This window comes from Neovison vison, chromosome 8 (genome assembly GCF_020171115.1).
Source record: "Neovison vison isolate M4711 chromosome 8, ASM_NN_V1, whole genome shotgun sequence".
Taxonomy (NCBI): Eukaryota; Metazoa; Chordata; class Mammalia; order Carnivora; family Mustelidae; genus Neogale; species Neogale vison.
Window position 1 is genome coordinate 126879805 of NC_058098.1, and position 288358 is coordinate 127168162.

The 288358-nt window shown below is 37.4% G+C and overlaps 1 pseudogene; it reads left to right on the forward strand.

Moving 5' to 3' along the window:
* The first annotated feature begins 63308 nt into the window (after nt 1-63308).
* Nucleotides 63309-63487, forward strand: LOC122915803 (annotated as a pseudogene).
* The last annotated feature ends 224871 nt before the right edge of the window (nt 63488-288358 follow it).

Below are 288358 nucleotides of genomic sequence, written 5' to 3' on the forward strand. Positions count from 1 at the left end.
TTTTATGTTACGTTGTTGTCGCAAATCATTTTAAGACACATCTGTTTACTTTCTTAACTTGGTGAAAGGAGGAAAGGAAGGGAGCAGAGTTGATCTCTAAAGTAGTCTCTTAATTTTTAAGGGAAAACCCAAATTCGGCCTGCCCAGTCTGATTTGGCCTCAACTTCCCTCTTTTGCATCATCAGCATCTCTTTAGTCCAGTGGCTCTGACCTCTCAATTCCTCGTGATATTCCATACTCGCGCTGTCCCTTAGGTTCCAAACAGTTTGTCTCCCCAACATGTCTACCATCCTTCGGTTCTTGCCAGAAAAACTTAGAAGTCACAATGTCTGCAGAAGCTTCCCTGATTCCCAGAGTCTGGGTAAGGCCCCATTGAATGTTGTCTGAGCACACCCCGTCCTTGCTAGAGTGTGATGCTTATTCCACACCATGGTAACTGGCTGGCGTTCGTTTCTGTCTTCCTCACAAGCCCGAAGAGGACAGAAAGCATGACTGATCTATTCATTGTTATATTTCCAGTATTTAGCATGCTTGATGTGGAATGTGTGTTCAGTAGATTTGCTAAATTGAATTAATTCATTGACGGTATTAAGAACTGTGGGGACATCATCTTAGGCATCAGTAACAGGGTCCTAAACAAAAGATGGCACCAAACCACAGTCATGGCAAGAACTATCTGTCCAGTGTGCTTTTCTGATAGAATGAAGAAGCTGAGTTCTAGTAAAAGAGACTGACTTGCCCAAGGCCACATAGCCATGGGGCAGCTAAGCCAACACTAGACCCCATTTATCTTTTTGAGACGCTCTCGTCTGCCTCCTCATAACTGCCACTGCCAGAATGTGAAGTCACAAATCTGCTCTAGCAAAATCGGTAGAAGAGGAATATATTATCTCTGAATCCAGTGAAAGCTGGAGAACCAGATTTGGAAAAAGAGCAGGAATCAAGAATGGGGAAGCATTTAAAAGGACAGGCTGGAAGAGATCCCAGTCTGAAACAAGTCCTGCTTTGGAATTGTCTGGTTCAGATGCTGCCCTGGCACTGGGCACTTTCCGCCCCTGCCCCCGGACCTCATTCCTCCCTGTGGACTCACAGTCCTGGCCCCACTCTGCTCTCTTACTGAATCGTTCCTCACCTACCCCTGCATTTTAATTTTTGTTCCTTAAAGATCCAAAATCCCAGGCAGGCGCAGCTGACAGGCTGAGGTGAGGCAGTAGACCTGAAATCTAGATGCCCAGAGCAGGAAGATGGAGAGCCCCCCGGGCCCACTCTCACTTCTGCTATGTGAGGCCCATGTGAGCAGGATGTGCTCAATCTAGCAAAGGCGTGCGGGTCCAGGGAGCCATAAAACACCCAGACAAGACCCTAACAATTCACATCATTTTTGTCTTCAGTGCTTTCATCTTCCTGGGTGACCCATGGCTCCCACAAAGCAGGTTTCTCTCTAACGCTGAGAATAATGACCCAAGAAAATGTACGGCTTTCATCCCCCTTACCCCCCCCCTTTTTTTTTTTGTTTTGAAAGAAAAGTCTGTCACTGTTCCCTTCCTTGCTCACATCTCCATTTTCCCATCTGTGAAGTGATTGCATTTTGGGGGTGACTTCTCGGAGAGCTGTCTTTCCTCTGATGCCCAGTGGTTGCTTCGTGGACCCACTCACCATGACATGCTGGTACCTTTCTGTGGGAAAGTGTGTTTCTTAATTTTCTTGTTCAATGAAGGAAGTGTGGTGACTGTTGAACCTGGCTTGCTGATGGAGACCTCTGAAGACTTTCTATCATCATTCTGGATACCCACCGTTTTGAGAACTTCAGATGAATGGAGATGACTAGGAGATTGGGCTCATGCCCAGGTCCCAGGACACAGTGAGAAAGCTCTGTTACTGGCTAATACTCTCAGAGTGATTATCAACTTTGAATAGAATATGGGAGTGATCTCCAAAATGGACTCGCTTTGAACATGACATAGGAAGTGGACTTAGAAAATGTTCAGCCTCAAGAATTGTACTTCCCGGGGTGCCTGGGTGGCTCAGTGGGTTAAAGCCTCTGCCTTCGGCTCAGGTCATGATCTCAGGGTCCTGGGATCGAGTCCTGCATCGGGTTCTCTGCTCAGTAGGGAGCCTGCTTCCTCCTTTCTCTCTTTCTGCCTGCCTCTCTGCCTCCTTGTGATCTGTCTGTCAAGTAAATAAATAAAATCTTAAAAAAAAAAAAAAAGAATTGTACTTCCCAGCTAAGAGCTGAGGCAAACTTGGGTTTGGCCGGTACCTTTACCCAGTGTCCTCTTGACTGGGAAATGGCCTTTTAAATCCATGAAGCACATGGCAATGTTAAAATTTTACAGTGACTTCCAAAACTTCATAGAAGGCAAAATCTCAATGTGACAGCCAGAAAGCGAATTGTTAGTAACTTCTGCTGAAGCCTGCTGCTCCTCTGTAGCTTTGTTGGAACATAATTATTCATGCCAGGCATAGTATCTTTTTGACCTGTTAAATGATTTAAAACCTAGTAACAAACAAACCAAATGGCAACCCAGAAAAATTCTCCTCTTCGAGACAATGTGGAGCCATTATTCATTTAATAGTATAAACATTACTCTCCATCCCAGGGTTACTAACTTCTGAGACTTTAATGGACTCTGCATTGTACTTAGGGGATTAACAGAGAAGTTTGTAATTGATTCTCTTTGTTGAAGGAAATAAAGAAGACAAGTATTTACCTGGTCATGGGTTATGTTACTGATGGAATGTAAAAAGGCTCTCAATGTTTAGAACTAGAGAATTGTTTATTTTCTCCTTCTAAGACACATATTGTGGTTAATACTTCAAAGACCAAATCAGCAAGTGTGTGTTCCTTTAAGAGAATCTTAGGTTCCAAATCACAGTTCTTTAAATGTATTTACTTTAACATATTTATTGAACTTTATTTTTCACCCACTATGTGCCAGACATTTTATAATCTCCTAGACAACGTATGTGGTGTTGAACACCAAGGTGATTTGAACCTTCAGTGGGGTACCAAGGAAGAGCCAATATTGAATTAATACTCACATAAATAAACATAAATTATGATAAGTGCCAAAATTTTAAAAAGTGAGTTATGGAAAAGAGAAACTGGGAAGAGGTGGGACAAGAGAATGGTAGCATTAACTTCTCTGAGGAGAACGTGGTTGAGTTACTTTTAGTGTGGCACCCGTTGTTACTGTTGTTGACTGTGTAAATTAGGCTCCTGATACATACTTCTGACTCCTGAGTGAGGACTGTTTGGTACCACACTGTGATTACTCTCTACTTAGGCATGTCAGTCAGAGCTGAATCAGGAGAGCTGAGCAACTGTTATGGGAATAAGGTATTTAATATATATATTTAATATATAATAAATATATATAATAAGGTATTTAATATATATATTAAATACCTTATTCCCATAACAGAAACCGGAGCTTACATTGAAGTAGGAGGAGCTGCGAAGTGTAAATTCTAGAAGGTGAGCATCAGGGGATCAAACAGTAATTTCTTTCTGAAGCACCAGTGCAGTTGGGCAAGTCAGAGCTTGTGGGAATCTCTGGAACACCACGTCGCATCTGCCTGTGGAAGCAGAACCACAAAAGGGAAGCATGTGGAGAGGTCTGAAGTAGCATTTAGCTCTAGAAACTGCTGCCGCTATGGCATCCCCTGCCCCATGGAGAACGCTATGTCTGGAGTTTGCAACCAAGCAATGGTGTTAGGCTTGTGGCTCACACTGACCAATAGGAAGCAGGGTCAGAGATTGGGTAGACTAGCCGGAACTAGGGTAGGAGGGCAGTAAGGACAAGCACAGTCCTGCTGGAAATGCCTGCATCTCTTCATTACTCTGACACCCATGATAGTCCAAGATAATCTTGATATCACTTCCATTTTCTAAATCTCAGGTGACCAACTTCTTGGTTTGTGCAAAGCTTCCCTAGTTTTGCCACTGAATGCCCAGTATGCCTGGCAACACTTCCATCCTAGGCAGGCTGGAGTAGTTGAGCCCCCCAAAATCTCATGTGAACTCATCTCGCTGACCCACTCATAGAAGAATCCCTCATAGAAGAGGGATTCAGGGAAACATAATCCCCAGGCTTAGGCAGGTGCTGCAGCCAGGTTGACCCAGGAAATCTAGCATATCAGATGTAACCCATTTCAAAGATTTGTGATAGACAATATTCAAACTGTACTGTTTTAATCAGTATGGCCCCATCTATTTGGTGTCCTTTTATGGATTATGGCTTAAGTTTAATTCAACTATAAAATAATACTACTTTGATTATAGGAGGAGTTTTATGGCAGTCCCTGAAAGTGAATTTAAATGTTTTGTGGGTTGTTCTCTATTTGGATTACTTTTGGTCTCACTCTAGCCAGTTAGCTTGGATAAGTGGAAAGCAGAATGCTCCAGTATGTCCTCTCTCCTGACTCTAGAAAAGAGAAACATTAAGAATGTACAGAATGGGATGAAATCTTAAATCTTACTGGTGGAGAGTGTGCCAGGTGTGAACCGAGGAGAAGGTGGTAGAGCGCAGTGAGGTTACATTATGATATGTTGCTGGGTCTTTCCCAAAGACCAGTGTTGATTACAGGGGAAGCTGGGTATGCATCAAGCATTGTAGGAATGTGAAGACTAGAAGCCAGAATGAGGGGTGTTGCAGATAAAGGTAAAGGAAAAAAAGTTAGTGAGAAAGGCAACTATAAGATTTGAAAAGAGAGGAGAAAGGAGATACGTGTTGTGTATGACTGTCAGAACAATTCAATAATGTCTGAGGAGGTCTTGGATTTATTGGCAATGAAGCAGGTAAGCTTGGGGCCATCCATTCAGGCTCAGCCCTTATAAATGATTTGGAGGACTTTGTAGCGTGGTAAGTAAGCATAATGGTTTTTGTATTGAACTGTGGGACCCTCAGCCAACTTGAAAGGACGAAGATTCTCTAGAATTCAATTTACTTTGCATTAATGGGAGATCTGAGCCTCATCTGCTCTAACTGCTTCTTTTATCTAAGCTGCTAAGGAGTCACATGGTTTAGGAAGAAAATTAAGAGATTTTACATTTGTTGCTCTAAGCAAAATCATTTTGTTATCTACTTTAATGAGAGCGTGGATGAGTTTTCCTGTTTTAATAATCACTGTGTCTTAAACTTCTCTTCCGTGAAGGCAATATCAACAAAAACTCTCCAGAGGCTTTATCTTTATACAATTAGTTTTTTCCTCTCTACTGTCTGAAGTCCTTAAAATTATTTTTAAAATAGTAGGAGGCATGTCCTTTCTCTGAGCCCTCTGTTATAAGGAAAATGGACATTACAATATTGCTTTGAAGAAATAATTGGCATAATGTAAGGTCTCTATCACAATTCACAATGAGTGTACTCAGATTTTATTTTATTTTATCTTCTTTAATCTTCCATTTTTCTTTCTGTACGTAGAAGACTTCTATGGATTTCTGTGAGTCCTGAAGTTACTGGGGAGTGAATTCATTGCATTCACATCTGGTAATTCCTAAGAGCCAGGAAAATTCATTCTGAAGTATTATGAATCTCACCTTTTTGGTGAATCTATCTTGCATGGTTGAAGAAAGACTGGTCATAATTTTTGTAGTTCCACAGTTTGCACCCAAAGAACCTAACAATCCCCATCGAATGGTACTTTATCAAAGTCTTCCATACTGGAAATAGGCAACCTTGTCTCAGACTTAAGTTTAACACTACATCTACCCTTAGTGCATTTGTTTATGTATTATTTATATTTGCTCTGCTTTTAAAGTTTTTGAAAGAGCTCACAATGAATGAGAAGTTTAAAGTAACAGCGTTGAAATCGAAAAAAGAATGAGAAGGAGAAATGACATACCAAGAATGAGAAGGAGAAATGAATTAACAGTGAACTATTTGGCACTGTAACAGAAAGAATTGGAAGATTTGCATTATTTTAATTGCCTGATTGTGAGAGATACAATGTCTTTAGAGCAGAGGAACACTTCTCCTAGAAATAAATATTAAAAGGTAAAGTTTGTGTCCTCACATCAGGGTAAAAATATACACTTGTCTTCAATGATGCTTTTGCAAGTTATGCTGACATGTATTTATGTGGCAAATTTTTATTGACCCTTGACAAAAAGGCAAGGATACACTATTTAACAATGTGTAGTAAAGAGTTTTTTATATAAGGCTAGTCTAATAGGTTCCAGGTAAGTTGATTTCAAGTCATATACTGATAAAAGGACCAAATCAAGAGGGTCAGGAAAGACATCTCAAAGGCCCCAGACATACAACCAGGGGCATTTAGGCTACTAAAATTCCTTGAAAATTCAATATAGTTTTATATTTGGCATTTTTAAGGGGAAATTATCCTGGTGTTTTATAATAAGCTGACATTTTCTGTATAATATTAACCACTAAGGATTTTTTTTACAATCTTTAAAAAGTGTTATTCATTTTTATATTAAAAATTGCTACCAAAAAAAATTACTGGGGAATTCTTTGAGACTGTGTATTGCTCAGTCCTTGGAACCACTCCTGATTCTCCTTTTCTTTTCTCTCTGTTAAACTCCAAGGAGTCAGGCTGTTGTCTTCAACTCTTGCCTTGTACTCTATCCATTGAGATTCTTTTCCTTTTACGTCTGACTTCAGAATAAAAGATACTTTCCAAATATTCTAATTTCCTGGTAGCTTCCTTAGGAGCCAAACATCTCTAAAAACAAAACAAAACAAAAACTGTACAACTTCTTTTATTGCCCCACCTACTCCCTGGGGTTAGGTTTCAATACCCATCTTCCCCAAACACTGAACTTTATGAAACTGTATTGGCAAATTTAATCCCAGTGTCATAATCTCTTCCATTGACAGTTACTCTCCAGAGTGCACATATTCCTTAACTATTCTTCAGCTTTTAACATTGTAGGTTAGTCCCTTCTCTATAGATTCCTAGCTATCAAAGTTTTTGCTCTGGTTAAGCTACAAGACTCCCCTTTGTGCAAATACCCATCTTAATTTTGGGTATTTCCTTCAGTGTTCCATCCCTATCCTTTATCCTACCTCTCCTCTATATCCATAGTCTCTCTGGGTGATATCATTCGCTCCCATGACTCCAATCATGTTGAACCCATTTATTCCAACTCCTTACCCTGTCTCTCCTAGACATATTTCTTGCTTCGTTCAAGTCTCTTATACCCTTCTACTTACTGCAGATACCCCTCAGGTACAAACCTGAACCTGCCATATTCACCTCACCTCCCATCTTAGCCATGGCCTTTCTTTCTCTTGGGAATAGCATCACTGTAGAAAATTCAAAATCATGTTATACTTTTGTTCTTCTCTTTATTCTGATATTTAATGGTTTGATAATACTGAAACTTCAGATCTCCCTGAACCTTATGGCTTTTATTGGAAGAACCTGGGAATGGATCTTAAGGGTGCTTGCTGAGGTAATGGACAATATGAAGCTAGAAAAAGGAAGAGTTTGTTGATATGATGTTACTCTGTACATTAGTTCTCAAGGTTGGTCCTCATTTTTTTTTTTTTTTTTTGGTTGGTCTTCATTTTAAACAGGATCAGCCTCACCAAGGAAGTTGTTAGAAATGCATATTCTTAGGTCCCACACAGACCTGCATCAGAAACTCTGGGGATGTTTCCCAGAAATTTACAGTTTAACAAACTCTCCAGGTGACTATAATGGACACTAAAACTCGAGGACCACTGTTCCGCTGTGATTCAGAATTGAATGCTCTGGCAAAGGCACTTGTATCTGTCCTCTGAACTGGTGAAAATTGGCAAAAATTATGGCCCACATTAAATTAAATGAGATCCAAAAACTGTGCAGGCAAATGTTAAAGAAGGAGTCAAAGAAGTCAAAGAAGAAGTGAACATGCTAAAAGGAATTTATTATATAAGATTCAAATACACTAGATGGCTACATTACTAAATGAGACCAGAGGATATTACCTTAACTAAGGCAGCAAGAAATATGCTGGTGAGAGGAGGCAGCAGCAACTCCAGTAGGCTTAGTACTCTTTTCTTTAGCCTACTCTGACTCCAAGATCCCTAAAGTTAATAAACATTATAGAATTCTGAATATAGAGAAGCCAGTGCCAGTGGTAGCATTTAACCATCAGAGGAAAGGTAGAATAAAATGCTATGATGGACATCAAGGACAGAATTGCAACCAGAAGTCTGGGCCTGCAAGGATCTATGACAATAATAAATAAATAACCCATATGATTCTTAGAGGCAAGATAAAATGATGGTCAGTCAACCAACAAAAAAGAATATGTGTATGTGGTGCATATGTATATATGTGTGTGAATGGATGAGTGGAATGCTGATGTCAGTTGCTCTGGTGATAAGACATGATTCCTTAAATAGTTTTTATATCTTACATAGCTCTCAGAATCAAAAGTTCATTAATTAAGGGAAAGGTCAGATCTTTCTGAGGAAGAATGCTACAATTACACAGCAAGTACATATAATAATTATTCTTTTAGATCTTTCCCAAAGTGACACAGCTATGTACCTGCTTAGCAGTGTACATGCTTGTACACTGGAAATAGAATCCCCAAATATTTGGTTTATTCAATATCAGGCCTGAACTGACACTTAACCCAAGAGCTCCACAGAACAGTTACCACCCTTCTGTTAGAATAGGGACTTAAGGAAACCAGGGGATAAATGGAGATCTGGCCTAGATGTGTCTCAAAATGGGTCCAATGAGCCCACAGATCTACCCAATGAACTCACAAAATAAGGCAGTGAATGATTTGGGTTGGAAATGAAAGAGCAGGTAATGTAGGATTTTAGGTTCTGGTTAGGATTTTAACTCTTTTGTAAGAGCTATTGCAAAACTATTGAAAATCTTGAAGGGGGATATGACATAGCAAATTCTGCCTTTTATGAAGATTGCTTGAGATGCTTTGTGTAGAATGGATTAGAGTGGCATGGACAGATGTGGAGAGATTCCCACATACAGAGTTCTTACATGAATCTTAGCAGGATATGATAGTGGCTCAGGGTAAAAAGAAATGGAGACACTTGACAGTTTTGTCATATACTTAAACTATTAGATTTGGTTGTCTTTAAGATTCATTTGGGTATCAGCAGTAGTGATAAGAGATGTTAAGCATCTAGTGGTGTACTAAGTTTGGGACTATGGGAACCATCTACCCTAGGACTAGGTAATAAGGAAGAATATTTTTTGTAGAGAATTTAAAATGTAAATATACCCTTCTAAAACTGATCTCTTTTTCATTATCATTATGCTCCAGAAACTTTTTAATAAAGAACATTTTAGATAATAATTTATATATAAAATTCACTCATTTCTTTATTAACATATAATGTATTATTTGCCCCAGGGGTACAGGTCTGTGAATCATCAGGCTTATACTTTTCACAGCACTCACCATAGTACATACTCTCCCCAATGTCCATAACCCAACCACCTCATCCCTACCCTCACCCTCCAGCAACCCTCAGTTTGTTTTGTGAGATTGAGAGTCTCTTATTGCTTGTCTCCTTCCCGATCCCATCTTGTTTTATTTTTTCCTTCCCTACCTCCCACAACCCCCAACACCCTGCCTCTCAAATTCTCATATCAGAGAGAGCATATGATAATTGTCTTTCTCTGATTGATTTATTTCACTCAGCATAATACTCTCAAGTTATATCCACGTCATTGCAAATGGCAAGAGTTTGGGTCTTTTGATGGCTGCATAGTACTCCATTGTATATTGTGTGTGTGTGTGTGTGTGTGTGTGTGTGTATACACACATACCACATCATCTTTACCCATTCATCTGTTAATGGACATCTTGGTTCTTTCCATAGCTTGGCTATGGTAGGCATTGCTGCTATAAATGTTAGAGTGCACATGTCCCTTTGAATCACTACATTTTTATCTTTAGGGTAAATACCCAGTACTGCCATTGCTCAGTTGTAAGGTAGCTCAATCTTCAACTCTTTTGAGGAACCTCCATGCTGTTTTCCAGAGTGGCTGCACCAGTTTGTATTCCCACCAACAGGGTAAGAGGGTTCCCCTTTCTCTGTATCCTCCTCAACATCTGTCATTTCCTGACTTTTTAATTTTAGCCATTCTGTTTGGTGTGAGGTGGTATCTCATTGCGGTTTTGATCTGTATTTCCCTGATGGCGAGTAATGTTGAGCACTGTTTCATGTGTCTGTTGGCCATCTGGATGTCTTCTTTGGAGAAATGTCTGTTCATGTCTCCTGCCCTTTTCTTGATTTGATTATTTGTTCTTTGGGTGTTGAGTTTGATAAGTTCTTTATAGATTTTGGATACTAGCCCTTTATCTGATATGTCATTTGTGAATATCTTCTCTCATTCTTTTGGTTGTCTTTTGGTTTTGTTGACGGTTTCCTTCGCCGTGCAAAAGATTTTGATCTTGATGAAGTCCCAATAGTTCACTTTTGCCCTTGCTTCCCTTCCTTGTGGCAATATTTCTAGGAAGAAGTTGCTGTGACTGAGGTTGAAGAAGTTGCTGCCTTTGTTCTCCTCAAGAATTTTAATGGATTCCTGTCTCACATTGAGGTCTTTCATCCATTTTGAGTCCATTTTTGTGTGTGGTATAAGGAAAGGGTCCAGTTTCATTCTTCTGCATGTGGCTGTCCAATTTTCCTAACACCAGTTTTTATAGAGACTGTCTTTTTTCCATTGGACATTCTTTCCTGCTTTGTCAAAGATTAGTTGACCATAGAGTTGAGGGTCTATTTCTGGACTCTCTATTCTGTTCCATTGATCTATGTGTCTGTTTTTGTGCCAATACCATACTGTTTTGATGATGACAGCTTTGTAATAGAGCTCGAAGTCTGGAGTTGTGATGCCACCAACTTTGGCTTTCTTTTTCAACATCTCCCTGGCTATTCAGGGTCTTTTCTGGTTCCATATAAATTTTAGGATTATTTGTTCCCTTTCTTTGACATTATTTTGATAGGGATTGCATTAAATGTGTAGATTGCTTTAGGTAGCATAGATATTTTCACAATATTTGTTCTTCCAATCCGTGAGCATGGAACATTTTCCCATTTCTTTGTGTCTTCCTCAATGTCTTTCATGAATACTTTGTAGTTTACAGCTTCTGTGCCTCTTTGGTTAGGTTTATTCCTAGGTATCTTATGGTTTTGGGTGCAATTCTAAATGGGATTAACTCCTTAATTTCTCTTTCTTCTGTCTTGATGTTGGTGTATAGAAATGCAACTGATTTCTGTGCATTGATTTTATATCCTGACACTTTACTGATTTCCTGCATTAGTTCTAGCAGTTTTGGAGTGGAGTCTTTTGGGTTTTCCACATAAAGTATCCTATCATCTGCAAAGAGTGAGAGTTTGACTTCTTTGCTGATTTGGATGCCTTTAATTTCTTTTTGTTGTCTGATTGCTGAAGCTAGGACTTCTAGTACTATGTTGAATAGCTGTGGTAATAGTGGACATCCCTGCCATGTTCCTGACCTTAGGGGAAAAGCTCTCAGTTTTTCCTATATTCAGACTGATATTTGCTGTGGGTTTTTCATAGATGGCTTTGACGATATTGTGCAATGTACCCTCCCTCTATCCCTACACTTTGAAGAGTTTTGATCAGGAAGGGATGCTCTACTTTGTCAAATGCTTTTTTAGCATCTATTGAGAGTATCCTATGGTTCTTGTTTTTTCTTTTATTAATGTATTGTATCACATTAGCTGATTTGCGGATGTTGAACCAAGCTTGCAGCCCTGTAATAAATCCCACTTGGTCGTGGTGAATAATCCTTTTAATGTACTGTTGGATACTATTTGTTAGTATTTTGGTAAGAATTTTTGAATCCACGTTCATCAAGGATATTGGTCTGTAATTCTCCTTTTTGATGGGGTCTTGGTCTGGTTTTGGGAACAAGGTAACACTGGCCTCAAAAAATGAGTTTGTCTTTTTTTTTTTGGAACAGTTTCAAGGTAACAGTTTCGACATTATAGTTTAAAGCAGGTTGAAGGATCAAGGTAAAGCTGGCCTCATAAAATGAGTTTGTCTATTTTTTGGAGCAGTTTCAGGAGAGTAGGAATTAATTCTTCTTTAAATGTTTGATAGAATTCCCATGGGAAGCCGTCTGATCTTGGGGTCTTGTTTGTTGAGAGATTTTTGAGGACTGCTTCAATCTCCTTACTGGTTATGGACCTGTTCAGGTTTTCTGTTTCTTCCTCGTTCAGTTTTGATAGTTAGTATGTCTCTAGGAATGCATCCATTTCTTCCAGACTGTCAAATTTGCTGGTGCATAGTTGCTCATTGTTTGTATTTGTATTTGCTCTTTGTTTGTATTTCTTTGGTGTTGATTGTGATCTCTCCTCTTTCATTCATGATTATATTAATTTGGGTCCTTTCTGTTTTCTTTTTGATAAGTCTGGCCAGGGTTTTATCAATCTTATCAAAGAACCAGCTCTTAGTTTCGTTGATTTGTTCCACTGGTCTTTTGGTTTCTATTTCATTGATTTCTGCTCTGATCTTTATTATTTCTCATCTCCTGCTGGGTTTAGGCTTTCTTTCCTATTCTTTCTCCATCTCCTTTAGGTGTAGGGTTAGGTTGTGTACTTGAGACCTTTCTTGTTTCTTGAGAAACTCTTGTATTGCTATATACTTTCCTCTCAGAACTGCCTTTACTGTGTCCCAAATATTTTCAACAGTTGCTTTCATTTTCATTTGTTTCCATGATTTTTAAAAATTCTTTAATTTCCTGGTTGACCCATTCATTGTTTAGTAGGATACTCTTTAGCCTCCAGGTATTTGAGTTCTTTCCAACTTTCCTCTTGTGATTGAGTTCTAGTTTCAAAGCATTGTGGTCTGAAAACTTGCAGGGAATTATTCCAATCTTTTGGTACTGGTTGAGACCTGACTTATGATCCAGAGTGTGATCTGTTCTGGAGATTGCACCATGTGCAGTAGAGAAGAATGTGTATTCTGTTGCTTTGGGATGGAGTGTTCTAAATATCTCTGTGATGTCCATATGGTCCACTATGTCACTTAAAGCCTTTATTTCTTTGTTGATCTTTTGCTTAGATGATCTATCCATTTCAGTAAGGGAGCATGTTAAAGTACCCTACTATTATTCTATTATTGTCAATATGTTTCTTTGATTTTGTTATTAATTGGTTTATATAATTTGCTGTTCCCATGTTAGGGGCATAGATATTTAAAATTATTAGAACTTCTTGTTGGACCAACTCTTTACTTATGATATGGTGTCCTTCCTCATCTCTTATTATAGTCTTTGGCTTAAACTCTAATTTATCTGACATAAGGATTGCCATCCCAGCTTTCTTTTGATGTCCATTATCATGGTAGATTGTTTTCCATCCCCTCACTTTAAATCTGGAGGTGTCTTTGGGTCTAAAATGAGTTTCTTGTAGACCGCGTATTGATTTTTTTTTTTTTTAATGATACCCTGTGTCTTTTTATTGGGGCATTTAGCCTATTTACATTCAGGGTAACTATTGGAAGATATGAATCTTGTGCCATTGTATTGCCTGTAAGGTGACTGTTACTGTATATTGTCTCTGTTTCTTTCTGCTTTGTTACTTTCAGGCTCTCTTTTGGCTTAGAGGACCCCTTTCAATATTTTCTGTAGGGCATGTTTGATATTTGCAAATTCTTTTAGTTTACGTTTGTCCTGGAAGCTTTTTATCGCTCCTTCTATTTTCAATGATAGCCTAGCTGGATATAGTATTCTTGGCTGCATAGTTTTCTTGTTTAGTGCTCTGAGTATATTAAGTCAGTTCTTTTGCTCTGCCAGGTCTCTGTGGATAGGTCTACTGCCAATCTAATATTTCTATCATTGTATGTTACAGACCTCTTGTCTCAAGCTGCTTTCAGGATTTTCTCTTTGTCACTGAGACTTGTACGTTTTAACATTAGGTTTGGACCTATTTTTATTGATTTTGAGGGGTGTTCTCTGTGCCTCTTTGATTTTGATGTTTGTTGCCTTTGCTATATTAGGGAAATTCTCTGCTATAATTTGCTCCAATATACCTTCTTCCCCATGTCTCTTTCTTCTCTTGGGTCCCAATTATTCTAATATTGTTTCGTCTTATGTCTTGAATTCTCCCCTTGTGGTCCAGTAGTTGTTTGTCTCTCTTTTGCTCAGCTTCTTTATTCTCCATCATTTGGTCTTCTGTACCACTAATTCTCTCTCCTGCCTCATTCATCCTAGAAGTAAGAGTCTCCATTTTTTTATTGCACCTCATTAATAGCTTTTTTTAAATTTCAACTTGGTTAGATTTTACTCTTTTATTTCTCCAGAAAGGGATTTTGATTTCTCCAGAAAGGGATTTTGCTTTCTCCAGAAAGGTATTCTCTAATATCTTCTATGGTTTTTTTCAAGCCCAGCTAGTGCCTTGATAATCATCATTCAGAACTCTAGTTCTGACATATTACTAATGTCCATAATGATTATGTTCCTAGACATTGGTACTGTCTCTTGTTCTTTCTTTGTGGTGAGTTTTTCTGCCTTGTCATTCTATTCATATAAGAATAGATGAATGAGAGAACAAAATGCTAATAGAGTAGCCTTGACCCCAGAAAGAAATACATTAACCAAATCAGAAGAGACCCAAAACTGGGTGAAGAAGAAAGGGGGAAAATCATATATATATATTTAGACTGGTTAACAGAACAGAGCCACACACTTGATATTGGGTTTATTTTGTTCTTTTAGAAGAAACTACCTCCTAAAATTTTAAAGAAAGAAAAACTCATGTGTGTAATCAAAAATAAGGGTAAACACAATGAAGGAATGAAATATGACTGTAAAGATGAAACTTTAAAAAGATTCTAAAAGAGGAATTGGTAAGGTAAGAAGTTGGTTCAAAAAAGAAAAAAAAAGAGGAAAGAATGTGATCAGGCTGGAGAGTAGAACAAAATCATGTGCTAGATTTAGATTTCTAATATATTTCTATTAGATTTCTAATAGATTTATCAGAAAAAATTGTATCCCTAAATTTTAAAGAAAAAAAAAAACCCTACATGTATACAAAAAATAAGGTTAAGTCCAATGGGGATAAAATATGAGTATAGCAATTAATATTAAAAAAGATTTTATTAGGGGCACCTGGGTGACTCAGTGGGTTAAAGCCTCTGCCTTTGGCTCAGGTCATGATCCCAGGGTCCTGGGATTGAGCCCTGCATCGGGCTCTCTGCTCAGCGGGGAGCCTGCTTCCCCCTCTCTCTCTGCGTGCCTCTCTGCCTACTTGTAACCTCTGTCTGTCAAATAAATAAATAAAATAATTAAAAAAATAAAGATTTTTTAAAAGTATTGATAAGATAAAATAGTTAAAAATTGTTAAAATAGGAAAGGGGAAAATTTTTAAAAATAGAATAAGAAAAAATAAAATTTTTAAATAAACTTTTTAATAAATAGTTTAAAAAATTTTAATAAAATTTAAAAAATTAGCTTTGAAAAACTAAAGGATCATGAGAAATAAACCATGAATTCTATGTGTTGCTTTACCCTGGCTCTGGAGTTCTGGAGTTCTCGAGTTCTCATTGATTGGTGAACTTGGTCTTGGCTGGGAGTTCTTGCTGATCTTCTGGGGGAGGGGGATGTTGCAGTGATTCTCATATGTTTTTGCCCAATGCAGAATTGCACAACCCTTGCCAGGGGCCGGGCTAAGTAATCTGCTTGGTTTTGCTCTCAATAGCTTTTGTTCCCTGAACACTTTTTGTAGAGCTTTGGAGGATGGGAATGAAAATGGTGGCCTCCCAATCTCTGGCTCAGAGGAGCCAAGATCTCAGGCCCCACTTCTCAGTGCACCCTCAGAGAAAAGCAGTCAATCCCTCCTGTCTTTCTGGTCTATGGCCATGCTCTGAGCTCACCTGGCCTATGACTGAGCATTTCTGTCTCTGGCCCATGGCTTTATTTGTAGTCTCCAAACCCAGCAGATTCCTGCAGCACTATCCCACATCACTCCTCCTGGTGAAGGAAGGTGAATCTCCTGTATCTACTTTTTGTTGGGTCCCTGCCCAAAGAGCGGTGGGCTAACTGTGCCCTGGATTATGGTTTACGGTAACCCCGAGCTGAGAGCTCACTGGTTGTCTCCATCTCTGTACCTGGCTTCCCTGCTCCAATACCTGGGAGCTCTGCCACACCCAGACACTCCTGGTGTTTTTGTGACCCTGCAAGTCCTGAGACCATACTGTCCCTGTGAGGACTCTACTCCCCCACCCTCACATAGCCTCTGGAGCAATGTCCCTCAGTGGAGCAGACTTCTACAAGTTCTTCTAAAACTTCTAAAATGCTTCTTAAAAAAGCACTTTCTGATTTTGTGCTCTGATGCTCTGTCACTTATTGGGAGCTGGCCCCTCCCCCCACTGTCTGTCTTCCCAAATGTTACCTCAGATTCACTTCTTCACACGACCTATCTTCTGAAAAGTGATTTTTTTCTTTTCATAGAATTTCTTCTCCTCTTCTCTTCACTTTCCTATTGACTTTGTAGCTGTTCAGAATGGTTGATATCTAGCTGAACTCCTGGGATCTGATGATATTTAGGTTTCCAACTCCTCTGACATCTTGCTCCTCCCTCCAAAATTCAGTCATTTTAAGTGTTCCATGAGTTTTAACAAATGCATTACACTTGAGTAATGATCTCTATTACACACACACACACACACACACATACGTATATATGTGATATATATATATATATATATATATATACATATATATATATGTTTCTCATAGGGTTTTATGTCCGTTTTTGTTTGGGATACAATTCTATGAACTTTTAGACCCATATCAAGTCAGGGAGCATCACTATAATCAGGATACAAATAGTTCCATCATACCAAAAATCAATGTTTGTGATAAAACATTTTTCCAGAGAAATCTTTTATTGGCCTAAGTTCTAGCAATTCCTGTAGTTATTGTGAGTTGATGAGAATGTATATGTAACTTTAAGTTTGCACATGTTTACACTTTGTCCTTTATAGTCTGTCTAAGAGAAGGTTAATTTGGAATTCTCCCAGTTACAAGACTGGCTCCTGCACCTCACATGTGTAAATACAATTACATGAGTTCATTTGGCAGTAAGTTCCTAAAGGTTCAGAATCCGTTTTGTTCATTTTGGGCTCATTTTGTATTTCCAATCCGAACCACACTACATGTGCCTGCCTTTACACAATGGATGTGAAATAAAGAATGACAGCACAGTGACTGTAAAGATAAAGAAAAAAAGAACTTGAATTATTTCAATTCTGTTATTCTAAGTGACCACTTGGAGTTTTCACTTGTGTTTAAAATTTTTTGACTGTGGAACAGTTGAAATATGCTCGTATAGATTCTGAAGAAACAGTGACACAGGCAGAACTGCATTTTTCTGTGTATGTGAAATGTGAGTTTCTAAGTGAATCTCTACCAAATCTTCCCTTTAAGACTTCCCTCAACTTATTTGTATATCTGTTGCTTCACGTCAAAGAAAAGTTTGAAAATTAAAATTAATTAAAAGGTTCCTTAACCCTGAGTGAAGAAAGATTGGCAAATCTGCTGTACTGTCTATTAAGCAGCAATACATGAGGATCAATTTTTCTTTGACAAATTTGCAGAATTTAAGGCTCAGCAACAGAATCTACATTATTATTCATTGCTGCAACAACCAATATGTAGGTGAAGTTTTCCCCATTTTTACAAAAAAATAAATTAAGGTAGTTTAAATGTATGAAGCAATTACTTTTTTCCTTTTTTTTTTTACTATAAATGTAATTTAATTTTAATCATATACATTATTTAATTTCTAGCATGACTGTGTATATGCAAAGTTCAAGAAAAACAGTTTTCACTGTCTGAGTTTCTGTTGCAATCAAGATTATTATTTATTCCATTTCATGATTATTACTGAAAGTAATTTTGTTGTGTTGAGAAATGTGGTGTTATTCCAGGTGTCAAATATCCTGGATACAGTGCCACAAAATTTTGCTCATTTCTAGTTTTATGAGGTGAGCTCCTTGATAGAGAAGGTTGCCATTTCCTGATGTAAGGGTAGTTTTATGAGGTGAGCTCCTTGATAGAGAAGGTTGCCATTTCCTGATGTAAGGAACGCTAAAAGGGAATCAAGCTTGAGTGAGATGCCCATATTATTGGGACATATTGAGTCTGAGGTGTCAAAGAAAGATCCATAAGAAGGTATCATGTGGGTGATGGATACAAGACCCAGAAGCTCAGAAAAGGCTTGGGCCCGATATATACACTTGTTAGTCATCCAGACACAGAAAGAAATGGAAACAATGGGGAAGGATAGGATTGACTAGAGGGAATGAACTGCATGAAAATTAAAAATGGCCAAGGACTTGTTTATGAAGGATGTTAGCATCCAAAAGTAAATAAAGATGGGCGATAAAGAAACTGGGGAGAAATGATCAGAAAGTAGGAGGAAAAAGAAGGAAAATGAGGTATCATAGCAGCCAATGAGTAGGTCATGGGTTGAACATAGTTAGAGTTTCTAAGGGGTTGGGTAAGATGAGAATAAATAAAGTATGGTCAGGACTAAAGGAAATGGCACTTTCTGTTGACCATGTGAGAGAAGATTCAGGAAGTGGTATGGATGGAGGCAACCTTGTAGAAAGGTGAGGGGAGAATAGAAATGAAGGAATTTAAGGAAATACAGACTATTCTTTTAAGAACTTTGTCTGTGATTGGGAGAAGAGAGCTTCTCTAGCAGTAGCTGGAGTTGCAGATGGGAGGGCCCCCAGGAGAGGAAAGGCTGAAGAAAGGCATATGAAAGAAGAAACTCTTCAACATTCCTTTGGTGAAAGGAACCCCAACAGAGCTAGAGGATTGGTCACTCAAAGGACGGAGGAGGTTAGAAAAGATATGTGAAGATGCAGATAATATCAGTTAAATGAATTACTTACAATAACCTAACCATGTAAGTTTTTATATTGATTCAGTAAAGTGTGGTTTGTTAGTTACCAAAATCTTACCAAAGTTTTCCAAGTAGTACTAAAACCAGAAGTCTGAGTGCTTTGGAAAGCCAATGGCATCATTAATTTTGTAGCTTTGATTAACTTTTTCAACTCATATTAGCCAAAGTTACTATATAAGTCTATTGTTGGGTCATATGACAAGCATCCAAACCAATGTTTTCTGAAATGATGCCAAAATACCTCATTTTTTCATTGTTTTTTTTTTCTATGTCTATAATGTAGAAACTTTCACAACTGAATGAAGTTACTGATTTTATTTCAAGGTTAAGCTATTACTGTTTACCTGTATTGGTGTCCAAAAACAGTTTTATGGGTTATTCAGGCTAAGTAGTACTCTATTTTTAAATGCCACAGTACTATTCGTAATATCAAAGAACTAAACATCTGGGATGTAGACATGAATTTATTAATCTGTTAAATCTTAGTAGGGCTTATAGCAGTTCATCTGAACATATCATAGCTTATTATGTCATTGTATGATATAACATATCATATATTAAATCACATTGTTTCTATGTATATGATTTTGATCATTTGCTCTAAAGCTATAGTAGACTGCAGGTTTTCTTTCTTCTTCTTTTTTCTTATACTAGTGTTTGTTTATTCTCTCTTTCTTTGTCTCTTTCAATTCCAGTATTTTTTTATAAAGATTTTATTCCTCTATTTGACAAAGAGATCACAGGTAGGCAAAGAGGCAGGCAGAGAGAGAGAGAGAAGCAGGCTCCCTGCTGAGCAGAGCGCCTGATGTGTGAGCTTGATCCCAAGACCCTGAGATCATGACCTAGGCAGAAGGCAGAGGCCCAATCCACTGAGCCACCCAGGCCCCCTAATTCCAGTCCTGTTAACATACACTGGTATATTGGTTTCAGGTATATAATAGAGTGATTCAACAATTCCACACATTACTTGGTGATCATCACACTAAGTGTTTGCTTAATCCCCATCACCTATTTCACCCATCCCACCACTCACTTTCCCTCTGGGAACTATCAGTTTGTTTTCTGTAGTTAAAAGTCTGTTTCTTTGTCTCCTTTTTTTCCCCTTCGCTCCTTTGTTTTGTGTCTCAAATTACAAATATTGTGAAATCATATGCTATTTGTTTTTCTCTGACTCATTTTGCTTAGAACGATATCCTCCAGCTCCATCCATGGTGTTGCAAATAGTGAGATTTCATTCTTTTTTAATGGATGAACAATATTTCAGTGTGTGTGTGTGTGTGTGTGTGTGTGTGTATGTATACACACATATCTTCTTTATCCATTCATCTATAGATGGACACTTGGGCTATTTCCATAGTCTGGCTATTGTAAATAATGGTGCTATAAACATTGGAGTGCAGGTATCCCCTTGAATTAGTGTTTTATGTTCTTTGGGTACATCTGCTAGTGTGATTGTTAGAACATAGGGCTGTTCTATTTTTAACTTTTGAGGAAACTCCTACTGTTTTTCCACAGTAGCTACATCAGTTTGCATCCCCACCAACAGTGCAAGAGGGTTCCTTTCTGTCCACCAACCCTTGTTCCTTTCTTCTCACCAACATTTGCTTCTTGTAAATTTGATTGTAGCCATTATGACAGGTATGAGGTGATATTGCGTTGTAGTTTTGATTTGCATTTCCCTGAGATATTGCGTTGTAGTTTTGATTTGCATTTCCCTGATGATGAGTGATGTTGAACATCTTCATGTGTCTGTTGGCCATCTAGATGTCTCCTTTGGAGAGATTTCTGTTTAATGTCTGTTCATAATTTCTCCCATTAATTGGATTATCTTTTCTTTTCTTTTTTTTTTTTTTTTTTGGCATGTTGAGTTGCATACAGATTGAAGGTCTTCCTCTTGAGTCTGTTGACTCTTCCTGGGCACATGGCCACTTTGCTGGATACACTTACCAATATTCTCTATTGGTGGTCTTCTTTCCTTTTTGCTGGAGAGGTGTGGCACCCACTGTACAAACCTTAGACACACCTGCTGAGGCAGAACTGTCCTAGTAATAGCTGGATCACCTCATAAAGCAGACTGCCTATCAATACTGATTTTTTATGGAAATAAAATAAACTTGTTTGAACCATTTAGTTTTGAGATATAAGCTTTAACTTGACCTTAACTAAAATAAAAAAAAATTAGTACCTAAAAGTAGGGTTCCGACATAACAAAAACCTAAAACATGTGTTATTGGCCCAGAGGCTAGGTATTGGTGGTGAAGAAATAGATATTGCATGCTGGAAGCTGCTGGTACTTATTATGCCATTAAAACTTCTTGATAAAACTGTCATTCTTACCAACTTAGAAAGTTAACCATGTGCCTGTGGAGATGATAACTGTGTGGGAAGCAGTTGGGCAGAGCTGTTACATTATATTGATATATATACCTTGCTGCCTTTAGTAAGGCATAGCAAGAAAACAAAGAATGCAAATAAAAGTGGGGAAGTGGTAAGCAGTGTTTGAATATAGAAGTGTTTCCATATCACAAAAAAACAAGAAATAAGACTATGTAAAGCCTTTCACAAAGCCCTGCTATTAAGACTTTCAACCAAATTAAAGGATATAGCCTTGTGCCAGAAAGCCAGATTAATATTGGTATCTCACTAAGACCTTTGGTTCACATTTCTGTAAGGCATCCTCATTAAAAAAAAAAGGGAGAAAGAAATGGGCTCAACACCAATGTTGGTATATAAGATAGACTTCAGAAGATGTCCAGAAAAGAACTTGGGTGAGGTTGAACTTGAACATGAAACTGACTGGTATCAAATAGATCAAAAAGCTACTGAATTTTTTAGGGAGTTGCAGGCCACAGGACTGGTCTACAAAAACTTCCAGGCTTTCTAAACTGCATTAGTGGAAAGTGTGCAAAGGAAACTATGTAGTTCCCAAGGAGAGCATGCCCTCTAGCACCCACTTCAGATGTCGTGCAAGAACACAGACTAGGAAGAACCTCCCAGAGGGCATGGCTAAGACGCATGAAGGACAGTGGACAAGGCAGTTCATCCCAGAACCAGAGACCATATCTAACCTACTAATATACTCCACCTCCCAGGACAGGGAGCCTCTCCAATTCCTATCCAGCAGTAATTTACTCATTGTTATAATCAGTGACTACCTGTATTTGCAATTATTTCCTTTTCTGAATGGGAGATTTTATTGGGGTTATTCTCTTGTTACTCCACAATTGCATATTATGGAGGGAAAAGGGGCAAATTATCTTTTAGATTACAATGTTATATACAATAAGGGATATCTCTAGACCTGATGAAGAGGACCGAGCTTCGCCTAAAGGTCTAGGATTTTGAAATAGAGGCAATAACTAGGGGGCCTTGCCTCTCTTGAGGCAACGAGTCTATATTTGGGGAGGAGAGTGCAGATTATTGTGTGGCCGGCCAGAATGACAGGCTGTAGCAGACTTCAGTTTGCAGCCACTTATTTTCCCATTCTCTATTCTTGGTCCGATGGGCACCAGCAGAATATTACATTTTCCAGGTTTTTTGGCTAGGAGTGGCCATGTGACTAAGTTTCTGCTAATGGGATATAAGGCTAAATACTAAAAGTAACATCTGTGTTACTTTTGCACAGGCCGTTGTCCTGGATTTTCCACCTCCTTTCCTTCCTTCTACCTGGAATGAGATGACCAGAACAAATATGGAAACCCACAGCTCAGGATAGTAGAGCTGCCTCTCTCATCTGGGTGCCTGTATGACATAATAGTGCAGAAACAACCTACCTGCAGAAACAACTTATGAGAGAGAGAGAGGGAGAAAAGGAGAGAGAGGTGGGGGGGTGGAGAGAAACTGCCTCATTTGAGACAATAATTTTGGTATCTCTTTATAGAAAATTTTAAAAAGTAAAAGCAGCTTAGCTTTTATTGTAATTCAAATGAACATTTCACAAGTCTCCATAATCAATGTCATATCATTTTAAAGAAGTGAATCTGCCAAAGACTATATCCAAAGAGGCAAAGGGAGTCTGCCTAAGTGTATATCCAAAGAGGAAAGATAAAAATTAGGCACAGACATAAAATGTTTTATAAGGAGATAATGCATAATTATGTAGCCATGTATATAGCTGCATAATTGTGATATTGTTTAGTTATTCATGAATAGAATCTGAGATACATATAATTAGTGAGTAGCTTAGTGAGAAGGAAGTAATTTTTAAATTTTATATTTTAATATGACTGTCTGATATCTGGGCACTGAGAGCTATTGGGATTTCCAAAATACTTCCTTTGGGAATGCTAAAAAAAAAAAAAGTGGAATAAGAAGATAAATTCCTAGATCAAATAAGTTTGGGGAATACTACATAACCCAAGCTGAATAGATTTTAAGGGAGGGTTTTTATGGTTTTGTATATGCTATTCAACTTTGCGTGTCTCTAATAGACAATTCCTTTCTCACAGAATATGTAATGGGATCAATATATTCTGCATAATATAGGCTGTGCAATGCTGCTTTGAGCCAAATAATGAAGCCATGCTGCTTTACGGGGTGAAACATACTCTGGCTTGCAATGAGCTAAAAGTACCCATCATGCTAATCCTGCCCTCTTCTCAGAACTATGCTCACTCCCTGACCTGAAAGGTAGCCAACCTCTCTCAGACTGCCAACACTGGCAGAAGCTGAGATACCTTCTCTGAGCCATCTATGATCATGGACCACACCTTTCTGGTAAAAGAAAAAGTATCACCAGTGTGGTTTAGAAGCTCTTTTCCACATATATCCCTTGTGGGATTTCAGCTGGCATGGGACACTTCAAGTAAAAATTATGAGTCTACTAAATTCAAGAGACTCTGTTATTTACATTGATACAGACTTTACAAACATGTATTCAAAATGTGGACCGTACTGGTTTGGTTTAAGAGGAGTCATCAGTTCTGGTGCTGGTTTTCGTTTTAGTCTTAGGTCCCTGTGACAAAACTGTAGCTGAACTTAAAACAAAGTGACCTGATAAAACCTGTCCCCCAAGAACAAGAGTGTGCAAGGGATGAGTACTCTTCAGAACATTATCTTTCTGGGGATACTGTGAGAAAGTTGGCCTCTCTTTAGAAATTTCAGAGTTTTCTTTAAGGGAAGCATAGCTTCTTAAATCCTGAATGAAATTAGAAGATAAATCCCCTGAGGGAAAGGAGGAAGGAAAAGTGCAGAGGCTTCAGTACAAAAGAAAGAAGAAAGAGGAGATGCAGGAAGAGGCTGCCCAAGATGGCTAATGATGAGGAACCTAGGAAAGAACAATGGAGCTCAGACCCTTCTGTTGCCTTCTTAAGGCTCAGAACCTCTGCATGAATGTACTGGAGCCAGAAGGAGACAGGAAAGACAGCAAGGGCGGGAGGACCTCCAATGGAACTTCCAACAGAAACTCTGAAAGGAGACTTAGGCTTGCATAGCACCCCCTGATACTTTTACATTGCCCTACACTGTGTAAATATACAACCCACTGTTTAGATCTTGTGCTTGGAGTCCAACCGGATGTGCATCCTCATTTGCCACTTAATTCTGGGAATGTGGGCAAAGGACTTAACTTCTCAGTTACCTCACCTGTGAAATAGGGTATTGCTTGTAGTGCCGACAGTTTCATAAAGGTAGCATGAGGGTAAAGTTCAAATAAAACACTTAGCATATAATGATCAATCGGTAAATGTCAGCTGTTTTTGTTGTATTTACAAATATTTACATCCTTATCATCCAGTTTTCTTTAGGGTAACCCCGTGGTACCTCCTCAATTTAGATAACTACACAGATAATCAAAAAGGTTAATCTGATCAAAGTTGCACAACTTCCAAAGAGAACTCAAATGTGGGCTTCCTAATTGTGAGTTGTCTAGAAATTGCCAAAACAAGGCCAGGACTAAATTCACGCATATAGGGAAGTGCGGTCTTACCATGTGCCTGGAAGGAGAAGGATCATATTTGGGAAGAGCTTATGTAATGCCTACGATAAGCAGCAACCTTATTTTACCTTGATAAATCAAGGTTACTCAACCCAGTTAGTGCTTCCATTTTTTTTTTTCTTTCTTATTCACCCAACGATATAAGAATCTAAATAAGTAAGATGATATGCCCAACTTCTATGCCCTGGAAAAATCATTGGGCCCCCTTTAAAAGCATTCCTCTCTTAGGTACTAATTTCTCTAAAGCACCTAGAATCATTAAATGAAAAGTAAAAATATTGTGCCTGATCACTAGGTACAGTAATGACAGGTGTCACTCACATTTCTATCCCTAGTTCTCAGATTCCTGTGTTCTCCCCGTGGGAGAAGCAGCACCATTAAAAAAAAAAAAAAAAAAAAAAAAAAAATCCTGTAGGAGAAACAAACTCTTTTACAAGGTGACGTTCTTCCCCGGATAATGTAACTGAGTGTTCAATTTCAATTGGCCAGCCCACTGTTTTTTAAGCCCAGTTTCTAGTGCAAGATGAGACACATAGCAGACCCAGTGAAGCCCAGTTTCTAGTGCAAGATGAGACACATAGCAGACCCAGTGAATGCTGTGAGCTCTAACCTGTCACCTTACCTTACCTTCCATAAAATAGAATCCTTGGTCAGAGACACTATAATATGAAGTGCTAAGATGGCGAAAGGGGGCATTTTTATATGATCAAGTCTCCTGGGAGATAGACATTGAGACAGCAGGTTTTGTGCAGAAGTTTTCTTGGAGCATGTTCTCTAGAACACATGTGAGGAGGGAGGGAGGAGGATTACATACGGGGAGAAATTAAACCAAAAAGCAGTTGTAATTAGAGGCCTTAGCCTATCCTTCAGGGAGGAAGGATAAAAACACCACAGCGAGGGTGTTTTTTCCCAAAGACCAGAGGAGAGCTGGGCCTTTGTAGCCTTGCCTCCACCTGTTGTTGAGGTGTCACTGGGGAAGAGGTATAAGCTTGGACAAGGCATATCTTTTGGCTGGGAGTAATTTCTAGAAAGATTGTTTGTTGTGAGCTGACCCTCAGCTGGGCAAAGGAGGCCTCCGTCAGCTCACCATGGCATTCACTGTAAATGAACTTCGAGTGAAGACAAATTGTATATAAGTAAACCTTATGAAATAGTAAATAAGTAATAGTAAATAAATAAACCCTATTCGAGTGAAGACGAATCCCTCTTCCATGACACAAGAGGGCCATATGAGCAGCCTGCCCTTTGACGGTTGGTAATTTATGCAGGTATGTTTATCACTGCTGCTTATAAACACAAGCATTCAGTAGGACAGGAGCAGTTTCAGCCAAGATCAAGGTAAATCCACATTGTTCAGTACGTGTATGACAGCTATCCTGGCCACTATGGATAGTCAGTCAAGATGATTCTATTTTTTATTCCTTAATTTATTAATATATTAAACACTGATATGCATATATGCATTGATACATTTTTCTGGTGCTGTACCAGCCTTACATTCTTAAGAAAATCTTTCTTTGGGCAAGATTAAATCTAGACACGTTACTAGATTTGATTTGCCAATATTGTATTAGGATTTTTCCATCTATGTTCATAAGTATGATAGGTCTATAATTATCTAGTTCCCTACTTATCTAATTTTGGTGTCAAGATTAAATCAGTCTCATAAAAGAAGTTGGGTATTTTTTTTTTAAACCTTTTTCTGTTCTTTGAGACTGGTTTGAGGATTATCTCTTCATTGAGACTTACAGAAAATTTACCAGTAAAATTCTTTTAACAATCTGACCACTTCTACTCCCTCCTCCCCTTCAATTCCTTCTGATGCAGTGTCATTGTACCTGAAACATGCCAGAAACCTGTTTGCATGGACATCCTTTTCTCTTTTCTCTGCTTGGAATGTTCTCCCAAATATCAACATGGCTGATTTCTTAGCTTCCGAACCTGCCTTCCCAGGTTACCTTGACCTTCAACTTAAAATATCAGGCAAAATAATGTCTGTCTCAAATCACCAGCAGCCCACAGAGAGTCATTGCAAGTAATCTGGTGGTTTCTCCACAAAGCTGATATACCTTTTGGGCCAGTAATGAATGGGGAAGCAAAGGGAGGACAGGAGTTTGTTTCCAGACTGTTGGAGCTCAGTTACTTTCTCTAGCACTTTTTATGTCCTGTTTCCTAAGAGAGAGTTTCTTTCACTATTGGGTAATTATTGAACTGGGTTAAAGAGCCATTTATTTAAGACAAAAAAAATAATATCAGGAAAGTCCTTCCATCAAACCCACTTTGTTTCTTTCCATGCCCATCCTATACGTCTATCGCCCGTTCACACTGTTCGATTTTTTTTCCAGTTTTTATCACCTTCTAAAATATAATGTAATTTTCATTTTTTTCGTAGTTCATTGTTGGCTCCCCTCACTAGAATTTCAGCTCCACAAAGACAATATACTTCTTTGTTGTGTTTTATTCATTGATGAGCCCAAGTGCCTAGGACAGTGTCTGACACATAGTAGGGTCTCAATAAATATTTGTGGAATGAATGATTTGTTGAATAAATGTGCTACTGACCTTAGAGGAAACAGAGGGGATGGGATTTTTATAACCACCAATCTAATTTCTTAATTGGTTTTTGCTTTTTAACAGTTTAGATTTTACACAATGGGGAAAGGATTCTCTTTGATAATTGGTGTTGGGAAAATTTGTTATCTGCACGCAAAAATGAAATTGACCCTTGTCCTATAGGAAACACAAAAATTAACTCAAAATGGATTAAAGACTTAAATGTAAGGCATGAAACCATGAAACTCTTAGAAAAAAACGCATGGTAAAAGCTTGTTAACATTGGTCTTGGCAATGATTCTTTTGGATATGATACTAAAAGCTCAGGCAATAATGCAATAATAAATAAGTGGGACTACATCAAACTAAAACCTTCAGTAGCAAAGGAGGAAAATCAACAAAATGTCCTATGGAATGTGAGAAAATATTTGAAAGCCATAAATCTGAAAAAAGGTTAAAGTCCACAATATATAAGGAACTCATAAAACTTCAGTAACAATCCATCCATCAATCAAATAAGATAACCCAATTCAAAATTGAACAAAAAATTTGAATAGCCTCCTTTCCAAAGAAAACATACAAGTGCCCAACAGGTGTATGAAAAAATGCTCAATGTCACTGATCATCAGAGAAATGCAACCAAAACCACAATGGGCTATCCCCTCACACCGGTTAGGATGGTTATTATAAAAAAGACAGGGAATAACAAGTGTTGGTAAGGGTTTGGAAAAAAAGGAACCCTTAAGCACTGTTGGTGGGAATGTAATTTGGTATAACCATTCTAAGAAACAGCGTGGAGTTTCCTCAAAAAGAACTATGCAGTATCTCAGAGATACCTGCTGTCCTATGTTCATTACAGTATTACTGACCACAGCCAAAATAGGGAAACAACCTCAGTGTATGTAGGTAGATGAATGGATAAAGAAAATGTGATATATATGTATATATCCACACACAACTGAATATGATCCAGTCATTAAAAAAAAAAAAAAAAGGAAATCCTGCCATTTGTGACAAAGATGAATCTGGAGGATGTTATCCTAAGTGAAATAAGCCAGTCATAGACGAATACTGTATAATCTCCTTTATATGTGGAAACTGAAAAAGTTAAACTCATAGAACCAGAGAGTACAAAGATGATGCCAGGAGCTGGAAGAGTGAGGGAAATGGGGAGATACTGGGTCAAGCTCTCAGTTTTAAGATGAGTAACTTTTGGGGATTCAACATACAACATGGTGATTATAGTTAATAATACTGTTGTGTATACTTGAAGTTTTGCTATGATAGTAGATCTTAAGTGTTCTTGCCACACACGCAAGCATGGTGAACATGCAAAATGATGAATGTGTTAATTAACTTGGTGGTAATAGTTTTACAATGCATACTTCTATTAAATCACCACATTGTATACCTTAAAAAATAAAGTTTATTAGCATCCTAGAAAAAGATTTTGTTTTCCTTCATCAGTCAGTTCTGGTGATTTATACTTTTCCATGATATTGTCACTCTTCTAAGTTGTGAAATTTATTGGCAATTGTTACTCAAACTAATTTCACGAGACTTTAAAAAGATCTTCTATATAGTCATATCCTGCTTTTTTTCATTTCTGATTTGTCACCCCCACCTTTTTCTGATCACCTGTATTCAGGATAGTCTGTCTTGTGACTATTTTCAAAGAATCAGCTTTAATTTTGCTGATTATCTCTGGTGTTCTCTATAGTTGTTAACTCATGCTTTTATCTATATTATTTCCTTTCTTCCTCATTGCTTTGGTTACTATTTTTCTAGCTTCTTGAATTGAATACTTAACTCATTTATTTTTAATAGCCCTTTTTAAAAAATGCTTTTACTACTATAATGGATCTCTAGTTCCACTCATGCTACATCCTGCAAATGTTAGTATATAGTTCATTTATTGTCATTGTGCTCTATAAATATTTTATAATTCCATTGTGTCTTCCTCTTAAATCCATTAGTTATTCAGGAGTATATAAGGTTTGGGAGGAACTATCACTACTGATTCTTCATTTTTTATATCATGGACAGAAATCATGTAGTATATGATATTAATTATTTGAAATATTTCAAGAATTATTTTATGGTCTAGTACTTATTCAAATTTTGACTATCAAATTTTAGATATATATTGTATATCAAGTTTGTTTGTAATTCAATCTTACCAATTCTGTTCTTCTTTTCTTTATTTCTGGTCTTTTGGTAAAAAATTTCTTTTTTTTTTTTTAAGATTTATTTATTTGACAGACAGAGATCACAAGTAGGCAGAGAGGCTGGCAGAGGGAGAGAGGGGGAAGCAGGCTCCCCACTAAGCAGAGAGCCTGATGCAGGGCTCGATCCCAGGACCCTGAGATCATGACCTGAGCCAAAGGCAGAGGCTTTTACCCACTGAGCCACCCAGGTGCCCCTTTTTGGTGAAAAATTTCTAATATAAATATAGAAAATCTGCCATAGTATTTTTTGTCAATTTCAGTTTTTAATTCTGTTAGTATTTTCCTTATAAATATTTAAGAGTTGCTGCAAAAGAGCACCTAAGTTCTTTATTGTTCAATAGTTTTGTGTCTTTCACTTATGAATTAGTGTTCTTCCTCCTCTCTACTAATGTTTTCCTTAAATTCTCTTTGACATAAAATTGCCATAGAAATCTTATTTTAGTCAGCATTTTTCAACATATTTATCTCTATTCACTTATTTTCAATCTTTCTGTGTCATTTCGTTTTAGAAAAGTGTTTGTGTCTTAGTGATCTATTGTCTTAAATAACCTAACAATTTTTTAAAATTTATTACAACTAAATATGTATATTTCCATTTATTTCTATCATTCCTTTCACATTTTTTCTTTTTTCTTAACCAGACTTTTTACTTTATTTTTTCATTTTTCTTTTCCAATTTAAATGTACTGTGTCCCCAACTTTTCCCGTTATTTTTAAATGTCTAATATACATTCCTAACTATAACTCTTTTATTTGTTTATTTATATATTTAATTTTTTCAGTGTTCCAAGATTCATTGTTTATGCAGCATACCCAGTGCTCCATGCAATATGTGCCCTCCTTAATACCCACCACCAGGCTAACCCATCCCCCCTGGCCCCGTCCCTTCTAAAACCCTCAGTTTGTTTCTCAGAGTCCATAATCTCTCATATTTTGTCTCCCCCTCCAATTTACCCCAATTCACTATAACTCTTTTAAAAATGATGTCTAAGTATGTATCTCCAACCTCCTCCAAACAAGGCAGAAACTTAGTACTTTTAACCTACTGAATAGCCCTCATTATTCTTATCATTGCAGTGCAGAATATTATAATATTCCATTTTTATCATAAAGTACTATTACATTTACCCTCAAATATTAATTAGGATTACTTATACATTTTACTGATTTATATGCTAGTCATTATTTCTTTTATCTTACTCTACTTCTGTGTTTGTTTTTCTTCTTACTAAAAAGCTTCGATTAATTGTAGTTTCTGTGAGACTCTGTGGTTGGAAAATTTCCTTTTGTATTTGTATGTATCAGCAAGTTCTTCTTTAATCTCAACTCTTACATAAAGGTTTGGCTAGACATGAAATTTTAGATTGATTATTATTTTTCTTCAGGTTACTTCTTTCAGATGTCCTTGTGTGCTGGCAACTAGGGTGGCTGACGTCTACTGTCACTCCATTTTTCCATTGAGTTAAAAGACTGTTCTCTGTGATATCTTTTAATATTTTCCTCTTTATCCAGGAGCTTCTGAAGTTTCACTAGGAAAAGTCTGGGCTTGTATTTATTTTTATTCATCCTTGGAGTTTCCATCTCTCTTATTACATTATCAAAGTGATTTTGTACCTTGTTTAATTTTCCATTAGAGCTCTTAACAATCACAGTTATTTGAGAGTTCTTGTCTGATAATTCCCAAACTGAACCTATTGAAATTGGAATTCTGAAGTTTATTTTAATCTTAACTTTGCCTTTGGGATATTTTTGATGTATATAATCATGTACCTAAATCACATGTAACCCCTGTTATACCATAATTTTCAATGGTGGATAAAAGTATCTCTTTATATTATGGAAAAATATTTTTAAATAACTGTAACAATCTACTCAAAGGGACCTTCCTCATTCAAGAGATTATACCATGTTGCCTTGTAAACTATCTCCAAGTTACTGTGTGCCAGAAAAACCAACCTCTAAATTTAGAATCTGGAAATTTTCTCATGCCATTTGAAATTATGATGGTGTAAAAAATATTCCCAGATTTAACCATTAAGTGTTTTAAATGCCTGATGGATAGAATTTATTGTGTGACAATCTCTGTTGAAAATAAAAGCAAAACAGTCATGTTTATGTATATGTTCAAATGATAATTATAGGTTAGACACTAATATGAAAAACATAAAGAACCTATAGTATTTTTTAAATCTTTTGGATTGAGGACATATATATGATTAGAAAACACATAATAGTATTTGTTCCAGTGTAAAGTTTTTAATGTAGAGTTATGAGTCTTTAAATATCTAGTAGAGTTCTTAATTTCCTAGCTAGTGCATATATCTTCATTTCTGGATTCATAGGTCAGAGAATGGGTTGGGAGGATCCAAACTCGGAAGCTTTGAAAAAATTTTTAAGAATAATTCTTCTATAAGTACTTTTAAAAGGACATAAGCTATCTTGATGGTTAAAGTGATCACACACTTAAAATAATTGTTGGTACTTATGGAATGTCTTTTCTTTAAATGTGAGTTATAACCAAGAGAAATGGTTGCTTTACATTACAGACAGACAATCTTAGAAATAGAAATGTTTCATTTGGCTGCTTTGGTGACAGACCCGGAAAGGAGTGTTGAAACTGGTGTAAGAGCCTGGGACTTTGGCAAGAATCCTCCCCCTTCCCATTTTAGGTCAATCTCTGCCTCTACAAACTCACTAAGCCCTCCTCTGGTCCTCCTGGGATTACCAGTCTGTGACTTTCATGCCATATGTCTTCTCTCCTGAGTGGTACTTTTACCAGAATCATGGAAAATTCACTAACAAAAGCAAAAATAAGAAAAGGTGTATTCTATTTCAATCCTTTTGACCTTCTAGACTATTTAGTGGATTTCTGCCCTGGATGCATAAGGGGCATCGGCTAGCAATGCTCTTGCTAGACCATAAACTCTGCGTGGGGACATGTGGTCTCAGACTTCTTGCTGTCTTTCTTTGCTTGTTTGCTCCCAGAAGCGGCTCCACAATTAAGGCTGACAGGTTGGAATTCTGCGTGAGGCTTAGGAAGTCATTTTTGGGCAATTCTACTGTTGCAGGTCTATTTCAGGGGGAAGGAAAGGGACAAAGGAAAGTGCTCTTTTGCCAAGTTCATTGTTCCAGGGTGAGAAGGCTAGAGGAAGTGAAAAGGATGCTTTGCTCCTTAAGTGCCTGCCTTTCAGCACAAAGCAAACTACTGCTATTTTCTTTATAAGCCACTTTAGTAAAGATACATAATAGACATTATATATAATGCATGTAAAAAGTGAGAAAACCGAAAAGTTCTCTGACAGTAACACCTTACAACTTGATGCTAAAGAAAATATCCTTGTAAGAGGAACATGGCGCCTTTTGTAGAAATTGCTCCTTCATTCCCAAAGTTGAACTGGCAGGCGTAGCATTTCATTCCATCTCATATAGTGACTGAGTGCTCAGGGCATCATAGTCCTTTAAAAGTCATGCCTTTACTGCTTTTCAGTAATTGCATTCTGTGTGTGCAATGATCTGAAAGCTATTTGAGGGAAAAGAGCTTAATATTACATATATGTTAGAAAAAGGTGCCAAACCTCTGCCTCATTTCCTGATATTTGATGATTCCAGTGGTGCTGATTCAGTAATAACAGAGACACATTGCTAATTTGTAGGACTCTGGTTTGTAATTTATATGGACTTTTATTTAAAAAGAAAAATAAACCTATTTAAATCTTTCTTTTGTGGTTAATTAGGTGATTGAGAGGGTCAATCAATGATTTATCAAGTAAATTTCTAAACCACTGCAGTGTTTCTTGCAAAACATCTAGTAGTCAATAAATGAATTAAAGGAGAAGACATTTAATGCTGAACAGAGCATGCATTAAAATATAATAATCCAGGAAAACGCACCTTCTACATGAGGAACAAACTGGCAGTTTGTGAGAGCTGAGGTTAAAAGTCCACAGGAAGAGTAACAGCAGAGGGATGTAGAGGTCATACCAATAGGGGTACAGTTCCAATTAATTTATTGACATAATTAGCACATAGTTATTAATAACATTGCAGAAGCAGTTGGCAAGTGTGTACATATACACCATTTGAATGAAATCTAAAGAACCCTGTACTTATAATTAAATTATTAGTTCTGGGAAAGCAACACAGACTATGGAGGCCATAGCAGCAGGCCAAAAGTCATGCATCTAGTTTAGTTTGTCACTAAAATAAAATGTCTAGAATTTTTATGTCTTATCAGGCTGAATCTATAGAGCAGAAATTATTATGACTGTCAGGATTGAGTGGTCCACTTATAACTACACCATTCGTGAAAACATGGACCAGATCACCTCGTGGTTTACAAAAGAGAAACAGGGAAACATAAAAATAAAATTCTGTAAATGAGATCAGTCTCTTGGCCAAGCAAATTCTCCACTTTTATATCTTTGCTCCTGGATAAACATGTAAAAATGAGAGCCAAAAAAATTGAGTTTCAGATTTTCTAATGACTATACAGAACTAAATGCAAAGTGCAGGGAATAATCCCAACTATAGTTAAAATTATAGATTTTTTGAAACTTTCTCACCTCTTTCCTTTAATTATGTTTTTAATGCTATTTGCTTTAATCCTGCACTGCTTTTGTTCATCTGGAGAGAAGGATGCAGACTTTTAATCAGTGAGACGGATTTCATCCTAACATAGCTGTTGTATATTGGACTTGCTAAAGTCAATGAAACTTGTAAGTAAACAAACCCAAAAATTAAGAAAGGAAGAATATTCTTTAGGGAAAAAATTCAGACTCTGGCAACTTTAACAACAACAACAAAAATGGAAGCATGCATTAAAGGAAGAATTCTTCAGCATAGGCTTCCTGCAGAGGGAAATGCTTTGCGGAACATTCTGGATGATATGGATCTGCATATAACTAGGTAACATTGTTGTAAGTGGGGGTGAGTGTTGGGGTGGGAGTTTTAGGTGTAGGTTTGAGTTTTCAAATCGTGGCTATGGTTGTTTGGAAATCAGACCCATGTATTTGGAATGCCAGCAGTCTTAGAAGAATATCTGTGGGATCAGGAAATTAAGAACTGACTTTCCTGGGGCGCCTGGGTGGCTCAGTGGGTTAAGCCGCTGCCTTCGGCTCAGGTCATGATCTCAGGGTCCTGGGATCAAGTCCCGCATCGGGCTCTCTGCTCAGCGGGGAGCCTGCTTCCCTCTCTCTCTGCCTGCCTCTCCATCTACTTGTGATTTCTCTCTGTCAAATAAATAAATAAAAATTTAAAAAAAAATTATTAAAAAAAAAACAAAAAACAAAAAACTGACTTTCCTGAGGGGCCTCTTTGATTCTTAGTCTTTCTAGATCTCTGAGTGTCTGAAAATCTATGTTACTTGTAGCAGCAGAGTTGATACATTTGTGCACAAATGCACAATAAGAAGACAAACTTTAATAATAATAATCATGAGTATTTATTGTGAGCTTTGCCCAACATTTTTCTGAGCACTCTACCCATTTAATTAACCCATTTAATTCTCCCAGCAGCCCTATATATAAACATTATCTCCGTTTTTTACAGATGAGAAAACTGAAGGAGAAATTAAGTTAATTATCCAAGTTAAAACAGCTGGAAATGGGGAAGCTGAGACTTAAGCCTTCTGACTTTGGTCTGACTCCTGACTACTTAGCTATAATTAATGCATTTCCAGTGATCTTGGAGACAAGATACCCCTTCTCAGTGTGGACATCAGAGTTCTACTGCCCCTCTCTTAAATAATGATTAAATGTTATAAAGGGCCTTATGAGGCCATTATAACTATGGGTCAACTGTGGAGTGAAGGGGGACCCTTAGGACAATACAACTTCCTCTATCAAATATTGCCCTTCCTGTAACTTCATTGGCTCACTTGTTTCAATCTATGTCAACACAACCTCTTGGCCTGAAGCCACCAAAGCATTTATAATGGCCTCACTCATGTTTGCTTCTGAAATTGTTTTCTGCATTTATCTGGATACTATGGCCACTGTAAGAAAGTGCAGGAACCCATCTAGGATCTTGTGTCTCCAAGAGATGAGTTCTACAGGCCACCTCCTCTCAGAGATATTAAAGGGCATTATATGATAATTATCTAATACCGATAGGAGATATGGGGAAGTAGTATATACCTGTCCTTATTGGGGATATGGAGCCCTGTAATCACAGGTCCTTGCTGTGTACCCTGGTCAGCCAACCTCTTCATCAATGCAAGTCTCAATTTTGGGTCTCGAGAGCTGGCCAGTAGCAAGAAAGGCCCTTCTGTTTTCGTTCTACTTAATTATACTTGGGCCAGAACTGATGGGAGACAGTGAAATCACTGTACTGTTCTTTTACACATAGTCAAGGATCCTTCTCTATCTTCTTGACCTAGAAGGTATTCTCTATTTTATTAAAATCTCCTTATATATTTCTAGAATAGGGACTTGAAGTGGGATTTTCATTTATTGATCTTTTTTATTGATATATAATTTTTCTGCATTGAAAGTAGACATTTTAAGTGCAGTTTGTTCGCTTTGACAAATGCATACACCTGTGCCTCCACACCCCATCAATATAGTGAACTTTTATATTCCCCTTCTCAGACAATCCTGAACTCCTCCCCACAGGACACAACCATTATTCTGATTTCTTTTACCTTAGATTATTTATGTCTGTTCTAGGACTTTATCTAGATTAAATCACATATGGCTTCTCTTGTTCACCATAATTTTTTTTAGATTAATTCACATCTTTATAAGTTTGTTCCATCTTACTACTGCATAGTATTTCATTGTTGATTGACATATGAATTATTTTCATTTGGCTGTTATGAATTGAGTGGATATTAACATTCTTATACAAGAATTTGGGGTCATGTATATTCATTTGTATGAGTGAGATTGATGAGCCATACAATAGTTGTTTTTGAAAGGTAGGTAGAACTTCTAAAAGTAGAAGGTGTAAAGATATTTTAGGATAAGAGTAGGATTTGAGTAAATGTATACAGTGACACTAAAGTGTCATCATCATAACAGGAGCATGGCTGATAATGGAGGAAGAGGCACAAATGCCTGGGTGTGGCTAATTGCCCATCTGAATTTGTTTCCTTGAGTAAGCTTTTATTCTTGCTGATTATTTTATTAATGACCCTAAATTTCATAGGTGTTCTGATTGACCTGGAAAGACCACTGTGATTATGTTTATGATATGCTGTCACTGAAAGAAACATGCCCAGTAGGGTGCCTGGCCTTGATGGGCTCCTACTGATATAATTCTGGCTCTGAGGCACTCTCCAGAATAGGCTGGGATGTCTCTTACTTCTGGTAGGCAAATGACATGACTGCTCACACACTGTGAGTAGTGAGGTGTTAGGTACCATTATTTGGTGTGTGATGTGTTTTGATCTCTTTCAAGTGTGTTTGGAGTCTACTATAAGAAAGAGCACTTTCTCATTGGTCATGGGCCTGCTTGGGGTGAGGAAAAAGAAAATGCCGGCCCTCAGACTTTCTGGAGCACTAGGAGACCTGAACACACTGCAAAGTGTCTTGGCCGTAGAGTCGACCCATGAAATAAGATAGGAGCTGCATTAGGCTGATGAGAAATGCATGCATGCTTTAAAGATTTTTTGTACACATTATTAGGTGGTGTTCCAGAAAACTTACTAATTTGTACTCCTGTGGGCAACAAATAGGGGACAGCCTTTTCCTCCAAACCTTGTGAACACTGAGTAATATTTATTGTTCATCACATACAAATATTACTCAAACTCTCACTTTGTGGTTCTCAACATACAAATTGGTTCTGCTCTGTTTTGCTCTATTTTTAGTGGGTAGTTGGATGATTTTTTTTAATCATTTTTCTTTCCCAATGCTAGGGGATCATTACATTCTCTAGGATGTTAGGGTTGCTTTATTGATTTCATATTCACCTCAAAAGTCTTTTGATGTCATATCTTACTCCTTGTCCATTCATGATTCTTCTCTGACATTCTTATCTTACAGAAGCTCAGCTTTGGTAACCCTTTGTTGATGCTGGAGGTCTTGAATAGTCTCTCTGAAGTGCCCAAACCTCAGGTTCTCAGTCAAAGAACAAATTCTTAGCATTACTGTGTTGAGTAACTCTCTGCTCTTTAGGAATGATTCATGATGCCACAATAATATCTAACAAAATCAGAGCTAAAAAGTAGCTTTCCTTCTCAAAACTAGCAAAAAAAGGATAGGATTCTGTGTTCAAAATTAAGGTTTGAGGGTGTACTACAAGATTCCTGGTCAGTAGTTAGAGCCTGTGTAATAGTTTCCTAGGGCTACCATATCCAAGTACTAAAACAGAGTGACTTCGTTTTAAGCACAAGTTTATTGTTTCACAGTTCTGGAGCCTGGAAGTCTGAAAGAACAACACAAGTTTATTGTATCATGGTTCTGGAGACTAGAAGTCTGAAATCAAAGTGTCCACAGGGCCATGTAGCCTCTGAAACTTGTAAAGGAATCCTTTTCTTCTTCTTCCTAGTTTCTGGTGCTTTGCCCATAATCCTTGATGTTCCTTGGCTTGTAGCTGTGTCTCTGTAACCTCTGGCTTCACCATCACATGACCTTATCCTGTGTTTCTGTGTCTTCATGTGGCCATTTTCGTAAAAGGTACTGGTCATAATAGATTAGGGGTCTGCTCTTGTTCTAGTACTACCTAATCTTACCTAAACATCTGCAATGTCCTCTTTTTAAAAGAAGTCACAGTTTGAGGTTCTGGGGCTTAGGACTTCAAGTATCTTTATTTTATTTGGAGGATGCAATTCAGCCCATAGCATTGATACACTGAGTGGGATACAAGCCACACTCAGAATGGGCTGTTTCTCAGGTAATGTTTACAAATAAGAATGCTGATATTGTCAGGGAGATCTCCTGGGAAGAAAAAGGGATTGTTCAGGCAAACTATCTCTGTAGCTTCAGAGAAATTGCAGACCTGAAGTTAATTTTTGATTATCAGCCATGAATCTCTCATCAGTTTTTTTTTTTTTCAGTCTAAACACTTGCTTCTAATTATGCCCCTTTGATGTTTGCACCTTTCAAATATCTTGAAACTAAGTTCATTTCCATTTCTCACACTTTCAACATTGTTAACACAAGCTGAACAAAATTTCCTTCTTCTAGGCCTTTCTGGTTAGTCAGATCCTCCAGCACTCCTATAATTGTAAGCTGCTCTTTTCTTCAGTTTTCTCCTCGGCTGGCAGTTTTCCTAGCACTAAATATCTCACCATGTACCTCACATAGTGGAATGAAGATGTGGTCCCCTGTATTATCTGTGAAGGGACTTCTGACTCATTTAATTTCATCAGGAAGCCATCAGCAACCTGGTGCCCAACTGCTGCAGGAACCCAAATCTTGTCTTCTTAGCTCTTCCTTGCATTGATTACTTTGTCTTTCTATCTCTTTCACAAACATAACATGGAAAGAAGCCCATGGTTTTTGCACCTTTTATATATGCTTTTTGGTGATTAAAACCCTAGGGAGTCGAGTTAGTGTAAATGTTAAAATATGTACCTAGAGTCCAGTAAGAGCTTTCTCTCTGTGTATTTTTAAAAAAGAGTTTCAGAGTTGTGAATAATGCTGGATTGAAAACTCTGGGAAGCCAAGGCCCTCTGATTATAGCTCCTGCAGTGATATTGTATATTTTCCCAAACTTGGCTGCATTAATGCTTCTACATCATTTCTAAGAAAGAGAAGAAAGCTTAACTCTCTTACAGGCCTTGGGAATTCTAGAAATTTACTGGACAGTGATTGTTAAAATATGGGTATATTTTAGCATGTCTTTTATTCTGATGCTTTGACTTCTTGGAATCTTGCTGACACTAGAATGGACAGACTTCCCTCTCAAGGATAGCTCATCCTAGATATAGCAATCAGCTTGCCATCGAGAACCAATCCAGAGTTCATACTTCCTTTATCAAGCTCTCACCCTAGGAGCCACTATTCCCTGCCCTAATCACCCCAGAGCCAGGTATCAGAAACCAGAGGCTACCCTGATGTGCTGGAGCCTACTGAAATTACTCAAACTCACCCATCCTAAGTTTATGTAACCTGCTTACTCTGCCTTGCCCATTTCTACCTATGAAAAGCCACCATAAAGCCTCTTTCCTTTATTTTCCTCTTGCTGTTTCTGCCTTTTGAACAACCCTGGTGCCCTGGATGGCATGCCTTACCTCCAGTTTCTAGGATCCATGATGTAAAAACTTATTCCTTCATGTGTCTGAATGTGTTACCATATCTGATTAAAATAAATCCCAAGTGCATTTTATTTATTTTTTTAAGATATTTATTTATTTGACAGAGAGAGAGAGAGAGAGAGATCACAAGTAGGCAGAGAGGCAGAGAGAGAGGGGGAAGCAGGCTCTGCGCTTACCAGAGATCCTGATGTAGGGCTCGATCCCAGGACCCTGAGATCATGACCTGAGCTGAAAACAGAGGCTTAGCCCACTGAGCCACCCAGGTGCCCCTTTATTTATTTTTTTAAATTAGCATATAATGTATTATTTGTTTCGGGGGTACAGGTCTGTGATTCATCAGTCTTACACAATTCACAGCACTCACCATGGCACATACCCTCTCCAATGTCCATCACCCAGCCATCCTGTTCTTCCTACCCTCTTCCCCTCCAGCAACCCCAAGTGCATTTTAAATTAGAGTATGTAAAGAATCTCTCAAAAGTAGCTCTGATCAAATCAGTTTTGTGGTGGCCTTCATTGATTATAGTAGCTAAGTCTAAAACTTGGTCAAGGATGACTTTGACCAGGCTTAGTGAAAAGAAGAAAGACACCCAGCATGTATTCTGAGACTTGTGTCTGCAACAGGAAATCATCGAAGCTTATTGTGGTATTTTTCCAAAGGGGGCAATGCGGCATGCAGAAAGGCTTTTCTGAAATAGATGGTCTGGGTTTATTTCTCTAGCTGCTATAGCTTCTTCTTCTTCATTTTTTTTTTTTTTTAAGATTTTATTTATTGGGCGCCTGGGTGGCTCAGTGGGTTAAGCCGCTGCCTTCGGCTCAGGTCATGATCTCAGGGTCCTGGGATCGAGTCCCGCGTCGGGCTCTCTGCTCAGCAGGGAACCTGCTTCCCTTCCTCTCTCTCTGCCTGCTTCTCTGCCTACTTGTGATCTCTCTCTGTCAAATAAATAAATAAAATCTTAAAAAAAAAAGATTTTATTTATTTATTTGACAGAGAGTGGAAGATCACAAGTAGGCAGAGAGGCAGGCAGAGAGAGAGGGGGAAACAGGCTCCCTGCTGAGCAGAGAGCCCGACGTGGGGCTTGATTCCAGAGCCCTGAGATCATGACCTGAGCCAAAGGCAGAGGCTTAACCCACTGAGCCACCCAGGTGCCCCTGCTAGAGCTTCTTTTAACATTGCCTTTTATTTTGTTCTTCCTTGAAAATATTCATTCTAGGGCTAAGTGAGGCCAGCTAGGTACCAAAGGCACACATTTTTAAGGAGGTGCCCACTGTCAGGATTGTTCAGGGGAGAGTGAGAACGTCTCTAAATTTTGCACCCTGGCTGTCCTGCTTGTGTCCCATTATTCCTTACCCAGATTCTTGCAACCACAAGAATCTAAGTCTCAGAAGTCTGGGCTTTGATTTTTCTGTGTGCTTCTATGGTTAGATAAATCATCATGTCTAATGGTCATCAGAATTATTCAGGAATTAAATTGAAACTGGACATGATTTTTACCCTCTAATACATCTTAGGCTAAAATTAATGACAAGTACTGGATATGTTGTTCATTCAAATACAGTCAGCGGGGTTACTTCTCTCATATGGATTTTGTGATCATGGCCACAAATGCAAGACAGGAATTTCCTGGCATTAGTCTTAGTGGAAGAATTTTTTTGAGTAATAAAGTCATACATGGTAAAGAGAGAGGTCGGCAGCACATGGTTCATCCCTCTCTTGTATGTGGCTTTATGTGATATTTGAATTGTGGTCTCTTTTCTTTTTTTTTTTTTAAGTTGATGGACTGTTAAGGGCAGAAGCCGTTCTTAGTCTTCTCTGTTTCCACAGTATCTAAGAAGTACCAGGCACTCAAAAAATACATTCAGGGAAAACTCTTTATTGAATAAAGCTATTTTTAAAGCATTTTAGAAGTATCTATTTGCCCCATAAGTATATAACTCTGTGAAACTGGTGACTCCACTTTCTATCTAACAATATAGAGCTATAACTTACAGGTCTGTAGTCTAAGACTCACCTTTCCAAGGAAGTTATGAAGTCCTTGGAGACAAAAATACATATTTTCTGCTTGACATATATTTCCCAAATAATCTAACAAAGGGGTGTGAATTTATTGATTTTTACTTCCCCTGGGTGAAGAAAAAAAGAACAATCTACAAAACTTTCAATTTGTGAATGTTTAATTCAAAATTATCATGTATTTCACATTTCATACGGTGGGTATCAACTGAAAATATTGGGTACCTCCCAATTTCCATTTTTAAACTAAATTGCAATCTTTGGGAGTCATTGCTTTCCCATTATGCATTTCTTTTGTGTTGTATCTTTAAATTGTGTAAAAAAATACATGGTAAGGTAAATGACATAGTCCTAGGATTTCAATGTGATACTTGAACAAAAGCCATGATATTCACAAGATGCAATGGAGCGTGTGTCTACTTATCTGGCTGTGCTAACTTATGAGCCTGATAACAATGGCAATGAAGCATTTTTTTACATGAGTGACTCTTCAGGGGTTCTGCTAACAGCCATGGAAGGACACTTGCACTTGGAGATCACAGTGTTTGCATTGAATAAAACTGCATGCTGTTAGCTTCTCTACTGATCTGAATTCTGACCTGAATAAAAACCTTCTCCCCTTATCGGCTTGGGCTGGGGTCTGACTCTTGCTCTTACTTCATTATATCACCTGCCATTACCTTGCTCACCTTTGTATACTCATTTGTATAGAATTTTAAATATAATCTGCAGTTGCATCTCCTATCTTCATCTTCTTTTTTTTTTAATTTTTTTTCTTTTATTGTGTCATGTTAGTCACCATACAATACATCATTAGTTAATTAATGTAGTGTTCTAAGATTCATTGTTTACGTATAACACCCAGTGCTCCATGCAATCCGTTTCCTCCTTAATACCCATCACCAGGCTCACCCAACCCCCACCCTTCTCCCCCTCTAAGACCCTCAGTTTGTTTCTCAGAGTCCACAGTCTCTCATGGTCCATCTCCCCCTCCAATTCCCCACCACCCTTCACTGTTCCTTTCCTTCTCCTAAGGTCCTCCATATTATTTTTATGTTCTGCAAGTAAGTGAAACCATATAATTGGCTTTCTCTGCTTGACTTATTTCACTCAGCATAATCTCTTCCAGAATATCCTATCCTCCTCCTTGCCTCCATGTTCTAGCCAGACAGAGCAGTGATTCCTGCACGCACACCCAGCTATAGGCTGTTCTGTGCAATTTTGTTTGATCTCCTGCCTTTGCCAGAAATGGCCCTTCCCTAGTCACCTTCACCTGACAGGTCCTTTTAGACCCAGGGTAAATGCTCCTCCTCACTAATTCTACTTGACCCTCAAACCAGAGGGATTGTCTAGACCCTTTGGATATTGTGTGATTTGTGTAACACTGCTTCTGTGTTTCTCCCCCTGCTCTGAGATGCTGAGTGTTTCCTGTATTAAGGGCTGAGTCTTACATTTGTTTTCCCAGGAGTATGCAAAGAAGTGCTGTGACACGTGGGTATGCATTGGGTTGAAAATGTGGGTTGCTCTGTTCTAATTGTGTTGAGTTAAACCTGAGCCAAATAAAGTGCTTTAGTCCCAATCATGGTTTTTGGGCTTCACCTAGCCAGCATTTTTCCTACCTGTTTCACATAAAGGGGAGTATAGTGTAGACCTTTGAGAATGGACTTTGGAATTATCCACACCAAGGCTCTGCCACTCCCTCCGTTCAGTACCTTTAGGCAAGTTACTTAATCTCTCTAAACTTCAGTTTCCTGACCCATAGAATCTGGAGAGCTATAGTATTTATCCATTATTATTCTTTATGTTACCTATTCCCTTGGTATTTTAAGGTGAAAAAAATACTAATTATGGAAAATCATTATACTCAAACATAGACTTTCTCCTTTGCCTTTCAAACATAGATACCACTCTTTCTCCATCTAGGGATTCATTCTATGCTTTTCAGGATGTAAGCCAATTTATTTCTGGACTCGTGGTGTCATGACTCCAATTTAAAAGAAAAAAAAAAAAACAACTTCTACTTTCTTTATTGTACAGACTTTATAACTAGGATCCTCCCCTTTTCTTCCAGGTCTTTCTGCCTTCTCTGGTACTCTGCCTGTGCCTTCCAAAGTCTCTCTTTCCTGATGCCAGGTCCTTCTCTGAGTAAGGAGACTCTATTAGGATGGTTGAACCTTATAACCCATGTTGGAGTCAACTAAAATGTAAAAGAAAACACAGAGGTGATGAGGTTTCACCTGGACAAGGAATCAGTGGAGTTACTCCAGGCAGAAAGAGCAAAGAGAATAAATTTTAAGGGTGGGAAGGGGCAGTATCCCTCAAGATATTATCCATTGTTAAGTTTAACTTCTGTCTACTTTCATTTCCTTGTGTCAGCTTTTTGGGACTCTCACATGGTGAGCTTCTCTATCTCTGATATGTTTATCATGCTTTTCAAAGGAAAAAGACATGCCTCCTAACTGGGGAACATATTGTAGTAGTAGTTAAGACCATACACTTTGGAGCTAAATGCTCACTATGCCATTTCCTTGTGAGGCAGTCTTAGACAAACTTACTAAACCACTTTGTACCACAGTTTTTCAGTCTTTAAGATGGGGAGAAGAAATAATGGTATCCTCCTAACAGGATATGAGAGCTAAAGTATGGAAAGCATTTAAAACTATCTGGGAGGTAACAAGTGTCACTTTGCTATTATTACCACGTGAGCTCACACGTCTAGCAATGCAAAGCACCAAGTGAGTGGGCAGATCTATTTTCTGCCCTTTAAATTTTAGCTTTAAGCCTGACTATCATTCCCTAGAATTAAGTCAGACCATCCCAGGCATCTGTCCTGAAGTCTGTCTTTCATTTAATTACATGTCTTGTTGATTTCCCTCAATTGATTTCTTGACTCCCATTCATGTACCTCTTGCCCTTGGCACACAGCATCTTCCATTCAAATACTTGTTAATTAATCTTGGATATTCCTTAGCCTCTCCTTACCTCTCAACCTAGATCATCCTGTGATGAGAAAGGAGGGTTTGATGCAAATTGCAACTGACAAGGTGTACCGAAGTGGACATTTATTGACTCTCACAAACTGTGCACACTCATTCAAATAATTACCATTCATAGTCCGCACACATGAGTGGCCAGATCTCCCAGGCAAGGTGATGAGGGGAGGGCTTTGTTTGATGGGGAGCTTTTCCTCTGAAATATTCTACTATTGCTGTTCTTCCATGTTAGTAATCTTATTCCCATGATGGCAGCTTACTATTTTTCCAAATATAAAGAGAAATGTTTGCTCAAAACACACCTTCAGACATCTAATCTGGGTCAAGTCTAGTGGCCTCCTATGGGAAAATGCTCACTGTCAGAACCTATACTCAGAAGGGCAATGCCAGTTCTCTGTCTTTTGCAGGGATTCTGAGTACAAGCTGGATGCAGGAAAGGAATGGAGCTGCTTTGTAAGCCTGAGATACTAGTCCAAATGCAATCCTTTAAGCAGTGTCCAGGAACGATCCCAGAGTTAAGAATTAGCTGATGCAAAGTGACCAAGAAGAGTGAAAGAGATGGAGTGGTGGATGCAAACTAGAGTAGGCAGATTCAGAGGGCAGGTAGAAGAACCAGCTATAATTATCTTGGATTCTAGAACCTATAAACGTTTTGGTAGCCCCAACCACAGGATGGAAAGAAAGTTAATAAATACACTGAGATACTTGTTTCTCTTCTCTTGGGTCTTCCCACTGGGTCTCTGTGTAAAACAAATAAATTCACCATATACACTTACAGATTTTTTTCAGTAAAATGAGTAAACTTTATTCTGTAAAAGGATAATGTATTTTTTTCCCTAAAGGTTTTATTTATTTATTTGACAGAGAGAGATCACAAGTAGGCAGAGAGGCAGGCAGCGAGAGAGGGAGAAGCAGGCTCCCTTGCCGAGCAGAGAGCCTGATGCGGGGCTCGATCCCAGGACCCCGAGATCATGACCTGGGCCGAAGGCAGAGGCTCAATCCACCGAGCCACCCAGGCGCCCCTGTATTTTTTTTTTTTTTTTTTATAGATTTGAATCCTTGCTTTACGCATCTGATTATCTTCTATTCTCTCTTGCTCACAGAACACATATGCACATATACATGATAGGGGCTTACTGGAGTCCAGTACTACAGTAGACTATGGCCAGGCCTCTTACAGGAATTACCTTATATCAGGGTCACTTTAAGCCCAGATGGCATCTTAACGCACATTAGAAAAAGGGAAGACACAGCTCTGCAGGCAAGCCTGGCTTGGGGAGAAGCACACAGATTGGATATTAGCCTGTTCAGCCAACAGCTGGACACACTGCAGGGTCTAACCCATACAAGCATAATGGAAGCCCCAACTGTCCTGTACTCTGCAAGCTGATGTCACCCCTCCCCAAATAAATGGAGTAAGAGGTAGCCACACTGCTGCATTGGACTCCTCTGATGGTGCCACATCCTCCTTCCAGGTTCATGGCATTGATCCAGGGAATCAGACCGTGACTTGGTGCTGAGTAACCAGAGCAAAGGGGAACTGCTTCCACCCCTGGGGATTGTCAGCTTGCTATCTGTACTGGCTGGAAAGTACACTGAATGTGGGGGAAAAATTCGCAGTATCTGGATAGTCAATTCTGCCCATTGCCAAACCTCCATCAGCTCGGTGCTCTCCCTTAGCTCGGTGCTCATTGCCCAGCCCTCATGACCTGTTCATCTTCCTCTTGATTTGCCTCCTACTGAGCTCTTGGTTACCTCTCAGACCGGTAACTCATTCGGTACTGAATGGGGCCGAGACGCCCAAGCTCTCTGGAGCTCTACTGCTAAAGAGCAAATGATATGTGAAGTAAATAGCTTGCCACTTCTGGACTTCAGTTTTCTTATCTGTAAAACCGAATAGCTGAAAGATCCACAGATTCACAGAGTGAACAGGCAGTGAAAACTAAGAGTACAAACTAAAGACAGCTGAAACCAGAAAGAGTTAATTTAGCCTACCAGTAAAATAGAGCAATTTACTCACCCATTTTTCTATCATTCCTAGACCCAGTTTGGACACCTATTAAGTACTGAAGAAATATATCATTTTCAACTGTCTGAATCCATATGCAGTTGATTTCAAAGCTTAATTGTATTTGAATGAGGAATCAATACATGTAACTGCACTAGCATTACTGTGCTGAAAATCTGTGCATGTTTCTGATGCTTTCATAATATATTTCAATTTTCCCATTATTTTTCCATTATGATCCCATATTTTTGAAAGGATTCTTTGAGCATTGTAAAGTAGCACAAATCCCCAATGAATGGTAACGACTATTTGTTTCGATTTCAAGCTGCATTTGTTAGAATGTTCTGCAAGCTCCTCCTGGTTCCAGGCTATCTCTCTAACAGAGACACCAAACAATCTAAAAAACATCCATTTCCTCATGTTCCTTCCTGGATTAAAAAGGTTGTCCCTCTTTCCTCTTCTTATATTAATATGAGTGACAGCCAGAGTCCTTCATGGTCTGGCTCCAGACTTTATTTCCATACTTGTCTCTCAATTTTAGAATACACCCCCTTTTCCAGCTCGATTAATAGCTGGAAATAATTATAAATTAATAATTTCTGATTATTCTCAATGGTACCTTTGATCATGCCAATCTTTCCTAAAACGCCTGTATTTCACCTCTTCCATAGCCAGTTTAACCCACTGGACAGAGTCCAACTCAAACCCAAGCTCCTACTCAGGCCTTGGGGCCTTTCAGTTACTATGGTCCTAGTACCTCTCTCCTTGATAAAATCTGACCTCTGAAATGCAGAGCCTGGGAAGCCTCTTGATTTCTGGGACTACACTCTATTTAGGACAGTGGTGTCTTCAATGGCAAAGTCATGTCCAGGTGGATCTTCAGCCATGCTATATTTCCCAATCCCACCCCCTTACCCTGAGCCAGATTCTTCTTTTCCTAGCTAGTGTAACTCCACTGTGAACAGGATCAAGCCCACCAATACAATGCTAATTTGCCAGCTGTTGGTCCTAACTGGTTCAAGAGCAAGAGAAAACACAGTGCAGATATGAGACAGCAAAGATCAACGTGTCAATAAGTAAAATAGAAAATAAAGCCAGATGTTGAAAAACAGTGTCAGCAAAACTGCAGGTAAACTTCAGCCATCATGGCTCTATATTGGTTTGTTGAAAAAAGAAAAAAAAAATCAAGGGACACATTGAAAGACTCTGGTGTATCCACTCTAAGTTATCTAACACAGGAGTAAACTGCATTCTAGGAGGAAAATCTGACTCCTACCAGAACATATAATCCAGGTTAGTAATAGCTCAAAATAGAAGTTTTACTCAACCTGAATCTGCTTGGCACCTATTAATGTCAGTATTGACACACAGAAGATAATGTAAGTTCTCTTTGTTGGGCATTTGGTGTGAATGCCTTTCCAGCATCGCTTTCCTTGGTAAAAGAATCCATAATTTCTTTGCTGAGTTGTTTTCCCTGACTTTCTGTTCATGCTGTTGAGGGAGATGCCTTAACCACTGGCTGTTGGATGGGCCTGGGAGCCACCAAAGTATTCCAGGTCCTCTGGGCACAGTGACTGGTTGAGTAAAGGCAGGGCATCTTCATCATTAGCCCAAAGAGACTCAATGTCAGAAAACGGATTTGAACATTTTGGAGGGATACATTTGATGTGTATCACTGAGGTGCCTCTCAGAGAAAGAAAACCAGCAGGATGGATGGACGGATGGATAGATGGATGAATGGATAGATGGATGAATGGATGGAGGGTCAGATTTCAAGAAATTGACCTACATAGTTGTGGGGACTATTAAGTCTAAAATCTGTAAGGTAGATGGCAAACTGGAAACCCTCAGGTGTGAGCGGACTCCTGTTGAAGTTCAGAGGCAGAATTTCTTCTGTGTCAAGAAAAATCTTCCTTTTGTTTTTAGGGTCCTTTAACTGCTTAGATGAGGCTCACCCAGATTACTGGAAATGATGTTGTCCTTTTAACTTCCTTTTAAATTCAACTTATCATACATGTTAAACACACATACACTTGAACTTGCTTATCAGGTGTCAACTGCTTGGGCATTTCCAAACTTCTTCAAAGAAAGGAAAATGTTTGGTAGCCTTTTTATATAACCATTCAGTGTCAAGACTTCATGTTATGATTTCGAATCAAGTGTAGATACTCTGTAGCCAGGTTCTCTTAAAATTTGTGAAAAGCAAAGTTTTCTGTATAGGATTTCCAGTGACCTGTGTAGAATTCTCTGTGACTAACAGGGGCTTTCTGTCATCCAAGCATTATCACACAGGGCATCCCTTAGAGTATGCCATCTCTAGCGAATACTGTTTTTTCAAGACACTTGTCTATAATAAACAATTTGCATCACCCTAAATAATCATGTCAGCTCCATTCTTTCCGTTCAGTCTCTCACGAATCTGTGAAAGAAATACTAAACCCACAAATGGGAACAACTAATTTAACAAGTCACCTTCCTGGAACGGAGATCCAGCCACAGGGCCTGAAATGACCTCATATATTCTACAATCCCTGAGCATATTTGGGCAACTGGTTGGCCCCCTGCAGTGAGGGGTAGGTGCAAAGGAGAGGAGAGAATGCTCGAAAGGAGAGAAACAGAGACTGGAGCCCATGTGGGCTCGGTTAGGGCTCAGGGTGCTCTACTCCAACTCTAGCCAACTCCAGCCAGTCTCAGGGACCACAGTGTGACGAGAGTTGAAATTAGAAAAATTTGAGAAAGGAGCTTCAAAACATCGGGCCCTCTGAAGCAAGGACCATGCTTACCTAGGTCTAAGGGGAATACCATTCTAATGTCCACATTTTTTTCTTCTGTCAGTTTAGCTGATGATCAGAGCCAGAGCTCCTTTTTTTCTTCCTTTAATTCTGTTTTCACCCAGAATAGTAAATCTATTTTTGTGAATTGTGTATTTTTAAAAAGCACCCTTCATCTCCCAATACCACTATCCCTACACACACACACACACACAGAGCCCTAAATAGCATTCTTGTTAGAATAACTAAATTCAGAGCTGAATAGAGAGGATTATGTACGGTGCTCATCCTATATTCTCCTCTTACAGTAATTGATACAACATCAGTGAGACTTTGCTGGCAAAATTGATTCAAATCAAACCAGAAAAATTCAGCCTCAAGAACTGAAAATGAGCTAAAAGATGGTAAGCAAAGAATAATAATATGTGGCAATGTCTTCAAATTATTCATATTTTAGGCTTTATACAATTTGAAGTTGCAAAAATGTGTTTAACAAGGGTGGAATTTTTTAAAAAATGTAATGTCTTCATTAATGATCAGGAAGTAGCACAAAGCACAATGATGCCTTTTTCAGTGATGTTAAATTGAAGGCATTAAAAACATTTGGGAAGACATATAAATAATACAAATAAAGCTATGGAGGTTATAAATATGGATGGAAGGGAGAACAAAGATATTTCAGAAATATACAAAACAGTTGTGTCTACAGGAAAATGTAATTGAAAACCAAGGAGTCCTCAGATAGGATATAGATTCTATGGTACTCTCTTCTAACTCAGTGTCTTGTCCTGTGTGATTTGGGGGTCAGTAATATGTGGTATTTCAAATACATTGTCACAAGTAGTAATGCTGGCATTGGTCAATTAATAATGTTGTAACTTTGAAAATTTTTTCTGTTTTCATAATGTGACCATATACCAATCTTCATGAAAATAAATTTTTCTTTGTCATTGTATTGCAAATGTTTTAAGACTGCTGCATTGCACAACGCCTGGGGACCCATATGTGTGATCTCTTCATAGTCTGTGCAAATCATGCCTCTGGAAGCAAGTAGTGGACACCCTGTGTGATTTTATACCACTGCCTTGATTTTTATTCTAGGGAACGCCCCAGTGTATAGTGATATTTGCATGATAATACAGTATCAAGAATGTACAAAATGTCCATTGGGTCATGTCAAACAATCATTTGCTATGAATGATATAAATATTCAAATACTTAGAATTAGACAGACCATGATCTGCATGATTTAATGATTTACTGACTAATTTTCTGGGAGAATTGAGTAATGTAGAAGTCTCCCATATTACTCTCTGCAGGTTTTATTGCCTTGTAGATTTTTAAAAAGTGATTTCTGTTTATATATTTCATTAGTTTCACATGCCTGTTAACTTCTAATCAATTTACGGGATAAAATGCATCCACCGATTCCTCCGGAAGGAGGAGGTCTCATTGTAAACTGTGTGAGATTAGTGTCTCTCAGACTTGTTGATGGGGCCAGTGCAAGTTCTCCTTGCAGGAGCCTTGGAGTTGGTAAATTTGGGCAAGCTACCCCCACCCGGCAAAAAACCATTTTAAACAAGTATAGAACATTTCTCTCTTCCTATGAGAATCCTTTTATTGGATGTCCACTTTTGCATTATCATTTTCAATTTGTATTATTTTTAAACTAGATTTTTCAATGATCATTCTTAAGAAACGTCTGTTTCCACATATATTCATATAATTACTAGTTAAACATAGATTATTTTCATCTGCCTTATATTTTTCTACTCTGATAGTCCTGAAGTTAGTCCTAGAGAATTGGGTTAAAATATCCCTAGAACCTAGAAACAGAAGGATTTAACTAATAATATTCATGCATTATGAACAGTCTTGACCAACAGTATTGTCTAGAGGAGTCTGAGTGAAGCAACAAGGGCTGAACTGCCTGAAGTTTAGAAAATTAATTAGAATTATCTGTTATTGCACTCCTGGGTATTTACCCCAAAGATACAGATGTCGTGAAAAGAAGGGCCATCTGTACCCCAATGTTTATAGCAGCAATGGCCACAGTCGCCAAACTATGGAAAGAACCAAGATGCCCTTCAACGGATGAAAGGATAAGGAAGATGTGGTCCATATACACTATGGAGTATTATGCCTCCATCAGAAAGGATGAATACCCAACTTTTGTAACAACATGGACAGGACTGGAAGAGATTATGCTGAGTGAAATAAGTCAAGCAGAGAGAGTCAATTATCATATGGTTTCACTTATTTGTGGAGCATAACAAATAGCATGGAGGACAAGGGGCGTTAGAGAGGAGTAGGGAATTTGGGTAAATTGGAAGGGGAGGTGAACCATGAGAGACTATGGACTCTGAAAAACAGTCTGAGGGGTTTGAAGTGGCGGGGGGGTGGGAGGTTGGGGTACCAGGTGGTGGGTATTATAGAGGGCACGGCTTGCATGGAGCACTGGGTGTGGTGAAAAAATAATGAATACTGTTTTTCTGAAAATAAATAAATTGGAAAAAAAAAGAATTATCTGTTTCCCTCTCACTTATTCCAAGGGGAAGGAACCTGGATGAATGTCTGATTCCACAGCCAACTGTATACAGTTCCACAGTGGAAATGGACCCATTAGGTAATCTGTCCACTGCCAATGTCATATCCTGACTTTTCATGTTCCTATTTGTATACCGACAGGACAAAAAGAACATTGTGACTTGCTTGGAGTTTTCTTTATCATTAATTAACGATAATGACATCAGTGTACTCTCTCAGTTTGTTATGGTTTTAGTTAGTGGACTCGTGTCTTCAGGCTCAGTTATCTCCAGCTTCCTTGACAAGTGTGGTGTCCAGGTCCACGGTGAGAGATCAGACACTTGGTTGCAGGGCTCTGACAATATAATTTTGCCCCATACTTGCCTGATGCATCCCACCAAAGACCCTGCCTGGATATTCAAAGATCTCTCTGTTCTGTTCTTCTTCAAGAATAAATAACATATAGTGTTATATTAGTTCAGGTATACCATGTAATGATTGAACAATTCTATACATTACTTAGTGCTCATCACAATAAATGTATTCTTAATCCCCTTCATCTATTTCATCCATACCCCACCCACTTCCCCTCTGGAGACCACCAGTTTGTTCTCTATATTTGAGTCTGTTTTATTGTCTTTTCTTCTGTGCTCATTTGTCAAAAAGTTAAAAAATAGAATCACTGTGTGATCCAGGAATTCCACTACTGGGTATTTGCTCCAAGAAAACAAAACACTAGTCAAAAAAGATACAAGCACCCCTGTGTTTATTGCAGCATAATTTACAACAGCCAACTGGGTTATGGACATTGGGGAGGGTATGTACTATGGTGAGTGCTGTGAAATATGTAAGCCTGGTGATGTAAGCCTGTACCCCTGGGAAAATAATACATTATATGTTAATATAATTTATATTATAAGTTTTATAAGTTATTAAAACTTATAAGTATTATAAGTTTTTGAGTATAGGAAAGTCTATTCAGAGCTTTTCTTTAGTTTCTATTATAAAATTCAATTTTAAAAGAATGCATAAACTCAAACTTTTTCTTAAATTTTTTAAACTAAAGGAATCAATGTGCTATTTATAAATCTAATAAACTTATTTTAAGGGTAAAAAAATTACTACAGCCAAGATATGGGAGCTGCCCAAATGTCCATCCATAGATGAATGGATAAAGAAGATGGGCTATAGGTATGTGTGTCATATATATAAATATATATATATAAATATATATATATATATAGTATGCATGTGTGTATAACATATATGTTATGTGTGTGTGTGTGTATATATATATATATATATATATATACATACAATGGAATGTTACTCAGACATAAAAAAGAATGAAATCTTGCCATTTGCAACAACATGATGGATCTAGAAGGTGTAATGCTAAGTGAAATAAGTCATATGATTTTACTCCTGGGTGGAATTTAAGAAACAAAACAAATGAATGGTAATCTCTCTGGTTCCTCTCTGACCGTTCATTCTTACTACAGAAAGAGAAGAGTGTGTGTGTGTGTGTGTGTATGTGTGTTAGAAGAAGTCCTTTTATTTTGTTCTCCCTTTAACATACACACTTCAGGGATGAGTGAAGCCAGCTAGGTTCCAAGGCACACATTTTAAGAAGGTGGCCACTGTCAGGATTCTTCGGGGGAGAATGAGTGCATGTCTAAATGTTTGAATGAAGTTTCCACCTGTATGACCTACAAGCAGCAAGATTAGTAGAAATAAAGAATGAAATATTAGAACAGCAGATTAAATTACAAACAAGTAAAACCAGCTTAACTGGGTGAACTAAAATATTGTTCTAGGCTTTAATACATTTGAATGACTAATTGGTAGGGCTTATAGCCCCATATGCCAGACTGCTGAGACACCTAACACCATTAGGGTATAGAAGTTACTGGAGACAGTTCTTGTCCCAAATCACGCTGTGGATCAGCGTGCCTTGCTGCTGAGAACACCATGCCCCATCACACCTGGGGAAAGCGTTATCTACTGGGTTTGCAATAAGATATCCCACCAGGATGGATAATTTACTTCACATCCCCTGGGTGAGGGAGAACTCTTCTGCCTTTGGGATCTGTTTCCTGTTGAAACACACTGTGCTTAAATTGGGACAAGCTCCATAGAAGGAGGGGAGAAGGTGGGGGTCCTGGTCTGGCAGGTCCTGCCCCCCCGCCGTCCATCTCTTCACAGCACACAGTGCTGCCTCCCTTGGCCAGTGTGTGGTGTGCACTAGCAGGTTAAGTTCCTAAAGCTGCCAACCTCTCTCTTCTTAAGACCAGGTGAGAACAATCTGTGTTCCACTGGCATGGTTATTCAGCTGCTTTGTTCCCTCTGTTGGCCTGGGGGACATTAATCTCACAGAGAAGCCCTTACTGAATTCACCCTGCAAGGCTTACATGGTAGCTGACAGAGCATATCCTCACTGAATGTTGAAATGCTCTCATGAGAAAAGCTGTCTTCCAAAATAGGATGGCCTTGGACATTATTAGTGCCTCCTAAAGAGGCACCAGGGCCATTATCTATACAGAATGTTATGTGTTCACACCTGATGAGTCTGCTAATGTATCTTTATTAAATCACATGAGGACACAGGTGAATGCCCTGAGTGATCCTACCACCTCTGGCCTATTTAATAAGTCAGTGGTTTGGATCACAGGGCTCTTGATGGAAAACATTGTGACTTCTTTTGGGAATCATTATCTTCATTGTGTTCTCTCTTACATGTGCCTATACCGTTGCTGTGGCATCTGTCTCCAACCCAACTGTGTAGCTGCCAGGGAGCACCTCCCGGGCAGTGGAACCCCTTGCTGATGCCCGAGGCACATTTGGGAGAGGCACATTTGGGAGAGGGCAAGGCCCCTAAGATTGGAAGAACGGGTCAGGAGGTGTGGAGGGTTGGAGGAGGTCATTGAGAGGACATGACCTCCATTTGACCTGCAGCTTGGCTCCAACTAATTGGAGCTTCCTTCTCCTTCACCTGCTCTTGGAGGAATCTATCCACCACTTTCACCCTAGAAGCCAGTGTCAAGGTAGTGGCCTTGAGAGAGTGAGATGATTCGGGTGGAATATGAGATGAAACCCAGTTCAGGTCGCTGTATAAACTTTTAATATTCTGGTGGGTAAATGCTTATCCTGTGGCACCCAGGAAGCTGGGTAGGTAAGTTCACTCACTTATTAAGTCCACCACCTACCAATCTGGAGTGGTCTGTCTCTGTCTTCAGTCTTTCCTTGCCCCTCCCAGGACGGGGGGCTAGTATGCAAACCGACTGTGTATGTGTGTGTGTTTGCTAGGGGGAAAAAAAAATCACATTACTTTCTGAGTTTCCAACCCATTTGAGATAGGATAGTGTTTATTAAAACTGTTTTTTTTTTTCAGCAAATTCTGATTCAACATGTTTATATCTATGAAGTTATCTAGTAACTGATCCCAAAGTATTTGCATAGCTATTTAATAATAATAAAAAAAAGGTCTTATTGTACTGACTGTGATTCCGTACTTCACAGCATTCTCTGTATAATTCTGGAATTACTTTATGAGCTCTTTCAGACATGATGGATTGGGTATTGTGGAGGAATGGCATATGGTACTGGCAAATTATCCTTCTTTTACACTCACAGCATTTATAAAACCTGTTCAATACAGCTCAATCTCTTAATACATCTCCCTCTCTCTCATCTATATACATACATACATATATGTATAGACTTTTTATTGAAAAATCAGATACTTGAAGAATAGTACACCAAATAAAACAGCTCAAAGACTTTTCAAAAAGCTCAAACTCATGGAACCACCACCGGCATAAAAACAACAACAACAAAAAAACAAAACCAAAAACCAAACAAAAAAAATCCCAGAGTATTGCTGGTAACCTGAAGGCTTCCCATGTGCCCGTCTTCCAGTCACTACCCTGTCCAGAGTTAATCGCTGTGTTAACTGCTGTCACATTAATTTTGTCCAATTTTGAAATTTACAGAAATGGGCTCATACAGTATGTGTTATTTTGTAAGTGCCTTCCTTTTCTCAGCATTTTGGTTTTGAAATTCGTTCATGTTGTTGCATACTGCAGTTGTTTATGCTTACTATACACTTTATAGCTTTGTGAATCTACAGTTTATCCATTCTTCTGTTGATGAACACGTGGGTTGTTGTCTGTATTTAACAATTAGGAATAGTGCCACAGTGCCTGGCATATGTCTGTTAGTACCCAAATACATTTCTGTTGGGTGTCCACCTTGGAATGGAATCTCTGTGTCCTAAGATAAACTTAAGCTAAGCTTTAGTAAAAATAGCAAACATTTCTAAAGTGGTTTACAAATTTGCATTCCCACTAGCATTGAATGAGAGTTTTAGTTGCTTCATATCCTTATCCTCTGCAGCACTAGATATTTTCAGGTTTCTGAAATTCTAGCCATTATGATTTTTACCTATTGAGATTGAATCCTGATACTATGCAGTTATCTGATGATTAATGAAGTTAATCATTAATAAGTTAATGAAGTTAATTTCTTACATGTTTATTGGCCATTTAGATTGTGTAAATGTGTGTGCGTGTGTGTTTATGTGTGTGTGTGTGTGTTTGTGTGTGTGTGTGTGTATTATGCCCATTTGGAGCTTTTGCCCACATTTCTGTTGTGTTGGGTATCTTTCATCTTATTGACTTATAGAAATTCTTCATATATTCTGGGTATCTGCAATGCAAATAGTTTTTCTCAATCCATGGTTTGTGTCTTTTAATGAAGAGATGTTTTTGATTTTGCAATAGTCAAATCCTTTCTTCTATGAGTTGGTGCTTTTTATGTCCTATTGAAAGAGTTTGCTTTGTAAACGATGGCATTTGAAATATTTTATTTCAATGTAGTTGTTTTGTTTTATAGAAAGACAATTGGTTTTTATATAATAACAAATGAACTTATCAAATTCAACTGTTAATAGTTTGACTAGTTATTTTAGATTTCTTTATGTACTCTTTGTCATCTGCAAACCAGTGACTGTTTTTTATTACTTTCTTGCCAAACCTTAAAACTTTTTTATATATTCTTGCCCTACTGCACTGGGTAAAACCTCCAGCATGATATTGAATAGAAATGGATATGGCTGACTTCCTAGAGGAAGTCCTAGAGGAAAGCATTTAAGCTTATTGTTCTAGGCTTTTTTTTTTTTTTTTTTTTTAGAGAGAGAGTGAGAGAGAGAACACACACTTGCTCAGACACAAGTGGGGCAAGTGAGGGGAGGGAGAAAGGACAGAGGGAGAGATAGAGAGATAATCTTAAACAGACTGTATGCCCAGTGCAGAGCCCTCTGCCTGGCTAGATCTTATGACCCTGAGATCACGATCTGAGCAGAAATCAGAGTCAGATACTTAACCCACTGGGCCACCCAGGTGCTTTTTTTAAGGTACTAGTGTATCACACCAAAATTTTTTCCTTTATTCGTACTTGCTATTAGTTTTTGTTCTGGTTGTATTAAGATATAATTGATGTATAATATTGCATTAGTTTAAGGAATACAATATAATGATTAAATATATGTATATATATGCAATATATAAGGAATGCAATATAATGATTAAATATATGTATATATTGAAAAATGATTATCACAATCAAGTTGAGTTAATATCTATCACTTTATCTACTTAATTTTTTCTTGTGATGAGAACTTTTAAAATCTGTTCTCTGAATAACTTTCAAATATACAATATAGTGTTGTTAACTATAGTCATCATGCTGCATATTACATGCCCAGAATCTCTCTCTCTCTCTCTCACTCTCTCTCTTTTTTTTTCTTGCATCTTTATATATATATGCATATCTTCTTATATCCTTATCCATTCATCCATTGACAGGCACTTATCCTGCCTGTTGTGAATAATGCTACAATGAACATGGGGCTCCAAATATCACTTTGATTGTCTATTTTCATCTGCTTTGGGTATACATCCAGAAGTACTATTGCTGTATCATGTGTTAGATCTTTCTAAAAATTTTTGAGGAAGTTTTTTTATATCAACTTCAATTCTTTTATTTTCATCCTTTGTATTTTTATATTTAAGTTGTATCTTTTGTAAACTATTGGTTTTGTTTTATTAATCCTGACACACTTTGTCTTTCAACTGAGCATTTAAAAATTACCTTTAATATGTTAATATATTTTGGTTAATATATTCCAACTTACTATTTACTTTCTATTTTTACAACTCATTTCATATTCCTTTTGTCTTCTTTCCTGATTTCTTGACCTCTTTTGGATTAATCACTCTAAAAAATACTTCTATATTTTTCTGTGATCTTTTATTATTCTATTAAGGATATCATTTTGGAAACAAATATGCATTCTTGATTCATTGCCTTTGTCAATTCAAGCTGCTTTTATAAAGTACCATAGATTGGGTGGTTTATGAAAAACAGAAATTTATCTCTTACAGCTTTGGAGGTTAGAAGTCTGGGATCAGTGTACCAGTGTAGTCAGGGTATGATGAGAGCCCTCCTCAGGGCCCTTGAGCCCTATTAATTCTTCAAAACTCTACCTCTTAATACCATCACATTGGGAGTTAGTATTTCAACATAGGAACTTTAGGGAGGACAAAAACCTTTCAGTCTATAACACTCAGTGTGATATCATATTTTATCACTTCCCAGATAGATAAAAGCAAACTTTCTTTATGAAATAGTTGAAATAATTATATAGGGATTGTACATGAATGAACTTGCTCAAGCCATAGTCTGGCAAGGAACTCATTCAAGTTCTTTCCTGAAAAAAATTAAGCGCCTACTCTGTATTATCCGCTATGCTAGTGGTATAAAATGAATCAATTATCCAATATTTCTTTGGCCCTTTCATGTTCTGGGCATTGGTGCTAAGGATACCAAGATGATGAAAACTTGACATGATCCCTTTGCTTCACACCTTTAATATAAAGTCCAGTGAGAAGTGAATCGAGGTCCAAAAAAAAGTATGTAAGTACTTTTGGTAATGAAAGAAATGCAAGTAATATAATGATGATGTTATTACATCTACTTTACTGATATGGATACTAAAAAAAGATAGGTTTAAGTGTTTTGCCTAGGAAAAGAGCTTTGGGAATGCAAGAGAGCTTATCAACTGATTCTACCTAGAATAACTGGGGAAGGCTTCATGAGGAAGGATGTCATGGGAACTGGGAAGACATGGTTGGACTGGCATTCAGGGAAGGTAGCCTGTGAAATGTCACCACTGGGCACATATGGGCATGTCTGTGACAGTAAGCCATGTTCAGAGAAAGATGAAGAATCTGGTATGTTGAGATCTCAGGGTTTTAAAGGAAAGCTGTATTTTTGAAGAGAAAAATACAGCATCTAAACTATCCTGATCAGCACTGATAATCTGTCTCTCCTACCTTCTATAGTCCTAATATCTATCACTTACAGAAGACTTATCGTGTGCCAGGCAGTATAGTAAGCGCTTCGCATGTGTTAATTGATTTTGGACTCAGAAGAAATCCTGTTAAGTATAAACTAGAAAAGAAGCAACAACTAAGGTACAGAGTAAATGGGTAACTTAGTCAAGGTCACACTTGATAATTGGTAGAGCTATTAAGATTGGATGTAGATTTGCTCTTAATTTTTATACATACTGAGTCTCTGTTCTCTTACAGTCCAGCATTGTTAGGTGTGTCATACATAATAGATATATACTATTACATTATACATATGTAATATTTTAATACACTTAATGTTAGGCACATCATGTACTATATTAGGTGTATGCTATATATTAAAAGACTCAGCATTGCTAGGTATATTATATATATGAAAAGATCTTACTCCCCAGCTGACATGTAAATACCTCAGGGACAGATACTTTTGTCTATACTGCACTGGCATCCTTGTAGTGATTTTTAGAGAAGTAGGTCTTTATGTAGTTGGTACTTGTAGAATGAAGGATTATATATTGAAGAATGGTGGATGTCTGATATATTGGCAAATTAGGATGCGTATACACACATTCTGATTTGTATATATGTTTAATATTAATATAATGCTAAAATTGGTTAAAATTAATAATATAAATATTATATTAAAATGTAGATATATTTAGAATTGGCTTTGTATATAATACATATACACATATATATATACCAACCCTAAATACATGTTCATTTTCCATTTGAATGATTTAATGTCCTTTATCATTAAGAAATGAGTAAACATTTCAGATTAATGGATTCTCAGTAAAGAGCTCACTTTCTAAGGTCTGGTAGAAATTATGACAATCAACTAAAAAAAGAAAACCCTAATTTATGAATATTTAAGAAATATATGTTTTGTATTGACATATAGCCCACTTGTCCCCAAAATAATTTTACCATGGCTTAGAGCATATGTAGTGTGTGCTCTCTATATGGTATATGAGTAGTTTGTATGTGTGTGTGTGTTTGTGTGTGTGTGCGTGTGTGTGTGTGTGTGTGTTTGTGTAGAGTAACTCAAAATCCTATTTTGCACTCAAACCCAAGCCTGACTGCCTGAGAGCTAGGTTGAGTGGGGATAAGGGTTTCCCACTTTTGAGGAATAAATTCATTTTCTGATTGTCAGAATCTTTCACAGCACTGCCTCATTCTCTTATCGATTCTTCCTCTTTCCCCACACAGGCAAGACTTCTTGCCCTCTACCTTTACACCAGTGCCTCCTCAACCAACCCATGTTAAACAAAGTAGTGTTCCAGGGAACACTCCTTTACTAGCTAACTGGTCGACCATTTTCACCATGAAGTAGACAGGAAGCTAAGAAACCTGGGTCAATACTTTGTTTTATGACATGGAACAAATGACATTTCTTATGCTTGGGTCTTATTTTTCTTATCTGTAAAAGGAGGAGTTTATATACCAAATGTATTTTAACATCTAAGTTTTTCTGAGAAGGGAAATGAGTACTGTGAATTAGTTTCTTGTTAAAAGAACAAGTTTGCCTTTAAAAATCAGACACACTATACATATTAATAGTCGGACACATCTGGATAGTGTTGGAGACAGTTCTCCGTGGGTATCGGGCCCTCGTGGGCATGGTTGAGATTTGCACATTGACCTCATCCTGGTGCCTGGAGTCCTCTTGATGTAGCCTTAATTATATGCTGTGTGAGTTAAATTGAAGGATTTGGCTCCTAGTTCTGTCAGATTATTCAGAGTGGCTGGCAGTGGCATATTCACGGGGAAATTCACACATGCTAAGATGGTGTGGAAAAGAGGGCTAGATGTTATAGGAGATACTCCTCTGTGTCTTTCTCAGGTTTCTCCTGCATGTCTATAAGAGAAGAAGGGAACTGGCTGTAATTTTTGGACTATCTTTTTAAGAATGTACACTGAAAAAGCTTAGAAGGTGAAGATAAGGATTCCCTCCAGAACACAGAGCAGGCAGGCATGCACGCTGCCCAGTACAGAAGGCTTAAGTTTCCTGTGACATAACCCCCAGTGCATGCAGGGCTCATGTGGCCCTCTTTGTGCTGCCCTAGGGAACAGGGGTTTAGATAACTAACACACTCACAGTGCTGGTCCTCTGGCTACTGCTACTGTTCTGAATAATAAATTGTCTCCCATCTCTGAATCGAGAGTTTTGTGCCAGCATCCATGACACTGAGGCAAACTTAATTACTAGCATGAAGTAGGATAACATTTTAGACCCTTTACAGTTCTTGAGAAATAGAATTTTAGGGTTTCTTTCTATGTCCCTTTTGACCAGTCTTTACCCATTCCTTTCTGGAAATGAGACCTGTAAGGATTTGAATAACAGGGCCAATGTTTCACAACTAACTGGTATCAAATGAGAGACTAAAGTCTAGATTTCATGACCTTTGGTCCTGGACTATTTGCACTAAAGTGTTTTCAATCTAAACAGATACGGGAAACACCCATGCTGTGCAACAGTTGAAACTTTTAATAACTTCTGTGCTCTTACCTGCTGGTTAAAAGCCCTCCGTATGTGAGTAGTCTCTAGAACCATGCAATTAATTAAATGTGAATTTAATAGATACTTTGGTAAGGTACTTATATATTTAAAGGAAAACACTTTTAAAGAAAAAGATGAAACACTACACTAAAACCACTCATGATCTAAGTAAAAAAGCAACGTCTTAGTGAAAACAGAGTTTGTGTTACAGTACAAAAGTGATGTGACAAATGTTACCGCTAAATCTTTGCTAGCGTTCATTTGTTCTTTTGGCAATTTCGCACAGACTCGATAAGTGGTTAGTAAAATGTTTATGCATCCAGTATGAATAATCTGAAGGCTTCTCATAGAATTTCCCTAAATGTTGTGCTCTTACGAACCTTCAGTTTCTAATTGAAGTCAGAAATGCATTTGCGTATAACTAGTAAGAGAATCAATTAAGGAGTAAAGCTGACTAGAAACATCTGTGATATCTGAGACTGGATAGTAAGTGACACACTTTTATCAGAATAGAAATAGCACAGAGATAAGGGACTGGGTCCACCATCTCTTCACCCACTCCCCATTCTCATACACCCTGTGGGTATAAATCAGAGGCTCTGTTTTGTTTTGTATTTTTCTTGTGTGTTGCTTTTTCCCTCAGGGAGTCTTTGCTCACTCGTGTCAGTTTTGCAGTGAAAGACAAAGATGTTCTCATTACCCACCCACCCCATCCTCCCCACCCCCAAAACAAATTTCACTCTTCAGGTTTGCAGATACCTGATATTCTGCCTTTTATGGTTTATGCAAATAGGAGTATTGTCTCTACAAAATCCAAATGCATATCCTTACCCTCCAGGAAAATTTCGGTTTCTCCCGCTGCAGTAGTTCCAAGTTTATTGTTTTTTTTTTATTTTTAAGATTTTATTTATTTATTTGACACAGAGAGAGAGATCACAATTAGGCAGAGAGGGAGGCAGAGGGAGAGAGAGGGAAGCAGGCTCCCCGCTGAGTAGAGAGTCCAGATGTAGGACTCGATCCCAGGACACTGAGATCATGACCTGAGCTAAAGGCAGAGGCTTAACCCACTGAGCCACTCAGGCGCCCCAAGTTTATTGTTTTTTTAATCAACTATATCTGAATAACTGTCTCTGTTTCTAATTTAATAATATACACATTTATATGATGCTACGATTTAAGGATTTCCTTGTAAATTAATTTGGGGTACTGCGCTCACTGCTGCCCTGGGTCCCTGGGTTCCTCATTCACACTGGGACCAAGCAATCATGATGAATTTACTTCAGATTGCATGTGACCACTGGGTTCATAGTCTCTCCCCTCTGGGATTTGCCTTTGGATGTTATCTAGACAGAAGAAAATGATGAAAAGCTAACTGCTTTCTGGAACAAGAGTATGTTATTTAAAGGAGGAATTGAAACCCAGTGATGACGTTACCAGAAAGTAAAGGCTATGGCTGAATTACGGAATATTCACATTTTGTGAATGATGAGAGAAATAAAAACGTTAATTATTTTTTAAAAATATGAATTAAATTAAAATTAATTCATTTGGGGCTACTGCCTAATAAGGGCTTAAAACCTTAGAGTTTTCTTTCTCTGTCTCTCTCTCCCTGTATGTATGTACACACACACAGACATGCACAGACACCTTTCCTGCCTTACCTCTTGCAACCTGGAAATTGTCCCTCCTTCACCAGTGGAGGTCTGGACACTTATTTTCTGGAGAGATTCAATGAAAAGAAGGTGATTGAGGCACAAAAATATGGGAACATAGAGATCCAACACAAAAACAAGGGAGTTAAGTAAAAGCCTATACCAAATAATGAGGCCATAGGGACATTATTCTACCTACCATATTTATATTTTGAATTTGGGAATCTCCATTAATGGAAAGGTAAGCTGGTAGTATTCACTTCTTTTTAAAGAATTTATTTATTTGAGAGAGAAAAAGAGAGAGATCTTGAGAGACAGCGCCTGAGCACAAGGGAGAGGGAGAAGCCGGCTCCCTGCTGAGCAGGGAGTAGAACATGGGGCTTGATCCCAGGACACTGGAATCATTACCTGATCTGAAGGCAGAGCAACTGAGCCATCCAGGCACCCCAGCTGGTGGTATTTACTAAAAACTTATGCTCAGACTGGACTGATACTTGTTAAAAATACATTCTACTAGAAAAATTACTTACCTGGTTTTATAGTAGGTTATTAATTTAAAATATTTAAAAATATTTAATAATATGTCAAGATGTTCTTTACATTGAGGACATATGGAAATGAAGAAATTTTTTGTTGAGGAAGGCTTAGCCTGATTCAAGATAAGAAATGTGTTTTAGCTCCATACTCATGGACTGTTTCTATGTTTTCTATACTTATGGAATGTGTATGTTTGATCTACAATATAGTTAGCAGAACATAGGTATCAAAGATAAATTGGACTCTAGATCCAGACTGGCTAAATTCAAATCCTTGATCTACCATTTATTGCCAATTTCTCTTTCACCAAGTTTCCCTAATAGGAACTGGGGGTTTTGGGGGCTAAGGATAGCATCTCAGAGAACTACTTTAAGAATTAATTAAACTATATAGAGCCCTAAGGACAGAGCCCAACACATAAAAAATGTTTAGTAGAGGTTAACTATATTTCTATTAATGAATGTACAAATAATTATAAAAATACAGTGGATTCTGAAATGCATATCTGGTCACTTTAAGAATTTACTGAAAAGCACAACCAAAGTGTTAGCTATCAGAATATTTTCTTTTTGATTTGTCTGGATTCATCTTCCCAGGTCTGACGACAGCCTCATCATTATCTGATGCTTGCTCTTCTTATTTGAGGTCTTGGATGTACTAAAATGTCTCTTATTTTGGGACTTTATTAATAAATCTTAATTTATGTGTATTTTCTCAGCATAGGAGAGGCAGTGATGTTGGTTAAACACATAGCCTTTAGAGTTAGGTGACCTAGATTTAACCTCTTATAAGCTCTGTGGCCATGGACATATTCTTTAAACTTTTGAGTCTGGTCTTTTGACCTGAAAAATGGAATTATAATAATACCTAATTCATACTTTTGATGAGAAGATTAAATAAAATGGTACATTTAAAGCCCTCTGAACACAACTACCTGGTCCAGCCAGCTGAGAAAATGACCTTGGTCAGCCTTGAGAGACCAATTCAATATCAACTGATTACCAGGTAATTAATGCTTCTTTGGGAGGGGACAGAAATATTGGTAGAACATTTAATATTTAAACTGTAACTTTGTGGAAAAGTAAGTCTTTACTAGACAAAAGAGAGGAGGTTAAAAATTCTTGGAAATTGCAGGTGCCAAGAGAGAATAAAGCACATGCACTAAGTTATCCTTGTAGCAGGAGCCTGGGTATACGCTAAGGCTTCAAATAGCAGTTAGATTCAAGGGGGAGCCAAAGAAGCAGAAAATACATCTTCTTTGTGTGTTTGCTTATTAGAGTATTTATGCTTCTAACAAAAATAGTATTATAAGGAGGAGGAAGAATAAATACCATTATCTGCCTTTGCTTTTTGGAGACTTGCTTAGTTGATATAATGAATGATATGGAAATGCGGTCTGTTTGGAAGCGAAAGCTTAGTTTGTTTGGGGAATGTAGATAGATTTTTCAGTCAAGGCAAAAATCATGATCACATTTACGTGTTATAAGCAAGAATGAGGCAGAGATTGTAGATTCAGTAACGTTCTTCTTTGTCATTGTTGTCTTTGTTTCTGGAAGCCCCAGCCTCAGGACTGCCAGACAGGCAGGATCCTCCCCCATCCTCGTCAAGGTCTCATTGTCCCAGACGGTTTTCTTGAGACTGCATCTTTTTTTCTTTCAGAACTCTACCCAAAGTCATACTTTCAGCTAGCCATCACAAAGGATAAGATCTAATAAATTATTTTGCCATAAAATATGAATGATCAATAACTTCAAAGCTATGACCACAAGTGTCGCCTACACACAAGCATAGCTGATCTTATATTTTATTCATAACTTTAATTAATGATATTATTAATGATAATATGACAGAAGAGTTCCCTATTGCAAGGCAAATCTCTAGAGATAGCCCACCTGGGCCAATTTCACCACTGTTCTGAGAAGGGGCATCTGTCCAGCCTGCGGTTCTTCTTCTTCTTTTTTTAATTATTTCTATTGACATATAATGTAGTATTTGCCCTAGGGGTACAGGTCTGAGAATTATCAGGCTTACACATTTTCACAGCACTCACCATAGCACATAACCTCCCCAATGTCCATAACGGAACCACACTATCCCTACCCCTCCATCCCCCAGCAACTCTCATTTTCTCTTTGAGATTAAGAGTCTCTTATGGTTTGTCTGCCTCCTGATCTCATCACGTCTCATTTTTTCCTTCCCTACCCTCCCACAAACCCCTGCCCTGACTTCCAAATTTTTCATATCAGAGGGAGAATATGATAATTGTCTTCCTATAATTGACTTATTTCACTCAGCATAATACCCTCTAGTTCCATCCACATCATTGCAAATGGCAAGATTTCAGGTTTTTTGATGGCTGCATAGTATTCTGTTGTGTGTGTGTGTATATATACACACACACACATACACACACATATATAACATAAATATATATATATATATATACCACAAACCTATATATATATATCAACATATATATATATATATATATATATATATATCAACAGATGAATGGGTAAGGTGTGAGATAGATAGGTATAGAGAGATAGATAGATAGATAGATAGAGATATACCTATCTATAGATATAGATATAGATCTCTAGGGATAGATAGACAGATAGAGATAGATAGAGATATACCTATCTACAGATATAGACATATAGATCTATATGCTATATATATATATATATATATATATATATATAGATAGATAGGGATAGATAGACAGATAGAGATAGATAGAGATATACCTATCTACAGATATAGACATATAGATCTATATGCTATATCTGTAGATAGGTATATCTCTATCTATCTCTATCTGTCTATCTATCCCTAGAGACATAGATAGGTATATCTCTATCTATCTCTATCTGACTCTATATCTATTTATCTCACATCTTCTTTATTCATCTGTTGATAAACATCTAGGTTCTTTCCATATTTTGTCTATTGTGGATATTGCTGCTATAAACATTTGGGTGCTCATGCCTCTTTGAATCACTACCTTTGTATCTTTAGGGTAAAAACCCAGTACTGCCATTGCTTGGTTGTAGGGTAGCTCAATTTTCAACATTTTAGGACCCTCCATGCTGTTTTCTGGAGTGGCTGAGGTCACAGAAGTTGCTGCCTGTGTTCCCCTCAAGAATTTTAATGGATTCCTTTCTCACATTGAGGTCTTTCATCCATTTTGAGTCCATTTTTGTGTGTGGTGCACATTCTTCTGCATGTGGCTGTCCAATTTTCCCAACACCAGTTTTTGAAGAGACTATCTTTTTTCCATCAGACATTCTTTCCTGCTTTGTCAAAGATTAGTTGACCATAGAGTTGAGGGTCTACTTCTGGGCTCTCTACTCTGTACCATTGATCTATGTGTCTGTTTTTGTGCCAGTACCATACTGTCTTGATGATGACAGCTTTGTAATAGAGCTTGAAGTCTGGAATTGTGATGCCACCAACTTTGGCTTTCTTTTTCAACATTCCCCTGGCTATTTAGGGTTTTTTCTGGTTCCATATAAATTTTAGGATTATTTGTTCCCTTTTTTTGACATTATTTTCATAGGGATTGCATTAAATGTATAGATTGCTTTAGGTAGCATAGATATTTTCACAATATTTGTTCTTCCAATCCATGAACATGGAACATTTTTCCATTTCTTTGTGTCTTCCTCAATGTCTTTCATGAGTACTTTGTAGTTTACAGCTTCTGTGCCTCTTTGGTTAGGTTTATTCCTAGGTATCTTATGGTTTTAGGTGCAATTCTAAATGGGATTGACTCCTTAATTTCTCTTTCTTCTGTCTTGATGTTGGTGTATAGAAATGCAACTGATTTCTGTGCATTGATATTATATCCTGACACTTTACTGAATTCCTGTATCAGTTCTAGCAGTTTTGGAGTGGAGTCTTTTGGGTTTTCCACATAAAGTATCCTATCATCTGCAAAGACTGAGAGTTTGACTTTTTTGCCAATTTGGATGGCTTTAATTTCTTTTTGTTGTCTGATTGCTGAGACTAGAACTTCTAGTATTATGTTGAATAGCAGTGGTGATAGTGGACATCCTTGCCATGTTCCTGACCTTAGAGGAAAAGCTCTCAGTTTTTCCCCATTGAGAGTGGTATTTGCTGTGGGTTTTTCATAGATGGCTTTGATGATATTGTGCAATGTACCCTCTATCCTTACACTTGAAGAGTTTTGATCAAGAAAGGATGCTGTACTTTGTCAACATCTGTTGAGAGTATCCTGGTTCTTGTTCTTTCTTTTATTAATGTATTGCACCACATTGATTGATTTGTGGATGTTGAACCATGCTTGCAGCCCTGGAATAAATCCCACTTGCTCTGGTGAATATTCCTTTTAATGTACTGTTGGATAATATTGGTTAGTATTTGGGTGAGAATTTTTGCATTCATGTTCATCAAGGATATTGGTCTGTAATTTGTCTGGTTTTGGGATCAGGGTAATGCTGGCCTCATAAAATAAATTTGACTATATTTTTGGAACAGTCTCAAGGTAACAGTTTGTAACAGTTTCAAGGATGAAGGTAATGCTGGCCTCATAAAATGAGTTTGTCTATTTTTTGGAACAGTTTCAGGAGAATAGGGATTAATTCTTCTTTAAATGTTTGATAGAATTCCCCTGGGAAGCTGTCTGGCCCTGGAGTCTTGTTTGTTGAGAAATTTTAGAGGCCTGCTTTAATCTCCTTACTGGCTATGGACCTGTTCAGGTTTTCTATTTCTTTCTGGTTCAGGTTTGGTAGTTAATATGTCTCCAGGAATGTATCCATTTCTAACAGACTGTCAAATTTGCTGGCTCATAATATGTTCTTATAATTATTTGTATTTCCTCGGTATTGGTTGTGATCTGTCCTCTTTCATTCATGATTTTATTAATTTGGGTCCTTTCTCTTTTCTTTTTGATAAGTCTGGCCAGGGGTTTATCAATCTTAACAATTCTTTCAAAGATACAGCTCCTAGTTTCATTGATTTGTTCTACTGTTTTTTTTTGTTTCTATTAGTTTGTTTCTTTAGTTTCTATTTCATTATTTATGCTCTGATCTTTATTATTTCTCTTCTCCTGCTGGGGTTAGACTTTCTTTGCTGTTCTTTCTCCAGCTCCTTTAGGTGTAGGGTTAGGTTGTATACTTGAGAACTTTTTCTTTCTTTCTTTCTCTCTTCCTTTTTTTTTTTTAATATTTTATTTATTTATGTGACAGACAGAGATCACAAGTAGCCAGAGAGGCAGACAGAGAGAGTGGGGGAAGCAGGCTTCCTGCTGAGCAGAAAGCCCAATGTGGGACTCGATCCCAGGACCCTGGGATCATGATCTGAGCCAAAGGCAGAGGCTTTAACCCACCCAGGCACCTGAACTTTCTTGCTTCTTGAGAAAGACTTGTATTGCTATATACTTTCCTACTTTCCTCTCAGGACGGCCTTTGCTGTGTCCCAAAGATTTTCAATAGTTGTGTTTTCATTTTCATTTGTTTCCATGAATTTTTTAAATTCTTCCTTAAATTCTTGGTTGACCCATTCATTCTTTAATAGGAAGCTCTAGCCTCCATGTATTTGAGTTCTTTCTAACTTTCTTCTTTAATTGAGTTCTAGCTTCAGAGCATTGTGGTCTGAAAACATGCAGGGAATGATTCTAATCTTTTGGTACTGGTTGAGACCTGATTTGTGACCCAGGATGTGATCTATTCTGGAGATTGCTGCATGTGCACTAGAGAAGAATGTGTATTCTGTTGCTTTGGGATGGAATGTTCTAAATATATCTGTGAATCCATCTGGTCCAGTGTGTCTTTTAAAGCCTTTATTTCCTTGTTGATCTTTTGTTTGGATGATCTGTCCATTTCAATGAGGGTGGTGTTAAAGTCCCCTACTATTATTGTATTATTGTCATGTGTTTCTTTGATTTTGTTATTAATTGGTTTATATAATTGGCTGTTCCCATGTTAGGGGCATAGATATTTAAAATTAGTAGATCTTCTTGTTGGACAGACCCCTTAAGTATGATATAGAGTCCTTCCTCATCTCTTATTGTAGTCTTTGGTTTAAAATCTAATTTATCTGATAAAGAGTGCCACTGTAGCTTCTTTTGATGTCCATTAGTGTGGTAAATTGTTTTCCACCCTGTCACTTTAAATCTGGAGGTGTCTTCGGGTGTAAAATGAGTTTCTTGTAGGCAACATATAGATGGGTTTTGCTTTTTTATCCATTCTGATACCTGTGTCTTTTGATTGGGGCATTTAGCCCATTTACATTCAGGGTAACTATTGAAATATATGAATTTTGTGCCATTGTATTGCCTGTAAGGTAACTGTTACTCTATATTGTTTCTGTTCCTTTCTGGTCTACTACTTTTAGGACCTCTCTTTGCTTAGAGGACCCCTTTCATATTTCCTGCAGGGTTGGTTTGGTGTTTGAAAATTCTTTTAATTTTTGTTTGTCCTGGAAGCTTTTTATCTCTCCTTCTATTTTCAGTGACAGCCTAGCTGGATATAGTATTCTTGGCTGCATATTTTTCTTATTTATTGCTCTGTATATATCATGCCAGTTCTTTCTGCCCTGCCAGATCTCAGTGGATAAGTCTGCTACCAATATAATATCTCTACCATCTTATGTTACAGACTTCTTGGCCCAAGCTGCTTTCGGATTTTCTCTTTGTCACTGAGACTTGTAAGTTTTACTATTAGGTGATGGAGTCTGGACCTGTTTTTATTGATTTTGAGGGGGTTCTCTGTGTCTCCTGGATTTTGATGCTTGTTCCCTTTGCCATATTAGGGAAATTCTCTGATATAATTTGCTCCAATATACCGTCTGTCCCACCTCTCCTTCTTCCTCTGGGCTCCCAATTATTCTAATATTGTTTTGTTTTATGCTCTGACTTATCTCTTGAATTCTCCCCTTTTGGTCCAGTAGTTGTTTGTCTCACTTTTGCTCAGCTTCTTTATTCTCCATCATTTGGTCTTCTATACCACTAATTCTCTCTCCTGCCTCATTCATCCTAGAAGTAAGAGTCTTCATTTTTTTTTTTTTTTTGCACCACATTAATAGCTTTTTTTAATTTCAACTTGGTTAGATTTTACTTCTTTTATTTCTCCAGAAAGGGATTTTATTTCTCCAGGAAGGGATTCTCTAATATCTTCCATGCCTTTTCCAAGCCCAGCTAGCATCTTGATAATCATCATTCGGAACTCTAGTTCTGACGTATTACCAATGTCCATATTGATTGGGTTTCTAGCCATTGGTACTGTCTCTTGTTCTTTTTTTTTTTGTGTGTGTGTGTGTGGAGAGTTTTTCAGCCTTCTCTCTATATATATGAATGAGAGAATAAAAGAATAAAAGAGTGGCAAAGACCCCATAAAAATATACACTAACCAAATCAGAAGAGTCCCGAAACTGGGGTAAGAAAGGGAGAAAAAGAAGTAAAAAAAGATCTATATATATATTAGACTGGTGAATAGAAGAGAGCCACCTACTTGATTTTGGGTGTATTCTGGTTTCTTAGAAGAAACTCTTCCCAAAATTTTAAGGGATGAAAAAGCCATATATATATATATATATATATATATATATATATATATATATATACACACACACACACACACAAATAAGGGTAAATATGATGAAGAGATGCAATATGACTGTAAAGATGAAAATTTTAAAAAGATTCTAAAAAAGGAATTGATAAGTTGTTTGGAAAAAGAAAATAAAAAGAGAGAATGTGATCAGGTTGGAGACTAGAACAAAGCCAGGTGCTAGATTTAGGAGTATTTTGATGTATTAGAAGAATTTGTATCCCAAAGTTTTAAAGAAAAGAAACTATATATATACAAAATTGAGGTTAAATACAACGAAGGGATAAAATATCACTATAACAATGAAAATTTTAAGATTTTTTTAAAAAAAGGTATTGTTAAGATAAAATAATTAAACATTAAAAACAGAGGAAAAGTTAAAAACATAGAATATAAAAAATAAAATTAAAAATAATTATCTTTGCAACACTGAAGGATCATGGGAAAAAAATAAAACATGAATTCTGTGCATTGCTTTCCCCTAGCTCTGGAGTTCTGCAGTTCTCATTGATTAGTGAACTTGATCTTGGCTGGATGTTCTTGCTGATCTTCTGGGGGAGTGGCCTGTTGCAGTGATTTTCAAATGTCTTTGCCTAACGTGGAATTACATCACCCTTGCCAGGGGCCAGGCTAAGTAATCTGGTTGTGTTTGCTCTGGGAGCTTTTGTTCCCTGAAAGCTTTCCGTACAGCTTTGCAGGACAAGTACATGCTTTGGAGCATGAAAATGGCAGCCTCCCAATCTCTCACCCCAGAGGAACAGAGAGCTTGGGGCCAAGTTGTCAGTGTGCCCGCAGAAAAGCAGTCAATCCCTCCAGTCTCCCTGGTCTCTCGCCATACTCTGTGCTCACCTGGCCTGTGACCCAGCATTTCTACCTCTGGTGCATGGCCCCTTTTGGAGTTTCCAAACCCAGCAAATACCTGCCATGCACTCCTGTGCCATTCCTCCTGGAGGAGGAAGGAGAGGATCTCTCTGGATCTGCCACTTTTGGGGTCCCTGCTCGAAGAGCAGTGGCCCAGCTATACCTTGGATCATGACTTTAGGTAACTTGGAGCTGATAGCTCTCTTCTCAGGTCTGTCTCTGTAGCTGGCTTCCCTGCTCTGATATCTGGAAGCTCTGCCCACTCAGACACCCTCAGTCTTTCTGTGACCCTGCTGGTTCTAGGACCACACTGTCCCATGAGGGTTCCACCCCCATTTAGCCTGTGGAGCAGTGTCCTCATTGGAGCAGACTTCTAAAAGTTCTGATTTTGTGCTCTGCTGCTCTACTGCTTGCTGGGAGCTCGCCCCTCCCCTCACAGTCTCTCTTCCTGATGCTTTGGATTCACTTTTCTACATGCCCTACCTTCCAGAAAGTGGTTGATTTTCTGTTCCTAGAATTGCTGCTCTTCTTCTCTTCTATCTCCTGTTGAGTTTGTACATGTTCAGAATAGTTTGGTAACTATCTAGCTGAAATCCTGGGACCTAATGATATTTCACTCTGTTACTCCCCCACCATCTTGCTTCTGTCCCCCCAAAGCCTGCAGTTCCAATGTGGCTTCCCTGTTCAGGAACCTAGAATCTCTGGATTTTAGAATTTCAATAACCAAAAGTGAAAGGCCAACTACCCTCTCTTAGTTCTCCAAGCACTAATTGCATTATTTTGGCATTCAAGCAAGCATAAGACCTGAATTTTTGGATTTCAGTGAACAATTGACTCTTGTTTTGAATACTGGTCAGCACCACAGATAGCAGCCTCTGAGCTGCAATGGGGATGAAAGGCTTTCTGTTGCACAAGTGAAGCATTTATCATTTTCAAGTCACTCTATTTTAAATGGTTATTGATATAAACCAATTTTCCTTGAAATATATAAAACCCAAGAAATCTAGGGTTAGTTTGTGCATGATTCCCAGATTGTTGCATATATCATAAACTGTCTGACACTATTTCTTTACAACAGTAAGTGAATTTTACCATTGACAATAGATACCTGCATACTTCTTTAAAACCATTTTAATTTTGGCTGTTCTTCATAGAGTATCGATAATTAATTGCATCAACTCTACTACTTTAATAAAACTGGTCATCCACAAAGCAAATATGTATTGCTTAATTTTTAGTTTGAGAGTTGATAACCACTGAAAATTAATCATCCATAGAAAGGGAACTAAGCAGCACTTCTAATCTCTGGAAAGATTGCCAGTCTATTAGAGTTATGTGCTATAATCAATTCACTTATAACTGTATAATTTATAAGCTCCAAATTAGATCAGCTATCTATTAGACCTAATAAAAATGGAAATGTATTAATCAGATTAGAAAAATAAAAAGAAAATTAGCAAGAAATTGGATGTGAGACTCCTAGAAGAAAGAACAATGATAACTTTTGATGTGAAACCAAGTGAGTTAAACTGGCTTACCCTGTGTACAACAATGTGCTTTTATTGTTAGTTCTCTATAGTTGATATATGAAAGTATAAAAGAAAGCTCTTCTTGGAAGTAATATGGAAGCTAATATGCATAGACAAAAGTTTTTTATATACATTTGCTTCCAAGAAGAAATAACATTTATCAAGCACTTAATACATGTTACATGTGGGGCTAGGCCTAGTGGACACAGGCATACATTTTGAGATTAATATTCTTGTTGAGCTCACTTTCTAAGTTATAGACATCATTAACTATTTTTTGGTTTCTAGATATCTAGGTCAAAGAAACACTGATTAAATTTGTACTCATGTTTTAAAACCATGAATATTTTACGTTTGGTAACGTTTTAAAGCTAATTATGAAATCTAGTTTCACTTTTATGCCATGTTCCTTCTTTTCCTCATTTTGGTCCTCTACTTGCTAGCTTTGGTTGGGCCAGACTCATACCAATCCAACAGAAGTAATCAGTAATCACAAATTGATAGTAGAAGTGGGAAAAGTAACAGTAGAAATTAAATCACTTCTGTAAAAGTATTCTCTAATATTTTCTTGGTTTTTAAACATTCTTAGGCATCTTCCAAGTGAGTTTGCAACTTCACTTGATCTTAGCCAAGAGGCCAAGAAGCGATGTGAGTTTGCAACTTGAAAGAAACTGCAGCAAACAAGGAACATGATGCTTCTAGATCTGTAATTAACCATTACTTACACACTAGAAACTTTATAGCATTTAGGGTAATAAAAGCATACAAATGAATTTTTGTTAATCACTTATTTGTTGGTTTTGTCTTTGAAATGTGGATATCCTTCTCCATCTACCTCCAAAAGATACTGACCATATACCTGCAAAATATTATGTATGTGTGTAGGTAATATCTGTACAACTCAGTTATTATGGAGTGAATTTGCATGATATATCACTTACTTTTTTCAAGTATTTATTTTATTCCAGTTAGTTAACATACAGTGCTATATTAGTTTCAGTTGTACAATATAGTGATTCCACACTCCCATACATCACGCTGTCCTCATCATATCAAGTGAATTCCTTAATTCCCATCACCTATTTAACCCACCCGCTCAACCCATCTTCCTACTGGTAGCCATTAGTTTGGTCTCTGTAGTTAAAGGTCTGATTCTTGGTTTGCTTCTCTGTCTCTTTTCCCCCTTTGCTTGTTTGTTTTGTTTCTTAAATTCCACTTATGAAAAAATCATATGGTATTTGTCTACCACTTACTTTAAATCTATGCTGAAAAGAAGTAACAGACACCAGGACTTCAGCTCTCTTTGACAAATCTGTCAGTATACAACATTGCTTTTTAGTTTTCCTTTATGTTTGTTTATTTAGTGTTATGAATTTTCTCAATATTGTAGTATGTCTATACCCAGTATGCAGTAATGTCATGCATTTATGTGGAATACATATGGACACTTATATGAAGCTTATTTTTCCTTCTCAGTTTTAAAATAATTAGTTTTGTTTTTAATTTTATCATCTCTTATATGCAGTCAATTTTGTTTGGAAATATTTTTTGGAAGAAATCAGAATAACAATAAATCTCTGGATTTACCTAGATATTTAAAACTTAATAAATTTATCTTAAATCATCAATTTCCAGAAAATAGAAAGGCAGGGGACACTTCCCAACTCAATTTTTGAGGTCAGTATCATCCTGAAAACATAAACCAATAAAGGCAGTATAAGAAAAAAAAAAAAAAAATATATATATATATATATATATATAGAGAGAGAGAGACTAGCATGCCTCATGAAAATGCAAGTAAAAATCCTCAACAAAATATTAGCAAATCAAATCCAGCAATATATGAACACAATGCAATGACCAAATGGAGCTTATTCCATTAATTCAAGGTTGGTGCAATATTTGAAAGTCAATCAATGATATTTACCATTTCAACAAATTAAAAAGAAAACTCATATGATCTTCTCAATAGATGCAGAAAAAGCACTTGAAAACGAAAAATATCTACTTATAATAAAACTCTCAGCAAACTAGAAACAGAAAGAAACTCCTTCAACCTGATGAAGGAATTTACTAAACCCCCTTATCTACCACTCAATAGTCAAAACCGAACGCTTTAATCCTAAGAGAAAAAGCCAAGGATGTCTGCTCTCACCAGTCCTAATGAACATCATGCTGGATGTCCTAGTCAGTGTAAAAAGGCAAGAAGAGTAAATAAAAAGCATCCAGATTGTAAAGGGAATAATGAAATTCTATTTATAGGTGATATGATTGTTTATACAGAAAATTTTGAGGATTCTACAAAAAAGCTATTAGAATTAATGACTGACTTGAGAAGTTTTCTGACTAGAAAAATAACATCTATTAGAATTAATTACTGACTTGAGCAAGTTTTCTGACTACAAAAATTGTATCAAAGCAAATTATATTCTTTTTTTTTTTTAAAAGATTTTATTTATTTATTTGACAGAGAGAAATCACAAGTAGATGGAGAGGCAGGCAGAGAGAGAGAGAGAAGCAGGCTCCACGCTGAGCAGAGAGCCCGATGCGGGACTCGATCCCAGGACCCTGAGATCATGACCTGAGCCGAAGGCAGCGGCTTAACCACTGAGCCACCCAGGTGCCCGCAAATTATATTCTATGTATTAGCAATAAACAGCTTAAAACTTAAAAGTTTATAATAATACCAAACACATGAAAAATTAGGTATGAAGCTATCAATATATGTGCAATTTCTATATGTCAAAATACTGATGAAATATGTCAAGGAAATATTAATATATAGGTAATTAAGTTTTATTAGTGGTTTGGAAGATTTAATATTGCTAAAGTGTCAACTCTCCACAAACTAATATATAGATTTGATATAATCCTGTCAAAATCCTTGTAGGAAATTTTGAAAGAATTGACAAACTAATATTGAAATGAAATCATTGTATGTGGATATGCAACAAAAAGTATTCAAAACAACTTTGAAAAAAAAAAAAACAACCTTTGAAGGACTCACACTCCCCAATTTTAATATTTACTATTGATAGTATGGTATTGGAGATAAGTTAGACACACAAATCACTGATATAGAATAAATGGACCAGAAACAGATCCACATGTGTATATGAACAACTAGCTTTTGGGATCGATTGAAGGCTATTCAATGTAGAGGTAGCAAACTTTTCCATAAATGATTCAGGAACCATTGACATCTACAAGCAAAAAATGAATCCTGACACTCTCACACAAAATACATAAATTAACACAAAATACATTCTATGTAATACCTACAATTATAGAATGTGTAGAAGAATATAAAGAGATAATCCTTGTAAACTTAGGTTAGACACAAGTTACATATGACACAAAAAACACAATATCAGGCTTCACTTAAAATTAAAGCACATGGAATTTCTGTTCTTTAAAAGACAGTATTAGCAAAATGAAAAGGCAGTTTTTGATGGGAAAAATATTTGTCAAACTCATATCTGCTAAATGATTTCTACCTAGATGTTATAAAAATAATAAGAGAAAGTATGCAATAAAACATAATGGGCAAAGTATTTGAATAGGCACCCCACCAAAGATAAAATACAAATGGCAATATGAGATGCTGAATACAAATACTGAATATTATTTGTCAGTAGGGAAATGCATATTAAACCAAAATGAAATATCACTACAATTGATTAAAATGTCCAGGAAGATAATCCCACCTGATATACAATAACCATATAACCCAGTAATCCCACTCCTAAGTATTTACACAAGATAAATTAAAACTTATGTTCACATGCATATACATATTTTTATGGTGGCTTTGTTCATAATCAACTTAACCTGTTGATTATCACACATTGTTCTTCAACTGTTAAATGGATGAATACACTGGTATATCCATACAAATGAATAATTCTGCAAGAAGAAGGATGAATCTCAAATGAACTATATTCCATGGATAGAACACTATATACCACATATTCTATGATACTGTTTATGTGATATTCTGCAAACCAGTGAGTGTGCATGTGAGGCACAGAGAGAAAGAGAGGAGATGCCTACACCCTATAGAACTTTCTTGGCCATTGGGACTGCTCTGTATCCTGATTTCAGTGGAGAAGCTAGGAGTATGCATTTATCCAAACTCAGAACTGTACACTTTAATTATGTCTCACTAAAATGGATACATCATAGAAATGAAATCAGGATAAACCTAAATGATAATGAATTCCAAAAGAAAGTCGCATGTTTTGACTTTTTAAAACAAATTAATAGATGTTAAAATGTTTTTATTATAGATTAAATGAATTAAGTGTACAGTATTTTTACAACAAAATGGGTTATCCAGGTTTCAAAAAAGTCTTCCTCTTTGCAGAGTTCAGCAGCAAGATGCCAAAGTTTAACTTAATTCATATTTGTCCTGTCTCCCATTGAGCACTACTTTTAAATACTCTGGAGTATCACCAAGATGCTGCTATAATGAGCTTCCACTACTCCATTTCCCATAGCACTGCTCTCACTTTTACCCCGGACCTCTCAGATGTTCAGTGCTATAGGATCAACTTTCATCATAAGATACCTCAAGGCATTCAGTACTATTGACCTTTTCATCCTACACAGAAAAGCACTTTTCATTTCTTGAGTTTTCCCATATCCTCTACTGATTCCCATTCAAACTCTTTGGCTACTCCTCTGTTATTCTTTCAGTGGCTTCTTTTCCTTTGTGGATACTTTAACATTTGCTGTTTTCCATTCTTACTTTCTTTTCAGCGGATGCATTTTTCCTGGGTAAGCCCATCTCCTCCCATGCTTCAAACGACTCTCAGTATGCTTATGACTCCCAAGCCATGGTTGCCTCTACTAGCGGTATCTTGAGTTGCAGACTTACTTTAAACTCTCTCCTCTCCATCATTCTGAAGCTCAGTGAATAGCTGTCATTTTCTCTTCACTCAATGATGTCATCTCTGCAAACATGTTCATCAGTGTTTCTTGATCTCTAGTAGTACTCCAAAAGTCTTCTGCTTCCCTCCAAACTAAGGATGAAGTTAGCTGTTTGGCACATTTTTTGAAGGTTGGATCCTAGGGAGTCACAATGTAATTGAATCAATGTTGAGTCAGATTTTCTTGAGCTAGAGGAAAAGGGACCCATTTATACTTGAAATAAGATCTTTATCTTATTTTCTCTCTCTTTCTCTTACTTTCTCTTCTGCTATTTTTTTATTTCCCTTGGCTGATAAAGTGACCTGGTTATGTCTCCTCTTGGTTAGAAGTTACCACCATGTTAGATAATTTAGGATATGTACTTTGATAAACTTAGACATTTGAGAAAAGACCATTTTATTCTCTTACTTTGGCTCTTGTATTCTTTTTCTTCCTCCTTTTCTTTGGGTCTCTTAAGATTCAGTGAAATTTTGAAAGAACAAGAAATCTATGGTACAAAAATATAAGCATTTGGGCATCAAAGAGGAAGAGAGAAAGATGCCCATATAGATTATTAATGCAAAAATAGATTCATTTGTGCAGTAGGGATATGCTTCTCTGTGATTTTAAACTAACTAGAAGACTAGGGGAGATACTCAAATGTGTAAGATTTTGGTCTGGGGATTGCCAGTGTCAGGGAATAACAGGGAAAAACACACTAGCTACCCGACATTCTGTTTTATTTAGTTTGTACTGAACTATTTTCCCACCTCGATGAACATTTTCATTCCTCTTAATGGAAGTTGATAAGTTGTAAAACTATAGAAAAATACACATAATAGAATATCAAATACAAAAATACCATCCAGACAGTATAAAGGAGTGCTAATATTTTATTGCTTCTCCCTCAGATCATCTTTTTAAAATAAAAGGTATACTGTATCATTATGGAAGGTAGTAAAGCCCTCTTTCTTTCCCTTTGCAATGAAATTATCTTATCTCTTTTTTCCAAGGGATAAACGCTATCCCTGATATGATGTGCATCCTTCCTGTTCATGCTTTAAGTATTTTGTCATATATCTGTAAGTAAAGCATTGCTTTGCATTATTTTAAAAATGTATATAAATGCTGTCACAGTGTATATATTATTCCAGAATATTCTCTTTTGCTCAGTATTATGTTTTTGAGATCTATTTTTTTGAGATCTACTTGTGTTCACATGCATTAACTGGTTTTTATTGCTGTATGAATTGTATGAAGGCATGATAATTTATTATTCATTCCCTTAACTAAGGACACTGATGCAATGGCTATTTCCATGAATATTTTCTGTGGTGAATATGTGCAAGAGTTTCTCCTGGGCATATATTTAAAGTCAGCATCGCTGAGTTACAGATTATATATCTCAATATCCAGAGATTGACAACTTGCCCTCTCAAGTGTTTTAGCATTTTGCTCTCTCACCTGCCAACGAGTGAGAATTTAGGTTTCCTTTGTCTTTGTCAAATCTTGGCAGTATCAGAATTTTGAGTTTTTTAATGTAAATTGATATTGATTAACATACAGACAATTTTCATTGATGATTAAAGAAGATGAGTGTTGTTCATATGTTTGTTGGTTTTTATTTTTTGATGAATTGCCTATTTAATAAAACAAACAAGTGTTATTATGCAAAACATATATACTGACATGTGTGTACACACAGCTTAAATATCATGACTGAGAACTGAGGCCACCTGTGTCATCATGTCTGCATGATTTATTCCAGGAAGTTCTTGCCCAAGAAGATGAGTATATAAGTCAATAAGTATTTTCACTATTTGCTTCAGGAAATTCTTGCCCACCAACATGTCTGAGGAAAGAGTTTGCTCATCTGGGCAAATGGACACTCTACAAGATATTAGATTGCTCATCTGAATAAACAACCAACTTATCAAACAACTGTTTATTTATCTTGACTCATTTCAAGATCATTGTCTCTTAAAATCTACCACAATTATGTCACAAATTTCTCTCAAAATTAAACAGTTCTGCACCTTGAAAGAATTACTTTCTCATTTGAGTCCAAACTCTATAATCCTTAAATGTCCTTTCTTGATATCCTTCTTCTAAGTCACTACTATGACTTTGTCATGGTGTCCTCCTTTACCACAATAAGTATGATAAATTTAGCTGGATTTTACCTACCTAAATTTAGGTAAATCAAAAGGTTTATGGATGATTTTGGGGGACTCAACAATTGATAACACATAAGCAGGATAACATAATGATTTCTCTTCCCTATATGTCACCCAATTTAAATAATAAGTAGTCTTGTTTCATCTATATCCCTACATATTTCCTTCTTCATGTCCAGATATTTTGAATTAATCTGACATCATATCATTTCAGCTCATTTGTTAATTAGATGGCATGTTTTCTTATTTAAAAATCAAATATATTGTGGACATTCATACTGTTTATTTTTATGTACTTCAAGTATCTTTTCCACTTCTGTTGCTTGGCTTTTATTTGTGATTCATTAGTATATGGAAGGTATTTATTTCTTAACAATTTTACAATGCATTTTATAAACTTGTTTCTTAAAATACATTGAAATTATTGTTGTGTATAGAATTAAGTAGATATCTAAGTTAATGCTTTTTCATATGGATATGAATGGTCTCTGCTCTACTTTTGAACACTTTCCTTTGTCCTTGATTTGTAATGCTAACTTTGTCACTTACAAATTTCCAATATATGTTTGAGTCTAAATCCTATTTCTGTATTCAGTTCCATTGATCTCTTTGTCTATTGCCATATAAAAACTATATTAATATGGCTCTATACTAATTCTAGATATCTGATATGGCATACATCAACCAACATATACTTTTTTTCCCCCAATTTATTTATTTTCAGAAAAACAGTATTCATTATTTTTTCACCACACCCAGTGCTCCATGCAAGCCGTGCCCTCTGTAATACCCACCACCTGGTACCCCAACCTCCCACCCCCCCCCGCCACTTCAAACCCCTCAGATTGTTTTTCAGAGTCCATAGTCTCTCATGGTTCACCTCCCCTTCCAATTTTATTTATTTATTTGACAGGCAGAGATCACAAGTAGACAGAGAGGCAGGCAAGGAGAGAAAGGAGGAATCAGGCTCCCTGCTGAGCAGAGAGCCCGATGCGGGGCTTGATCCCATGGCCCTGAGATCATGACCTGAGCCGAAGGCAGAGGCTTTAACCCTCTGAGCCACCCAGGTGCCCCAACATATTCTTTTTTTAATCAGCAAATTTTGGGATGTTCTTGAATCTAAACCACATTTAATTTAAAATAAGTCTTTTAGAATTCTGTTTGAGATTTTTCTCTGAAATTACATTAATTTTATAAACTATTTCTGGATAAATGATACATAAATGATGGTGAACATTCACAACTATGCACACAGAATATCTATTTATTTAGATTTTCTTTTATGAAAGTTTAATCTCATTTTGTCCTTTTTTATCCAAAAAATTTTTGTACATCTTTTCTCAAGATTTAGTTGTAGGTGTTTTGTAGATTTTCTAAATAAGCTTTTTATTTTAGAATAGTTTCAAATTTGCAAAAAAATATTGCAAAGATAGTACAAAGAGTTTCTATATATCCCACAGTCAGTTTCCTTTATGTTTAACATCTTACATTAGTATGGTACATTTGTCACAATTAATGAACAAATATTGATATATTATTATTAACTAAAATGTATATGTATTCAGATTTCCTTAGGTTTTGACTAATTTCCTTTTTCATTTCCAGAATTTTATCTAGGATACCACATTGCATTTAGTTGACATGTTTCCTTGAGCTTCTCTTGACTAACAATGTCTTGGACCTTCCTTGTTTTTGATGATCTTGACAGTTTTGAGGAATACTGATCAGGCATTTTATAAATATTCATCAATTGGAATTGATCTAATGTTTTTCCTCATCATTAGACTAGAATTACGGATTTTGGGGGGAGGAAGACCACAGAGGTAAGGAGTCATTTTTATTATAGAATTTCAAAGGCACATATTGGCAACATGACTTACTACTGTTGATGTTGACCTTGATCACCTTGTTTGATGTAGTGCTTGTCAGGGATCTGCTCTGATATGTTAGTCTTTCTTCCTCTTTCCATGCTGTATTCTTTTGAAGGTGGTCATTGTGTACAGACTGCACTAAAGGACTGGGGAGTTGTGTTCTACTTCCTGGAGGGAAGAGTACCTGCATACATTTATTTGGAATACTTCTATTTGGATGCTTTGTCTATTCTTCCCCATTTATTCATTGATTTTGTGTTGTTGTTGAAATATAATTGACATACTACATTAGTTTCAGGTGAAAACTTATCTTTCTAAAATTAGATAAAGATTTTCCAATTGCCTTTCAAAAATTCTATACTATTACTAGATTTTATTTGCATAAGCAATTCATTTCTAGAAGATAAAATTCAAATTTCTTTCTCTGGTTATTATTCTTTTTTAATTTCTATTTTAGTTCTATAATTTCTGCATCTATAGGCCATTGCAGTTCACAAAGACTTTCTTCTTAGTGGATGTACTTTTAGAATACATAGTTTTTGTCTTTATAACCATTCATGCTTTTATCTTTGATTTTCTTTCTTATATGGTTACTGTTATACTAGCTTCCTTTTTAGTAAGATTGCCCTTTTATCTATTATTGAAATTTTGGGTTTGTTTTCTTCCAAAGTTAATTCATTAAGTAGTTTATCTGAATGAAAAATAATTTTTTCTTATATAAATAGGTAAATAGATATTTCTTTTACATTTGTAAGATTGCTACTATATTTGAACTTTTTGTGACTTTGTGACCTTATTTTATGTTTTTACATTAGAACATCCTTAAAATTAGACTGTTTCTTACAATTGATGATTTTCTTATGTTCTGCCTTCAGGGAATTGATTTTGTTTTTATTGCATTTGTTTCTGCCTTTAATATTGATTGATGTTTATTATTCATTTTCCTTTTACTTGTCTGGAAAGCATAGATTTTATTTCTATTTTAGTATCTAAGATTTGTTATATGATTGTTAAGTTCTTTGTATGTCTTATAGATAAGGCAATAAAATAATAGAATGATATGAAAAAGGAGATTGTAAATGTAAAAAAAAAAAATAGAGGTCCAAAGACACTTTATTTCAGAACCAATAAATAAAATAAAAACCACAAGTAAAGAATAGACACAACTGAAATGAGAATCTATATTTTTGATAAAAAGAGTGTAGAACACAAAGACAAAGGAGTCAAGATAATTAGAAATATAGTAACAGCTAAAGGACAGAAATTTGCAATTAAATACAAGGACAATTGATTTTAAAAAATAGAGAACACAACAAATGCAAACAAAACAAAACAAAAAGATTACAGTTCCATGAAACAAAAAGAAATTGAACATAGGCATACATGACATTGTCTTTATGTTCATAGAATGCATTGTTTAAAGAGAAGATTAATAGAACCATAATGAGAAATTAAGCACATAATTACAAGAGGACAAATTTCCGTTAATAAGATATAATAATATCTATGTAATGGGGTAGCTCCTCCAACATCGAAATTAAGGGAGGAATTTCCTTAGCTCTTATGAATGAATAGCTGTTAATCTACTGAAATGAGAGGACAAATCACCCAAGAAATAATAATAGCATATGGGAAGACTAGAAGAAAAAATAAAATAGCATGCTGTAGGATCTAAAAGGACATGCATTGTTATGAGATGAATTTTGCCTCTCCTGCCCTTGGCCCCAAATTACAATGTTGAAACCCTAAGGCCCAGGACCTCAGAATGTGACTGTATTTGGAGATAATTAAGTCAAAGTTAGATGTTAGGTTAGGCCCTAATCTAGACTGTTTGATGTCCATACATAAAGTGAAGATTTGGACTGAGAAAGATACAGCAGGGATAATACATGTACTGAAGAGCACCTCTACCGGGTACAGTGCAGAGTCAGCCATGTGCAAGCCAAGGAGAGAGGCCTCAGGAGAAATCAAACCGCCAACGCTTTGACCTTGGACTTCCAGCCTCAGAACTATGATGAACTAAGTATCTTTTATTTAAGCCTGCCAGTCTATGGTATTTTGTTGTGGCAGTGCTGGTAAGCTAATACATGGACATAAATGGAATTGAGAGCAAGGAGAATGAAGCAAGATGAACTTGACATAAACCAAAGCTAGATCCTGCAGGTTTTATAAACCCTGCAAAGGGCGATCTCCTGTATTTTAAGTAGAATGGGAAGCATTTGAAGAGTTTGAAGCAGTGTCAGGACATATTCAGATCAGCATTTTATAATGATCAATCTAGTTGCTTTATGGGAAATGCCTTGGAGAGAGGCCAGACCAAATGGAAGGCTTTTTTGTTAGTCCACTGATGAGATGAGGGTTGCTGGGGACTGAATGTTTGTGCCCCATCCCCAATTCCTATGCTGAACCTCTATTCCCTGATGTGATGGTATTTGGATATGGGGCCTTTGGAGAGTAATTAGGTTGTGATAATGGAGTCCTCATGATGGGATTATAAAGACAATGACACAAGAGAGCTTGCTTCTTCTCTGTATCCATCAAGTTGAGGAGGCAGCAGGAAGGTGGCTATCTATCAACCAGGAAGATGGTCCTTATCAGAACCAAATGGCTGGCCCCCTAACCTTGGACTTCCCAGACTTCAGAACAATGAGAAAAAAGGTCTCTTGTTTAAGCTGACTTAGTCAATGGTATTTGTTATAGTAGCCTGAGTTGCCTAAAATGAAGGTAGTCTACACTGCTTTCACATCCTAATCTACTACTATACCATATATACTTACTATGCCATACTTCTTCATTCTCATGGAAGTGTCCCTTTCATTATAGCACCTAAAACATTGTACAATAATTTAGCTGTCTACAAATATATTTTTATCTTCATTGAACATTGTACTCTCTCATGATGGGAATGTTACCTGATTTATCTTGATTTTTGGAGCAGTGCATCACATCTGAAGGTATTCAACAAGTCTGAGTTACCTTTCTAGAAAATTCTACAGTGTGACTATTGAATTTTTATTCTTAACTCCATTGTCATCCTTGTGGTTTGCTGTCACACAGTGTCTGGTGATAACCTATAAAATGTAGAAACATCCATCTGACTGCCATAGAGAAGTCAGAATTGTCACCTTTGATTCTCCATGAAACTCTCCTATGTTTTGCATTGATTTATCCAGTTAATGTGCTCTTTCTATTTCTCCAGGTAAAGTCATGCATTTTCTTTCTTCTGGCTCTGCCTGGAAAGTTGGTCAGCGTCTGCTGATATGCTGTATTTGAGGCTTTGTACCACAGGTTGTGATTGATTTACCACATGTGAGTATTTGCATTTCCTATTCATCCTTTGATGTTTCTTTGTTTTTCTTTGTAGCTGGGTTTGCTCTAATGCAAGTAGGATTAACATCTTCAAACTCTTATCTAAATTCTCCCGAGGTCCTCCTGATCCTTTACTTGAAACTTTGTTTCACTGATGTACACTTGCCTTTCATGCAAGCAGATTTGTGAGATGAAGAAAGTTGTGGAGTAATATGGAGACTCTCATTCTAGATTTTGGATATTTGTATCATTAGATATCCTCAGAAAAGATACACAATTATTTAGTCACCCTAAGGTGAAGTTTGGGTTTCCCAGTCTTGTAACAGTTGACACAGAAATAAATTCTGTAAGCCATTAAGCTGTGGTGGAAATTTTTTGTTGAATGCTGGTGATTGGAAAAGATCCCATGTCTATACTGCATATCTGGATGGATTGTGTTTCCTGAAAAGGATTTAGTAAAAACAAGCAAGTGAAGCTTCAACTTGGCAAATTTTGGTCATTCATTTATGTACCACATGTATTTGATATATACTATGTGCTAAAAATATCCTAGTTACTTAGGTTATGGCATTAATAAGACAGTATCTCTCTGTGGAGATATATTCAGTATAGCAAGAAAAATAGAAGTAATACTATAACTATAATATATTGATTGATGTCATTTCGATGATTGGGATATGCATATGGAGCTGACAATATGATCCAAGGTCCAATTTATTTCTTTATGCTGAGTGGGACTAGAATATGTCAGAAGTCTGGTTTAGGATCACTCTTGGTCTTTCTTGGACCTGGAAAGAGAAGATCTTTGATCTGACCTAACATTAATCATTTTGAAAAGTGATGAAATAAAAGATTGTGTATCAAACTCAGGATAATGAACAGAAGTGGAAAAGGAATTAGAAAGTAAAAGTGTCTCAGTGTTAATTTTATCACCCACCCACCCACCTCCAAGAGAAGTGAATATTTCAAAACTGGAAGACTAGAGCTGTACCCAAAGGTCGTAGTGGGAAACCTAGTGATTCTCATTTTAGCATTTAAGACTAACTGGCATATGTTCCTGGCAATCTCATTGCATAAATTAGATTTTAAATAAATGAAGTAGGAAACATTCTCAGAAAATGAGGACATTCAAATTTAGAATTTCAAAATTGAGCATCATTTTTTTGACCCCTAAACAAGTTGCCTTTCTGTTTATAGAGTATGCTTTAATGTATCAGCATATAAACTGAGGAATAAGTGGTTGAAAAAAATATCTCAGGTTGTACAGTGGAGGCAAGGGAAGAAAGAGGAAACACACATTAGGAAGAGTCAAATGTGGAGTTAGATGCAGTGTGGGAATTTTGAGCGAATGTAATGAATTCTTGGTAGCTTATGGGACTGAAGCACAGAACAATGTCAATGTGATTTCTGTGGGCTGGAAGAGGAGACATGATAAAGCCAATATGGGTTGATTAAAGAAATTCCCGAGTCTGTGAACAAATATAATTGAAGGACTGGCTCCCAGACTCTTGTCAACTATTTCCAGAAAGGTGACTCATATTAACTCTTTCCAGAGAGGTGAAGGTTCTATGTCATAGGTACCCAATCAATGATACTACTAAAAAGCTAATATTTGTTAAGCTCTGACTATGAGCTAGGACTCTTGTAAATGCTAACGTATATTGTCATTTAATCTTTCCAACAACTCCAAGGAGTGGGGGATGTTATTCCCACCTTTAAAGGAACAGGATGAATAATTGTCCTAAAGTCACACAGCTGGAGAGTGGACAAACCAGGGAATCTCCCCCAAGAAAACCCAGCTCCAGAGTTCTGTGAGACTCTTAACCACTATGTGAAGGGTCTGGTGATACTTGGGTGTAAGCCATTTTCATGGAACTCAGAATGGCATGGAAATCACTAAGTTAGATCTTGGCTTACTTTTGGGAGACTATGCCTACATAGAAAACCCAGAAAGCCACTCGTCAGAGCTGGACTTATTGCCTCTCTGCTCCAGATTAATTTTCTGCATGCCACATTAAACATTTATCCCTAACAATGAGCACAGAGTGTAAAGCTCTGTCAGGAGAGAGCACTGAGGTACCTTGCATGAGAAGAGGACTTCTCTTCATGGTTTTGGTTGTTATGTTTTCTTCTGCATGTTCTTGCTGTATGACTGGTCTGTTGTGTGAGTGTACTGGGACATTCAGTGGTGCTCTGCCCTGGTAGCACCCCCAGAGCATAGTACCTCAGATACCTCATAGCCATAGCTCAGGCCCAGGAACACTTTCATGTAGTTCTCCAGACATGAACACCAGGTACTCCAAACATGCTGTCATGCATGCCCTAAATCCCCAGGCCTGTCCACTCACCAGTCTTGGCTCGCTTTAGTTGGAGGGTTTTTCCTACCTGTTCAGCAACTGTGGATAAGCATTAGACTAGGCCAGCTGGTGAACTTGTCCAACATCCTATAGTCTCCAAGTCATGAAACTATACCTTCATCCATGAGGTCTAGACCTCACTGTTGGAGAGGCATCCCCTTCTAATTCTTTCTTTGCGCTCTCACCATCAGCCCTTTTTACATTTTTACTGATCCTTTGATCATAGCTTAATAAATTCTTAAATCAGGCTTCCCCTTTTAAAAATTATCATGTGGTTATTATTTACTGATTGGATGCAGACTGATAGAAAAGCCACACAGCTTGGGTACTGTGGAGTCCTCCGACACATAAAAAGTACATACAGAGCAGTGTGTTTCTCACTCAGCATGGGAAACGGTGGAGGAAGCTCTCTCAGATTGTGTGTGTGTATAAGTTTTGAAGTTGGGAATATAGCATACTTCTCAGATATTCAGATGATGAACCTTTGTCCTAGGAAGAGGAGAATGAGGAACTGAGTTCCTACCCATTAGACAATATTTCCTACTTAAATGCCAGATTGAGCAACTCACGGACACAGAGTGAATCCGAACCCTTCCTTTGAAAGATTCAAGTCCATAAATCAATGACTAGATTACACTTTGTGATGCCTTTTGAAATTTACAAGAAAGATAATGTGTGTAACATTCTTCAAAAATTGACTAATTCAAGTATAATTCAGAACAATTTACTAATGTGATTTATACAGAGACTTCGTTTTGCTTAAGAATTTCCAAATGGAATGCATGAGAGAGAATAGCCGAATTGAAATGACTCTTACAAGTTATGAAAAAGATGGGCTATCTTATGAAAAATGCTATCACCAGGGCATTCAAAGTAGGCACATGCTGACCTTACAGTCTCACCACGTCCAGTCTGTGGGAACTGATTGCTCCTGTACATGTGCTGCAACCCCCTCCCCCTTCTCCCCCCTGGATCTCAAATGTGACCTTAGCAGGAATATGCTGGTGACAGGATAAGCAGAACAAACAGCAGTTTTTATGTAATGAGAATGGTCTTGGGGTAGGTGGTGTGTCCATATTTAGCACTCATCATCACAGTGTTCTAGATTTATCTACCCTCATACACTCATTCCACCTTCCCCACTGCATTATAATGAAGAACATTCCAGACATCATGTTAGGTTGAATTGTGAAATTGCTGAGATTTGAGATTTTCTGACCAAGAGCAAGATCAGTTTTATATGATCAACTTAATGCTACTTTATCTGGGAGTACTTCGGTACCTATTTCAAAAAGGTAAGAGCTATTTTAAGATAGGGTCAAATACTATTCAACACTTAAAAATATGACAGATTCTTTAATATCAAATATGTAATTGATGTTCAAATTACCTTGAATATCTATATTTTAATAGTTGTTTTGTCTGTAATTTTCTTCTCTTGTCTGGACCTAGTCAAGTTTTGATAACAGGGTTAGGTTGACTTCATAAAGTGAGTTGGCAAGTGTTCTCTCCACCTCTGTTTTATGAAAGAGTTTTGTATAAACTTGGTAGCATTTGCAGTTTAAATGGTGATTGATTTTACTAGTGAGGCCATCTAAACCTGGAGTCGGTTTTCTTTTTGGGAAAGGTTTAAACTACAAATTTACTTTCTTCCAAAAGATACAGGCTACTCATATTTTCTATTTCTACCTGTGGCCGAATTGGTATTTTGTGTTTTGGAGGAATTTTCCCATTTCAGATTATTGATTTTATTGGTAGAAAGCTGTCCATAATATTCACTTTTTATTATTTTTAGATCTGTAAAATCAGTAGTGGTTATTGTTGTTATTGTAATTTAATCCTGTTGTTGTCAGAGAACATACTCTGAGTGATTTCAATCCTTTAAAACTAATGAGACTTGTTTTATAGCCTGACATATGATCTTTCTTGATGCACTATCTGTATCGACTTTAACAGAGTGTATTTAAAGTTGTCAAAGACAGTGTTGTATAAATATTAATTAAATCAAGATAACTTCTATTGCTATTCAAATATTCTTCATTCTTATTGAACTTCTTTTGTCAACCTGTCTATCAATTACTGACAAAGGAGTATTGAAATCTACAACTAAGTCCATTTCTCTTTTTAGGATTTTTTTTCCTTTCCATTTTTCCTTTATATATTTTGAAGATCCACCATTAGATGTGGATTTATTCAATATTCTGATGTTGTCTTGGCAAAATTACCTTTCTATGCTTATGAAATGCCTCTCTTTACTTCAGATGCTACTTCTTGTCTTAAAGTCTTATGTCCTAGAGCCTCTCCACTTCCTTAAGTTTGATGGCTGAACTTTAAAGTTTTTACCCTTTTACTTCTACCGATAGATATCTTTATATTTAATAAATTTAGTTGTAGTTGATTAGGAATTTTTTAAAAATTTCTTTTCAGCATAACAGTATTCATTGTTTTTGCACCACACCCAGTGCTCCATGCAATACATGCCCTCCTTAATACCCACCACCTGGCTCCCCCAACCTCCCATCCCCCGCCCCTGCAAAACCCTCAGGTTGTTTTTCAGCATCCATAGTCTCTCATGGTTCACCTCCCCTTCCAATTTCCCTCAACTCCCTTCTCCTCCCCCTCTCCCCGTGTCCTCCATGTTATTTGTTATGCTCCACAAATAAGTGAAACCATATGATAATTGACTTTCTCTGCTTGACTTATTTTAATCAGCATAATCTCTTCCAGTCCTGTCCATGTTGCTACAAAAGTTGGGTATGCATCCTTTCTGATGGAGGCATAATACTCCATAGGGTATATGGACCACATTTTCCTTATCCATTCGTCCATTGAAGGGCATCTTGGTTCTTTCCATAGTTTGGCCACCATGGCCATTGCTGCTATAAACATTGGGGTACAGATGGCCCTTCTTCTCACTACATCTCTGTCTTTGATTAGGAATTTTTTATCCAGTTTGACTAAATAAGAATTTTTTTTTTAAGATTTTATTTATATATTTGAAACAGAGAGGGGTTGTGGCGAGGACCAGAGAGAGAGGGAGAAGCAGACTCCCTGGTGAGCAAGGAGCCTGACCTGGGGCTCAATACCAGGACCCTGAGATCATGACCTGAGCCAACAGCAGATGCTTAACTGACTGGGCTACCCAGGCTCCCCTAGATAAGAAATTTTCTTAATTAAGGGAGTGTATTTTTTGATATGGTTGGATTTAAATTTATCAACTTATCAAGTTATCAACAAACTCTTTGTTCCCTTTCCTTTTCCCCTCCTTTCTGCCTACTTTAGGTTGATCAGGAAATAGTTTCTAATATTCTACCTTCTCTATTGGATTTTTGCTTTAATTTTGTATTAATTTTGCTCAAGTTATTTTAATATACAACTTTAACTTAGTAGTACTTCACCTTAATCTAAGAATTTTATAAAAATATAAATCAATGTCAGGGTGCCTGGGTGGCTCATTCAGTTAGGTATCTGCCTTTGGCTCAAGTCATGATCCCAGGGTCCTAGAATCTTGCCCCATGTTGGGATCCCTCCTCAGTGGGGAACTTGCTTCTCCCTCTCCTTCTGCCTTCCCCCTACTCATGCTCTCACTCTCTCTCTCAAATAAATAAATAAAATCTTAAAATATAAGTCTATGTATCCCTCATAGAATCAATGAATCCCTTTCTTTTCTAGTGCTAATTTGGTCCTGTATTTTTACATATACATTTACTTAAACCCTAGCATACAGAACTATTACTAATTTTCATTAAACATTTAACTACTTTAAAAAAAATTTATGAAAAAAAATCTACCTAAGTTTTACTATTTCTAGTGCTCTTGTTTCTTCGTTTAGATATAATTTTCTATCTAGTATCATTTCCTTTCAACCCACAAACCTTTCTTCTGCATTTCTAGTGAGATTCTTTCAGCTACAAATTCTTTCAGTTTTCCTTCACCTGAAAACATCTTTATTTTAAAATGATTTTTGAAGAATATTTTTATTGGGTATAGAATTTTAGGATGTGTTATTTATTCAATATTTTAAAGATTTTGTTCCCTCAGTTTTTTTTTTTTCTGTTGTTTCTGATGAGAAGCAAGCCATCATTCTTTCTTTTTTTTTTTTTTTTAAGATTTTTTATTTATTTATTTGACAGAGATCACAAGTAGGCAGAGAGGGAAGCAGAGAGAGAGGAAGGGAAGCAGGCTCCCCGCTGAGCAGAGAGTCTGATTCGGGCCTCAATCCCAGGACTCTGGGATCATGACCTGAGCCAAAGGCAGAGGCTTTAACCCACTGAGCCACCCAGGCACCCAGCAAGCCATCATTCGTATGCTCATTTCTTTGGTTGCTTTTATGATTTTTTTGTTCTTCCTGATTTTTTTTTTTTTTTTAGGAGTTTGAGTATAACATACTTAGGTGTGGTTTTTATCATATTTTTTGCTTGTAGTTTGCTGAGCATCTAGGATCTCTTGGTTGATGTCTTTAACCAAATGTGGGAAAATTTCAGCCAGTATTCTCTCCAAGTATTTTTTCTGCCCCATTTTCTCTTTTCTTTCCTTTTGAATCTCCAATCTTATGTACAGTTTTTTGTTTTTCTCTTGAATATAGGTTACATTTTCCTGATGCTTGGTTTACATAGTAATCTTGATTATATAGATACTATGACTGAACTAGATATTCTGGATTCTGCTAACTTCTAAATGGTATTTCTCAGGCAATTAAATTATGGGTAGGTCATCTTGACACTGGGAAAGCATAAATATAGGCTCTGTTATTTCAATGTTGTCTATGATCCTAGGGTAAGGCCTTTCCTGAGTCCTGAACATGTTCTTTCTTTTACAACATTGCCCTTCTAAGATTTTTAAAGTAAGTCTGAGTTGTTTGCCATTTCCCTTTAATGTGGCAGGACTTGAACCCTGAAGTTATCCTTTCCAACACTGAGCAGCTGTTGAAAATCTCTGCTCAACTCCTCAGGTGTTCAACCCTTCTAGTTCTTCCAGTTTGAAACTTGGTTTCTACTCTGGCCTTTTGCATATCCAGATCAGAAGATCAAGATGTGAGTGATATTTATATGCAGAATTTGGGTCTTCTCCTGTTTTTATATCCTTATTTTGGGTTTCTCTCCTTAATCGCATCTCTTTGGCAGCTCTGAGCTCTTCCCTTACTCCTTAGCAGATGAGACTATGACTTTTCACTTGAGGTCTATCCACCATGTACTGTGAACAGAAGAATCCCCTCCAGGGAAGAACTGGTTTAATGTGGATCTCACCTAATTTGTTTCATTGCTTTAAGGGTCACACCCCCTCCAGTTTCTCCCTGCTTTTGCTTGTTCTCCAATGACTTCAACATTGTTTTCTTTTTTATCTGGATGAGAGTTTGTGGTGGAGGCTTTGACTGATATAAGCTAGTCCATCATTATTGGAAGTGATACTCCCTAACCATCTACTTTAGTCTTTTATTTGAACCATGATAACATTCTCCTATCTTATCTCTCTATTTATAATCCTTCCACCCACTCCTCTGAACATACCTTTGTATATAGGACATTCGGAGTGGATTTTCTGAAAAAAACAAAAAACAAACAAACAAACAAACAAAAAACCAATTTTGATTTTTTCTGTCCCTCTGTAAACTATCCCAGAGCTTCCTTTTGCTTCCAATTTAAAGTGCACACTACTTTTCTAAGTATTAAATAAGACCTAAAATATTTAATAACTTAAAAGCACTCCATATTGGGTATACCAGGTGAATCTGTATCAAGTTTACCTTTCCAGCCATATTACCTGATAATGACTTCCACTTGTTTCTTTATTTCTGACTGCCTGAAAAACTATTTTTCCAAATATGGCATGCTTGAATGGAACCATACTTTCCCTCATTGTTACATTATATGTATATGTAACATTATACATATATGTACATATACCAGTATTAGTTTCCAAAGGCTGCCGTAACAAACAAACTGGGTGGCTTAAAAAATTCAAGTTATTATCTCTTAGTTCTTGGGGCTAGAAATCCAAAATTAAGGTGTCATCAGGATAGTGTTCTCCCTGAAAACTTTCATCACTTCAGTATTTGCCTCCATCAATAGCTAGCATTTTCTCTCTGTGTCTACCTTTTTCTCCTTTTATAAGACATCGGTTTTTACATTAGATCCTACCCAAATGCAAAATGAGTTCCTCTTAACTTTATTACATCTGCAAACACCCTGTTTTTAAATAAGGCCACATTTATAGGTTCTTTGCAGGTATAGATTTTGGGGTAGAATGGCATATCTAAACTTTATTTGCCTTTTCCAGTCAAACAATTCTCTTCCTTGAGTAATTTTCTGATATTTTCATAAAATATTTCTCCTTCCATTGAGTAATGCTGTGAATGCTGTGTCTTCCACATATAGCATGGATTTGTTTTCCTGCCTGCGTCCTCCAACAACTTTGAGTCCTTGGAGAAATATTGGTTTATCATTTATCTTTGCTTCTCCAGAGCCTTCTTCAATGCCTACCTTAGAGTAAATGCTTAATAAATGTTTGATAAATGAATGATTTTTTAAGGGAACAAAGGGCCTATCTTATCCTTCGTTCCTTAAAACCCTCAAGCACTATTAACTTTCATACTACTGGCCTGTCCCTGTCAGCCACAATTTTATTCTCACCAAGATGAAAAGAAATTGAAGCCATATTCTTGGTAAATTAGAAACATAAACTTTTGTATCTGTGTGGACTCTCTGAGTCTAAAAAAAAAAAAAAAAGATAGAAACATAATGTAAATCTAAAAATGTTACTGAGAATGTTAGTAATGATATTGACTTAATTCTGTTCACCGGGGAGGACCATGACTGAACTCAATGTGTTGAAAAGTTCAGAGACATTAATCTTCTTATCTGTGCCCCAGAACTCCCCCTGCAAAGACAAATGAGCAAGCATTGATGAATGCTGGTTCATTAGGAGAATTTAAAAATGCAATTTGTCTTCATGAAAAGGAAGTATTTTTACATTTTCCATTTTACAATGAATCAGTGAAAAGAATTTTTCAACCATTACCCTTTGACTTAGAATGGCCTTTGTGAGCCACATCTCAGTGTAGTAATAGACTTACTTTGGGGGATATCTTGACAAAAAGATACTTCCTAGAAAAACAATATCCACAATATACAGGCTTCTTTGAGACTCTTTCATAACAATATTTTTAGGGTTTTAAATGCTCCCTTTTGTTTAACCTTCTAAGAGACAAGAAAAGTAAAAGCTAAAAATAATAACAAACAAAATACCAAAAATAGCATACCTTTAAAAGGAAGTTTTCAGGCTTAGGCTAGAGTAAATATATAAACATTCCAATCTTGTATTTTTTTCCATGTCTACATAAGATGTTAAAATACTTTGTCTCTAGTGGTTAGCATGCAAATCTGAAAGGTCCCTATTGACCCAGACATAATTACTCTGCTCTAAGAGGGATATAGAATTTAAACAAACAAAGCCATAATATCTCACAGTATTTTTTAGATAACCATTAAGTAAATAGAAAATGAAATTATACGGAAATCCTCATCATATGATGTCTGATTTGTGAAAGACATTGCAGTTCCTTTATATGAGAGTATCCATTCAAGTAACTATTTTTCACATGTAACTTTTGCTGCAATTGTTAAATATATTTTAGTGTCTTTTGAAATCAGTCACAAGTTTGGGGGGCACCAAACATATTCCCTTGTGTATGTCTTTTTTTTTTTTTTTTTTTGGCACTTGGTTCTATCTATAGCACATTTGTTATCAGTAATCTTTTCTGCTTTAGGGCCATAAGAATTACCTGGTGAATTTTTTTTTTAAAGATTTTTATTTATTTATTTATTTGACAGAGAGAAATCACAAGTAGGCAGAGAGGCAGGCAGAGAGAGAGAGAGGGAAGCAGGCTCCCTGCCGAGCAGAGAGCCCCATGCGGGACTCGATCCCAGGACTCTGGGTGGCTCAGTGGGTTAAGCCGCTACCTGGTGAATTTTTAAAAATCCTGCCCCAGCTAAAGAGTTCCTTCTCAGTAGGAAATGGATTGAGGCCTGGAATTTTGCACTAAAGAAAGATAGATGAGGGGCGCCTGGGTGGCTCAGTGGGTTAAAGCCTCTGCCTTCAGCTTGGGTCATGATCTCAGGGTCCTGGGATTGAGCCCCGCTTCGGGTTCTCTGCTCAGTGGGGAGCCTGCTTCCTTTTCTCTCTCTCTCTCTGCCTGCACTCTGTGCCTACTTGTGATCTCTGTCTGTCAAATAAATAAAATCTTTAAAAAAAAAAAAAGAAAGAAAGATAGATGATTCTAATGTGATCAGTGTAGGGACAAATTTTGAGTAAGTTTGATTATCTTTTCTCAACTAATTATGTTATCTATATGTAGATCACCCTTTCCTCCTTCCAGAGGAACACACAAAGTTTTGTTGTTGCATTAGTGAGTTTCTCTTATATCTTTTTAGCTTTACACATGCTGAGAATGTTTTTGGAAATGATCAGCTGGCTCCACATGTCACCTCCTTTACCTAGACCTTCCATTTCTTTAGACTCTTGTTCTCAGTTGAATACTTCATTTCCTTCAACCTTGAGAGTCAGTTTGATACAGTCTCAAAAGCCTTTTTCCCTGGGTCCTTGGCCTCTACAAAATTCAGCTCCTCAACTCAAGTGCCCACCATCTGGAAAAAAAATCCTGCTAACATTTCTCCACCTCATCAGCTCTCCATATGGCTTTGAAGCTCAGTTAAAAAAAACATCGCCTTCTTCTGTGTTAAGGATCTCTTGATTTTCACCTATCTTTGAGTTATAATTTATTTTTATTTCAACATCTGCTAACCTTGAAGACCATTTTTTAAAAAGATGGTTTAACTCTTGGTTGGTGATATGGATTTTAAGATTGATTACCAAGGATTGCAATACTAATCATGTCAGAGAAAGACAAGCTCTCTCTCCCTTGCAGAGTAACTGTATCTAATACAACCTGTTTGTCTGGTCATTGACCCAAAACTGCACCTTTACTTTTGGTCTGTATAGCATCTTCTAGAGCCATTTGGTATATAAACTGGTTTTAGGATGATGGCACATTATTTTTCTACCTTTCCTTCCTTTTCATGGGAGACCCTTCTGGAAGAAGATCTTCACTCAGCATCTTAAGGAGTGTGAAATGTGATATGATCAGGAAGGAAATGGGAGTAAATTGCAAATTTGTATGAAAAATGAATGTCATGAAATATTTCACCAAGAAGTGATTCAAGGCAGAGGAAGCAAAAAGTGTGAGAAAAAGACATTGGGAGCAATGATGCATGAAATGTCTAAAACCACAGAGGAAATGCCTGACAAGATAGGTAGTAACAAGGAGAACAACATATCAAAGACTGGGAGGGAACAGCCCTTGAGGAAAGATAAGAGGGTTGAAGAGAAGGAGTTACTGCGTGTCTGGGAAGGTGTTTAATATACTCAGCTGGGTAACACCCTAAGGGAAAAGATCACAGAATTTATCCAGAAATACTCTGTCATTATGGACTAACACTACCATCAGAGAAAGAATGTTGGTGGAATTACTTAGAGAGCTTTCTTCTCTCTGCGTTGTAACACTTTTTCACCAAGATATTGATCAGGAACCCCTAAGGAATTGAATTAAAGCCAACAGTGTAATAATCATTTAGGGAGTGCATATTTTGTGGACCATAGCTGTTGAAATATTTTACTAGCTTTTCATTCTTAAGGGCTCACGGGGAAAGAAAATGCTACCAGCATAGACCCTGATGGTGTTTCCTCTGAACTAGGTGGGAAGGAGATGGTGAATTCTGAAGCAATTCACATTTCTAGTGAAATCCTATTGCGATAGGCTGCCTGAAGCCTTTCATTTCAGTGAATTTTTTTAGTTCTGCCTGCTCCTATTGCTGCTGCTGCTGTTTCTAAATTTCCCAGTGCATTGAGGCTCTTCCCTCTCAACTCCGCCTTCTCGTGTTTTCTGTAACGGATGTAGGTATATGGTTGGAGATAGAACCAGCTCATCCCCTGGGACAGATGTGTGACGCCATCACACTCTGGAATACTTCCCTCCTTACCACTTAGCCTGCCTGCCTTCTATGTGAAGACAGTTCTTCCTATGTAGCAGCTCCTGATGGAAATTAAATCACCTCACTGTCTTTACCAGGAAAGAATGAGCAGAGACAATGTGCATCCCAGGCAGGGTCAGAGCCTTAGCAGCGAGACGGAGAGAGGATCTTGAGTCCTCTCTTAAGTCCCGGCAGTGTGAACTGGTTCCCATAGAATCTATAGAATCTGAAACTGGTTCCTATAGTTTATTTCCCTGTTGGCTAACTGCCTTAAAACATCGATACTCGTGTTCTTATTTTGAAAGCTAGCATCCTTTGACCTGTAGCCCTGATTAATTTTTTTTTCTTTCATTTAAATCAAAACTGACAGGAAGAAGAATAGACTAAAAGAGTTATTTTCCTTTGCTGCTTAATGGGATATGAAGCCTCAGCTTATGAGTGAAAATAAAACTTTCCACTTGGGTAAACATAATTTTCTCCTTTTTTCCCCCAGAAATAATCCCATTCATTTACAAGGATATAGTAATTTAGTATAAAATAATTCCCCTTCAACATCTTCTGTTATAATTACTTGGCTATCTCCTTACTTTTCTTCTTCTGTGAATTTTGGACCATCCAGAGACTGAGCTGGCAATATAACTCTGGAGAAGGCTGAAGGGATGGGCACAGAGCCCTACAATGCCCCAGGAAGCCACAGGCTCTTAATACCACCCAGCTTGGCTATCCTTTCTTGTAGGGTTAGTATCAGACCCAAAGATGGAAGAACCCTGGAACATTGCCCTCTAAGCCATGGGAATTTGTGCTTTTTCTTGGGGGAGTCTGGGAATGTATCTCTGATGTTTGGAGACAGTGATGTGCATATCCAGGGGACTCTTTGGCTAGTCCAGTGAGGAGTGAAAGTGAGCAATGCAACTGTAGGGGAGCTTCATACACAGATAGCTTTGGAAATGCTTTATCTCAGGCTCTTTTTTTCCTTCATGTACACCAGTTTTTGCTCAAATAATAAGGGGAAGAGGCAGAGAATTTATCATTTAAAATTATCTGCAAGTCCCTTATGGGGCTCAATTAGTCTTGGGTTTTGTCATTCTTAACATTCACTAAGCTGCAGTTTTTCTTTTCAGAGCTTATTCTGCATATATTAATGTGCATTAAAATGTAACAAAAGGTTTGGGATGGGGTTGAAAACACCACATATATATATATATATATATAGGCATATCAAGATTTCATTTCTCTTTTGTGGAAAAAAACTCAAAGTTTCCTACAGCTTGTTTCATATTGAAACTTAATGAGTCTACCTAGTGCAATTACTGAGAAACTAATGCTAGGCTTTGCTAAGGAAGGGGCCAGACCCCAGGGCATCGGAAGAGAACAGCTAACCAGACTTTAATATAGAAAAATAGATAAATAGGGTGATAATTCAATTGGAAGGCAATGTACCTATCGTGCACCAGGAGAAAGCACAGCTGGAGGATTTGAAAGTGATTTGGAAGCAAAAACTCTCATTGAATTACAGACAAAAAAATCAAGTTAGGGGTTAGCAGTGGAGTGAGACCTGGTTGTGAGGTTGTAGAGAAGAGAGTGCCAGCTCTTCTGTCGGAAGCCAGAATTCCTCAGAGAGGCCAGCTGACCTCCAAAGTTTGCTTTGGGTTTAATCTAAGCCAACATTCTAACACACACACACACACACACACGAAAAATTGTTCTTGATTTACTTGGGAGCCACATCTCTGGGGATTGACCCCGAGGCTGTCACTGAAACCAGTATTGTTCAGAAGCTATTGATGGATGATAGTTTAACCTGGCAGGCATGTGATGTCACAGAACAACCAACTAAGGGGAAATAGCTTTCAAAAAAAGACATTACAGTTTTCATTGAGTTCATATTGGCATAGATTAAGAAAGTCAATGGAAAAAATATCTGTAGGATGCTTTAGTCTTTGTCTCTAGGGGGATTTGGGATCTGTGGAAGAAATCCTTAATTTTGGATTATATGCATGGCACCAACTGATTTCTTGGTTGTGCATTTTAGGTCAAATGAATGTTTATTCTCTGCTCCTGTTACAGAAAGATCAAGAGTGAAGTAGACATACACTCTTTCCTTCAGGTGCTTACAGTCTAGAAGTGTGGGGGCAAACAATGAGAGTATAAACCCTAATTTGGTGAAACAAAAGTCAGGGTCAAAATGCTTCCATCAAAGGGATGAATACCCAACTTTTGTATCAACATGGACAGTACTGGAAGAGATAATGCTGAGTGAAATAGTCAAGCAGAGAGTATCCATTATCATATGGTTTCACTTACTTGTGGAGCATAAGGAATAACACAGAAGACATTGGGAGATGGAGAGGAGAAGTGAGTTGGGGGAAGTCAGAGGGGGAGATAAATCTTGAGAGATTGTGGACTCTGAGAAACAAACTTATATGGTTTTGGACGGGGGCGTTTGGGGCTTTGGGTGGCCTGGTGGTGCATATTATGAAGGGCACAGATTGCATGGAGCACTGGGTGTGGTGCATAAACAATGATATTAGAATACTGAAAGAAAATTAAATAGAATAAAATTTTTTTAAAAGGGAGGCAGTGAGAAAATGTTGGGAGTTTGGAGGAGTGAGATGTCAATTTTTTATTGCTGAGAATGTCAGACTCTTCAGTGGCATTGTTTGTGTTCTGTACTCTCTGTAGGTATTAAACTGTAGATTTCCCAGAAGTGGTTTTTGAAGGAATATAAAGATGTGTTTTCTAGATTATTTACCTTTGTCTCATTTTTCAAAGGCGATTCTTCTTCCATTTTCTTCCACTAGAGCAGCCTGTTCACCTTCCATTGCTGATCATTAAAATGTTGTCTATATAGAAATGTGTAGCCATAATGCCTCCTGAGAGGTGAAGTTCAGCTTTTGGATCCCCAGTCCTCAGTTGGTCAGTGCCTGGTAATGCAGAACCTGGCTCAGTCTTTGCTCTTCCAAGACTCTGGTTGCAAGTGGGAGAGCTTCAGTAATTTGGAAAAGAATCTCCGGGCACATGTTTTATTAGCAATGTAGTGGCTCTGGAAATCAATTCATCGCTTGGTGCTCTACCCATTAGAGGAAAGCCAGACTGCTTTAAGGTTCTCCAAACTGTCAGTACATTGTTTCTGGTACTCACATATCCAATTTTTATATATTCCTTGATTTATACTTTTTTGGTGCACACATTCTTATCCTTTTATAGCTCCTTAAGAACAGAATATGTGCCTGAATTATCACTGTATGCTTAGTAATTCCTAGAACAATGAAAGGGTTTAATTATGTTCTGGAATAGCGGGGTTAGCTGTAAAAGACTATAGATTTATTCATGGGTATTTTAAAAACTTTCTGTAGACTTTGAACCTTATTTCAAAATTGTTAAAAAAAAAAAACAAAACAAAACTATTTTGACAATGAGGGTCACATTATTTCAACTCTCTGAGACTCAGTTTTCTTACCTACGTATGGATCGTTGAGACTTCAGATGTGGAACTGCCCAGTACTGACATTTTAGGACTTTGCAGGTCACCCATGAACTGAACTGCTTAAACGAATGTTGAAATATAGATAACTTTTCTGCAAAGGGTCGTATGTAGAAGCTCTCTTATACCTGGAGTGTGCACTTACTTGAAGACATACAAGAACTATCCAGGGGCACCTGGGTGGCTCAGTTGGTTAAGCATCTGACTCTTAATTTTGGCTCTGGTCATAATCTCAGGGTCCTGAGACTGAGTCTCATGTCAGACTCAGTCCTAGTGAGGAGTCTGTTTGAGGAATTTCTCTCTCCATCCTCCTCTGCCCCTCTTCTTGCTTATGGGTGCATGCTCTCTCTCTCTCTCTCTCAAATTGTGTGTGTGTGTGTGTGTGTGTGTATGTATTTAAAGAACTGTCTGGAGCTGTGTGGGAGTGTATACTTTAGAGAAATCAGTTTTAAGATTTATGTGTCTTCTTTCCTAAGATTGATCTTTATAAAAATTCCTTTGCCTCGCGATTCTTTTATTCCCACCTCAGTCTTCACAATTTTCCCGTTTGCATTTAGTGAAAATCTATTTCCCATCCATAATGACTCTCACTGTGGTTTGTTACCTGGGGAGGTAAAAACATCTAAGGCATCAAACAAGGGGCCAGAAGGAAATGTCTTGCTTCAAAGAGAAGTCTTGAGAAAGCAAAGCAGGAATGTAGGGCCCAGCTTCATCCTGATGACAAACTCCAGGCAATGCTTTGTGCCTTTTCTACCATTAACCTGTATTTGAATTAGAACTCAGAAGAGAGATGCTTGCCATTAAGTAATTTATTAATAAGATTAATAAGATCAAAATTAAATAAGCTCAAAATCATTAATTAATTAATTAGGTCAAAATTAAAATTAAATTTAAAAAAATTAAATTAAAAAATAAGATCAAAATTATTAATAAGATTAATAAGATTAAAAAAGTTCAAGTCAGGCTTTTTCTGACCAAAAAAAAAAAAAAAAAAAAAGTTCTTATTTGACTGATTAACTGGATGCAAAAATTTGTCTTGCCCACGAGGTCACATGAAAGATTGTATATATCAGTTGAGTAAGATAATCCTTCAGCTCCAAAGTTGTAACAAGTAGCATGCATGTAAAGCACATTCAAAGCATACACTAGACTAGAAATTATAGACTTTGTGATTACACATTCTTATAAAAAACGTTAACGTCCACTTAATACCATGGAAGAGGGTTTTCCAACACTCTAGTTGTGGACTCTGGAAACAAAGGTTTAAATTCAGGGAAATGTAGATACTCCAGTTAGTATTAGTTCCACTTCTTGTAGGTAATGATAAACAGATGGGAAAAGTATGCTCCATGTGGACTTACCTAATCACCTCCTATTAGAACAGACTTTGGAGGAAATCCTTTGGGGAATAGGTTACACCAATACCAGGTCCACTGACAAGTACCCCGGCAGCTGCACATGCCTATAAGAAAATCACTCAGCAGGCAGATAGTTCCTCCATATGTCTGGGATCTCAATGCCAAGTTAAAGCCCTGCACTCACAATCCATTCTACCACATTTTCCTGATCTCCTTATTCTCTACCCTAATGTTTTAAACCATTTTGACTTCTTCTTTTTTACCTCCTCCTCCATTTGTTCTCAACAAATGGCCTTGTTTCTCACTTCACAAAGAAGGAAAGGTGATTCTGGTGATGAATCTCTCACCTTGTGCTACCTGTCTTACATCTCCATTCTGGTTTTTCCCCAGTCCTTAGTAGGAAAAGGCCTTTTCTTGTGTGTAAAACCAATCTCCTCTTGACTTATGACGTTGCTCTTTCCTGTGTCTTCCCTTTTCCCCACTTTTTCCAGTAATGACTGAAACACTGAAGTTTTTCCTGTCTTCAACAAGCAAATAAACAGTACTTATTTTTACACAATATGTTGTCTCTTAAGTGTCATCTTTCCTTTGCAGACATCTTTTTTTTTAATCTCTTTCCACCTCATAGCTAATCTCTAAAGAATTGTTAACTTGTAACTTTTATACATCTCTAACTTCTATTCATTTACTGTCCTGACTCCCATCCCTGTCTTTGCAGAGAGAATACTTTTGCCTAGGATCCCATGGACCTACATGCTACTAAATTCAATAAGAATGTCTTAGTCCCTAACTTTCTAGATACTCCAGGAGTATCTGGTTCTATTGGCAATTACCCTTTTCTTTAAATCTATGTGTTTTGCTCTTGACTTCTATGATTCCATAGTCACAGGTTTTCCTTATATCCCCCTCCTTTCTACCCAAGAATCTAAAAATACTCAGTACTACACCCAAGGATACCTGACTGGAGTTGTGTAACATTTTCTCACAATGAGGCCTCCTTTCTTTTACATTCTATATGATCTTCCTAAATAATCTCACTCATTCTCATGGTTTCAATTGCTATTTATGTGCAACTAGCCCCCAAATTTCAAATTCTATGCTTCAAACTCATGCATCTTCTTGGTGATGTGGCATCGCCTGTTAGACATCATAAAGGCATCTCAAATTCATGTCCAAGATTGAACTTATATTTTTGCCCCCAAATCTGGCCATCTATACTTATAGCAAATGGCACAAACATGTCTCCATTTACAGAAGGCAGAAATCCAGTACTCTCTTGGTTCCTGCTTTACTTTCAACCTTCAGATATAAATCATTTATAAGATTTGAACCACTAAATGTCTCTTGTATCAATCTCTAGCTTATTTCATCAGCCCAGTCCAAGCATAATTTTCTGTGAAATACTTATGTCTGTGTTAAGTAAAAATAATGACATTATCTTCTGGAGTTTACAATGTGTGGATGGGTAATAACTATGACAACTCCTGCATATGGAAAATAAATACACTAAGGTTTGAGTTTTCTACATTTTATGTAGTAATAGAATATTAACTCTAAATATACCTTAAAAGATTAAGGATGTGTATTTTAATCTGTAGAGCAACTATTAAAAAATAATGTTGAGAAAGCTTCTGTAAAGGAAATAGTCAACAAAACAAAGAGGCAACCCACGGAATGGGAGAAGATACTTGCAAATGACAGTACAGACAAAGGGCTGATATCCAAGATCTATAAAGAACTCCTCAAACTCAACGCACACAAAAGAGATAATCGTGTCTAAAAATGGGCAGAAGACATGACAGACATTTCTCCAAAGAAGACATACAAATGGCTAGGAGACACATGAAAAAATGTTCATCATATTTAGCCATTAGGGAGATTTAAATCAAAACCACATTGAGATACCACCTTACACCAGTTAGAATGGCCAAAATCAACAAGACAGTAAGCAACAAGTATTGGAGAGGATGTGGAGAAAGGGGAACCCTCTTACGCTGTTGGTGGGAATGCAAGTTGGTGCAGCCACTTTGGAGAACGGTGTGGAGATTCCTTAAGAAATTAAAAATGGAGCTTCCCTATGACCCTACAATTGCACTGTTGGGTATTTACCCCAAAGATACAGATGTAGTGAAAAGAAGAGCCATCTGTACCCCAATGTTCATAGCAGTAATGACCACAGTCACCAAACTGTGGAAAGAACAAAGATGCCCTTCAATGGACGAATGGATAAAGAAGATATGGTCCATATATACAATGGAGTATTATGCCTCCATCAGAAAGGATGAATACCCAACTTTTGTATCAACAGGGATGGGACTGGAAGAGATTATGCTGAGTGAAATAAGTCAAACAGAGAGAGTCAATTATCATATGGTTTCACTTATTTGTGGAGCATAAGGAATAACACGGAGGACATGGGGAGATGGAGAGGAGAAGTGAGTTGGGGGAAATTGGTGGGGGCACAAACCATGAGAGACTGTGGACTCAAACAAAATGAGGGTTTTGGAGGGGGGTTGGGGGGTTGGGTGAGCCTGGTGGTGGGTGTGAAGGAGGGCACATATTGCATGGAGCACTGGGTGTGGTGCATAAACAATGAATTCTGGAACACTGAAAAGAAAAAAAAAAAAGAATGACATCTTGCAACCACATGGATGGAAGCAGAAGTGTTATGCTAAGTGAAATAAGTCAGTCAGGGAAATTGAAATAGCATATGATTTCACTCATAGGTGGAATTTAAGAAACAATACACATGAGCATAGGAGAGGGGAAGGAAAAATAAGATAAGAGAGGGAGGCAAACCATAAGAAATCCTTAACTGTAGGAAACAAACCAAGGGTTGTTGGAAGGGAGGTCGTTGGGGAATAGGTTAACTGGGGGATGGGCATTAAGGAGGGAACTTGATGTAATGAGCACTGGGTGTTATATGCAACTGATGAATCACTGAATTCTACTTCTGAAACTAGTAATAAAGTATATGTTAATTAAATGGGATTTCAATAAATGAAATTAATTAAAAAAAAGAAGTATAGGTAAAAAGTCAATAGATAGATTAAAATGGGGTTATAAAAGATATTTAAATAAAAGCAGGAAAGGAAGACCAGTGGAAAAGAAACTTTGGGGAACAAACCAAAACTAAATAACAAAATGATAACTTTGAATCCATTGGCACCAATACTTCAATGAAGTATTAATGGAGTAAATGCTCCAATTAATTAAAAGGCAGAGATTGTAAACCTTACTAATCTGCTATCAACAAAAGTGATATTTTAAATATAAAGGCACAGATATTTTGAAAGTAGTTAGATGAAAAGAATATACAGTGGAAACAGGAAGGCTGAAGTGGCTGTATTAATATCAGTTAAAATAAGCTTCAGGGTAAAGAGTATTACCAGAGATAAAGATGAACATTTCATAATGCTAAGAGGGTCAATTTAATAAAAAGAACATAACAGTCTTAAACATCCTAGTCACTTAATTAGTTGTATGACCATAAGACCCGGAGCCTCGGTTTTCTTATCTGTTAGATGTATTATAGCATGTCTGGACAGGTATGTTAGATAGTATGTAATTAAATATTAATAAACAAGCAAGCAAATAGCATTTATGAATATCCCTTGGCACATAGTAGGTTTTCAATGAACATTAATAATTCTTCTTAAATAATGTGCTCAGTTTGGACTCAGAGAGGCTATAAAGAATAATGAGTAATTTTGTTACAGAAATAATTCAAATCTATCAATACAGAATAATATAAAGTACATATGATACAATAAAATTTTTTTAAATGATGGCATATCTTAGATGGAGGTTTTACTGGTACTGTTTCCTAGAGAGGGAGCTTCGACCTTTATTTGAGATGCTAGAATTGGGGGCCAATGTTATTGAACAGCAGTTTTCCCTTTTTAAGACAAAAGTAACAAAAGCTAATCTTAACCCACGTGTATTAGTAGTAGTAGTATTACATTTATTTATTTATTTATCTATCTGAGAAAGAGACCACACATGCAAGTGGGGAGAAGGACAGAAGGAGAAGGAGAGAATCCCAAGTTGGCTCCAAGCTGGGTTTAGGGCTTGATTTCACAACCCTGAGATCATGACCTGAATTGAAATCAGAGTCAGACACTCAACCAACTGAGGCACCCAGGTACCATTTAACCCAAGTGTATTCTTTTGGGGATGCTTTTTCTCTCAGGCAGAACAAGAAGTAGTCACTTCTTTAGTACAGCTGCTAACATCACAAACCACTATTAGCACAACCATATTACTTTTTTTTTTTTAAAGATTTTATTTATTTTTTTGATACAGAAAGAGAGAGATCACAAGTAAGCAGAGAGGTAGGCAGAAAGAGAGGAGGAAGCAGGCTCCCTGCTGAGCAGAGATTCCCAATGCGGGCCTTGATCCTCGATCCCAGCACCCTTGGATCACAACCTGAGCAGAAGGCAGAGGATTAACCCACTGAGCCACCCAGGTACCCACAACCATATTACTTTTAATGAGTGTTATACATTTCAAGCATCTCAAATGCATGTGTAATCTTAGCCACAGTTTCTGGAAGTACATATTCTTTAACTTACATGTGAATTGGAGTCCATTAAATGTTTTCTTCTAGTTTACACAGCTCTTACGTGGCACACACAAGGTAGTTCAACCTTAAGTCCAGCTTCTTAAATTATATTGCCTGCAAAAATGCGTTATACTTGGGGCACTTGGGTTGCTCAGTAAGGTAAGCATCTGCCTTCGGCTCAGGTCATGATCTCAGAGTCCTGGGATCAAGTCATATGTCAGGATCCCTTCTCAGTGGGGAGTCTGCCTCTCCCTCTGCCCCCCACCCCTGCTCTCTCTTTCTCTAATAAATAAAATAATATCTTTTTAAAATGGATTATCCTTTCCCTAAGTGGTTTTTAAAAATTGAAACTTTGTAGCATCTCCAGAAACTGGATCATATTTTAAAACAATTTTAAATGAAAATTGTAATCATTTTTAAAGGTCACAATGGGATTTTAAATAGCAAAATCAAAACTTAGTGTTTCTCCTAAGCTCTGAAGTAAACTTATAGGAAATAGATGGAGGAAAATGGCCACATGTGGCCTAAAATGTGCAGAAAAACATGTATGTTCAATTAGGTACTAACCAAACAATTCAATATGTAAAGTTGAATTTAATGCCTTTTTCTCCTTCAGAAAATTTTGTGAATAAGAATTTCACAGTCAACTCTGAAATTTAAGAGGAAATTCTTGTACTGGATACATATTATTATTTGTTGATCTTGAGGTCACTTTTCTAATTTCATGGAAATTAAGTGTATGTGAATCAGTCATCCCAAGTGGAAAATTTCTTCCACTTTGATGATGAAGATATAGTGCAATGATAAACATTTCCTATTTACTGAGCAATTATTATGTGCCAGTCCCTTTGTTAAATGCTTTCCATACATTATTTAATTTGAAACTCATGAATTTTCAATGAGACAAATATGATTGTTATCCATATTTTAGAGATAATGAAAATTAAACTAGTAGAGGTGAAATGACTTGTAAGTTACACAGTATGTGGTAGAATGCAATGACAGTGTAGCTGCTTGACTAGGAAAGGCTCTATGTTGAATTATTTGTGCAGATTAGAAATTTCCCTTCATATAATCATATATAGAATCCCATTTTCTTTTTCATATGATTTCCAAGGGCTAGTAGGTTACCTTGACTTGAAAGCTTAGAAAGTGTATCAGATTTAGAAGACAGTTGGGGCCAGGGTGACCTGCAATGAACAGCTTAGTTCACTCACACAACAAGCCTTCAGAAGAATGGGTTGTCATTCAATGGGCTTATTTTTCTGTGTTTCTTTTCACCAACACACATCGGTGGCACATCAGAACTTGGGCAGGGCTATTAGGTAAGGTGGTCACTGACAAATAAAGCCTCAGATTTAGATGTTAGGTCTTTCCATGTTAGAAAACTAATACCATTGTTTTGGTCCTCATCCTGATTCTTCTACCTCCTGAACAGATAAGATTTTGATAAGTTATTTCTTACAGCATCTATTTCCCTATCTGTAAAATAGGAACTTCCTTTTAGGAGTATTATTCTGATAAAGCAGAGTATTCATTTAAAGTGCTTAGTATTGCATGGAGCACTGGGTGTGGTGCATAAACAATGAATTCTGGAACACTGAAAAGAAATAAAATAAAATAAAAAGTGCTTAGTATGATGTCAAGTATATAGTAAGCATGCAAAATACATGTTAGATATTATCATATCATTATTTTCATCATTATTGTTCTTCGCTTTGGAATGTCCTTTATGTGATAAATGTCATAGATAAAACTTGGGAATCTATGACAATTTTGGAAAATTGTTAAATAACTTGGGCACATTTATATACTTCCTGGGGACTTGATAACACTTTGCAGTTGGCTCTGCTGTGGGATATGCCTGTGATGTCTTCATATGCATTGTGTTGGTAAAGAAACACACTAAAAGCATAAATGGTTTCATGTAGAAGATAGGCAAACACTATCTAAAGTGGTGTTTTATCCTGTTTCTTTGCATATTTCTTCCTGGAAATGTTTCTTGAAAGAGACTCAAGGTATGAGTTGGAAATTATTTTATAAGAATTTCTGGTGTAAGGGAGCCATAGTGAATGATGTGAGAAACAGTGGTGACTCTCCAAAGAGTTATGTTTCTAATCTATTCTTTGTGACAGCCATGGAGAACCAGAGAGCTGGTAGGCATGGTGTACGATACAACAGTGGATAATACGCACAAGCAGGCCTAATATTTCACAGCAAAATATCTTGCCATGCTTGCTGCAAGGATACAGAAGTGTTTTAGAACAATAAAATGCTTAACTTTTGGGGACCAACTACTGTTAGGAAACATTCTTTTAAGTGAAGAGCTGTAAGCAGTTAGTATAAAGAAGCGATTTCTTTAGCTTCTCAAAAAAGAATATTGGGGTGTGTGTGTGTGTGTGTATGTATGTGAGAGAGGCTTCAATTTAAGACAGAGACACTGATAACTTTATTAAATATTGATTTTTGAAAAATATATATATATTCACTAAGCCATGAGCCAGAGAAGATCAGAGTTAGTGATAAAAATAATTATTAGTAGTATTTCAGTTTTATTGCAAACAAAATGGGTTGGAATAATCTATGTATATAACTACGTATAAAAATAACTCCTACCCATGGCCCGTGTGGAAAGTGAATGCCACTCTTTCTGTTGTGACAACAAGGCTCACTTCACAGTAGAATAATATTTGTTTCTTTTGCGACTTTTGGGGCCGGCAAAGCCAGGATTTCTGGACCTATAACAGACTTTCAAAAACTATTAACCCAGGCTCAGAGATAAAGGTGCAGAATTTGTGGCGAGCAGGACCTAGGAAAATTCTCTGGAGATGAAAGGGCCACTTGAACAAAGACCCAGAATAAGCAGTGGCCTTGCTAACTCAATACAACATTTATTTGGTATCAGGAATGTTTCAGACTCTAGGAATCCTGAGAACCTTCTATGTCCGTCCCCTCTGTAAATGAAGTGTAATGGGGAGAAACTACTGATTCATGCAAGAAGTGTTTCCTAAACTCAAAGATGTAAATGCAAGCATGGGAAGGGTTTGCTTCTGGACTTCAGAGGAAGAGGTTACCTTGAGAATGATGAGCTTTTTGTCACAACCAGTAACAGGCAGAGGCTAGACAAGCACCTCCCTGAGCCTATGCTGTTGGTGGGGTATTGAGGCAGGTCAGACGCCCCGAAGCACTAAGCATTCTATAGATTTCTACGGGCTCACATCTACTTTGTACACTATGTGCTTTTACGAATGTAATGAGAACAATACACTTGTTGCCGATGACAAAGATGATACTAGCTAGCTACTACTTACTGAAGTTGAATATATTCTAGGCACTGTAAGGAACGTTCAGCAATCGGGACAAGCAATCCTTCTCCCTACCTAGGAGATCAATATTGCCTCCATTTTATGGATAAGGAAACTGAGGCTCAGAGAGATAGGAATTGATTCCCGTGCTTAAGTATTTGGGATGAGATAGGACTCGTAAATGCAAATAGTTACTGAAAACCTTAGTCTGCTGACTTGTGACAGTACTGGTATAAGACAGTGCACATGATACGTATGGCAAGTGCTCATCAGCCAGATGTGGCCAGGGGCCGAGAAGAAGCTTTATGGTGGAGGTGGGAACACATTACTTAAGAGGATGGTCTATTTGGTCAAGTAAGTGGAAGGTTTATGCTTAGTTTGAAATAAAATCTTAAAAAAATGAATGTGCTAGCTGGAATTTTTACTGTGGTGTCAATAGCTTCCCATGCTATAGCTATCAAATTGGCTTTGCACTCTGGATAAACATCTTCCCCATTTTATTTGTCTTTAAACTTGAGTTACAGGGCACACAAATCACTCTAAGTAGGAATACCCAAATGAAATGAGGGTTCAGTTTTGAGTCTATCTGCCACACACTCTAAAAGCCCTTCAGATGGCGCTGGTAGGAATCTAAGTAAATCCAGATAAAGAAAAGAGATAGTTCTCGTATCTTCCTGAACTCTTCACCTTGCTAAACTGTTCTGTGAGATGGGAGATACTGACAATTTGAAAGGGGGCATGTGCATATGCACCTGTATACATAGTGATTTTCTCTCACTTTTCTTGAGATAATGTGTAAGTGTAAGTTGGAACATGTGGATTTCAGTGGGGACTTTGCCACTGTGACCTTCTGATTAACCTTGACTTTCCCATTAGTGAGATGTGGCCTTTGTACAAGATGTTAGAATAGGATCATTGTGTTCCAGGATCCCTTGAGTCTGTGTTTTCTCACATAAGAAAACAAGTAGAAGAAACTGGAAGTCATCCCTGAGTAGGATCCGTCTTCTGCCATGCTACTTTATGGAGCAATTTTGGAGGTCATGTCAAGTATTCATTTAAGGAAGGAACAATTCTAGTGCAAATTAAACCAAATAATCAGTCATTGGCAACTTCAAGGAGAAGGAAGTTTACATAACCTCAATTAAGAACAAATATCACTATCAATCGGTTTTTCCACTTCTTGAACTTCATATAAATGCTTGCTTGGAATAGTTTCTATTTTGTGACTGACTTTTGTTCAACATAATATTTTTGAAGTTACCCATGTCATTGCATGTATCAGCAACTAAGATTTTGCATTTTGTAATATGTAAACTATGACTCAGTAAAAAGAGGAAGGAAAAAATATGATTTAAAAGGGAATAAACAAATAAAATAATCAGCTTCTGGGTCTTGGGTACAGGCTGAGAGTACAAGACATTGCGTTATGGGATAGGAGAGATCAGTTGGGGAAAATTTTTCTGCATCAGCATGTTACTCATCTCTATGTTGGACCCTTCCTTTTGTGTAAGCAGAAGTGAAGGAGAACTATTTAGGTTTGTAATATATCAGTTTTCCCCATTGTGATCCCACTTAACACAATGCTAAAAACCCTGCTGTCTTGCAACATGGCGATGGCACTTCTCACCAGCAGTGGCAAAGCATTTGCGTGGATCTGCTCTTCTAGCAGGAGGTAGGGACATGACTAGACACAAGCATGAAGTCTAAACTCCAAGCCGGCATCTCAAGCTGTTCAGAGCCAGGCCCTGATTCAGACTGATGTGTTCCCACTCCATTCTGGTTTTGGATGGTTTACAAAGGAGCCAGACAGCTCATCATGATGGCACCCCAGAGCTAAATTTAAGGTGGTAGGTTTTCCAGAGTGGTAATTCATTCAAGCCAGCTAGCATTTATATAACGGTTATTGCATGCCCATCTGTTTTTAGGTGGAAATAAATCAGGGTGTGATCTTTTAAACTCTACTTTTTGTCCTCTTATTCCCTATCATCATTGCTGATATGAGCACCATTTGATACATCACGGACTTAGAGATTCTAAGCTTGTCTCTGAAAGGCGAGAGCATCCTCCAGTTTTCACCTTATTGCTGGCAGGCTCTTTCTTGGAAATATCTTCACTCAACCACCAATTTATTCAGTCACTCATTCACTCACTCACTCACTCATTTCATTAAACCAGTATTCTCTCCTTGGTGATGCATGGTAAAACAAAAATGGAAAATTTCCTGTCTTCTTTGCCACAAGTATACCTGTTATCCATTGTTCAACAATCTGCTTAATTTTCATATCCCTGAGGAATCCTCCCCTCTCCTGAGCTTTTGCATGCCTTCCCTTCAACATCATCCGCAGACACTACTTGCTTACACTTGCCTTTGCAACTTCTCCTTTACAAGGTTAAATTGTTATCAGACTCTTAGAATGCTGATATTTCCATCTTCCAGCAGCATTATTGCCTCCAAGGAGTTGTGCATTCTAGATCACTGGAGTCCTAACCATTTCTGCCTCAATACATTGTACATAGTAGATGTCAAGTGGACAAGGGAATGAATATTTGCTTTCTAGCAATTATATGACAAAATGGACCTTGATGTCCAATCTGATCTCTATCTTCTCTTAAAACCTGGGAGTCACTCTAATGTAATTCTATTTAAAACATTCTATTAATTTGAATCTGAAGATGCCTCAGTACTACCTGGAGCTTGGTGTATTTCTGTCACTCAAAAAAATTTTAAGTTTATGACTTTCTCATGAAGATCCCATGGGTATTGCATATGCAAAGAACAAGAGTTTGCTAAAGGACCTCCAAAATATCATGGGCTGGGGTGAATTGGAGTCCTCCTTACTGGACTGGGAATATTCAAACAGATAACAGAGCATACTGAGTTGCCTGAGGTGGTTCTGGCCAGAGGGGACATCATGATCATGGTCTTATTCCTGGTCTTACTGTCTTTCTCCTTATATGTGACCCCTAAAGGAAAAGTATGGTTTGGGCAATGACATGAAGGACTGCTCTCTGGATTATGAAAGTTGCCTTGGTTCTTGAGTTCTACCCAATTTTCCCTCAGCCAACAAGTCCTTGATAAGTTCCACTCCTCATCCTACTTAGAGCTGGTCTTCTTTGGAAGGGACCACCATATGAGCATGAGGTTCTTGTGAATACAGCTGTTCAAATGAAGGCCATTTAATCACCTCTCAGGGCTTATACTGTGGGAGGGCACTGAGCTAGATCTAATGCTCCCTTTGTATCCTCCTTAGGTATACATGCATTTTTTCTGATGTTATGTGAGAGGAATTCTGCTGCAAGGGGGAGGGAAGACCTCACTGAGGGGCCGCAGGTGGTCTTCTTAAGCCCCATCAATGCACAGTGGGAATTCTGGGGTGTGTTATCCAAGGATAACCAGTGCACCCTAGTGCAACTTGTTAGCAGTTTTGAGCATTTCCACTTAACACTTTCATCACCATTCCCATTTGCCACAACGTAAACTCAAACTGCTTACTACCTACATATCTTCCAGGCTCCTGTGAGGTTGAGTGTGTTAATGGTTATAAAGTGTTTTGACCTTCTCTCTTGGAAAGTACTGCAGGAGTAAAAAAAAAAAAAATATTATTATTATCATTTCACAGACATTTTGCAGTTCCCACTGGTTAGTTTCATTCTCTCCTTCAATCTTGAATGCATTAAAATGGCTAAATAAAAAGTATTTTGAGTAAATAAAGATACCCATGATTTTTAAAAGTTCTTTATTATACATTTTGATATGCATCATCACCTTCTCTGACTTTCCACATAAAGTGCTATGGCTAAACAGCCCTGTAATGATATTGCTACTTGGCTATAATTTAGAATGCTATAAAGATTATTTAGCACAAAGAAGTATTTCCAGTTAAAATTTAGCAACTCCTTTCAAATAGATTTACATTAAATCTCAGACTGAATTTTAGAAACATTGAACAGAGCAAAAATAAAATCTAGTTCATGTTGTCATAAAATATCTGCTCTTTTGGCTCTTTACCCTCCGTGTGTGTGTGTATGGCAGATTCCCTCTCTGCTTTGAACCAACCTACCTATCCTTCCTTTTTCCCCCTGCCTCTTCTTTCTCCCTTCCTCCCTCTCTATATCTCTTCATTTTTTGCTTTCCAAAACAAACAAAAAACCCAAAACACAAAAAACCCACAAATTGAATAAATTACTTCTTTAGCGTCTGGCATATTGTGAAGCCTAGATAAATATTCAGTCTTGTTGTTGTTGTTATGTACCAGATACTGTTTCAGTTCCTGAGACGACAAAAGAGATTGAGTTCCTGCCCTTAAGAATTATGCAGTCTAGGGAAATAGAGACATAGACATATAAACATGTAAATAACAACATATTGTTATAGTCCTAAAATGGGGAACATAAAAATATGTTGTGAGATTTAATAATTTCTTAGGGAGCCAGTAAAGCATAACTGTTAATTGCACAGACTTTGGAGCCAGAGATAAAATGTCAGTCTTTCCACTTACTTTCTATGTGACCTTAAATAAATTGATGATCTCTCTGTGCTTCATTTTCTCTTCTGCAAAAAGGGGATACTCAGGCCTTCCTCATATGCTTATTTTAAGTCTTAAAGGAGTTAATATACATACAGAACGTAGGCTCGTCCCTGGAATGTTAAAAACAAAACAAAACAAAACAAAAAACCTTTCAGTACATGTTAGCTATCATTTTTACTGGGAGCAGGAAAAGAACACACACACACACACACACACACACAATCCTTTGCTTGAATTTATCAAATTACCATCTTCTTTCTTTCATGTTTTTCATAGCTACATTTTATGACCAGGTTTTTACATATTATTTTCTAGACTCTCCTTTTACCCCTTTAATCACACATTTCTATTTAATTCTATCAGCACAGTATTTAATGAAAGTGCTTGGATCCTTCTGAATTCTGGTAGCTGTATGGTGCAAAGATTACAGGCATGCTTAAGGACAGTCACAGCTGAAGACCGACCCAAGGACTCCTACTGCATCTGCTTTCCAAGTACATTATTTGATTATAACTGTCCTGTCCTTTCCTCAACCCACCCCATTTGGGCTTTCCTTCTCATCACTGCACTCATGACTAACACCACGTACCTTCCTCTTGCCTCATCTGGTGTCCAGTTCTCCATTTTCCTCCTACTTTAACCCTTGGCCCTAAGTCCTTATGAAAGGCCATGTTTTAGGTAAGGTGGGAGGTTTCCTTTCGGCATCTTCCCTGTCCTCATCCTGTGCCCTTCTTGAGTTCATTTCAAATCTTTCAAATGGGTGGACCTGCTTCCTACTTCCTCCCATTTCCACTGCCTTTCTCTGCCAGTCATGGAAGAGACTCCAGTGAGCCTGTTTTTGTTGATGTAGTGTACTCTCCAGGAGGCTCTTGGAATTTTGAAGTCCAGAGAAACAATCCATAACACAAGGGGATACACCATAATGCTAAAATTTCAGGGTCTGAGGTGGACATCAGGAGACATTTCTGAGTGTTCGCTAAAGCAGACCCTATAAACCACCGTGTGGCCAGCACTATGAAAATCCAGGCTCTGCTACATTCCTACCAGCCTGGCTAGATATTAGTCTCCACTTGGAGTTTATCTATTCAGATTGAATGAGACAGGATATTCAAGAAACTGGAAGAATAGCTAGAAAATGACACATTACCTTAAGAAGTGGTGGGGCCAACAGGAGCTATCGCTTGCTCCTACATCCCAGTGTCTCTCTCCTTCTCTGACATTTCAGTGCTGGAACCATCTCCTAAATGTCAGATACCTTTTTTGAAAATTTTATGCATGAATTAATAAACAATGTGCTGTCAGTTAATTCTTACTAATCTCAGAAAATATCATGGACAATTAGAGATATTAAAGTGAGGCAGAAACCCTTAAATATTGTTCAAGAAGCAGTGAGCTTACAACTGAAGTTATTCACAAAGTTAACTGATAGACTCAGTGTTTTAAAATATCATATATATGAAAATATCAGAATTAATTAAATTACAATTGCATAATGATAAGGAAAGTGTGTGTGTCTCTGTGTGTGTGTGTGTCTCAGTATGACACAAAGTTTTATGGGGTAGTTTATACTAACAGTCACCATGGGCAGCCCCAAGTTTCATTAGAGGAGATGTGTAACTCACAGACACAAATCAGTGGCTGCAGTAGTCAAAGCTCACTGCATATCCATTGTGATATGGTTACAACAAGCATTTTATATTCTGGCATATTCTGAAAAGAAAATTACGGTAACATGGTGCTGCTGCCAATTATCTGAATATGACTGACAGTCGGAGCAACCGCGTAGAAAGTCTATCTTGTGATTTCCCTTCGACTGGCGGCTTTTGAACTACAGGGGGTTGAGTTCCCAATCAGATTTTCTTGTTTCCTAGACTCAGCCTATGTAGAGCTGCATTTTCCTTACTTTAAGTTTGTCATCCTAGGGCCCCAGGGCCTTTTCATCCTCTACCCCCCACCACCACAGTGGGCTTTATTTCTGACGTGGTAACTACAAGGAGGCAGAATTCTGGGTAAAGCATCTCACACAGCGTGGTGAGCAGTTGTCTCAAGACTCACCAACTTTTTGAGACCTGTGTTCACTGAAGGATGTTAAGTTGGATTCCTCAGATACACATTCCTTACTTTATATTCAACCCAATACCTTGGTCATTCCATTGTCCCCAGGGCTGGCAGTACTGCATTCTCTGGGATTTCATTTCTACGTGCTACTTCCTTCTGCCAAGAATTCATCTTGTATAACTATACGTACAAAGCATGTCACTCTATAGGGTGACATTTCAACCTGTCATCAAGTCCTTTTAGCTTTACCTGTAAAATATATGCATAAATGACCACCTCTCACACCACCTCTGTCTCTATTACTTGAGCCCAAACCACCATCATCTCTGGCTTGACATTGCAATAACCTTCTGAACCTTACATCTTCCTCTTAGAGGTTTGCTTCCTTGAAATTCATTCTCTATGAAGCATCCGGAGTGATCTTTCTGAAATTTAACTTAGAACATGTTACTAGCCGTAAGTCTTTTTAATGGTTTCCTACCTGAATCAGAGCATAGGTGTGGCCCTCACTAGCAGGAAACCCACCCACATTGTCCCATGGGGACAGGCCCCTTGCTCTGTCAACCTTTTCCCTTTTTGAATCCTCCCTCCGTCCAGAGCCAGGTTTCTTTACATTTCCTCAAACTCACCAAGCACGTTCAAGCCTTAGGGCTTAATTTACACTTTCTGATTCTCCAGGCAGGGGTGATTTTCTCTGAGTTATCCACATGGCTGTTACTCATTTCTTGCAGATTTCTGCTCAAATATCACCTCCTCTTAAAAGCCTGTCTGTAGTAGTGTTCCTTACATGGATATCGTCTCTCTCTTTGCCTGCTTAATTTCTCTTCCTGGCATGTAACCATGCCGAAATATTGTTCCTTTTTTTGTTTACTGTCTATCTCCCCCACTAGGATTGGACACTGCAGTACAAGGCCTTTTTAAGGTTTGTTTACTATCAGGTCCACTTATCTAGAACGGTGTCTGTGACACACAGTAGCGTTTAGTAAGGAAATGGTTGAATTAATATCTGTGGCCCTTTGTACAAAGTCCTTATTTTCTTTACAGCTGTGCACTTGGCCATTTCAGTGCCTCCTGGGCTTCCCGGGAGTTCAGTTTGGTATTTTTGTACCTCCTGTTTGACAATTCTGTTATTCCAGCTTTTAACAATGCTCACCTGAAAATAAACTTTTCCTTTTAGAAAGTTTTGGAATTAGCGAATCAGGAAGAAGAAATAATTTCTGGTGCCCTTATATATAATCAGGGCATGACCTAAGCCACTTAGTTCAAAACGTTTCTTTAACAGATGAGTTTGTGGTTCACAGATGTGAAGCACTTTTCTTGTCACACAGCAAGTCACATTTGGAGGTAGAACTCATATATAGTCCTTCTTCCTGTTACTGACCTGTCCTTAGAATTGACTCCTGGGACCACCTACCCATCTCTGGTTTCTTTGTGTGGGAGGCAAAGGATGGGTCTATCCTGTATTCTGACATTTTGAGAGACAAAACAGGATGAGATACATGTTCCTTCCTGTGGATCATGAACTAGGGTCTCTAGGTTCTTTATCCTCTATTTTGTCTTGGAACCATTAATCATTTTTCTCCTGCCACTGGTTGTTCTGGGCACCATTTACTTCATTTATAACTTGCCCAAATTACACATATAATTATGAATTCTGACCACCTAGCTCGTGAGAGTCAAGGTAACAGTGTCATTGTGTACCTACTGTGTGCTCCATATTCACTCTCTTTCATTGCACACAGAGTTTGAATTAGCAGTTGTGTTCACGGAGACACATATTTCTATACTGAAACATTTTCTTCCTGCCAAAGCCAAATGTTAAATGCATTCATTCTCAGCTGAAGTTTTAGAAAGCAAAATTGCATGGTTTGAGAGTGAAAAATCAAAGTATCATTTTAGGATATGTCAGGTACAATTCTAAATCTGTGTGCAAGGGTTGGAGATTTGCTAAGTACAGATCCAGGCTGGTATTAAAATTAGCATTCCTGTAGAATACAGAGGAGCAGGCAGTGCTGGCTTGGCTGTACCTCTGAGGGCTGCATAGGCTTTCTTATTCACCTGACTTTTGTGTTTATCTGAATATTTAGGCAGGCTTTGCCAGTATAGGGTTATCTGCTGGCTTAGCTACTTCTCAGGATCCATAAGGATATAAGTATGAATGTACTTTTCACTTCATAGTTTGTGGAGAGCTGATTAGATTCTGATTAATATACACAACCCCCACCCCCAGAATTCACACCCTATTTTCATGATTCACATCATAAACAGACCCTTGCATGTGACAGAGCTCTCTTTTCAGGATTACCTGTCTTAGCGATTATTTAACTTTGCACTGAAATTCCTAAAGGAGACATCATTAGGCATGTTGTTTCAAGACAATAGTAACTGTCCTATGAGGCCATCGTGCTTCCGGTAGCATTACCTCACTCACTGCCGAGCCTGGTATTATACCATCTTCACAAACATAATAATGCCTTTTTTGTGCAAAAGTGAAAAAAAATCAACACAAAAAAAAAAATAAATCTCTTATTGGGCTCTGAAAGGAGTGGATTTTCCCATATCTAAGAAATGTATGAAGTAGAAATAGATGAAAGGGGACACAATCAGAAATGAAATATCCTCATGATTAGTCAAAGACATAATCCTGTCATTGAAAAATGACTCCATGTTTAAGGTTTTTCTCTATTTCTTAACATCAGAATTCTGCAAGACGCTGAACTCTCAATATTGGAAATGTAACTATAGAAAATGTTCACTCCATAATTTTTTAACAAGATGGAATATCATACATTAAAGCATGAAATGATTGCTTCTTATCGCCTATCAGTGAAAGCCCAAACTCCTGGGCTTGGACTGAGAGGCCCTCTGGCTAGAGCACCATACCTAGCCAACGCCAAGTCCCTGAATTCTTAGCAGACACTGACTGACTGTTCCAGCCATCCTCATTGCAAGCTTCTCCTCTGTCTTTAACACCTTCATTTCACCTCTCTCTCTCTCTCTCTCTCTCAACACATCTTAACCATCAAGAACTTGCTGAAGTCCATAAACTACTGCCAGTTACTCTTAATGCTTAGATAGAGAAATGGATATGAAGTGGAAGTTTAGTTCCTTTCTTTAAGGAACCTTTCCTTCTGCCCAAGCTCAGAATTGTCACTTCCTTTCCTAAGCTGTAGTAGCGCCTATAAACTCCCACAACCATTCCCGCCAGCCTACAGTAGCGTTTTAGGCTATTCTGCAGTGCTAATAGACAGCAAATTCCTCAAGAACTCTGAACATGGCTTATGCTTCCTTACCATTCCGCAGAACGCCTAAGAATGTATGAAGTATGAGGCTTAGCCATTGTTTTATGATTTGATATTTTCAGAGAGAACTCTTGTTTATGAGAAAGGGCATATTCTCATCTTTAGGCATGGCCAGGTGAGGTTCAGGTAATTACCCCTGGCAAGAGGTTTCTTAACGAAAATGTCAAGTGGCCTGGAGACACTATACTCCACATTCAGTACCTCTCAAGTGGTTTTCCTCAACTACAGTTAGCATTTAAATTCTGGATACTTCTTTGGCATCTGTAAAAATTCTAAAATATGTTCTTTATATGGAGTGCTCAAAAACACCTGCAATGAGGGGCGCCGGGGTGGCTCGATGGGTTAAGCATCCAACTCTCGATATGGACTCAGGTCATGAACTCAGGGTCCTGGGATCAAGCCTGTGATGGGCTTTGTGCTTAGAGTCGGCTTGGGGATCTCTCTCACTTTCCCACTGACCCTCCCTCTCCTCACCCTTGTGCCCACTCTCTCTCTCAAATAAATAAATAAATCCTAAAAATAAAAACAAAACCCAAAACACCTGCAACCAGGTTTAACAGCACTGGGAATCTGTAATTCCAGTGTGTGAGATCGTAAAACATTTGCCAGAACATTTACCAGAAACAAAACAAAACCGGAGTTGTTTAAAATAGATCTTTATATACCATCGTCACGAAACAGTACTTTTGTCCCATACTTTACAGTACACGATACACTTCACATTTCTTATTTTGTTGTATTTTAGTTTCTTTTATTTCTTCTCACTCAATCTTCATATCTGGATTTTTCACAGGTGAAGAAACAGAGGCTTAGAGATGGCGGTGGTGCTGGTGAGCTATCCCAGAGGCATAGAACCCATCTGTGGCAGAAACTCAATTAAGGTTGCTTGTTCTTTCTAGAACAGCAGCTCACGTGTCCCATAATTCCATAATATAAATCTTGGAGGGCTTTATTAGTTACAGGGGAAAGTAAAGTTGAGAATTCTTTAAACTACTTTTCTCAGATAGTCCAAATCCACATGAGACCAATATGTTCAGACTCTCTTTTAGTATATGATTCCCTTTTAACATATATCACCGTACCTTATGTATCCACATGACAAAGAAACAATACACATTTGCTGAGTAAGCAATTGAGAGACTGTGTGAGCTAAGTAAATATTGTATTGAGGCAGGGAAACAAAAGTGAATCTGCAAGCTTCTGGCTGGTAAATTTTCCTTCATAAAGAATTTGCTTCAAACCTTGGAGAAAATGGTCCCATCTTTCACATTATGTGAGTACTATGACTCTGTGTTCTTTACTAGGTTATTAGTCTGGGGTGACATGAATTCTGTTGCAAGCTTTTTAGCGTCATACTGCGCCTCTGTTAGAGACTGATAGTTTAACATCGTTAAAAGCCTGAAAGTTTTTAATTTTTGTCAAATGTCAATCATCTCTTTTATCGGTAGGTGGGCTAGATTGTTACTTTGATGATCCCAGTGAACCATATCCTCTGATATCTATGCTCTTGTGTGGTCCCTTTTGTTGAATCTGGGCCATGACCTACTTTAAAGATTAAAATATGGCGAGAATCATGTTATACCTAGTAAAATAAAATTAAAAATTGAAAAGTTAAAAAAATTTTAAAAACCAATCAGGCTATGCCTATTTCAGGCCTATACTTTAAGACTTGGATATGTTCTCCTTTGTGGTCTGGGGGAACCCAGCCTCCACATAAGATAGTTGATGACCCTGTGACCACCATACAGTGAGAAGCCAGACCCTGCCATGCAGCCAGGCTGGGTGGCGAACTGAGGCCCCAACCAATAAGCCAGCTGAGCCCATATTGGAGAGTCCTCATCAGTTTGTTGGCCATGTGGGTGAGGTCACCGAGGAAGCATCTCAGTCAAGACATCCCGTTGGTGCGCTCTCACCCAGAGGTGGACCGCTCTTGACGAGTTCTCCCCAAATTGCAGAATCGTAGCAAATGAATAAAATTACTGTCCTTAAGATCTGTTAAGATTTTGGAATAGTTTGTTATGTAGCAGTATTTCACCAAGACAACAAATAACCAGGAAATGGAGAGCTCTCCAAAAAAGCTGAACAGGTGAACCTGTTTTAACAACAACAACAAAAAAAGCATTAAAGAGACAAAGCTGCACACTGTCGCAGATTCCCGGCATTCCATCTGTTTGCCCCAGAAGTCCTGCGTCTCTGTTCTCTCCTTCATTCCTCTCTCTGACCTCCTGACCAGTCGCACCCCTTCTCGCTTTCCCTGATGTTGTTACCACCTCTGCTCACATAGAAGGAAACACAGATTATTACAACACAAGAAAATAATAAAAATTACCAAAACAGCAGCAGCTGAAAACTGGTAGAAAGTTTTTATTTACAAATGGGCAGGAGGAATGATTTGCAATTAATTCTGCTAATTGTTGCCAGCATTTAAGAATACGATTTGTTTCTATTTTATTGACTGTTTTTGTCATCCTGCTAATTAGTCTTATCTGAAGCTACCATATTTTAAATGAAACCATTTGATCTGTATTTACTATCTACACCAGCAGAAGTTCTAGTCCTTTAGCTCATATTCTTGAAAGGATTTTAAAGTTTGTATTAATTAATGAAGTTGGCACCCAGAGCTACAAATCATGGCAATTTTTACTTTTCTCTGCCACAGTCTATTTTGCTTTCGAATGTTTTTCTTCAGCTAGTAAACAAACTTTCTGGCTTCCCAGAATGACTTTCAGTCTTTTTTATAAAAACTCATTACCATGAACTCTAAGCAGTGGCTTGCAATTTCATAGATAGTAAAATGTACAAGAAAATGTCCCAGGTCACATCAACCTGTTTATCATTATGGTTGTTACAAAGCGTTTATAAGTCAGTGTTTTAGTGGTTTTATAATAATATGAATAGTGCTGGTAATTGCTCATTTATTTTATTCTTTAGTAAAATATTTTCTTTCTACCTTCCCCCATATTACAAAAATCAATTAATAGCAGATATTGACATGTCCCTAGTTATGTGCTTAATGCAAACATGCCTATGGGACACCAATCTAGACCTTCTTTTGTATATTGTTGGTCATTTCCTATATATGATCATGTAATAAATCATAATTATCAAATAAATAAAAATAAGTCATAAACAATGACAATCCTATTTACATTTGTTTCACAGATTAAGAAAAGAAATTCTGGTGTGTGTCAGGGGGACCTCAGTTGGAATCAAGAGAACTGTGTTTATGTCTGTCACTAACAGTTATATCTCTTAATGTTTCTCAGCCTCAGTTTCCTTGCCTGTATGGAGCAGATAATAATCACTGCTCCCATGGAGTTCTTCTGACCACCAAATGAGACCATAGCGGGAAAGAGCTTAGCACAGGCATCTTGGGCAGAATAGTCACTCAGAAAATGTTTGTTGTCTGAATCTGAATGGTCTTGAATACTGGCATTTACTGAATTAATAAGAAGGAGGCTCTTGAACAAGTATCTATGCTATTGCAAATGTATGGCTCTTCCATTGGTTCCTGGCTAATTTTGTTGCACTTTACTTCTGTGTATCATCTGAATGACAAAATAATCTCTCCTTGTCAGATGCACAAGCATGCGGGCACAGGCTATCTGGACATACTGAGAATTGAGAGTATGTACCAGTGGTTTTCATACCCAATGTAGCTCCTTGATATGGTGAATTACTCAGTTGATGGATGCAATTATTTACATTCAATTTAACAAAAAGTGGGTGATTGTTACTCATGCTGGGCACTAGAAATAAAAAAGCTGACTCAGACACACAACTTTTATTTTCTAGAAGATCTCAGGACCTATTTATGGAGACAAATATACACCCAACTGATCATGAAATACCTCACAATGAAATAAAGGTTAAATGTAAAGAAAAGAAAGTTCTATGAATAACAAAAAGTAGTAGCTGATTGTAAGATCTGGAAAGACTTCCAGAAAGGGTAAGCTATTAATAATGGCTTCAAAGATTAAATAATCTGGGTGCCTGGGTGGCTTAGTGGGTTAAAGCCTCTGCTTTCAGCTCGGTTCATGATCTCTGGGTCCTGGAATCAAGCCCCACATTGGGTTGTCTGCTCAGCAGGGAGACTGCTTCCTCCTCTCTCTCTGCCTGCTTCTCTACTTGTGATCTCTGTCTGTCAAACAAATAAATTAAAAAAAAAAAAGATGAAATAATCCAAGGACTATCTCTCTTGGAACTGGTCTTAGTCTGTACTCTGTGCTGAGTATTTTAGGTTGTCCTCCAGACCTGCACTCCATGCTTCTCTGGTCTGCTCTGTGCTGAGGGTTTCTGACCAGAAGAGATTACATCAACTGGCTCTGTTGGTCTCTGGCTTCTGGTTGGCTTTGACCAGTGGGGAGTACCAGTAGAAGACAGGCAGGCGGGTGAAGAGTGAAGTCAGGAGTATTCATCTTCTTGGTTCCCTCCCTGCAGGCTTGTAATAGGTGGCTGGACCCTCAGTTTCAGTCTCAGATCTTCGTGTCTGGCACACTGCCTTTCCACTTCCAGACTGCCATTAATTCTTCCTTCTATGCCCTTCAGTCTCCCTTGTCATTTCTTAACACCCTGCACATGCCTTTGTGAATAATCCTTTTATTAAACTTGACTCAGATTATCCAAATTTTGTTTTACTTTCTATTTCCTACTGAGAGACCTTGGCTAGAATACTTCCTTTCACGAAATTTTGTTAGCTTTTACTATTTGATTTCCCAAGACACCATATTGTGACCATTTTCCTATTTGGCTCACACTGCCTCACTGCTGTAGCACCTGCCCATTCTTCTCAAGCTGATTTCCACTCATCCTTTAAGACTCTTAGTTCAAGAAGTTACCTTTGTTTGGGTCCACATTATGGACTCAGTTTCCTTCCTTTACTTTGCACAGCATCATTCACATGTATGAGCCACAGCTCTTGCCACAGGAGTATTTAAACTAGTATTTCCCATTAAGATGTGAGTCCCTCAAGGGTAGAGATCCCATCTTTTCCATCTTCATATAACAGTGGTTCCCATAGCTCTCATAATTCTAATTATAACCCTGGAATGATTTAGTGTTTTATTCAGTAATCAGTAAAAATCTTAGTTTTCTTTTTTCACTGGATTAATTTGAAACAATCCTGGACTTTGTATGTAAAAGTTCAAATCAGGTGATGGGTTTCTTTAGATGAGAACTTTGTTCTGGGTTTAACTAGCCTCATAGGTATTTTCTGTCTTGGTTAGTCTGACAATGCACATTCTGTGGTACAAAAGAGGGTGTTTAATTCTTTGTGCTACTGCATATCAGAATCTCTGGATTCCCTCGAAGTCCTTCCGCCTGAAGTTGTTAAAATGTTGTACATGTAGTCATGTAGGAGTCACGTGACAGATCTACGTCGTTTGTATGCCGAGCATACTTCATGGGCTGTGGCATAGATAAGCAAGTATGAGTTTTGCTGAATTTCACACTCTTTCCTATTCAGTAAAATAGGCCATCATTAAATTGAAAGGGGGTGATGTCATACAACAGAGCTAGCCTTGGTCCTATTTTAATTCACTTTATAAAAAAAGCTTAAGGAAGAATTTAGCACAATGATTAGGTATTTTGTTTTGTTTTCCAAAAATTCCTTGGGAATGTAATGTAATTATGCGGACGGATAGGTCCTTTCCGGTTCCTTAGAGCGTGGCATTTCTGTTTAACTTAACCGTCTTTAATGTCTTGGAAAGAGATGGAACGGCAAGTCATTTTTGTGTTTTCATACAAGATATGACTAAACAGGATATGAAAAAGAGGCAGCAGAGTCTCTCTTTTCTCCATTTCCCATCCCTTGCTCTCCCTCTCTACCTCTCTGGAAGGAGAAATTGAGAGAAGAGAAACTGAGCACCATAGGTGGATTGGGTGGATTACTTTTGCCTATTCAGAGAAGAAATAGTTGCTGGTTCCAGAACCAGATTCTACTTCAAAATTACTCCAGAAATGGTGCCACCACAGCTTCTTGTCCTCTGTCTCTCTGTGTTGGAGTTTAAGAGAGCCAAGTGACGTGGTTTCTAAGCCCAGGATCTTTTGTAGTAAAACCACAGGTGAAAATGCCATCAATTTCTTGTTGCCTTGTTTTCAAGAACAAACTGGTTTGATGTTTTTTCTTCTTCGATTTTTCCAGGACATCACATTCAATTCTCAACTGTCCTGTTTTTGAAGAAAGATAAGACTTTGGTTTTGATTGAATTTTCCTTGAGATCAGTTATTTCCAAGTCCAGTTTATTAAAGGACTAATGTGGCATCAGTTCTGAATTCTCTGAGGTCACACTCAAGTTCATCTTTGAATTATAGAAGATTTTTTTTTTTCCCTCAGAGTGTGAATCTTGAGTTATATTTGTTTCCTATTCAGGGGGAGAGAGGATAAGTAAGAGCTAAAATGGGAAGATTATCCTTTCCTTCTTTTTGGTATTTAATGCCTTTTTCTGAAGTATGCACAGATGTTGATGCAAATCTATTAAAATATATACTTGTTAAGCTTACTGCTTTGTTTCTTGGTCTTTATTATTTATATGTTAGTGATGTCTGTAGTTTGTTTAGAATAAATGTTTAGAATGTAAGAAACTTAGAAGGAAGTATTATTTCCCTTCATTTAAGGACTTGAAAGATGAATCAAGAAAAAAATGTGGTGTCAAACAAAAATGCATGGCTCCTCACCTTTAGCATGTCATGTTATGGATAAGAATTCTGTTCTCCAGAATTCTGATTGCACAGCATCATTCACATGTATTCTTATACATGTTCTTATACTCCAGAATTCTTATCCATAACAATACTTTGTTTCCTTGGAGAGCATTCTGTGTGAGAAGATGCTGGAAAGAAAGGAGTTACAGGTGTCCCACTTACACTACAGGTTAGCTAGCTAACTATTGTGCACCTATGTCAATGATACAACAGTGTAGTGGCATACCTGTGCAGATCGAACACTTATTTAAATGGCAAACCTACTAGGTTGGCACACATTTGTATGGATGGCACAATAGAATGGATGGTACATATTTGACCATCTAGGAAACATCGATACAGAAAGCATTTTTGTGTGGATAACACATGAGGGGATCCTGATGTTTGAGCTTTGACTAGCTGTTTGGTTCGTGCTTTCCTAAGATGTACACCATTTAGGACTTTCAAACTTTAGAAAATATTTCCTCTGCTGTTATCATCACAACCCCAGAAAACTGTCAGGATCTTAGGGTGAAAAGCCATGATTGAAATCATATGCAAAAAACTGGAAGATTTTTTAAAAAAATCTTAATTTCAAATTTCTGCTTAGAAATTCTCAGATTATCTACTTGTTTGGCGGCATGAAGTCTAGCATTTCTAATATAGAATTCAAAGCCAAGATTAACTTGGTCTTATGATCCATCTCCAACTGTATCTTCATTGTATTCACAGGCATGAAGCAAATCTGTCAAGTATGGTCTTTACTATTCCCGTAATACGCTCACCTCTGACTCACTTTGTATTTTTTCTCAGATCATTCTCCTTACTCAGAGTTTTAATTTATCTGTTCTCTAGCATCTGTTCATCTTCCTATTCTAGCTAGGAACTTCTTTTATATGAGGAGATTTCACTGGACATCTCAAGATCCAATGATTTTTTAAATTTTTAATTTCTCTAAGCTTTTACAGACTGTATTTTTTTTTTTTTATGTAGAATTTTTCTGTTCCAAACAACTTGATGTTGTCTTATAGGTACGATTCTCTTCTCTCCCACCAGGGACTGTTCCCTCTTCCGGCTGCCTCAGTGGTTCCCTTTGTTGATTACAGAGACAATTTCTCCAATTTTTCTCCTCCTAGACTTCAAGAGATGAATGCCTATGACTGGCTGAATTTCTTTTTTGCCTCTTTACCAAGGTCCTCCTGGCAGGACTTTGGTCTTCCCAAATGCTGACATCTTTAATCTATGTTTCCTGAAAGCTGGGTCTTTTTAAATTCCTCCTCAGTTTCTCAAACTGTGAGCTCTTTATAGCATAGTCTGGGTCTTCTACTTCTCTGTTTGAACACCTCATGAAGCTATCCATGCCTGCATCAGCCCTCCTTGATCTCAGTTCCTAAAGTTTTATAGCATTTAATGGTTTAAATTACATAACTTTCATCAGAACCATGCAGCAGATTTTGTCAGCATGGATAGGAAATACGTGTATTTGGGGAGGCAGGTGTTAAGGTACAGAAGTCATCTGGTATCCCTCCTATTTTAAGAACTAGAAGAAGGACTGTGGCTGCTCAGTCAATGCGTATTGATGATTCATTTAAGAAATGATAATTCTGCTTTGCTGATTATCTTCTGTCTCCTTCCTCCTACAGGCTGTTCCCAGCTATTCAGTGATTCAAGTTTCAAACTTTTTGTCATGTCTCTGTGCTACATCTTACCTGTCTCCTTCCTTAGTTTTTTATGTCCTTGGAAGTTCTGCCCTAGCCTTAGCATTTTATACCTTGTGCATGCTTTGCTGTCTGATGATATCTGCATTTTCCCTGATTCTTCTCATTTGGTCTGAAATCCCACACCCTGTTTAAATGGAACTTTGTGATTACCTCTCAAGCCCTTCCCAGCCCCTTGTCCTAATACCTTAAATACTAATTTGCAGACTTTACTCTATTTTGGTGACTTATTAGATTTTTCTTTTAGCTTTCCTCCAGGGGACATCAATTTCAAACCCTCACAAGCACAGGTGCAACTTCTGCTCTTATAATTCCCACCCACACTCCTAACTCCACTCTATCTCCTGATAACACCATATTAAGTCACTAATGGCTAGAGTTTGAAAGATTGAATGTTAAAAGCATAATTAGAGACTTAAGGGAAACAAATTGTACCCATAAAATTTAGAATTAATTTCAGGAAAATAGGGCAATTGAAGCACCTAGTGCAATTTGAAATGACTTTTCTAAAAGAGTGACTGTGCCAGATCAGCCCCCTCCTAATTTCCTCTGTTTCCTTCTTATTTCCTTCTAAGAAGGGCAGGTCAGTGGGGGAAGTTTGGCAAACAGCAATGTACATTTCTTGTCAGAATATCAAAGGCAAAGAGCTCACCTTAAAGTTAAGCTTTCTCTCTTTAGTGGAAATGGAAAATGGGAGAAGGTGTGTGGGTGAGACCAATCATTGCCCTTGGGCGAGCTTGAGAAATTGCAAGACCAGAACCTACACATTCAAAGAGGCAATGCTTCTGAGCCCAGGCTAATCCCATCAGTCAGTAATTTCTCATTTCTTATATCCAATATTGGCTAACGGCATCATTCTAGTTTACACACAGTTATATTACATACCTTCAGTCCCCTGATGTCTTTGCCTAAGCAATGTTCCCCTTATGGGAATATTGGGCAGCTTAACTCAGCCAGTGGAAAACTATCTGCATTTACACCACCTCTCCTAACATAGCCAGGAAGCCAGCTTTGACTACCACAGCTCTCCCCTGTCTCTCCCTTCTTAAGTCCATACAGAAACTAAAACAAATAGTAGAAGTTCCATGAAAGGCCCTGTGTAAGCCCCTGTAAGTGCAAAGAAGAAATATGATCCCACTATCAAGGAGCTCATAACCTAGTGTTGGAGGCAGCCACAGAAGTGGCAATTATATAGCATAGAAGTACCTGTGAATAGGATATTATATAGTTACAATAGGGGTATTGATAGCGCTGGTCTTCCTCCTCTTAGCTGTGTGATTACAGAGAGGTCATTTCTCTGGTCTTCAGCTTTTTCACCTTTAAAATGATAAAATTAACAGTTATTCTGTAGGGTGGTTTTATATATTAAGTGATATATATTAAGTGAATATAAAATGCATAGTAAAGGTCTGACCTATAGCTGGTGTTAAATAATCATTTCCTAGTTGGTATTCAGGTAGAAAATGGTTGAAGAAACTCCACTTATAGGTTTGGTTGCAATTTAAGGCTGTTAGTGACTCCAGGTCAGCCTTGTCTGCCCTGCAATATTTACAACTCTCAAGAAAGCAAGAATTAAAATTACAGATGGATCAGGGCATCTTTAGCCTTAGTCTTGGAAACCCATGACTATGGATGGCAGCCCAGGATTTTTCCTTGGTTAGCAAATTAAGGCAGCAACCTGTATTATTACAGGTAGGCAAAGTTGGATTGGCCGTGAATGTTTGGAAAATGTGAATGAAAACAAGGCAAACTCAGGACATTACAAGGTTCCCTGAAAGATTAACCATACAAATTTCTGCTCTGGGAGACTTTGTAGAGAACATTCTTCTAAAATACCTTATTCCCTGGGGTTCTCCAGCTGTCTCTCTTTTGTTGTTACTGAAGCAAAAAGAAGAGAACAAGAAAAGTCTCTAAAATCCAAATAAAATATAGATTTAAAACCAGCTAAAAAGAGATTCTTTGACAGTCCCTTTTACAGGCCTGGTAGGTATTTCCATGTACTGTGCATGAGTTTTCATAAGACATGTGTCTGTCTTTGGTAAAATAATGGAAAACCATTGCTTTTATTTATTTATTTCATTTGGTGTCTTCTTCTACCGATCCCAGAACCCATGTTCCTTATGCTTAAAGGAGAAATAATAACTTAAGGGCTAGGCATGCTGAGAGGTAGGGTGAGCTTTATCAAATGATGAGACCTTACCATGGTGGCCTGCACATGAAAGCTCACATCACTACCAGCTTGCCTGTGCAAAAAGTCCTCAGCAGGCATATGGCATGTATTCCCTTCTTATGTCTCCTGGAGGCCCTTAGCAGTTTGTTTCTCATTTGTATTTGATCATCTTTGGACTGGTGTCACTAGGTCACAAACTGGAGAATGCCAGAGCTAGAAGTTCCCTATGATCAATTACTGTCCATCCTTTGTGTCTATAGGGGAGGAAACAAACCCAGAGGAATGAAATAATGTATGAGGTGACTTAAGCTAGTTTCAGACTAAACCCAGAGTAGAAATGTGGCTTCCTATCAAAAGAAATGAAACCTTGCCATTTGCAACGATGTGAATGGAACTAGAGGGTATTATGCTTAGCGAAATAAGTCAATCGGAGAAAGACAACTATCATATCATCTTCCTGATATGAGGAAGTGGAGATGCAACTTGGGGGTTTGGGGAGTAGGAAAAGAATAAATGAAACAAGATGGGATCGGGAGGGAGACAAACCATAAGAGACTCTTACTCTCACGAAAAAAACTGAGGGTCGCTGAGGGGAGAGGGGCAAGGAGAGGGTGGTGGGGTTATGGACATTGGGGAGGGTATGTGCTATGGTGAGTGCTGTGAAGTATGTAAACTTGGATTCACAGACCTGTACCCCTGGGGCTAATAATACATTATATGTTAATTAAAAGAAAGAAAGAAAAGAAAGAAAGAAAGAAAGAAAAAAGAAATGTGACTTCTTGACTCTCAGTCCAGTGGTCTATTAAAATGTGGACAGAAGTGCTGGAACTATCAGAAATGAGAGGGCATTGTTCTTGTCACAAGAGTAGTTGTATCTTCATGCAGTAAAGCAGTAATAGATAGGTAATGATGATGAAAATGCTGCAAATATTGTCTATGTTGCATTCAACTCCAAGGGACATATTGAGCATTTACAATGGACAAAGGTATTAAGACACTGTGCTATGATAACTAAGGGGACAGTTGAAAAATAATTTGCCCCTGCCTTCCGATAGCTCCAGTCTAAATGGGGGAAATGTACCTCTGGCTCTTATGCCAGGGGAAGAGTGACATCTGCTTAATGTTAAATTATGTGATAGGAATGATCAGGCACTGTGAAATCTGTGACTATGGATGTAGTCATAGATTCATATCTTTTCCTCTTCAGGAATTCATGAAGAGGATGGCAAAACAATACTACAGATATAAAGATCATGCAATGGAAGGGACTCTGGGGAGGTTTCTCAGAGGGGATAGCATTTCCTGTGGAATTGGCATAGAGGCAGGACTTTGATAAATATGGAGAGAGAGATTTTTCTTTTGATTGGAAAAATTGGTAAAATCCTCTGTCCATATTTTCTGGGTACTAATGGAATCCAGAAAGAGGTATGTGCCATTTATTGAGGGGAACATCTAGAGGAGGGAAGAGGGGATTATATATTAGAGGAATGTGATACAGAGTACAGCAGTACAGCTAGTGCCCAAGTGCCCAAATTTGGATGGAGTTATGATACAGCAAAATGCTGCTTAAAATCTCTGATAGGAGCCAGCTTTGAGGAAATGTTGTATTTGTCTTCTCTTACACAACCAGCAAATAAAACCCTAAGACTGCAGAACAGAAGAGTGGCGTAGACAGGGTTTTGCCTTCAGAAATATACTATCTCAACAGGGCAACATTATGATTTTTTTGGGCCTTAGGCACTTTTGCTTTAATGGGAATCTTCTATCGTTAAAAATAACTTTTAAAAATTTATTAAAGTTTGTATTTTATGATTGTATGGATATAAGGGTGAACATATTAATATTATACATTAAGAACTTTTCTTTGATCTGAAAGTTCATTTTTAAAAATTCTGACTTCAAAGAAAATTAAACCATTTCCATGGGTCCCTAAAACTTGTATGAACCCTAAGCATTTTACCTATGTGCCTTTTGGATAAATTGGCCCTGACTCTAAAAGCAACCTTTGAATTGTTTTAAGGGGCAAGTATGGAAACAGAGACCAAGGAAGAGGTTTTGTTAATGGTCTAAATGAGAGATGTATCTAACAATCACAAGTTGTAATGCATGTTAGAAACAAAATATTGAGAAAATGTGCTGAATTAGTCTTTCACAAAGACAGAAAGAAAATCCAAATTTAATTTATAAAAATAAGAATATCTAATTATTTTAATCATTGTGAAGCTAAGAATATCTGCAAAAGAACTGTGTATTATCATCCAAATTAATATGAAATTTGTGGTTTATATTATACTGAGTATCATTCATTATATAAGATTTTAATATTTTCCTCTTTCTCCTGCTCAAACCTCTACTACTTAAAAGTATTCAGGTGTGTGCACACAGCCATGTTCATTTTTCAATTACTGGGTTATTCTAAGATGTACCTAGATCAAGGTCATCTATTTGACCTCCCAAGGTGCTTTATCTGATTCACTGGGGGCTCAGAGTTATCATCTAAGACAGTTATTTCTTCTGATCTGTAGTAAAATCCCCTGCCTATTGCTGCAGGAAGGTCTCTCCTGAGTCAGTCTGGCTTCTTTTTTGTTCCCTTGTGAAATATATGATTTAGTGTAGAAACCTCACAGACCCTGGGCTTTGCAGCTTCCCTGGTGATAATGGCTTTGTTGGATAGTGATATGCTTACTTTGTTTAGGGAGGCTCTCCCCTCTCATATCACCAGGGGCCTATCTTCTATTGCCAGTTCTTAAGCTTTCACTATGTGGCCTCATGGAGTAATTCATTGCTGTCATTTACACTTATTTTTTACTCATCTTTGCCTATAGGGTTAAAGATTCCCGGTCACAAAATTTTTAATAAACTCCAGCTTTCCAAATAACATTTAGCTACATGTGGGGGAAATTATTAATTCATGTTTGACAAGTTCTCTGCCCTTGTAAAACTCAGTTGCATTAAAAGAAGAGAACCAAAGCAAATCCTAACAAACTTAAAGATACTGAAATCATATCAAATCTATTTTTTTACCACAATAGTATGAAACTAAACATCAGTAACAGTAGGAAAATCGGCAAGTTTACAACTATGTGACAGTTAAGCAACACATTCTTGAACAACCCACGAGTCAAAGAAGAAATCAGAAGTGAAGTAAAAAATACCTTGTAACAAATGAAAATGGAAACAACATAGTAAAGGTTATAGGAAGTAGCAAAAACAGTTGTAAGAGCGAGGGTAACAGTGATAAATGCCTATATTAAGAAAAAAGAGCTGAAATAAATGATCTAACTTTACACCTGAATGACTAAGCACAAAGCAGAGGAAAGGAAATAATAAATATTAGAGCAGAAATAAATGAAATAGACTCAGAAATATGATAAAAATGATCAATGAAACTGAGGATTTTTTTTCAGAAAAATAAAACTTGCCAAGCTTTAGCTTGATTAACCAAAAAAAGGAGTGAAGACTCAAATAAAATTATAATTGAAAGAAGACACATTATAACTGATACCATAGAAATCAAAGGATCATGCATGACTACAGTGAACAATTGTACACCAACAAACTGGGTAATCTAGAGAAATGGATACATTCTTAGAAACATGCAACCTATCAATACTGAATTGTGAAGAAATAGAAAATCTGGACAGAAAAATAACAAGTAATGAGATTTAATCAGTAATCAAAAATCTCCTAACAAAAAAAGGCCCAGGAAAATTATCAGGCCAATATGCCTGATGAATGTAGATGCAAAAATCTTTAACAAATACTTGCAAACTGATTTTATTTAGTTTTTGGAAATTGAATTTCACAGCACAGTAAAAGGATCATACACCAAGATCAAGTTGGACTTATTCCTAGGATGCATGGATGGTTTAGCATACACAAATCAATAAATTTGATATGTCACATTAACAGAATGAAGGATAAAAACCATATAGTTATCTCAATAGTTGCATAAAATGCATTTAAAAAAATTCAACACCCACTCATAATAAAAATTCTCAAAACATTAGGTGTAGAAGGAAATTTCATCTATGTAATTAAGGCTATATGTGAGAATTCCACAGCTAACATTGTATTCCACAATGAAAAGCTGAATGCTTTTCCTCTAAGATCAGGGAAAAAGACAAGGATGCCTACATTTGCCTCTTCTATACAGTATAGTACTGGAAGTTTTAGCCAGAGCAATTAGGCAAGAAAAAGAAATAAAAGTTCCCAAATCATAAAGGAAGAAGTGAAATTTTGTTTTCAGATGAAACCCTAAAAGACTTCACGCATCCACAAAAATACCTGTTAGAATTAATAAATTCAATAAAGTTGCAGGATGCAATATCAGTATACAAAAATCAGTTAAGTTTCTATGTACTAATAAGAAATTACCTGAAAGAGAAATTAAGAATCTTATTTACAACAGCAACAAAGAGAATAAATAGGAAGACTTTAAACAAAGAGGTGTGTGATCTGTACACTGAGTATTATAAAACATTAATAAAAGAAGTTGAGGAAGACACAAATAAATGGAAAGATATCCCTGTTCACGAGTTGGAAGAATTTATATTATTAAAATGTTTGTACCAGGATGCCTGGGTGGCACAGTTGTTTAAGTTTCTGACCCTTGATTTCAGTTCAGGTTGTGATCTCAAGGTCATGAGATCAAGACCCTCATCAGGCTCTGTGCCTCCACGCTCATCCTGGAGTCTGCCTGAGTTTCTCTGTCCCTCTCCCTCTGTCCCTTCCACCCCATGCCTGCTCTCTCTCTCTCTCTCAAATAAATAAATAAAACATTAAAAAATGGTTTATACTACCTAAAGGGATCAATAGATTCAATGTGATACCTATAAAAAATTCCAATGGCATTTTTCACAAAAATGGAAAAAAAAATCCTGAAATTCATATGGAACCACAAAAACCTCAAGTAGATAAAGCAATCCCGAGAAAGAAGAATAATAGAAGTATCACACTTGCTGATTTTAAAGTATATTACATAGATCAATGGAACAGGATCGATAGCCCAGAAATAAATCCACAGATTATGGTCAACAGATCTTTGACAAGGGTGTCAAGAACATACAATGGGGAATGCTAGTCTCTTCCATAAATGGTGTCAAGAAAACTGCATATGTATATGTAGAAGAATAAATTGGATTCTTATATCACACTGTAAACAAAATCAACTGAAAAGGATTAAAGACTTAAATATAAGACCTGAAACTAAAACTTCTAGAAGACCGTAGAGAGAATAACTTTTTGACATTGGCCTGGGAATTTTTTTTTTAAATATATAACCCCAAAAGCACAGATAGAAAAAGCAAAAATATACACATTTGATTGAATAAAACTAAAAGGTATCTTAAAAAAAAAAAAAACTAAAAAGCTTCTTTTAATGATTTTATTTATTTATTTATTTTAGAGAGAGCATGCATGCCAGTAAGGAGAGGGGGAGGGGGAGGAAGAGGGAAAGAATTCCAAGCGGACTCTGTGCAGAGTGTACAGCCAACATGGGGCTCATTCTCAGGACACCTGACTTAAAATCACGAGTCAGACACTCTACTGACTGAGCCACTCAGGCACCCCCAAACTGAAAAGCTTCTGCACAACAAAAGGCACAGCCAATAGAGTGAAGAGATGACCTATGGAGTGGGAAAACATATTTGTAAACTGCAAATATGACAAAGAGTTAATATCCAGAATATTTTAGAAACTCAAAAAACTCAGGAACAAAAATCAGCAAATAAATATCCTGGTTTAAAAATGGGCAAAGGATTGAGGAACCTGGGTGTCTCAGTCTTTAAGCATCCAACTCTTAGTTTCAGCTCAGGTCATGATTTCAGGTCCTGAAATCCAGCTCCTCATTGGGCTCCATGCTCAGTGGGGAGTCTGCTTGAGATTCTCTCTCCCCCTGTCCCTCTGGTCCTCCCTGCATTTATGTTCTCCCTCTCAAATAAGTAAATCTTTAAAAAAAGAGGCAAAGGGTTTCGAATCAATATTTCTCAAAAGAAGATAAACTGATGGACAGAAAGTGTTCACAGCACTAATTATCAGGAGAATGCCATTCAAAACCAACACGATATCACTTCAAACCTGTAGAATGGCTACTAACAAAAGGACACAAGGTTGTCAGAGTGGGTAAAGATGTGGGGAAAAGGGGCCCCTTGTACACTAGTGGTACATTGTTGAACGTAAATTGGTATATTCATATGCAAGCCAATATGGACATTCCTAAATAATTAAAACTACCATGTGATTCAGTAATCCGACTTCTGGGTATATAGTCAAAGGAAATCCGATTTTTAAAAAAAATTTTAATTTTTTATTGTGATGTTAGTTCCATGTTCAGTCTAGCATTATTCACAAAGGCTAAGATATGGAAACAACATAAGTTTCTGTCCATGGACAAATGGATAAAGAAAAGGTGATATATAGATATATATGTAACTATATATCAGATTATCACTATATATATAAATATATATATCACATAATCACTATATATAGCTATCTATATGTAAAAAGGGAGATTACATGTTATGTAACATTATATAACATATACATTAAACAAAATTATATATATTATACACATATATAAAGGAACATTGATATATATCATATTGTACATATCTATATCTATATCTATATATATAAAGGAACATTATTCTGCTTTAAAAAAGAAAGAAATCTTGCCATTTGTCACCATATTGATGAACCTGGAGGACATGTGCTAATTGAAATAAGGCAAATACCACATGACAAATACTGGAGACAGATACTGTGTGATCTCACTTATATGTGGAATTTTATTTTTTTTATTTTTATTTTTTTCCAATTTATTTATTTTCAGAAAAACAGTATTCATTATTTTTTCACCACACCCAGTGCTCCATGCAAGCTGTGCCCTCTATAATACCCACCACCTGGTACCCCCAACCTCCCCCCCCCCCGCCACTTCAAACCCCTCAGACTGTTTTTCAGAGTCCATAGTCTCTCATGGTTCACCTCCCCTTCCAATTTACCCAAATTCCCTACTCCTCTCTAACGCCCCGTCAGACTCGTAATAGCAGAGTAGAATGGTGGTTGCCAGGGACTGAGGGGTAGGGCAATTGGGAGACGCTGGCCCAAGGAAACAAAATCTTAGTTATATAGAATGTATAAGTTTCAGAGAAATAACATAAAGCATGGTGACTACAGTTAATTATACTGATTATATACTTGAAATTTACAAAGAGAGTAAATCTTAAATATTCTTGCCAGGTACACACACAAAAAGGGAACTATGTGAGGTGATGGATATGTTAGTTAGCTTGACTGTGGTAATCATTCCACAAAATATCACTTTGTATACCTTAAAAATATACTGTTTAAATATATAAAAAAATAGAAATGTTAGGGGTGCCTGGGTGGCTCCGTGGCTTAAGCCTCTGTCTTCAGCTCAGGTCATGATCTCAGGGTCCTGGGATCGAGCCTTACATCAGGCTCTCTGCTCAGCAGGGAACCTTCTTCCCCCCCCCTCTCTGCCTGCCTCTGTCTGCTTGTGATCTCTGTCAAATAAATAAATAAATAAATAAATAAATATCTCTAAAAAAATTGAAAAAATAGAAGTTTTAGTTAATTATAGCTCAATAAAGCTGAGGAATAAAAGAAAAGATGAGGCTGGAATTTAGCTCTAAAATAGAACATGTACACTCCCAAAATTCCACTCAATGAACAAAACAATTTTTATTCATGTTATCCTTTCAAATATACTAACATATATTTGATATATTAGTCCATTTGAACAATAATGCATATATATAATTTTGAAGTGAACAAATGTACATACTCTTGGGCTACCAGTTAAATTCTTTTTACTTATAGACTGCACAGTGTGGGAGATGATGAGACCTCTGATTTGGGGAGATTATTACTTTTTTTTTACTTCTTTCACTATTCCTAGGGCATTAGTAATCTTTCAGCCAAAGGAAATTCCTCTTTGTCCCTTGCAAGCACCATGATTTTTTTTTTACTTCTTCAATCTTACTTTGTGGCTCTTCATCTTTTGAAGATCTTACAACTTCCTCTCTGTCTCTGCAGAGACCCACACAAAGATTTTGGAGACCTGTCCCAAGATTTCCTCATCCCTGCTTCATTCTCTGGACATTCCAGTCTCTAACTCAAGACTGTTCTTCTCTTGGGCACTCATCCAAGAAATTCCAGTCAGTCATCTGACGTCTCTTACGTGGATCTCTTTGTCTTGAAGTGCTATGTTCTCAATGAATTTCTGCCATCCCAACTTGATTCTAAGATCCTGAGGGCAAGCTCTGTGCCTTTTATTTCCCAGAACCTCCTTCTGTGGTGTTACAGAGATGGCCATAATGGGAAATGGGGATGATGATGATGTCTGGTCCACTGATCTTTAATAAACTTCAGTGACGTAGGTATTAGCCATTATTTGGCAAAACCACTGAGTGGTATTTTCCCGTGATGGTAGGTACTCAACACAGGAGATGACAGGACGGATCCTTAGGTAGAATGCGATAATTGGTATAGTAAAAATAACATAGATTTTTCTATAAAGAACCAGGTTCAAATCCCAGCTCCACTATTCATAAATTTTGGGTAAGTCTCTTAAATCCTCTCAATCCGTTTCTTTATTTGTAAAACAGAAATCGATCCAAGCAGGCAATAAATATCAAATGTCATGTAAATAAATCCCACAGTAGGTGTTCAAAGTGTCATAGGTGTGATAATGACATGCTGTGTATACACTAATAGCCCAGTAAGACCTGTCTGTTCTTTAACCAGAGAGAAGCCCGTCACTGATTACCTAAAATGTTAGGGCCTCACACACCCCACCTGGTTCTGAATAGCCAGGCCTGCTTCAGGTTTTTAAAGGATTTATGTGTTTGCTACCAACAGACTAAGATTCTGCTCACAGTTCTGTTCTAGCCAAGTCCCCCAGATGACTGTGACATAGCCCCCTCAGCTCTGCCACCTCTTTACCTCTTGCCTGGAGGCTCCTTTCTGTTCCCTGATTTTGCTGAGAGAATGGTTAATGAAGAGGTAGCCTCAGATCCTTGTGTCATTGTTCTTTGTTTTTGTATTTTGTTTTGTTTTGCTTCATTTTTGCACTTGAAAACAAGCAGAGAGCCTAGGTTTTCTCCAGGCATCATGGAATGAGTGGGATTTAATTACTGCTGAAGGGCTGGTACAAAAGGTTATCCAACAGTGTGCGATCTTATTTGGCACTGAACTTTGAAGCTGAGAATTATGGATTGTGGAACAAGATACAACAGTCTGCTGCTGTCTCAGAGCCGGGAATATAGAATTTAGAGGAAACTGGGTTAGAGCTGATGGGACCTCTCAGGGAGGTCAGAGAGAAACTAACTAGCCATCCATAAAGCTGTCGGAGCAGTTATTTGAAGGAAAAGGCCGAGGTTTCTCTTCCGTGTTTCTAAAAACTTCAAATAAAAATAGACAATTCTGCATTGACATAGATATGAAATGGGCAGCAATTGAGGGCATCAAACTCAGAAATGAAACTGAGGTAGCCTGTCATCGCTCTGAGGAAAAACTGTGAAATTGGTAGCCACGGCCCAAGTTGGGGAGATGCTGAATGAGGGGAGAATTTTTCTTTCAGACTTATCGAAAGCCACAAGAGAAATGGATTGACCAGGGAGTGAAGGAAAGGAAAGAAGTCCTGACACCATTGCTACAAATTCAGGGCCAAGCCTGGAGCCAAGTGTCCATCATTCCTTCAGTTTTACCTTGAAGAGGCAAAGCTGGGCTGCCTGCTGACATTGGAGAATTGCACCTCCCATGTTCCTTTGCTAAATGTCAGACTGTTTGGCATTTTGTGATAGGGCATCTGGAAGCCTAGGCGGGGTCTTGATAAAATTGGGAAGTGTGCATATAGGCCCTTCTCTCTGAGTGAGCATTATTCTCCAATCTTCTGCTCTTCCTGGGTATCCAATCTGTTTAATATTCCTGCAAGTTTGCACTGGCTTTAAGGCAGGCTGTTAATTATCTCACCGACTTCAAGTCTGCAGAGTTTCATGTCCCTAGAGCCTTTTCGGTGTCTAGAATAGTGGTAGATAAAGCATGGTAGTTGAACTACATAGACCCTCTGACTTTTCCTTGAGTTTTGCTACTGGCCAATTGACCTTGGGAAGGCTACTCAAAAACAGAGCTTACTCTCTCTTTCCCAACTCTCATCTCCATCCACTGTAATGCTCCAATGGGATTATTAGGCTTGCCGCAGCTTCTTAGTCTAGTTTGTATGTACTTTCCATGGCAGGGATCTCACTTTCTCTAGAGCACCTCCCATCTTTGAACAGATCTAACTATTGCAAAGGTTTCCCTGGTAATAGTGTAAAAGGGTTTGCAAATCTACTGATTCATCAGGCCCACACAAAGAGATGGTTAGTTTCATGAAATTGTAACATTTTCTTGGATGCTCAATTTTCAACAAAAACATATCCATTTGGCTACAAGGATGACCTTTTCTGCCTCTTTACCCCTCCATGCTGGAAGTCTTCATTTCCTGATGCCTGCTGCTAATATAGGACGCATGTTGAAATGTTTATGCTAATTAGGCTTTGATTGGAATCTCAGAAACGAGTTAAAATGACAAGTTTTATCCCATTGATGAATTAATTAATGAAATGAAACCGGTGTTATGCTGTTTGAAATCAGCTCTCTGATTTTTGCAAAAGACAGGAGGATTTTCTACTCTAAACCCCAGTAGATTTTATGCAGAAAGACGTGAAGGAGTTATATGTTTTGAGGTAGAAGTGCTGAGGGATAAAGAGGGATCATTCTTTTGGTGAATAAGTGACTAGCAATGGTAGATTATAAGAGCAGGAATTCATTCATGTGATTGTGTGTATGAATGAGAAGAAGGTATTGAAAGAGCAGGTAGAAGAAACTGTGGCCTATGTCTTTGAAAGAGCAGGTAGAAGCTGACTCTTGGTGAAATGAGACAAAATGCATATTTCTTCATTTGGTTTAGGCTCTTTCTACCATTTTGATTATTTGAAACAAGACACTGTAATAATGTTAGGAAAAAAAAAAAACATTCAAGGAAATTGAAGTCCAAAGACAAAACATGAATTACCTAAGGCCACCCAACAGATTATGATAGACACAGACTATATGTCAGGGCATTTACCAAAGCCGTAATGAATAAATTCAGACTTGGTTTCTGTTGGCCTATCTAGTCTCTGAGTTAATGTTTAAGATGAACTTTGAAATAAATGTCCCCAATACATGACAGTGTGTTTGAATGTTCACGAGTCATGCATTTCACTTTGGTCAAGCAGGCTGAAGAAACACACTTTTGTCCTCAATGACTATGATTTAGATAGAACTTGTATTTAAGTAGTAATTCCTGGTGTTGCAAGTCTTGAGACTGCAAAATTCTTTAACGGATTCATTAATGTTCTTTCTTCACAGGGAAAATAACCAGAGCTTAACACAGTTTAATTCCAATGAGCATGTAATTTGGATTTAGGATATGCATGTCATTATGCTTGGTGCTGACTAAAAGTCAGAGATGAGTGAGTTCTGGACCTTGCATTCTATTGGCTGACTGTGTATTTGAGTTAATATGTTAAAAAAAAAAGGTAATTTTGATATAAAGCAGAATGAATGTTGTTGTCCAGGAGAGGTGGTACATACAGTAGGCTGTGGGACTTGCTGATTATGAACAATTTAATGGGCCAGGGGTATCTGAAAAATTGCATGAAACAACTAGTATTTATGTAAAGCTTAAGAATATTAACAACATTTGGAGAAAAGGGAAAGGCAGCCATTCTGAGCCATAGGAACAGCACTGAAAAGGACCTGTGTGCAAGAAAAGGAAAGGCATTATGGGTGAAGGACAAGTCACTTGTCAAGACTAAGATACTGTTTGTGAGATGCAGGCACATACAGCCATATTTATTTGTACAGTCTAGATTTAAGCTTGTAATCTGCTTGAATTGCCAACATGTACCGATGGAGGTCAGTTAATGACACATTCTTTGTGTAATGAGCAATTATTATCTAGGATTGAGAATGAGCTCAGCATGCGTTTAGTTGTTTAGTCACGTCTCCTCCCTTGTCCTAAGATGACACGGTTGGAGCCTGTGGTTGCAACACAGTGGTGATAAATACAAGGAAGCCTCTTGTTGCTTCTGCAACATGCTTTCAGGTAGCCATGCAAGCTTCATTGTATTAAAGGGATGGATAAATTTAGCCTAGACCTATAATTTAAATGACTGGCAATTCACTAACTATTTAAGTGCATTTGGCAGAAAACATATTTATTTTCTGGCTTTAAACTGCAATAGAGTCTTTATAATTCACACCAGATTTGGAACCTATTCAGAAACACTTAGTTAAATTAATGAGGTATTACCTACTACTGTTTTTCAATAGCGTCAGTCACGCTACCCAGTGGAAGTTGTGTTTTTGGAGACCCTGTTAGATCCAAATCCAACTCAGGGACGTTTTTGTCTAATTGGTAAGAATGGCACATGATTGATTCAAGCAATTTCTTCTGAGAACTCTCCATAATGCACGCTTGCTGTATTTGTTGTAAGTTGGTGTCACATGTGTTGTTGGTAGGTGCCAGGACCTCTTCTCAGGCTTGCTCCCCATACTGCCCACATACCTTATACATTTTTGCACATGAACAGAAATAGGACCTCAGCAGAGATTAGCTAAATGTGATACTATTCTAATGACAGTACTCATTTTATTAGTGTCCAATGAGTTTTCATTGCTATGGGGCAAATATTTTACATGCCCTTCTCATAACATTGCAGAATTTCCTTCTAAGAAGGTTAGGAATTATGTCACACTCAGCTATCCTGCTAGACTCTAGGTAGGGGAAGTTTTGCTTCCCAAGACAAACCTTCTACTCAGTATTTTTATATGTCAATATTCTCCATATGCCATTCAGAAAAAATAAAGAGATTGATATAATATGGAAATATAATACTGATTTGCAATAGCCATTCATTCATTATAAAACATTCTTCTTGTATTAGAAAAAAATAAATGCTAACTATAAAGATGACATCTTAGATTACTTTTCTCTACTCCATTCTGTCCTGTAATATCAGAAGGTATCCATACAAAAATTGGTCAGATTCAGTGATAACTTTCTTGCTCACAGCTGAAGAGCAACTTTAAGTTTGAAATATTATGATTGTAAGAGCAAGAATCACTTTGCTTTTGCCGATATCTCTAATATCAGAAAATGGTTTTCTTCTCCAAAACCACTTTGATGACAACAACAAACTTACTTTTACATCCTGTATCCAGGAAGAGAATATTTGATGAAGAAGAAAGGGGGTGGTTCAGTGAGATTTGTTGAGGGGCATGATAATAGGTTCATGTAGAAGCAAAATCCTAAGCCCGTATCTCACTCCTCAAACCCTGTCAAAGGCTTTGGCCTAGCAGGTATTCACGGAAACATCATGGGGTTCATATAGAGTTCAAGGCCTAGATTTCCTTAGTTGTATTTCTAGCTTTGAGCCTGCTGGCTGCTGGAAGAGGGGAGTGGAAGATAGTCAGGAGCACATGCTGTTCCACATGGGTCCCACTGGGTATAACAGAAAGTAGGAGCACAGCCCCCAGATCCCAGTTAATGAAGGAGTAGTTTCTGCTAGGTCCCAAAGGGGTAACAAGAAAAAGGGGGGCTTACACCAGGAACATAGATATTTGAGTCAAGATTGGATAAAAGACCATCATTTTCTATATAAGTACCCCCCTGTACCCCCACAGATTCCATAGCACACATTCTTGTTTTAAATCTAGTACAATAAGGCAGGAAGATTTTTTGTAATCATTAGGGAGAAAATTTGAATTAAGCTTTTATTCTATAGTCTTTTGTTCTTGAAACCGAACTTCTGCCCAATTTGTCAATTCCAAAGAAAAAGACAACTAATCCCGCTAACAGAAGTCATCAGGATTTCTTAAGCATAAAAATGAGGGGGGGGGAAGGATTTCTGCACGAAAGTTAATTTTATGATATTGCAGCATAAATTGTGACCTGGCAGTTCCTTCTGCAGTTTAATAGAACTGGCAGCAGGAACCATGACTTAAGCAGACTCTGTATAATGAGAAGCAAAGACAAATCGGTGTGAAGGACAGGGAGAAGGGCATTACTGCTTCCTTCCTGGAAGATTAAAAATAGTAAAATATTGCAACCAGAATTTATCTAAAAGGAGATAGTATCTCAGAAAGAGGAAAAAAAAAAAAAACAACAACAGAAAAAAAGATTCTAAGAGACCACCATAGCCCCGTGTCTGATGAACAGAGCCCAAGAGCCCGGTGATGACATTTGAAAGAAATCTGTGAGGGTTGACCATTCTAAAGACCTAGTGGCAGGTAATTTCTGACATTATAATTTTGAAATGGGACAATTTTCTAAAGCATAATTAGAGTAAAATGAGTATATGACTTCTGCAGAATGAAATGCAGGCGAGAGGCTTGGGTGTACTAAATAAATGAGAGAATTTATTGTTACAGGACAAGAGTCAGCCTGTACTGTCAACCAGGCGGGTGACTTCCTCAGAGTGCAGTCCTGAGGAGCCCAAGCACGTGTGACAGGCCTGCTCTGAGCTCTGTATCCACAGGAGCTATATCAGAGCAATTTCCCAAATTACACAGGGCATGCAGCTTCTAAATCTCCTAGCAGAACAGCCATATTATCCTGAGGACTTGCAATAACAGGAATTATATGCAATTTTCTGATAATGACTCCATTAATGTGAGTCACTGCTGACAATACAATTTGTTAAACATTGCTGGATTCCTAAATCTTACATTCTGTCACTCTGAAATCCGTCTTTCCCAGCACTGCCATCATTACCACGGTTGTCATCATCATCATCGGAATCATCATCGTCATCGTCGTCAATTGCAGCACCACCAAATAGCTACGGATGTGTTTGGGTTCCCCAATTTAAGTGTTCTTAATTTCACTAACATTTCATTCATTCATTCATTCATTCATTCATTCATTTAGTGGAAGAGGGGCAGAGGGAGAGAAAGAATCTTAAGCGGGCTCCACTCCCAGTGTGGAGCCTGACCCGGGGCTCCATCTCCCAACCCCGAGACCATGACCTGAGTTGAAATCAAGAGTCAGCCACTTACCCGACTGAACCACCCACCTGTGCTTCACTAATATTGTAAAAGGGAAGACAAAAATCTGTCTTCATCTGTTCGGGTATCAGTTTTGTGGTCGATGTGTTTGATTCCTTCTTTGGGAAACTAGGATCCCAAATTAATTAAATTTGGACCAGATATAGCTTAACTTTAAATTGTCCTTTATATCAAGGGAAACTGCCTTGGCAATCAGGTGCTTCAAACGAGTGCCTGTAAATACCCATTATTGTACATTCTAATATACCCGGACATAGAATAGAACCTACAGCTCATGGTCTATCTGATCTACTAATTGGGAGCAGCAAGTGCACCTAGTGTTTTGAACCTGAATTAATTAACCAAAACTGATTAAATTGTCTTTGAGCTATTCAAGGGAGTGACACCAAAGGCAGAATTGAATGAGGAAAGGACTATTTAACTTTTTTTAATCACAAAGGTCAGCTTTTTTATGTAGCAGATCATTAGAAAGTCTTCAAAGGTGGAAAGAAACTAACAAAACAGCCTAAACTGCCCACACAAATACGTAATCTGCTTTTCCTTCAGCCAGCTTTCCTTCCTGTGACAAGGGCTTCTCCCAGGACACAAGCCTTTGTCTAAAGAATTACATTTTTACCTAACAAATTTGCTCACTCAATGGAGTTTTCTGTTCTGTACGTAAAACTACCACTTGAGCTTTATTGCCTTCCTCATTAATCCTGAAGCCACCACCAACTAATGGCCTTCATGACATTCCTGTATTACTGCTCTTGTCTCCTCTGTGGCCGTACTGCCCCTAATGCCTCCTCCTTCCAGCTCAAGGTGAAAAGTAAGCCAAACTAACACCAGGTATTTTTACTTCATTATCTCCTTGCTCAAGAAAATGCCATAGTTTTCTCATTGCCTGGTGAACACAATTACAGCCCACTTCTCCAGCTTCTAGGAGTTGCTGGAAGCTGGATTCAGAGACAACATATCACACTGATAGGGACATGCTCGATTTGCTCAGATTAGACTAGGCCCTTCCTGTCCCTCTGTCACTCTTTATCTCTTATTTGTTTCTCCATAACCCCCCATGCCCAGTCCCTGCAAATAAAACACACACACACACACATTATTACACTCCTACCTTTGCAGGAAACAGATGATACTTTGGAGAGATAAAGAAGGAAGGACAAGGGAAGGAAGCAGATGAATCATTCCTTCTGTCCTTAGGGGTTTGCTTCTTTTTCGTTCTAATCATTCATGCGTATTGTCTTTCCCATAAATACCTGAATGAGAGAGTTAGGTCTTCACACAAATGTATTTGGGACATTGAGTTTAAAATTGTGTCTTCATTTTTTATTTTTAAAATTCTTTTCAGGATCCATTTGAGAAATGACATTTAAAGAATATCTCTGGATGTTTTGTAGAACTTTGGTAGGAAACATCCATTTTGTTCTTCAGTAGTATTCATATTTTTTAAAAACCTGACCTACTAAGTGTAACCCTTCATTTTTTTATGTCTCTTTTAGTGACCCTTCATCTTATTTAACATATTAAATTTGTCTTTTGATTCGATGGCTAGAAAGTTTAGCTCAAAATTTATTCTCATTTTCCATAGCTTCTATCTCAGAGTTTTTAAAACAATTGCCTCCAAAATCAACCCCATTTCTTTCATTAGCTACCTCTTATTATTATGACTTACTTATTATTATGACTTACTTTAAACATTTACAATGTTATGATCCATCTGAGGTTGTTTCCTGGAATCTCTACAAGGGATCCAAATGATAAATAAAGACACACATTGGTGTTTGGTTCCTTCTTGATTGCATATCATTGTTGTTGTTGTGACATCTCTCGGAAAACCTAGTGTGGGCTCCCTGAGAAGCAAAGAAAACAATGGAGGCTTCTTTTAGTAAAAGGTGCTCTGGCTCCCAAGGCCTCCCACCTCCTTAGGACACTGTCTTCTTTGGTTCTCCTTCTCCCCTGTGGCACCAGCCTTTCTCCCTTTCCAGAATATTTTCCATCAGCATGCAAATGTGCATTCACACCTTCCCAGGAAGCACTCTTGCTAGATAATATGCCCCCATCTGGCTACTACCTAATTGCTCCTAATTCCCTTCCGTGGCCATGGTGGTTATTTATTATTTGCATGCTCTGGGTCCTGTTCTTCATTTGCAGCGCTAGTACCTCTCCCTAATCTGGCTTCCACCACATCTCCACAAAATGGTTCTTGTGTGGTGACTAGTGATTTCCACATGAGAAGAGTGCTTCCCTGTCTCCACCTTAGTCAACTTCTCATTGTTTATCTGCTTTTGAGAGATTTGCCTCTCCTAGTTCTAACAGAAATTTCCTCTGGGTTTCTTAACCACCTCACAGGATACTCCTCTGGGCCTCTTCAGCTGGCTCTTCCTCCTTTGTCTCTAAATGGTGGGTTTTTTTTTGGATTTCAGTCCTGGACCCTCTTATCTTCACTCTCTGCACTCTCTTCTTAAATCATTTGAAGAATTGTCATGTACATATTTACCATTTATATTGACGAATTTCAAATGTCTATCTCCACCTCAGATTGTAAATCTAAACTTCTGGCATTATATATCAATTGTCTTTTTTAAAATCGCTCTCTCCTGGTGGTCTCATAAATATCTCAAAGTTAACATGCCCATAATAAAACCTTGATTATTGAACATCTCAATGGCAATCCCCTTTATCATTTTATTCATTTCTGTAAATAGTACCGACTTGCAACCAGATACTCAAGCCATACCACTGTACAACTGGCTTGATCTCTTCTTTTCCCACATCACCCACATTTATTCCATCAGTAAGTCCTATTAATTACTTTTGAAATATGTCTTAACTCTATTCACAGCTCTGTATTTTCACTGTCAATTTATTTAACATTATTAAACCTAAGATGGATGATTTATGGTTTTTTCTCCTCTGCACTCACCTGTATTCTATGCCATCCTTTGGGTGGAATAGAGTCAGTTTCTTGTTTGTTTGTTTGTTTGTTTGCTTCAAATAATGCCCTTCCTTACTATCCACTGTTCTAATAGAAACCCATGCATACCATTCTATGGCTGAAACCCTGTGGTGGCTCCCCATAGCACCCGAGATAAAACAAAATTCTTTTCTGTACCACACAAGACTATTATCTGACCCCTGCCTCTGCTCCAACCTCATTTAGTGCCCATCCTCTCTCTACTGAGTGCCAGGAAGTCATTCATTCAGTATTTAAAATATATCACAACTTCTCTTATTCCAAGTTTTTGCTAATGCAAAGATTATTCTATCTGCTTTTGGTTTCCTTCCCTATACCGTCCACATTTAGAACCTTTCTTGCCTGTAAGAAGTAATCTTAAATACCACTTCATCCAAGAGGCCTTCCATGACTACCTAACAGAAAATGAATTCTTTTCAGTATCAGCCTCTCAGCCTCATTTTTTCTGTTGTCTCTGCTACTTATTACAATATGATTTTTGTCTGTTTATTTATATTTCATCTATCTCCCTAAATTGAATGTGAGCTCCAAAAGCTTAGAAATAGTGGCTAGCTTATGCCTCTATGTTTGCCTGACAATTCTCCATTAATATCAGGGAATGAGTGGATGAACGGATGGAGTGGGTAAACTAATTACAAGACAAGGTTTCCTCCCCATTGCATTGGTACTCCAGCTTGTACTTCCCATTCTCCCAAAGGAAATCATGGTTAAGACTTTGCTATGTGTCCTTTCATGTTTCTACTTGAGTCATTATTTTCAGAGTCATGTCTTTATGGAATGTTGTATTCTTCCTCTCCACTAATCCACATCCTCTTCATTATTCAATAATTACTTCAATTCCTAGCTGTCCTTGCAGACTTCTTGATTCATTCTCTCCTATTTGCATCCTTCTCGTTTTGATTTCCTATCTCCTGATTAAGGTATCACATACTGGCTCACTGAACAAATAACCCCCAGCTCCTCATCACCTATGCACCCACAGTGCTGGGTTAGCAGTTTGATTATATTATTTTGTATAGTTTTCTCAAAATTATTCAGGTATATTTCCCATTTTACAGATGCAAACATTGAGCCTGAGCATAATAACCCCAAACTGGAAACAGCCCAAATGTCATCAGTCTGTTAATGGATACACAAAATGTGTTATGTTCATACAATGGAATGTTATTCAACAATAAAAAGGAAAGAAATGGTGATGCAAACAATAATACTGGTGAATTTTAAAAAATCAGTGTGCTGACTGAAAGAAGTCTGGTGCCAAAACAAAAAACAAAAAACAAAAAAAATATACCATTAAGAGTGTATTTATTAAAAATTCTAGAAAATACAAATTAATCTATAGGGACTGAAAGTAGGTTAGTGGTTTTTTAGTCAGTGGGAAGGACGGATTGAAAAGAATCATGAGAAAATTTTGGGGGGAGATGGGATGTTCCATATCTTGGTTGTGACATTTGTTTTGTGGGTATATGATTTCACTAATTGCACAGGTGTGTATATCTGTTAAAACTCATCAAAGTTTACCCTTGTAATAGGTGAGGTCTACTCTATAAAGCATATGTCAATAAAGTTGTTTAAAAGAAACCTTGAAGCTTTGAGAGTCTGAATAAGTTGATTAAAGTTTCATAGCTTCCTAACAGACTTAGAACCACAAAGCTCAGGCTCTTAGCTGCTCTGGGTTACCACCTTGAAATTATTTATCATTGTGTGGTATAATTAGATTTTTACTTGAAAATTTCCTTCACTGTTTGACATAAGAAAATATAAACTAAACTACAAATTTATTTAAAGCAATGTGAACATAGGTCACATTCATATCCTGAGGCAGCCTACATTATGCTAAATACATGGTGTGATATGTATAAGCTAATTCCTAAACCACATATTTGACTGGCTTATTGATGAGTGATTAGATTACTTTTTCCAAATATGTCATTATAATATCTCAGGTTCCACATGTGACCTCTACTAAGAACTGATCTGGTTTCCTTCTTCTTGAATCTGGGTGGATCTGTGACAGTTCCAACTGAAAGAGTACTGTAGAAATGATGCTGTGTGACTTCTAAGGCTTCATCATAAGAGATGATGTAGTGCCTTCCTTGTCTCCTGAAATATTTACACTTGGAGTTTCAACCTGCTGGGGAAGAAGTCCCTTAGCACTGAGGTTGCTTGGCTGTAAAGAAGGCAAACCACATGGAGAGGTTCATGTTTAGGCATACCGACTGGCATTCCGGTTATTCAGGTCATCCTAGGCACATGAGTAAACAAGTCTTCAGGTGATTCTGGTCCCCGGTGGCTGCGGTATTCCCACCTTTGTGTTCTTCCCATCAGAGGCTCTAGATGTGATGGAGCACAGATCAGTCATTCTCACAGAGCTCTGTCCTCATTCCTGTCCTACGAAACCTGTGCCTGTAAAAAGCAATTATTTTAACAGTTAAGTTAATTGGTATAAATTTAGAACATAAACTTAGTACCATCAGTGGGGTTCTGCTATTTTAAAAACTTAAAACCTAACGTATTGGGTTTGGAACAGGGCACCTGTATATACTGAAAGGTCTTTTAATGATAGTTAGGTGAATTAGTATAATAGCTAAAGCAAGGAGGAACTTAAGGAGACTTTTCATAAAATCTAGCAGAGCTTCCAAAAAATTGGAAGTCAAAGCTGTCAGGAAAAGAAGGAAATTGTTATTGGAGGGTGGAAAAATAAAAAGGGCCCTTGTTATGTAGTGGCAGAAATTTTGCAAAACTATCATCTGCGTGATGTGAAAAATACAATATTTATCTATATTAACTGATGGATTTGGCTAAGGAAAATTTCAGGCAGTTTTTGAAAGTAACTACTGCTTTCTTTTAGCTGTGTATAAGAAGATACAGAGAGGAAAGAGAGAAGTGAACAACACACAAAAAAAGAAATGATATTTTTGAACAAAGTTTATAGGAAATATAAAGGAGCCAGGACTTGCTGGACTCAAAAATAAAACCATTTTTCACCCCCTGTCTCAGTCACACTAAGGGTTTTTCTTTGTTTGTTTTTATTTGTTTGTTTTTAATAGACTTTATTTTTAAAGCAGTTTTAAGAATACAGCAAAATTGAGTGAAAGGTATAGGTATTTTCCATATACTTCATGGCTTCTCCCATGCGTACCTCCCCCCATTATCAGCATTCACCACTAAAGTCATATTTTTGTTACAGTTAATGAAGCTGTGTTGACACATCATTATCACTGAGAGTCCACAGTTTACATGAGGGTTCACTCCTGGTGATGTCTATCTTATGGATTTAGACAAATACCTAACGATTTCTGTCCATGATGGTATGAGACATAGGAGTTTTTCAAGTTGTTAAAGCTTTTACTTGTGATTATGGTGGAGTGGTGACTTCCTAGCTTCTTATATGTCAGAGCAGAAACAGGATATCCCTGGACTCCAAAAGTTTTTGGTTTATTTTCAAAGTAAGAAAGGACCTCAGGGAAAAATAAAACTGAGAGGCTATCAGAAATGTGTCTTAGTATAAAAATGAAGCAAAAAGTAAGTGTAAAACCCCAGAAAGATTTAAGAAGATGATTTATAAACACTTTCAATTGCATAAATGGCTTTCTGAGGACCTTTAGGACATCTCTAGCTTAGCCTTTCCTAATAATAAACTCCTGAAGAAACTTGAAGTCATTATACCACAACAACCCAAGAGAAGAAAAGGAGTTATCTTTAAGAGAATTGTGGTTATAAGCTTTGTTTGATGGAGTGGATCAGAAAGTGATACACAGAAAATCCAGAATCTTTTTAAGGATAGTTTTGATCAATGTAGACCAAAAGGAACAAAGACAGTACAAGATGAAAAGAAGACTTTGGACACCAACCCCCTCAACTCTTCACAGGCAGGAAGCAGGGAGAGACGTCTACTTGGTTGTAAACATAGGCTATCTCTTATGAAAAAAGAAATGTTGACCCAGAGGATGAAACCAAGAATCCAAATGTAGAACTAAGCCAGAGCAAGTAAGTTCCTGGAAGGAGGACTGCACCTTGATCAAGGAATGGGGCAAGATGTGCCCAGCTGAAGTTCAGAATTACTTCGAACAAGTGACTCCCATTGAGTGCTATAGCAGTTACTGGGGTCTGCTCGCCATTGTGTTTTGAGTGGGAATGCATAGGATCATTTTTTTTTTTTCCTTTTTAGTTTATAGTTCTTCAGATTGAGAGTGACAATCCTAAAGTTACCATATCCAAAATGTCTTATGGCATCTAGACTGGAGTTAAATGATAATATCCTGGAATTTGTAATAGGATGAGAATTGGGGGTCTTGGAGGAGGGGTGTCAAAAGTAAACAAAGCTATATGTTAATTAAGGTGGTGAAAATAGATTCTGCACATTCACGACTGACACTGGGGAAGAGAGATGAGTGAGCCTCATTTCCATGTGTGAGGGGACTGGGGAAGGAACAAGGAAGGAGAGCTGCAGGGCTCCAGTGAACACTTACAAAGGCTGGCTGGTATAAATGAAGTTAGGGCAGCTAATGTCAGCTAAACTGGCAATTATTGAAGTTAAGATTCTATTGCACAGAGACTGGGAAACCAAGGTCCTATCCTCCTGATGGTTACATTTCAAAGGAGCAGTTTTCAGGTCCTTGAGAAAGACACTAGTGAGTTGTAGGAGATGCATGTATCTCTCAAAGAAAGAGAGGGAGGATTTACAATTGCAAACCCTTTGTAAGAGGTTTGGGCCTATCTTCTGGTATTTGCTAGATTCTCCTGGCAGCCTTGAGCTTTCTCAGGTCAGCATCTTAATGGAGTGCTGGGGTCATCCTCGGGACACAGCCTTATGCTGCTAGAAGCCATGCTCGAGTTTGGTCCTCTCTTAGTGCACAGGTTTGAACGGAGTCATGCTGCGCTGAGAGTTCTCCAGTTCCCTGGGGTGAGTGTATTTTATATGTTAGAGGATTAAGAATGATTTATAGCCAGAAGTCAGACCAGCAATTTTAAAACCTAGCCTGCAAATTCTCTGATACTCTATCAATAAAGGGCTGTAATTGCCTTTCTTTTGAATCTGGGACAGCTCGTGACTGATAGGATACTGCAGAAGTGATGCTATGGACTTCCAAGTCCAAGTCATAAAAATCTTTGTCCACTGGAGCAGCCAAACTTGGAGACCTAATCTTCCATGTTAGAAAAATGTGGGCAATGATTTCCAGAAGAATAGAAGCTTGAATAGATTAGAAGATGGTAGGATGATTTCTAGGTACCACTAATGGACCCGTTGAGGTACAGGTCTTTCAACTAATATGGGTAGAACGTATGAAAACTGATTGAATAAATGAATTAATGAATAGATCTCTTCATAGTGGATAATGCTGTGTCTGAATTGGAACAATATTAAAATTAAATGTAAGCAATTAATGATAAATTCCTGAACACTACATTTAAAACATGACAAGATAATGAATCCTAAGTTATGTAATGGCCATGTTAGGAACCCTAAAGTTATTTGAAAGTTTTGTCCTAAAAAAGAAAAAGGTCATGAACAAAATAGACTCATTTTGATTCATGTTCGTTATCATCATCCTATGATTACTTGTTTTGTGAGTGAATAGCTCACTTTTATTTAACATGCACTTGTGTGCCAAGTCTCGTGAGGAGAGTTTTTTCATGCGTGATACACCTAAATGGCAGGTATTAATTAAAATCCAGTTATATAGATGGGAAATCATGAATTTGCCCGAGGAAAGGACTGGGGTTTAAGATAGGTTTTAGTAGGTCTTTACTATGACTTTTTAGAAAGTGTTTTCTTCCAAGACATTCCACATTCTGGTTTTTAAGTATAACAGTTATTTTAACAACTGAATAAATTAACTTTGGAAACTTACATCCTAAAAGACAGTTAATTAAACTTTCCTCGGATAGCTGAACAGTCTTCTCCCTGGATACTTCCATGTCTTTGCCCAAATGTCACCTTCCGAAGGGAGTTTCCTGGAACACTCCCTTTGAATTGTATCCTGTATTCTTGGCATTCTTATTCTCCCTCAACCTGCTCTATTTTTTTCCACAGCACATTTTAACATAGAATCACTTTTTAATATAGTATATCATTTACTTATGTTTATTGCATATCTCCCAGCCCTAGAACGTAAAGTTTAGAAGATCAAGTATTTGTATCTATTTTATTTGCTGATATGAATTTAGAACTTTTAGATTAGTGCCGGAGACATAGCAGGTGTTTAGGACAGATTTGCTGGAAGGATGAATGTGTGCATGCTACACCACAGGCTGTGTCTAAAATGGTGATCAGAAGGACAAAAACCCTGCCTGAGGGGATTCATCCTGCAGCAGGAGAAAATGAGTGGAGATTTTGCCTTACATTTCAGTGGGTTAATTCAGCTTAGCCAACTTTTTCTCCCTTATTTGGGGGCTAGTAGTTTTGATCCCTTCATCTCCTCTTTGTCTAGTGTTTCTCTACTTAGTCTGATTTTTCACTCTTATTTCCTCCATAATATCTTTAAAATATGGTAAGTAATAAATTTGAAAGGAAAATCACTCTTTCAGTGAAACCAAAGTATAGAGCATAGTACCTCTCGGGGTCTTTTTTCTCTGCACTTTGGCAAACCCTTCATTTATCTTGTAATATCTTCTATGGCTTAAATCCATGTTTGCCAGAGCCATTCCTTGCCCTCTTGGTACTTTCTCACCCATCTTCAAGTTTCATCAGACCTTAATGGATCTACGTGGGCTACTAGGACATTTGTCTGTCCACCACCCCCTTTTTCACTATTATAGTAATGTTCAGTGAGTGGTACTATTTCCAACTCTTAGATATCACCTTCAAGCAGCAATAAACAGTGCAATAATCCAGGAAACAAGATGTATCTGGTTTACCCCAAATATATAAATGCTTATTTCCTTTTGGAACAAACTGATAATATGAACATTTCAGAGTATGTCAAGTTGGTGCAAGAGAATATCCACTTGGGAAGATAAAATTGGAGATGGAGGTCAGTAGACTGAGGACATTTTAAGAACAACAAGTAAAGCTTTCAGTATAAATTATGACCTCAATTTCTGTAAGACCTTCAGCAATATAAAAGCTGATAGGAGTAAGAAGTTCTGTTAGTCAACCAGAATGCCAGATGCGTGGATGCTTGCTCTGCCATGCAAACACGCATGCACCATCACAAAGGAAAACACAGCACACATGCACATACAGTAATGAGATTATGAAAAAAGATACTTTTTCTTTATTAATTAGAATTTTTAAAAACTGCTTGAACTAGTGAGGCGAGTGCAGAAGTGTCAGAGAAGGAAATAGTTGACTCAGATCCTGGAGAGTATTTGGGTTGAAGGTACAGTTTCACAATAAGGATTTTATTCTTAGTTAATTGTATCAGACTGTATGATATATTTCTCTCTATTTTAGTTATTTATCTTACATTATCCAGTTTTGATTCTAAATTTCTCTCACTGTCATACTATTTTTGTGTTTATGTTATCCACTATTTTTATAGTACATTCTATTTATTATACTTGGATTACAGGCTTAAAGGTGACTTACCCTTCCTTCATTTTCACATTCTCATCTGATTATCTTTTCAAAATAAAAATGAAATTTTCTCTAACCACTTATAAAAAAACAAAATGGAAACAAGTTAAAATACCTATAGGATTTTAATGGGAGAGTGCTCAATTTTTAAAATACCTCAAATACAAATAGTAAATTAAATAAACCTCTAATCTACTACTATGTTAATGATTAACAAGCTTAACTGAGAAAAATACATTTGAATACAAAATCATTTGGTGAGATTACACTATTGACAACAAAAAAGAATCTTGAAAATATTCACTACTTATATTAAGTAATGATGTCGGCTACATCATGAATCATTTTTGTTTTATCAATAGGATAAACTCCAAGGTGTTCCTTTTGGACATAGATACATAAAAATCATCTCTAATCTCACCATATTTATTTCATTATTTTTAAAATTTTAATTGTTGGACTAAAATATGGAAAACTAATGAGGGCAAATATTAAAGGGAGATTTAAATAGTACAACATGTACAAAGACTATAAAAGAATAAGTTAGAGTATATGGATTTTGTAAGGGGTTTAGTATATCAAGAAGTTTATAAGATACAAAGCTTAAAAAGAAAAAGAGACTGATACTTTGTTGACACTAGCAACAAAAACGTAAAACACATGAACGTGGTCTTAATAAGAGACGCATGACAACTATATAAATGCCACAGTAAAGTAGGGCTACAAGTAACCAAAAACCTTCCTACGTGGAACAGTCACGTTAGTTAATGTAAAAAGGAAGTATATAACATCTTTGTATTTTGCCCGGAATCCCTTATGCAAATGAGCCAGACAACACTTAGGTCACATTAATTATGATTGTTAATTTTATACTTTTTGTTCTCTCTCTTTTTCTTAAGAATAGGTATTATTCACAAGTCAGATATCACATTCTTCTCTCCATGACTTAATGTTTGGCATTTTCCTTTCTTTATTCTTTGCGTTGTTTTTCTGCATTTCTTATTGTACTTTTTGAATGATTATCCTAATTGTTCTATTTATCCTAATTGTTCTATTGCACATTTTTTATTTGTAGAAATGTACTACTTTCTTTTGTTGAATAGTGTCAATGCTCTCTTTTCTATTTTAAAATGTATTTCAGAGGATCTTAAAAGTCTTTTTTGTACATAGTGTGGAAAAGCTTTTCAAGTGAAGTTTAGCTCTGATCTGTTCTTGAATTATTGTTCTTTTGGCTACAAAATGTCTTCTCATTCCCAAATTGATACTTGCTTTAAGTTTTAATTTACACATATATCTTTAGGTATACAGACAGTCCCTGACTTGTGATAGTTCAATTTAAGATTTTTTTGACTTTACTGTGGTGTGAAAGTGATATACATTCAGTAGAAACTGTACTTTGAATTTTGAACTTGGATCTTCTCCCAGGCTGGTGATATGTGGTATGATCCCCTCTCATGATGCTGGGTGGTGGCAGCAGCCACAGCTCCCAGTCAGGAGCACGTTCATGTGGGTGAACGACTGATGCACTTAAGTCCTTCACCCGTACAACTACCAGTGCCCGTACAACTATTCTGTTCTTCACTTTTGTTATAGTGTTCAATAAATTACATGAGATGGTCAATATTTTATCAACTAGGCTTTGTGTTAAATGACTGTGTCCAACTGTAGGTCAATGGAAGTGTTCTGAGCATGTATGACATAGGCTAGGCTAAACTGTGATATTTGATAGGCTAGATGTATTAAAAATGCATTTTTGACTTTATGGCATTTTAACTTACAATGGGTTTATCAGGAGGTAACCCTGATGTAAGTTGAGGCAAATCTGTACTCTGTTATTTTCTAATGGGTTCATTTGTTTGTATCAGGGGATGCTGATGCTTGTGCAGTTCAATAATAGGTTGCTGATATTTCAGAAATCCTTTATTAATCATTTCCAGATCTTCTTAAGCCCTCTTCTGACCAAGACAGCATCCCTTTGGTAGGGAATGCAAGCTCACTGCTGAGAATATTATCAAGCTACAGCCATGGTACCTCTACGTGATAAATTCATATTAGGTTCATCAAGAGAAGGCTGGACAATTGATACACAATGAGGCTCCCAGCTAAAAAAAAGAAGGCTATAAATAATTCATTAACTGATATACTTTTAAAAATTATGCAGGTTAAAATTCAAGAATATTTGAATGATAATACTAGCAAATTCAATGACAATCGTTTTGTTAAAAAAATTAAATTGAAGTCACATAGAGAAGGAAAAATAAGAGAGATAGAAAAGAAAGATTAAAAACAAGTTTTAGAGGTGCCTAACAAAACTGAGCAGAATGTACAAATAAGAGCAAAACACAAAATCAGTTATCAGATCTGATGAATATAAAAATAGAAATCTCAGATTTGAAATACAAATATGACTTTGAATGCAGGAATGGTGCCAGGAGAATACTAGCATGCCAATTAAGAAAACAATGGGTTTCTGGAATGTGACCAAAATAAGATACCCAAACCCAAATGGATTTAAAGAAGAGATAAGAAATGGTGATGCTGTCCTGCCTCATCATAGCATTCTGTAAATACAATTTCTGGGTAATATTTTTAAGGAAAATAAGCAATAATCAGTAGGTAGTATATAAACATATACTAACAAGGAATCCTAATTAGGACATGCTATTTAATTTCACCAAAATTATTATCATTTTTGTCCTAATGAATTACTGTAGTCAGCCCAGATGGTTCCCTCAGAAATAGAAGGAAACAGATAAAGAGGAGTAAAATAAATCCACTTTTATAGACATCAGTTCACTAACATAAGTAAAGCAACCCCATATACAAATGAAAAAATAATGGGAGTTTTGAAACTCCTATCTTTCAAAACAACTGTAGGCTATATCATAACTAGATTATGTTAACTACAACCTTTTAGAAATCTTTTTTTAAGTCTCTATACTTTTTTAAAAAAATTTTTTTCTATCACAAAAGCCAAGGAACTTGAACCTGGCATACTGGACTAGCCTGAGACACTAAATTGATAGACATTGATAGAAACAACCAGCAAAGCATTTTGCAACCCTTGTCGGGATAGTGTTTCCATTAATAACAGTTCCCAAGTTTACCTGAGGGCAGTTACCTGAGGCATACATTTTAGAATCCCTCCAAATATTTCAGTACATTTTTAAAGACAGGAGAAAAGTAGAAGGTAGATTGTTACATTCACAGAATACACAAAAAACCAAAGCCCTTCAGATCTCATTTCTTCTGCTAGGACTTGAGTTGCTGTGATTGTAGAGAAAGTTATCTTCTTTTTGCATTCCACTTCATTGCCTGGCACATCACATAGGCTGTGCAAAATGGTGTGTGTGTCTTACATGTTTACTGAACTAACTAGATACTTTGGAATCTATATTTTATACTTTTGTAAGTTTTGTTGTAGACTCAAAGTAATTAAAATACCAAGAGTTTTAGCACGTGGTTCCAGGCCCTGAAATAAATACAAAAAATGACCCATTAAGTTAGTTGAAACAAATATGACTTAGGAAATTGGTATATGAACTATGATGACATATAAAAATGTTTGAAGTATGTTACATGAAAAATATAGATCCCAAATAGCCCATGTCTACTCAGTATAACTTTGAAATTATTTATATAAGCATATTAATAAAGACCAGGATAGAGAAGTAAGAGAAGAAGAAAGAATCACTCTTTGGGAAGCTACTATGTGCCAAGCACTTTATATGTTACGGTATTAATGTTTACAATCAGGAGAGCTTGGGTTTGAGCTTGGCTCTGTCATTCCTAGCTAAATGAGCTAAAGAAATTTACTTCATCTCTCTAAATTTCTTCATCTATAATATTGGTTTTCAAATTTTGAATATTGCCTAGAGCCAGGTCCTAAGGATGCATCAGTGAGCAAGACTAACACAGTTCTACCCTGATTCAGTTTATAGTTTAATGAATAACAAAAATTCAATCATATAAAATATGTCTGTGGCATACCTATCATATGACAAATGAAATTCTAGGCAATGATGAAACAGCAATGAACAAGAAAGAAAAGGCCTATGCTCTCATGGACCTTACATTCTAGGAGGGGAGAAGAGCATTTTTTTCTATATTTCTTTTCATATCATTACTTAAACAGTCATACTATTTTTTCACCACCATCTTTTTTAGTCCTCCAGGATTTTTTTTTTTCAATTTATTTATTTTCAGAAAAACAGTATTCATTATTTTTTCACCACACCCAGTGCTCCATGCAAGCTGTGCCCTCTATAATACCCACCACCTGGTACCCCAACCTCCCACCCCCCCCCGCCACTTCAAACCCCTCAGATTGTTTTTCAGAGTCCATAGTCTCTCATGGTTCATCTCCCCTTCCAATTTACCCAAAAGCACATACCCTCCCCAATGTCCATAACCCTACCCCCCTTCTCCCAACCCCCCTCCCCCCAGCAACCCACAGTTTGCCAGGATTTTTTACTTTTTAAAAAACAATCACTTATCCTGATCTCTATGAAGGCCTTCAAGTGTCTAAAAAAAAGAGAAAGATTCCCCAGAAATGGTGATTATGCCCAGTTGTCCTTGGCCTGTGGAAATATTTTGTCACAATCTGTTTTACTCACTTATGAACTCAATAATAAAGTCTAAGCCACGCAAGCAATATAGAAGAAAAATAACCTTCGGTTGAGCAGCAGTACACCATCTGGAGCATGCAATGCCTGGAATTAAAGGTTTTGTGGAGTTTGTAGAACATAGTTACAGTAATGAATATTTTTCTCTTTGTTCAGTGCATACTCAAGTTATTGAAATCTTAAATCATGTAATGATTGGTTGCTACAAGTAGCACCAATTCAAATTCCTGGCTATCGTCTGAAATAGCAAATGAGCAAGTTCTAACACCAATACCGTAGGATATTAGTAAATGGAGTTTAGGTGTAACAGATACCTGTCCTAGGGTCCCTGGTGTCTAATATATTCCTTATCATGCACACATTCAGCTAAATATTTGTGAAGACCTTCTTAAAGTCTAATGGGGACTGTAAGTGAGGACAAAGGCAGTGATTGCAAAGCAGTACTGCTCGGAGTCCCACAGGGGGAGAAAATCAATGTAAACACAGTTGCTGGGGCACAAAGGCCCCGTTGCCTCCCAAATATCTCTTCTACCTTCTTGCTCATGTTTTAAATTCCGGAGGCTCAACAACTCTAACTAAACTTGACTGGACATGACCTGTAATTTTAATATGTTTTTCACAGACTAGCCTTGGCTTTTTGTACAATTCCCCTGGCATCCAACTTAGAACCTGTTCCTAGTGTTGACTTTACTCCTTTCATTTGGGTACTGTCAGTGTATACTGTATTTTTATTTCTATTTGTATAGGCTACTCTACCATACCTGAGTGGATGACCTCTTTATTTTTTAATATATGCTTTTTCCTTACAAAATTAGCTGGGTAGATATAAACCTTAATTTTAATAAATTATTTAATACTTGTTAATTCTTAATTTTCCAAAAACAATATACAGCCACATACTCATTCCCCAAAACTACTTAGTTTAGTGTTAAGAGATTAGGGTTAATCATCTTAGGTAATAGTTTCAAATTTTATTGGGTTCTATAACTGTAATTGAGCTGTCTGATTTTTATTCAGTTGATATATGTTTCTTATGTTTTGCTTTAAATAAGACATGAGATTTGCAATGCTTTTAGGGTAGAATAAACAAATAAAATGATAATTTTTAGCTTATAATCGGTTTGAAGTTTTCAGCACTTAATTTCAACATAACGTTGACTTTGTTGGGCCCTCTCTTGGATTTTATAACTCTTATTAGAGCACAACATTAATTTTCAAGTTGGCCTATCATGTACATCACAGTGTAAACAGATTCAATCAGATTATTCTTTTTGGAAAGGGACAGGGAAAGAGAAATATATGGGCTTTAAGTCCTTATAGGATGAGACAGAGTGTAGTTTGGAGTGAAGGAGGCACAGAACCCTGAAACTGAGGAAGCCAGACAAAGGACAGGTGTTCTAGGCTTCCCCCGTCCATGGATGGCCAAGACACATCAAGACTGAGACAACTCGTGCTGATTCTTCACCTGAAAGTTCCTATCCTTTCCTTATTGATTCAGTCCTCTTCGTTCTTAAAGATCTGGGTGAAATGTGGCATCCTATTTCAAATCCTCCTTTACTCCTCTTTCTCCTCCAAATAGGTGCTGTCGTTCAACTGAACACATTGAAGGATATTCAATGCATTGAATGCAGTACGATGTTGTCAGTACTCATACCATAGGGATAATGCTGTGCTTTACTCAGTTGTGTATGTTTTTATTTCTCCAACTGAAGGAGAGCAGGGATAGAACTGACGTCCCTTGAATACTCATTAACAATCAGGTACCATAATAGTCCCGCATTGCATACTGCCCTTGCAAAAGCCTTGTATGTGAAGGACTTCCACTGTAGTTTTTGTTTTTGTTTTTGTTTTTGTTTTTTTTGACAGAGAGAGAGAGCACAAGTAGGCAGAGAGGCAGGCAGAGAGAGGGGGGAAGCAGGTTCCCCGCGGAGCAGAGAGCCTGATGCGGGGCTGGATCCCAGGACCCTAAGATCATGACCTGAGCTGAAGGCAGAGGCTTAACCCACTGAGTCACCCCGGTGCCCCTTCCATTGTGTTTTATACCACCCTACATTTCCTTCATAATAATTTACAAAACGTGTTTCTTGGAGGGATTATTTTAAACCTTTATCTTCTCTGCTAAGCTCCAGGAGAACATGCACTGTGTTTTGTTTACCTCCTCAGTATCCAGCACAGGGCTAGTACCTAATAACCAATCAATAAATATCTGTTGAGTGAATGAATAGATCAATAAAAAAAGTATTTTCTGCCTATTTTATAAGTGAGGAAACTCAGTCTCAATAAAAGTAAATAACTCAAGGTCACTTAGCAAGTAGGGGCAGCATTGTGACCAGACTGACAACTAGTGATTCCCATTCCAGTCAGATTCCAGCCGGACATCATGGCACTCTACAATCATAGGGTGAGGGATGGTCCTGAAGTTCCTGAAACAGAACAGGGTTAAGGCAAATACTTGTCATCTGCTTCAAGTCACACCAAGAAGACATCGCTTCATCATTTCTTCATTCAGAAACCACTTACTGTGCACAGAGTGGCTGCCTTCTCTCGATTCTGGTTCCAAGTGCTGCTGTTGGCCTAGTGATTTGGCTTGATTCCTGATGACAACAGGCATCTCTTTAAACTTGCTGTATCAGAAACTGTTAATTCCCTCTCAATATCTCTTCTCCCGATTTTCCACGAAATGCAACACTGATTTCTCTTGGCTGTCTACATGTTTACCAAAAACTGCCTTTCCTGGAAACCTTGGGAGGTCGTTGTGGCTTTGAGACTAATATTTGTGAATAAGATGTAAGTAGAAGTATCACAAGGAACTTCCAGGAAATCCCTTTAGAGGATAGTTGGGGGGGGGGGGATGGCATGCTTTTCTTTCTCTCTTCATCCATCCTGCTGTGAATGTGGTTCTGAGCTCCAGCATTCATTCTGAATCATGAGGACAAATGTCTCAGACTGATGCAACACGAGAAGTGGCCCAAGTCCAAAGTAGTAATTGTCCTAACCCTGGCTATCTATCTCTGAGTTTCTTTTAGTAAAGAGAAATGTAATTGCAATCTTGGATAAGCCATTGTTTTCTGGAGAGATTTTTTTTTTTTTTTAAACTTGTAGCCAAATGTAATTCTGAGACCCATTCTAAGAGAAATAAAGATCATTAAACATTAGCAAGTCTTCTGGTTTTAGGAGCCATCAAAAGGGAAAGCACATATGACAGTAAAATAAGCTTTTCAAATGGGTCAGTGATTTTAAGGCAAGTTTTGCTATAAATAAGACACAATTCATAAAATAAAAAGCTGATGATAAAGGTATTCACCAAGGCATATTTGAAGTATGAGAGGTTTTCATTTCCATTTAAGACCATTTATTCCATCTTTTAGTGTAATATGAATTATGGTTACAAAAATGGTCTCATAACTAAATATGCAAAGAATAAAGAAAAAGAAAATAAAAAAAGACACAATTAAAAGTATAGGAAATCGTGTTAGATTATTCTCAAACAATATGGAGTGAAATATTTTCTTTAAATGTAAAAGAGAATCGTAGCATCCAATTTTAAAGAATAATGGCATGTGATTATAAATGCTCTCCTGCACAAGATAAGCATGCTGTTTTGGAGAGATCAAGGGGAATTAACAGTTGGATCATTTTTGTATTTTCCATTCTCATAGCTTCCAAATTAAAAGGAGCAAATACTTGAGCCTGTACAAGAAAAGATGATTTCCCCCCCAACCCCCCCACCCCCACCCCGCCACCACCACCATCAGCGGGAGTCAGTCCTGGGAACCGGCTCCAGCACTCAGGGCTCGCTGCACCAGGGCCATCTTTTGAAGGCAACTCACACGAAAGCTAAGCTTCAAGTAGTGATAGCCAGAAGAAACCAATTTTCTGATTCTCCTGTCTGGTTGCCTGCATTCTCAAGGTTTCAACCATACCTGCGTGTTTCCTGTCAGCAGCCACAGGACTCATCATGCTGCTGCAGTCTGTTACCCTGACCCCATTCATCTTATGCAGCGTTGTCCTCACTAGGCAACCATGTTGCCTCCCTGTTTTTAGACTCTGTCGTCTGATTTCATATCCACTTGGGTAGTTCAGAATAAGTGTGACAGCTAAGCTGGAAAGCCTCCTTTGCTAAATTGCTTTCCTGCAGTGATTTTTCCCAAAAAATTAAGAATCTAAATTAATTCAGAAAGTGTTTATCAAGGGCCTACTCTGTGCTGTGTGCTATATACTGGGACTGGTTGGGATCCAGTCTGTATAATCTAAGCAGTCCAAAGAGGGAATTCATTTCTGTCTTAAAAACCAGTTGGCCCAATGTTTAATGCCCTTCTATTTTTTTTTTTGGAAATTATGTTTAAATAATGGACGTCTCTTTTGCCTCATTTTATAGATGAGAAAATATTCATTGGAGTCCATAAATTTTTCAGGGAAAATCTTTATGAAAAAGAAAGAAAGAGAAGTCTCTTCTATTACAACAAATTGTGAACAGGGAGAAAATGACAGGTATCAATATCAGGAATGAATGCCCAAGATCATCCCACCTGTTGAGGAGACCTCAGTGATTAGATGTAGACGCAGGGACTAAGACTAACACTGATCCTGGCCAATGGCTCCCTTGGTCTAGGTCTAATAGTGGTCCTCACTGACGTAAGGGATTCTCTCACCTCCTGAGACCAAGAACTTCTGTTTCTATTCCACTACAAGTTTTAAATATTCAAGGAAGAATAAAAGGATTAAACTTAAAGTCTTCCCAACTAAAGAAAAAAAAAAAAAGGAAAAAGAAAAGGTATTTTTCCACTTTTGTGAGTATAATGCTATTTTCAAAATGCTAATTTGCTTTTTCATAATATACTTAGTAATTAGTGAACAAAACCATAATGTACTGTGGGTATGATTTGTAAAGGCTTAAATGACAGACTCTAAGTAGGATAATTTCAGTCCTGATGTGTTGTTAAGTAACAATATATTCTAAATGAGTAAACTTGAAATAACTAAGCCATTGGGGACTATTGGCCACCTGATAATTAAACTTGATCTAACATGGACATCAAAACCAATTATATGTACTAAACAGAAAGAGACAGGTCAGCTCCTCAGAGAGATGAAATGAACTTGGACAGATGGACAGAATGCAAATCATGACGGGTTTCTTAATGAAAAAGCAATGAAATGCAATTTAAAGACCTATGAAAAATCTGGATAGCTATTCCTAGTGTACAAATTGCTGAAAAACAATTATGTTGAAACAAGATGGATTGCCATATTTCCAACAACTAGGAAAACCATTTCTCTAGAGAATTTAGATATTCTAGTTCTTAGGCAATGAGGTTAAGAGGAAAATTACTTTAATATTATATTCATATGAGTTGCCAGGGGTGCTGTAACCAAGTACCACAGACTGGGAGCCTTCAACAGTAGAGCTTTACTCACTGAAAAGGAGACTGGAAGTCCAGAACCAAGGTGTTGAAAGGTTTGGATTTTTGTGAGGCCTCTTTCCTTGGGTTGTATATGGTTATCTTCTTCCTGGGTCCTCACATGACCTTTTCTTTTTGCATCCCTGGTGTCTTTTCCTTTTTTCTGAGGATACCAGTCATATATTGGATGAAAGCCTGATCCTTGTGACCTCATTTTACTTTAATTACCTCTTAACGTTTCTATCTCCAATACTGTCACATTTGAGGTACTGGGTGTTAGGACTTCAACATATGAGTTTTGGAAGGACACAATAAGCCCATAATAATATTCAATGGACAAATTATGTGTAGTTTAGAGAAGAAAAATATTAAAACAAAAAAATGGATTGAGGGGAAATAAATTGAGTACCTTAGTGGGGGGAGGTCCTGATCTGGCAGCAGGGTGACCAACCATCCCAGTGTGTCTGATTTCAATTGTAAGTCCTATATCTTGGGTAAGTCCTTAAGCCAAAATGGTTGGTGACCAGGGTCATTTGTTGAATACACCTCAACCACTGTTAAGGGTAGGGATGTGTTTGTGACTTAAGGAGGCGTGTTGGTATGCAAAATAAGATCATTCTTGGGTTCTTAAAACTTTACCAGAAATACAAATTATCTCCAAGTAGGCAGACCTCCATATTAGCATAAGGAGAATCCAGGAAGACCTCTGTTCATTGGGAAGTTAAGACATAGTGGCCAGAAAACCTCTCTCCAAATGTCTCTTACTGAGAGATTTTTTTCATCCAAATATAACCTCCCTCCATTCTTCTTAGTTTTTAACTGCAGGAAAAATATGCTTTTTCCAAACTCTAGAACTTATATTTGGGATGACCAAACATGTAGATGACCATCATCCTGCTTTTCGTAGGACAGTCTCTTTTTTCCTGTAGTTTCAACATAATTATTGTAAGGCCTCCATCACTCTCAAAAGTCTTTGTTTATAAGATAAAATGTATGGTCACACAACTTATATTGCTCAGAGTTCTTCTGGCCCTGGCTCTTCTCTGCTTCCCTTTTCATAAAGCACATCAGTTCCTGAGGTAGCCATTCACAGACACATAAATTCCTTGATCCTCTGTGTCAATCTTCTGCTTATGTCTAACTAGGCAGTAGAGGTAGGAGTCATAGATTTTGTTTTGACCCTCTTGCTTGACCATATTTGGTATTTTCATAACACAAGAGGAAGCATCACTTTTTCATCATTGATGAGTAAAGATATAGTAGTAAGCTACAGTTTAAGTAGGGGAAAAATTAGAGAATTTTAAACAGTGCAGATAAATTAACATGTGTGTGCAAAATAGTTTCAGCAATCATAGAATCTCAAAGGGCTTCAGGGATCATGTACTTGAATCCTGACTCCTCTCTTTTTGCCAACAGATAAACTGAGGCTTAGAGACAAGAAGTGATTTGTCCTAGGATATAATCTAACTTGATCTAGTTAAAGAGAGATTCATGACCATCAATGAATTATCTGTTTCTATCACCCAAGTCAGGATGATATGAGAAGACCTTATGAGAAGACCTAATAATGGTTTCCTTAAAACATTTTTCCCGGGCTGCTTTTTTTCTTAAAGTAGCATACTAGTTTTCTTAAATATAGAGTTTTTTTGTTTTTTTAAGATTTATTTATTTATTTTAGAGAGAGAGTATGGGAGTGGGGGAAGTGGCAGAAGGAAAGGGAGAGAGAACCTCCAGGAGATTCCCCACTGAGCACAGAGCCTTAAGTGGACTCCATCCATGACCTTGAAACCACTGACCTGACCCAAAACCAGGAGCTGGATGCTTAACAAACTGAGCCAGTGAGGAACCCCAGCATACAATTTTTTAAAATGCAAAACTATTTTGTGCACCTTAGAAAAATTATAAAACAGATGTAAGCAAGAAAAACTTTTTTAAAAATTGTAAATCCACTTACTTATCAGATACAATCACAGAATAATTTCTTTCCATTATGATTTCAGTTTGGTGCATATGAGGGGTGTGTGTGTATGTGTATCTGTGTGCTGGTGTGTTTATGTTGATGTGTATGCATAAATTCATGCTTCCACCTGTATATGTCATGCAAACTGAGAGCAATTTATTTTTTGATATATTTAGCTATATCTTTAAGCCTAAAATATATATCATGAGCATATTTCCAGACCATTATATATTTTTCTATAATATTATTTTTAATATCATACATTATTCCATTATGTGATAGGACAACATTTATTCAATCACAGTGATGTTACCATGGAAGATTTGTTTGTTTTTTTCATTGATGTATAAGCAAAAAACCCTGCAATGGTATTTGTAAATTATTACTTATATATGTACCACTAGTTATCTGAAGTGAAAAACTGATAATCAAAAGCTGTACATTCTTATTCCTTTTTAAAATGTATTGCATATGGCCACTGAAGAAGGTTGTTCCAATTTATACACCTTCAGTGCTATGGAAGCATTTCTGTTTTTCTCCAAACCTTGACAACACCGACAGTTAGCTTTTCTTTGTCTTTGACAGCTTGATAGAGAAAAATAGTGTATTATGGTTTTAATTTGCATTCATTTTATTATGATTGCAGTAGTGCAGTTTTTACATCTTTATAGGTCTTTTGTGAAATGCTATTTCTATTTTTTAACTTTTTAATCTTTTTAGGTTATTTATATTTTTCTTAACATTAACATTTAGCAATAGATCTTTATAGTAGTATAATAATGTATTAACACCACAATACCTTGGGCTGCATATATATTATAAAATTTTTATATGGAAAACAATATTTTTTCATTTCATTTTTCTTTTTTTATAATTTAAATAAGTTTTAAAAAGTGTTATGTTATTTTTTATTGTTTACTCTATCCTGGATATAATAGAAATACTTATACTAGTAAATGCATTTTTATTCTTTGATTTGTGCATTTTTGTATTTATATATTACTCCATCTAGAAGTTTGCATTTGAGTAGGTACAAGATGGGGATACTGTTTTATTTCTTTTCTAAATATTGGCCATTTATGTCAGTAATGATCACTGAAAAATCCACCTTTTCTCTTTTTTGAAAAGACTCTTTACCACATTACTTCAGTTACTAAAACACCACAATGCGTTTAACATATGCTGCTATAAATTTCAGCATCCTACCTGGGCTTTTCTTTTTAGAAATGATTTTGGATATTGTTTCATGTTCATTGATTCACTTCATTCTACCCAATACTAAATACTAAATAATAAAACCTGATTCATAGGAAAAAAATAAGTTGAGGAGAAGTAAGATCATTCTGGGGTTTAACCTTTACATAAGGACATTTTATGGCTCTCTGTTTGGAAAATCTTTCAGTGTGTGTGTGTGTATGTGTGTATGCATTTGTGCACACACGCGTGTGTACCCCTCTGGACATGCACCTGTGTGCATGTGTGGGTATGTGTATATTTCCTCAGGACCCTGCTGAAGGGTTCATTGGTGGTTTAAGCAACTGATACCCAAACACCAAACACAAAACTATTTTTCAGTTGTCTTACTTGGCTACGTTACCAATCATACCTATAATTACTGAAATTTGGTCTTTAACATTTTCTTGTATTATTTCTTTTTTTCACCTGGGAAATTCATAAAGTTATAGAATAAAAATGGGATGGAAAACACCCTTGTTTTGTTGTAGACTTTAATGTATGCAAATACCTCTATTCTGATATTTGCTGTTGATATTAGTTCTATATTCTTTATCATATTAATATCACCTGCCCTTACTTTATTAAGAGAATTTTTAAAATTCAGTAATGAGTTTTGACTCTTATTAAATGTCCTTTAGTCTTCTTTAAGGTGATCTTATAGTTCTTAATTAAGGTAATAAAATACCCTATGTTTTAAAACAATTTTGTACCATTCATTTTTGCTTGGAAAAATTTTTTACATAGTGTGGATTATGTTCCATAAAATCTTATTCATAAAATTATATCTATTATATTTATGTACCTCTCTATCAAGAAATCATATTATTTCATAAACACATATGCCCACACATTTTCAGGCTTTAGGAAATTGATTGTGATATTTCCCCCAAACCTAGATATTTTAATTATCATTCAAAATTATTTCTTGGAAACTTAGTAGAACATGCTTATAATAATATCAGCCAAATTCGTGTCTATTTGGTTGACAGTTCTTGTACATATTTTTTCTTATCAGTCAGAGTAGGCTAATGTATTCAAATGGCTTAACACAGTAAACATTTAGTGATCATTCCAGGCACTGTGTAATGCAGCATGTTGGGACTTGTTCATTCAGAGTCCCATGTTCCTTCTATTCTGCATTTTTTGTCCTCTGTGTCCTCAGAGTTACTAAGTTAAGCTAGCTCCTAGGGAGACAGATATCTGCCTGTGGGAGGTTATTATGGGCCATGCTGTGAGTGATTCACACCCTCTCTGCTCATTTCTGTGTGATCAGAAAAAAATCTATAAGCACTAATGTTCTGTCAAATGTATTAATTTTAATCATTTCTTTTTTTCCAGGAAATAGTGTAATTCTTTAAGAAGTTTAGAGGTATTAGCAGATATTTGTACGAATTATTTTTTCATTTACTATTTTTTGTCTATGGTTAAATCCTCTTCTTATGTTCCTGAGTCCTGTCTTGTCTTACTTTCTACCTGCTTTTCTTCTTTCCTTCTATGTGTGCCTCCCTCTTCATGTTCCCTTGCTCCCTTCCTCTCTCCTGGTCTGTCTCCTTCCTTTATTTCCTCCCAACGTTTATTAAGTAAATAATATGTCCCTGACTACAGAAAACAGCAAGACTGCTTTATCATATCTGCCTACATGGTATCTAGCACTGTGACTCTCCATTTAGACATTCACTAAGTTGTTGAATTGGACTTGAATCGAGCCAACCATGTCCTGGGTTGCTCTTACAGCCTCATAGTTGTTTGCCCTACCTCCAGTAATATCCCCAGTATCCCGCACACACTGCCAGATTTACATTCCTACAACATAGCCTGATCACCTGTATCCTCCGGACACAAACCTTCCAGAGCCCCCCCCACCCCACCGCCGCCTCCCATATTAAAAGGTAGATGTGGCCAGCCCTTGTGCACAAGGGCTCTCTATTCTGAGGTGGTAACTTTGTTTCTCATTACTCATGCATACTTGCTTTGTGTATTAACCAACCGCAGACCTCATCTTAATACTTATATTTGTGCTGTTTTTCAAATTTACAGTATGCTGTCATTTTCCTCAAGGGAATTGCTAAGGTAGTTTCTTTTCCTGAAATGTCATTATGTTTCAGATTCTGCCTCTTATTGGTTTGCTCATTCTTTAAGGACTTACTATATCTTCCCTGAAACCCACAACTAAATGGACTATCCTTCTTCTTTTTCTCACAATGGCACATAGCACATTAGAGGAGATTCTAATCAGGGAAGAAATTTATACCAATATCCTCTGCACCCTGATCATTCAAAGAAGCATACATTTTCCCAGCTTTCTCTGTTATTTATCTGCCTTTTATATGTCTAGAATAAACCTAAAGACCAAACCAAAGCATCTATTTGAAGAATAGACTAGATTATCAGATGAAGCTGATGGAGAGATGGTTTTGCCAGACCCAAGGACATAGCTGAATTTTTAGGAGAGGTACAAAAAATAAAAACATGGGGTCTTATAATTCTTTCTGGGACTTTTGTCTCTTAATTCCAAATTAAAAAAAGAGAGAGAGTGAGAGAGAGAGAAAGAGAGAGAGAGTTTAAATCAACTTTTTGATAAAGGGGATCTACTTAACCCAGAAGGAATTTATGATGAGAAAGGCAGCATGGTCACAGACCTCTTCCTAAATTAAGTGGTAATGTCCATTTCTAATAAAAAAAGGTTTATATTTTATTTATACCTGGTATTTCAGTAGATCTAACATAATTTCCAATTTAGATATGGAAAACTCAAAATGTGCAGAAATTACAGCTTAATGCCCGAGGTAAAGAAGGAAAAGAATTCACCTTTTTACAATTCAATCAAATGCAGAATAGGAGCAGTTAATAATTGTAGAATATGAATAATCAGATAAGACATTTTCTAGTGAAAACTCATAAATTTTATTTTGGGAGTACATTAAAATTCAGTTAAATTTTAAAATCATAGCATATCTTGAGTCACTGTTGAATAGTTGCTGTATCTATAGAAATCTATTTTAGAAATATGCAAGTACAAATTATAGAATGTCAGCATGCAATTTGATTTTATGTGCTTTTCTACTAATATAAATAATGAAGCATGCTGAGAGCATTCAGATACATTCAGCTGAGTATAATTAAAATACTGAGGTGTAACATGTTAAAAAAAAAAGAAACAAATTAAGTACTAAAATGAAGTAGGTAGAAATACCAGCAATTCAAAGCGATAACTATGTTGTGATTACAGTATTGTGAATAGACTAAATCTAATATTTTGGTTTAAATGAAATCAGTGATAGCTGGAAAGTTAATAGAAGCAGTGCCTTTATATTTTCTGTGAATAATGGAGAGACTTCGTTTCAGGAGCACACATTTTTTTGCCACATCTCTGGAAATAAGTCTCCATGGTACTCTGAATAAACATTCTCACCCAAATGGAACAAACTCTCTGATGAAATTGGCCACTGGGGCCTACAACAAATAATTAAAATGGGATTTGGGAATCAGTTGGTTTTTTGTGTTCCACACTCCCCATTGGGTTAGCTGAATGGGGGCAAATCAGCTTCTTCAGACCATGTAAAAAACACAATTGAACTTCCTGCTGGTCACCACTAATTACACTGTAGTTGTGACTGCCTACTCCAGGCTGAAGGCAAACTTTTAGGTTTTGTTGTTGTAGCTCACCAAAGGACCAACTGTTTGTTTGTGCTTGCCCTGGCCAGTTCAGAGTAAGGGGTACTAGTACTGTTAAAAGACTGTTCAGTTAACTTTGTTCTATTTTGTCTCATGAACCCCCATCTACTTTAGTCCTCCCCTGTGACAATGAACTTCTGGGTTCCTGAATAATCTGCTTTGTACTTCCTACTTCCAGCTTCATCCTGAACTCCTGGTGGTCGATTGGGATTTATGAGAACTGATAGATAAAGAAATTGGGAAAAAGAGAATTTTATTTTACACCTACCAGTAAAATACCAAATGTTTAGAGTTTGGAGAAGAAAACATTGGAGCAAGAGGATTAATTGTTCCCATAGGAGCAGAATCGACTTTCTATTAACCTCAGATTGGGGGCTGCAATTGTAAAGTTGGAGCTAGAATCTTAGTAGTGTAAATACAAGACTCTCTGCATTTTGGCCTTGTGAGGTCCGCTTTTACCTGGATCTAAACCCTTCCTCTTCTTTGAGTAATCCTTTGTTTTTCTGAATCATGTCCCTAAGTACCTTCCTGAGAAAAGGTGAATGAGAAGCAAATTTCCCAGCCCTTACATATATCCCATATTAGAGATAAAAAATACATTCCTCTGTTTATCTAAAAACATTGATTGGACTTGCCTATGGACTGATGTTCAACTACCACTTGTATTAAACTTCCTTGCCTTTACCTATTTTTACCCAATAAATAAAAAGATTTTATTTATTTATTCAACTACCACTTGTATTAAACTTCCTTGCCTTTACCTATTTTTACCCAATAAATAAAAAGATTTTATTTATTTATTTGACAGAGAGAGAGAGAAAGAGAAAGAGCAAGAGAGGGAACACAAGCAGGGGGAGGAGGAGAGGGAGAAGCAGGCTTCCCATCAGGCAGGGAGCCTGATGTGGGGCTCGATCCCAGGACCCTGGGACCATGAAGGCAGACACTTAATGACTGAGCCACCCAGGCACCCTCAGACTCTACCCATCTTCTTCTTTGGACTTTCATTGAAGTGATTTGTACACAAAATAAAGAATTGTAATTAATTAATTAATTAATGTACTAATATATTAATAAAGAAATGTATTACGATTTAACAAAATGTTGTGTGTAGAGGAGGACTGTGTGGATTTTTTCATTATAAACGATGTGATATTCTGCGCTTTGTGTGTACTTTAGTTTTCTCATCTATATATAGACATAGCTGTAGATAATGTAGCAAATTTTTGTGACAGCCACAAAAAGGCTGGTCAAATACTAGCACTATGCCTGGTACAGAGTAGGCAGTCAATAAAAGACAGTTAATATTTTGCTACTGTGATTTGAGATTAACGGAGTGGGCATCTAACTTCCCTTCATATCCTGAAGTTTTCACTGCTCTCTGATCTCGCTTTATTTGGTTTAATGGAATCTGTGCATAATTTTTAAAAATTCCTTGACTATCTAGTTAAGCTTAAAATTTAAAACAAAGCTTCCCTGGACGGATAAATTGGAAAACACTGAATACTGAGAAGTCTTGAAATCATCACATTTAACTTTGTTTACTCAGTGCTTCCCAAACATATTGACAAAGAAACACATTTGTGTGTGTGTACAACATCTGTTAACAAACTGCATTTGGGAGGTTAAACCTAGTGACACATCATGAGGATGAGATCACTATGGTTCAGATGTAAGAAAAGCCTAATAATGAATGGTTGAATCTGTGCATGAAAGAAAGATGCTTTTCTTACCCTCTATCTAGGCTGTTGATGCAGAACCTCTTCTATGCTTCAACCATTGAAATCTTATCAATTCTTCTTTCCAGATTAAGTGCTACCCATTTGCCTTCAGAGAAAGGAATTTCTCCTCCTCTGCGTTACAGAATATACTATCAATACTCTGCCATTTAATATTTGTTTTGTTCTATAATTGCCTGTGTGTGAGTCATGATAATGGCAGCTCCATGGGACAGGGGAGCACCTTTGTCATTGGTTTTATCCCATTCTAACAAAACCTGGCACAGATCAGGGAGAAATCTGCCATGGTGGATTTGCTCCTTTTTATCTTGTTCTTCTGTATGTACTGTACTTTCCTGTTAGCATCCATGGACTTGTTGCCCAAAAAGACACTCAAAGACCCCTTGCATCAGTAGAAGAACAAAACAGTGAGTGAAATTACCCAATTTCTGCAGAACTCCTAAACATCCTGAATGTAGGTCACACTCCCTGCCTGATGTGCTGTGTGTGTCATGTTCCAACAAAGCAGCTGCTGCGAGTAGCCAAACTCCCGGAAAGGAGCACAGCCCCAAAAAGAGCAGCCATTCGGAAACACATTTTCATTGACAATTTGGGGAAGTTGGGCATTCACTTAAGAAAAAGCCATAATTCTGTAAGAAATGAGCAATTTATGCACATTATAATCAAATTTATTTTTATATCCAGCTACTCCTACATGTGGCATAATTCAGTCTGGGAAATCATGCTAATTAGTTAGAAATCCATTACATTGTAAGTCTTGTAGCATATGCAAATGCTGTTTCAAGTGTTCTCACCTCCATAATGCGCATGCTTTTATTAGAATGCATTCCCGATGTGGGCAGTTTGTCGGTGAACCAGGCTCTAAAGTGCATTGGACAGGAAAACATTCTCACAAAACCAGTTGATAGCATAACTTTTCATGCACTTTTTAATTTATTATGCTTTAAAACATAAGCACAATTCCACTGGTCAGAATAGTGTCCAGAGCAGTAAACTCTCCAAATAAAATAATAATGATGATAGTAATGTGCTAAGTTCTGATGGTCAATAAGATGTGCATCTTTGTTGAACTCAACATCTGGGCCTGCCCTTCAAAGACAGGAAGAGAAGTGACCCCCAAACTAAGAATACAAAGAGTTCCACAGGCAAAGACACTGCTTGTGGGTCACACTGGTCAAGTCACTAAATCTTTAGATGCTACTCTTCCACTGTAACTAGAAATAATATAGCTCACTCTGTCTTCCTCAGAGTTGTTGTGAATTTAAACTGAGAATAAGATGTCATTTTTAATTAAAACATTTGCTCCAGTGGGTTACTCTTAGATTATTAAAAATATCCTAGTCCCATTAAAAAGTAAAGCTAATCATAAAATCTCTATAAGGACTTCATAAACTGTACATTAATTATATTTTAAGATAACTGATCAATAACAATGTCTAATTGAGGGACTCTACTGGTCAAAACCAATACCTGCTAAAAGATTTTCTGATGAGTTAGGGATTTGGGATCCAGATGTTAACAGTCTTGAAGAGTGAATCTGGTGAAATTCACGTTTTAGATCCACATTAACAACAATAACAAAAAATCTCAAAAGAAATGAAGAGGTAGTCTTCCCTCCCCAAATACCACCACCACTGTCCTTGCAGTTCTCACATCATCCTGTAAGCCCAGCCCTAGTGATTGGTACCATACTACCACCTAGCAGAAGCCACAAAAGCCACAAACCATTAGTTCTGTACCCTAAACATCTTTAAAATCTATCCCCTCACCTATGCCTTTCTTTTTTTTTTTTTTTTTTCAAGTAGGCTCTGTGCTCAGTGTGGAGCCCAACATGGGGCTTAAACTTATGACTCTGAGATCAAGACCTGAGCTATGATTAGGGGTCAGATGCTTAACTAACTGAGCCACCCAGGTGTTCCTCCTGTGCCCTTTTATACTTTCTCAGGCCATGATCCTATTTCCTCAAGAAGTCTTTTATCACCTTCTAATGGGTTTCTGCCTCCTGGGCAGTTCCACTTACAACCAGTCCTGTCAACGCCATCAATGGCTTTCTAAAATGCAATTTAATTTTAAATTACTTTTAAATTTTAAGTGTTTTAAATGGCTCCAAGGAGCCTCTAGATAAAGTACCCCTGTGAATCATCCCTATATGCTTCTCCAGCTCTTCCTCTTTCTGCATAGGCTCCAGGTATGATCCCATAGTGGCTTCCCTGGATTTACCAAGGTGTACATGCTCCCTGACACTTTAAAGCTTTGTGTAACTTAATTCTGACTAGAATGTTTTCGGTCATCTCTAATCAGGTCAGCTTCTTTACCTTTTATTTTTCAACTAAAATGTTCATTATTCTTAATAGCATGTCTTTTTCTCACCAATACATAGTTGACTCTTCCTATATATTGGGCTCAGTTTTTCAGGAAACTGGGAACTTTTAGGGAAGTTGGTATCTCTTTCCCTACCATTCTTTTCCTGGAGCTTGAGTATGAGTAGGTTTTTATTTTCTTGATGAAAATTTATTTTCTTGACTAGAATGAATGAATAAAGAAGATGATCTAAATTAAATAACACATTTAAATCCTTTTCAGAACGCTCCTTTAGTCTGCTCAAGAAGCTCATTGATGTCAGTGGGAACTTTCAGAATATAACACCAGTTCTTTAGAAAACATTGTGAATTCACTTGTACAGTGAGAAAGATGTCTGAAAACAAAACTCAGATGTTACATCTGTTGGCTGGGGTCTGAAGTCCCGTCTTTGGAAACAGTGTGAAAGAGAAACAAAGGAATACCTCACTACCTGTCCTAGCTCTACAGATACATCCACCACTATCTTCAAAACAAACAAACACACAACATAACACCACTTACAATGTATTTTTTTTTAACTGAACAGGCTAAGGATGATCTGTCAATTCTAGAATTTTAATAATAAAATAATTAAGAATTAAAGCATCAGAAATATCCTTCTGACACAATTGAGGAAAGTATAATACGTCATTATTCCTTTCCATCTTCATAATCGTTGACCTCGGAGAATATATGCAATCTGAACATCGCAAAGAACTTATCCCGCAGGAGTTAATTAAGCCTTGTAAAGTCCATTAGAGATAAGCATTTTCTGGCCTCATATCTTGGTTTCACTGTTGAGTCATGAGAGTTTGTACACTTTTGCTGTCTGATACTCAGGATGGGTTCTGGCTGGGTTGAGAGAAACAAAACAAAAGAAAACACTATTGCCTGTGTATATCCACATTTTCTTGGTTAATTCAGGCCAACTCTGGCTGACCACTCCTGTTTCTTTTAGTTAATTCAGTCAAGACGAGTTATGGGTGACTGTAGCTCGTGACCCATTACATGCACAATGTAAATGTGCATGTGATTACAGATCAGAGATAATAATTGCCTAGGAAGGAATTAGCATCACAGCTCACCAATTAGGATCCTTTTCTATAGGTGACCATGTACATGAAAATTCCCCATTTATTCTGTTTTAAGACTGCAGCAAATGGTCATTCAGACCTTTAGAGTCTTCCCTTATTTGCTGAATAGATCCTAAAATCCCTCTACTGGGGGGAGGAAGGAGAGAGACTCTTTCTTCAGTGCAGATCATAGGCAGGAACTTGCTCAAGGGAACTCACTCACTCCACTCACAATACTAATGATGCTCCTGTCCTGTCTGAGAGTAACTTTTGGGATGGCAAATGGTCAGGAGCGTGAGGAATATGGGGAATGTCAGAGAGAGGGGAAAGGCTCAGAAAAGAGATTCTGGTAGCAACACATCTCCTGATTGTGTTCCTTCAGGTCTTGGAATATGGAATCTAACTATTAGCTAACACTCATTACCTTTTCTGTAGGGCAACCAGGTCTACACTGTACCCACTTCTGAGCAAGGTGCAGAGAGAGACATGAAAAAGAAAGCATGATGCACACGCCCTCTGGTTGGTGAGGTTTGTGATCTTTCTGAGTGCACAGCACTCTAAGCAGCAAGACAGCACAGAGAGACTCAACAGCTTGTATCTATTTCCCTATTCATTTTTTTGACGCATATTCATTGAGATTTTCTGAGTAGGAAGTACTCTACTGGGACAAATGCAGAAAGTGTGTGCAGATACAATAAAACATTTCAAATGAGTATTCAGTTTAAAAGGGAGGTAACTGGGAGCATACATACCAAAGGGCAGGGATTTGGAGAACTGTTGGTTAGGAAAGGAAACCAAGAATAAGAAAGAAGTCTAACATGCATGGAGGATAAGCTTGTAAATCTTGCCCCTTTCATGCTGACCACATGAAATGTGGTCTTTTTTCACACAACAGATGTGAAAAATGGGTTCACCATTAGATGGGTTGGACCATTGTGGTATCAGATTGGGAAGGGAGGCCACTATTTTCCAGAAAAAAACAGTAGTGTCTCTTTTTCTCCCTTGCAGTAACACATGGAAGTTTTACAATTTTTTTGATTCTTTTGATTGCTGAGTGGTCAGTGTTTTTGTATATTTGTTTGTTTGTTTTTGTTTTATTAATGCAATTCTTCAAGTACTAACTCTTTTCCATCATGTTTTCAACATGGAAAGATCAAGGACTTTGTGACATGTATTTGAAATCATGCTTTGCCACATAGCTATGAAAATGTGGACAAATTAAACTCTCAAAGCCTTACTTGCTTACTTTGAAAATGAAAAATATATGTGTGTGCATGTGTGTGTGTACATGTGTCTTTAGGCTTTGTGAGCATTTGATGAACTATTGCATGATTTAAAACATAGTAATGTCCTTGGTGCATAATTTAGAATATGAAAATTGTAGGTATTTCTGACTCTTACCATCAATGTCATTGTAATCTACTTGGGACAACAAGATGATTACTTAAAATCACAGGGAGTGAAGGAAGGGCTGGAGAGCATCAGGGCTTATTTTCAAGAGTGATGATTATGGATGATCAGTGCAATGTTATCAGAGATTGGCCTCTCTCAAGAAAATGGCAAAAGGAAAGGAAGGGAAATCTCACAGCTCTGTGTCCATTCATAAAGGAAGATTCTAGAATCTTAGAATAGGGCTTGTTTTCATCATGGCGCCCTCCCTCCCTCCCACTCCCCTGTCCACCTTTTTTGGGCTTGGTTTAAATTTTAGATGATTTCAAAGTAGTTTGGGGGAAACAAAGTCTTTCTTTTCCTACCCTGTGTATGCAACTGCTTGACCCAACTCAGGTAGCCTGAGCCATCAAAAATATGTATCAAGCTTTTAATAACAAACACTGATACACAAAAATCCTGTGTGAAAAAAAAGAGTATCAACAGATTCTAGACAAAAGTGTTCTTTGCACCTGTGCCTGCTTTAAAGCTCAACACATAAACAGAGTATTAAAAAATATCATTATGTGTTTTTTTACTTGTCTCCCTCCTCTCTGTCTTCTCCTTTTCCTCCCTCCCTTCATTTCTCCCTCTTAGCAAAAGTGTATTTAAAGTCTATGTAAGTTCCCAAACTGGAAACATCTATTATCAGATATGTTCTGTACTGTTTGGGCACACCTTAAACAAAGCCAAATATATAACATATTAATTCAGGAAGCAAATGCATTAATAGGAGTCATTTGCATATTAGAGCTATCCTTATATTTGCAAAGGAGAGTCTGTGAGTTTGCCTACAACAGGAAGTTTTCCCAGCACATATAAAATGTGAGTTCTTTTTCAATAATTTCTATGTTTCTTTTTAGGAATACATCTGTTGTGTGAAAAAAGACACACCTGCATATACAATTTCAAATGCCAATGTAATAAACACTTATAAATTACTGATAAAAGAGAAAATATATTCTAGGCCACCATATTTTCAGTCTTTCATTCTTGTTATCAGAAGAATTTTTAATAAAATGCCTTACATTCAGTATCACTTCACAAGTCACTTTCCTATTGTTTTAGCAAGCAGGACACTTTCCCAGTTTTCAGCCCAGAAGTGAATGATTCAGTGTGACTTGTCCTCACCACAACTGTACCTTATTATAAAACTATTATTCAAATGCCCTGAACAAAGGTCCCTAATCTTCAACCAATGGCATACACTTAACTGCCATTTTTGACATCTTAGGGGATTAATCAAGATTTTATAGGTGTCCAAAGATGCATAGGTAGAATGGTTTTTTAAAGTTTCCTTTTTAGTCAGAAGTAAATTGCTGACTCCTCACTTCTAACTTCTAAGAAAATTTGCAAACTGAACAGTAAGTACATGCCTTAAAGTCTAAAGACTTATCTTGGAATATGAAATGGTTGCAGAAGAAAAAAGTAATTACTTCGTGCAGATAACTCCATTGGATAATCCTAGGTGGTTGATCTGAAGTTATGCTAAGATAGAAGAATTGGGCTCTGTTAGGGAAATTATAAAATGAATTTAAGAAGGAATAATAAGAAAAGCTATTTTGGAGTTTAAAAATAATGAGTTTGATCTGAACATAAAGTTTTGGATGTTAGAACTTGAATCCTTGAGGCATGGATCAAGTCAATTAAAATTTGCTTATGATGGAGTAGTCTTGGGTAAAGATGCTGAAGAAATCAGATTTCTCTTTTGGGACAGACAGCATAGCATCCTCTGAATCCCCCTGACAACAATTTCATTTTCTTTGATCTCTGGGTCTTCTCAGGTGATGTTTCTGGGTACCTGGAACACTTGTCCCGGTCCTCTTCACATGCCTGATTCCTTTAAGTGGCTAAGAATACATTTCTGCCTCCTCCCACCTCCAACTTTGATTAGGTCACAGTCCATGTAATGGGCCCCAGAATATCCCATATTTCCTTTACTCAGCACTTCATTCTCTTAAAATTATATAAGAACTTATTTGTAATTAATGACACTGTTTTAGATATCTGCTTTCACTGCTGATGAGTGCTCTGCTTGTCATGGACATCACCACAAAGTCAGCGTTTATCACAGGGTACCTTACAGAGACATAAGAAACTTTGCTCTTTGACCAGTTGGAGGAAATTCAAAATTAGGTATGCACATACACTTATCTAAAGAGGGAATTTTTCAAGGTCAGTGATCTCTTGGCTTCTTACCACTCTCATTGGGAAACATTGGTAGTGAGAGCCATTTAGCCATCACAGAGAAAGTATATGTAAATAAAAAGTTCATAGCTATCCATAAAATCAGGTGCATTCACATCCAAACTTCATTCCATCCACCACTGAGTTGATCAAGTTAGGAGGCAGTTTTCACAGGCTTGCTGATTCGATGTGGGAAGCCATCCCACTCAAGTGTCTGTCCCCTAGGAGGGCCACATGCAGTAGACACAGTGCGTGGAGAGAATGCTTCAGTACTTGCTCTGCTGTGAAATTGCCCTTTCTTGGCCTTTGGCTTGTCTTTTGCCATGCATGAAGCTGCATTTTAAAGTTATACCAAGAGATAATGTTCTCTAGATAGCAGCATAATCTGGGGATCACCTTCGATTAATGGTGTTACCCAACTACTCTTAAAAAAAGTCAGGAGTCTACATGATAGTATTTTCTTGGTTGTTAGAATGCTTTTTCCTTATCTATACTTTAGTAAACTTTAGTAAATCTAAAGAACCACAGTTCTTTTCTGATCCATCCTTGCTTTAGATCTGCTTTGAAAAAAAATTATTATTTTTCTTAAGATTCAATTTTTATTTCTTTATTAATCAATTTGAGTTTTCCCTTCCTTAGACTCCCCTGAGCTAAGCTGCCAGTCTCAGACTCTGTGAATGACTCTGTTTTAGAAAGTAAAAATCAATGCATGGGTTCACTTCATAAATGATTCCGGAAGAATGCTATCCTTTACTTTTATTTCAAATAACATTTAAATTTCTCAATTTTGCACAGAGATCTCTTCAAGATTGTTTCTTTTACTGAAGACGATGAAATTATTAGCTTAAAACTCTAGTGACCTCTTCTTAAACATGGAAGGAAACTATCAAGAAGGGTGCACTTGGCCAAATCTCATCATCTGAATTTCCTGCTGTTCCGAGTCAGGCTTATTCTCTACTCCATAATGCTCAACACTTGCTCCCATTCTCCAACCAAAGGAAATAAGTGTTAACAACGTGAAAAGAAAATGATTGACATTTATTGATGAATTTCTATGTCTTTTGTGGGTTTAGGGTAATTTCTAAAGTTTACCTGACAATAACAAAAATTTTTCTAATCTCTCTATGCAAGGATGTACATTGTGCCATTTTATGAGCTATGCTGAGGATATATAGGATATGCAGCCAGTGATCTTTTACCTGTATAATTTCAAGGATGAATAAGACTTTGAGAAATCATTTCCCATTTTTCTCCCTTTAAGTATGCCTAATCCAGATGATATAATCAATTATCTGAAAAAAGTATTAAAAAAATGATGTGACCATCTCTGGTTAAACTCAGTAGTTCTGTTTTTCTGTACAATTTTAAGTTCATGTTCACCATAACTGGTCCTAATGAGACTAAAATAGACTGTCAAATTATATTTATTTTTTTTCAAGGATTTTATTTATTTATTTGACAGACAGAGATCATAAGTAGGCAGAGAGGCAGGCAGAGAGGCAGGCAGAGAGAGAGAGAGGAGGAAGCAGGCTCCCCCGCTGAGGAGAGAGCCCAATGTGGGCTGGATCCCAGGACCCTGGGATAATGACCTGAGCTGAAGGCAGAGGCTTTAACCCAATGAGCTACCCAGACTCCTCTGGATTGTCAAATTTTAGAATATGAGATAATAATATTCAGTGTCATATTGAAGCCCCTGGCATATTCTTAGGGCAAGGGGAAGAAAAAAATACATATAAAGATTAAAAGGAACATAAGAAGTCATTATTTGTAGATGAACCTGTCATCTACATAGTAAACCCAAAAGGACCCTCAAAGAGTTATTAGAATTGGCAAGATGTTCAGCAGTCCTGGCTCACAGATCAAAATATAAGAGCCAAGAACCTTCTTTTAAAATAGCATGAAATTAGTGAAAAAGAAAATAGAGTATAAAACCAAATACCATAATAAAGTATTTGAGAATAATCTAACAAAGAAAGAAAACTTTCATAAAGGGTTATTTTATAGAGGGACCATTTTAAATTAATAAAGAAGATAAAATACAATGAATAATGAGGTATATGTGTTTGTGGGTGGAAAATTTGACATCCTGTAATATGTCATTATCCTGAATTTATTCTACAAGTTCTATGCAACTTTAATCAGATCTTGGCCAAGATTTGGAAGGAATATTATGAGAAGATTCTAAGATGTACATGAAATAATAAAGCTTATCAAATAGCTAATTTTTTGGGGGGGGGAAACAGTAATCTCAGTTTTTAGGGGCTATAATATAGGCATAGTGATTTAAAAAAAAAAAGAATAGTATTGACACAGGATGAAGTAGATCAATTGAACATATTAGAGACCCGGAAAGAGATTTATGTAAATGTAGGGACTAGTTGTACAGGGTAGCATCACAAAGTACAGAAATAATGAGTTGTTTGATAAGTGCTGTTTGAAAAAAAAAATAGTGCTGAAAAATTAGATTAGTATATAGTGACAATTTACAATATAGTAAGACTGTTTTGGAACCCAAAAAGGAAAAACCCCTCTATTTTTCTGTCTACTCACATAACACTCTACTTCTCTTCTAACCCTTCTTAGAACACTTCTGATATTTCTGGTCACCCAATGTGTCAGGGTTTCCCTCCACCAAACAGTTTTCAGACACCAGCTGGATGTCCTACTACATAACACAATTCTGATACTATCTGCCTGAACATGGAAGATCGCCCCTCCGCCAGCCTCAGATGCCAGGCTCAAGTCCAGGATATTGCCTGTACTTCTGACCAACTGGCTCTAAACTAGAGGTTCCCAGAACCCCCTCCGCTAGCCATTTGTTAGAACAACTCACAGAACTCAAGAAAACAGTTTGCTTACTATTTTACAGGTTTATTATAAAAAAGATACAACTTAGGAATGGCCAGATGGAAGAGATGCATGGGGCAAGATACTTGGGAAGCTGAGTTATTGCTGAGCTTCATTGCCCTTCTCAGGGAATAGTGTTGTCCCAGGCCTACATATGTTCACCAGCACAGAAGCTCCCCAATGCTGTCCTTTTGGATTTTTAATGGAAGCTTCATGATATAGGCATAAGTGACCAAATCATTGGCCGTTAAGGATTAACTCACTTCCAGTCCTTCTCCCCAACCCAGAGATAGAGGCTTAAGACTGAAAGTTCCAACACTCTAATCACATGTTTTTTTCCCCTGGTGATTAGCCCTCATCCTTAGGGACTTTCCAAAAATTATCTCTTTAACATAAACACAGGTATGACTGAAAGCAGCCTGTCATGAGTAACAAAATGAACTTTAGGAACTCTGTAATAGGAATAACAATGAAGACCAAATATATAGATATTATAAATCAGATGATAACAAAACCCTATAGAAAAACATATACCAGGGGGGGGACAAGATGGCGGGGTACTAGGAAGAGGCGTCTTTTCAGCTGGTACCCCAAAGTGAGCTGATTACCTACCAAAGAACTCTGATCACCCATGAAATCAGCCTGAGATCAGAATTATACACGTCTGGATCTCTACAGGGGCAGAAGACGCCAGTGAGCAGGTAAAGCGGAATGGGAACAGCGGACTGATATCGGAAGATAAACAAAAGGGGGAGGGAGCCACCAGAGGCGACCGGTGCAAAAGTAATACCCCGATACGAGCGAGAGTGCCCTGCGTCTGGGGACCAGCATTAACTCGGAGACTGGTTGAAAGCACTCCAAAAGAGCAAAGGATCGCGGGGGCAAATTGTGGGAATCGGGGCGGCTAGGGACAGGGGCTTGAGTCCCCGGTCCCAGACGGCCTCCCCGGCGCGGAGGCAGAGAGAGTGCGGCGGAGAAACCGGCTCCTGGTCCCTAAGCCGCCAGCGTGCCCCAGAGCGCGGGGTTCCGGCTCCTGTGAGGGGATGGGAGCCGGTCTGCAGAACGCGCGCTCGCCCTACCACAAAGCTTGAGATGCGCGTGCACGTCGCTCCAGCTCTCCTGGGTTTCTAAGGCCCTGGGGCGCTTCTTGACCCAGGCCATTGTTTCAAAGTCTAAGCCGCGCGCCCGCGAAACTCTTCCCCGGACAGAGGCGCGCAAAAGCCCAGACTGCGGCTTACGGACCAGCGCCCCGTTCTCAGTGCCCCAGACGCGCGCCCGACCCACAGCCGCCTCTGAAAAGAGGTGCGCGCAAGCCGGGCACTCCCAGCCCCGGCCAGCGGCAAAATCTCAGTGTGCGATCGCTGCTTGGAACCTCTCTGGCGGTCAGGAGCTCCCAGACAGCCGCCACTGCCTTGGCTTTGGGGACGAGCAAAAGATCCTGCGCCCCCAGGGTCTTTAACTTGGAACCTGCACTGCCAGCGTCCAAGGGGGAATTTATTCAGCTTCTGCACCCAGACTGAGGCTTCTGAGACGGAGATCAGGAAGTGTTCCAGGGTGCACCTTGACTGCACCAGAGTTGATACATCCAGCTACATCTGTTCAGTCTTCTCCCACCAAAATGACTAGGAGGAGGAATGCCCAACAGAAGAAAAATACAGAGGATGGACCTTCCGCAACAGAGCTAACGGCTATCAACATAGACAATATGTCGGAAAGAGAATTCAGGCTAACAATTATCCAGGCAATAGCTAGGTTGGAGAAAGCCATGGATGACCAAACAGAATTGATTAGAGCCGAACTGAAAGCGACCAGACAGGATGTTCACAATGTTAGGGCGGAGCTTAAAGCTACCAGGGAGGAGGTCCACAATGCTCTCAATGAGTTCCAATCCAATCTAAACTCTCTCAAAGCTAGGGTAACTGAGACAGAAGATAGAATTAGTGATCTGGAAGACAAACAGATAGAGAGAAAGGATCAGGAGGAAGCCTGGAACAAACAGCTTAGATCCCACGAAAGCAGAATTAGGGAAATAAGTGATGCCATGAAGCGTTCCAACGTCAGAATTATTGGAATTCCTGAAGGGGAGGAGAAAGAAAGAAGTCTAGAAGATGTCGTGGAACAAGTCCTTCATGAAAACTTTCCGAGTCTCGCGAATGAAACCAGCGTTCATGTACTAGAGGCTGAACGGTCTCCACCCAAGATTATACACTCCAAAAAAACATCACGACACCTGATAGTCAAATTGAGAAATTATAATTGTAGGTATAATCTCTTGAAAGCTGCCAGGGCAAAGAGGCTCCTTACTTACAGAGGGAAGCCCATCAGAATAACGTCAGACCTGTCCACAGAGACCTGGCAAGCCAGAAGAGGCTGGCAAGATATATTCAGGGCACTAAATGAGAAGAACATGCAGCCAAGAATACTTTATCCAGCAAGACTGACATTCAAAATGGATGGAGAGATAAAGAGTTTCCAAGACCGGCAAGACTTAAAAGACTATGCAACCACCAAGCCGATACTGCAGGAAATATTAAGGGGGGTTCTATAAAAGAGGAAAAATCCCAAGAATAGCATTGAACAGAAATATAGAGACAGTCTACAGAAAGAAAGACTTCAAAGGTAACTCGATGTCAATAAAAACGTATCTATCAATAATCACTCTCAATGTGAATGGCCTCAATGCACCCATAAAACGGCACAGGGTTGCAGATTGGATAAAACGACAGGACCCATCCATATGCTGTCTACAAGAGACCCATTTTGAACCTAAAGATACACGCAGACTGAAAGTGAAGGGGTGGAGAAGCATCTTTCATGCCAATGGGACTCAAAAGAAGGCTGGGGTAGCGATTCTCATATCAGATAAATTAGACTTCAAACTAAAGACTGTAGTCAGAGATACAGAAGGACACTACATAATCCTTAAAGGGACTATCCACCAAGATGATCTAACAATTGTAAATATCTATGCTCCCAATATGGGAGCAGCCAATTACTTAAGAAAACTGTTAATCAAGATAAAGAGTCATATTGATATGAATACACTAATCGTAGGTGATCTTAACACGCCTCTTTCAGAATTAGACAGATCATCGAAGCAGAAAATCAATAAAGAAACAAGAGCATTGAACGACACATTGGACCAGATGGACCTCATAGATATATACAGAACATTCCACCCTAAAACAGCAGAATACTCATTCTTCTCAAGTGCACACGGAACCTTCTCCAGAATAGACCACATACTGGGTCACAAATCAGGACTCAGCCGATACCAAAAGACTGAGATTATTCCCTGCATATTCTCAGATCACAATGCTTTGAAACTGGAGCTCAATCACAAGGAAAAGTTCCGAAGGAACTCAAACACCTGGAAGCTAAAGACCACCTTGCTTAAGAATGCTTGGATCAACCAGGAGATCAAAGAAGAACTGAAACAATTCATGGAAACCAATGAGAATGAAGACACTTCGGTCCAAAACCTATGGGATACAGCAAAGGCGGTCCTAAGGGGAAAATATATAGCCATCCAAGCCTTGCTCAAAAAAATTGAAAAATCCAGAACACACCAGCTGTCTCTACACCTTAAAGAACTGGAGGATCAACAACAAATCAAACCAACTCCACACATAAGAAGGGAAATCATCAAGATTAGAGCTGAGATCAATGAGGGAGAAACCAGAGATACAGTAGAACGTATCAATGAAACTAGAAGCTGGTTTTTTGAAAGAATCAATAAGATCGATAAGCCACTGGCTACACTAATCCAAAAGAAAAGAGAGAAATCCCAAATTCATAAAATTATGAATGAAAGGGGAGAGATCACAACTAACACCAAGGAAGTAGAAACAATCATCAGAAGTTACTACGAACAGTTATATGCCAATAAGCTTAGCAACCTAGATGAAATGGATGCATTCCTGGAAAAATATAAACTACCAAAATTGAACCAGGAAGAAATCGACAACCTGAATAGACCGATATCTAATAACGAGATTGAAGCAGTGATCAAAAATCTCCCAAAAAACAAGAGCCCAGGACCTGACGGATTCCCTGGGGAATTCTACCAAACCTTCCAAGAAGAAATAACACCTATTCTCCTGAAGCTGTTTCAAAAAATTGAAGCAGAAGGAAAACTTCCAGACTCTTTCTATGAAGCCAGCATTACCCTGATCCCCAAACCAGGCAAGGACCATACCAAAAAGGAGAATTTCAGACCAATATCACTGATGAATATGGATGCTAAGATTCTCAACAAGATACTAGCCAACAGGATCCAACAACACATTAAAAAGATTATCCACCATGATCAGGTGGGATTCATCCCTGGGCTACAAGGATGGTTCAACATTCGTAAATCAATCAATGTGATACAACAAATTAATATGAGAAGAGAGAAGAACCACATGGTCCTCTCAATTGATGCAGAAAAAGCATTTGACAAAATCCAACATCCGTTCCTGATTAAAACGCTTCAAAGTATAGGGATAGAGGGAACATTCCTGAACCTCATCAAATCTATCTATGAAAGACCCACAGCAAATATCATCCTCAATGGGAAAAAGCTTGCAGTCTTCCCGTTGAGATCAGGAACAAGACAAGGATGCCCACTTTCACCACTCTTGTTCAACATAGTATTAGAAGTCCTAGCAACAGCAATCAGACAACAGAGAGAAATAAAAGGTATCCAAATTGGTAATGAAGAAGTCAAACTCTCTCTCTTCGCAGATGACATGATTCTTTATATGGAAAACCCAAAAGACTCCACCCCCAAACTACTAGAACTCATACAGCAATTCAGCAGCGTGGCAGGATACAAAGTCAATGTGCAGAAATCAGTGGCTTTCTTATACACTAACAAGGAAAATACAGAAAGGGAAATTAGAGAATCGATTCCATTTACTATAGCACCAAGAACCATAAGATACCTGGGAATAAACCTAACTAAAGAGGTAAAGGATCTATACTTGAGGAACTATAGAACACTCATGAAAGAAATTGAAGAAGACACAAAAAGATGGAGGACCATTCCATGCTCTTGGATCGGAAGAATAAACATCGTTAAAATGTCTATACTGCCTAGAGCAATCTATACTTTTAATGCCATTCCGATCAAAATTCCACCGGCATTCTTCAAAGAGCTGGAGCAAATAATCCAAAAATTTGTATGGAATCAGAAGAGACCCCGAATCGCTAAGGAAACGTTGAAAAACAAAAATAAAGCTGGCGGCATCACCTTACCTGATTTCAAGCTTTATTACAAAGCTGTGATCACCAAGACAGCATGGTACTGGCATAAAAACAGACACATAGACCAGTGGAACAGAGTAGAGAGCCCTGATATGGACCCTCAACTCTATGGTCAATTAATCTTCGACAAAACAGGAAAAAATATACAGTGGAAAAAAGACAGTCTCTTCAATAAATGGTGCTGGGAAAGCTGGACAGCTATATGTAGAAGAATGAAACTCGACCATTCTCTTACACCGTACACAAAGATCAACTCAAAATGGATAAAAGACCTCAACGTGAGACAGGAATCTATCAGAATCTTAGAGGAGAACATAGGCAGTAATCTCTTCGATATCAGCCACAGCAACTTCTTTCAAGATACGTCTCCAAAGGCAAAGGAAACAAAAGCGAAAATAGACTTCTGGGACTTCATCAAAATCAAAAGCTTCTGCACAGCAAAGGAAACAGTCAAAAAAACAAAGAGGCAACCCACGGAATGGGAGAAGATATTTGCAAATGACAGTACAGACAAAAGATTGATATCCAGGATCTATAATGAACTCCTCAAACTCAACCCACACGAAACAGACAAACACATCAAAAAATGGGCAGAAGATATGAACAGACACTTCTCCAATCAAGAAATACAAATGGCTATCAGACACATGAAAAAATGCTCATCATCATTAGCCCTCAGGGAGATTCAAATTAAAACCACATTGAGATATCACCTTACACCAGTTAGAATGGCCAAAATTAACAAAACAGGAAACAACATGTGTTGGAGAGGATGTGGAGAAAGGGGAACCCTCTTACACTGTTGGTGGGAATGCAAGTTGGTGCAGCCTCTTTGGAGAACAGTGTGGAGATTCCTCAAGAAATTAAAAATAGAGCTTCCCTATGACCCTGCAATTGCACTCCTGGGTATTTACCCCAAAGATACAGATGTCGTGAAAAGAAGGGCCATCTGTACCCCAATGTTTATAGCAGCAATGGCCACAGTCGCCAAACTATGGAAAGAACCAAGATGCCCTTCAACGGATGAATGGATAAGGAAGATGTGGTCCATATACACTATGGAGTATTATGCCTCCATCAGAAAGGACGAATATCCAACTTTTGTAGCAACATGGACAGGACTGGAAGAGATTATGCTGAGTGAAATCAGTCAAGCAGAGAGAGTCAATTATCATATGGTTTCACTCATTTGTGGAGCATAACCAATAGCATGGAGGACAAGGGGCGTTAGAGAGTAGTAGGGAATTTGGGTAAATTGGAAGGGGAGGTGAACCATGAGAGACTATGGACTCTGAAAAACAGTCTGAGGGGTTTGAAGTGGCGGGGGGGTGGGAGGTTGGGGTACCAGGTGGTGGGTATTATAGAGGGCACAGCTTGCATGGAGCACTGGGTGTGGTGAAAAAATAATGAATACTGTTTTTCTGAAAATAAATAAATTGGGAAAAAAAAAAAAAAAAAAAAAAAAGAAAAACATATACCAATAAATTAAACTAAGTGTGAGAGAAAAAATTATGAAGCTAATATAAGTGTAGGAGAATATTTCTGGGTCTTTGAATGAGACAAAAATTTAAAAGACCTAAAGAAACACTAAAAAAATAATGTCATATATATATCAAAAAGAGATCAATGAACAGTACCAAAAATTAAAAGAAGTATTACAACTGAGTGATGTTATACACCCAGTGTAAAACTGACAATGAACTATTATATAGGAAAGAAAAAAAAAAGTAATCAAGAAAAAGGTAAATTCTCTAGTGGAAAAAATCGACCAAATAATATAGAAAAGCTATTTCTATATGAATGGAGAGGAAAATCCAATAACTAATAAGACTATGAGATAATGTGCATCCCCTTAGTAACCAGAGAAATAGAGATTAAGACAAGGAGGCATTATTTTGTGTACTTCCAAATGGTAAAAATTGAAAGCTTTCTAATATAAAGGGCATAAGAGCATGTGGAATTTCCATGCTCTACTGGTAAGAGTATATACTGGTATAGTCATACCAACAGTTTGTTGAAATTGAGTATGCATGTACGGAGGGGTGCTCAGCAAGACAGCAGAGAAAATCTAAAATCCACATATTTTGCAGGAAATGATAGAAGGTATGACTATTGATATGTTAGGTATGCAATATGCATGCCCCAGAATAATGTATCAGTTCCAAGGAACATATTTACATAAACCAACATAAATAGTTCCCAAGAACATAGAAGTTAATTCCAAAAAAGGAAAAAAAAACCTAGCATGAGAATTGTATCACAATATCATTTAGTATTTTAAAAAGCCACATTGTTTTAATAAATTATATTAAAATTAATTATAGTATAATTATAATATATTTATATATTATATAACATGATTTATAATATATTAATAAATTATATTAATTAATTTTTTAAATTTTAAAATAATACAAATATACAGAACAACATGACATCAACTTATACATTCCCAGCATAAAAACGGATATTTTATAATAATTCCCTCAGATAAGTTTTAAAGTTAAGAAATTGCAAATTCGCATTTTTCAAGGAAATACCAATATCTAATTAAACATGTGGAAAGCAGACATTAAAGACTTAGGATGTGAGAGGGACTCTTAAGGAATTGCAGAGTGGAATGGATTTAGTGATAGGACATGAAAGGTAAAAAATAATAAGAACACAATAAAAGCAGTGATCCTTCTTGGACTGGTAATTATAGTGTGCTGTTGACTAATGGATATAAACAGCTCAGTTCTGTGTATCTGAGGTCTAGAAAGAGGAACAAGGAAATAATGTGTATGTTTGTGCATGTGTGCGTGTGTAGCATGCGTTTATTTCACTTCATGCCATTTCTATGGCTACGTCAACATTTTCTGCAGTGTCTCTGTTTTCTATTCTCTTCTTACCTGTGAAGCTTGGAATTGGATCCTTCACTTGGTATTTGAAAAAGCATAGCTTGGAACTTACCTCCTTCCCACCAATTTATCACCTGATTAAAATCTTGCCTGCCTTTTTGAGGTTGGCCCTGAAATGTCATCATTAGAGTTCCAAGCCACATTTTTGACGTGGATCTCTTCTATTCCTGATTTCATCTTCTTGGCCTTTCTCCTTCATCTCAACACAGATACAGACACCTTTACTTTTTTTTTTTTTTTATCATCCTTTTTGTTCCTCTTTGCTATGTAAGCTCTGACCCTGCTTTTTTGTAATTCAGGATTATTATATTGCCCATAAGACCAAAGGGCCTCTCACTATTTCAAAGAGCCTATCACTTACTCACAGTAGAAGTGTGAGTTCCTTGCTGTATCTTGTCTCCTTGTCCCTGTGCCCTCCACAGACACACAGAGCCACACTTTCTAAATAATCAGAGTCCTCCCCTCCTATAAGCCCAGATCCGCATAAACAAGGTGGAGGAAGACATTTCCATGCTATAACAATAAGCTTCATTAAGGGAATGAGGTTTGAACTGGTAGAAGACACGGATGTTTGCCACAACGTTCCCACACAGAAAAGGGGAGAGCATTCTAGTGAGATTTCCAGAAAGGAAATTAGTGACTTAAGGGAAATGAATACTTTTAAGGCTTTTTAAAATAAATACTGACAGCTGTCTTTCCAGTAGGGTTAAGTAATTTATGTTCACATTTATGTTGCTATAAATGTGCCTCTTTCACCTTTTACCAACTGGCATTGCCATATGTGTATTAAATTTAAATCATTGCTAATTTGTTGGAATTAATAAATTAATACCATTATACTATTGGTTTGTTTATTTGGATACTCATGAAGGTAAACATTTTTAATTCAATGTACTTGTTAAAATGTTCTGTTTTCATTTTGAGGAATTATCCTTTTTATATCCATTGGTCATTAATTTACTGAAGTCTTTATATACTTATTTTTCCTTCGTAGAATTTAGCTCTTTATAGCATCTGGAGTGTGTTTTGAGGTTTAGTTTAAGAGTAGGATCTATATTTTTAAAAAATAATTTTTTATTACCCCAGCTCTATTTATTACTCTTATCCTTCTAGACTGATTGGGGATGACTCATTTATTACACATAATGTTATTTTATATATTTTGAGATTGGCTTATTACTTGCATGAAACCATATTCTTCTGCTGAGAGGCAGAACACTCTTTTTTTGGTGGTGTCTATTTAAAGCTAATAATGGAAAATATAATCATATCTGAAAATATTATGAAACTGGTCTTTAATTTTCAAAACTGTGCTCTATTTCTGTCTTCTTGCTTTTTTCATCCACAGTAAGTAATTGAAGAAATATTCTGCCTATTGATTTAAAAACTTGGCAGAAAACTTTAATATATTTCAGAAGAAAGTGAGGCAAAATAAATAAATTATGACCACCCTTGTACTGTGTTAAAGCAAAGAGTATATTAATAAAATTCAAAAATAAATTTAAATTTTTAATGTTAACAGAATTGGACTTTCTAGACAAGGATACTTCATACTTATGTTCATTCATTCATTTACTCACTAATTTATTAAATATGACTCCTCCAGGTTTGTGATGGTTATAAAATATGGAATGACTAGTATATTCTCTTCCTTTATGTTTTCCATTTTTGTTGTTTTTGTTGTTGTTGCCGATGCTTGTTGATTGGTCTTTCATTAACTGAATACCTGAAAAGAAGGACTGACTGAACGTGATGAAACATGTTCAAAGATGGAATGAAACACGTTGGGAAGCAAGGTGACAATTGCAAAACAAATGCAGAGATTATCAGTGAATACAGACCTAAGAATTGCAAACAGTAATCTTTAATGAGCAGTGCAGAATGGGGGAGTTGGCACAGGACCGGGAATGGGCAAATGACTTATTAATGTTCAATACAGTGAGAAGGTAGAATAGGAAATTGACAAACATGAGCTTTATGCCAACTTAGGACATTATTATAAAGTGTATAACAATGGCCTCTGAGTCCCTAAAAGAAAAAAATTTGATAATATCTCTAGGAGCTCGAATGGGCTTATCAAGTAGTCATGCCTGAACTAGAGTCTTTAAAAAAAAGTTGTATTTATTTCCAGAGAGAGAGAGAGAGCGAAGGAGAGAGAGTGCACATATATGCACACGTGAGTGAGGGGAAGGGCACAGGGAGAGAATCCTCAAGAAACTCCATGCCAAGTGTAGGTCCTTCTGGGGGGACTCGTTCTCACAACCCCAAGTCCATAACCTGAGCTAAAACCAGGAGCCAGAAGCTCAACTGACTAAGCACCCTGAGAGCTAAGCTCTCTAATTAAGCACCTCAACTCAGGCACCCTGAGAGCCTTTTTTATTTAATGTAACAGTGATCAAGCTGGCAATGCCAGAAAAATGCAACAGATATAACTCAGGTTTTTTAATATCCTTGTGGATAAAGTGAAGATATGTAGGATGGGTATCAGGAAAATAGAGAAGGTCTGTTTGAAAAGAGTTTGGAAGACTTAAATTTGAAGAGATTGCTGAAGACCACTAGGGTGTTGTCCAACACATTTTCCATTTTAGCGTTTTTATCAGTAACTCAAATGCTCATAGTAACTTGAAAGATAATAGACTTTCAAATTGTCAGAAAATATTGTGCCTATTGTCAGAAATGTTGATTATCTAAATATTTACTGAAAAAGATCTAAACAGACTGGAGAGAAGCAAATGTAAAGATGTGAAATTATTAAGAATAAATGTACAAATCCAAATTTAGATCTTAAAAAAATAAAAAACAATTGCATAAGAGCAACTTGTGGGAAACAATATATTAGTTGTCTATTACTGTAAAACAAATTAGCCTAATTCTAGCAGCTTGATACATGAAAATTTATTTTCCTGCATAGCCCCTCAGAGTAAAAAGCCAGGAAAGGCGTGGGTGTTTCTGGATTAGAGTTTTTCAGGAGGTTATATTCAAGGCTTACTGGGGGCTGGAGATTTTGCTTCTAAAACGACTCATTCATGTGGCTGTTGGTAGAGGGGCTTTAACAATTTGAGCCTCTCCCTAAAGGTGGTATGTCCTTGTGGGCACCTTGCTTCCTCCAAGTTTAAGGGAATAAAAATAAAAGCAAGGCAGACTTCAAAAATGTATTTTATAACCTAACTTCAGAAGTTATATACCTCCACTTGTGTTATACTGTACTGGATCCCTAGACTGGCCTTGGTACAGTGTGGCAGGGGACTATTAGAGGTCTTGAATGCCAGAGGGCAAGGATCGCTGGGACCATCTTGGAGCATAGGCACCATGGTGACACAAGACTTTACTAGAGTCCTGTGAAAAAGGCTTGAGGAGATGTTTTTGTTTGTTTGTTTACAAACAGTATAACTCACTGGTGTGATACAGCTGTCAAAAAAGTTTATGTCATTATGAGGTGGTATCATATACGTATATGAGCTCCTACACACACTATCTTCTCTGTATCAGTCAAAACATGTGGTTGTTTTTTTTTGTCAATTTAGAGCTCCAAATTTTATGAAAAATAGATATAAATTAGAACGTATAAGAAAAGTGAGAGAAATTTGGATGTACAAAATAAGAAATGGAAGATAGTCTGGATATTCTCAGGCTGCATAAAGGAACCTGTACAGGGAATTTGAAGGCAATAATCAAAGAACTGATGGGGAGAAGGGATTAGATTTGCTCTGTGTGTTTACAGGGGTGGGAGTATTCATTAATAGGTAGAACACTTCGGAAAGGCAAACATCAAGTGAATAAGGGAAAAACCCGTGTTATAAAATCTGTATAAAAATGAAGAACTACTGAATTTACGATTTCTACTCAAGGAAAAATAGGAATCACACTTGCTTAAGATACCAATAAGTATGTTTGAGAGGGGTTTAAGCACTGAATGAATTATTCATTCCTTTCATCATTGTTTCAGAAGAGAGTAAATGAGCACTCACTCTAGGTGGAGGGTTGTTTTTAAGGCCTAGATTGAGAGATTGGTGAATGAGGAGGCAGGATCCTGCTCTTACCAGGTTTCTGCAGATTGTGGAAGATGTACAATAAACAAGAAAACAAACAAAACTCTAAGTTTATTTCACTGAGATGCAACAAGCTCAGGTAATAGACTGTCAAGAGGTATTTGTGAACAGGTGTATGCACTAGAGTGGTCAGGCAGGCTCTCTCTGGGGATGAGATCTTTAAGCCAAGGATCTGAATGGCAGAAGGATCCAGCCCTGTGAAGATGTGGGGGGATGGGGGAGAATTTCTGGCAAAGGGGACCATAAACTGAAGGCCCACTGACTCAGCTAAGTGTAGCATATTTTATCTGCAGGAAGGTGGCCCCTCTTACTAGACCATTACTAGTTGAGAAGGTGGGAAGAGACCAGATAAAAGAGGAAATAACATCAGCTTCAAAGTGTATGGCTTATAAATAAGAGTAATGAATTTAGATGTTATTTTGGCATGTTCAAGCATATGTAGGTTATAAGCAGAGGCTGGAGATATAGTCTGATTTACAATGGATAAAATCATTTTGTTTGCTTTGTGGATAAAATGGTTGAATAAGGGCAACCTTTAGGTGTAAATAAGGAAAGGCATCAAAGGCTGTTGTTCTAGTTTGGGAGGAAAGAGAAGCTGTCAGATTATCTACTGACACATCCTCTTGGCCAGATGTAAGCTGGTTCCTAGAAATAACAGAGGCAAAAAATAAAATTTGTACTTTCAAAGAGCACACTGCTTATTGAAGAGGTAAGGCATGCATAGCTGTGATACAGCTCTGGTGGCCAATATGAGGTAGACACAATGTTGTCAGAGCAGGAGCAAAGACTGAGAGAATGAGAGGGTACCAAACCAGATGCACTGGTTTGAAAACTACACAGACAGACTTTGAAATCCTTTCTAAATATAGGACTCTGTACTTCTGAAGCTCCCAAGAAACTGTCTTTCATCTTGTTCGGACTGTGCAGATGAGGGTTGGTTGTGGGATCTAAGTTCTGCATGACCATGAACAATGAGGAATTTGATATATCATTGGATACTTGAGGAACAGTGATTCTTTCTCTCCTTATCCATGGGCCCTGAGAGTCCAGCCCTAAAGCTGAAAGGGCCAACTGTAAAGCCACTTACAGAGAGGTGCATGAGAGCGTGGCTCTTTTCCTAGGAGCCAAATCTGAGGCCAGGACTCCTGATCCTTTACTGATCTAGTTCCCTTAAACTTCTTTGAGTTTGTGTTTTTCTTCCCTGAAGATAAATGCAAATGTCTAAGAATCGAATGCTGGTTCTATCCAAGTCACAAAGGTATTGGCATAATCAAGTAGCTATTATTGTAGGAAGGCTTGGACCCCATTCGAAATCTATGGAAAAGTAAATAGCTATACAAGAGAATAGGAAAATGAATGGCTACCCGAGAATCCTTGTTTTTATTTAATGGTCATTTAGAATAGGCCAGAGTTCTGGCTAGAAATCACACTGGGTTGGCCACACACAAAGAAAGAATGACCTCTTGTTATGGTGGTTTATTTATTTATTTATTTATTTATTTATTTTTTATTTTGTTTCAGTGTCCTCAGACAAGCTGGAGTCTCTCTTGAGGGAGTGGAAAAGATAAATGGAGCATGAAGACAGAGTTAGTCTTCCTAGCACAGATCACTAGTATTTCTTATTTACAAAGAGCTTGAAATCACTTATGTTAATTTCATGCCCATGCCTGTGATGAACGTGCACTGCTAGACTCCTTTTATAGATCAGAAACCCAAAGATGGCAAAATCTAGTAGCTTACACTTGGTTTCACAATGAATAATCACAAAGATGGAGAGAGGACTCGTAGGTCAGTCTGTGGTTATATCACCTGGGACTCAAAGGCATCCTACAAAATGAACTCAATAATCTCCTTTAACCACTTGTGAGTGCTTTTAACTGTGTAGAGCTTTCTTACCATTGAACAGATTCTATTAGGAAAGAATCTATATCTTTTTCTTCTTGGGGTTGCTTCCTCCCATCCTTTTTTTTTCTTTTCTTTTTTTTCAGAGAAGGTTTCTTAGAAGAAGCTCTACCACAATATGTGAACTTAGTTAAGAAAATGGAGTTTAGGCAGATAAAAAATAGCAGATGAGAAATGAGGGTATGACAAACATTGTTTCACTTTATCTTTGGGAAAAGAGTATACAAGGTGTACTAATGACACTAGAGCCTGTCTCTAACCGCATTCTCTTCTGATCCCCAGGGCCCAGAATGTGAGTGGAAAATTAGGATGCCCAGTCAGGGTAGCTATAGAGAACACAGAGTCAGCTGTGTTCTGCCACAGGTTATTGTGGGGGAAAACTCAAACCGTATAAAAGAAGACATTTGGAAAAGTGAAGTTTGAATGGTTGAAATTACTCCTTTTGCTAGGTAGAACAGCATTTTGGCACGTTTTTCAAAGTACATTTTTAAATTTTATCAAAAGCTTTAAAATTATATCTGAAACACCAGAAAAGCCAAAATTATCTAAAGAGAAGCTCCTAATATAAACACCAATTCTTGAGGCACGTGGGTGGTACATTTCGTTAAGTATCTGACTCCTGGTTTCGGCTCAGGTCGTGATCTCAGAGTCCTGAGGTTGAGCCTTGCATCAGGCTCTGCTTGAGAGTCTTTGCCTCTGCTCCTCCCCTTCCCTTTCTCTCTTATTCTTTCAAGTAAATAAAATATTTAAACACCAATTCTTTTACGAATGCTCAATTCTGCTTTCCTTAAAGCATTTGCATAAGGAATAGGAATATTTTCAAAATGTGAACTATAAACTATGCAGAGATAATGTCACTTGAAAGCTCATAGGACTATAAACTGTGTAGAGATAATGTCACTTGAAAGCTCGATGTCATTTGAAAGTTGTGGGCCAACCAGCTGTGTGTAGACATGAATTAACATGGTAGCCTGGGGCTGCCTGTTCTTAGAAAGGCCTGATTACAGGCTTGGTCCTTGACTAGTGTTTGGGAATTTGGACGGTAAATATACCTACACTGACAAAATCTTTCCCTCAGTCGTAAGAGTGGTTCACCGCTAAAACTATAGAAACATCAGTTTGCTTATGGGAGTTTGGAATTTTGGTATGTGCTAGACAAGAAGGTGCCCATGTGATCAGTCTCTATTAAACCCTTTGGACATTGAGTCTCCAAAGTTTGTTCCTGGTGGGTAACATTTCTCATGTGTTGCCACACTCCCTGCTGGGATAGTGTGTTAAGTCCTCTGTGACCGTGTTGGGAGACAAATCTTGGAAGTTAGTATCTGGTTTCCTCTAGACTTCACCCTTTGTGTTTTTTTCCCTTTCTTTGCATTTTGTTTGTGTCCTTCCACTTGTTATCTTAGTCCTGTGTACAACTATAGAAGAATCTTGTGAGTATTTCTAGCAAATCACAAACCAGCAAATCTGGGGTGGGCTTAGAGATCTCTAATACAGGACTTCTCTCTGAACATCTAAGGACAAGGCCATTCATTTTCTTTTCTTAAGACTACTTTCCATGCCATGTGCACATTTTAGTTCAAATTAGATGATAAATTTAAAAGAAATAGTAAATAGTAGGCAAAAATCGGTGTCCCGTTTAGATATTTTCCCAAATTTCTAGATGCATCTGTATTTCTCTCCTCCTATTTCCCTACCTCAAATGCAGCATGCATTTTGTCTTTCACAATAATCTACTATAGAATTGACAGAAGTTGCAAAATCCCATGAAAATACATACTTACAGAGAGAAAGAGAGAAACAGAAAGCAATTCTCATACTCTTATAGTATTTTCAGTTCAGTTGGGAGTAAAACTGTAAAGTCTGACAAGGATGCCTGCTATCCTGGGATATGAGGCCAGATTGGTTGATTAGAGAGGTTTGAATTTCAGGGTGCTAGAAAGAGGCTTCTAAATCTTTCCCCATTTTCATTGGGTTTGAAAAAAAATGAATGTGAATCATACAGTTTGAATCTGACTATGGAGTCAGGAAAGCATTCACAGAAATGAGATGCTTGAGGCAGTCTCAACCCACAAAGGACACGCACATTTGTAAAGCTCTTACAAATCCAGGGTTTTACTCCTGGAAAGTATCATAAGTCCCACTTCTGCATAGCAGGGGCTGTGATGTCAGAGAGCCTAGGCCAAGATTTATGGGTCCTCCTTCCAACTCTAAATTTGCAGGTTCCCACTGTCATTTGTATTGTTCTCTTTGTGATGGAAAAAATGAAGTGAAGCTAATGGCATCCTTTGTGTGGGCAAAAGAAGGTGATATCCATGCATACAAAGGGTCTGTTAGAGTGAGAGATTAAGAGCAGAGACCTTTTTGAAAGCAGGGAATTTATGGGAGAAGGGATGCGCTGCCTCTTGGTTCTCCTACAGAAACAGTCTTCATACTCCGTGTCACAGTGGTCCTACTCTTACAGTGTCAATGCGTCTAGTACAGGACCATGATACTTAGAATAGTCTTCACCCCCAAAGTAACAAATTACATCTGCAACCATTTGCTATCACTGAATGAAGCTTGTTTTCCTACGTAATCCCATCTAGATATGAAAAATAAAATAACTGGCTTTTTAAAAGAAATGAGAATATTTGTCCAAAAGTGATCTTCTGTGATCTGTTTAGAAATCTTATCAATAGTTCTGACAGTTATGTGAAATGGTGTCTCTGGGTACGCCACTGCACCAACAATAGGAATAATTATTTTTTTTTTCCATTAGCTCTTATAATGAGCAGCTTTCTCCAGAAACGAAAAGAGTATATTAAACTCCATACTGCCCTAGAATTTTAAAAAGCTAAATATGACTTCATTTATACTAAAAGTCTTTAATTTTCACTGGTGATAAAAACAGAATCAATGGATTTCAGTGCAAAAAAAAGAAAAATGTTTTCTTTCCAGCCATTATAATTCCCACCCAGGGTATAATGGTATTGAACTCTACTAGGTAATCAAAAATATTAAATCTGTTTGCATAGTTTCTTTTAAGATTTCTGTTTATTCAAAAATAATTCTTGCCTGATTATTTGCATAAAATATGGAGACTAGATAGGCAATGCTGCAGTATAGTTTTCTAACATTTCAACAGTTTACTTAGCTTATCTTTAATGCCTCATTACAAATCTCATCAATGCTAATTTATTGGCTGTCTAAATGACTTTATTTATGTAAAATGATGGATTGCAAGAGCATTTGTGTATTTCAGTTATTTCCAGTTTTCCTTAATATGCTGTACTTAATACATTGTACAATTGACATCTTTGTGGTAACTTATACACGGAGGTACCCTCCCTCCTATGCTGATGTTGATAAGGAAATTAGTGGATCCTAGCGGTAGGATTGAGGCAGATCCTTGTCAAGTTTCACCCATTTTTTTTTTCTCTTCCCTCTGGCTTCCTGTGTCCAACATAAGTGTCCACATACAGATGCCTCTTGAACATAATGCAGATGGTATCCTTGGGAATATGCTGTGAATCAAGCAAGCCTACTCACTTAGTGAGAAGTTTTAGCTGATGAACTCATTTATTATCATGGAGAAGTTAACCAAATAATCCTTTCATAGGAGAGTCTGCTATTTAGTCATACTTGTAAGACAGACCTGTAAGTCAATTTTGCCTCACCAAGCCTCTCCTACATTAACCCCCAACTCACAACTCTGCCGTGGAGGTTTGCCTTTGAGGAAATTGGAAGCTACCCAATGAGAGAGGAAGGATGATCTGGTTTATTCCCTCAGTCCATGGAGGAGAGGTGTGAGGACATGGCCATATATTGCATGGAAGAGTATTTTAAGTGTCTGACACTGTTAGCCAAAGAAGCAAGTGTGCTAAATAAAATAACTTTCTGGAAACTGTTATCTTTTTTTTTTTTTGTTCAAATGTTGCGTAGTAGAGCTGAAAATAAAAATAAAAAAAGGAAAGAAAATCTAAGTCCCGAGTAAATCTAATTGTCATTGACATGGGAATGCTAGTTTTTGGGGAGATGACATTTATGATACCTCCACTAAACATAAACCTTTAAGCTTCAGATCCAAACTATGACCAAACTATGACCTATAAGCAATATCCTACTTCCTTAATAGTATATGTCAGTTAACTCATTCCGATGGTGAATCTTCAGAAAACGATCAAAATAATCAAATAGTGAAGTAATCCTAACTAGGCTTAAAAGAAAAATAAATGATGGAAAAGAACAAGAAGTGAAGGAGGTAGCAAAGCCAGGAAAGAGAGCACACTAAAGAATGAGGGTAGAAGTGAATGGCTAAGAATCTCACACATTTCTATGCCTAAGACTGTGCAGAAAGCTAGAGCATCTTAATGAATGTAGAGTGTGAATAATTGAAATAAGACCATTGAAATAATCACTTATTCAAAGTAACACCTTGTGAAAGACATGCAATTATCAGCTGCAGTGCCACCAAATACCTCTATCTTTTCAGAGCTTATGAAATCCCTCCAAATTAAATCCTAAAGGGGAAGATTATGTCTAAATAGTCATCAGGCAATTGGTAAACATTTCTCCCAGTTTTGTGGAGGGGCTATGGAGATAAAAATGAATATAGTCTGATCCCCTTCCTTGAAAAGTTTAGAAGTTGTTGAGAAACTGGCAGGTAGCAGGACTGGAGTCAATCCATCCTGACATACTATGAGAGAAAAATAGGAATACAAGCAGAAAATTAACTAGCCAAGAGGGGTTTCATATAGGTCTTGGAGATGCTGATGATTGATTATGAGGAACCTTGTGTGCCATGCTACAGGTTAAGAATATCATCTAAAGAGCAGTGGGTAGTGCTAAAGAAAAAAAAATTATTTTGAACACCTGTTAAAGATGGTAAGGAAGACTTAATTCAAGAAGGATTACTGCAATAGGGATTTTGTAGTAGGGGAGAGATTTATAGACAAGAAGAAGTGTAGGGGTCAGTGGATGGAAAATTGCTAAAGGGAATCATCAAGGCTAGGGAGATTATTTCTAGACCCACTCAACAGGAATCCTGTTGGAGACAGGCCAGGGTAATAAGATACCAAGAGGGAGCTGTAGAAGTTAATTCAGATATCTAGGGCCAGAGACTCTCTTTAAACTGACCCTATGGGATTCTTGCTAAAACTGGATTCAGCTGACCACGGACAGAGCCATGAGTCAGAAAGAAGCCATTCATTTCTAGTTAATTTATTACATTATGAAATTTTGTAAAATTAGACTTAAATTTGGAATCATTTTGCATTTTGGTTTTTCATCTGAAGTTTTATTTTATTTTTTTAAAGATTTTATTTATTTATTTGACAGAGAGAGAGAGATCACAAGTAGGCAGAGAGGCAGGCAGAGAGGGGGGGAAAGGAGGCTCCCCGCTGAGCAGAAAGCCCGATGCGGGGCTTGATCCCAGGCCCCTGGGATCATGACCTGAGCCAAAGGCAGAGGCTTTAACCTACTGAGCCACCCAGGGACCCCTGAAGTTTTATTTTTTTATTTTTTTGAAAATTTCACCAAGGATAAATAAAATGCTTTGAATTATGTTTAACTTTGATTTAGAAAAGTGTCATGTTTCCAGAGCACTTACTATCTGGCTAAGAAGAATTCTTTTTTAAAAAAATTTATTTATTCGTGATAGAGAGAAAGAGAGAAAGAGCACACAAGCAGGGAGGAGAGGCAGAGGGAGAGGGAGAAGCAGACTCTTTGATCCCATGACCCCTGAGATCATGACCTGAGCTAAAGGCAGATGCTTAACCAACTACGCCATGCAGGCGTCCCTGCATGTATTTAGGAGATCCTAAATACAGGCAATTGGTCCTCTACTGTTAAGGAGCCCACCTATTCTAATTGAACTGATATATCTCTATATATCAGTATATATCTAGATAGATATATCTAGATATCTAGATATCTACATCTAGATATATCTAGATAGATAGATATCTGGTATATATAACCACTGAATTAAATATATATATAAATATATATCTATAATATGTTTTATTATATATATTTAAAATACATATATTTATACTAATATATATTTTTAGATTCAGTGGTTATTTGCACGAGTGTTATTTACTTTTAAGATAATACCTCATGGGACGCCTGGGTGGCTCGGTGGGTTAAGCCGCTGCCTTCGGCTCAGGTCATGATCTCAGGGTCCTGGGATCGAGTCCTGCATCAGGCTCTCTGCTCAACAGGGAGCCTGCTTCCCTCTCTCTCTCTGCCTGCCTCTCCATCTACTTGTGATTTCTCTCTGTCAAATAAATAAACAAAATCTTTTTAAAAAAAAGATAATACCTCATGTGATTAATAAAAAAGATAAAATAGTATAAATATACAGAGTGAAAAAGTCATTTTTCTTTCTATACTTTTTTTAAATTGGAGTATAGTTAACATGCAATGTTATATTAATATTTCAGGTATACAACATAGTGATTGAATAATTCTATCTACTACTCAGTGCTCACCATGATAAGTAGTCACCATACAATGTTATTATAATATTATTGATGTGATCCTTATGTTGTACTTTTCATCTCTGTGACTTATTTATTTTCTAACTCCAAATTTGTACTTTTTAAGTTCCTTCAATTATTTCATCCATACTGTCAACTCCTCTTCCCTGGGAACTACCAGTTCTCTGTATCAATGAGTTTGTTTCTTGTTTTTTTGTTGTTTATTTGATCATTTATTTTGTGTTTTAGATTCTACATATAAGTGAAATCATGCATTCTTTGTCTTTCTCTCTTTGACTTATTTCACCTAGCTTACTACTGTGTAGGTCCAATCATATTGTCACTAATGGCAAGCTCTCATTCTCTTCATGGCTAAGTAATATTCCATTGTGTCTATTTATCTACACACCAAACATCTTTTTTATCCATTTATCTACCAATAAGCAGTAGAGTTAACTCCACATATTGTAAATAATGCCACAGTAAACATAGGGGTGGATATCTTTTCAAATTGATGTTTTTGTTTTCTTTGGGTAAATACCCAGTAGTGGAATTATTACATTGTATGCTATTTGTTTTTAACTTTTTGAGGAACCTCCGTACTATTTTCCATAATGGTTGCACCAACATACATCCAATGTATAAGGTTTCTTTTTTCTCCATATCCTCACAACACTTGTTTTGTTTTTTTTTTTTTCTGAGAAGCCATTTTCAAGTCAGTCAAGGATAGAGGTTTTTGTCAGCATCTACCAGTAATTATTGAGAGTGGTAGATAAAGTAAACTGGAAAAGACAAAGACTCCTAACTGAGAGACCAGTTAGGAGCCTAAAGGCAGATCAAATGAGTTTTTTCCAGGAAAGAATGGATTAGAACCCAGACCTTCTCAAGAATAGTGGGTATAAGAAGCAAAACATTGAAAACAAAGATAAAGAAACACTGAGGAGGCTAAATGAATAAAACATTGATTTCTATAAACTTTGCCATTTACACAGTATCTGGCATGTAGTATGTAGGTGGCCCCAAAATATTTATTCAATGAAAGAACATGTAGGGCATGTTATATATATGTTAGTGTTAACATTTTAATTGTCATTCCTACCTAGCCATCCCCAAATTAGTCTTAAATACTGGATGGCATCATAATTACCCACCTTCCTAGTTCTGATTATAACCCATTAATCAAGTCACACCTGGTCATGACTGGTATCTGAGAATATTCTTTTATTGTATATCCCACGTATTTGATCATAGCAAATACTTTATATTTAATTCCTTGGATTAAAAGAGAATACTTTCCATTTAAAAGAATATGATAGATCATTAGCAGGAATTGTGTTCACAGTGATAATCATTCAAAACTTTTATCCGATCTCTGAGTAAAGATTCTAGTAAATATGGGCCATTAAAAAAATTCTGGCTCTGTCATTCGCTAGCTGCATGATAACTAAATCTCTGTGCTGTACTTCCGTCATCTATAAAACAGGCATAATTACACTTATTTTTCAGGACTTGGAGGAAAATTAAAAGTGTTCTTATTTATAAAGTGCCTAGAAAGTGCCTAAAAGAGAGTAGGAGTTCAAGAAATCAAATATTATTTTATTCAAAGTCACCAAGTATCAGTGATGACTAAGTATTTGGTTGTGCCTTAATCCTTTCAGTTTCCCCTATTGGAACCTGACAAACTCTTCAAGTTTCCCACATAGTAATAAATGTAATAGTGGCTGGTAAAAGGTTTTGGGGGGAAACTGGAACTCAGCCGTCTCAGTGACTTCCTTGACTATTGACACTTTCTTCAGAAAAAAAAGATTTTTCAGAAGAGTAAAGCATATGGACCAGTTATAAACTTTCATTCACACGGAATGAGTGCAGTCAACACCACACTATTTATCCTCCCACTTGCTCATGCGATAATCATTCACTGAGCTTCTATCAGGTATCACGCGCTGTTCTAGCTACTCGTTTTACATAGGTTATTGAGACACATCTTCTGTTCTCAAATAATTCACAATCTAATAAGGAGCACTGAAACATAAATAGTCGTTTATATTCCAGAGGAATTAGAAGTTTGTGCAAAAACTGGTAGAAGTACAAAGTATTCTCTGAATTATTCTGACAATGGGGTCATGAAAATTTCAAACCATGGGTTATCCTTAAGAATCTAGCCCTCAGAGAAGGAATGCCAAATGTGAATGGCTGATGATAAGTAATTATCTTTTATGTCTTTTTTTTTTCTTTAACACTTGTCACTTTCTGCTTGTGTTATGCCACCCTCTCCCAAATGTACATGATTATATGGCTAAAGCACCTTATATTTTGTCACTCATAGTGGCCCTTAGGTGGAAGAAGTGGCATTGATAGGTCCAGGTTCCTTCCCTAGACTTTTGTATCTTTACCATTCACCTGATGCTTTCTATATGGAACATCCTTTCTGTGCACATGCCCCACTAATATAGACTCTCCAAGTTCATTTGATCCAACCCATAAAGAACAATATGTAACTCATTTCTAAGTCAATTTTTATGTGTGTTTCTATAAGGCAGGTGAGCACAGAATCCTGCAGAAAGCAGATCTCTGATGGAAGATGGGGATAATTTTTGTCATTCCTTAACAAAGGGGAGACAGAAAGGGAGATGCTTTTATCAGCCACAAGGTGAGCTGGACATTCAAAAAAATATAAAACATTTGCAAATACTGAAAGTCTTCCCTGCTGATTTGGATGCCTTTTAGTTTTTGTTGTTGTTTGATTGCTGAGACCAAGATTTTTAGTACTAGGTTAAGTAGTAATGATAAGAGTGGACATCCGTGTCTTGTTCCTGACCATAGAGGAAAAACTCTCAGTTTTTCCCCATTGAGGAAAATATTAGCTGTGGGTCTTTTGTATATGGTCTTTATTATGTTGAGGTTTTTCCATTTATACCTAATTTATTGAGGGTTTCTATCAAGAATGGATGCTGTATTTTGTCAAATGGTTTTTCCTGCATCTATTGAGAGGATCATAAGGTTCTTCTTTTTTTTTTTTTTTATTAATGTTGTGTGTCATGTTGATTGATTTGCAAGTATTGAACCACCCCTATAGCCCAGGGATAAATCTCACTTGATCATGGTGGATAATTCCTTTAATGTACTGCTGGATTTGATTTGCTAGTATCTTGTTGAGAATTTTTGCATCCATGTTCATCAGAGACTTTGGCCTATAATTCTTCTATTTAGTGGGCCCTTTGTCTGATTTTGGAATCGAGGTAATGTGGTCTTGTAGAAGGAATTTGACAGTTTCCTTCCATTTCTATTTTTTGGAATATTTTGTGAGGATTGGGTATTAACTCTTCTTTAAATGGCTGATAGAATTCCCATGGGAACTCATCCGGCTCTGGACTTTTGTTTGTTGAGAGATATTTGATTCCTGATTCAATTTCTTTGTTGGTTTTGGGTCTGTTCAAATTTTCTATTTCTGTTCACTTAAAATTTTTCATAATATTCTCTTATAATCGTTTGTATTTCTGTAGTGTTTGTTGTGATCTCTCCTCTTACATTCATGATTTTATTTATTTGGGTTCTTTCTCTTTTCTTTTTGGTAAGTCTGACTAGGGTTTATCAATTTTATTAATCTTTTCAAAGCATCAGCTCTTAATTTTGTTGATCTGTTCTACTGTTTTTGTTTATTTGTTTCTATATCATTTATTTCTCTTCTAATCTTCATTATATTCTGTCTTCTTCTGGTTTATCCTTTATTTGCTGTTCATTTTCTAGCCATTTGGATGTAAGATTAGGTTGTGTAGAGACTTCTTTTGCTTCTTGGGGTAGGACTGTATTACAATATACTTCCCTCCTAGGATTACCTTTGCTGCATCCTAAAAGATTTGGACTGTCATATTTTCATTTTCACTTGCTTCCATTTAATTTTGTTTGTTTGTTTGTATCTTGAATTTAACTCTTTTCTTTTTTTATGTTTCTATTTTTTAATTAATTTCTTTTCAGCATAACAGAATTCATTGTTTATGCACCACACACAGTGCTCCATGCCATATGTGCCCTCCATAATACACACCACCTGGCTACCCCAACCTCCCACCCCTTGCCCCTTCAAAACCCTCAGATTGTTTTTCAGAGTCCATAGTCTCTCATGGTTCGTCTTCCCTTCCAATTTCTTTCAACTCCCTTCTCCTCTCCATCTCCCTATATCCTCCATGTTATTTGTTATGCTCTACAAATAAGTGAAACCATATGATAATTGACTCTCTCTGTTTGACTTATTTAACTCAGCATAATCTCTTCTAGTCCCGTCCATGTTGATACAAAAGTTGGGTATTCATCCTTTCTGATGGAGGCATAATACTCCATAGTGTATATGGGCCACACCTTTCTTATCCATTCATCCACTGAAGGGCATCTTGGTTCTTTCCACAGTTTGGCCATGGTCATGGCCATTGCTGCTATAAACATTGGGGTACAGATGGCCCTTCTTTCCACTACATCTGTATCTTTGGGGTAAATACCCAACAGTGCAATTGCAGGGTCATAGGGAAGCTCCATTTTTAATTTCAGAATGGTTAAATTAAAAACACAAGAAACAATGGGTGTTGATGAGGAGAAAGTGAAAGGGAGACCTTCTTACACTGTTGGTGGGAAGGCAAACTGGTGCAACCAGTCTGGAAAACAATATGAAGTTTCCTCAAAAATGTAAAAATAGAACTACCCAAGGATTCAGCAATTACACTTCTAGGTAATTACCCAAAGGATTCAAAAATACAGATTTGAAGAAGTACGTGCACCCCAGTGTTTATAGCAGCATTGTCAACAATATCCAAACTATGGAAAGAGCCCCAGTGTCCATTGACTGATCAATGGATAAGAACAGGTAGCAGTAGTTATGATGAGCACTGGGTATTGTATGTAAATGATGAGCCACTGAATTATCCAGAAACCAATATTATACTTTTATGTTAATTAACTAGAATTTTAAATAAAAATGTGAAGAAAAAAATGTATAAAACAAAGGTATAGTGTTTTGGTTTGGGCCCAGCATGTAGGTCCCAGATATTCAATGAAAGGGAAGGAAAGCAATGCCATGGGTTTCCTTGTGTTTCTTGTGAGCTAGTTTTCCCGGAATAGTACCATGGACAGGGCAGAGGTGGTCAGTGTTGGAGTAGCAAGCTCTGTAATAATCACATGAAATAAATAGTTTTGGAACATGCTAGATCCAAATAGGAAATGAAAGGAGCAGAGGAGCTGAACTCTAGAAGTATGAATCTTTTTTGATCTGTCACCTCTATTGTTTTTTAGTCTATAATCTTTCTTAAGTTGTGATTTCTTTGTTACTCTGCTTTCCAGTGAAATGCTGACTCTGAGGCCATGAGACAAGTTTAGTTCACTTTTGCACCTAATTGCTCCCTCTCACTCACCTCTACTGATATTATCACAATGAATTTAGATTTAAAGATTTATTTGTTTATTTATTTTAGAGGGTAGGTGGGAAGGGGTGAAGGGCCAAGGGAAAAGGGGAGAGAGAGGACTCTAAGCAGACTCTCTGCCTAGTTTGGAGCCCAACATGAGGCTCAATCCCATGATGTAGAGATCATGACTTTAGCTGGAACTAAGAGTCAGACACTTAACTGACTGAGTCACCCAGGTGCTCCACAATGCAGTATGATTTATAATTCAACCTTCATGAAGGCATGAAATATTGGACTTGAAGATGCTAGTACCAGAGACTTGATAGCTCTGTACAGGTGAGGTAGGGAGGGGTTTGGCAGGTGAAACAAGGTAATTGGGAGAAGATCTAAGGGGGAAGTAGTAGGAAGGGTCAAGAGAAGTTAAAAATGAAATGAGGGTGTTGAAGAGCTAGACAGTAGCCCAGGCAAATTGGAGCCTGGGAGATCACTTGGAAGTGGTAGCTGATGAAGGAGGTACATAGTATCCTGGTGGGTGGGATCCAGTGCTAGACTGAGAGTCCAGGTAGGAATAATGTGGTGCTTACTGGAGAGACCTGACCTAAAAGTAGAAGCAGGATCTGGGAGCCATTCTGCAAAAGAATTTGTAAGAGCAAATCCAGTTTCTATAGTTAGAAAGGTGAGGGTGGGAAGTGAAAGAGAAAAGAATGGAGGCAGAGGGACCCACATTACTGAAAATGGAACTTAAAGAGATGAGGAGATCTTAACCGCTAAGGAATAGTGCAAAGCTTTCTTCCTGGGAATGGGGTCCAAGTCCAGAGCGAAAACTGTTGCCAGGCTGACTTGGTGCTAGACTGTCCAGGTTCTAAATAGGGAATTCCTCATTTCTCCCAGCCACAGAACAGATTGGTCCTTGGGCCTAGGGTAGCGCTTAGCATGCATTTGGGAACTAATGGTTACCGATATGTGATTAAAGAGCCATGGGAGAGATATTAGGTGGTTCTCTATAATAAAGTCCTGATATACATCTGGTAAGGATGATGGCAAAGGTGATCTTGATTCTCTGACAATGATGTCTGATTCAGCTTGCTCAGAGGAGACCCATGCAGGGAAGTTAATAATGAGGCAGTTTTACACTTTAGCCCTAATGAAGATCATTGCAGGATGGACCCCAGACACAATTGGAGAGGGTAGGAGCTCCAAGGCATTTTGCCACCAAACACTTATTTTCAGTTTGGGCAGTTGGTCTATGTGAAATAAAAGCTAATTCTACTCTCCCAGGTTTCTACAGACTTCAACATCTTATTTAATATCAACCATTCAGCTTATGTTCTCTTCATTTTTCCTTATATTATTCTTATTTAAAAATTAAAATTAGTTTCCTGGTTAAAGTTAGTCTTGGACTAAATCCTAGAATTTTCAGCATTTAATACTCAGAGGTGTGTTGGCTCTAGCCCAGCTGTTTTTCTGAGAATACCTGACTGTGTTGACAAGAATATTTGGAGAAACCACCCAGGCTCCTTGAATACAATTGGTTAATATATTTCAGAGCTCCATTTAATGGATATTACACAGGGGATGCATTTTCTTCTGTTTTCTTCAATTTGTGACTTAGCACTCATAACAAAGGTGCTTGCCTCTCCCTTTGACTTTCTGCTACTTTTAATTCTTTTGTATGAGGTCTAGCAAAGAAGACTGGAAGGACCTATATCCTCCTTTTAAAGTTCTACAAAGAAAGGATGAATAGTCTAGTCCTTAACATTCCCCAAATCCCCTTCCCCATCTGCCTCTGCCCCAGATCCCAGATTCTTTACCCTGGGAGTATAGAGCTGAACTCTGTTCCTGTATCTTATCTGTAAAGCAAATCTTAGTTCAAATTTTGTATTAATTTCTATTTATTGGCTGTTTATTCTATGGCAGGTTCTGGGCTACACTCCTTATATACATTACCTCATTTAATCTTTACAGCATCCCTATGAAGTTGAAACTTGTATCCTCAGGTTAACCTTAAGGAAATAAAAAGAATGAATAATGGTTCAAGATCATCACACCATAACAGGACCAGATATTGAAGCTGGATCTAACTCCAATGTTGTACCCTTTTTGACTGTGACACATGTCCAGGTGGCTCAGGTATTAAACTGAGTTTTGTTTCCTACTGTGCTGAAGATAGAAAAAGAACATTATGTTGTTACATAGGGAATACCCAGAGATTGTCATGATGGGTCAGGAGAAAGGAAACAAGTGAAGGAAGATAAGGAGGTCAAAAAAAAAGTTGATGTGGTTGGAAGTTGTGATTCCCAAGAAGGAATCCAAGAAACCTATTGCTTAGTGAGTCTTGTCATATGGTGGTACGATTTATTAGTTACAGCAGCAAGATGGTGGGGGAGGCAGAGATATTGGAATGAAGCTGCAAATGTCTTCTTGGCTCTGGCCCATTTATCTTCTATGACTGGACCTTCAACAACAGATAAAGATACAGAGAGTACAGTCCATTCTCATGAAAGGAGAATGATGAGAATGTCAAACATTGGTTTAATAATGTTGAAATCTGCCAAGATTCTAGGTCCAAAGACAACCTCAATTATGAGGCATGAAAGCAAGGTTGACCAATGTGGTAGATGACAAGTGGAAAGGTGTGACCAGAGCTCCCCTAAATTCACTATTAATAGGCATTGCAATAGCATAACCTTCCTCTCATCAGTTTGTGAGCTGGGGCTGGTGATATGCTAAATGCCTCATCCAGTCTAGTTCAGGAAGGCAGAGCTTTTGTGAGGTTTAGCAGTTTGTATTTTTCAAAGAATTGGCCAATATCATCTAGGTTAACAAATATATGAGCATATAATCATTCATAGTAGTCCTTTTCATCTTTTTAATGTATATGAGATCAGTATTGATGACCTTTATCTTATTTCTGATGTTGGTAAGTTGTATCTTCTCTATCAGTATTCTACTTTGAGAAGCAGGCAGAGGCCAGGGCTGATGCACTGCTTCAGCTCTGTGATGGGCTGAAGCAGGCATTTGTTAAGGACACTGTTCTCATTCTCTATGAATCAGTACAGACTGCACATAATTTGCAAGGTGAAGAAAGAGAAGAAATGGAATCCAACAAGAGATAAGCAATGGTGAAAAACAAGGGGGTGTGAAATTAGAAAAAAAATGTGCCTCAAAACTATAAGTAGTAAGTATCATCCACAATCTAAGAATCCAGGCATTGGGCTAGTTTAGAGATAGTACTGTGTAACCCTAAGAACCTCAGCTTTTCTTCCTTAAGGTGATAGAATAAGCCTTTTTTTTTCATGTGGAATTTTATGGTTATATTATCAACTACTTTGAGGAAAACACTTGGGGACAGGCATCATGTAGCTTCAGTAAAAGTGTTGAAAAGTCCAGCAAAAGCTCATCTTATACTGAGTTCCATAGCTGAAGAATAACTTATTCTAAGATTTTATTTGATCTTCAGAAAGGTCTACAAGTTTGAGAAATATTTGAGTTACAGATAAATTGACTGAAGTCCAGAAGGGTTAAGTGAAATGCCTGGTAAGAGGATAAGCTAGGCTTAAAACTTGTTTCCAAGCTCCAATTTCAGTGTTTTTTCTACAGCAAACACAGTTCATCCTCAAATTTGCATTCTTGAGCACATGTTTTTGCTTCCATCAAATACACATACATGAATTCTTGCTGAACCATCCAATTATCTAATCTACTCCCTTTACTCAGGATAAAGGCATGCTGGCAAAGGCTATAAAGGATTGTTCAATGCTCATGTCAGTCATATTATAGTAACTCCAGGTGCCTCAAACCTCCAAGTGACAATCTCTAATACAGCACCTTTCAAACCCACCAGAGAAATGATGCGTTAAGGATGCAAACGTGAGTGACAACCTGGAATTAAAGTTAACATTCAGTGACTATATATATTACAATAACTTGGGACTTTAAAAGTACATATTTGTCCTCTATGTCTGTCATGTTAATAACGAATTTTGTCCAAAGGACTACTACTTACCTTTTTACCAAACACTTAATGCAATGAATTCCTTATTTTTCTGTGGTATGTGTTTGATCTTAGTGTTTTGTTTACAGTATGTTAAAATTATAATGTTCTATGACTGACTAGATGGTTTAAAGAGAAGCTGATTCAAATCCAAATTATATAGGAATAATATATGTATACATTTGCATATAATACATGCATGTGTATATAAGTGTATATATGTATAATTATACATATTAAAATAATGTTTGTTTAGATATATATTTTTATTTGGAGAATTCTTATTGAGCATCTTCTATGTGCCAGACATTTATGGACACCAAAGATATAGCAGTGAATAGGGCCAAGTATCCTATCTTAGGAAGTTACATTCTAAAGAAAGGGAAGGAAGGAAGGAAGGAAGGAAGGAAGGAAGGAAGAAAAGCAAAATGACCAACCCCCTCCCCCCAAAAAAAAAACAGAATAAAAAAAACAACCCAAATCCACAAGATAATTAAATGTAATACTACGTGGTCTGGAGAAAATTAAAGCTTATCTAAAATATGAAAGTTTAGATGTACAAGAAAACATCTTTTAGTAAGTCACACCTAAATATATATTTTTCAATGAGACTTTTGATCCAGTAGAAGAGTAAAGAACTGAAATACAAGAAAGACCAAATCAGGAGGAGAAAGCAAGAACCTGTAATCCTCTGGGGGATTCTGTTCATTCTTAATAACCTAACATATAGAAGTTTGGGACAACTACATGAATCTAGATGCATTAAAGGCCAGCATTCTCAGTGACAAAATATAAAGCATAAATGTATCCTACAGTGGAAGGTGTGTGAACTTGTACACCTTAGAATACTATGTCTAAGTGATAACTTTTTTATAAAGAAAAGAAGAAAATTATCTAATGAGAATTCCAAGCAAAAATCTTCTTTGAAATTTTGACACTTAGAAGTAACAATCTCCATGCCTCCCAACCCACTTTCCAAAGAAAATGTAATCAAAGTGACTCTGAATGGTAGTCCTTTAGGCGTTAGGCAGAAGCAAATTATTATCCTTGCTGGAAAAACATATTTTAAACCTAGATCCCATCTCAATAAACTCTTACAGAGTTCCAAAGGACATGTGTTCACAATAAAAATATTAAACAAATCATGACACTAATTATAATGAGTAAGAAATGCAGAAATAACTAATTATACAATCTGGACATTAAAGACTTCCAATTTCTTTAACTCACAACCCTGAGATCAAGACCTGAGCTGAGATTGAGTCAGAAGCTTAACTGACTAAGTCACAAGGCACCCTGGTAGGGTTGATATTTTTAAAGAATTAGAGGCTACTAAAAAAAGATGAATGGGCAAATACTAATGAAATCAACATGGGTATATTTGCAAAAAAAAACTGGTTACAGTTGTAAAACACAATGATTGGAATTAGAAAATTAATGATCAGGCTAAGTATTCAATTAGATAGAGCTGAAGAGGGGATTAGCAAAACGGATGTTAAATCTGACAATACAGAATGACAATAAAAAGAGGCACTGAGTGAAGAGGAGATAAAAAAAAATCAAAAGAGAATTTAAGGACATAGAAAATCAGGAGAGTGACTTTTAATTATATTGTGGTGGTTAGGGTATAGTCCAAGCTGCTAGGATCAAAAAAGACTATCACACAGTGGCTTAAGTAAAATTGAGTTCATGTCTCCCTCCCAAAAAGGCTGGGAATAAGTCATTTAGAAAGAAGGGAGCCTCTGCTATTCTCAATATGTGTTTCCAAGGTTATTTAAGTACCAATAGGAATATGTAGGAATGAGAAATTCCTGAGCAAGCATCTTGTCTGTAGGAAATTGACCTAGAATTTTCCTACAGCACCTTCACTCTCAGACAAGTGGTCAGATCTCAGACTGCCATTACATGGACACATTTAACTGCATTTCTAATCCCAGAAGTGGCACAACAAATTTTCCTCAAGTTTCTGATTGTAGTCTTTTCTGCTACCAGCTGTAGAAACTTTCTGTTTTTGAAAGGCTTATGAGTTTTATTATATCCATTCAGATAATCTCCCTATCTTAAATTCAACCATAGCATATGACATGATATAAATATAGGAGTGCTATTTTCTCACATTTACAAGTTGTGAGGGTTAGGGTGTGGAACCTAGGGGCCATTTTTAGAATTCTGCCTACCAGATAAAGTAAGCATACTTTTAAGAAGGATAACATTTTAAAAGTAATGGTAGTGAGGTAAATTAAGGAAAGAGTAAGACAAAGATATGATGGAGAAAGGATTGAAAAAGACAAAATGTGTACCTTGAATAGACAAATAAAATGGACAATTTAGTTTTCCAGATAAAGAAGAGTGAAAAACCTAAATAACAATATTAGTCATGAAAAATAGTCCCTAACCATAGATATGGCACAGATTAAAATAATTATATGCTAATTAATTCAGAGCATATCTGCAGGGAATGGATTCCTAGAAAAATATAAGTAACAAAAATAGATTTAAGAAGAAACAGAAAATATCAACAGTCTTTAACTCATTAAGAAAATTACATTAAATCTTTCCCCAAAGAAAAGTCTGATGGTTTTATAGGCTAATTCTACCAAATATTCAAGTCATGAAGTACATAATTCCAATCTTATATGAACTTTTTCAGAAAATTGAAATGGAAATAATTCTCCCCAATTCACATAATAGTGTAACATAACTTTGACACTAAAACCCAACAAAAGCATCACAAGAAAGGAACCAACAGGATAATCATATTGACAATTATAGATGCAATTTTCTTAACCAACATATTAAAAAGTAAAATATTTATGTGTATCAGAAAATTTATCATTGCAGTGTTGGGTTTATCCTAGAAATCCATACCTCTCTTTAACTTTGTAAAACCTTGTAATATGATTTAGTATAGTTATTTATTGAACGCAAAAAAATCATATTCAACTCTCTATTCACTCACTCACTAATTTCTTAAACCATCTGATAAATACAGGTATTATTCTCAGTGATGAGGAAACAGCAGTAAACAAAATAAATAAAATCCTGCTTCAGTATAGTGGGAGAGACTGATGCTCCAGAGGGGGGAGACCAGTGATGGGCTAGTAAGTTACAAGCTCTGGTTTGTACTATTTGCTGATTTCTGTGGTAAATAGTCCTATAATGGCCAATTTCAAGCTACTAAATGATACAGAGTTGGCAAGGGATGTCTTCATTCAGGTCTCTTGAGCTGGTAGAAGCAATTGCAAACACCACTGGGAAGACAGAAAATATAATAATTCAGCAAGCTATGTATTACATTGGAAGGTGAGAAATGTTATGAAGGCTAATGAACAGGGTAAATTGGGTGGTAGGGCTAGAGGAGAGGTTCGTTTTAATTTTCAATTTTCAAAAATGTGTTCAGCATCAGTGACAGGGTGACTTTTGAGTAACAATCTGTAGGAGGTGAGGAGTCTTGCTCCATGATCAATCTATAATATACTCAGGCAAGAAAGTACTGACCTTCTCAGGAAAGTGTGGCTGGAGTGGGCTGGGGAGGAGTGTAGCAGAAATGATTTCAGAGGAAGAGAACCAGGTAAGCTCTTAGAGGGTTCAGTAGGCCATGGTCAGGGGGTTTGGCTTTTATGATGTGAAGTGGGACATGACTGGAGGATTGTGATAAGTGGGTGACACAATGTGACTTACTGTTAAAAAGATCACAGAGGCCACTGTATTGATGATAGGTCCTGTGAAAGTGAGTGTGAAGACAGGGACAAGTTAATGATGTAGCAATCCAGGCAAGAGGTGGTGGCAGCTTAGACCATACAAGAGTATGGGTGGAAATAATTGATAAGATTCTGAGAATGCTTAAAGTTTGCATGGAGCACATGAAGAAAAGGGTGCAGGCTGACACACACTGGTCCTTTATGTCATCTACTTTCAAGGGGTCAGGAATGAAAGAAGCAGTCACTGATGCAGGTAAAAACAGCAGAGTTTAGTACTCTAGAAGCCAAGGGAGGGTCTTTTAAGGAGAGAGGGATCAACTCTGCCCAAATGAATGTTAGTCAAGTTTACCAAGATAGCAGTGATTTGTGATCTTTGACATAACGCTATCTATAGAATGGTGGAACTGAATGCCTGAATGGAATGAGTTTGAGATAGAATAGGGTAAGAGGTATTAAGTCAAATCAACTATTTCAAAGAATTTTGACAAAGAAGAGCAGAGAAATGAGTAGCTGAAGGGATACGAGTATTCAAGAGAAAGAGTCTTATTTATTTCTTTTAAGGATAAAGTATGCTTATATGCTGAAGAGAACAACTCTTTAGAGAAGGAAAAATTGATGAATTAAGAGAAAGAGAAGAGAGAATCACTGGTAACTGTCATTAAATAAAAAGAAAATGGTTTAGATCATGTACACAAATATAGAATAACACATAAAATCTCTAATATAGTAAACAAAGAAGCTTATTGTGATCTCTTTTAGCAGATGCTGGTATAGAGAGTAGATTTGGTGGAAGGAAGCTATGGAAACTGAATTCTGATTACATCACTTTTCTGTGTAAAGTAGGAAGTGGGATATTCATTCATTCATCCATTCATTCATTCATAGTATGAATACACAATATTACATAACTTTCAGGTGTACAACATAGTGATTTGATAAGTTTATACATTATGCTATGTTGACCCCAAGTACAGTTACCGTGTGTTCCATTACATCACTATTATAATATCACTGACTGTATTCTTTATGCTCTGCATTTTGACCCATGATTTATTCATTCTGCAACTGGAGGCTTGTATCTCCCTATCCTCTTTACCCATTTTGCCCAACCCGCTGCTCCCCTCCCCTCTGACAACCATCAGTTTGCTCTCTATTTATAATTCTGATTCTGCTTTTTATTTATTAAGTTTTTTAGATTCTATTTATAAATGGAATCATATGGTGTTTGTCTTTCTCAGTCTGACTTATTTCCTATAGCATACCACCCTCTGGGTCTATCCATATTGGCTCAAATGGTACAATTTCACTTTTTCATGGCTGTGTAATATTCGTGTGTGTGTGTGTGTGTGTGTGTGTGTGTGTGTGTGTGTACACACCACATTTTTCTTATCCATGCACCTATTGATAGTTAGGTTGCTTTCATGTCTTGGCTATTGTAAATAATGCTGCTATAAATGCAGGTGTTCATGTACCTTTTCAAGTTAGTGTATTCATTTTCCCTGGGTAGATACCCAGTAGTGAAATTATTGAATCATATAGTATTTCTATTTTTAATAAGGCATTTCTATTTTGAGGAACTATTTTCCACAGAAGCTGTACAAGTTTACATTCCCATCAACAAGTACAAAATATTCTTTTCCCTCGACATCCTTACCAATTCTTTTTGTTTCTTGTCCTCTTGATTTTAGCTATTCTAACACGTTTGAGTTGATATCTCATTGTGATTTTGATTTGTATTTTCTGATTATTAGTTATGTTGACAAATTTTTCATGTTTCTGTTGGCAATCTGTATATTTTCTCTGAGAAAGTGTTCAGGTCCTCTGTCCATATTTTAATCAGATCATTTTTGTTTGTTTTTTTGGCATTAGGTTGTATAAGTTCTGTTTGTATATTTTGGATATTAACCCCTTAACAGATACATCATTATCGAATATTATTTTTCATTTGTAGGTTGTATTTTAGTTTTGCGGATGCTTTCCTTTGCAGAGACTTATTTTGTTGTAGTCCCAGTAGTTTATTTTTGCTCTTGTTTCCCTTGCCTTAGGAGATGTATCTAGAATAATATTGCTGCAGCCAATGTCAGAGGAATTACTACCTGTGTTCTCTTCTAGGATTTTTATGATTGCAGGTGTCATGTTTAGGTCTTTAATTTATTTTGTGTCTAATTTTGTGTTTGGTGTTAGAATGTTTTCCCAGCAAAATTTATTGAAAATATTGTCTTTTCCCCATTGTACATTCTTCTTCCTTTGTCATTGATTGACATTATTTAATTAATTAATCAACAAATCAATCATGGGTTTATTTCTGGGCTCTCTATTCTGTTTCACTGATCTATATGTCTGTTTTTATGCCAGTACTATGTTGTTTTGATTACCAAATCCTTGTAGTATATCTTGAAATCTGGAATTGTGATAACTATAGCTCTACTCTTCTTTCTCATGATTGCTATGGCTATTCAAGGTATTTTGGGGTTCTGTACAAATTTTAGTATTATTTTTTCTAATTTTATGAAAAATACTGTTGATATGTTGATACAGATTGTATTGACTCAATAGATAGCTTTGAGTAATACAGACATTTGACAATATTAATATCTTTACACTTATTTATGTCATCCTTAATTTCTTTCATCAGTATTTTATAGTTCTCAGATATAGGTCTTTAACCTCTTTGGTTATGTTTATTCCTAGATTTTTTTTTTTGGTACAATTTTAATTGGTGGGTTGTTTTTGGTTTTGTTTTTTAATTTCTTTTTCTGCAACTTCATTGTTAATGTATCAAAACACTACTGATTTCTGGGTATGATATTGTATCCTGCTTTACTGAATTTTCTGATTACTTATTGTAAGTTTTTGGTGGAATCTTTAGGATTTTCTATATATTGTATAATGTCATCTGCAAATAGTGACAATTTAACTTCTTATTTACCAATATGGATGCCCCCCCCTTTTTTTTTCTTGTATGATTGCTGTAGTTAGGACTTCCAGTACTATATTGAATAAAAGTGATGAAAGTGGACATCTTTGTCTTGTTCCTGACTTTAGAGGGTAAGATCTCAGTTTTTCACCAGTGAGTATAATTTTAACTGTGGGTTTTACATATATGGCCTTTATTATGTTGAGGTATATTCTCTCTAACCCAATTTTCTTGAGAGTTTTTGTTTCATGAGTGGATGTTGAATCTTATTATATGCTTTCTTTGTACCTGTTGAGATGATCATAAGATTTTTATCCTTCATTTTATTGATATGGTATATGATACTGCTTGATTTGCAAATATTGAACCATCCTAGTGTCCTGGGAATAAATCATGGTAAATAATATTTTTAGTGTATTGTTATATGCCAATATGTTGTTGAGAACTTTTGCGTCTATGTTCATCAGGAATATTGATTGGCCTGTAGTTCTTTTTTTTGTGTGTGTTGTATTTGGTTTTAGTATCAGGGCAATACTGGTCTCAGAATGCATTTGGAAGCTTTTCTTCTTCTTCTATTTAGGAATAATTTGAAGAAGATAGAGATTAACTTCTCTAAATGTTTAGTAGAATTTATGTGTGATTCCATCTGGTCCTGGACTTCTATTTTTTAGAAGTTTTTTTTTTTTTATGAGAAAACTCAAAAGAATTTTATTATTTTTGTCTCCAAACTTAACTTTCAATACAATTCAACATAATATCCATCCAGCATATAATAAGATTGTAGCAGCAGTTCTCCACAGAATTTTAATAATAGATATTTTCCTTATCATGTATATATTCTAGCATGTGGAGATTTTTTTTTCCAATTTATTTATTTTCAGAAAAACAGTATTCATTATTTTTTCACCACACCCAGTGCTCCATGCAATATGTGTCCTCCATAATACCCACCACCAGGCTCACCCAAACCCCTCCCCCCTTCCCTCCCAAACCCTCAGTTTCTTTCTCAGAGTCCATAGTCTCTCATGGTTCGTATTCCCCTCCAGTCTCCCCCAACTCACTTCTCTCCATCTCCCCATGTCTTCTGTGTTTTTCCTTATCCTCCACAAGTAAGCAAAACCATATGATAATTGACTCTCTCTGCTTGACTTATTTCACTCAGCATAATCTCCTCCAGTCCCATCCATGTTGATACAAAAGTTGGGTATTCATCCTTTCTGATGGAGGCATAATACTCCATTGTATATATGGACCATATCTTCTTTATCCATTCGTCCATTGAAGGGCATCTTGGTTCTTTCCACAGTTTGGTGACTGTGGCCATTACTGCTATGAACACTGGGGTACAGATGGCCCTTCTTTTCACTACATCTGTATCTTTGGGGTAAATACCCAACAGTGCAATTGCAGGGTCATAAGGAAGCTCCATTTTTAATTTCTTAAGGAATCTCCACACTGTTCTCCAAAGTGGCTGCACCAACTTGCATTCCCACCAATAGCGTAAGAGGGTTCCCCTTTCTCCACATCCTCTCCAATACTTGTTGTTTACTGTCTTGTTGATTTTGGCCTTGCTAACTGGTATAAGGTGATATCTCAATGTGGTTTTGATTTGAATCTCCCTGATGGCTAATGCTGATGAACATTTTTTCATGTGTCTGATAGCCATTTGTATGTCTTCTTTAGAGAAGTGTCTGTTCATGTTTTCTGCCCATTTTTTGATGTGATTATCTGTTTTGTGTATATTGAGTTTGAGGAGTTCTTTATAGATCTTGGATATCAGCCCTTTGTCTGTAGTGTCATTTGAGAATATATTCTCACATTTTGTGGGTTCCCTCTTTGTTTTGTTGACTGTTTCCTTTGCTGTGCAGAAACTTTTGATCTTGGTGAAGTTCCAAAATTTCTCTTTTTCTTTTGTTTCCTTTGCCTTTGTCTTGAAAGAAGTTGCTGTGTCCAGTGTTGAAGAGATTACTGCCTGTGCTCTCCTCTAGGATTTTGATAGATTCCTGCCTCACATTGAGGTCTTTTATCCACTTCAAATTTATCTTTGTGTATGGTGTGAGAGAGTGGTCAAGTTTCATTCTTCCACACATAGCTGTCCAATTTTCCCAGCACCATTTATTGAAGAGACTGTCTTTTTTCCACTTGATATCTTTCCTGTTTTACAAAAAATTTAAAAAATTAAATAAGTTGGTAGAAGTAAATAAGATAGATTTTAGGGATATACTTATGTGTAGTAGAACTATATGAATAATAAAAACTTGGGATAATGGTTATATCTGGGAGGGAGAGAAATAGGAGGGCTACATAAGATTCTTCTAAGTTATTAATTTTTTTCCCTTTAACCTAGATGATGGTTTGTGTTTATTACATTGTTATTTTTTAAAATACTGACCATGAATGAAAAATGTATTCTTTTGAATGCTGGAATTACTTCTCACTCCTAGGTCTGGTTTTTCTGTATCAATTTCCCATTTGTTTCACTTTTAATGTGAGCAGCTAATTCTGAATTCATTCATTCAGAATCTGTAGGCACTGGGTCTATAGATATCACAAATCAGAAAGAAACAATGGCTAATATCTGTCTAAAGGAAGGATTTTAGTGTATGTTTGAAAACCTTTTCACTTCTGGTGTCAACATAAAGAAATGTAACCTCTTATTTAAGAACACTTGAACTTGGTTAAGGGATCTTTACCTTGAGCAAATAAGTAAAATTGAGTTTTTTGGGGGCATGGATCCATGATAATGCAAGAAGACTTGAAGACACCATGTGCCTCTGGTTTTCAGGAGATGTGGCTTTATGCCTTTCAATCTCTCAGAGAAAATATTATATGGGTATTAAAACAGCCTTGAAGGAGAACAAGAAGGTGTTAAAAGATGTTTATAGGGAAGCCCATCTACCTTTATATCTTAGTCATAGTGGAAGTTTGAGCTGACTTTATATAATGGACCCCAGCCCAAGGGTTTTCTTTATTTGTTTTTATATACTATTTTGTTCACTTGCATATTTTTTGCTAGTTTATGTTTTTCTAATACTGTTGATAGTCAAGCTTATTTTTTCTATCTACACCAAAATCTTTATAAATCCATGTTCCTCTTTATTCAGGTCAAGGTGCTCAAAATTATGGAGTCATAATCCTTTATAGAACTTGGCCACTTTTAAATCCAGATAGAGAGTAGTATTAAAATCTATGGCATTTAGTTTATTCTCATCAATTAAGTTATGATTACCTAATGCTATCTGGTAACCAAAATAGCTCATGTGTTTCTGTTCCATCATTCCAGACATCTACATCTCCTCTCATCAAGTGCTTAATTCAGTATCAGGGAGGAACTTCTCAATTAGCAAAGAGACTTTTACTTTATTGCATAGTATAGTAAAAGAAAATATGACTTTGGGATTGAAGATCCAGTTCTTTTGTCACTTCTTATTAAGTTTATGAACTAATCATACCTCTTACCAAGCTTCAGAGACATACATAACTCAGCTAAATTGGAGACTAAGGGTATTCTAGGTAATGAAATTTTTAGGCAGCCTGTGGTCAAAAGGCATGACTCGACATGACTGGATACCATCAGGAGACACCCAGGTCCCAAAGAGAGTGATTGTAAAAGCTACAGTGTAAAAATGAAGCCAACAACTGAGAATTAGTAAACATAGTCTAGCTATGGGGAGCCATGCATGTAGGGGAGTTTAGAGTAGATTCAACTCATTCTACCAAATGGCATCTTTCTTGGTTAGGTCTGTTCGAAGTGTGTCATCCACTCAGTTCCTAAAGCATTTTTGCCTTTGGAATTTTAAAGACTTTTAAAGACTGGATACTGAAAGTAAACAGAGTGAGTTGGAATAGATTTGCTTTTACAGTCCTTCTTACTCATCCTTTCCATCAGGCATTCTATGATATACAAATGAATTTTACTAAAAATCAGTGCCCACCTGGATAAGCACATTGCAAATACTGATTCCTTATGGGGGGAAGAAAGGAAGAAAGAAAGAAAGAAAGAAAGGAAGGAAGAAAGAAAGAAAACTTCTGGATGAGTTCATCCAGAGAAAGGACAGATCAGTTTTGTTGGGAAAATTCAATCTTCCCTACTGATCATTGAAAAATCTTATTAATGATATCTTCAAAATCCCACTTTGACCAGTATTCTGGAGATTAGTAGGCAAGGATATATATTTTTTTAATCTCTTATATTCATGGTCCTGAGACAATTTCTTTATTTCCTCTAAACTTCTGTTTCCTTCTATGTAGAAAATGTTATTTCTCTTTCATAGGTGTTTTGTATAAATTAATTGTTAAATGTATAGTGTCTATTAAAATTCCTGGAAAGTTATAAATGTCCTTTAAAGAAGATTATTTTATCATGCTTACCATTATTATTCCAAGGAATGGTCATTTCATAAGCCTATCAATTGATTGTTGAAGATTTTTTTTTTTTGATGCTTAAAAATGTACTGTCCTTCATACTGGGGATAGGAGGAGAAAAAGTTTGCATAAAGACTGTGCCTCAGTTAGCTTGTGATTTAACTGGGGTAACAAATCATACAGACATATGTAAGTAGAGCTTCAGGTAATAGAAGCCTGAAGAATACCATAGAAAACCAAGTTCAAACTCTTTTAGTCATACTGGACAACGAGGTTGGAGATAATTCCCTAAAAACTAGAACTTACATGCGGTAGGTCCTGAGGTCTTGAGTTCATTGGCAGATGAGGCTGTCCATTAAGGAATAATTGCATATGTGGGTGGAGAGGCAATGGGGGCACATGAGATACCATCCTCTGTCATTGTGTTTTTGTGTTCATTAATTTGGCATACACTCTGCTTTATAAACTAGGTATTTCTTGTGACATAATGAGAAACATGTATTTGGTCATCTTTGTCCCTAGATCTGATTTCTGGTACACATCTCCTGAAACCTTAGAAAATCTGGAGTAGTGAGAGTGTCTTTTGTCCCATTAGCATGGGACAACTGGTAGCTTGGACCCTTATATAGCTTTAGGATGAGCTCTGGTCACCAGAAAGACAAAGGCATGATTAGAGGAAACTTCAGCCCACCCCCAAACCCCCAGGTGGGGAGAGGGGCTAGAGGTTAAATTCAATTACCAATAGACCATAATTTCCTCAGTCATGCCTGCATAACGAAACCTCTATTAAAATTCCTAAAGGACAGAGTTCTGAGAGCTTCTGGGTTGGTGAACACATTGAGGTACTGAGAGGATGGTTTATGGAAGCTCTGGTCACCTGCCTCCCCATAGCTTGCCCGGTATATCTTTTCTATTTTACTGTTATATATGGAATTATCTTATTTATAATAAACAATAATATTAAGTAAAGTGCTTTTCTGAGTTTTGTGAATTGTTCTCTCAAATTATCAAATCTGAGGAGAGGATTTGGGAACCCTTCCTTGAACTTGTAACTGGCCAGTCAGAAGGACAGGGAAGAACACCTGGGACTTATAACCGGCATCTTCAGTTGGGGAGTCCCATGGGATTGAGCCCTTTTAACTTGAGGAATCTGACGCAAACTCCAGGTGTGTAACATCAGAATTGAATTGAATTGTAGGAAACCTAGCTGGTGTCTGGAGAGTTGAAGAATTTGTTGTTGGTGCCAGAAAAGAGTGCAGACTACTCTGTTCATTCATTTGGCAGATACTGTACTTTTTAAGTTGTATTTTTTTTTTTCTGGTGAAAAAGAAATTTATAACAGTAGTTTCCAGAGAAAGATGTGCCTCAGTACTAATTTCAGCCACAATTGGAGAGAACTAGCTTCATAGAAGGTTGGATTATGGGATCTGTGTGCCTGATTACAAAGGTATTCAAAGAGATCCAGAGAAAGCTTCCCCTGAGTAGAGCCCAGGCCAGAAGTGAGAATCTGGAGATGGCTTGGCTGCACAAAGCACATTGTGGCAACAAAGCTAACAACTTTATTCTGTGAAATGTACCTACCCTGAAAGTTGAACTATCTCTTCAGCATGGGATCATATTTTAACAGCCAAGGGGCTTCAAACTAATATTTGTGGAAACGCCTCAGGAAATAGGCCAAGCTCTCTGGTCAGTGGCAGGAAAGTGATCCCTGCATGCTGGCTAGGATGCTTCATCTGAAGATGAACATTGTTTCTGATCTTGGCTGTATCTATTTCATGACTTAGACAGCTTGATGCTACCTACTGGCATGTTAGCAGAAAAATCACACATATATATTCTTTTCCAGAGCTTTGTCAGTAGATTTATATTACCTGAAAGAGAGAAGAGAGGTGTCCATGCTAGGAGAGGGATGGGAGGAGGCAAGGAGGGAGAGATCAAGCCAGAGAACAAAAAGGCAGAGGAGAAGAGCTGTGGGAGAGAACACATTTATTCCAAAAACAATTTACTCAGCCAGTCATTTTCAGTATTCTTCTTGCTATTACTGAGGCAGAGGAAGAAATACGATGCTGGAAGGGAAGACTCTTTATCTCTCTCCCTCAGCCAAACCTTCTGCTGACAGACTCTGCCCAAGAACCATTTTTCTCTCACAATGGTCTGTGACAATTTATGTGGATGGCCACAGAGTTGAGTGACTAAGCAGAGGAGATGGGCAGAGGATCTCCCACACTTACCTATGTCCCTGTCCCCTTCCATAACTGCTAGCTTTATGAGATAACAAGGGGAATGCCAGGGCTCCCCTGACAGACTGTGATTCAGTTTCCATAGAAGGCAATTATGCTCAGGGAATGGCTGGACTCCACAGCCATTATGGAGGTTTGGTGGGTATCATCATTATTAGCATTATCTTCATGTGGGCTCTGCCTTATGAGGATTCCATATGCTATACAAGCATATTTAAAAGAAACATCCTGCTCTTGCTTATAAATTCAGGACCATGTTTTGTAACCCACGGCAGGTGAGTATTGGGCTGATTTTGTTTGTTTTAGAAAAACAAATGTGGAATCAGAAGTTGAGATTTTGGTCTAAGACACTAGGCCCCTATAACTGATTCTCTAGTTTATCTGTCATTGGCTGAGCAAGGATCTATCTTAATGACAAAATTTTCTATCCATGGTTTATGTAATAGCTTCTTAAGGACCCTACTCTCCAAGCTACAAAGAAATAGACCATGTTCTCCACTATGCTTATCTTAGTCAAATCTTGTCTCTCTTAATTAATATTCATATAATCCAAAAACTTGTGTCTCCATTCCATTCACTTATGGATGTTATTTTAAAAACAAAAACTAAACCTAAAATACTTTTGTATCTTCTCTCTGAGTCATTTTGGAGGATAGAGTATGGAACACAGAAATACTATTTTCCAGAATAGTATAGGAAACCATGTGAATGAAAAGAAGGGTGACAAGTGTGAGATGTTACTTGTGTGATGTCAGTTTTGAAAGTGATTAGCAAAATTTGGGTGACAATCATGACAAAAGAGTAATGCTCTTTTAATAATTCTCCATAGAGTATTTACATGAAGTGGTGGATGGGGCTGGAGCAGTTCAGGACTAGTGAATAGACATTTCACTTCCACTTTGATAGTTGACATTCTACTTTTTACAAATTTTTGATCTTGCATATACCACTTTATGTTTAAAAAAAGATCAAGAAAATGAAATGAGAAGCCATTGATGGAGGAAAAATGTTTTCAAAAGAAACACTTGATAGGGGATCCTGTGTGGCTCAGTCAGTTGAGTCTCTGCCTTCAGGTCAAGTCATGATCGCAGGATCATGGGATTGAGCCACACATGGAGCAGCAGGGAACTTGCTTCTCCCTCTCCCTACCTACTTGTGCTTTTCCTCTCACTATCTCTCTCTCTCAAATAAATAAATAAAATCTTTTTAAAAAAGATATACTTGATAAAGGACTATTATTCAAAATATACAAAGAACTTTTTAAAAATCACATTAAGAACACAGGTAACACAGTAAGTGGACCAAAGACCCTTAAAATATATTTCACCAAAGAGATATAGGTGGAAGATAAACATATGAAAAGATACACTACATCATATGCCATTAGAGAAATGCAAATTAATACAATGAGATGCCACTGCACTCCTATTAGAATGGCCAAACTCCAGAACACTGGCAATACCAAATGTTGACAAGAATGTGGAACAACAGTAACTCTCATTCACTGCTAGTGGGAATGCAAAATTTTACAGCCACTTTCAAAGACAGTTTTGTGGTTCCTTACAAAACTCAATGTAGTCTTACCATAGGATTCAACAGGTGCTCCTTGGTATTGTCCAAAGCATTTGAAAACTCCTATCTATACTAAAACCTGCACATGAATATTGATAGCAGCTTTATTCTTTTTTGTCAAAACTTGGAAGAAAGTGGGATGTCTCTGAGTAGGTGAATGGATGTTGAAATAGAATGGAATATTTTTCAGCACTGGAAATAATTAAACTGTGAAAAGAGACAGAAGAAACTTAATTTTGTGTTAAGTGAAAGAAGCCAATCTGATAAAAAGGCTACGTACTGTATAATTCCAACCATGTGACATTTTATCTTAAAACTATGGAGACCATAAAAAGATCAATGGTGGGGCACCTGGGGGCCTCAGTCATTAAGTATCTGTCTTCAGCTCAGGTCATGATCCCAAGGTCCTGGGACTGAGCCCCACGTTGGGCTCTCTGCTCAGCAGGAAGCCTCCATCTCCCTCTCTCACTCCCCATGCTTGTGTTCCTGCTCTCAGTGTCTCTCTGTCAAATAAATAAATAAAATCTTTAAAAAAAAATCAATGGTTGCCAGAGTTGAGAGGGATTGTAAATAGGCAGAGCACAGAGGACTTTTAGAACAATGAAAATATTGTGTATGGCGTTTTACTGGTGGATACATATCATACATAACACATTTATCTAAACCTATGGAATGTACAATATGAAGAGTAAACCTCAGTGTGAACTATGGATTCTGGGGGATAATAATGTCAAGGTAAGTTCATCAGTTGTAACAAATATACCACTCTGGTGGGGGTGTTGATAATGGGGAGGCTATGCATGTGTCTGAGTAGGGAGTATATAGGAAATCTGTGTACCTTCTGTTCAATCTTTCTGTGAACTTAAAACTGCTATAAAAATAGCCTATTAAAAAGTCAATTATTGAAATCCCAATAGTTCATTTTTGCCCTTGCTTCCCTTGCCTTTGGCGATGTTCCTAGGAATATGTTGCTGCAGCTGAGGTCGAAGAGGTTGCTGCCTGTGTTCTCCTCAAGGATTTTGATGGATTCCTTTCTCACATTGAGGTCCTTCATCCATTTTGAGTCTATTTTTGTGTGTGGTGTAAGGAAATGGTCCAATTTCATTTTTCTGCATGTGGCTGTCCAATTTTCCCAACACCATTTATTGAAGAGGCTGTCTTTTTTGCATTGGACATTCTTTCCTGCTTTGTCAAAGATTAGTTGACCATAGAGTTGAGGGTCTATTTCTGGGCTCTCTATTCTGTTCCATTGATCTATGTGTCTGTTTTTGTGCCAGTACCATGCTGTCTTGATGATGACAGCTTTGTAATAGAGCTTGAAGTCCGGAATTGTGATGCCACCAATGTTGGCTTTCTTTTTCAATATCCCTTTGGCTATTCGAGGTCTTTTCTGGTTCCATATGAATTTTAGAATTATTTGTTCCATTTCTTTGAAAAAGATGGAGGGTACTTTATTTCATCAAGATCAAAAGCTTTTGCACAGCAAAGGAAACAGTTATAAAAATCAAAAGACAACTGACAGAATGGGAGAAGATATTTGCAAACAACATATCAGATGAAGGACTGGTGTCCAAAATCTATAAAGAACTTAGCAAACTCAACACCCAAAGAACAAATAATCCAATCAAGAAATGGGCAGAGGACATGAACAGACATTTCTGCGAAGAAGACATCCAGATGGCCAACAGACACATGAAAAAGTGCTCCACATCACTCGGCATCAGGGAAATACAAATCAAAACCACAATGAGATATCACCGCACACCAGTCAGAATGGCTAAAATCAACAAGTCAGGAAATGACAGATGCTGGCGAGGATGTGGAGAAAGGGGAACCCTCCTACACTGTTGGTGGGAATGCAAGCTGGTGCAACCACTCTGGAAAACAGCATGGAGGTTCCTCAAAATGTTGAAAATAGAACTGCCCTATGACCCAGCAATTGCACTACTGGGTATTTACCCTAAAGATACAAACGTAGTGATCCGAAGGGGCATGTACACCCGAATGTTTATAGCAGCAATGTCCACAATAGCCAAACTATGGAAAGAACCTAGATGTCCATCAACAGATGAATGGGTCAAGAAGATGTGGTATATATACACAATGGAATACTATGCAGCCATCAAAAGAAATGAAATCTTGACATTTGCGACAACATGGATGGAACTAGAGCGTATCATGCTTAGTGAAATAAGTCAAGCGGAGAAAGACAACTATCATATGATCTCCCTGATATGAGGAAGTGGTGATGCAACATGGGGGCTTAAGTGGGTAGGAGAAGAATAAATGAAACAAGATGGGATTGGGAGGGAGACAAACCATAAGTGACTCTTAATCTCACAAAACAAACTGAGGGTTGCTGGGCGGAGGGGGGTTGGGAGAAGAGGGGTGGGGTTATGGACATTGGGGAGGGTATGTGCTTTGGTGAGTGCTGTGAAGTATGTAAACCTGGCGATTCACAGACCTGTACCCTTGGGGATAAAAATATATGTTTATAAAAATAAAAAAATTTAAAAAAATTAAAAAAAAATATGAACATGTAAAACTCATCAATAAAGTTAGTAAAAATGTTTAAAAAAGTCAATTATTAAAAGCATAAAATATTTAGAAATATTTTTAGAACAATTATTAGTATTTTATAAGATAAAATCTTAGCTTTCTTAACTTATTAGTAGTGAGTGACACATAGTAGGTGTTGGGTCAACATTTATTGACAGAACATGTATATATATGCATGAAGGTTTACTCACTCATGCACACACACCACTCAATAACTCAAAATACTTTTAGCCCTACAACCTAAGGAACACTTTAATTTAATCCAAGTTGGCCCTACTATACTAGATGAAGCAATTCCATCTCAAGAGCTTTCCTAGAAATTTTGTTTTTTAATGATCATGTCTGTATTTTGTTTTGGTTTTAAACTAACCAGTAGTTTTGTAATCAGACTTTGGTTTAGCGATTTTGCTTTTAAAAAATCCACTGACTATTTCTGTATCCCTTGAAAGTTGACAGCAGAACTGGCAAAATGTCAAGAATGATTCACAAAAATGCCAATACAGGATATTCTTCAACAGAAGGAATACATCTTTGGAAGATTCTCTGCCTGAGTTAATTAGTGTTCTTTCTGAAACCTTTCAGAGAAATATCTTAGAACTGCTTTTATTAGTGGTTTTATCCATAGCATACAAGTCATGACCAGGCTTTTAGTCTGGCCTTAATACAGTGATATCTGTTCTGACAATCCCTGTCCTTTGATTGGAAAAGGGATTTCAAGAAGACTCATTATTAACTCTTGTTATGAGAAATTGGCTCCTCAGTGTGGAGTTTTGTATTTGAAGTGATTTTTTTTTCCTAGTCCTAGAATATGGTTGGAATTGAAAGAAATGCTCTGTATTTGGTGGAGTCGGGTGGGATATCAGCCCAGGATTCCACTATGTAGAAGTCCTGGATATTGGTCTTTCCCTCTGTACTGCTCCCCCAAACCTCCCTACATAAAGAAATATTTTTAATCAAGGTAAATTCTCTTCCCCGTCAAAATGCATCAGCAGTCACCCTGAAGGTTGAATGAGGATGACAGATTCTGAAATATCACTCCTGAACAAATGTCCTTTTATAGCTCCTGATCCCTTTCCCTCTTTGCCTGTCCCCATTCTAGATTCCTTGATGCATGTGGTAGGTGAGATAAGATGGGGAACATTTTCTATCTTGAGGAGCTGTGCTTATTCTGCAATCATATACGGAGTTTAAAGCCATTTCATCAAGGTATGTCAAACTAAAAATAGCTTCTCCATACATTTCCTTCTGTTCCTCTCTCCTTGTCCTGAGAGACACAGTCATTTTACTTTCTAAACAATAGTCCTTGCATTTAGTACATATCTGTTCTAATAATTGCAGGGTAAAAATGTCTGACAGAAATAACAAGTGACAGGTCATAAGTAAAAAAGATATAGGAGAAATTAGAACAACATAGATGTCTGGAAGAATTTTTGGTAAAAACAAACAAACAGGAGTTGCCTAATGTATAGTATTAAGTCAAAGATGTGGGAAGGGGAAGAAGAAATGTTTCCATAGTGTCATCTACAATAATTACCCTGAATCATCAAGTAAAGGCTTAATTCCATTAAAAAATAATTATAAAGTATATTTATGTAATACTTTTTATTTGTCAAAGCATATTCTCAAACATCATTTCCTTTGATGTAGAAGGGTAATGTCAGAAGGAAGGGCAGCTTTATAAAAAGTTATTTCCATTTTTTTTTGGAAAAACTGTGGGTTAGAAAGGTGAAATGGCTTTAAAATGCCCCACAGTAACAGAAAAGTCAGAATCATTGTCTGCTGATTTTAACTTTCCCTGTGCACCATATCTGATACAAACTCACAGAAAGTCTTCCGCCTCATTAACAGATAATGGTTCATTTACCCCTGAGTTATTAGGTCCATCTTTCACCGCAGCTCAAAGAAGACATCAAAGAACATATGTGTAGAGCAAGGCAGGTTCAAACTGCTGAATCAGAGAATGGATGGAGATTAAGAGACACAGGATTGTAGTAAAAGATTTAAGTTTTTTTCATCCAAAAATTTGGAAAGAAAATAAGCAAATAATGTGATGGGTTAATATTTTGAACATTTATTGAGCACATATGATGATTCTAGAAACCATATTATGTGCTTAAGGATAAAAAGATGATACATGGTTCCTTTGGGAGAAACATACTTAAACAAATATAGAAAAACCACACAGATGATTCTTCTAGTTAAGAATGACTATTTGAGTCCTATGCATTTAATTTAATTATCTTCCCTCCCAAATTTGCATTTATATGAACATATATACATATGTGCATATTTATGTATGAGTGTATATAAATATACATATGTATATATCTGTATGTGTATATGTCTATGTGCATATGCACACAGACACAAATAAGTTTATATCAGAATAGATAAGAAAATGAACAGTGTATAAAATGTCATGTTGACAGCATCAAATTGAAGGCTGGACCAAGAAACCCAATATCCAATAACTAGAATCATATTACAAAGTGTTATTAATGTATAATCTTATAACTAGGAGTGAGGGAAAATTTGGACCAATAAGTAAACTAATCACTCACGACCAACCATAATTCGTATATATGTGTATAAATTATATTCCTAAACTTATTTATAATGTTAGAGTTTCATCCCACCTACCGTCATTATCCACCCTTTCCTGTCACCTTTATTCTAATTCACTTGAGGTACCATCCATCTCAGCCTAGGGCTTGTGGTTAGTGGAATGTATTCAGTAGTCATAACTTTGGCCTTGAGAATTGTTTTCTGCTCTGGCTAACCATCCTACGGTCTTGTGATCCACCATAGGAAGCATATGGGTCAGATATCTGCTATCCCTGAAAGAGATGTTTGGCATAAACTAAATCTGACCTGCTGCCAAGCCCATTCTATCCCAGTAATGTCATAGCCTATCTAGAAAAGTAAGAAACCTAAGTGCTTGCTATTTTAACCTATTAAGATATTGAGGTGGCTTGTCACAGAAAATCATCGTAATAATAATTTGTATCCATGTATCATAGGTCCTCAGTATACATGGCATGGGGCACATGCTATTTTAAAGTAGGGGCATTACTGAAGAGTATTTGTTAATAAGCAAAATCACATCCATTAGATAGAGGAAGGGATAGCCCAGCTAACTTCAGTGTATCACAACTATCATGAGGGAGTAGAATCCAACTATTTTGCAAATAGCAGCAAGATTTGGTACCATATATTGCTCCTTCCAGTTGTAAGGACAAAGATATGCTAGTCAGATAGGAGTACCATTAGGGCCAGCAGCAGACCTCGAGAAGGAGGATAGGGGTAGTTGAGGAAAGTTTCAATTTTTGGAAATACAAAAATGCACGGAGCCTTCTCTGGAGTTATATAAGTTATATAAGATAAGGAGGAGGCCTTGCAACTACCTCACAACTTGAACATCTGCACCACCTAGTTAACAAGGACCAGGCACCTACGAAGGTTGAGTTGCTACATCAAACACAAATGATAACAGCCCCAAACACAGAGAACTAAATTTATGTCAGAAGAGTAAAACTTTCTCATGGAACAAATTTCTATAGTTATAACTCCCTTCTTACTCCTCATTTACAACTGGTATCCTTATCTGGCAAAATAGAAGCGCAGAAAATAGCACAGAGCAACACAGTCATCTTCAGTGGTTTTCTGAGGAAATGTCTCTGTTTTATTTGGTGTTTTTGTGATTGTGACTGCCTCTGGTCAGAGCTCTGTGAAGGCATAGTGTGAGCCTGGTGACCTCAAGGATTTTCCTGATGTCCATACAGAAGTCATTCACGTTGCAAGATTCGGGCTCCCTTGTTTTTGTTTTTTTATTTTTTTAAGATTTTATTTATTTATTTGACAGAGAGAAATCACAAGTAGATGGAGAGGCAGGCAGAGAGAGAGAGGGAAGCAGGCTCCCCGCTGAGCAGAGAGCCCGATGTGGAACTCGATCCCAGGACCCTGAGATCATGACCTGAGCTGAAGGCAGCGGCTTAACCCACTGAGCCACCCAGGCGCCCCCGGGCTCCCTTGTTGATTACCCAGGTCTTCCCATTCCTCTGATCCCTGTCCCTGTGTTTCAGAGAACTGGAAGATTGCCTTCCATTTATTGAATCTTGGGCTGGAAAATAATTTTTATATCTAGTAATCCAAACCTATATTGTATCTTGGAAATGTTCTCACAATATTGAATATGTGAATATGTGAATGGCATCCTTCCCTGTTTGGTCACACTAATATGGTTTTCTAAAATACACATGTTTTTATATAACATTGTAAATATAAATGAAAATTTAGCATAGTGCAGTCAAATATACTGGCTCTGTTTACCATCTTGAATAGAAACTTGGAAGCATTTCCAGAATCTAATGAACAAAATTGACAATGGATTATATATGGATGAGATTTGGAGGTTTTGTTTTGTTTGGGAGCCTGAGAAATGAAATTATATAAGGAAAATACATGCAGAGGAAACTGAGTACAATTCTTTGTATTGCTAACATTTAAGGACCAAACAACAGAAAAGACAAGTCAAGAAAACTTAGAAGAAATTTTCAAGGTTGTAAGGAGAAAAATCAGGGTATTGCAGGGTCCTAGAAGACCAAGAGTTTGGAAAATAAGTGGGTAACAAAAAGTGACAAATGCTATTGGAAAATGGGTACAATAAGGATTGAACTTGCCATCAGATTGGAAGGTTGGGTAGTCCTGGTGACCTTGGGGAGATCAGTCTCAGGAAGGGGTGTGGGCCAGATTGCAGTATTAGGAAGTGAATGGAGTAGGATGGAGTGGAGATGGCAAAAGTTAATAGCCCTTTTGGAAATTCAGTCAGCATGCCATCTCTCCTAAGTTCTGATAATTTTTTCACTTGACTCTCTTCCCCATAGGGCATTAAGATCTTGAGGGTAGGTACCATGGCTTTAATTTTTGTATCACCAGCATCTAGCACAGAGCCTGGCACATAATAAGCATTCATTAATGTTCCTAAATGAATGAATTATCAGCTTTGGTGACCAGTAAGCACTATGTTGACAGGTATTTATACCATCTTTGGCTAAGGAGCCAGGGAAAGCATGATCCCCCTGGAGAGAGTTCTTTAAAAGCCTTAGCAATGCTTTTCTGTGCAACCTGGAATAGATAGATTGCCGAAACTACAGTCTGCAGAAACTGCAAGGGTAATTTTAGGTCATCAAGATGTCATTTCCCTAAATGGAATAACTAGTCTCTTGCTGGTTGGAAATCAAGTGTATTCTTGTCAGAGAGCTTTCGGTGCGGATACTGGTGATGGCCTTGCTGGTTTGAACTGAAGCTTTTAGCCTTCATTCTATAAGCATTAGATTTGGATCCACATTTAAAATGGAAAATGCTATTTAAAAATATCTGATAGCCCATTAAAGTTCATCGTTCTGTCATCTTACCATCTCCTCTCAAAAGGAAGTGCTGGGCTGTGCTCCTCTCTGCTGGAAGCGGCTTTTACAGTGACACAGCACACAAAAGCTGATTGTCTCTTCTTGAAGGGGTACGATCTTTCCATCTCTGGATAGGTCACTTTTTAGAAAGCATTGTTCCAATTCAACTAATTTCAGTCTGATCATTTTCTTCTGTTCAGACTTCTAAAAGAGCATCCATTTTGCAACTCTAAATTCCATTCTGATTTTTCTAAGTTTTCATCTCTCATAAAGTCTTTTTTCTTTTTAATGTTTCCAACCAATGCTAATATAGTCCTATACCTACATACATATATTTGAATATATATTTGTTTGTCTATAAATATATATGTATATGTATATTGTAAAAATTTTTATGCATGCATGAATTTTATCATTAAGGAGACTAACAGGAATAGATAGGTTCATTTGTCTATTAACAGTGGAATGCTGGCCACCTGTCTGTGATACCGCAAAAAAAGTAGGTTTAGTGTTTACCTTCTTATCTTTTCCTGTTTAGGATGAACGGAGCAGAAGATAATTATCCCTACTTAAGGCTTCTCTGAGGTCTAATTTGCTAATATGCCTTTTATTTCAGTCTGACGTGAGGGTCCAAACTGATGGAGATAATAAGCTCAAGGACAGAGCCATACTTAAAATGGTGATACCCTGGATTGAAACAAAGTATCTTTCTCTCATTCTCTTGTTCCTTACCCTCATCCCTTTCAACCTCTATTCCATTCAAGATGTTTAAATGTCTGATCCCTTATATAGACTCAAAATTTTTGCTGAGACACCTTTTTCTGTTCAATTTACTATCCCTTTCTCCATAATGTTTCCCTGACCATTATATCCATTAGGGATCTCTTCTCACTCTGAAATCATTCAACATTATTTATCCAGGTCTCTCTGTTCTTCATGTGCAATGACGATATTTTATTTTTTAGTAGCACATGGCTACATTCTAATCTTTTTGGGTTTGGGATACTAATTATTTTCAACTCTGTTTCTCCTTTAGTCTTAGAGAACACCTAGACATAGTAGGTGTTCAAGCAATTTGTTGGTTCACTGACTAGATCACCTTTTAAAATTCTATTTTTAATGTCTGATTGTGGTTTTCAATTTTATGTAACCTTTAGTTAAATGGCTCTTCTCCTAGGCAACCAGTTTGGGCTGATCCCTTAGGACCCTGCTCAAGAACAAATTTGTTTTATTTCAAAATGGCAGACAATATCTGATTGTAAATTTGATAATCATTAAGATAACATATAGCTGCCTATCTGAAGGTCTCAAAATAATCCAAATATTTGTGGAGTGATTAATGATTTCAGAGAATATCTCACTCATAATATCTTATTTTTTTTCACAATCATTTACAGCAAGTATGTAAGCCAAGTATTACTCCATATTAGAGAAAGGTTAAATGTCTTAACTTGCTGAATGTCACAAAGCCAGCAAATAGCAAACTGGAACTGGATACCTAGTTTTCTGATTCTAGGACTAGTGGGGTTTTGTTTGTTTGTTATTTGCTTGTTTCTCTTCCAGCAAAGTGTTCCCTTGGATATTTAAAAATTTTGTGTGCTTCCTGATTTGTTTCCCTGGAAATTAGAGCATTTATATTGTTTTTATTTAGTTTTGCACTCTAATGTGGTAACTCTGTCTTCTGTGGCTATATGAAAGGTTTTCCCAGAGTGAATGTTTTTTTAGCAAATTTGTAGCATGGTATTTTAAACAGAGTCCTTCAAATGAAATTTTAAAAGGTTGGCATGTTAGGGCTGACCTTTACACAGAGTGAATCCAACTTGACATTTCCCATGCTTTAAGATGAGACTTCTCCATGATTGCTTCCTCTCCCCACCCTGCCTGCCTTAATTATTCCTGATCTCTTATACTAAAGCTTTACTTAAGTGAACTCCACTGTACCTACCAGTGGCCTCCCAGAAGAGCAGGTCAAAAGCAATTACCATTACAAAGTGATTGGCTTTTTCTTAGTAGAACCAAAACTTATAAGAAGAGTACTTTTACTGCCTTTCTGTGGTTGAGTCAGTGCAGAAAGGCTTTCCTGCAGAGCCTGGCACATCATCCCACACAAAGCAGGCTCCCTAAGTATAACGTCATGGTTATACAGAGTCCTTAAATTCTCCCAGTTAAAGAAAGATACTAAACATCAAAAGCAGGATAAGGGTATATCTCTGTTCTGGGTTAAAAAATGCCCCCCCCCCCAACTGTATGTCTAAACAGGACCTTAGAATGTAACTTTTTTTTTGAAAATAGGGTCTTTGCAAATATAATTGGTTATGATGAGGTCATACTGTTTTAGAATGAACCCAAAGTCCAATATATCTTGCTCCTTATAAGAGCATAGAGCACACAGAGACACTGACACAGAAGAAAAATGGCAGGAATTGGAGGGATACAACTACAAGGCAAGAAATGCCCTGGATTTTAGGCAATACCAGAGTCTAAGAGAAAACCATGGAATAGATCCTCCCTTTGAGCCTTCAGAATATGACTTTGCAGACACCCTGATCTTGGCCTTCTAGCCTCCAGAACTGTGAAAACATGTATTTCTGTTGTTTTGAGCTACTTGATTTTTGACAATTTGTTATAGCATCCCTAGAAAACCATTATAAGCTTCCACCCTTGTAAAACTTGTGTTTTCTTTGAGGAGACAGCATACCTACAAAACCTAGTCTTGGGCAATGGCTGCCTTGGTAGTTGAAGTGCGGCTTAGCCAATTCAGGGAGGGGAGTCCAATGAACTAGTGTGATCAGTGTAGTGACCAGGGGAGGTATGACTTCACATGGACCTTGAATGTTAAGTGGAACATAGAAAATTATAAAGAGTGGAGAGGAGAGACATTCTAGGGAGATAACTCTTAAACTTTATACTGAATTTAGGGGAGTGGGTGGGAATTATAGAGAATAGTACACGAAGAATAGGTCCAAGTTTTTAGATTATACCCTATAGATGGAATGGGGGCATTGAAGATTGCAAAACTCTGAAGAAATGCATTCATCATCTTTCACTGATTATTGATAAGGTTACTTATCATCCCATTTTCAGTATATTAAAAACTGTATAGAAAAATAGAAAAATTGAAAAAAAAAAGAAACTGTAGGGAAGTCTGTATTACTTAGAGGAAAGACAAGAAGACCCAGCTTTGATTTTTCCAGTACTTTGTTTTGAATAAATCACTGTCAGTTCTTGTCAGCCCACTTTAATTTGGTACAGTCAATGAGAGCCTAGTGTCCTGTGAAACTGTGTCTCAGCCTGGCATGCTGTGAGACAGTCATTGAGAGATTGATTATTCTGTCCTCTTCCACTGGAAGAAGTGTTTTCTTGAGAGGCTATTCCTGGTGGGTCTTCCAGGGCAGGTATGCATGTGAGGTCTGCTGCTACACCCTATCTTGGTTGAGAATCAAGACCTGTGCACTTATAATATGTGTATATTTACATGTCTTCTTCCAGAAAGTGAGCCAAACCCATCAAGGCATTCTCTTATATGAAAGGACTCTATGGCAAATATTTTTTCTCAAACCATGGTACAGTGGTATTACCTTTGGTAACAATCAAGCAAATTGTGGATCAGAAAGGCTTTTACTTGTGGACTATGACCACTCTGAAGGTATTTACTTTGGAAATACCTGAGTACAACACAATAAATTAGGTCAGAAATTTATTGTGAGAATGTGAGATTCCATGATTGTGTTTATTTTTTGCACTTTGATTTTGAGAGTTAATTGGTATATTTGCCATTGATACTGAAATATTTTAACTGATCAGGAGTTTCTCTCTATTTTAAACATGTAGTCCATGTTCGATAAATATGTAATAATATCAAAAGTCCAGTAGTGAGCAAATTAAATAAGATAAAAATATTCACAATGTGAGATATTGAATGAATGAATGAATGAATGAAGTTATACATCTAATTTCACCTATACTTCTGGCCACACATATTTTCTAAATATATTTTAAAATACATGTTTTCATAAGGCATTTTACTAGGTGAAATAAGAATGTGTTCATTTTTGCTTTGAGTTTGAATAAAGAGTTACATGAAAATGTGTAAGAAATTCCCTCTTAATTCAAAATCTGGTGGGTAGGTGGGTTCTAGTAAATTAAAAGTTACTACATAATATGATATGTATCATATTACATATGTTACTACATAATATGATATGTAATAGACTGTTCTATCTCAGTCTTGGGTCCAAGGATGGAGACCAATAAGCACCATTTCTTCTCTTGGGAACTCATATGTTGATTTTACTAAGAAAACTGTATTGTACTCTGTGGCAAAAGAAGGATAGAATAGCAAGTAGGCTCAGAGAAGAAGAAACTTTTCTCTGGAAAGGAAAGCTTATAAAAGAGAGACTTAACAGAAGTGATGGTTGTGACTGTCAACATCTTCAGGAGAAGTTTATACCGTATAATTGCTTGGAATGTATAGTCTCAAGGATAAAAAGGCAGTGGTCAATTGATTCCAAACTTGCAGTGGTGGAAAAGCATTCTCTGGGCCTTCAAGTTTAGCCAACCCTCACACACTTCCAGGATTATCTATTTGATTTTCACTGCCCAGCTTAGGAAGTTTTGTTTTATTGTTAGTTTTTTATTTGTTTGTTTTGAAAATAATGTTATTGGATCATTTAATCCCTATTATTAATGCATCACCTCCCCATTCCCATATTTCAATTAGATGTTGTAGATAATGTTGCAGGAGTGTGTGCAACATTGTAGAACCAGGGGAAGAGACTAACTCCACAGAGAGGAATGATTAGGCAAAAATAAATTATTAATAAGTATGTGACAAAGAGTTAAATTACATACAGTGACTTTCTCACCACATGATTTTGTACAGAAAAAATGTTAAGGAGTATGGAGTAGACAACTGTATATTCTGTGTCTACACAGTTGTGAGTGTGTATGAGCCCCCTAGAATTTTGGGAATGAGAGCACTGTACATTCAAAAGAGCACAAAGCAAATACACAAGAGAATGCTGCGCTTCAGGTCCCCAAATTTCCACTCAAGTCCTTTCCATTCATCACTGAGATGTTTCCAAGGTAACTTCAATCTCAACCCTCAGTCCATTGTAAATCAGTCAGTTGCTGGAATTTCTAGGGAAAAATGAGTGGGGCCAGCATTCTGCTGTGGCACTTTCTGCTAGTAGGTGAATAGGAAGCCAGCTGAGCAAGAGTACTGTAGGTGTACTCTTTTGGGTGGGGCTATAGGAGATAAACAAGAATCCGATAGTGAGTTCAGACCATCCCTCTGGCTTTACCTTGGGCAATGAACCTTCATCATGGGTTCCCCGTAGGCTTATGCCACCCGTATAGAAATGCATTCCAACTAGATCCTACACCAAACAAAATACAACTTCTAGAATGAGCCCATTTGGCTTTTTCCTTCCTAAATCATTGAGATTCAAGCCTCAAAACGTGCCTTTAAGTCAACTTGTGGGATCAGTGTATCTAGCACTTGTTTTTGATCTTCGGAGCTGCTATAACAAAATACCCAGACCTGGTGGTATTATTTCTCATGGTTCCAGAGGCTGAGAAGTCAAAGATTAAGGTGATGAGATGAAGATCATGTTTGGTGAAGAACTACTTTCTGGTTCATAGATGGTGACTTCCCACTGTGTCCTCCTATAGTAGAAGGGTGGGGGAGTGCTGTGAGATCTCTTATAAGGGCACTAATGGCCTGGTCATTCATAAAGACACCAACTTTTATTTATTTATTTATTCTTTAAAAGATTTATTTATTGATTTGAGAGAGTGTGGGATGGGAGGAGAGGGAGAGAAACTTCAAGCAGACCCCCCTCCTGAGCATAGAGCCCAACTTAACTGGAGGCTTGATGTCAGGATTCATGAGATCATGACCTGAGCCCAAACCAAGAGTTGGATGCTCAACTGACTGAGCTACCCAGGCACCCCAGCACCCCACCTTTGATACCAACTCTTTGAGAATTAGAATTTCAACATTTGAATTTGGGCAGGCACAGACATTCAGACCACAGCAGCACTACATGAAGTCATTTTATCTTACTCTGAATGTATTGCACAAGCACAGTGGGAACAGCTTTTCCCTTCTCATTTCAAAAATTCTCCTGCTTAACTTGAGGTATTGGTATTGCCTAATGTCTGTGTATATTAAAAATATACACAGTCCCTTTAAATGGCACTTTTTTGAGATATTGGTATAGACTACCCCCAAATCATTTCCAATTTATTAGGCTTTCCCTTGAGCTTTTAAAGAGATGTGATTTTTAAAAGAAAAGAAAAAGCCCTCTTTCCACATTTGAGAATGAGTGGAACCAGCAGAGAAAGAGAAGATTTTATAAACATTAAAAAAGAAAAAGGAAGAGAAAAGGCAAAGTTCTTTGTTGTTCTATACTTCAGGATAACCTGGCATTGCTCTTACACTGAGCATGGAAGACTGATCTCGAGAACTTCTGTTGCCCCAGGCTTTAGGACCATGGTTGTAGAGGTCAAATGATTTCTGAGGTACTGTAATAATTTTCAAAACCTTCATATTCCCTATCATTTGTAGAGCTGCAGAATATCAATGAGAGACTTTGTTACATCTTTGAATAAGTTTCCTACCTCTTCACCACTGGAGCAATGGATATTTGACTAGGCTCTGAGCTCTGTGAAAGAGACCATCATTTCCCAACCTACTCCATCTTTCTAGTCCCAATTCCAGTGGAGTGCTCATGATTATTTTTTAACAGTAAATTTTTTTGAGTGATTGGGTAAATGAAACAATTATTGAGACAGATGCTAACTGTAGAAAAGGCAAATATAGGGAGTCTAGGATAGTAAAACATAAAACCAAATAGGATTAGAGAAGGTGGCCATCTTAGAAAAACAGATATTGTGATCAAGAGTAGAGAGTTGCCTACATTCACTTCCCAGGGAGTTTTCTATGTTTTGGAATTGTTTTAAATATCTTGTAATAGAAAGCATCTCTCCTAGTACAATATGTTCTTTTGTGTGTCTCTTAGTTGAAACTTTTTTCAAAGAAATTAAAAGAGGAAATTACTACATTTTGGTCCTTCTTAAAATATATTTTTATTGCGGGAGTATTATTTTTTTACCTGGGAATTATGACATCTTCCTCTGTCATCAAGAAAAGTCATTATCTGTCTGTTAAATGTGTGATTTTATCATTAATAAGAGTGTTGATGAAACTCTGCTGGTGATTAAACTACAGTCTTCAATCTGAAGTTGTTCACATCCCTGAAGCTCCAACTTGGAGAGAGCCCAGAGAGCTCAGAGTTGTATTGAACTCATAGCAAGTCATTGAATCAATTATTTTTTTGTTTTGTTTTTTGTTTTTGTTTTTGTTTTTGTTGTTAATGGCCAAGCTAGAGATTTAATTTGGTAGGCTGTGAGTGTAAACACATTATCCATTATCAATGTCCTGATTTGGCCACAAATAAAGGCTTTTAATAATTAGGTTTACCAATTTTTTTTTAAAAAATTTACTTACCATGAGAGAGGGGTGAATAAGCAAATGTGTTTACCGTAATTATCTCATTTAAGCTAACAGCAGACACATTATATATATTTCCCTCTATCCCCTTCCTCCCCTCCATTTCCCTCTTTGTTCCTCTCATTATTTTCCCCCTCTTTCTCTTCTTTCTTTCTTTTCTTTTTTAAATAAAAGAATACGTGGAATGGGAACGTAAACTAGGAGGGATTTCTTTCTTCTCTGCCTCATTTCTAGGGAGGGAGAAGTGGACTTTGGACTTTTCCCAAAAACCTCTGCTTTCACCCTTAGGGGAGAAGAGACCTTGGGTTTAGGAAATAAGAACACTGTTGTATTTTAGTGTGAGCCATTGTCTGTAAATGCCTTTAACTATCACCTTCTTCTTCTTGACATTATACTTCCCAAGAAGCTTCCCTTCAGGCCATGGAGAGGTGCACTTTGGTATGAAGTGACTTCAGTGACTGAAGTTCAGGAATCTCAAGAGATTTGGTTGTGATTTAGTGTCGAGGATTTTCAGTTGCCAAATGCTGGAGTCAGAAGGCCTGGGCTTGGGAACCATTTTACTTGGTCTCCTGTCTGGGTCTATGTTCATCTGTAACATGGGCATGATATCTCCTCTGCCTGCTTCACTGGTGTGTTCTGAGGATAAAGATTAAATAGGGCAAAGAAAGCATTAATTATAAAAGAAAAAAATGACCATGGAATTGTATTATGCTTGATAAAATAACAAAAGGAGTCATTAAGAGAGAGAAAAAGCAACCCTCTTTAGAGAGAATTTATTGACTATATATCTATCCAACAAGGCCTCCTATGTAAAATATATAGAGTACTCCTAAAAATCAGTAAGAAAAAGGGGAAACAATACAGTAGAAAAATGGACAAAAATGAGAACATAACTTCTCAAAGGAGGATATCCAAATGACCAGTAAAAAAAATGAAAAGGTGCTTAACACTATTAATTATTTGGCATGCCACAGACAATGTCCAAATGGTAAATAAATGTATGAAAATGTGATCAGTTAGGGATCATTTAATAAAAAATGTGATACCACTATACTCTCATCAAAATTGCTAAAAAATATATAGTAATAATAATGCCTTAAAAACTGCATGTTGAGTATGCAGGGCCACTGGGATACTCATCATACAATGATGATGATAATGGTGTGTATTTCCACAACCACTTTAAAATACAGTTTGTTAGTATCTACTACAATTGAACATATGTACACTCTAGGACTCAACAATTTCACTTCTGAAATTTTCCTATAGAAATTCACATATATATTCACCAAAATACATGGACAAAAATTTTCTGCAGCAGAACTATTCATAATGCTATAAATAAGTAATTACCAACAGAGGAAAATACACATTGTGGTTAATTTAAAAAATGGGATGCTACACAGTAATGACACTGAATGAATTACAACTCCATGCAACCATATGTGTGACTCTAAAATGTAATGTTGACTGAAAGAAGGAAGACACAAAGGAATTATTATCATGTGACTTCATGCATATGAAATCAGGCAAGTTAGTTGTTGGTAATAGAAGACAGGGAAGTTTTCTATTACCTCCTTGGGTGGAGGGTAGTGACTGTTGAAAGGCCATGAGGGAGACTTCTATTGTACTGGTATTCTTTTTCTTGAGCTGTATAGCTGATTACAAGCAGGTATTGAATTCTCAAAATTCAACTGGCTGAACACTTATGATGTAAGCATTGTTCTGCACGTCTATTATGCCTCAATTACGAAGGTTAAAAAATAGTATCACATAAGTTGTCTTGAGATTCAGAAATGATGGAAAAATTTTCCAGTAGAAATGCATTTTTATTTGTCAGAAATTCTCTGCATGGGAAAGAGAAATTATGACCTGTATCTAGTCAATGAATAAGTTCAGACTAAGAAAAAATTGGTGTAGATTTGAATTCAATAGAGAAGAATCAAGGAGTTAAAGAAAGGAGAATATTTATGGTATAATTCTGGATTTATGTGTAAACAAGGCTGACTAGAAATTGGAGAAAAAGTGGCTGGCATGAAGTTCTGGTAGAACTCCAACTTAAATAGTTTGCTCTGAATTCTGAGATATTGAAAGTGTTTGATCTCTTACCACAGAATTAAAAAACAGGTAGAATGACAGAAGGACCAGGTGTGCGGGTTGACATCCAACACAGAATGAAGGGGAGAGCTGAGATGGAAGAAGGGGCAGTAGATACAACAAATAAAGTCCTTGGTCATGAGGTTACTGAGGCCTGTAAATTCTTTTTATTTAACCAGACTATCATGGATTATGACAGCAATTAAAGTCAACATCTGTTCTAAAGGTTCTCACAGAACTGGAACTTCATTATAAGTTTATGCATTTGTCCACATATTCTATATATATTTATAGTGAGGAATCTTAACTATTCTCACATTAATATATGGGAAAACTATAATTTGTGGTTTTTAAAGCATCGTTAAAAAACCTGGCGGTCTTCTCTTCCTTCTCAGCCAAAATGGAGTAGTAGATTGCACTCCATTTATGAACCAGCAGTACGTTAACTTGCAGCGTGGGTAGGATTACCATAAATTAAGGCAAAACTACAACGCTAAGCAAAAGAACAGAATGTGTTTGGCAATGGGCTATCCTTGACTTTGTAATCATTTGTTTTAGTTCTAATCTGCACACTCCAGTAATCTGCCAGCCAAAGAGGCTTGTGAATTAGCAAGGTTTAGCTGTTTATAAAACACATGCATAAATATATGCAGGGACTTTGCATACTGGGTGTGCGCTTCTGTGTGCAGATGCAACTTTGTAGGAATGGGCAAAACTCTGGATGTCTTGGGGAGAATGTGAATGTGTGGGTCTGTGTATCTGTGTGTTGAGTGGGTACGTATGGCAGTGTGTGAGGAGGAGTTGGGGTTGCCATGCACACAGTTGTGCTGGCAGGAATGTTCTCATAAAGGATTGACACAGCCAGAGGTTTGTGCAATTGCTGCCTAGTCAGTTCAACCACAATCAGTATAATCATGGAGCAGATGGGACTCTTCAAGAGAGTCTGAAGAAGGGGTCACAGCGAGGAGAGGTGGCATGCGCAGAGTCACATGGATAATAGAGAACTACTCCTGAAAATAAATGAAGAATGAAGGAATTTTTAAGTCCACTGAGTAACACTGGCTCTGAGAGCTGTGGTCAGAATCAGAAGTCAACAACTGGAAGGCAGGCGGCTCGCATTCAGGGTACTGTCAGTGTCACTTTATTTGCTTTTGTGTGGTAAAATGGTGGCCGTTGTCCCACTTGCTAGAGCCTCTGGAGGCTAAGACTGAAACACAGGGAGAATATAAGGAGACATTTTGCTATGTTTATTTAAGAGATCCTAGGTGTGTACCTACCAGTGTACCTATATGTGTGTATACATGGCTTAAATATTCAGAAACTATGAAGTGACAATATACTATGAGGCCAATAAGTGAACTCCCCTTTCATGCTTACTTTGTTTTAAATTCTCCTAATAAGAGGAAACAACTTTTTCTTTTCCACATGACAAGAGGTACAGGTCATCTGGAGCAGTAACAAAGTGTTATTTAGAGCCCTTCCCAAGAACAGGGCTGAAAGCTGGACAGACAAAACAGTGTGAAGATACCAGGAACAGGGGAAGTATACAAAAGTGAAGAAGGGCTTATGAGCTAAGTTTCATTGGTGCAGAATTTGCTGAGCATTGGCTGTGTGTGTGTATGTGTGATGTGTGTGTTGGGCATGTACACACATGAACACATTTTGAATATATAAATTACCAGCACATTTTCTCTGTTGTGAAGTATTTAAGTGCCAAGATATAGGTGGTTCTTGGAAGTGCTTGCAGAACATATGCTGTGCTAGTCCACCATCTGTAGCCTAGGACTTTGGATCAGATTCTGTTGCTTTGGTTTGGGGCAAGGGAGAAGGAAATGAGCAGATTTCTCTCTCATTTGTGATCCTCTGCCCAGTGAAGTCCTATTGAGTCTAAACTTAGATGGGTCTAGCTCATGACTCTCCTTGGGGTATACTTGAGACCTGATCTTTCAAGTTAAGAAACAGGTGTGTTCTTACTTGAAGGGGAAAATTTTTACCCTTGCAGACAACACTGTGGAAGCAATTGTACTTAACCATGTGTTTGTCCAAATTCTTCAAATATACCAGTTTTTTGTTTCCCTCAGGACTTCATGAATTTTGTTCCCAACTGCAGTTGTCTTCCTTGCCTTGATGATATAGTCTAGGTACTACTAATCTGATCACTGTCTACCCATAGCTTTTGCAACAAAATGTAAGCTCTTAATTTAGCTACATAAAACTTTTCATGGCCAGATTCTGCCTACCTTTGCTGACTCATGTCTCACTACTATTTTATCTGTTCTGTTGTCCCTACCACTTAAATGTATGTGAAGTTACACCAATTTGCCACTCTCTAGGATGCCAGATATGTTATTTCTTCTGCCTGGAGAGATGAGGGGCAGTAGGTATCCCTCCCACAGTCCCCTGCTCCACTGAGCTCTCCATTCCTGATGTTACCGCACCAGACTCTTATAACACTGTGAGCCTTCAAGCTGTCCTGGCTGAGTCATAGAAAAAGAAATCTTTCCATTTGTCCTCTACAGATAAGGAGACCTTTTTTTTTTTTTTTTTTTTTTTAATGAGAACAGTGAGGGGAAAAAATAGAAAGAAAAAAAAAGCATGCAACAAAACATAGATTTTATTAAGTTATACAAAATGGGTTCCTTATTAAAATAACTTACCCCAAAAGACTTAGATCTCCCAGTTTTCTCCAATCCTGCCTTGGCTGAACCAGGGAATAAACAGATTTCCTGAGACCACAGCGAGTATTCTGCCACTGTCTTGGGAGGTTTTTCTCCTTCACTCCAGGGGACATTGCTGATTCATATTGCTTTGTTCTGGAAATTTGAAAAGGGCAATCAGATGTTACACTGCATGATTTTTCATCTCCATGCTCACACAGAGGGCTGCAATGAGGGCATTGAGCGAGGTGACCTCCAGGATTAGCCCTCCCCAGGTCTTTCTCCCTAGTATCCTCCTTTGTATCCCTAGCTGAATTTTTAGACCTTGCAGCTGAAACTTGCTTTTCACTCATTCTCAGGGTGCTCTGGCATGACCAGACTTGGAGTAGAAGAGGCACACTCCGTAATTAATTACGATCTGGGACCTCTTAATGACGCAGCTTGTCAGATGGCAGCAGTGATGTGAATGGAGACTTGAAGCACCACTTGTGGGGTGATAAGCTCCATTCTGCTCTTGGCTGTCTCTTGGTTGCCATGGCAACATCTTTGCTCTAGGGCTCTGTGACTATGTGAGAGGTTGCGGGGATGAATTTGTGGCAGCCTTTGGGAGTCAGTCCTGAGGCCGAAGGACCACTCCCCCTAACCCCATAGGAGTGGTACTTTCTCTGCTCTATCTGTAAAAAAGGAGCATGCGGCATTGCCATTTTGAGGCTGTTGGTTTGTGTTGTTCAAAAACATACTTGAATGCTGGGTTGTGAGGAGTTGGAAAGCTGAAGAGTAGAACAGGGGTTCTTGGCTGCTGGGGACTGGCATTAGCAGCAGTGAGGAATGAGTTACGACTTCAGACAGTAAATAACTTGGGAAGCTTTGATGCACTGAGGCATTGTCTGGAATGCTGGATGTTGGAATAGAGCAGGCTTTTTTTAACTCATGTTTGCCCTATGCTGGTGGTTCTTAGGATGGGTCCTGCCTCTTACTCACTTTCATATGTTTATATGAACTCTGTTTCTTTTTCTAGTCCATAGAAATCTCCCCTGCATTCCTATTCCCAGCAGGGCCATGGTTTCTGAGCTGGTGTTTTTGTTTGTTTGTTTGTTTTGTTTTTTAGATTTATTGAAGTATAAGTGACAAATAAAAATTATATATGTTTAAGGTGTAGAGCTTGATGTCTGGATACACATACATGTTCTAAGATGAAGTTTGTGGGGAGGCCTACAAGGCATGTTGAGGGTGACCATTTTGCCCACGTATGGGGTGGCCTCTGCCTTTGCTCCCATTCTTTGTGCCCATTCTCATATTGTAGGATGTCTGTGCTTTAAAATATTTAGAGAGAGAAAAGTTTACTTACCCAATTCCTATTAGGGACAGCATTGTAAGAATTTCAAAAATATATCTTTAGTATTTTGAAATGCAAGGTAGTATTCAACAAGGGGGATCCAAGTAGTGAAAGCTGGTGTTGAAACAGGTTTTTGAGGAGAGTGACAGCTGCCACTTGAAGGGCATTAGTTTCACTTAGTAAGTGAGATAAGGAGGGAATTCAGGTCAGGTTTTGGACAGAGATGAATTGCTCCACAAACAGCAAGAAACAGAGTTAGAAATTTAGGGACATTCCAGAATAGAAGCAAGAATTGGATAGTAATCTAGATGCTAGAAACAGGGATGTGTGATAGGTGATTATTGCACCCAATGCTTCCTTAAGATTAGTACTTATGTTCTTTTATTAATTAATCTTTGGCATATTACCCAGTGTACTTCTCATAAGCCAAGATAGCAATAATGACAACTTCTAAATGTGTATAAAGTGAGGTAGTTTTCTTGCATTATCTCACTTATACTAAGAAGGTCAAGATGGTTTTGCTTGTTTTCTAGATACACATTGAGTATGTTTTCTAGATAAAAACACCTTAATTTTACCAAGTATTATTTCCTAGTATAATCATCCATTTACATGGAAAGTCTCAGACATAAAATTACATTAAATTTATGTATAATTTATTTATTCATCAACATATATTCTTTCTTAAAAGAATAAAAGTGCAGGCAAATTCAGGGCATAGTGTTATTGTATCATGGACGTCAAGGGTCAGGCAAATTCAGGTTATAGCGTTATTGTATCATGGATATCAAGGGTCATCTTCCATACAAGAATTCGCTTCTAGAGTCTAGTGTGGATTTCTTGGTGTGTCTCTGTTCTTCTCTTCTGCACTAAACAGTGTGAATCCTACCTTGTTATTCACTGTCATCCCTCCCCTGGAATTCTTATTCTGGTCTCTTCAAGTCTCAATCAGTATTTTCTTGTCTTATAATTAGGAAAAGGTGATATGTAGTTCCTACTCTTGGGGTTAAGGTCCTCGATCTCATAGATTAATTTGTTACTCTTTTCAGAGTACATATTGTTTTTTAGAAGGGGATTTTGGGGAAAATTATACTGGAGCCAGTTTGCTGCTGAGAGAATATGAGGCAAATTTTAGAAGACGGCCCTGCTTTAAGTAACTGGGTGTTATAACACCAAAGGAACTTGCCCTAAGCAGGGCTGTTAAGTTTTATACATAATTTTAGAACAACCTTGCTTGCTACAGGTTTAATATTTACAGACAGTACTTTTACCTTGGGGTTCTCCATTTGGGTTATAGAGAGGGTATCTCAAAATATCTCTTAAGGTCCACAAAAACTCAAATGACTTCATAGTCTCTTATGAAGAGGGCAAGGTGTAGTGAGGACAATGAGAACTGTGGCAAATAAGCACATAAATTTATATATAAATATGTATTATACATATAAATACATACATATATGAAACACTGTACCTTCAAAACTTACAAATCTATAGCCATAAGGAGTCTGAAGTTTTTCCGTCTAAAGTCCTCTGAATATTATTGGACTAGAAAATTAATTCCAAATTTGAAAAAAAAAATCAGAAAGAGTCACAGGTGAAGAGTTTAGGTTTTTGATTCTTTAGTCTGCAATGAATCTTATAGATGGATGCTCAGTACATTCTGGTGAAGGCTCATCAGCCCACAGAGACCCTGGTGGGAACCTTGAATTACACACTATCCAGAGCCAGGGATCAGAAATGGGCATCCCAGGAAGACATATTTCTGACTCTGAGCCTCTCGTCACCAGGAAGGGGAGGCAGCCTTGAACAATGACAGTGATAACTGAAGGTCAGAGTAGAATTAATTCCTTAACCAGTTACTTGGTATAGCAATAATTCAGACTTTACATTAAATTATTAAGAGAATGACTTGGGGTAAAATATGTTTTGTGTTTGAAGATTGTCTTACTGAGTCTTTTTTCAGTGTGTTGATGATACAAGTCACTTTGAACTGTTGGATTTTTCTTTTTCACATTTAGATTCATACTTCAATATGGTACATTACAGCTTCAACCCAACTGCTATCAGATTCTGCATTGGGAATTTGGTTGAGATAAGAGGTTATCAAGTAAACAATTAGAATCATGAGGGAGTAGGGAAGGTGTTCTTCTAGTGGTGTTGCTTCAGGGGATATGTTTGTTAGCACTTGGCTTTGTTGAAATGTGCACATTATATTTGGGAGATCTTGAGAGGCTTTTTAAAGTTTAATTGCTGCAAATCTCTTGTTATCATGCTTTCCTGTGAGATTTACACAGCCCTAAATGCTCTCCAGTATGAAAATTATTCTTTCCTATATTGTTTTGCCTGAAAAAGTAGAGTGTGATGAGCTGTAGCAAAGAATAGCCTTTTTTCTCTAGAGTCAGTAAAAGTGTGTTTGTTAGTTTGCTACAACTGCCATAATGACATACCACAGACTGGGGGGCTTAACCAACAGACCATTACTTTTTCATAGTTCTGGAGGCTGGAGGTTTGAGTTTAAAGTATTGGCAACCATGGTCTCTTCCAAGACCTTTGTCCTTGGCTTGCAGATGGCTACCTTCTCCCTGTGACTCACACAGTCTTTCTACTGTGTGTACACATCCCTGGTATCTCCTTGCATGTCCCAATTCCCTTTCCTTGCTAATGGCACTAGAGAATTGGATTAGTGGCCAATCTAAAGGCTTTGTTTTAACTTGATTCACCTATTTAAAGGTCTAATCTCCAAATATGGTCACATTCTGAGGTCCTATGGTTTGGAGATTCAACAAAGGGATTTTTTAAAAGAGTTTATTTATTTAAGAGACACAGAGAGAGAGAGAGAGCATGAGCAGAGGGGAGGGACAAAGTAAGAGGGAGAAGCAGACTCCCCACTGATCAGGGAGTCCAAAGACATGGGACTAGGTCCCAGGACCCCAAGATCATAACCCAAGCCAAAGTCAGATGTTTAACCTGATGAGCCACCCAGGTGCCCACAATAAAAGAATAGTGAGGGGATGCAGTTCAGCCCATAGAAAGGCATAATTGCTTTCAGGGTTGGACCAAATGATGGGTAATGACTCTATTTGCTTTACCTATGACTTCTGAAAAATCAGACCTTCACAGAAAGCTGGTTTTCTGTCTCATGCACTGTGTTGGCCAGCTAGCACCAGCTTCCCCCCAAAGAATTAGACTCAGACATGACGTCATGTTTGTTTGTTGGTTTGTTTGTTTTAGTATTTTATTTTTAAGTAATCTCTCACACAACATGGGGCTCAAACAAAGATCAGAAGTCATATATTCTACTGACTGAGCCAGTGAGGTGCCTCTGTAACCTAAGTGTCTCCCCACTGTCACCATCATCCCCATTTACAGTCTTCTCAAATTCATCTTTTCTTAATCAGAAAAACTATCAGATAGGGACAATGCAAGTTGCTAAGGAGAGAGGACGGACTGCTAAATACTGTTTCCTTTAAGGGAACTGCATCTGTTGACACATCCTCATGAGAAATGATGACTCAAGAACAAGCAGAATAGAGATTTAAGAGAAAATTCTAGGGTAAAATTATAGTGACTTAATTATTAAATATGGTACATGGAAAAGGGAGACATCTAGAATGCCTCTATGAGTTCTGACTTCTCTGCTGCTATGGATGGTGGAGCCATTAACCAAGATCATGCGTAAAGAAGTGAAGTTATTTTAAAAGTTATCTAAAGACATTTGTGTGTGTATGTGTGTGTGCATATGTATGTACAAACACACAGACCCACATATCTATAATTCCCCACTGACACATTTTTAACTGTGCCAGCTAAGCAGAATTTCTGCATTCTTTCAAAGAAGCTAAGTCACAGAGCTTGACTTCTTGAATGGTTAACAGAAGTGTAGCCCCAGGCTAAGGTGCCTGAGAGCATTTCTGTTTTAAATGGAAAATGGGTAAGTGCAAGAACTGGACCATATGTAAACACATGGCATTTATAGCTTAGACAAAATAGCCTGTGTTGAAAAAAGGAATCATATAGTCAAGGATCCAGCATATGGAATTAAATAATATATGCATTAAATCAAAGGACTCCAATCCTACAATTCTTTAGTTCTTTTGTACAATTCCTTTTTATCAAAAGGATAATGCTCCCTACTCTTCAGTAACTAATTAACAATAAATAATGTGTGGAAAAGGTTGAGAAATAAAACATTCATAGCAAGCATTTCATTATGTGATTAAAGATCATTAGATGCATTAACTGCCTTACTAATGAATGCATTGTTAATTACTTGTTAGCATTTTGTCCAGACACATTACTTAGAATACTGCTGACTCTTGTGAGGAGATATGTTGGTAGTTAAAAGTGGAAATATTGGGCTATTTTTAGAGAAGCAGAAAATCCATGAGGTTCCTCTAATCTAAGATGATACCAATACTCCTTTCTGAATTATTATGCAAAAACCATCAATGTTAGTTGACTATTGATATTTAGATGCAATAGAAGCAGAAGGTATGTTGATCTTCTCTGGCCAAAAAAGATGAATCTCTTTATGTGTGTTATGCTTTATTGCTAACTTAACTTTTAACTTTTTTCTTCATTCTGAAAGATGGAGTTCAAAGGCTGATGATACTAGGTTTCAATATTGGCAAAACCACAGGTGGACCACTTAGGGATAGTACAAGCTTAAGTGTAGAATAACCCATGTTACCCAACACATATAGAATATTTGTTTTGTTCAAGAGTCTCAGAAATTTTCATTGTTGAAACATGGTGAAGTGTTTAATTATAGCAGATGCTTAACCACATCCATGTAACCAACTCATCAGAATAATTTTGTTCAGCACTCCATTTGTAAACATACTAAGCAGTGTCCAGGCACTCTTATCTCATGGCCTGCAGGCTCCACACCCCTGTTCCCATGCCTATCTGCTCCTGCCACTGGTGCTAAGCTTATCACGAGTCAGTAAATATATTTATGCCAGTTGCCCTTGCCATTGTAATTGCATAACTCAATTAAATATTATGTAAGTCAATGAGCCATGAGTGCAATGAAAGAAATGTTTCAAATTGTTTTTCTGAGAAGGTGAGGTGCTAAAAAATTGTTATGAAGTTAGGTGTGGTTAGACAATTATGAAAGATAGAGGAAATTTTGTAAAATTTTAGAACTCTGGGCTCAGACAGGCTCTTTAGAGAATTTGATTCTCATTCTCACTTAAAGATACCCCCCAAAATAAATAAATAAATAAAATGGAATTGTAAAGACTAATCATCATAAATGTGGCTTTTACAAGAAAACTATGGCACTCTAATCAAAGGGCCTGAATACAAAGAAAAACCTGGTCCCATATCTTAAGCATAGCTAATGATTGTACACTTATATATGTTAAGTGAAAATAAGGTGTTTAAGCAATGCACATGCTTTATTTTTTCTAAATTTTTAAAAGAAGATTTTGCTTATTTATTTGTCAGAGAGAGAGAGAGAGCACAAGCAAGGTGGGCAGCTGACAGAGCAGGCAGAGCAGGCAAAGGGAGAAGCAGTCTCCCTGCTAAGCAAGGAGCCTGATGTGGGACTCGATTCCAAGACTCTGGAATCATGACCTGAGCTGAAGGTAGAGGCTTAACTGACTAAGCAACCCAGGCATCCCATGATAAACATGTTTTTATAATGACTCTCTGATTTACAAACTTTTTAAACATATTTTTTGATTTATTGGCCAGTTATTCTGAATGCGCTAGATAGAAGAGCTTTGACTGTATATGGATGAAAAAAGGAGTGAGTGTACAATAGGTTTATAATGTATTCTCACTTTAAAAAAATGTACATGCATTCATGTATATCTATAGAGAAAGTTAGATGAGAATATTAATATTTAGTGTTGGGGATGTTTATGCCAAGTTTTTAATTTGTTATATATTTCTATATTAAAATTTTCTATAATTCTTCCCATTTCTTTTATATTGAGATGATAAACCACTAGATACTTTTTTACAGTTTTATTTTTAAGTAAACTTTATCTCCAGCTTGGGGTTCAAACTCACAACCTCAAGATCAAGAGTCACAAGCTCTACTAACCGAGCCAACCAGGCACTCTAACCACTAAATGCTTTTTAATGTGTCCTCATATCTCCACCAGGGACATTAAACCATTCCTGAAAGTGAGGCTGGCCTAGGTTGCTTCCAAGATGACACAAATGGACTTTGCTGCTGAAAGACAGTTTTTAATGTGTCTTATTCTCATGGTCTCTTCTTGGTCCCAGGGACAATTTAAAAGTGGTCTCTGTGTGTTCTAGAGATGCAAGTGCTCCCTTTTCTGTGTTTTAGTGAGCCTTGATCACCACATCACCATGGTTTAACTAAATAGTTAAGGTTGTAGAAAACTGAAACATTTTGAATCTCAGCAACATTTGCAAACATTTCAAATTGGTAATAGTTTACATAATTTATCTCCTTGTACCCATGTTGTGGAAAATAATTTATTTTAGTTGGACCTGTACTTTGAAGTGCACCTGTGGGTTTTTTTTTTTTAAGTCATTGCTGAATAAATAGGAGAGGAAATGACTTGTTTATTTATGTCAGGAAGACTGAGCAGATATCTACCAGTAACGCTGAAAACTCAGAGAAAGAAGACAAAACTCTAGAGAGGTCCTAACAGGGGGTAACACAGAGGCTTTGTTACTGTGTTACCATTTCCCACTATACAAATATATCTCAGTTTGTTTATCCATTTTCCTGTCAATGAAAACAGGTTTTCTAGTTTAGGGCCATTATGCATAAAGCCATCATGAACATCCACATAGAATCTTGCACCATAACTTGCATCCATGACTCTTGCACCATAAAGCACACAGTGAGCCAGAGCACTGAAGGCAGCATGTAAGGCATCTAAATCTCTGCCCATAGTGTTCTAAGAGTTTGCCAGTCACTGGTACATAACAGATGGGTATGTGGTTATTTTCAGAATGTTTTGTCTGATTATGTTTACATCTGAATTTATTATTTCGGTTAGATAAAATTTAGTTTAATCTTTCTTGTCCTGTGATGTGTTGGCATTTTTCTTTTATAGGGCTCTGGTAACTTTTTTTTTTTTTTTCCTGTCATCATATTTTTGTGTCAGATTATCTTAGAATCACTGGATAGATCAGAGAAAACAAGAAGAGTGAGGTCAGGAGTCTAAGCTACCTCATGGTCATTCAGTCTGTGTTTCTTGAGTATGCTAATGCTATCCATGGGACTCCTCACCACCCCTATGTGGGCTGTCCTTTGCCCCACCGGTGGGGCATGTATGAGAATAAAAGTGGTACTTAAATAAATTGAGCATATATGAATACATAATACATAATGTTCTCTTAGCATAATCCTCACAATTGAGAACATTGAGGCTGTGTGAATATATAATCAATTGTCTTATGATCACACAACTAAGAAGGGTGATAGCCAGGGTTTGAACTTAGTCCAGTTGTGAAGGTTCTAACAGACTAGTTATACATTTGAGGGGGTTGCTGCACCTGTCCCTTCGTACAAAACTGGATTGTTCACACGGAGTGCAGGGAGCAGAGAAAAGTCAACCATATACACCCATCCTCAACTTGGGATCGCATTCTCCATCTGTTCTACTCTACCCCCTTCCTTGGATCATTGACTCTAGATATTAGCTCTTCTTGTTTACAGTGAACTATGAAATATATTGTCTGGAATTTTTTTTATTCTACTTGAAAAATAATAAGGTATAATTTTATATAATAAAATACACATATTTTAGGTGTACAATTCAATGAGCTTTGATAAATATGCATAACCACTCAACCACTAACCTAATCAACATATAAAATATTTCCATTACTTCTTTTTTTTTTTTTCCCCAATTTATTTATTTTCAGAAAAACAGTATTCATTATTTTTTCACCACACCCAGTGCTCCATGCAAGCTGTGCCCTCTATAATACCCACCACCTGGTACCCCAGCCTCCCACCCCCCCGCCACTTCAAACCCCTCAGACCATTACTTCTAAATATTCCTTTGGTGCTACCTTGTAGTCAATCCCCACACTCCAGTCTCAAACATTCACTCTGATGTCTAGCACCATGAAATAGTTTTACCTGGTGTAAACTTCATTTAAACCAGAATTATATAATATATACTATTTTTTCTGATATATTTGACTCAATACAATGTCTGTGAGACTCAAGCATGATGTTTCATGTCTCATTTTTATTGCTCAATAGTTTCCCACTATACAAATATATCTCAGTTTGTTTATCCATTTTCCTGTCAATGAAAACAGGTTTTCTAGTTTAGGGCCATTATGCATAAAGCCATCATGAACATCCACATAGAAGTGTTTTTGTGGACATGTGATTTTATTTCTCTTGGGTAAATACCTGGGGATGAAATTAAGTCACAGGAAATGTATACTGTAAAATTTATAAGAAACTGTGTGCTGTTTTCCAACACGATTGTACCATTTTACATTCCCACAAGCAACACAGGAGCATCCCAGTGCCAGATTTCACATCCTTGCTAACACTCAGTATTAGAAATTTTTTTCAATTGTAGATGTTCTAGTTGGGTATGAAGAGGTATCTCATTGTGGTTTGAATTAATATGTCCCTGATGTCTTATGATGCCAAGGCACTTTCCGTTTGTGTATTGGCCATTAATATGTCTTTTTTATTGTTACATCATCTGTCCAAGTCTTACCCTAACATAAATGAAAAAAAAAAAAAAAGTCCGTGTTGAGTTTTCAGAGTTCTTTATATATATGGGATTCGAGTCCTTTGACATGTGTATGTATTGTGCTTATTTTCACCCAGTTTGTAGTTTGTGTTGACTTTAGGTACTCTATTCTTTTTAATTGCTATCCTCCCACAGTGAATATTCTTAACTTCTTCCTCCCCAGAGTCCCTGAATAATGCACTGGGATGTGCTAGCAACATGCAAGAGAGAGGTAGTTGTTCCAGAGAGCATTTTGTGGCCACAAAGTCATGAACCCCCCTCTTGTACCTCTTAGTCCTCCCCACCAGGAATCTGACATGGTCTTAAAATTACATGTGGCTCAAATATTTCAGATCCCCTACTTCTTTCTTCCTTTACCTTGTAATTTGTTCCTAAATGCCAATGAAAAAATGGTTCCTATCTTAAAGATTTTGTGATAATCTTTGATTTTTTTAATAAAAACTTCTGCCCATCTGGTGACTAATACTACTATCAAGAACACATAGTACATTTCAGTTCATTTATGCTGCATAGCTATAATAAGGGGAGATGGATCCGTGAAGTTCAGGAACAATATCTTCAAATATAGGAAGCAGTTGGTCTGGTGAGTTATATTGGATTTGGATGTATTTTCTGAGGTGGTATGTATGGTACTATAAGTATAAATTGCATTTTTTAGCAGGAGGTTGAAGATTTTTTGGATCCCTGAAGAAAATGAAATTGTCAGTTTGAAGTAATATAAACAGTTTGAAGTTGAATGATCTATGCAGCCTTCACCAATAGCAAATAGCTTCTGGTAGAGGATACAGTACAATGTAAAATGTAGGATATATTGTCATTTTTATTACAATACAGAAGCAATGGCAAAGCATTCTGGTGTACTGGAAACCGTTTCAATCTGTCCTAGGGTTTGTTGGGTTTCTTTGCTCCACGTCCCCTCTGTTTACGTCCACTGATGAATAAGATCATTTTCCACATGGACATCAAGACTAGCCTTAGTGATGGGGCAAGAATTCAGAGTCTGTGAAATCCACAGATAGATCAGGTCACGTGGACCAGGCTTTGGATGTCAAAGTAGAGCCTAAATTTATTGTCTTTTTAGGTTCTATCCTCACTGGCCCTCAGTGGGTACAGAATATATGGAGATTTCAGCAGAGGTTTTCTATGGGGTACCAAGCTGAACTGGAAAAACAATAGGGAGTTTCCAAACTTCTTGTAGGAAACTCTGAATACAGCAGAAGGATCTGAGATGATGATTGGTCCCTAATGCATAAAATTCATATTGCATGGAGTTCTAACCTCTTGAGCCAAAGGTATCACTGTTCCTTCTATGTGTAAGTTAATGAATCTATAGTACATGGAGAGACAAAAGATAGAATCACTTTCTAAAAGAAGCATAGTTTAACATATTCCATATTGGACTACTTCTCAGCTTAAGAAATTATAAAGCATTGTGATCCTGGGAAAATAAATTATTAGTTCTGATTGTTATATCCCATATACAAAAGAGCTAGAGGATCATGCAATAAGCAGTGATGGATCATAGCAACATTAGAAATTTCAGCTCTCACCTGAACCCATAGTATTAATGCTTGTGTTTACAGTGGACTTGCATCTGCATGAAGAATGGTCTTGTTTCAGCAATCCTGACATCTACAGCTACAGTTGAGCTGCATCTATTATATATCCTACATTTTTTTCTTGACTGATGTCTTCAATCCTTTTGTCACTGAGACAGAAGAATGTCACATTAACCTTCTGTTTCACTATGATAACTGTGTTTTGTTCAGAATTCAGCATAGTTACATAAAACCAATAGTCTATCCACAGGCTTGGGGGGGGTCATTAGTAGCTTTGGCTGCCATAATTATTGAGTGATCCATCATCTTGAAAGCCTTATCCTCATGGTTCTTCTTTTATGTAAATCCCCAACTGCAAGATATGTTTTCCTCGAATTGTAGAAACCAGTCTTATGGTAATAGCTGCACTGTCACCCTTTATGGGGAAGGAACAATCCAAACGTGGTAAAGCACATCAGAAATGAGGGGCGCCTGGGTGGCTCAGTGGGTTAAAGCCTCTGCTTTCAGCTCGGGTCGTGATCCCGGGGTCCTGGGATCAAGCCCCGCATCGGGCTCTCTGCTCAGCGGAGAGCCTGCTTCCCCCTCTCTCTCTGTCTGCCTCTCTGCCTACTTGTGATCTCTCTCTGTCAAGTGGATAAATAAAATCTTTAAAAAAAAAAAAAAAAAAAAAAAAAGGCACATCAGAAATGATAGCCAAGGGCGCCTGGGTGGCTCAGTGGGTTAAGCCGCTGCCTTTGGCTCAGGTCATGATCTCAAGGTCCTGGGATTGAATCCCGCATCAGGCTCTCTGCTCAGCAGGGAGCCTGCTTCCTCCTCTCTCTCTGCCTGCCTCTCTGCCTACTTGTGATCTCTCTCTCTGTCAAATAATAATAATTTAAAAAAAAAAAGAGAAATGATAGCCAAAAAGTGGTGTCTGGTCTTCTGGGCCACACATACACACACACACGCGTACACACATACACACACAATCAGAATAGCAGGTGAAGGCAGAGATTCCCCTAGACTAAGTACACAAGAAGCTTAGTAAATAGTCATGGATCAAGGGAACCAGTAAGTCATCTTGTTAGACAGAACTGTGCTAATTACTGATTACCTCACCCAATCTTCCAAAGACACATCTGTGAAGAACCTGTCGGAGGGTTGGTCTTCTTCAGGTTGGCTAAAGAGAATCCATAGTTTCTATAGGATAGATCTAACATTTTTAAAACAAAAATTCATGGGCAAGAGGGAAGAGGATTAAAATATTTTAACAGAAGGTAAAATGTATTGTCTGAGTTTACAGTGTAGAATGTTAGACCTTCAGAAGTTCTGAAATAAATGTCCTTGAATTTAGACTTGGTGTGCCTTCTCAAAGAAGAAATTAATTATGTCTCTAAGAATAAAGATTTATCTCATCAGAAACAGTGGAATATTTCCCACAACTTGTAGTTGTTTTGTCAGTTATAATGGGAAGAAAATGTTATTGTAACCTTTTATTTAAAGTATTCTGGAATTAAATATATATATATTTATATATATATATATATATATATATATATATTTATGTTAAATATATGTATATATATTTTCACTGACCCAGAATGTCAAAAGTACTGAACCATAATTATGGATGCCAATCTTTAAAAGCTTGTTTTTATAAACTGCTCACTCAAATATGACGTGGGGAAGGCAGATCAACAGGCAGGGTTGGCCTGGGGAGGGGGCCAGGGTACTGCTAGACAGGCTGAGATGCAGCTCCATCTCTAAGAGGTGAGCTCTGGAGAAGGTGGGCAGGGGAAGGCAAGGGAAGAGGCAGAGGAGAAAGGAAACTAGCTCTGGAGCTAGTCTAGAACTAGCCAGATCACACTGGCAACTCTTGTCTCCTGAAGGTACCAGACTTATCTTGATTTTCCACTTTTGTTCAGTGCAACAAATGTGTGTGTGCCAGAATCTATGCTGGGTGCTTGGGAGAGAAGCCTCAGTTGAATATGATCTCCATTTATTTATTTATTTATTTATTGACTTACTTATTTATTTAGTGTATGTGTTCCAAAATTCATTGTTTAAGCATATCACCCAGTGCTCCATGCAATCTGTGCCCTCCTTAATATCCACCACCAGGCTCACCTAGCCCCTCACCCTCCTCCCCTCCCAAACCCTCAGTTTCTTTCTCAGAGTCCACAGTCTCTCATCATCTGTCTCCCCCTCCTATTTCCCCCAACTCACTTCCCCTCTCCATCTCTCAATGTCCTCCGTGTTATTCCTTATGCTACACAAGTAAGTGAAACCATATGATAATGGACTCTCTCTGCTTGACTTATTTAACTTAGCATAATCTTACCCTGTCCTTCTATGTTGATACAAAAGTTGGGTATTCATCCTTTTTGATGGAGGCATAATACTCCATAGTGTATATGGACCTCATCTTCCTTATCCATTCATCCGTCAAAAGGCATCTTCGTTCTTTCCACAGTTTGGCAACTGTGGCCATTGCTGCTATGAACATTGTGGTACAGATGGCCCTTCTTTTCACTACATCTGTATCTTTGGGGTAAATACCCAACAGTGCAATTCCAGGGTCATAGGAAAGCTTATTTTTAATTTCTTAAGGAATCTCCACACTGTTTTCCAAAGTGGCTGTACCAACATGCATTCCCACCAACATTGTAAGAGGGTTCCCTTTCTCCACATTTTCTCCAACACATTTTGTTTACTGTCTTGCTAATTTTGGCCATTCTAACTTGTGTAAAGTGGTATCTCAATGTGATTTTGATTTGAATCTCCCTGTTGGCTAGTGATGATGAACATTTTTTCATGTGTCCGTTAGCCATTTGTATGTCTTCTTTGGAGAAGCGTCTGTTCATGTCTTCTGCCCATTTTTTAACATAATTATCTGTTCTGTGTGTGTTGAGTTTGAGTTGTGTTGATCTTTATAGATCTTGGATATCAGCCCTTTGACTGTAGTGTCATTTGCAAATATCTTCTCCCATTCTGTGGGTTGCCTCTTTGTTTTGGTGACTGTTTCCTTTGCTGTGCAGAAGCTTTTGCTCTTGATGAAGTCCCAAAAGTTCATTTTTGCTTTTGTTTCTTTTGCCTTTGGAGACATGTCTTGAAAGAAGTTGCTGTGGCCAATGATGTTGAAGAGGTTACTGCCTGAGTTCCCCTTTAGGATTCTGATAGATTCCTGCCTCATGTTGAGGTCTTTTATCCATTTTGAGTTTATCTTTGTATATGGTGTAAGAGAACGGTCAAGTTTCATTCTTCTACACATAGTTGTCCAATTTTCCCAGCACCATTTATTGAAGGGACTGTCTTTATTTCCACTGTATATTTTTCCTCCTTTGTTGAAGATTATTTGACCATAAAGTTGAAGGTGCATATCTGGGATTTCTACTCTGTCCCACTGGTTCATGCGTCTATTTTTGTGCCAGTACCATGCTGTCTTGGTGATCACGGCTTTGTAGTAAAGCTTGAAATCAGGCAACATGATGCCTCCAGTTTTGTTTTTCTTTTTCAACGTTCAGGGTCTCTTCTGGTTCCATATAAATTTTAAGATTGTTTGTTCCAGCTCTTTGAAAAATACTGGTGGAATTTTGATTGGGGTGGCATTGAAAGTATAGATTGCTCTAGGCAGTAAAGACATTTTAACAATGTTTATTCTTCTGATTCATGAGCACAGAATGCTCTGATCCATGAGCATGGAATGATCTTCCATCTTTTTGTGTCTTCAATTTCTTTCATGAGTGTTCTATAGTTCCTTGAGTACAGAACCTTTACCTCTTTGGTTAGGTTTATTCCCAGGTATCATGGTTCTTGGTGATATAGTAAATGGAATCCATTCTCTGATTTCCCTTTCTGTATTTTCATTGTTAGTGTATAAGAAAGCAGTTGATTTCTGTACATTGATTTTTGTATCCTGCCACATTCCTGAATTGCTGTATGAGTTCTAGTAGTTTGGGGATGGAGTCTTTTGGGTTTTCCATATAAAGTATCATGTCATCTGCTAAGAGAGAGAGTTTGACTTCTTCACTGCCAATTTGAATACCTTTTATTTCTTTTTGTTGTCTGATTGCTGTTGCTAGGACTTCTAATACTATGTTGAACAAGAGTGGTGAGAGTGGACATCCTTGTCATTTCCTGATCTCAAAGGGAAGGCTGTCAGCTTTTCCCTATTGAGAATGATATTTGCTGTGGGTTTTTCATGGATAGATTTTATGAAGTTGAGGAATGTTCCCTCTATTCCTATACTTTGAAGAGTTTTAATCAGGAATAGCTGCTGCATCTTGTCAGATGCTTTTTCTGCATCAATTGAGAGGACCATGTGGTTCTTCTCTCTTCTCTTATTGATTTGTTCTATCACACTGATTGATTTGAGAATGTTGAATCACCCTTGCATCCCATGGATAAATCCCACTTGGTCATGGTGTATAATCTTTTTAATGTACTATTGGATCCTATTAGCTGGAATCTTGTTGAGAATTTTAGCATCCATATTCATCATGGATATTGGTCTGAAATTCTTCTTTTTGGTGGAATCTTGCCTGTTTTGGGGATCAGGGTAATGTCAGCTTCATAAAAAGAGTCTGGAAGTTGCCCTTCTGTTTCTATGTTTTTAAAGAGCTTCAGGTGAAATGGTAGTATTTCTTCTTTAAATGTTTGGTAGAATTCTCCAGAAGGGGCATCTGGGTGGCTCAGTGGGTTAAAGCCTCTGCCTTCAGCTCAGGTCATGATCCCAGGGTCCTGGGATTGAGCCCCACATTGGGCTCTCTGCTCAGAGGGGAGTCTGCTTCCTCCTCTCTCTCTGCCTGCTTCTTTGTGATCTCTGTCTGTTAAATAAATAAATAAAATCTTAAAAAAAAAAAAAAGAATTTTCCAGAGAATCTATCAGGTCCTGGGCTCTGGTTTTTTGGGGAAGCTTTTGATCACTGCTTCAATCTCATTACTAGATATTGGTCTATTCAGGTTGTCAATTTCTTCTTGATTCAGTTTTGGAAGTTTATAGGTTTCTATGAATGCATCCATTTCATCTAAGTTGCTTAACTTATTGACATATAACCGTTGATAATAATTTTTGATTAGTTTCTATTTCCATGGTGTTAGTCATGATCTCTCCTTTTTCATTCATAATTTTATTAATTTGGGTCCTCTCTCTTTTCTTTTGGATTAGTTTGGCCAGTGGTATATCAATCTTATTGATTCTTTAAAAAAAAACAGCTTCTAGTTTCATTGATGTGCTCTACTCTATCTCTAGTTTCTATTCATTGATCTCTGTTCTAACCTTGATTATTTCTCTTCTTGTGGGGGGTTGGCTTAATTTGTTGTTGATTCTCCATGAACATGTGGGGGTTTTTTGTTTGTTTTTTGTTTTTTGTTTTTGTTCTCAAGTTGCTCAGAACATTTGAGGATTACAAATTTATTAACTAAATATTTTCACTTTCATTTTTCTTGAAGTATTATTTAATTTTTAAGTTTGTTATTTTTTTCTTTGTACATATAATAGATGCTTAATGGAGAAAATTTTTTAAAAATCAGAAGAAATATTCTTGTTTTTTACATTTTGATTGCAAGATTTCTATACCTTTTTAATTTTTTTAAGGATTTTTATTTATTTATTTGAGAGAGAGTAAGAGTGGGAAAGATCACAGAGGGAGAGGGAGAAGCAGACTTGCCACTGAGCAGAGAGATCAATGTGGGGCTTGATCCCAGGACCCTGAGATCATTACCTGGGCCAAAAGCGATGCTTAAATAAGTGCACCACCCAGGCACCCTGTACCTTTTATAGGCAGGATTTATTGATACGTGTTTTGGTGGTATTTTTCTCTTTACTCTTCCGTTAATGAGAAATCTTAACAAATTTGTTTTTCTAGGTCTAGAGAGAAATAAGCCTCTGTTTTGAGTGAAGCTTTCTTGATGGCCCACATTATAACCCACAGGCAAATTGTCCATACCTGCCCACAAATTACTGAATGGATTGCAGAAACAAATAATGACCAGAGAATAATGTGTATTATGCAAGATGTGGTCAGGAGGACAGAAGTCATTCTAGATATTTCAAGCAGGAAGGATTTAAGATAAGGAATTACCTACTTGGAAAATTTTGCGGAAAACCTAGGGAAGCCATGAGCCAACGTTGGTTCAAGCAGTTGGCTCTGTGGCATCCAGAACATGCAAGACTTATGGGGATCTCCACACATGATCTCAAGACCCACAAATCCAGAGGGGGTGATTCATAGAAGCAGACCTACAATGCTCTGTGAACCCCACTTTTGCCTTCTGTCCTCTCATCTACTTGGAGAATGAGAAGGGTTGCTGCTCTTTCTCTTCTTTTTTTTTTTCAGTTTTGTCTAGGTGATTTTCACTGATGACTCTAATCTTGAACCTGGGAACCTGGGAAAGGTACTTTCTAGACCTTGCTTGACTGGCTTAGGACTCTGTATGTGTGTGTTTGTGTGTGTGTATTTCTCCTGGGTTATATGCTGAATACCAACAGACAATCTCCAGCATATAACAAAAATAGAAATAATAAAACTAACTCGTACAGAATGTTACCTTGTTCTAATACTTGGAATTTTACATGTATTCTTATGGGACCTAGGTAAAGGGGTCACTAATATTATCTTTATTTTATGGGTCAAACTTGCTGAATTTTAGAAATATTAAGGAAATTTATCAAAGCCCCCCTACCACCATATAGCAGATTTGGCATGCAAATGGGCCTATCTTCCATGTTTGGGAATCTACTTAGCATTGTATCTGGCTTCTACTGTTTGATCAACTAATGGCACAGAGAGACATTTACTTCTGAATAATTAGATGCCTTCTATATTTATCCTCTTGCCATAAAGCAGAAAAAAAAAAAAAAAAACAGTTCAGAGAGTTCATCAGTTTCCCAGATCTTCACACCTGTTCCTTTCATCTAGCCATTTTTATTCCCTCAAAACTTTATCTGTGTTTTGGTTAGTAGAAATTCCCTCAGGGTTTTGGTTGAGCATCGAGAAATTTCAAGTTTCTAGTCCTGTTTCCACTTGGTAACGCTTGTGTGTGTGTTTTCATAAATGTTACATCAGGGCCACAGCTGAGAGGTGTTCACGGATCTTTTCAATAAAATATATGTCCATTAATAGAGATATGCATTCAGGGCTGCAAAGAAGGAAGGGACATGCATTGTATGTCTTTCTATTGTGCTACCAAGTATTTTAAAAATATCACGTACTCTGCTGTTTTTATTCAAATAACATGATCACTATATGCATGGACAATAGAAAGAAGATTCTTAGCTATACAAGAAGTAGATATTAGCACTGGACTGCATGCTGCCCACATACCTAAACTTTCTGGGCTTGGTTCTTCAAAAGGTAAAACAATATTTTCATACTTGAGATACAGTTAAAGAACAAATAGAATAAAATAATCATAAGAATTATGTAGTTATTAAAGTTTTAAGAATTGTAATTCTTTTGCCTGCATTATCTCATTTGATCCTTTTATCCAACATAAAGAGTAGATAGAACACCTAATATATCCTTATTTACAAATGGAGAATCTCTAGTTGAAAAGGATTAAGCGTGACATAGTGTGCTCAATTAATGGATGCCTAAATTTATGTACCATGAAGTCAGCATTGTACAAGAATGAAGCCTGTTAAAACCCCTGCTCTCAAGTGTTTAACTTGGGGACACATAACTGATACACATGATCTGTGACATGCCATTTAAATACAGAATATGGTGTGGCAAGCTAGATGTGTAGAGTGTCCGGAAGAGTTGTGCAAATATCCAGTGCTGAATGTGCTTGGAAAAGGGACAGAGGCATACAGAAAAGCATTGTCGAGAAAGTTCCCTTGGGGCTCTGGGCGGTGGATAAGAAGCAAGTAAATGAGACGTTGGCCAGAAGCCTGTCATGGGTATGTTGCCAAAGCAGGAGAAAAGAACTTTCCTTAAAGCTCTTCTATACTTTAGAAATCACACTAGTCATGACATACATTAGTTTTCCCTTTAAAATCTATTAGAGACCCATGAATTAGGTAAAATTATCCCTTTTAAACACACACACACACACACACACACACACACACGGAAATCAAGGACATGGATTTGAAGTTACTATTCCAAAATCACATAATTTTTAGGTGGTGAGGACAGGATTTGAATGCAGTGTGTCTGACTTTGAAGTCCAAACTTGGGACTTTCTTCTGCACCAAACTAGCAAAGCAATGACCATGCTTTATCACTTCAATTACCCACTCATTTCTCTCTCTCTCTCTCTCTTTTTTTAATAAGATTGATTTATTTATTTCAGAGAGAGCATGAGGGAGGGACAGTGAGAGAGGGAAAGGAAGAGAATCTCAAGCAGAACCCCTGCAGAGCATGGAGCCCAATGTGGGGCTCCATCCCACAACCCTCAGATCTTGACCAGAACTGAAACCAGGAGTTAGCTGCTTAACTGACTGAGCCACTAGATGCCCCAGTTGCCCACCCATTTCCTCAGTAAATGTTTAGGAAGCACTTCGTATATTCAAAAGGAGAATCTTGCCTTTCAGAATCTTAGGTGAATGAGAAGACCCTGTAAACTGATAGCTGGGTAACAATGTAGCACTTTTCATGTCACTGACTAGGAACATTGCCAGTATAGTAATATTCCATTTGGGGATCTCCTACTTAGTGCAGTCTTCATAGGGTTTAATCAGGGGATTTCCACCAAAATTTTGACTCTTTTTTACTTGAAGTCACCTTATACAACATACCAGTCAGTAGCACATCCTCCTGCCATACATAATCAAAGGCATTGTTGCATACTTTATAATGGGAATGTTATTTTCCCTTTCAGGTCTAGAGTTCCAAAGCACAGGGCAATGGTGGTTGAAATGCTTTGGACATGAATTTAAAGTATAAAGTACCATCTGTTTTAAGCAGTTAAGATAAAGATAATGTGAGAGACAGCTTCCAAGATAGATGGTTATTTGAAAACATTTGGTTGAGGAATTACTAAAACAGCACACTCAGGTCATTTCCAATCCACCCAGCTGTCTATGACAGGAGAACAAAGTCGTGTGACAACTGAAAGGGTGCCAATTTCCCAGGAAATGAGGTCTGTTGCATTACAAGGAGAGGAGACCTCACAAGTTATGCACAGGCATACTCTGTGAGTCTTTGGTAAATAAGACCAAGAGCTAGTCAAAATGCAGCCATCTGCCTTGTGTAGCCCTAAACCCCCATCCTCCAACAGCATGAAGTCAGCTTTCAAGGTGCTGGTACTGGACTTCAGGCATGGAGCTTCTGCATTTTGTGACAGTGTCTACAAACATTTTAGGCAGAAAATAAAATAGTGGGGGTACCCAGTGTCCTAAGTTATTCTGATCTGAGCTGTGTTAACTGCCCATTGTTCCATATTTGTGCATCCTCATTTCAGTCATTTTACTCTTGCCTTTTTTGGAATTACAGACATGTATGAAGATCTTATTTTCTTGTTTGATTGTTCCTCTTGCATTCATCCCTTCTGGTATTAATTATGCGTATAATTCTCTCTCTGAATTCCCCAGCATTAGTTGATTTCTCTTTAAAATATAGAGATCCAAAGCAAAACGGCCCTGCAGATCCAAAACATCAGCACACAGAGGCCTTTTTTCCTTTCACGTTGGTTAGATGAGAGCTTTTTGTCCACAGCCCAAGTGATTCCTGTGTGTCTGCTCCCATCTCCTCTTGGCAATATCTTTATGATGAAGCGTCCACTTTCACCAAACCCTCATAGTCCCTGCTGCTCTGCTTCCCATTAACCGTGTGTGTTTCTGCTTGTTTGTCTCCAGATGTATTCGTTAGCATTTTTCCAGTTGAATCTCATCCTGCTATTTCTTGCTCATATTGCTAACCTCTCCAGGGGCCCATATGCTTCCACAGCTCTTGTGCCAAAATCACAGAGCATCTTAATACAAACCTTCCTCCAACGTCTTCACACCAGCCAAAACCACAGGCTCAATGGACTGCCAGTCTGATTTACAACCAGCTCTGCTGCAGCATAATAGGACAGGCACCAGGTTTGGAGCCGAAACATAACCATGCAATTTTCTAGTTCTGCAACCTTAGGCAAGGTGGTTCTGCCACCAAACCTCTGTTTCACTCATGTCCATTCTAAAAATGGTAATCCTCTTGAATAATCAGAATATGAGTTTATGGTTGGTAAGCACTTCCTATGTTTCTTGGCATACTGGGAGTACCTCTCTGTCTCCAGGAATAGCAGAGAAGAACTGAGATTGTTGGTGAACACCCAAGGAAAAGGAGAATGTGCCACAGTCATACAAGGCTCAGGCATTAGTGAAATGACTGCCTTGAAAAAATAAACTGTGAGGGCAAATTGGTTAAAACAAAATTAATGGGCACAGAAAATTGACATTTGGGGCAATGTCCTCCTCCTAATTTATTGGATTTTTACTTTTTGTGGACGGGCTTCTAGTTCCTTGTACATACTGTGCTTGTCCACACCTACATACCTAATTAACATTTTCTCTAGAATGACTGTCCTTTCCCACATTTTTTTCCCACCTAACTTCTGTTCAACCTTCAAGGGTCAGGCCAAGTATCCACTCCTGCCGGAAGCTGCCTTAAACTCCCCAGACTGAATTAAACACTTATACTTCTGTACTTCCATATTAACCTCTGCAAATATCACAAAGCACAAATCACATTGCTGTGATTTGGGCTTACCTGTCTATCCCCACACTTGTCTGTGCACTTCTGCAAGGCAAGGGCTACGTTCTACTTTTCTCTGTGTTCCCAGAGCCAGAACTGTGTTTGAGATATTAAACAAATGCTGACGAGGACATGTGTGGATGAATGAGTGAATGAATGAATGAAGGAAGGAAGGAGTGAGTGAATGAATGAATTAACACACACAGTAATTTTTAAAAAATCCATCATTTTCATTCAATTTTGGCTAACTGCCATCCAGAATGATGATACTCAGCCTTGTTCTTAGGATCAGAGAAAGAATAAGCTCCACCGAAGATACTGCACAGTGGCTATCCACCCAATACCATCAGAAACAGCACTTGCTATGCCCTCTTTCTACTGCCAGGAACAGAGGAAATCAGGTTATTTTTCCTCTGAAGCTGGTTTTTGACTGTTTAATAAGAACAGATCAGAAATTGAGGAAGCCAAGCAGCAAGATGGGGTCTGCTTATTGCAGTCATGTACAAAAGGGAATTCAGTTGGTTAGTACAGGGGGAGCTCAGAATGGGCTGACAGCTCTAGGAGGGTACAGACTAAGTCTTTCTATGTTTGAACATACAATGCTAAGCTTATGTAACCTTGGAAATCTTTCTAATATCTAACCCTTTCTTTGGAACTTTCTTTCCCAGATCGCCTCAGGGTTAAGAGTGGGCTTCTTTGACCGTCCTTTATAATGGGGCTCCCCATCTCTCTACTCTCTGTAACAGTATCAAAGTCCATTTTCTTCCTATCACTTATAACTTTATAAACTTATCTTATTTATTTGTTTATGTCTTTTCCCATTATTCTGTGTCTCTTATTCCAAGACTCTAGACCCCATGAGGATAGAGATTTTTTTTTTACTTAGTAAATAATTAATAAATATTTGAAGACTTACTGATTCATTTCTCATGCTGTAATGTTTCCCTTCTTCTTTTGCTTATTTGTTTGATAGTTATCAAGCACAGACTGTGTGCCAAGCACTGATATAATAGTAGGGGCTGATGTGGTTAATTTGAAGGAAATTAACTTGGAGGGTTTTTAATGGAGAAGGCCATCTTTGAAAATCAGCTATTTCTGAAATTTCAAGGTAGGTCAGTAACATGAAGTAATGTATGAGTAGTATGTATTTTTCGGAAGTCCTTATTTTTTCAACAGATGGGGATACAGTAAGGTAAGAGCAAGGCAAACTATGTAGACATTTCTACCTATCATAATTCCTGGCTTACAGATGAGAAGTTGCTTGCACAATCCATTTACCTATTTGTCCAGGCTACCCCTTAATACCAGGACACATATTTAATCTGAACTGGATGATGAGCCCATTGGAAAGATTAGAATTTCAAGCTATAGATTTTTAACACTCTTAAACTTGTAGGTCTTGAATTATTGGGCAATGAGAAGCTAATAGTCATTTACCACAATTGACAGTTTTTGCTCTTTTAAATTACATGAATCTAGAATGTAACCATGAGTAAAATAGGAAATCAAGCACTAATTACCCATTTCATGTGTGCTTTCCAAAAAGGCTTTTTTCCTTCTGGAGGTTAGAAAAATACAAAGAAAATTTTGAAGTCAGTAACTTGAGGAAGACATAGCATTGTGTCTTGGAATGGAATCTTAAGGCAGGAGGCCATAAATATGAATGAAGAATATAAGAATCAGAATGAATGCACTTGAACTTGGGTGATGTTCCATTGTCAGAAGCTACTTGAACATCTAAGGGGTGGAACACAGAGAGTGACAATCAGGTGCTATCCAAATCAGGCAATGTCATGCAGAGCTCTAGCCAAGTAAGGAAAGGAGAATGGGTCCTTCTGGTGGTCTCAATTATCAGAGAAGTGAATCCATGGCTCCTGATGTGAAGACACCATCAGTGACAAGTATCATGACTTACATTAATAATTTAGGACCTACATTTTAAGATTCATTGTATTTTCCATATATTCATATTTATAGACATACACCACACACACATGCTTAAAATAAAGTAACCACACCTAAAGAGACTTCTTTTAAAAGAAAAATAAAGCCAAAACTATTTACAACCTTTGTAGAGTTCTGATACAGGTATCAGATACAAGACCAACCAACATGGCAAGGGAATTTTCATGTCGACCTATTTATCTCTCAATGTGTCAACTTCTCCCTTCCTCATCATGGTGTAACTATTATAAGTTCAGTACAGGGAGGGGCATATCCAGAAGCAGAGAAATGCTGCCACTCAGAGAGTCTACTCCTAGCTGCCAAGCAGGATATTATCCCTAGATTTGGACTACCAGGAAGACTCATACTGCTATGGAATGGTGGGTGATGGACAATGGTGAGAATTTATCTTCAGCCACTCCTTCCTATGTTCCTAGCTGCTGGCTACTTCCTCCTTACTATACTTGGTCCTCTATTCCCTACCACTCTCCTCAGGATTGCTCTGAGTGTTTGATTCTTGGCCCCAAAACTTAATGGGACATAAAACCAAGGATAGAGGAAAAAAATCTTCTGTACTAAATGAGCGGAGAAACCTGCACTTTACAAAGAACTTCATTCACTCAGCTGATACTTGCCAAATGCTTATTTTTGTGTTAGGTACTGAGACAGTCTGAATGGTAAGGGTTGTGTAGGCCCTAACCTTTAGGACTCAGTCTAGGGAGAGATACAAAAATGTTATTGGCCAACTATAATGAAATATGACTATCTTGTTATTGAGCCTATCTCTGAATTAGATTCATGCAAAATATTTGATATAAACTCAGATTTCTTACCCACACCCCCAATTTATTAAAACTAGGTCTCTCAGGACGGGACCTAGAATTCTGTATTAAAAACACAAAACCTTTTTTCAGGTGATTCTGATGGCCTAGTTCAGACTTTCTTTGGGAAACACCACTCTAATAAATATATGCATGATATACAGTAGATAAACAAAAAAGTGGTACCCTCTCACTCTGCAGCTTCCTCAAAGTTTCTCCTTCAACATCTTTGACTTTATAGGTCTCACACATTCTATGCCTAGGAAGATTGTTTTACTTTTATTTGCCATCACTAACAAAACGCCTCAGAAAGGATGGTTCCTTTTGTCTGTGTAATATTAGAAAAAAAATTACACTATGTGCTACACATCTGTAGAAAAGTCTTCGACTTTCATGTACTATGGATTTCAGCTCATGTTTTGAGCTTAATAGCAATGTGCTTTAACACCTGGTCTGTGATATATTTTGGAATGCATTCAGGAGCCTGCTACTTCCTATGCATAATTTAAAAATATAGGCACCATGTGTCGTTTAATGGAGGAGAAACCACCAACTGCAAACTGACCTTGCTTGCTCTTCCATTCAAGTGCTCTAAGTTAATTGTCACGAAGAAAAAAATAACATTTTATGAGAGACCATACCCTGTGATCAGCCCCAAAGTCCCGAACTCATCCCCTGCTAACTGGCTTGACCAAAACCTTTTTGATGAATACATTGTGTAAAACTGGCAAGGAATTTTCTGTCTGAAACTCTGTTGACTCTCAAATCGAAAGTTTCAGCAGAAAGAAATCGATTGTTAGTCCTTTTTTTTTAATACCAAGAAGCATTTAATATAGATAGAGCCGAAACTGCTTTCGAAAATCTGAATGCCTTGGTTTATACTTCTTTGCATTTCATTTGGAGAGAGTTCATGATCTAGGTGGAGCCCAATTTTTCTATCTCTAATGTAAGCACAAATGCATTCTTATACTTAAAAGAAATTTTGAGAGACTAGGAAAAAGAAAATGACATCAAATCTTCTGATTCTGATACCATTATCACCAGCATTACCACTATAATTGGTCCCACCTAATAGTTCCAAATTGTGAGTCTGGCCATTTGGGCATCAATTCATTTCTTTTAAGACATTAAGTCTCTGAAGGGGTAAAGTTTATGTCCTATTTCTTTCCTGTTTCTCCCCTGCATAACCTAGAGCTTGTATCTGCTTAGTAGGTATGTAGCATCCACATAATAAGTCTTGCTGATCTTGTTTGCTTGGTCATGGTCTTATAGTTCAAAGCTTTAACTTTATTTTTTTTTTCTCCCAATTTATTTATTTTCAGAAAAACAGTATTCATTATTTTTTCACCACACCCAGTGCTCCATGCAAGCTGTGCCCTCTATAATACCCACCACCTGGTACCCCAACCTCCCACCCCCCCCGCCACTTCAAACCCCTCAGACTGTTTTTCAGAGTCCATAGTCTCTCATGGTTCACCTCCCCTTCCAATTTACCCAAATTCCCTACTACTCTCTAACGCCCCTTGTCCTCCATGCTATTGGTTATGCTCCACAAATGAGTGAAACCATATGATAATTGACTCTCTCTGCTTGACTGATTTCACTCAGCATAATCTCTTCCAGTCCCGTCCATGTTGCTACAAAAGTTGGATATTCGTCCTTTCTGATGGAGGCATAATACTCCATAGTGTATATGGACCACATCTTCCTTATCCATTCATCCGTTGAAGGGCATCTTGGTTCTTTCCATAGTTTGGCGACTGTGGCCATTGCTGCTATAAACATTGGGGTACAGATGGCCCTTCTTTTCACGACATCTGTGTCTTTGGGGTAAATACCCAGGAGTGCAATTGCAGGGTCGTAGGGAAGCTCTATTTTTAATTTCTTGAGGAATCTCCACACTGTTCTCCAAAGAGGCTGCACCAACTTGCATTCCCACCAACAGTGTAAGAGGGTTCCCCTTTCTCCACATCCTCTCCAACACATGTTGTTTCCTGTTTTGTTAATTTTGGCCATTCTAACTGGTGTAAGGTGATATCTCAATGTGGTTTTAATTTGAATCTCCCTGAGGGCTAATGATGATGAGCATTTTTTCATGTGTCTGATAGCCATTTGTATTTCTTGATTGGAGAAGTGTCTGTTCATATTTTCTGCCCATTTTTTGATGAAACTCGACCATTCTCTTACACCGTACACAAAGATCAACTCAAAATGGATAAAAGACCTCAACGTGAGACAGGAATCTATCAGAATCTTAGAGGAGAACATAGGCAGTAATCTCTTCGATATCAGCCACAGCAACTTCTTTCAAGATACGTCTCCAAAGGCAAAGGAAACAAAAGTGAAAATAAACTTCTGGGACTTCATCAAAATCAAAAGCTTCTGCACAGCAAAGGAAACAGTCAAAAAAAACAAAGAGGCAACCCACGGAATGGGAGAAGATATTTGCAAATGACAGTACAGACAAAAGGTTGATATCCAGGATCTATAATGAACTCCTCAAACTCAACCCACACGAAACAGACAAACACATCAAAGCTTTAACTTTAAAATGTGCACTTCCATAGTTCAAAAGGCTACCCTCATGTAAAACCTTACCACCCCAGGAGACCTCATTTGGAAGGAGATGTGCCATAATGGTAACACAACCTATTACTATCCTATAAATAGCAATACTATTTATTGAATATCCTATAAATAATAGTGCTATTTATTGATGTTTACCAGGCATTATACCCAAATAGCCGGTGGTAAATGCACCCAATTTTACATACGAGGAAACTGCAACATAGTAGTAATTGACTTGCCCAAGATGAGGTTGAAAACTCAGGAAATCTAGTATCAGAACTGCCATCCTAATCACTATCCTCTCTGAAGCACAGGTACCATGTTGTCCACTCACCTTTTCAATACTCCCCAAGCCCCAATTAAATAGTATCGTTCTGAGTTCACCAGTTTTATATATTGAGTTTTCACAGGATATTTCAAAGAAAGTGGTTAATGGATAAACCACTATTGTACATTACAGAGACAAAGATCTCATTATGTGTTCATAAGGTGTCTTTTCTAGAGCCTTTCTTAGGCTTCAGGTAACATCATAAAAGCTAGTACTTTTTTCATTCAAAAATGATATCATTTAGAGGAAAATGGAAAGAAATACCAATAACTGAACATGCAATGAGTTTCACTCATCATTTAGTTTAAGCTAAGCTTTGCCTAAGCCACTGAGTTTGGACTGAGCTACCTTTGATTAACACTTTTGGTGGCTGAATATACTGATACTTGAAGTTACCTAAGCTGCAATGATGATACTGTCATGTTTATTAAATATAAGTCACTATATATAGCAAGATGCACCTTTTTTTATGTACCATTAAGAAGAAAAAAATACAACTGTTAACTATATGATGACATGCATCAAATGAAAGATGAGTTTTATTTCAGACATCTTAAAATGTGAAAATATGCATCTAGGAATTAATTAAATGTAATTACCTTCAATTCCCTTGTGAAATTGCTAGTCTCAAACTTTTTTCTTAGAAGAGAAATAGTTCAACCTCTGTAGATAGAGTTGTGGTTGAGAACACGAACTCTGGGGGCGCCTGGGTGGCTCAGTGGCTTAAAGCCTCTGCCTTTGGCTCTGGTCATGATCCCAGGGACCTGGGATTGAGCCCCATATCAGGTTCTCTGCTCAGTAGGGAGCCTGCTTCCAGGCCCCTATGCCCCCCTGCCCCGCCGCCTGCCTCTCTGCCTGCTTGTAATCTCTGTCTGTCAAATAAATAAATAAAATCTTTAAAAAAAAAAAAAAGAAAATAGTAAGGAAGTATTATGAGTATTTTCTTCAAAGGTGAAAAATGAACAGTCTTTGAAGTTCCTCTTATCAAAAGGAACGCTTCATCTCTCCAGTCTTTGAATAGGAGCTTGCCATATGAATTTCCTTGGTCAATGGGAAACCAGCAAACATAATACAAGCAGAGGGGTACCTGGGTGGCACAGTCAGTTAAGTGTTCAATTCTTGATTTTCAGTCAGGACATGACCTCAGTGTCCTAGGATTGAGCCCTGCTTTTGGTTTGTGCTCAGCATGAAGTCTGCTTGAGATCCCCTATCACTCTCTTTCTGCTTCCCCCATTCATGCTCTTTCTCACTCTCTAAAAAAAAAAAAAAAAAAAAAAATCAATAAAATTTAAAAAAATTAATACAAGCAAAAACGTGAAAAGTGTTATTTTCCACCATCATTTGAACAAATTACTGGATGATGAGAGACATGTAGGCATCACTCCAGCTGACACAGCCAACTGCTGGACACATAAGAAAAACATTAGCCCCATATGCCCAGCTTGCCAAATGCCAGAAATATGTGTGAGGCCACCTAAGACCAAGGAGCCCTCATCTGACCTGTTGTGTGTCTGTAACCAGATAAATAAGCTCAAGAAACAGCAGGAGGACTGTCCAACAAAACCCAACCCAAGTTGTTGATCCACATAATTGCCTGCTCTTAACAATTGCTATTTTAAGCCACAAATAGTGTTAGAATAGTTGTTATGCATCAAACCTAACTGATACAACTACAGAGACAAATATTTCCCTGTGCCTATTTTTTACTGCTTCTTTTTTTAAGTGTGAAGAAAAAATCTCACTGGCCTTATTTGTCTTTTATTTTTAAATGAAGGTCAATATGTATAAAATCCTACTTTATCTCTATTAAATACTTTAGCAAGATCTGAGAACCTTCCAAATGTTTTCATTATTATTATTAATTTTTTTTTTTGGTGATAGAGATTTCAGTTCCTTTGCAGTGTAATTTTTAATTTTGAAGCATTTTCAATAGTAAAGATATATTTCAAATAGAGGTATACAGTAATTTCTCAACATCTCTGATTTGGAGTGTTATGAAAAGTAACAATAAAAACATGGGGCATGTAGGTAAGCATAGATTGACAGTTTACAACTTAAAAATGTCTTTGAGAGTCTGCTTCTTTAAGTTTTTTTTCTAAAGTAGTAACAAGCCATTTAATCCTGGTCACAATTAAAAATACATCCACAGGAGAGCCTTGGCATGTAGGAACAATGCAAAATCCCTGATGGTGTCAACCGAACAGCAAAATGAATGTGCAATGAACATGGACCCCAGAAGAAGTGTGTTTAAAATGCTAAAGGTAAGCTCTCAGAAGACACTGCCCTTCTGGCAACCAACTTAAACAGCTCAATCTTTCATTATCCTTGAGAAGTCAAGTCAGTCGTTTCTTAAAAGTCCTGAAAGTCCATGGAGGACTGGAGAATTGTATGCTCCCCTTTTAGTCAAGCCAGCCTTAGTGAAGTTACAAGATGAGGCTCATTAAAAACATTTTTTTAAAGAGTATTAAAACCCTCTGACCTCACAATAAACAGGACTGAACAACAAAGCAGCAGTACTATGTCCAATTTGTTGTGTGTGTGTTGTTGAAAAAAATTCTATGAGATTCAGTTTAGAAAATATATGTCAGCATTTGCAACATTTCATTAATGTAGGAAACTATTCTCCGAAATCAGGAACAGCTTCAGAAGTGTCTGCCTTGGTGTCAGTTTTATTTTCTGTAGAATTTACTGCAATGCTCATTTTATTTAAAAAGATTAAACACATTTATGTGAAATTATTCTTATAATTCTGGTATTATTATTAGTAGACATAGCAGTAGTACTAGGAGCACGTGAAATTATTGTGTAAACATGAGTTGCTTTCTCCACTAGGGAGTTATCTCATGGAGGGTAAACCTGTACCTAATATACTTTGGATTCTCCTCACCTTCTCCATCCCATGTCTTTTGATACCATCCTTGTCCTATTGCAGGTACAGAGTAAAACCCTTTCTGGCAGGTAAATTTGCTAAAATATTTGTTTATGGGCTTTTACAACATATGTTTCTTGCTTCTTTTTCCGTCTTCATGACCAGCACAGTGCTGAGCATAAAGAAGGTAGTGAATAAAATGCACTAGCTTTGAGGACAACACATTCTCTGAGAATGATAATGCCAGCTAAGAAATAAGGTGTTTTTTTTTTTTTTAATTCTGAACATTCTAGATTTTCATGCATGTACAGAATCAAAAAGAATACCTCCTTCTGGCACCAATGACTTAATTGGAAGAATACCTCCTTCTGGCACCAATGACTTAATTGGAAGTTATTAAAAAAATTAATTTGAAGAACTCTGGAAAAACTAGGAGACACAAACTAAGAATTCTCTCACAATTCTTTTTCCCTTCTAAGTTGCCAAATGAAAACTAGCAAGGAATTTCAGGCCAAAGCTTTATGATTGTTGAATAATTAAGGAAAGGACAGATCTGAAAATCTATGAGATTCTTCCAAGAAATTTTTCTACTGGTCTGTGAACTATCTTGCTACTTGTTTTTGGTTTCTTACCACTGCAAAGAAAGTCCTGTCTTCATGTTTTGCAACAAAAAATAGGTTAGTGATAAGACAGTTTCCATCATACTTAATACATGTTTTTGTAATATGTCATTAAATATTTATATACCCATCTCTTCTACCCATCACTGAGTTATTCTAGAAGGTATACTTCTACCTTTTATCTTTTGTGACTGACACAGTACCAGTAGCATAATGCTTCAGTTATCTATTGCTGCATAATAAAATACCCCCAAATTTAGTAGCCTAAAATAACAGCAGTCTCTTTCTTCATAATTCTATGAGTTGATGGGCCTTTTTCTGCATTCTGTTGGGAGCTGGGCTGTGGCTTGAAAATCCAAGATGGCCTCATTCACATTTGTCTATCAGTGTTTGCTGTTGGCCAGGCAGCTCAGTTCCCCTCCACATGGTCTCTCTTCTCCCATTAGTTTATACCAGCTTTCCTAATGTATGGTGACTAGAGTCCAAGAGAATAAAGCTCAAGCTGCCAGGCTTCTTCAAGTTGGGCCCAGAACTGGCACAGTGTCCCATCTGCTGCATTCTATTAGTCAAAGAAAGTCACAAAGCCAGATCAGATTCAAGTGGAAGTGAAATAGAGTCCATCTCTGGAAGGGAGGAGGCATAAACCAGTTCCTGGATGGGAAGAGTTGGTGGTGGTTATCTCTAAAGGTAATCTTAATCAGTTTTTTCATCTCTAATAAATATTTGTTGAATGAATAACTGAGCAATAGGAAAACCCAGTTAAGATCACAACCAGAAATGAGAAGCATTAAATACAGGACAGAGAACACATTTTTTTCTTTCCCTCTCCCTTATTCTCTTCCACATTTTTCCTTTTGTCATTGATTCACAACTTTTGAATAAATAAATCTGCATTTGCCTGAAAAAGAATGAAGTCACTGATGTTTCAGATAGAGGGAATCCCCAATCAAAAAACTAGGACAATGGGGGGAGGGGGGTTGGGAGAAGGGGGGTAGGGTTATGGACATTGGGGAGGGTATGTGCTTTTGGGTAAATTAGAAGGGGAGGCGAACCATGAGAGACTATGGACTCTGAAAAACAATCTGAGGGGTTTGAAGTGGCGGGGGGGTGGGAGGTTGGGGTACCAGGTGGTATTATAGAGGGCACGGCTTGCATGGAGCACTGGGTGTGGTGAAAAAATAATGAATACTGTTTTTCTGAAAATAAATAAATTGTGAAGAAAAAAAAAGAAAAAAAAAACTAGGCACAACCCACTTTTGTGTACATAATTTGATTATAATATTAATTCCCCATTGCAACTACAACCAAAGATAGGTTGTTTGGGCATTAGAATCTCTTTTACAAATCCAAAGGTTGGGGAGGGGGGTGAAGTTTTGATTGTTTAAGCAACTGCTCGCATAGAACCTTTGCATTTATTCTGATTTCAGAGAAATTACTCACAATGAACCATAAAAGTAGAACCAAATAAAATATGGATTCAGTGAAATTTGGAGCAGACCTGAACTGCTTCTTGTATCTCACGTCTGGGTTCTTTGCTCCATGACCTGTGGCTTGCCAATTTATTGTTTCTCAGTAATTGCTTATTTATTGCTTCAAGCTGAACACCTTCTGGGTGACCAAGACCAAAAACAGCAAGAAGTACATATTTCACTTTCAGATCACCTGACCATTAGGACCACAGGCCACGTCCAAATTTACATCATTTTATAATGCACAGGAATGCCCAGTTACCATGCTTCAGCATGCACAGAGCTCCAGTCATGCCTTTGGCTCTGCCTTCAGCATCCCAGACAGCCTTTGGACATAAGTTGGAGAGCAGACTATGGATTTTAAAAGACCATCCATATGCATTTGGAGTCTGTTATTCTATAAACTGAAAACAAATTCCAGTGAGTATTAGAAAATAGTGTAAATTTGGCTTAGATCTCCTTGTAGATTGTCACTTACCCTGATTAATAGAATGGTTATACTTAAGAAAGTGGTGGTAAGAAGAAAATATGATGTTTTTTTTTTTTCAAAAATTATCTATTCTCAAAAGGGAGTGCTTTATAAATGAGAAATGAGGAGGTATGTTCCTGGGTTTCATCAGGGATATATAGAAAGAATAAACTCAAGGGGGCCTTTACTATTATCATTCTTGCTTAGATCTTTTTCCTTTTTCTCTCCTTACCCTAGTGTGTTCACTTTCACATTTCCCACAGTCTCACTTATTCTTTTATTTTAATCATATGGTTGGACCCACAATGCTTTTTAATTCAATATATTCAGACACAAATTCATTCTGGAGATACTGCTGGGTAGCACTGGAATGCATTAGTCCTGTCTTCCCTCTGTCTTTCCAGTGTGAAGAATTATATTGTGAATGAATTAATGATCACGTTTCTAAAGATGTTACTTGGGAGGCTGATCAAGTTACTTGTAACAGTCTGAGTATTCAAAGTTATAGTTTTAATATCCTAGTTCTGGCCATCTAGATGTATTACAGGATCCCATACACACATACTCACACAGACACACATACATACTCCTTTACAACCTGGCTACTACTCACCCTGATTTCTCACTCACAGGTAATGTTATATGATTTCAGTATGGATTGCTTATTTCCACTCCTCAGGTTTCCACTGAGAGAGGTTTTCCCTTACACTTCAAGCTTCTTGCTTCATTCCCTCACTCCTTTCTAGGAAAAAGGGAGTGTATTATAACTAATACTATGGGGAACAGAGACTAAAGAGGTGAAACTAGATTCTTCCCTTTTTCTCTTTGGGATGTGCTTGCCTGCAGAGAGCTTATGCTTTGGTCTGTCCTTGGGCATGTGGTGTGATGACCTGCAGGTGAGGCCCATGGTTTCCAGTATTGTTCGCAATGTGGTAATTTAAATTCGAGGATGTAGTTTCACCAAGTCCACCTGGTTAATAGTCTTAAATCCATATCCTCCAAGCTAGCCTTTGAGAACCATACACATGATATACTCATCTCTATCTTCCTTTATTTTTGTTTCAATGTGATCAGAACTGGGATAAAGAAGCAAGGGTGCAATTGATTAGTCCCCTTGAACTCCAACGTCTATGACTAAATTTTTCCTCTATAGCTTGTTGTCAGGCTCCTCTGAATGCCTATGTGATGAGAACGATCTCATTATATCCTCTTTTGCTTCAGTTAGTAAGCTCATATTAATTCCCTCCATAGAACTAGAAAGAAAGGTACTTTGCCTAAGACATGCATGATGGTGAATAATAGAACCATAACTCCTAACAAATACCAACAGGACTGTGGAAGCTGAGAGGAGTGAAATTTATTTGGAATTTTCCTATAAGCCACTATTTTTTTCCTGGATGAAGGAGAGGTACCAGAATAGAGTGTGATTGTTTTTAAATTTTTTCTTTCATCAAGATAATCTCTTTGTTTAAAGATTTATTTTAGTCCAATATATAGAAGAAATAAAAATTATGCCACCATAGATAAAGTGGGGTGCAAGTTCACAGTTCGTGCTACCTCATTTTCCATTATAATGCCCCCATGATACCCTTAGAACATATAGCTTAAACTCATTTTTAGGGCCAGAGGAGAAAGATCACTGCACTGGAAGTCAATCATGTAAGAATTTATTTCTATAAACATCTCAGTGAACAAAGAACATTTGAATTGGTCCACTTACTTTCTGTTGGAGACAACTGGTTTCTTAAATGCCTCTGGTTTATAGAATTAAAGATAGTATTTTTAAAAGTGGAAGATGACCCAATTTCTAAATTCCTGTGGTATCACATTTCAACATTCCATTCTTTAATTTTCTACAGTGTCTAGAATAGTATACCTGGCACAGAGCTGATAGTCAATGAATGTTTGATGACTGAATGAGTGAATGAATGAATAAATAGAAGAAGTTGATAGCTGTCTCTAGGTGCAGCAGAGTGCAGGAACCAAGCATGCAATATGCAATAAAGAAACTCATTCAGAAAGTTCTCTATTGTCTTTTCAAAGATCAGAAATCTATAGACCTAAAATTACCTTCTTCATCTTCAACGGTAAATTTTCAGAGACATCCCTCTCTGTTGAAATATGACTCTCACCTGCTGAAAACACCTGTTCCTGATAAATTTGGCTTCTTTTTTTTTTTTTTTTAAATTTGGCTTCTTTATCCTGCCATGGCATTGTAAAGAGACTACTTATAGGCTTCCAGAGCAAAACAAAAATACTAGGAAAAAACATTGTTTCATTTAGGAGGTGAGACTACTTCTTGATGAGAAAAATTCTTTTTCAGGAGTATCTAATTTTCTAATTTCAACCACCTTTTCTTCTTTTCCTGTATAAAATAAATACCAGGACTTTTTAAAAAATAAATATTTTGTCTCCTCACCCCCATCCCTATGACCTTGCACCTCTAAACCATAACTATTGACATTTACAGGAAGACTGTGACTAAGATATGACTCTAGTAGTATTCTTTTCTTTTTGTGGCTTCCAAAATGTGTGCTGAAGTGCTCTAGAGCACTATGGCAAATTCACAGAGGGCATTGTAGGATAATTTAAATGTTTGGATGAAACAAAACCCTTGTTGGACATTGCCCAAACTACTATTTCAAAATAATTCACAGTTTTAATATTAGATCGAGCTACTTTGCTTTAGATGGTGTCATATCTTTACATGACTGGGCTTCAGGAGGTTCCAATTAAAAACAACGTTCACAATCAGGCCTCAACTCTTCTAGGAATTGTAATAGGGATTAAGCCTAAATGGCCCTTTCTCATGAACTGGTGTGCAGCATTTCCCATGTGATATCTAGTTATTGTCATTTATAATCATGGGAAAGAAGAGTTGCAGAAAAGACATAACAGGGAGAAAATTGATGCTCGGCTATCTAGAAATTAGAGAGCATGTGCCACAACCAGTGTCTACTACCAAAGGGAGAGGCTATAGGTAAAATATATAGGAAAAATCATGCAGAACATTGTGTGAATCCTGCATGGGCAGTAATGCTTCAAAAGTCACTGGAAAGATGCAACACAGAGATTGGAAAAGGACGTAAAACAGTGTGACTTCCACAGAGTGAGGATTGAGCGGAGGACCCTGCTGGGTGATATCCCAACGGCTGCAAGTTTGGCACCCTGGATAGGAAAGCAGAGAGCAACATGGAGGGTACTTCTCTCCATGTTCATGAGGAAGAAATTCCTGACTTAGTTTGTAAACAATGAACTTCTCAGGAAAGCAGAATCAGAAGGAATAAAAGGACATATTAGGAACATATAAGAGACTCCATTTGGGGACACCCAGAAATGCGTGAGGTGACTTCATGGGGGGATGGGTTTTGATGTTATTACAACAGCAAGTTAGGGTGATTAATATGTTAATATGAGTACAATTATACCCACAAACTGCTGGGAATTGAATTCTTTTTCTTTTTGCACATTCCCATTCCCAACAGAACATATTTCTTCCTCTGCTGTGTCTTGTCTTTTTCTCATTAACTGTATAGAGGCAACACTTCCGTAAAGCCATTTCACTTCTGTGTCCATATGCCGTAAGCTGACTATACCGTAAGCTCTTTGAGGCCAGGCACCGTGATCTTTCCTGTATTTTTCCTTCACTGAATACAGTGCCAGGAAAAAGAGTAGAGGCTCATTAATGCTAATTAACTGGAACTGAATTGCCTCAGCAACCTTAGAGAGAACTGGATGACTGAAGTATTATTTTCTAATTTGCAACTAAGAGGCAACTAGCAAGCTTCCTCATAATCAAAGAAGTGATAACTATCAAAGCACTATTAATCAAAATGTGTTTTATTTCCTACCAGGCTTGACTCATTAGGAAAATGAGGGAGG